The 227,620-nt window shown below is 52.5% G+C and overlaps 4 protein-coding genes and 1 non-coding gene across 12 annotated transcripts; 4 read left to right on the plus strand and 1 right to left on the minus strand.

Annotated features, from left to right (window-relative positions):
* Positions 1-23,216: 23,216 nt before the first annotated feature.
* On the plus strand, positions 23,217-23,348 carry LOC116746565. Its single transcript, XR_004347812.1, has one exon. It is a non-coding gene; the product is annotated as a small nucleolar RNA SNORA72 (small nucleolar RNA).
* A 6,130-nt stretch (positions 23,349-29,478) lies between these two features.
* Positions 29,479-123,757, plus strand: MYO18A (myosin XVIIIA). 8 transcript variants are annotated; one of them, XM_032615526.1, is made up of 43 exons: positions 29,479-29,605; positions 39,919-40,996; positions 77,485-77,520; positions 78,351-78,438; positions 78,640-78,746; positions 78,861-79,037; positions 79,400-79,613; positions 79,884-80,026; positions 80,626-80,726; positions 81,588-81,651; positions 81,865-82,009; positions 83,641-83,652; positions 84,262-84,438; positions 84,657-84,747; positions 85,006-85,198; positions 86,043-86,129; positions 88,181-88,322; positions 88,484-88,643; positions 88,851-89,037; positions 89,360-89,603; positions 91,953-92,062; positions 95,228-95,293; positions 98,352-98,480; positions 99,196-99,339; positions 99,729-99,818; positions 99,950-100,069; positions 100,268-100,379; positions 100,819-100,946; positions 101,278-101,432; positions 103,237-103,360; positions 103,449-103,649; positions 104,198-104,308; positions 104,781-104,885; positions 105,153-105,299; positions 105,663-105,776; positions 107,140-107,256; positions 107,446-107,529; positions 107,974-108,111; positions 110,199-110,384; positions 110,759-110,898; positions 111,677-111,721; positions 115,103-115,225; positions 122,359-123,755. In XM_032615526.1, exons 2-43 carry the CDS (start codon positions 39,998-40,000, stop codon positions 122,501-122,503), a joined length of 6,201 nt encoding a protein of 2,066 aa, XP_032471417.1. In that variant the 5' UTR covers positions 29,479-29,605; positions 39,919-39,997; the 3' UTR covers positions 122,504-123,755. The 8 variants fall into 8 exon arrangements, with proteins under 8 accessions (XP_032471417.1, XP_032471422.1, XP_032471420.1 ...); XM_032615531.1 differs by lacking the exon at positions 122,359-123,755 and adding an exon at positions 119,403-122,331; XM_032615529.1 differs by lacking the exon at positions 111,677-111,721.
* On the plus strand, positions 122,715-123,757 carry TIAF1 (TGFB1-induced anti-apoptotic factor 1). The gene is given in 3 exon segments (XM_032615534.1): positions 122,715-123,190; positions 123,193-123,318; positions 123,321-123,757. Coding segments are annotated over 3 exon segments (666 nt in total). The 5' UTR covers positions 122,715-122,743; the 3' UTR covers positions 123,414-123,757.
* A 3,485-nt stretch (positions 123,758-127,242) lies between these two features.
* Positions 127,243-225,436, plus strand: SEZ6 (seizure related 6 homolog). Its single transcript, XM_032615643.1, has 18 exons — positions 127,243-127,447; positions 129,553-129,691; positions 200,730-201,398; positions 201,833-201,966; positions 212,319-212,514; positions 216,477-216,662; positions 219,736-219,904; positions 220,037-220,203; positions 220,781-220,975; positions 221,209-221,347; positions 221,459-221,655; positions 222,253-222,447; positions 222,830-223,021; positions 223,108-223,305; positions 223,584-223,622; positions 223,866-223,983; positions 224,068-224,170; positions 224,347-225,436. Exons 3-18 carry the CDS (start codon positions 200,777-200,779, stop codon positions 224,377-224,379), a joined length of 2,883 nt encoding a protein of 960 aa, XP_032471534.1. The 5' UTR covers positions 127,243-127,447; positions 129,553-129,691; positions 200,730-200,776; the 3' UTR covers positions 224,380-225,436.
* On the minus strand, positions 135,087-147,502 carry PIPOX (pipecolic acid and sarcosine oxidase). Its single transcript, XM_032615644.1, has 8 exons — positions 147,319-147,502; positions 145,966-146,114; positions 139,308-139,521; positions 138,845-139,027; positions 138,163-138,309; positions 137,644-137,802; positions 136,980-137,055; positions 135,087-136,681 (listed from the first exon to the last, which is right to left on the minus strand). Exons 1-8 carry the CDS (start codon positions 147,430-147,432, stop codon positions 136,551-136,553), a joined length of 1,173 nt encoding a protein of 390 aa, XP_032471535.1. The 5' UTR covers positions 147,433-147,502; the 3' UTR covers positions 135,087-136,550.
* Positions 225,437-227,620: the final 2,184 nt, after the last annotated feature.

Here is a 227,620-nt window from a genome sequence, read left to right on the forward strand (position 1 = left end):
TTGGAGGGAATGGGAGAAGGAGAGCAGAACATTCCTTACCTCATGGTCCTGTGATAAGATGGCTTCACATTCTGTGCCCAGCAAATCTTCAAAACTGCCCGTCTTGTGGGCACTTACTGGTTCTTGGGAGACGCCGACCTCCCCGCACCCCCCTGCCGCCACCACCACCACCTGCAGTAACCTTGACCCAGGTCTGTGCATCTCCGCTCTGTCTATTGTTCCTTCTACAGCCCCTAGGCCCCAGGTGGTCTATGTCTAGCTTTACTCTGCTGAGGACCCATCAATCCTCCAAGAGTTCTGCTGGACTGAATCTGCTCCAGCTCCATCCCAGTTCCTTCTGAGGCATGACCCACGCCATGCCTCAGGAAACACTACATGTACTTTACCACAGCAAATTCTAGAATGTAGGCTGATTCTTACTTAGCATCCTCTGCTTTGCCTCATCCCTCAGCAACTGCCCAGCTCAACTTCTGACCTTTAGATTTCTAACTGCAGGGACACATAACAGGCTTTCTAAGTGGAGACCCTGGAGCCTTCACCTAAGGTGAAGCTCTTTCACTCCTTCCCTGAAGGATGATGGGGTTCACAGCACAGCTTCTCAAAAAACTCTCTCCATAGTCTGTCTCTCATCTCTCCAACTGTACAACCTCGGTGTCGGAAGGAAGTGTTAAGAGCCATCAAATCAGTTCTCAAACACCTCCTTTGAAATTTCTGCATAGTGTTCTGTCACATAACTCACTTTGGTTTCTTTTTTTTTTTTAAATATATATATTTTTAACATGGACCACTTTTAAAGTCTTTATTGAATTTTGTTACAATATTGCTTCGGTTTTATGTTTTGGTTTTTTGGCTGTGGGGCATATGGGATCTTATCTCCCCCCAACCAGGGATCGAACCAGCACCCCCTGCATTGGAAGGTGAAGTCCTAACCACTTTGGTTTCTAACATCTAATGTCTCAGCCAAAACGTCCATGTTCACATCCTGTAGCATGGGTGTGTTACTTCGCTGCTCTCTTCATGCTGCTCACCCACCTGTGCTCCCTTTACCCCCAGCAGGAGAACTTACATCCTATTTCATCAGGCATGGATTTCCCCAACTTCCTGACCCTGGAACCTACAGTACCTGCAGCATTATCTACTTCCACACCAGGTGGGACTCACCTCTTCACCTCCAGTCCCAGATGTTCGCCACTTCCTGTCCTGGATAACATACCATTCTGTCTTCTTAGGAATTTTATTTCATCGATTAGCCCTCTCTTTTCTAGTATTTTAAAAAATAATGTCTATATTTTACTACAAAAGTATATGTAACTGAAGAAGTCATATATTAACTGTACAATAAATATTTTTTACAAACCCAGGAACCCTGCTTTTCAAAGGTTACCATTTTCAACTCTTTTAGCTTTTCCTTTGGTATTCATTGATTTCTAGACATTATATACTGATTTCTTATCTTGGCAGACAGGATTTTAGCTCTCTTCCCCTCCCCACTGTCCTATAGATCCATTACAAATTTTGCTTAAATCCATATTCAGTGAATTAGTTTCTATGACTTTGTAAATATTATTTACTACTGGACCAAGTAATGCATGATAACATTTCCTTTCTTGAACAGTGTTTTGTTTTCCCTGGAGTTAAACATTCCCTAGTCTTGTCATAGCTTCAGTTTTCTTGCATCTTCATGAAATACCTCTTAATACAATGTCCTACATGCTCAACCTATCAGAACCTCCTGTTGGCTGCATCTTTTCCCCTTGGAGACTTCCATCCAGAAGCCTCTGTTCTCCTGCTCCAGACTGAAGAAGTTTCTGTCTATGCTACTGCATAGGTATTGCCCAGAGACCTCTCTTGGCTGACATCCTGGGAACTCCCTTGTCAGTGCTCCAGGGTTGAATCTGTGTCCTCTTTCATAGTTTACCCTCTTGTGTTAGTAAAACACATTCTCTAACAGTGTCCTGAGAAATGGCACCTGAACATAAATTTTTTAAGGTCAAAATATCTAAGAATGTATTTTTGTATGGTCACGTTTGATTGAAGGTTTGGCTGCGTATAGAGCACTAGTACCCTACAGATCGGGAAGGCGATTCCCCTTTGTCTTCTACATGCAATGTCGCTATTGAGACGTATAATGCCATTTTGACTCCTCATCCTGTATGAGACGTTTTTTCATTCTTTCTAGAAGTTTTTTGTTTTTTTTTTTAATTCCCAGTGATCTGGATTTCCTGAGGCTGTGCCTTGGTAAAATCTTTTTTTCCCTTTATTTCTGTGGGCATTTAGTAGACTCTTTCAACTTTTAGAAAAGACAGGTCCTTCAATTCTCTGAAATGTTCCTATATTACTTCTTTGATCATTTTCTCACCTCTGTTTAATGTATTTCTTTTTCTGCAGCTATTATTCGTTGGACATTGGACCACCTGAACTGATACTCTAGATTTTTTTATATTCCTATTCTATTTTTATGTCTCTTTGTCTTTTGGTTCTGACATCTAAGAGATTTCCTTGATCTTAGCTTTTAATTCTATATTAGTGTCCTACTGCTGCTATAGCAAATTACTAGCCCAAACAGTGACTTAAACAACACAAACGTATGATCCTACAGTTCTGGAGGCAGAACTGCACTCCTTCTGGAGGCTCTCAGGGAGAATCTCTTTCTTTGCCTTTTCTAGCTTCTAGAGGCTGGTTGCCTGCATTTCTTGGCTGATGGCCCCTTCCTTCAAGCCAACAGCATGGCATCTTCGAATCTCTCTCTGTGTGACGCTGGTCTTCCTGCCTGCCTCCCTCAAAAGGACCCTTGTGATTATATACCCAGATAATCCAGCATAATGTCCCCTATCTCAAGTTCCTTAATCATATCTGCAAAGTCCCTTTGCCATGTAAGATCATTTTCACAAGCTGTGGAGATTAGAATGGGGACATATCTTTGGAGGGCCATTATTCTGTCTACCACAAACTTTTTACCAAATTTGTTATTTTAACTATCACATTGTTAATGTCCAAGAGTCCAATTTTGTTTTCTGATTGTTTCATTTTAAAAGCATCCCCTTCTTGTTTCATAGATGCAGTATTTTCTTTTATCTCCCTGTGGGTATTTTTGCTTCTTTGAAGTTTCTTCATCTCTCTACATTATCTCTATTCTCTTCAGGTTCCTTTACTTCTGTTTGTTTATTACTACTATTATTTTATGTTGGAGACTTTTCCTACATGTGTCATGATCTGTGGATGTCCTTTCTTATTGAAGAAAAAGTGCACTGGGAAAAACCGATTGGAAAGTCTGGATGGCTGGGTGAACACTGTCAACTGTAGATTTCATTATATGACAAAAGGTGGTCAGCCAGCTTTTTTGGTTGGGAATTATTAAAAATCAGTAACTGTAGGTGTTTTGCTTGGGTTGGTTCAGTTTCCCCTCCTGGAAGTCATACTGCGCTCTTTGTGTCATTGAGCACAGCCCAAACACAGGGACTGGTGAGTTATACTGCATCTCCTTAAAGGCTCCTGTTCACTTTTTGTTTCAAAGATCTGATTGGAAGTTACATATGTCTGCTGGTTGCATCAGTGATGGAGTTTGTTTCTGTTTTTTGGTCTCCATGTCATGTTAATTTTTAACCTCTCTCCTACTGACTCTTTTTCCTCAGCCTATAAACATGCTTAAGCCTCCTCGTCTGAAAACAAAACCCCAACCTACCCCCTCCAACACTCTGCTTCCCCTTCTGGATGTCACTCTCTCTCTGCCTTCATAACCACAGGTCTTAAAAAAAAGTAACTATTTCAACTTCCTCACCTCCCTCTCTGTCTTCAAAAACAGCAATCTTATTTCTGTCCTTGCCTTTCTTCCAAAACTGCTTTGGCAAGGGAGACCAGTGATTTCCATATTGCCACATCCGACGGACCCTTTTTTTTCTCTCTCTACAATATATGACTCATTGAATGTGTCCTTCTTTAGAAACTCTCCCTTGACCTCAGTCTGAGTGACCGCTCTCTGCTGCTTCTCAATCTTCTCAGTCTCTTCCCTTTCCCCTTCCTGCTCCTTCTAGGTCAGTCTTCCTGACTCTGTTCTTGGCCTCCTTTTCTTCTCATTCTAGACTCTCCTTAGTTAATCTCATCTACTCCCAAGACTTCAACAACCACTTTATTCTGATAACCCTCAGAGCTATATTTCAAATTCAAACATCTCTCTGTGTATTCGTTTCCTAGGGCTACTGTACAAATAACCACAAACTTGGCTTAAAACAACAGAAATTTATTCTCTCAGAGTTCCAGAGGCCAGAAGTTTTTTTGTTTTTTGTTTTTTTTTTGCGGTACGCGGGCCTCTCACTGTTGTGGCCTCTCCCGTTGCGGAGCACAGGCTCCGGACGCACAGGCTCAGCGGCCATGGCTCATGGGCCCAGCCGCTCCGCGGCATGTGGGATCTCCCCGGACCGGGGCACGAACCTGTGTTCCCTACATTGGCAGGCGGACTCTCAACCACTGCGCCACCAGGGAAGCCCCAGAGGCCAGAAGTTTTAATCATGGTGTCAGCAGAGTTGGTTCCTTCTGGAGGCTCTGCGGCAGAAACTGTCCCATGCCTCTCTTGTAACTTCCAGTAGTTGCCAGCAATTCTCAGCCTTCCGTGGCTTGTAGATGCATCACTCCAGTCTCTGCCTTCATTCGTCTTCACATGCTGCTCTCCCCATGTGTCTCTCTGTCTTCACATGGATTTCTGATGACACCAATCATTGGATTTGGGGTCCACTCTAATCCAGTATGACCACATCTAAGTTCACCTAATTTCATCTGCAATGACTGTATTCCCAAATAAGGTCACATTCTGAGGTTCTAGGTGGACATGAATTTTGGGGAGACACTGCTCACTATTCAACTCCAGTGTTGAGTATTCAGCTTCCTCCTGGACATCTGCAGTTAGATGGCTTCCAACAGACTCCTCAAACCCAACAGAGCCGAGCGGTTCAGATGATCTCCACTGTCACTCCTACCCCTCAACCTGATCTTCCTCTGATTTTCGCTGTCTCAGAGATGGTGTCACCATCCACCTAGTTATTCAAGCCAGAACCTGGGATCAATCTTGACCCCTCTCTCCTTCTCACCATCATATCCAACATTTGGCTGAATCTTGCTAATTCTACCTCCTTAATAGTTCTATATGTCCCCAGTTCTGCAATCCCATTTATCAGTTATTATAAGTTTGGCTGCAAGTAACAGAAAACCTAATGCAAACTGGCTTAGCCACTAAGAAAATTATTTAGTTCATTTAACAGACAATAATGCAGTAAGGGGACTTCCCTTGTGGCTCAGTGGTTAAAATCCACCTGCCAGTGCAGGGGACACGGGTTCGAGCCCTGGTCTGGGAAGATCCCACATGCCACGGAGCAACTAAGCCCATGAGCCACAACTACTGAAGCCTGTACTCCTCAACAAGAGAAGCCACCGCAATGAGAAGCCCACACACCTCAACAAAGAGTAGCCCCAGCTCACTGCAACTAGAGAAAGCCCGCTCACAGCAGCGAAGACCCAACACAGCCAAAAATGAAAATATATATAAATAAATAATAATAATAATGCAGTAAGGTAAGCTTCAGGCTTGGTTGATCCAGTGATGTTTCAATGACCTGGGTTTTTTTGTTGTTTTTTAAAAATGTATTTATTTATTTACTTTTGGCTGCGTTGGGTCTTCGTTGCTGTGCGCAGGCTTTCTCTAGTTGTGGCGAGCGGGGGCTACTCTTTGTTACGGTGCTGGGGCTTTTCATTGAGGTGGCTTCTCTTGTTGCGGAGCACGGGCTCTAGGCACACGGGCTTCAGTAGCTGTGGCACGCAGGCTCAGTAATTGTGGCTCGCAGGCTCTAGAGCACAGGCTCAGTAGTTGTGGTGCCTGGGCTTAGTTGCTCTGCGGCACGTGGGATCTTCCCGGACCAGGGCTCAAACCCATGTCCCCTGCATTTGCAGGTGGATTCTTAACCACTGCACCACCAGGGAAGCCCATGACCTGGGGTTTTTTTCCATCTTTATTCTACTGGCTTCATCGTAAGCCTGGTTGCTTTCATGATTATTGGATGTTTTCCAATAGCAATTGGGGCCACGTGTTTCATTTTTCCCATCCATCAGGAGAGAGAGGGTGGCTTCCTGTGACGTCCTAAAGAGTAAGGAAGAACTTTCCCAGTAGACTTCAATATCCAAAACTTGTGCCTTACTGGCTAGAATTAACAGGAGTGAACATTTTGCCATATTTACTTCAGGTCTTTTTAAAAAAATAAACGTTACAGATAAAATTGAAGATTCCTTTGTACTTCCCTCAGTCTTATTCTCCTCAATCCCACCTCAGAAGCAACCACTATTCTGAACTTATGGATGTTTCCCATCTATGTTTGTATATTTCTTTTACATGCTTATAAAAATATATGTGTATTTTTTTGTTTTGTAAAAAAAAGTACATAATGTACATATAAAATGTATACACATAAATGTACATAACACATATAAATTCTGCAAATCCCTTTCTTCCTTCAACATTATATTTTTGAAATCTGTCCATATTGATACATGTAGATCATGTTCACTCATTTTATGGACTATATAATATTCCATACTATGAATATACTGCAATTTACAGTCTTACTTTGTGTCTTTTTTTATCACGATTTCTGTGCATTTCCCCCTTCACTCCTGCCTTCTGACTGAGTTTTTCAATTATCTATTTTTCCTCCACTGGTTTGAAAAGTGTACATTCTGTTTCTTTTATTTTAATAATTACACAATCTTTTTTTTTTTTTTTTTTGCGGTACGCGGGCCTCTCACTGTTGTGGCCTCTCCCGTTGCGGAGCACAGGCTCCGGACGCGCAGGCTCAGAGGCCATGGCTCACGGGGCCCAGCCGCTCCGCGGCATGTGGGATCTTTCCAGACCGGGGCATGGTATTCTATTCTATGAAAATACCAGTTTTTAAATCCTTTGTACTATTGTACTATTGATAGAGACTTGGGTAGTTCCCACTTTGGGACTATTATAAATAGTATTATAATATAGTATAAATAGTACTGCTGTGAACATACTTATATATGTTTTTGGTTAAGATCTAGAAGCATTGCTTTTGGGAAGATACCTAGGGGTGGAATTGCTGGGTCACACCTATGCTCAGTTTTAGCAGACATCGTCAAACAATTTTCCAACGTTGTTGTACTAATTTACACTCCCGCAAACAGTGTGGAGCCGTTTTCACATCTGTGGGCACATATTAGAGGATCTGGCACTAGAGTAGGCCTTTTCCCTCAATTACACGGGATTGAGAATTACTACTGCTCCTTTACAAGGAGAATAAATCAAGATTGATAACAGAAGCCCTGGTTTATCTCTTTTATACTTTATGATATATAACTACAAGGTATATCAAAAACACTACAGTTTGTCAAGCTTCTACCATGTGCCAGACACTGTTCCAAGAAGCCGTTTCCTCCTTGTCACGACCCTATGACGTAGGCATTATTACTGCTTCATGTTTCAGGTGAGGCAGCTGCAACTCAGGAAGATGAAAGAACTGTCCCAGGACCCGAGAGCCTGAAGCAGCAGAGCTGCAGCAGCCTAACTGCAAAGCCTGGCCTCTTCGCTCTGAACAGTGAATACGCTCCTGCATCCTGCCAGAGTGTGGGCTCAGCTTTTTTCAAAAACCTCTTTTGCACCTCCCTAAAGACCTAAAATACAGAGCCATGTACTGTCAGATATGACTATCTGGAGCAGATGAAATTTGCCCACCTGCAACCAGAAATCCACGCCTTTGTATCAGCGGGTAAAAACAAGTGAGTGGTCACCGTGAAGAATTCTGCTCCCAGAAATCTTGCTTCTGTCGAGTGTACCTTGAGTTACACTGGCTCAGTGCTGGCACATAGTGGCACCTCAGGAACATTGGCTGAACAGAACTGTAGAAAAATCCACATTTGTGATGTTGACCCGGGGCCCTCTTGGCTGCAGCTCCTGGCCTCTAATCTTTGACCACCAGGGGGCACACTTCTGTCCCTAGAGCACCCTCATTCTCCCAAAGCCAGTTCCCTGGGGAAGAGAGGGATCTGTCAGAAAACTTTGAATTTAGAAAAAAGATACAAGAGAATTGGGTTTTTCCGGGTGTGGTCCAAGGACCACCAAATCATAATCACCTAGAGTGCATGGCTAAAATGCAGGCTCCAGCTTATTCACCCCAGACCCATAGAATTAGACTTTCCACAGGTAGAACTTAGGAATTGTACCTTAAGCAAGGTCACCAGGTGATTTTTTGTTTCATGCACATAGCTCTGTGTTCAGACTACCCGTGTTCAAATATTGACTTTTTCACATGTTAACTGGGTGACTTTGAGCAAGTCAATTAACCTAAGACTCAATATTATCATAAAAGGGGATCATAAAACCAGACTTAACTCTTAGAGTTGCTGTGAGTAATAAATGAGACAATTCATGTAGAGAGCTTAGCATGGTGCCGGACAGTGTCTTAGCACTTATAAAGCTTAAAATATCATTACTGGGGCTTCCCTGGTGGCTCGGTAGTTAAGAATCTGCCTGCCAATGCAGGGGACACGGGTTCGAGCCCTGGTCTGGGAAGATCCCACATGCCACGGAGCAACGAAGCCCATGCACCACAACGACTGAGCCTGCGCTCTAGAGCCCAAATGCCACAACTACTGAGCCCACGTGCCACAACTGCTGAAGCCCGTGTGCCAGAGCCCGTGCTCCGCAACAAGAGAAGCCACCGCAATGAGAAGCCTGCGCACCACAACGAAGAGTAGCCCACGCTCGCCACAGCTAAAGAAAGCCCGTGCACAGCAACAAAGACCTACAAAGCCAAAAATTAATTAATTAATTAAAAAATATATCATTATTATTGAATGATCTTAGGAGGGAGTGCGGTGAGGGGGAAAGGGCACAGTGGATGAGACCTGGAAGAAGTCTGGGATATATGCTTCCAGCGTAGGCTTTGCTGCTCTCACCAGCTGTGTGTCCTTGGGCAAGTCACTTAACTTCCCTGGGCCTCAGTTTCTGCACAAATAAAATGAGAAAGTGGGACTAAGTGGTCTGTGAGATCCCTTCTAGTGCTGATGTTCTGTGAAAATTTCACAGGGTTTGAGGATCCTCGTAAACACACACACACACACACACACACACACACACACCACCTATACCACCCCTGTGTGGTTCCTACAAGCCCCTGTGTGATTGTATCACATCAGATTACATTGCTAATTCTCTTCCCTGCCTTTTGTGAGGAGGGCAGAGCCCATGTCTTCTTCATCCTGGAGCCTCAGAGCCTGGCACATTGCCTACCACATAGCTCCTATGCAATAAATATCACTTATACTGAGAAAGTAGAAATATAAAGTGTGACACAAATGTGAGGAATTAGGATAATTTTTAATCCTAGTTGGTCTTTAAGAAAACAGCTGTCGGGGTAGGATTAGGCCAAGAATGGCTGGAGGAGCCTGGAGGCCAAGGTGGGATTCAGGTGTGAGTACTGGGTGGCCAGAGAACTGGGTGCCGGGATACAATGCAATTCACCTGGCACCCTCCTCCTGAAGGTGAGCTTCTTTTCGTTGCTGCTGTCGATTTGTTTTTTGTGTGTGTGAGAAGCAGGACTGGGGTCGGTGTCTAGCGCGATAGCCCGCAAGTCGTAGACCTTCAAATATTTCACTAAGAATCGTGGCCCAGGAGAGCTAGAAGGAAAGAGACATCAGAAACAATCCTCCCATTTTCACAACACAGCAGAGAACTATGAGCCAGGAAGGCAGAGCCGTTTCCCAAGATGACACATCAGGTTGAGGTGGAGACGGACGTGTGAGTCTACCAAGTTCCATGCCGGGGCCTTGCTCCGGACCCTGCTTCCTCCAGCGCTTTTAAACGAACGATGAACGCACACAAGTGGAAATGTTTCTGAATGTGTGCTCATGTCTTTACCGGTCTTTGGGTTTGTCCAACTCTGTGTGTCCAGCTGCCTCCTGCACGACTCCGCCTGGACAGCCCCCAGGCATTTGAAATGCAGAGAGCCCAAACTGAGTTCATTACCTTCCCTGAGTCTTCTACCTCCCTTTCCTGTTTTTCTCTTTCAGCAAACAATGCCACTGTTTATTATTCTATTACTCAGATTAGAAACCTGGGTGCCACTCTTTTTTTTTTTTTTTTGGCTGCACCCCACAGCTTACAGGATCTCAGTTCCCCCACCAGGGATTGAACCCGGGGCCCTCAGCAGTGAAAGCCTGGAATTCTAACCACTAGGCCACCAGGGAACTCCTGTGGGTGCCACTCTTGACTCCTGCTTCTCCCTCACCCGTCATCACCAAGGCCTGGCAGTCCCACCTCCTGCTCTCTCTTCACTTCATCCCCCTGAAGCTGCTGACACTTCAGTCCGGGAACTCATCATTTCCAGGCACCATGCAGACTCCTAACCAGTGTCACTTCTCTCCACTTGATCTCCAGACCCCAGCAGTCTGAAGCATCACCTGCTGTCTGTTTGTAAAATATGAACCTGTGAAAATATTTACTGAGGTTCTGTGCTTGGTGATAAGTGAATGATGATGAACAAGACAGAGATGGTCCAAGAGATGAGCAGAGCAAGGATGATATGGACAAATAAATGGGTAATTACAATAGGTTATGGAAAGTGTTATGACGGGGGAAGTATGGAGTGAGATAAGAGCTTTGGGGAAAGACAGCTGCCGAGCTTGGTTTGTTGAATGACTAAATGTGAGTAAATGAATACTCCTAATCCTGTGAGATTTCAGTATCTGCCCACACCCCCACCCTCTGTGTCTTGTGCATATTGTGAATATGTCTGTGTATATATGTGTGTCTGTTGGGGTTGGATTCAGCTGTGCGTGAGAGAGAGTCAAAATAACATTGGTTTAAATGAGATAGAAGTTTCTTTTTTCTCTGACTTCAAGTCTAGACCTAGGGGTCCAGGGCTGGTGGTGTGTTTTTAAAACAAAGTTGCAAATTCTTTGACTCTCCTCCCATTGAGAAGTGCAGGTCTATGACCCTTCTCCTCAACTCTGGGTGGGCTTGTGACTTCTTTGACCAATAGCATAGGCAGAGGTGATGTCAAGTGACTTCCAAGGCTTGGTTGTGAAAGGCCACGGAGTGTCTGTCTTGATCATTGGAACGCTTTCTCGTGGAGCCCTGAGCTGCCACATAAGAAGTCCAACTCTTGCGAGGCCATCATGCTCGAGAGACCACACGTGGGTGCTCCAGTTGCCTGTCCCAGCTGAGCCTTTCACCAAAAGCTGCCGCTGCCAATGCCAAGATGCTAGACAAGATGCTTCATGTGAGTGAAGCTGACTTGGACATTCCAAGCCAACCCACGCACCGGCTGAATACCACCAGGTGACCTCAGTCAGTGGCACAAAGGGCAAGAAAATCACCCAGCTGAGCCCTGTCTGGAAGTTGCACTTATACTTCCATGTACATCCATTGACCAGAAAATAGTCATATGACCACCCTTCCTGAAAAGAAGGCTGGGAAATGAGGTCTTTATTCTGGGTAGATACTGCCTAGCTATTAATAAAAAGTTCTATCAAAAAAAAAAAAAAAAAAAAAAAAAAGTTCTATCACTATAGAAGAAAAGGAATCTCATATTAGGGGAAGATTAACAGTCTGTCACTCTGTGTGTGTGTGTGTGTGTGTGTGTGTATTCAGGGAGCAGCTGGACCTGGAACATGCAGCTCTGGTCCCAGGCTGACCCCTCACCTCCCGGGCCAGACTGCTGGTACCTGCTTCATCTGACACCACTTCTGGTACACACATTCTGGGTGGATGAGGGGACCCTGGATTAGGGCAGTGATTTCTCAGCATCCTCTAGACAAGAGGGAAGACAGGCTGGAGGTGGGGCCAGCCTGGAACCCCAGGCAATGCTTCTGAGTCTGGCCTGGGGAGCCCATTGCCAGGTGGGCCAAGGACTTACAGTCTGGTCTTTTGGTCCTTGGGAGTAACCTCCTTCCCAGCCAACTTCCTGCTTCTGCAGGTGAAACCCATTCACACCAAAGTTCCATTACATCCTCCCCTGAGGAGGTGCCTGACTTGCTTATATACAATATTTCTCGATGCTGGTGAGTGGGCAGTCGGAGTGATACTTGTCAGCCAGCTACAGTGTGGCCCAGTGGTTGCTGCACAGTCTCTGGAGTCGGAAAACTGGGTGAGAACTGGGCTCCACACGTACAGGTTGTAAGAACTTGGGGCAGAGCTCTCAGAGGGTCAGTTTCCTCATGTGTAAAATGGAGATAATAAGAACTGCCTCACAGAATTTTTATGAGAATTAAATGGAGTAATGTAGTTGTAGCAGTTATCATAGTGCCTGGCCCATAAAAAAGCCTCAACATAGATTAGCTATTATTATTATTATTACTGCTACTACTAGTACTAAGCCCTGAAATGCTATATCTCTGCCCCCAAGGAAAGGGGAATTGGGAGAAAGAATAGTAAGTTTGTACAAGATTATTGATGTAAAACTTTTTGAGATCTTACCCATTTTTTCTCCTTCCTGTTGGTATTTCTAACACCTCATCCCCACCACTTCCTGCTTTTCAAGGAGCTGGGTTGTCCTGTGCTCATTGCCTCAGAAGATGACACCTCAGAAATAAAGTTGCTTTCTGGCCTCCATCTCCAGAAATCTAGTCTTCAGGGGAATAGAGAGACCTCTGAATAGAGACTGAATATTTGAGGAAAATATCATACATGAAAGCCGGATGGGGTGTTTGAGAGGAGTGGGGCTCCTTTCAGAAACTGGAGACGCTTCCTCCAGGCTAAGGGGGAGAAGAGACAGAGAGGAAAGGATGACTCTGTAGGTGGCCATGAGTCTTAGCCAGAGGGATCCTGTGGTGTACTAGGGCTGGAGCCTGGGGCAGCAAAAAGGAAATGGCGGTCTGGGGAGGTGGGGCAGATGGGAACTTGGCTGCCAAGAACCCTGGACCCTCAAGCCTGGCATGGACATAACAGAGAAAGCCAAGAAATAAAGGACATCTCAGCAGTAACCCAGTGTGGGACAACCAATGGCCCGGTTCTACCAATCAGTTGACATAGAGGCAGATGACATAGAGGGCTGAGCGCTTGCACACTTGCCTTGGGACACCTTGACAAAATGCTGGTGCAGGGCTTCCCTGGTGGCGCAGTGGTTGAGAGTCCACCTGCCGATGCAGGGGACACGGGTTCGTGCCCCGGTCCGGGAAGATCCCACATGCTGCGGAGCGGCTGGGTCCGTAGGCCATGGCCGCTGAGCCTGCGCGTCCAGAGCCTGTGCTCTGCAACAGGAAAGGCCACAACAGTGAGAGGCCTGTGTGCAGAGGGAAGGGGAACCTAAAATGGCCTGGGATTAAACTAAACTCTATGGTTCAACACAGATATAAAGTTCACATCTATTTCTTATACCCTGCAGTAGAGATCAGAGTCATTCCTGCTATGCTGTGTCAAGTACTTTATAGTTTATGACAGGAATCTGTGGAGCTGGAGTCACCTAGACCTGGGTTTGAATTCTAGCTGAGTGATCCCAGCTAAATTACCTAACGTCTCTGGTCTTCTGTTTCCTCTGCTACAACGTAGGGATCCTAATCTTAACCTCACAGGGTCGGAGAGAAGATATGAATGAGGTAAGGAATGTGATGTTCCTGAGTCTGGCCCTGGCCATCCAATATTTGTTGGTTCTGTTACACAAATGAGGACCAGAGAGGTGGAGTGAGTTGCCCCAAGTCACACAAGAAGTGATAGAGCCTGGGGCCCCTGATTTCAGACTCAGATGCCGAGAGACATCAGGAAGGCCAGACAAACTGGGAAGTCTTTCTGGGGAAGAGGGCTTTCTCCTGGGGAGGCACTCCTAAACGTCATTCCCAAGCTTCCCCGGGACCCCTCCACCAAGCTGGGAGAAAAGAGCTTTACTGGTAGGAACTTCCGCCTTGGGAACGGAACAGCCCTAGCTCCTGATCCGTTCCTGTCAGTATCAGCCAAGCACTCCTGGGAGCCAGGTGGTTTCCAAGCCAGGCTTCACCTGCACCTCTGTAAGGGTGACTACGTCAGGGTGTCCATACCTGAGGAGGGAATTTCCTGAACCCGGCAGGCCATGGCCACAGCTTGGTCCTGAACACTGGAGGGTAGGGGGATACTCGTGACTTCAGCTGTGCCAAGTGTGTAGGGTTCTGAACACAAAGAACACACACGTTGGGTCTCAGCTTTGGTGGCACCCTTTTCTGAGTTTTCCTCCTGCAAGTCCCCCACAGCTTGGGGACAAAAGCCCATGTTCTGCGTGTTTCCTGGTCTGCAGCATCCCGGAGCAGGCAGCAGATTTCTTTCAGCCTCCACCTCTCAGCAACAACTATTCCCTTCCAGGTAAGAGAGTTGTGGGCCTGGCTCTAGGGGTCTCCAGAATCCAGAGCCATAATAAGGATTTAGAATTGACTGAAGGAATATCTTGCTGATAGAAGGAGGAGAAGGCTCCAGGGCAGCCCTCGTCTATGGTACAGGTTCAATGGCATTGTTTTTAATCTGGGATCAGAGAGATACATAGGTATTTCTCCTGTGCCCTGCTTGCTCTAAATCATGTTTCTCTCTCCTTTGGGAGGCTGCATGGTACAAAGAGCACAGGCTTTGGAGGCAGCAGACCTAGATTGAAATCCTGGCTCTGCCATTCAGTTTTCTCGTCTGTGAAATGGGGATAATCGCGTCCATCTCAATTAGCTGTTGGAGGACTTTGATACGAGCACATGTGAGAAGGCTGGCATGAAGCAGGTAGTTGCTGGAAGGAAGGTGGATTCTGAGAGATTTTCTGTTGGGGGACTCCTGGGTGCCCACCCTGGGACCATGTGGCACAAAGAATTGGGAAGAAACAGAAGAGAAAGTAACTGCCTTCTTAGCCCAGAAACTTTACAGTAAGAGTGGCAAACAGATGCCAACAGGGGTGTGCTGGTAAACGTTTAAAAACTGGCTCCCTGGAAAGATGTGTGCAAACACATAAGGTTATTAAAATGTTTTATTTGTACAAAGAATGTGTAGCACACAATTTAGAAATAATAACAAAATATACAATACTCTTTATGGTCAATTCCATTTAGCCAATTCATTCCCACAAAATGCTTTCATTGATTTTTGAGGGCCGCTTGTGTCAGTAATCAGCCTTAGGTTACAACTGATAAACAGGTGTACTTTTGACGTGAATGTTGGTTGATATTTTTGTTGAAGTTAAGGCATAAGATAAAGTGAAACAATAAAGATTTTTTCTTTTGTCTGAACTTCACTTGTTAGTCAATGACTGAGCCACTTCCTTGCTGAATTGCATGGTAGTTTTCAAATACCGAAAGACTAGTTCCTCAAATTTTTGTGCTAATCATAACGTAACAGCTACAGATGCGACACACTAAATTTATTGATGCTATTAATATTTTCTCCATCAATACCTTAAGTCTAGGGAATTTCCTGGCGGTCCAGTGGTTAGGACTCGGAGCTTTCACTGCCAGGGGCCTGGGTTCAATCCCTGGTCAGGGAACTAAGATCCCACAATACCTTGTGGCATGGCCAAAAAATAAACCAAAAAACTTAAGTCTAGACAATCATCAACACAATGAATCAAGCCCCGTTTTATGGTGTTTGCCGATTTCCATGGTGTAAATAGTCCTATTGTGGCCAGTTTCATGCTTCCAATGTGACAAAACTGAACACAGTGTTGGGAAGAGATGCAGTAACACACCAATATATAATATGTCCACCATATAGGCACAACAAATGTAAATAACCTCAAGAGCATAGATAATAGTAAAATGTATTAGTAAAATAGTAAACATAATAGTAAAAATAGTCATTAGGAAGTTGAGTTTTGTTTTCAATTTAACGTACTTAATTGTAAGTTTATATAATTTAATTTTTTTATAGTGGCTCAACAACTGACTCTAGAAATGTGACAATCAACTCTTGTGAATGGGTACCAGCCAGCTCCAGCATAGCACTGCACAGGAGATCAGATGGGTCTTGTAAGTAGGAGAAGCCGGGTGAGTGTGGCTGAGGGAAATTGGACAGCACCCCCTACCCTAAACAGAAAACCACTAAGCAGGTCCCGCCAGCTATTGACCATGGTATGTAGTATTGCTAGATCACCCAAGGTTTCAAAAGAAACCAGAAATGTGGATTTTTATGTGAATCTCTTGACTTAAAAAAAATTGGCTACAAATCAAGACATTTTTGAAAACACAGTGCTAGCCAATCAAAACACATTTATGTGCAGAATTCAGCCTGTGGGCTTCCATTTGTGACCTCTGCCTTCACATGTGCCTCATGGACTGTCCTGCTGGGGACCCAGTGAGCAGGGCTGGGGTGAGAATGAGGTGAGGGAGGCAGTAGCCTCAGGCACAAAATTTAAGGAATGCTAAAAACCTCACTAATCAAGATAAAGAATATTTTACCGGAATATTTTCAAAAATCTGAACTGATGCAAAAAAAAAAAAAAAAATCCATGTTGAACAAAATAATGTTTTCGACACAGAAAAGATCAGTAACGGTATTGTGCCAGGCCACATGGGGGGCTGAGGCAAAAGCAAGAATCTGTACTACTGATTTGGAACTAGAGGAGCTTAAGAACCCTGCCAGCAGTGCCCCTCTCTGGCCCTGTGTTCTAGGGCTTTGGGGCGGGCAGAGATACCTAAGATATGGACCTGGAAACCCTTCCAGGCCTTGGTTCTTCTTGCAGGCCTCTATGATCTGGAACACCCAGAGAAGTCTACCCAGCAGTGTCCCCCAACCCCTGAAGATCTGAGTTCAGAGGAGGAGCTGGACACACTGGAGGTGGAACTGATTTGCTGGGGATTCACTACTCTTGACTCTGCAGGGTCCTTGTTACATGACCTTGGCTGGCTGGCTGGGGCATCACAATTTCCTATGATACGGTATCTTTGCTCTACTCCCTGACTTCTAGCCTGTCACAGCATCTTGTTTACCCCTCTTGGAGTTTTTCCTTTTGGATCTTAGAATCTAAAGGTCAACTTTTTCATCTCCTGCCTCCAAGCAGGAAAACACTTTGCTTAGCCTAGATCAGGTTCTCAAGTTTGTTCCCCATGGGCCATTGGCAATGGAGACATTTTTGATTGTCATGACTCGGGGTGGAAGGGGGGTTGCTACTGGCATCTAGTGAATAGAGGCCAGAGATGCTGCTAAACCTCCCTCAATGCACACGACAGTCCTCTATAATGGAGAATTATCAGGTCCAAAATGTCAGTGTGCTGAGGTCGAAGCTGAGGTTGAGAAACCTGGGCCTGCACAGATAGATCTCTGCCCTATTTTCAAAGTTCTTCTGAGAGACTGTGCTCTCATCCATTGTATCAAAGCCCCGGCAACCAGAAACTTCAACCCTCATTCACTCATGTGGACAGCTTGTCTTTTTGAAAGTTAAGGGAAATAGAGAGAGGTTCCAGGGGCAGCTCCAGGATTCTGTTTAGGAGGGGACTAGGGAAGACGATCAAGTCAGCTGTGAAGGCTGGGGTCCTGTCTTGCCCCTGAGTTTGCACAGTAAGTGCGCTGCTGCTCTATCTAGATTGTACTCGCATTTGGGAGGCTGAAAGAGAGAGCTGATGGTCATAAGGGGTGTCAATACCCCCCTCTAAACTATGCCTTGGCAAGCTTTGCAGTAATTCCTAGGATTAGAAGCTACAGACATGTAAAGTTAGATAAGATTTTTGCAATGGGAGGCAAGAATGGGGGCTGTGAGACTTGCCTCTTCCACATCCTGGCATGGTGACAAAAAGTTATATGTGACCCCGGAACCTGGAGGAGAAACAATCTAAGTTATGAATAGTCTGCTGTGGCATGTTGAGGAAAACACGCCTGGTGCCATGTAAGTCTGAAAAAAAAATAAATGCCCAGGACAGTTGGAAGGTTCAAAAGCCCATTAGTCAGGAACATTTCTGCGGAAGCCTAATTGCAGTGTAAGTGTTCAGACTGTCTTGGTTAATTTGGGGTTGTGCTGGGGAGAAACTTGGAGAGTTGCTGCTTCCATCCTTTCTTCCTCAATGTCCTTTTCTCTGCCAGTTTGTTCTCCTTGTCCTTGTCAGGCAGCAAGTGGCATGCCTGGGTATCAGGCACAGATGGAACTGGAGTTCTCGCTGTGGGCCAGAAATAGTTATGCAAATATCTGGCTGCTGGGGCTTTATATTTATCCGCCCCCCCCCCACCCGCCTTCCCTCCCTATTCCTTCCCTCACCTCAATTCCTCCCTTAAACCTTGTGATTTCTGTGTCCACAGGTACCCAGACTGGGGTTCCTGGGGTCTTCTCACTTCCTAGAGGGACAGCTCCTGGCGGGAGAGAGGATTCTCCTCAAATGCCTTGAGGCTGCAGCCCAGGACCTCAGCCTGAGGTCACACAGAGTCTTGGCCATCAACCTTGCCCACGTGGCACTGCGGGCCTTTACGGGGTTGGCCTTCCTGCTGGGGCAATACTCCCTGTTTGGGTTTGATGTTCCATGCTTGTTTCATTACCACTCCTATCCCTGTCCCCCTAGTACTCACTCCTTTGTGTCCAGGGCCGCAGAGAAGGTGATTTTTCTGAATTTCATATTTGGGGTGGGAGTGGGATTCTTTCTCCCGAACCTGGTGAAGCTGTAGTACTGGGGCTGGGTCTTCCCCTGCCGGCCCCTCTCTGTGGCCTGTGCCAGCTGCTGCCACTTATGGGGTGGCCTGCACATGCTCCCCTGCTCCATTCTGATGAGACAGCCCTGGGCTCCAGGTGCCCTTCTGCCTGGAGGTGTAGGCCGAGTCAGTGCAGGCCCCAGCGCAGCACGCCTCAGGCTCCCTGCCTGATGGTGAGAGGCAACGGGCTCAAGGTAGCAGCAGAGACCTGAGGTCTGACTGGGCAATGCCACCCGGCAAAAAACCCTGCCATCGCCATCACTCTCCTGCTTTATCCTTGAGGTTGGGGAATCCTGCTTCCTCTTGAAAGCATTACCTCAACAGATGTAGGATAGCAAAGTGATTAAGAGCAAGGCTTCTGGAACCAGACTGTCTGGGTTCAAATCCCAGCTCTGGAATTCCCTGGTGGTTCAGCGGGTAAGACTCTGCACTCCCAATGCAGGGGACCCGGGTTCGATCCCTGGTCGGGGAACCAGATCCCACATGCCGCAACTAAGACCTGGCGCAGCTTAAATAAATAAATATTAAAACAAAAACAACGAAAAACAAATCCCAGTTCTGCCATTTACCAGCTGCATAGCCTTGCCCAAGTTGCTTAACCTCTCTGTGCCTCAGTTCCTTTACCTGAAAAAACTGGGAATAATAAACCCTACTTCCTAAGAGTGTTGTGAGGATAAGATGAGTTTATATATGTAAAGTACTCACCAACAGTAGCTGGTCACAATAAACATAAGCCATTGTACTTTTGTGTGTGTGTGTATTTCTTTTTCTTTTTTTCTTTTTTTAACATCTTTATTGGAGTATAATTGCTTTACAGTGGTGTGTTAGTTTCTGCTGTATAACAAAGTGAATCAGCTATATGTACACATATATCCCCATATCCCCTCCCTCTTGCGTCTCCCTCCCACCCTCCCTATCCCATAGCCATTGTATTAACTTTAGCTATCTGGAGGGTTGCTTTTGCCTTGCTGCCTGGCCCATGGAGAACTGTGGGATCAATTGCCAACTCCTCCCTCACTTGCTCCTATGGCTGTTGGTAGCAGAGGCCCCACACAGATCCTCCTTCCTAGTCTCTCCTACCCAGTCCCCACATCACCTCCCTGCCTCAGACTTGCCTGCACTGCTACTGCTGAACCTGCCAGCACCTTCCTGCCTGCACTGTCCCCTCCCTCCCTTCTAACCTGCACTTGCCTCCCGCTCAGCTCTCCACTTGAATTAACCCCTTGAAGCTCCTCAGCCTGGCATCCAGCATCTTCCACGAGCCAGTCCAGACCTCGCTATCCACTCTTTCCTATTCCAGCCACAGTAGGAGCTATGCCCGGACCTTCACCCGCTTCTTCCCACCCTTTGCTACAGTCCCTCCTGGGGAGCTCTGCCCTGGTTGGCTTCAGGGCCAAACTAACTGGGTTCAAATCCTGTTCTACCACTCACTGGCTGTGTGACCTTGGCCAAGCTGCTTGGGGTTTTGAGGCTCAGTTTCCTTCTGTATAAAAAGAGACTAATAATACCCACTTCACAGGGGTATAAAGCACCAGTGCACATTGTTCCTCAGCGGTGCTGTGACCGTCTAAATTCTACTATTATAGGCTCAAACCCTAGCCTCTTTCTGTGAAGCCTTCCTTGACCCCCTCCTCTGATCTGTTCCTCCTCTGAACCTCCAGGACGATTCCACTCGATAATTAGTCATGCATGTTGTGACTCCCCTTGACTGTGACCTTCAGCAGTTATTTACATCCATCTTGCTGTGTAACTTTGCACGTGTCTCTGACTGGTCTTTGCACCTCCGTTGCAGGCAGGGCAGAGATGCTGAGCTTTGCAGGAAGAGGACACACAGTCCTGCTCTTAACTTAGTGCTTTGCATGGAATAGTGGCTCGACTCATCTATGCTGATTTAATTTAAGGTTGATATCTTCAGACCAGAATTAGGAGTGGCCAGAAAGGGTTTTGCCTGAGGCATGTCAGCAAACCAGAGGAGATGGACATTCCCCTGTCTCCTACAACTTGGGGCAATTTTAACAGCTAAGAAAGTTCTTTCCAAGTCTAATTGGAGTCCTGCTTGCTGCAGTGGAAGCTGTTCTCCTTGGGCCTCAGGCTATTGGTGTCTTGGTCCTGAGTAGCGGGGGACCAATTGCCTTTGGATTATGCTAATAAGCTTGGATTCTAGTCCTTAGGCCAGGGTTCAGCAAACTGTAGTCCTTGGGCCAAATCTGGCCCACCATATATTTGTTTGTTTTTTTAAATAAATTTATTTATTTTATTTTTGGCTGTGTCGGGTCTTTGTTGCTGCTCGCTGGGCTTTCTCTAGTTGCAGCGAGTGGGGGTTACTCTTCGTTGCGGTGCGCGGGCTTCTCATTGTGTTGGCTTCTCTTGTTGCAGAACACGAGCTCTAGGTGCATGGGCTTCAGTAGTTGCGGTGCACGGGCTCAGTAGTTGTGGCTCACGGGCTCAAGAGTGCAGGCTCAGTAGTTGTAGTGCATGGGCTTAGTTGTTCCAAGGCATGTGGAATCTTCCCAGACCAGGGCTCGAACCCGTGTCTCCTGCATTGTCAGGTGGATTCTTAACCACTGCGCCACCAGGGAAGCCCCCACCATCTGTTTGTAAAAATAATTTTTATTGGAACACAGCCATGCTCCTTCATTTGTGCATTGTCTATGGCTGCTTTTGTGCTACAGTCATAGAAATGAGTAGTTGAGACACGTGCAAAGCCTAAAATATTTACTATCAGATGCTTTACAAGATCTCCCAAGGAGGGGGTGTAGGATCCTAAAAGCAGAAGGTGGAGGAAGAAATCCTAGGAAACACCAACACTGAAGGGCAAACAGAGGAAGTAGGTCCAGCAAAGAGATTTAGAAGAAGAGGTTCCAGGGGCCAAGCTGAGAAGAAAAGGCAGGTCAAATAGGCAGTAGTCAGCAAGTCTGAGAGGCAGTCCCTAGCATTAGCAATTGGTAGGTCATGGCTTGGGTGACCAATTTGTCCTATTTTGCTTGGAACTTTCTGTTTTAGCACTGAAAATCCCACATCCTGGGAATGCCCTCAGTGTTGGCACTGACAGCTGGTGACTCTACTGCTGTCCTCACCAAGAACGACGTCAAGAAAAGTTTAGCTTGCAAAGTAACTAACTTCAGGAGACATTATTTTCCCAATGAGCTGATAAACCTATGTCCTAGCTGGATCCTCTTTGAATCACTCCAAGCATAATGACAACATGAAGGCCTCTCTTTGTACAGCCCTCGACAATTATGCAACCGCATTCCATCCTTACACAACCCTGTGAGGTAGGAGTTCATAGCCCTAATTTTATAAGAATGGAAACCGAGAGGTTAAGTGATTTGACTAAGCTCTCATGACAAGTAAGTAGCAAAGAGAGGCTCAACTTCAAGCCTTATATCTTCAGAAGCACATGCTCCAGCTGCCTCCACAGCTCTGCTTGTGTATGTCTATAGTCTAGGATGCTGGGCTCGAGGCTGGTGGGATTGTGGCTCATTGTGGAGTCAGGTGGAGCCCGTGAGATTCTTGGGAGCATGGAAGGAGTCCCACAACTATGTGCAGATCAATACAGAAGGAGTAAGCCTGCAGGTTCAGACAAAGGCCGACATATAAACTGAAGAGGGGCCATATTCTATGCAATAGCTGGGCTCTTTTTATTTTTTTGGCTGCACTGTGTGACTTGCAGGATCTTAGTTTCCTGACCAGGGATTGAACCTGGGTCCCAGTAGTGAAAGCACCAAGCCCTAAGCACTGGACTGCCAGGCAATTTCCAATAGCGGGGCTCTTAAAGATATTTTTTTACTGTGGTAAAATATGCATAACATAACATTTACCATTTTTACCATTTTAACCATTAAGTGTACAATTCAGGGGCATTAAGTACATTCACAATGTTTTACAACCATCACTGCCATCCATTTCCATTACTTTTTCATTATCCCCAACAGAAACTCTGTACCCATTAAACAATAACTCCCCATTTCCTCCTCCCCCTAGACGCTGGTAATCTCTATTCTACTTTCTGCCTCTATGAGTTTGCATATTCTAGGTACCTCATGTAACTGGAATCATACAGCATTTGCCCTTCTGTAACTGGCTTCCTTCACTTAGCGTAATGTCCTCAAGGTTCAATCATATTGTAGCATGTGTCAGAGTTTCCTTCCTTTTTATGGCTGAATAATATTCCATTGTATAAATGCTACATTTTGTTTTTTCATTCATCTGTTGCTGGATGGGCTCTTTTCATATTCTTACACTTCTAATAAAGATAATCATAAAAAAAGATAATCATATATTTCTGATGTTTTTAAGTATCATTTTAGAGACAACAAGATACTATATGCCTCCTGAAGAAAGAAGACCATGCCACCTATGAAGTATCCTTCCCCCCAAAATAAAACTCAAATTTGCTCAAGCCTCTAGATCTATTTATCAATTTATAGGAAATACAGAGGCCAGAGTATCATATTAAACTACCCCATGGGGATGCAATCAACAAAGTCCAGATTGTGGAAAATCTGTAGGATAAATGACCTAGTTTCTCCCACAAATGAGTTGTGAGGGGAAAAAGGAAGAGATAGAAGAGAAACCTGTAGGTTAAAAGATACTTAAAAGTCACATCCTGCAAATATTCTTGCTATTCTGATTTTATAATAATCAGAGCAGGCTAAGAATTTGCTACACTAAGACCATGCATGTGTCCCCAGACCTAGTTCTTTCCCCAGGTCTGGTTTTATAAATGCTGGTGATAAATCAAGCCTGATTTATGTAATGCATCTTATGTGGGAAATGTCTGTGACTCTAGGTATCTGATCAACCTCGAGAAATTACAGCACAACTAGTGTAATAACTTTTGAAGATAACTATTGCTAATTTGATGATTACCAGTTGCCATTAAATGAATTGTAAAAAAAAAAAGTCGACTAACTGCAACATGTGAATCTTGATTCAAACAAACAAGCAATTAAAAAAAAAACTTTGTGAAGATAATTGGAAATTTGAACATTGATGATTTGATGATATTAGGGAATTATTATTTAAAACCTTTAGGTGTGACAATGGTACGTGGTGTTGTTTAAAAAATAATCCTTATCTTTTAGACATACACACCAAAGTGTTTTCAGATGAAGTGATATGAGATCTGGGACTTGTTTTAAAGTTACGGTTATAGGGGAGAGTATAGTTGAAACAAGATTTCCAGGAGTTGATTGAAGCTGTATGATGGGTACTCAGGGGTTTGTTATATTGTTTCTTTTATTTTGTCTGTGTTTGAACTTTCCCAAGTTAAACTTTTTTATGTCATTTCAGAGACATGCTCCTTTTTTTGGGCTGGTATTCGGCAGGTACTCTCTTCTAAGAATTTAGCTTCACGTTTCCTAGAGAGGGTTCTGCACCCACACTGCAAGTGTCTCTGCAAAGGAATAAAGGATCTTCGGCTAATGCATTTTGAGGAACAATATTCAACACGTGCTCTTGTCACCTGAACATCACTTGTATCACACAGATATGCAATTCCGCGAGCTTTAAAAAAAAAACTGGCTTGCTTATTTGCGATCCTTTCTGGAGTGTCTTATCGTGGTAGCTTACTGTGCGGCGAGTATCATCATGCTTTACCTGTGCCATTTCCTATAAGCCTCACAATAACTCTATGACTTACACATTATTACCAGCCTCCATTTTACAGATGAAGAGAGTCAGAGGGATTAATAAGGGCTAACATTTATTAACCACTTACTACCTGTCAAGTACTAGGCTAATTGCTTTAAATGAATTTGCTTGTTTTATCCTCACACTCTTATGAGGTAGGCGCTATTATTATGTCCATTTTATAGATGAGGCAATTGAGACTTAGAGAGGCCAAGGAACTTGCCAGCAGCTGCTAGGCCACGTGTCCTCTCAAGCCGCGTGGCCCCAAAGTCCATGCCCAGGACACAGCCCAGCAGAGTGACTCAGAGCAAGCATTCCGGGCTCTGCTATTTATTAGTCGTGTGGCCTTGGGCAAATTATTTCATTTTCCTCAGCCTGGTTTCTAATCTGCAAAATGGGGATAAGAACATCACCTCCCTAATAGGGTGAGGATGAGGACTAAATGGGACAATGCCAGCCAAGGGGTTAGCTTAATGCTGACCCATAGTGAAGGCTCAGTTGCTGTAAGGGATATTTATTATTACCAGCCTTCTCCCTTAGGGGCTTCTCGACTTGAGTCAGATTGCTTTAGGAGCTTACGAATTTTCTGGAAAACACTGGCCTTTCCGTGGTCATCTGGGCTATTTTATGTGGACGCTGCTGTGATGTTTTTCTTTGAGGGGTGGATGGGGCTTTACTTTTACTTTTACTTAGAGCCAGGGCAGGGATTATTCTGACCTTTGAGAAGTAAAAGATTAATAAACAAGTGACCATGAGCCAGAGTCACTGTGGGCGTGGCTCTGGTGTTTCATTCTTGCCGGGTTTCTGAAATTGGTTCCTGGTTCAGGCTAGAGGAGCTCTTAGGAACACCGTGTGCTACCCCCGAGTGCCCTGATGTGGACGCACATAAATAACACAGATGTTAATATGTCTGTTCATTCATTGCCATGGTACAGGGGAAAGAACATGGGCTTTGAGTCTTGGGGACCTCAGTTTGAATCCTCACTCTGCCACTTGCAGGCTGTGTTTCCATAGCTGTGAGTGGGGAAAGTTATGAAAACAAAGCTAACAGTTATAGAATGCTTACTGTATGCTGGGAGCTGTTCTTTTTACATATTAACTCATTGTATTGTGAAAAAGTTAATAAACTTTATTTTTTAAAGCAATATTAGGTTCATAGCAAAATTGAGCTAAAAGTAGAGAGTTTCCACATACCCCCTTCACCCTCCCCACCACCAGCCTTCCCCACTATGAACATCTCACACCACAGTGGTGTATTTGTTACACCTGATGAACCTACACTGACAAATCATCATCACCCAAAGTCTGCAGTTTACATTAGGGTTCACTCTTGGTGTTGTACATTCTGTGGGTTTGGATAAATGTATCACGACATGCATCCATCATTGTAATATCATATAGAGTAGTGTCACTGCCCTAAAAATCCTCTGTGCTCTGCCCATTCATCCCTCCCTTATCCCAATCCTGACAACAGCTGATCTTTTTATGGTCTCCATAGTTTTACCTTTTCCAGGATGTCACAGAGTTGGAATCATATAGCCTTGTCAGATTGATTTCTTTCACTTAGTAATAAGCATTTGTTTCCTCCATGTCTTTTCATGGCTTGATAGCTGGTTTCTGAATAATAATCCATTGTCTGGATGTACCACAGTTTAACCATTCAGCTACTGAAGGACATCTTGGTTGCTTATAAGTTTTAGCAATTATAAATAAAGCTGTTATATCCGTGTGCAGGTTTTTGTGTGGATATAAGTTTTCGACTCCATTGGGTAAAGAACAAGGAGGACAATTGCTAGGTCACATGGGAAGAGTGTGTTTAGTTGTATAAGAAACTGCAAACTGCTTTATCAGAATATCCACAAACAACAAATGCTGGAGAACGTGTGGAGAAAAGGGAACCCTCTGGCACTGTTGGTGGGAATGTGAATTGATACAGCCACTATGGAGAACAGTATGGAGGTTCCTTAAAAAACTAAAAATAGAACTACCATACGACCCAGCAATCCCACTACTAGGCATATGCCCAGAGAAAACCATAATTCAAAAAGACATTCACCCCGATGTTCATTGCAGCACTATTTACAATAGACAGGACACGGAAGCAACCTAAATGCCCATCGACAGATGAATGGATAAAGAAGATGTGGTACATATATACAATGGAATATTACTGAGCCATAAAAAGGAACGAAATTGGGTCATTTGTAGAGACGTGGATGGACCTAGAGACTGTCATACAGAGTGAAGTAAGTCAGAAAGAGAAAAACAAGTATCGCATATTAATGTATATATGTGGAACCTAGAAAAATGGTACAGATGAACCAGTTTGCAGGGCAGAAAGTGAGACACAGATGTAGGGAACAAACGTATGGACACCAAGAGGGGAAAGCGGGGCGGGGGGTGGGGGTGGTGGGATGAACTGGGAGATTGGGATTGACATGTACACACTAATATGTATAACACAGATAACTAATAAGAACCTGCTGTATAAAAAATTAATTAATTAAATTAAAAGAAAAACCCAAAACTGCCAAACTGTCTTCCACAGTGGCTGTGCCATTGTGCGTTCCCACCAGCAACGAATGAGCATTCCTGTTGCCCCACACTCCCACCAGCATTTGGTGTTGTCAGTGTTCTGGAGTTTGGCCTTTCTATTAGGTGTGTAATAGTACCTCGTTGTTTTAATTTGCAATTCTCTATGACACGTGATGTAGAGTATTTTTTCAAATGCTTATTTGCTATCTGTATATCTTCTTTGGTGAAGTGACTGTTCAGGTCTTTGGCCCATTTTTAAATCAGATTGTTTGTCTTCTTATTGATGTGTTTTAAGAGTTCTTTGTTTATTTTGGATAACATTTCTTTATTAGACGTGTCTTTTGCAAATATTTTCTCCCAGTCTGTGGCCTGTCGTCTCATTCTCTTGACATTGTCTTTTACGGAGCAGAAGTTTTTAATTTTAATGAGGTCCAGCTTACCAGTTCTTTCTTTCATAAATGTCCTTGGTGTTGTATGCAAAAAAATCATTGCCGTAGCCAAGGTCATCTAGGTTTCCTCCTATGGTATCATCTAGCAGTTTTGTGTATTTGTCTTTTACATTTAGGTCTATGAGTCATTTTAATTTTTGTGAAGGGTGTAAGGTCTGTGTTTAGACTCTCTCTTTTTGCCTGTGGATGTCCAGCTGTTCCAGCAACATTTGTTGAAAACACTAAACTCATTTGATTTTCAAAATAGACTTTGAGGCAGGCATTATTATACCCACTTTTTCAGATAAAGAAACTGAGGCACAGAGAGGTTTTGTAAGTCACCCAGAGTAACACAGCTAGCCTTGACCGAGCTGGAATTTGAACCCAGGCAACCTGGCTCCCGAGTCCATGCACTCAATCCCTATCTATAAAAATAATGTCTCCCTCAGGGACTTCACTGGGGGTCCAATAGTTAAGACTTCGCCTTCCAATGCAGGGGTGCGGGTTTGATCCATGGTCGGGGAGCTAAGATCCCACATGCCTCGTGGCCAAAAAACCAAAAAATATAAAACAGAAGCAATATTGTAACAAATTCAAAAAAGGCTTTAAAAATGGTCGACATTAGGGCTTGCCTGGTGGCGCAGTGGTTGAGAGTCCGCCTGCCTAATGCAGGGGATGCAGGTTCGTGCCCCGGTCTGGGAAGATCCCACATGCCGCGGAGCGGCTGGGTCTGTGAGCCATGGCCGCTGAGCCTGCGCTTCCAGAGCCTGTGCTCTGCAACACGAAAGGCCACAACAGTGAGAGGCCCGCGTACCGCTCAAAAAAAAAAAAAAAAATCGTTGCCATCAAAAAGATCTTTTAAAAAAATGTCTCCCTCATACATTTGTTGTGAGGAATAGAGATAGTGTCTAGCACATAGTAGCTGCTCAGAAAGCAATAGTGATAATCATTGTCCTACTTAGCTTCCAAGGTTCCGCTCAAATGGCATGTCCTCAGAGCAGCTTTCTTTCATTCCTCCAGCCAAATAAGCCATCCATTATAGCGTCATCTCATCATCCAAGGGATGACAGCGTGGTGAATCCCCCTGCAGTCAAAGTTCACTACCAGCCCCCGCCCTCACCATGGGAGCTCCCTGGAGAGACGCTCCAGGTCTGATGGCTCTATGTCCCTCAGAGTGTGCTGCGCTTGGCACTTAGCAGGATCTCAGTAAAAGTGTGCTGCATTGAGTTTGGGTTACATGCTATTCCTTTATCCAACATGCACATTCTGGGTGTGGTCTATTCCTCAGGATCTCTCAGTTCTTACTCAGCTCTTAGCTCCTGAGCCCCCTTGCTTGAACCTTCCCTGGTCTGTCAGGTTGGGCCACCCCTGCCAGAAGTTCCTTGTTGGGCTGTTTATGGAGGCAGCTGCCCTTGTCCGCTACACCCTTTTACCTGCACCACCCCACTCAGTTTCTTCCACGCTCTGGGGTACCTCCCTTCAGTATGGACACTGCCCGTAGAAATGCCCACCTCTCTCTCTCAGCTCAAGGCATAGCACCTATCTTGGAGGTCTGGTCTCTAAATGTCTCTGGCCTCTTCCAGAAAGTTTAAAATTCCTTCTCAATGGGTAGAGCAGCTCACCCGATTTTGATAGGACATGAGGACCCAGGGGCAGACCTCATTCCAAAGAGCTTCTGAAAGCTGTTAATCTTGGCATTGCTGGACTCCTTTGGGGAGTGAGTGCCATTTATGGCTATGACTCCTGGGCCTTGGCTCATCCTTTAGGCAGCTCCACCTGAGGCAGGGCTCTCTCAGGCCAAGCCACCAGGAGGCTGCGTCCACCTTGAGGAGTACATTCTTCCACTGCCACCTTGGGCATGGCTGGCAGTGCCTGCTTTGGACTAGGCCATCTGGCATCCTCCAGCAGCACCCTATGTCTGTCTCTGCAGAGCCACCCTGGGAAGATGTGGCCCGCGAGGCTCAGTGGTTCTCTCTGGACAGCACTGCCCTGGGCAGCACCCTCTTGGACACAGCCAGCAGAGTCCACCAGTGCCTGCCGCGGACAGAGCCTGTTCCATACATTCAGCATGACCCCGGGGCCTGCCCTGGGCACGCTCAGCAGCCCCCAGTGCCCAGTGCAGACAGGATCTCCAGGCAGGGCCTCTCGGACCCGGACCGAGGCCTCCAGGGCAGCTCCCGGTGCCCGCCTGGCCCGCTCTGGAGGCGCGCCCAGGCGCTGCCAGGAAGGCCGGCCGCTTATCCCCGGAGCCGCCAGCAGGGAGCTCCCTTTCGGCTCGGCTCGTGCGGCCGCGGGGGGCGGCGCTGCGCTGCGCCGTGCTGCGCTCCTGCCCGGACCGGGCCGGGGCCGCTGGATGCCGCGTCTCCGCTCCTGCTGCCTGCCGGGCGGGCTCCGGCGGCCGGTGAGTGCGGGGCGGCGGGGATGGCCGCTCGGTAGCGGGCCGGGCCCGGGGTGGGGGTGGGGGTGGGCGGCGGGGCGGGCTCGGGCCGGGAAGGCGGGCGGGCGGCGGGGCCCGCCGGCTCCTCCTCCTCCCCTGTCCCCTGGAAGCGGCGGCCCGGACTCCCGGCTCCGGTCCCTGGCCGTGCCGCGCAGCTCGGCGCCGGGACGCGGGGCCGACCGGGAGGGGGGCGGGAGGGCGAGCTGCGGCCCCTTTGGCCACCTCGAGGGGCGGGGGGAGGCCGGACAGGGTGGCCTTCAGTTTCGGGGGGGCGTTCGGGGCTCGGGGGAGCCCAGGTGGCCCCGAGCTGCGGGGTGGAGGCTGCAGCCCGGGGGGTAGGGGGCTTCTCGAGGCCAGGCCCAGGCCCCCCAGACAGACTGACGGACCGAGGCTCTGAGGAAGGCAGCAGGGAAGGCGAGCACCTCCACCGAGTCCTTTATCCCTCCCAGCGGCCTTCACCCTTTCATTGCCAGGCCGACACTGGACTCCTCTCAAAGGAGCAGCTGCCAGACAGCTGGCAAAACAATGGAGACCCTGCTTCCCTGGGCCCCCTCCCCTTGGGGCAGAAGACGGGGGGCGGGTGGGTGAACGGTAGGCTTTGGGGATTAGGGCGTGCCAGCTGTCCCCTGCGAATGGCTGCTCACCTCACCTCTCCCTGCCAAGGGGTGGGGTGCGTGTGGGAAGGTTGGACTATCTGCCCCAGGCCTCTGGGAGAGACTGCCCTGATGCCCCGCCCTGCGAACCTGTCATGCCAGTTGCTTCGCCAATGGGAAGGGGGAGATGGTAAGGTTCGCTGCCCCCCACCCCCTCGTTGGGGGTGCCGCTGGTACCAAGCCTGGTGAGGAGTGGGTCCTGTTCCTGGCTGAGATAAGGCCTGCAGGGACACACCGCACATTGGAGCTTTGTTTGGGGGTAGGGGTGCAGTGGGGGATGGCGGTGTCACCCTGTTGCAAGGCATGTGTGTCCTGCTGATTAGTTGGAAAGGCTGGCGGCCAGAATGAGCTGGCGGGGAGCGTGAGGATGGGGGAGGCTGCCAGTTCGTTTTTTAAGCGGTACTCCTTTTGCCTGGTCCCTTGGCCAATGGGGCATGTGTTTGGCAGTGTCCTCATGGTTTGTGTTTGTGTAGGGAGGCCTGGGATGGTGCTTCCTGGGAAGAGCTTTCCTGCCTAGGGCCTTCCTGCCCTCAGATGGTCCCCCCAAATTATGGAATTGGATTCCCTCCCCTCTTCACCTTGTCAATGATTTATGTAGGTTTATTTTGTCTTTTGGAGTACCTAGCATGTCTGTGGCTGAGGAGGCCTAGTAAATCCTCCATGAAGAGCGAATGGTGCCGAGTGTGTCTGCACTGCGGCCATGCTGGAAGGGATGGAAGGTTGTCCGGGTGATTAAGAGCAAGAACACCTTAGCAAGACATTGAACCTGGAGGTTCAAGCTGCCTTTCCATGTGCTTACCAGGTCTGGAGCCCTTTTCTTGGGCAGGTTGGTATCCTGTTGTCATGGCAATGGAGTTGGCCTTGCCTCATGTTCCCCACCCTATTAGCTCAGGGGCTACTTTCTAGTTGGAGATATTGAAAATTGCTCTCTTGAGGTCTCTGGTTTCCGGACAGACCTCACTGGCTCTTTGTCAGTGGCCTGCCCTCTGTCCTTTTGTGATGAGGACTTTCCAGGAAGCATCCTCCTGGTTGCTGGACATGACTGGTTATATATAGCTTTGGGTGGAGGTGTGCTTGTACATTTGGGGTTGGGAACATTGGAGTTGGGGCCTCAATTCCAGGAAGATGATGGGGGAAGCTATTGTGTTGGGGGGTTAGGGGAATGAGAAGCATCACAGGTGGGAGTGGAGGGTGGGTGAGGAATGGGTAGAATGCTGATGGTCACTTCCTGTGGGAGCTTTGAGCTTTGAACAGTCGATGACTTGGCACCTGGCAGCTCTGAATATCTAGTTTGTTTACTCCTGTCTCCTGGCCTGACTCAGGTGCCAGGATGTGTGTCCCAGGGCTTCCTCTCACGATCCAGGCTCTCCTCAGAAACCTTCAGGTGGATTGTGCCCTTCCTGACTCCTGCCTGGTCCCTCAACCTCACTGCCTGGCAGTCTGGGCAGTCAGCCTGTTGGCTGGAGACCACTTCACTGGCCTAGCTTGAGGCTGTTCATTGAGAGCTGCATGTGTCTTCAGAAGCTGGGCCTGAAAACTCCAGGGTCCCCCAGTGGCAGGTGCCTGAAGGTTGACTGGGAGGGGCAGAAGTGGGGCTTGTGTGAAAGGAAGAATCCACCCTCTTAGGTGGAGCAGGGAGTTGTTGGAACTCAGGAAGGCTTGATTCAGACTTGCTGTGTCACAGATCTCCAGGGCAGCAGGGCTGTTCTTACTCCTTCTCAACCAGAGGTCTGTCCCCAGCCAGACCTCCTTCTCCTGGAGTGGATACCACAGACTGGAGCCGGAGCATCCACGTGAGCAGGGTCCTGTTGGTGGCCCTGAGCCCCAGTCCTAGGCCTCTCCTGGGTGTGGTGGGTAAAGCTGAGGGGCTCTGGCCTGATATAGTTTAAAGGTTTGAGGGGTTGGGAGGGCCCAGCCCACCCTGTGCTATGATTAACAGGTTTCCCCAGGACTTGGGTTGGGGGCTTAATGGAGCTTTTAAGTTCTGCTTTGGGTCAGGCCCCGGGGTTCTTTAAGATCTGCTCACTGCACCTCACCCCCATCACCATTTTCTGAGGCAGCCTGAATTAGAGGGTGGGGTGGTGCAGTAGTGGGAACTGGATTGGGAAGGGTGGGGAGCAGACTTGGAAACCCCCGCACCCTCCGCCCCTCACTTTCCTGCCCTTTCTCTTGAGGTAGGAATTGTGTGGCTTGTAAATTATCCACATTCCCTTGACGTTTCAAATAGTTTACAGTCAGGCAGCAGTTTAAATTGTGGACTGAGGATTTTACAGGGCCCAGGGCCCTTTCTCGCAGCCAGGTACTTTATAGTCACTTACAAGGAATTATTTTTGTTATTCTCTAGTATTCAGAGATGTTGGATGATGGGCTGTAGGTCACACAGCAAATCAGAGGGAGAGCGGGATTAGAACCTCAAGTTTGTGGTTGAGCAGAATACCTCTTCAGCGAAGCCCAAGTCTGAAGTCTCAGGCCCATGGAGATTTTAGAGTTGAAAAAGCTGAGGTCTAGAGAGAGGACGGGACTTGCTCAAGGTCACACAGGAGGTGGGGTGTTGGGGTGTGAGCTGAGCTTAGCGCCCAGCGGGCTGCGGCAGGCCCCGCGGGGGGCCAAGGAGGTGCATCTGGAAGAGCCGCCGGGGACCTGGCCGGGCTTCTGGCACGTCTCCCGCTCTCGTTTCTCCCGGGGCCTGCGGGATTGTTGCGTTCCAGGGGAGACGGTATCGCAGCGGAGGCGCCGCGGGGCTGCGTCTGCGCCGGCCCGGCTGCCTGGAGGTGCCGAGGGCCGAGGGTTCCCGGCGCTGCGGCGGGCAGGGCAGGGAGCCGGCTGCCGGGCGGCCGGGCCGGCTGATGTCATGTGAGAAGCGTGCAGACGGAGTGAGTGAGCACACCTGGAGCCAGAGAAGCTCCATGTGACCTGGCAGTGAGTCATGGGCCGCGGCGGGGCTCAGCAGGACCGCCGGCAAGAAGCTCCACGGCGGCGGCGACAGGCGTCACCCAGCGCTGCCTGGGCCGGGCGAGCCCCCCTGGGCCACGCGTGCAATTCCTCGGTCCGGGCGGGCAGGCGGGCGAGCGCCCCATCAAGGCCTCGGGGCGGTAGGAAACGGCCGCTCAGGGAGGTCAGAGGCCAAGGGAGAGAGGCCGGCTCTCTTGGGAAAGTATTTCCTTTGTATTTATTTATGAGTGTGGTCGAGGGTGGGAGGACTGGCCGTTTTAAGTATACACCCACAGCAGCCAAGTCTGGGCGCCCTTTTCTTGGGATTCTAATGTTATAGTTTCCATTTCCTGGGGTTTCTACTTTGCCAGCTGCAGAGTGACCCATTTAAATCTGTCCCCACTTAAAGCCACAAGACACTAGTGAGATCTATTTTAACCAAGTCCCCCAAGTCACTGAAACATTTTCAAAGCATGAGATGGCCAGCTTTGAACTTGTCGTTGCAAACCGGTTTACAGCTTTAATGCCAAATGGATTGCTTATTACTTTGTCACACCTTCCTTTTTTCTTCTTTGATCTTTAAAATCACAAAAGTAACATGCTAAAAAAAGGTTTTTTCTGTAGCAAGTCTATGAGGTAGAAAGCTGAAGTGTTACCCCTCTTTGCCATTATTCCACAGAGAAAAATCACTGATATATTTGTGTAACAGATCTTTCCAGACTATTTTTTAAAAGCTTGTTATGAATATTTTATATATTATGTATTTATAGTTTAATACTTATATGTTATATAAATAGATTTTGTGTGTGTGTGTGTGTGTGTGTGTGGTACGCGGGCCTCTCACTGCTGTGGCCTCTCCCGTTGCGGAGCACAGGCTCCGGACGCGCAGTCTCAGCGGCCATGGCTCACGGGCCCAGCCGCTCCGCGGCATGTGGGATCTTCCCAGACCGGGGCACGAACCCGTGTCCCCTGCATCGGCAGGCGGACTCTCAACCACTGCACCACCAGGGAAGCCCCTACCTCATTCTTTTAAATAACTGCTAAGTTCTATAATTTAGCCACTCCCCTAGTAAGGGACATTTATAGAGACGGAATTTTGCTATTATGAAATAGCAAAGATTAGCCATGTTTATTGTGCTGCAAAGATTAGCTATGTTTATTGCGTGAATATATCTATAGATGTCCTATAAATGGAATGGCCCTGTCAAAGAATAGGTACCTTTAAATATTTTCGTAAATACCACACATTTGCCCTCCTTTTATCACCTTATATTCCCAGCAACACATTTGGGGCACCCTGCTTCTCATCCTCTAATTGATTGATGTTAGCTTGGTAGTTTTTACTAGACTGCTAAGTGAACGCAGTATACCTCTGTTTTATTTCACACAGCTGTGACTATTACTCAGGCTGAATACCTGTTCATGTTTGTTGGCCATTTGTATTTCTGCATCTATGAATTGCCTGTCCTTATCTTGGCAGTAGTTATATGGGGCCTCTGGACTCGAGCCAGTGTGATCCAGCTTGGCCGTGTGCTAACTGGATTGCCTTCACTTCTTTGGGCTTTATTTTCCATATACAAAGGTTCTGTAGAGCATTAAGATTGTATGTCTAGACTTATTTTAGTCATATGTGTGCTGATAGTCATTTGTGTACTTTATTATCCTCTCTACCATCCCATTAAATGGCATAAATGTGCCTTGCTACCACTGGGTACCATTCTTGAGGACTTAGTTTGGTCTAGGCATTATATGAAGGGCATATATACATATTTCATTTAATTCCCATGCCTTATGTGGTAGGTACTATTATTTCCATTAAAAAAATGGGAAGATAGAGGCACAGAGGCTTTAAGTGACTTGCCCAAGATTGCATCGCTATTAACCCGAATTTGTTTTCAGCTTTGTTACCTGACATCTGAAGCCTAAACTCTTTCATGGGTTTTATTTATCTTTATATCCCCTACATTTAGTAGGTGCTTGATAAATACATACTTTCCCCAACATTTTATCACAAGGATCTGCAAACATTTAGAAAAGTTAGAGTTTTACAGTGAACACCCCATCTCCTAGACTCTACAGTGAACACTTTACTACCCTTGTTTATCACATCTTTATCCCTTGATCCAACCCTCAAGGCACCTTATGTTTTTGATGCATCTCAGGGCAAATTGCAGACACCAGTATACGTTACCCCCAATACATTAGCGTACACATCATTAACTAGAGTTCCATATTCGTTTACTGTTCTTTTCTTCTTTTGAGTGAATATCTCATATAACGAAATGCACTAATCTTATGTGCACTATTTGATGACAATTGACAAACTGTATACATGTGTCAACCCAAACCCTTATCAAGATATGTAACATGAACATTACCCCGGAAAGCTCCCTCATGCCCTTTCTCAGGTAATCCCCACTCCCACTCCACCCCCACTTCCCAGAGGTAACCACTGTTCTGATTTTTTTTTCACCATGGGTTACTTTTGCCCATACTAGAAATTCATATAAAAAGTACCATACCAGTATGTCGAAGTCTTCTTTTACAGTAACTTAACCGATGTCTTTGAGATCCATCCCCATTGTGTGTATCAGTAGTAGTTTCCTTTTTATTGCTGAGTAGTATTCCATGATATGAATATGTAAATTGTTTCTCCTGTTGATGAATTGATAGGGGCATACTTGAATTGAAAGGTCCTTGCCCTCAAAATGCTTTCTGTCTTAAAGTAATAAAGCAGCCGAGTTGACTGATTCAGTGGTACTTTGCTTTGATTTGGGGGATAGTAGGGTCAAGATGATTTAGGTACGTACCCTAATTTACACACAGACCTTCCCTCCACTTAAAATTAGGAAAGGCCTCCTGGAGTAGGGTGAGGGGTGAAAGACAGAGAAGGAGGTCAGAAAAACTGTAAGGTTACCTTCGGTGGGGGGGTAAGAGACGAAGGGGAGGCAGGTAGAAACTGCAGCTTGGAATGGGAGTGGGGAGGTAGTGATCGCTGCTGGAGACTTTGGACCTAAGGACAGGAGATGCGGGAAAGTCCAAGGTCCACAGGAAGTTGACAGAGCCCAGGTCTCTGGTGAATTGGGCTCCGAGATGCATAGGAGCAGCTGCAGCTATACTGCAGGTCTGACCCTGGAGGGGGAGGTTGCAGGTAGCTCTAGACATGTGGCACAGGAGAGAACCCAGGCCACAGCCAGGCCTGGCAATTGTAGGGACAACAGTGGGGAACAGGTACCTTGTGAGCTGTGTAGATAACAGTGGCAGGACAGGGCTGATGAGGGAAGGGCTGAAATGGACCTAGTCTCCAAAGGCCCCAGGGTTGGGATGAGAGGGGTGACTTTGGTAGAAAGTTAATAAATAACTTATGTCCACAAGAGACTTAAATATTTGGAATTTTATAGCTAGAAGAGACCTAGATCATCTAGTCCAACCTTGAGCAAAGTGACAGGCTCAAGGTCCCCTAGCGATTTGTTGGCAGATCCAGGCCTAGATACCAGATCTTCTAACATTTCCTGCCAGCGCTAACCCCCTGTGCTGCTGCTGTGACTGTCTGTTGTTTCTGCCTGATGCAATGCTAGTGAGGGACAAGCTTTTGCCGAGACAGCCCAAAGATTCTAGAATTCTGGGGGCTGTGTACCGTTGATACTGCTCAGATATCTAGTCCCCAGCAAAGAGCCAGCACTGGGTAAGGATTGCAGAGTGAGAATTGGAGACCATAAAAGGTGTCTTGGTGGGATAGCATTGTAGGCGGTTTGGTTCTCTGTGGTTGGGCTGAGGCTGAGATATTGGTTTGTTCCCTCCAAGTCCCCAAGGTGGGTTTCTTTCTTCATTTCCCCCACATGTCCCCCTGGAGCCATCTTCTAAACTAGCCTTTTAAGAGAGTGCAGGTAGTGATGGGTGAGAGGTAAGGTGAGCAGCGACCAACCAAAGATCCTGCATGCTAGCATATGGTAGGTCTGTCCATACCCCCATCAGCGTTCAGGAGGAGAGAGAGAGACCCCCTATATTAAAGTAGAGCCCTGAAGAGAGGATGCCTGTTGCCGGGCTCCCCTTCACCCTGAATCAGTCCAGGCTCAGCTAGCCGAGGCTGTCCCTGGCTTTGCACTTCTTGGGCCCTAGATTTTCTGTCTTCCCACTCCCAGGTACTGTGCTTGGAACATTAAGAACTAAAAAGTTCAGAGGGAACTTTGTTTTACTGGGTAGGAACGGAGGTCAGAGGGGGAGAGGGGTGCCTGCTAGGTCCATAGGGAACCAATGACTGGGCCAGATTTCCCACCTCTTTGGATATGCTCTATAACTCAAGAGTTCTCTAGAACTGTACTGCCCAATCCAATAGCCGCAAGCACAGGGCTGTTGAATACTTGAAATGTGGTTTGTCTGAATTGAGATGTGCTCCACGTGTTAAATGTGCACTGGATTTCGAAGACTTAATACGGAAAAGAGACTGTAAAATATCTCAATATTTTTTACATAGGTTACATGTTGAGATGACAATATTTTGGATATCTACATTAATAAAGTATATTGTTAATTTTAACCGTTTCTTTTTACCTTTTTTAATATGGCTGCTAGAAAATTTACAATTCCATATATGACTTGAATTATATTTCTTGTGGACAGCGCTGCTCTAGAAAGGATACTCTGATCTCTCAGGGGCCACATGGGTCAGGGTGCTGGGCAGGGGGAAAGCAGTTAGCCAGTACCCTGGGGCCCTTGGGCACTTCTGGCCTTGATGCCTTCCTAGGCGTTGTACCTGGGTTGGGGGTCCTTCTCAGTAGAATTGGGGGACCTGAAATGCCCTGCTTGGTTGTGGCAGTGGGGTACACAGAGAGGAAAGGCCTCTCCAGGGCTTGGCAAGAGCTCGCTGCTGCAAGGGGTAAGCTTGTAGGTCTTGTGTCTAGAACTCAGAGCGGAGGCCTTCATGGAGAAAGAAAAAAGTACATTTAATTTCTAATTAGGTGGTACAGCCTCCTTCTTGTTCCCTGCTGGTTAGAACAAGGAAGGCTCTCTCAACTCCACCCCACCAGGTTTTTCTCCATCCTGTCCCCAGATGGGTGTGCCTAGGGGTGGGAGTAGGTTGGCGCCCTAGGCCCTGGAGCTGGGGTTTTCTCTCAGGCTGCCACGACTTTCTTCCTGAGGCTATATTTAGGTGTTGGTCTGGGGAAAAGGATGTGAACTTTTCAGGATCCTGTTTATCCAGCAGACCCCACGCCCACCCCCACCTTGCAGCTGTCTGTCCTCTATTCAGTCTGGAACTTCCCCTTACCTCCCTCCCTGCTTCACTTTGGGCGCCCAGGCCCTAGAAAGAAAACAACATTTGCCATTGAATCCTGCGGTCACCGCCTACTAGCTGTGTGACAACTAACATATACTTAATTTTCTGAGCCCTGTTTTCTCATTTGTAAAGTAGAGATAATGATACCTACCTTGCAGGGATGCTGTGAGGTTCAAATGAGATAGTGTGTGTAAAGTGCCTGGCATTATGCCTGGTGAGTGGCAGTCATTAAATAAGTGTTGGTTCTTTGAGATCTTCTGTCAGGCAGTGGCTAAGGCTGCTGCTCTAGGGATAGCAGGTTTAGGAAAGAGCCCAGTAGCATGTGATGCCTATTGCCTTAATGGACATTGGCTATGGGGAGGTGATGGTGCACAGTCATTTCCTTTTTCCTTTGTGTTTGAATCTTTTTTAAAAAATATTTATTTATCTATTTATTTTATTTTTGGCTGTGTTGGATCTTAGTTGTGGCACGCAGGCTTCTCTCTAGTTGTGTCGTGTGGGCTCAGTAGTTGCGGCGCACGGGCTTAGTTGCCCTGCAGCACGCGTGATCTTAGTTCACCGACCGAACCCGCGTCCCCTGCATTGGAAGGTGGATTCTTTTTTTTTAATTAAAAAAAAATTTTATTTATTTAATTTTAGCTGCGTTGGGTCTTCGTTGTTGTGTGCGGGCTTTTCTTCTCTAGTTGTGGTGAGCGGGGGCTACTCTTCGTTGTGGTGTGTGGGCTTCTCATTGCGGTGGCTTTTCTTTTTTTTTTTCTTAAATATTTTTATTTACTTATTTGGTCTTAGTTGTGGCAGGCAGGCTCCTTTGTTGCGGCTCGCGCGGTGGCTTCTCTCGTGGAGCACGGGCTCCAGGCACGCAGGCTCTAGAGCGCAGGCTCAGTCGTTGTGGTGCACGGGCTTAGTTGCATGTGGGATCTTCCCAGACCAGGGCTCAAAGCCGTGTCCCCTGCATTGGCAGGTGGATTCTTAACCACTGCACCACCAGGGAAGCCCTGGAAGGCGGATTCTTAACCACTGGACCACCAGGGAAGTCCCTTGCGTTTGAATCTTAAGTCAGATCCCAAGTTGGCTTGATGGCATCCTCTAACCAGGAGGTTAGATCTCCCAGATGCCACCACCATGCACACCTAAGCCTGGGTCTTTCAGGGATTACAGGAAATGACAGACTTTGGAGTCTGGGCTTTTATAAACTGATCTAAACCTCGTTTCCATATTTGTAAAATGGGGGTAATGACAGACCTACCCGTAGCAGTGTTGTGAAGATTACCTTAATTGAGACAGTACCGTGTAAAACAGAGCACCTGGCACATAACTGGCACTCAGTGAGGGAAAGCTGTGCTCATTAGTTGGCCGTGTCTGGATTGGAGACACAGAAAGAGGCTCTGCTCGAATAACCTTTCTGTTTCTGTTTGCAGCGGCAAGGTGGGGCACGAAGGCCCTGTGCTGAGCACCCGTAGTCCTCTGGGGTGCCACCCCTAAAAATAGCACCCCACCATGTTTAACCTAATGAAGAAAGACAAGGACAAGGATGGCACGCGGAAGGAGAAGAAGGAGAAAAAGGAGAAGAAGGAGCGGATGTCAGCGGCGGAGCTGCGGAGCCTGGAAGAGATGAGCCTGAGGCGTGGCTTCTTCAACCTGAACCGCTCCTCCAAGCGTGACTCGAAGACGCGCTTGGAAATCTCCAACCCCATCCCCATCAAGGTGGCCAGCAGCTCCGACCTGCACCTGACTGACATCGACTCCGACAGCAACAGGGGCAGTGTCATCCTGGACTCGGGCCACCTGAGCACAGCCAGCTCCAGCGATGACCTCAAGGGTGAGGAAGGCAGCTTACGGGGCTCGGTGCTGCAGCGGGCAGCCAAGTTCGGCTCCCTGGCCAAGCAGAACTCACAGATGATTGTCAAGCGCTTCTCCTTCTCCCAGCGCAGCCGGGATGAGAGCGCCTCAGAAACCTCCACCCCCTCAGAGCACTCTGCCGCCCCGTCTCCACAGGTGGAGGTGAGGACCCTAGAGGGACAGCTGATGCAGCACCCCGGCCCAGGCATCCCTCGACCAGGACCTCGGTCCCGAGCCCCTGAGCTGGTGACTAAAAGGTTCCCGGCTGACCTGCGCTTGCCCCCCGTGGTGCCCCCGCTACCCCCTGCCCTCCGGGAACTGGAACTGCAGCGACGGCCCACGGGGGACTTTGGCTTCTCCCTGCGACGCACAACCGTGCTGGATCGGGGCCCTGAGGGCCAGGTCTATCGGCGGGTGGTTCACTTTGCTGAGCCCGGCGCGGGCACCAAGGACCTGGCCCTGGGGCTGGTGCCGGGTGATCGTCTGGTGGAGATTAATGGGCACAACGTGGAGAGCAAGTCCAGGGATGAGATTGTGGAGATGATCCGGCAGTCTGGGGACGGCGTGCAGCTCAAGGTGCAGCCCATCCCGGAGCTCAGCGAGCTGAGTCGGAGCTGGCTGCGGAGCGGCGAGGGACCCCGCAGGGAGCCAGCCCATGTGAGTGTTGGCCTGGGCAGCCGGGGGCAAGCAGGGATTGGGGATGTTGGCATCTCCTGCGACTGTACCTGGGTGGATGATTGGGGTACCCAGGAGCTACCGTCAGAGCCTAGCGAGGGTGTGACCGGTGAAGCCGTGCCACTCCTTGGGCTCCGGGACGACTTACCTGGCCTGTGGGGAGGAGTGACCTCAGAAGGTGTGATACACAGCGATACAAGCTTTATGATACCCTGGTGGGCTAATATGTCCTGAGCCCTGAATTGGGGCATGGGGGCTAACATGTGCCACTTCCAGATGTGAGAGCCACTCTGGGCTACTACTGGTCCAGACTGGTATCTGGACTAAAATATAGGATTTCCATTATTTAGATATTGGAGGTGAAAAAAAGATAAATTATTTTAAATCAGGGCTCACATTGGTAGCTCCTGGGGAGATGACCTCAGGCCTCCTTTTACCCCTGAGTGACTGAGGAGCTGAATACCAGGTAAGGTTGCAGAGATAATCAGTGGCCAGATCATCGAAGACCTTGTAAATAATGGTAGGAGTTCAGATTTTATCCCAGTGAAACGGGACCATTGTAGGGTGTTCAGCAGGGGAGTGACTGGATCTGATTTATAAAGATCACTCGGGCTCCAAGAGTCTTTATTATCTCTTGGAAGAAGAAAAAGCACGGCCCTGGAAAGGCAAGAGGGATCAGGCCTACAGAGATAGTATGACCTGACTGTCCCTGAGATCCCAACTCTTATCCTGCCCACACAAAACAGCAGTGGAAGGGGGTGACATAGGAGCAGAAGAGACTGAGATTAGATGTATGAGCAGGTCTCTAAGGGGATGGAGATCTCTAACCCCAGGGGACTTTTGATAGGGTGGCTACATATCAGTTTGGAGTGTTCTGCCTAGAGACAGTCTAGGAGGGACAAGTTGGCCTCTAGCCATCCCTTTGTCCTGGCTGTGGGTTTTAGGATCGTTCTGATCTGGTCCCTGCAGCCTGACCACTGCATAGCCTGGCCAGGACCTTTCAGCACTAAGTGACCAGCCAGATGTGTCAAAGTCAGAAGTGGGAGGAAATGCTAAGGAAGCGAGCAGAGTCCTGGTCCTGGCTTTCTCCTGGGGAGGGGAAGTGGAAGCTCAGATGGCTGTTCAGCCTGGCAGCATCTCGGGCCAGGGGGGCCTGGGAGCGGCAGGGTTAGGCTCCGGCGGGAAGCACTGGAGCTGGGTTCCCGGCCTTCCTTTACCCTGGGGCTGGTGGGGTCAGGCAGCTTTGCTAGTCAGGAAAGGGTAGTGAGTGGAAGGGAGCCTGTTGTGGAATCCAGGGGAAGACCTGGACTCATTTATTCCAGAAACACACATCAGGCACCTACTATGTGTTAGCCATCAGGCTAGACTGAACTCAGGGAAGTGCAACTTAGAGGGAGTAGTCTTTATTTCAGAACCAAAAATCATACCATGTTGCCATGTCTGTCTGCTTTCTACCAGGCTAACATTGCTTTTAACAGATGGAACTCTCTTCTTCTTAAAGAATGAATCTCCCCTGGGGGATTGTTGCCAGCTCCCTGTTGAACCACAGCACAGGCCTCTGTGGGGCCCTGGGCCTGGCATCTCGGATGCTGTTTAGTTTTGTCTTTATAGCACAGGGATCATCCTGGTATCTCACATTTCCCAGCCACTCTCCCTTCCCAGCTAGCTGCTGCTACCTCATCCCTGGGGAAGTGGATGGCTTAGCTTTGGAGGCCCTGGTGGATTCCACATTACAGCAGGTATCCCTGAAATGCTGGCTTGTTCTCGTCCCTGTGGGGCAAACCCATCTGGTGGCCAGAGGACGTCTTTGTCCACCTGAGGGATCGGGCAGGGGACGTAGTAGAAAGCCCCATCCTCGTGAGTCTCCTAGAGCTCTCTGACAGGTTAAGAGAAGCCCTGTATCTTTTCCTACCTGGGTAGGTGGTGGGGACTCAGGCCACAGCAGAGGGGAGTGGAATGAGCCCAGCATTCCAGCTTCCTGGGACAGACCCCGGAGCGGGTGTGGGAGTGCTGCAGCCTCTTCTGTGGCTCTCATCCTCTATCTCCTCCTCTTCCTCCTGCTCCTTTTCTTGGCAGCAGTTCTAATCCCAGTTCCATGCCAAGAAAAGAGTCTTCCCGCCTCCTCCAGGCTGCTGGGTGGGGTACCCTGACAACTCCAGCCCCACGGGTACAGCTCCTGGCGGCCACCCTGCCCATCAGGCCATCCATCAACTGTGTCCACACGTTGCCTGTCCCCAGGGAGCTCTGAGGGAGCTGGTTAGCCATCTGTTCTCTTTCGGCACACAGATGGGGGCCAGGCCCCATGGCTTTTTCCGTGGCCTCTTCAGAAGGCCCCAGGGAGAGACAGCCCCTTGGGTTTCCTTCTCACATCGTGTGTGTCCAGAATGCTTGGCTTACACCTTCTTCGTGTATCCCTGTGGCTGCTAGACAGGCTTCCACTGGTAGCAGGGGTGAGCTACGGTAGTTAAGATAGACATGGGGCCTGATAGGAACCACTCAGCTGGCCTGAGAGAAGCAACTCTTCTGCGTCTTTTCTTCCACTCACCTATCTATCAAACAGACATTTGTTGAGCACTTTCTGTGCGCTAGGTCCTGGGGTCCAGCAGTGAGCAGCACATACCCCCAGCCCCAAGGAACTCGTAGTGTGGTGGGAGGGATGGTCAAGTGGCAGACAAGGGCAATGCCATTTGAGAAACTCAGTGACAGGGGCCAGGACACGGCCCTAGGGAGCACAGAAGAGGGACTTCTAGGACAGCCTTGGGAATGAGTCAGGGAGGACTGACATCTGGGTGGGAGATGAGTGTCAGGGAGGCGAGAGGAGGAAGAGGAAGGCTGTAAGACACATGTCAAGGTCTAGAGGTTGGAGAGAATGACACATCTGGGGAATAAGACTGGGGGACAGTGTGGGGACATTATTGAGAGAAGCAGCAGGAGAAGCAAGCAAGGGCAAGTCACGAAGGCCCTTGTGAGTCACGCTAGGGAATGTGAACTTTAACCCAAGGGCAATGAAGCAATTTAATTAGGGAGTGATGGGAACAGGTTTTTGAAAAATCTCTCTGCGTATGGAGAATGGTTTCAGGTGTAGCAAGGATAGCTGTGGGAGAATAGTGAGGGAGCTGTTGTAATCTCAGTAGGATAGATGGAGGCGTGAACTTGGGTAGAAGCAGTGGAGATGGAGAGATGTATCAGATGGGAGCAACTGAGGTAGGCTCTGTTGTCTTTTTTATTTTATTTCAGCTTTTTTAAAATTAAAATATAGTTGATTTACAATGTTGTGTTACTTTCTGGTGTACAGCAAAGTGATTCAGTTTTATATATGTATATAAAATATATATTTTTTCAGATTCTTTTCCATTATAGTTCATTACAAGGTATTGAATATAGTTCCTTGTGCTATATAGTAGGACCTTGTTGTTTATCTATTTTATATATAGTAGTTTGTATCTGCTAATCCCAAACTCCTAATTTATCCTTCTCCCTCCATTTCTCCTTTGGTAACCATAAGTTTGTTTTCTATGTCTGTGAGTCTATTTCTGTTCTTTTTTCAAAATTAATTAATTAATTAATTAATTAATTAATTATTTTTTGGCTGCGTCGGGTCTTCATTGCTGCGCACGGGCTTTCTCTAGTTGCGGCGAGCGGGGGCTACTCTTCGTTGCGGTGCGCCGGCTTCTCATTGAGGTGGCTTCTCTTGTGGAGCACGGGCTCTAGGCACACGGGGCTTCAGTAGTTGTGGCACATGGGCTCTGTAGTTGTGGCTCATGGGCTCTACAGCACAGGCTCAGTAGTTGTGGTGCACGGCTTAGTTGCTCCGTGGCATGTGGGATCTTCCCGGACCAGGGCTCGAACCCGTGTCCCCTGCATTGGCAGGCAGATTCTTAACCACTGTGATTCCTAACCACTGTGCCACCAGGGAAGTCCCAGTTTCTGTTCTGTAAATAAGTTCATTTGTATCATTTTTTTAGATTCCACATATAAGTGATAGCATAGGATATTTGTCTTTCTCTGACTTTCTTCACTTAGTATGATAATCTCTGGGTCCATCCATGTTGCTGCAAATGGCATTATTTCATTCTTTTTTATGGCTGAGTAATATTCCACTGTGTATATATACCACATCTTCTTTATCCATTCATCTGTCCAGGTCTTGGCTATTGCAAATAGTGCTGCTATGAACACTGGGGTGCATTGTAGTCTTGTTGATTGGTTGGTGTGGGAGAAGGAAGAGAAGAGGGGTCAAGCGTGACTGCCAGGTTTAGGAGAAGATGCTACGTTCTTTCCTTGGCTCCTCAGGAAAAATGTTCTAGGGACATCTGTTTTGGGATCAATTACCCTTAAGTTTTCTAAAGGCAAAGAGTTCCTTGAGTTGGCGAGATTGAGGGAGGTGTTGGTAACGATGAGGGTCTTAAAACCCCAGTTGGTTCAGAATTCCTTCCTCCAGGTCCATGAGTCTGAGTGGAAAAGTCAATAACCATTAAGAAGGGGTAGAAGCCTGGCCGGGACTAGGACCTGGGAGAGGGGAGAGCGGTCCCTTCTGTTTGTATCCTCAGTGGGCCCTTCACGGGGGACAAATGTGTTGTCTGGGAATGTAAGATGTTTCTAATGAGCTCAGAAAAGCCCAGCTGGCTAAACCCTGGCCGATGTGGTTGTCCCCCTGCCACCAAGAGCTAGAGGAGCTGGCCTGCATGGGAGCCGTACCTAGAAAGCACTGCTCCCCTGAGCTTCTGAGGATGTGGTGGGAGGGGAGAGATGGGGGTTTAAAGGAAGGCCTACCACTCCCTCCCAGTCAAGGCTAGTTTCCTGAGCTGTCAGGCATTTGCCCGAGATCTGTGGTACAGTTTCTTCTGTTGGACCTTGGGGTTCGTACTCAAAGGCTATAGGGGGCTTCCCTGGTGGCGCAGTGGTTAAGAATCCACCTGCCAACGCAGGGGACATAGTTTTGAGCCCTGGTCCGGGAAGATCCCACATGCCGCAGAGCGACTAAGCCTGTGCACCACAACTACTGAGCCTGCGCTCTAGAGCCCATGAGCCACAACTACTGAAGCCCACACACCTAGAGCCCGTGCTCCACAGCAAGAGAAGCCTCCACTCGACGCAACTAGAGAAAGGCTGCGCCTAGCAACAAAGACCCAACTCAGCCATAAATAAATAAACAAACAAACAAACAAACAAAGGCTATAGGGCTGTCAGGTTCCTTAAAAGGTTGTCGTGTCCATCTAAACCACATCCACACTCCAGAATCGGGAAGAGAGCATGTTATAGTGTAAAGAGCGTGGACTTTGGAGTCAGAAAGACCTGTGTTTGAGTTTTACTAAAGTTACCAAACTTTGTGAGCCTCAGTTTACCGACTCCCTTAAACATTGAATGAAGTGTGCTTAAGAACCGGCACTTTACCAGGCACAGGGGGATTAAATAAATAAAATATAATCTTTCCTTGAGGGAGCAGAGACCTAAGTGAAGAAATGCAACCAAGCACCGTAACTGCTATCACGGAGGTCTGCACAGCTGTGCAATGGGGTGAGAAGGAGGACGTGGCCAGTTGTGCTAGGGAGAAAAGGGGTGGCCATTAGGAGAGGCCTCCAAGGCAAAGTGACCCATGACCTCTATAAACCGGCTCTATTCTGTCCTCCCAGAACTTGAGAGGACTAAATCAGAGAAGGATGCACACCCAACCAACTACAGTTTTCTCTGAGAAAGAGAATAAGATTGGAGCTAAAGGGAGACTTGTTTTTTATTCTGTATACCATGCTTTGTGGGCCTTTATTTAAGATAACCATGTTTGTGTATCAGATGATGTCACTTAGATAGACTTCAGCCGGTAGTAAATGCTCAGGAAGATTAATACCCTTCCCTCTGCCCAGTCTCTAATGCCATCCAGGAAAGATAATTTTGCAGCCTCTTTAATTAATCCGTCCTAGTGCTCTCCCATTCTTGCCCCTGGTGAGGTTTTCTTTCCAACGGGACGCCTAACGCTTTTGTCCAAACTTTCTCTGTAGCTCTGTCAAAAACAGCCAGCTGGCGGGAAAGATGGGGCACTGGATGCTCTCTTTCTTTTTCCAGCTTTTTAGAGTCTGGCTTCTCAGGGCTGCAGGCATGGTCATCAGTGGCCTTGCAGGGGACTGGCTGGTCAGGGTTGCCTGCATCTGGGAGAAGGCAGGGGCCCCCTTGCTGTAGTGGAAGGCCCTAGTCCCCTGGGCGGAAACGGTATGAGCCTCACCAACCTTGTCCCCAGGGTCCCTGGGTGCTGTCAGGAGTGGGGCCTGCAAGATTCCAAGGGGAGACTTGAAATTGTGCTGCTTCCAGGCCTTGCCAGGCCAGCCAGCTTCTGGGCAGTGTGGTCTTCCCAGGGTCTTCTGGTGGTGGAGAAGTTGGGTACTGCCTGAGTTCAGGGTTCTAAAATGCTCTGTTCCTAATGTTACTCCAGGAATTTTTTTTTTTTTTTTGCGGTACGCGGGCCTCTCACCGCTGTGGCCTCTCCCGTTGCGGAGCACAGGCTCCGGACACGCAGGCTCAGCGGCCATGGCTCACGGGCCCAGCCGCTCCACAGCACGTGGGATATTCCCGGACCGGGGCACGAACCCGCGTCCCCTGCATCGGCAGGCGGGCTCTCAACCACTGTGCCACCAGGGAAGCCCCACTCCAGGAATTTTTTACTTCATTTTGCACCAAACCTTCTGGCATCTCTGGCGTCAGAGTCTCACCATGTGAGAGCCCTGGTTTGGGGGCTCAGGGTGGACCCCAAACTATGTCCTTTTGGTAATGAGAGGCGGGTGGGTAGGTGTCAAGGGTGTGAGAACTGGTGGGTGAAAGGTCTTTGGGAGCATTTTGGGGGGTTGTCTGTCCTGGATTAGTGGGGTACATGGGACCAGCATGTAGACTAGCTCACTTCTGTTCTGCTAGGTCTCCCTTTTGTCTTCAGAGGACCATTCTGCTTTTTTCCCAGTGAGATGCTAGATGAACTACAGTCCCAGAGTGCCCTGGCCACCCAGCCCGTGGGTGGTGGGCACAGTGCCCAGGCCACACTGGACTGGGTGTGGGGACATGTCATGGTCATCGGTTGTTTTTGCAGGCACAGCTTGGAGTCCTGGTGCCAGGCAGAGCCTTGATTGAGGTAGCCTGCTCCAGCCCCTTCCAGCCCTGGCCAGAACTCCTCTGGCCCATCCTGATACCCCTGGCCACCTCGTCCTCCTCTCCCTTCTAATCTCTCTTATTTACATTGAAGTGGTTCTGGAAAATACCAGATATGCAAACACCCAGACTGGGGGTGGGTGAGGAGTGGGGTGAAGGGGGGCGTGTGTGGCGGGTGGGAACACAAGTATTTTAAAAATGCCGCAAATCTCTACAGCATTTCCCAGAAACCACAAGCACGCGTTCCGCCTGCCAGCAAGGCTCCCGCCACCCCGCTACACTAAGCTGCTGGATTCTCCTCACTGGAGCCTGGGGTGGAGAGCAGCATCGTGGGGTGGGGACCGGTGACCAGTTGGGGTGAGGGCTCCCCTGCTGCCTGGGCAGGCTGCCTGGCGCCTCCTTTGTCCGTCCGGGCAGCGGGTACGGATATGCCCCAGGCATCTGTAGCACTGTGGGCGTGCACTGTGCCAGACAGGCACTGCCAAGGAACGGAGTCTTCGTGGCCCCCCACCTCTTGCTGTGCAGTTGGTGGGGGGTGCCCAGCCAACCCTAGAGTCCTGCGTGGTGCTTGGCAACAGCTTCCGTCCTGTGAAATACAGGGGACAGTGTCAGCAAAGCTTATTTTTTCAGTTGTTGGCTCTAGTTTGGTTGGGAGACTGTTTCCTCAGGCCTGGGTCACCACTCTGGCTCCCTTAATCTCCCACCATATGTTCCTCAGAATCAGGGCATGGCTGAGCCAGGCCGCTTTGCACAAACTCTGCGGCAGGGAAGGACGTGGGGTGTTTGCCCAGTGTTCTGTATGGCACCCAGTAGAATGCGTAGCACGTACATGCTCCCCGAGTGGTATTTAATTGATCTGGTAAAGATTCAGCCGAACAGAAATGCGTTGAAGGAAGGGCATGAAAAGTGGAAGCAAGAACAACGATCCTGGCTGGCGTTCACTCTGCTTTCATTAGACACTGTTCTAGATGTTTCACACATATTAACTCATTAAATTTTCCCAGCGACCCTTTGAAGTAGGTATTATAATCATCTCTGTTTTGCAGATGAGGAAACTGGTTTACAGAGAGGTTAAGGTTAAGTTACCTACGGTTTCACGGTTATTAAGTGACTGGTCAGGATTTGAACTCAAGGTATCCGCTTCCTGCCCTTCACTATGCATAGGAGAGATGGATATCTATATATCCATATAGATAGCTATATAGGGCAGGGGAAGGCAGTCTCTGGATATCCTTATACATCCACTGCCCAGCCCAGGCCTGGGCCTTCTGGTTCCCGCTGCCCTGTCACTAGAAGCCTCTTCTCCGGAAGGAAAGGGGAAGCAGCCAGGAGTGACTGACCGCTCGTGCTCTGTGGACGGCGTGCTACAGAAGGGTGTTGCTCTCAGTCTCTGTAGAGGATTAGCCAGAGGAAGTGAGCCCAAGTGGCAGCAGGCGGGATGTAATCTTGTGGGAGCTGGGAGAGGTACTGGAAAGGCGGCTGAGGGAAGCCGCAGGAAGACAAGTGGCATCTGTCTTGTCAGCCTTTGGGTGTGGTCCCCCGGGGTGGGGGAGGGTTGTGCTTTTGCCCCTCATACCTCTCCCCTTCTAGATCCTGGAGGCCAGGCACGTTGCCCCCTCACCTTTTTTGGCCCTTACTGACATGCTGGTACTGACCTCTGTAGCATTTGGGGTAGCAAGATCCCCGGAACATCATCTCTGACCAACAACATGCCCTCTTCTGTGGCGCAGGGGTGAATGTGTTCTCTCCTAGTGTGCACTGTGGGACAGAGGTGAGGAGCACGGCCTGGCAGAGCGCCTGGCAGGTGGTGGGTGTGCAACGCAGAGTTCTCACTGGCTTCTACCATCGAGTCTCTGCTGTTCCTTTTGTCTACCATGCTTTTCCCTGCCCACCCTCATGTACTCATACATACCGGCCCCGGTTTGAGTATCATTTCCTGAGGGAAGCCTTCCTTCCCTGGCCCTCTCAGACCATGTCAGGTCTGCACATCCTCTGTCTCCTTTATAACTTTCATCAAGACTGTAATTAATTCGTTATCTTCTTATTTCTGCCATGCTGGAGCACTTGAGAGCAGTGGATATTTGTGGAAGGAAAGAAGATGGTTCTCTAGTCAGGAACTGGTTTCCCATTCTCTCTTGTCTGGGTTCCCTTGTTTAGCTCAGTTTGGGTTCCTAGAACCCTCCCCACTGACTGTCCTTGGTGACTTGTCTGCAGTGTGTTAGGACTTTGTTTCTTGTGTGCCTGGACCCTCGGCATCCCTCACATGAGTGGAGGGGAGATGGGCTCTAGACAGCCAGGAGCAGGGGCCTGGGGAGGGGGCTCTGGGAGGAGGGTCCCTGGGACAGCCTGCCAAGGAAGGCACCAGGCATGGGTGAGAAGCAGATTCAGGGTCACATGAGGTCACACAGTGTCCGGCCCAGGGGACCTTGGAGGAATGTGCCTGTCTTACTGGCTGCAGGTCTCTGAGGGGGTGGAATGTGGCCTGACAGGGCTCAGGGCGCCTTCTTTCCTTCTGCTTTCCCTGGGCTGCCTGTGTGCTGGAATGTCGGCAGGCTGGGAATTTTCACAGCAAGGATTTTTCCCAGTCAGAGCGACAGATTCCAGCTGGAGCCTGGGGACAGCTCCCGAAGGGGCAGGGGCTGCCGGAGAGGGCGGGGGCAGACGCGGGGCAGCCCCAGCTGCTCTGCTCTTGGGGCCTGGACTCAGTTCCCATCCTTTCTGGGAAATGCAAACATCCGTCTCCCCATTGGGCCAGGCCAGGGGGAGCCTGGGCTTCTGGAGCTGCGGGGCTCAGGAGAGGCAGCGGGAGGCCTTGGGAACCAGAGACTCAACCTCAGTGAGGCGAGAACGTGGCTGGCCGTATCCCACAGGGCCTCACTTCCTCCAGACGGTAAGTGCGTCAGGAAGGGGTACTGCCTCGATTCCATCCTCAGGTGGGGCTGTGCCTGCCAGACCCAGGTTCTCGGACCTGTAGGGGCCACCCAGCCTCGGCAGGAGGTAGCATCACTGAGTTTGTCACCTGTATCAGTCCTCCACTCTGTGGGCCATACAGCACCTCCAGGGCCTGGTTCCCTCTCTTAGTGACCTTTCCAGCCCCTGTGCCCTCTGCCCTCTGAGCTCCATTCTGCTGGCTCCTCCCTCCAGTTCCCATTTCTGCAAGGAGCTGACTCACTTCCTCCCTCCCTGCCCAGCTTCTCTCACCGCCGGGCCCTAGGGCAAGCGGGTACCCACAGGGAGGGAGGTTTCTCACAGGGCACTTCCTGGGCTCCCTTCTCTGGCAGCAGGACTGTGAGGCTGCCCCGGCTGTGGGCAGAAGAGGGCTGCAGGTGGGGTGGGCTGGGGAGGGGCCTGGCTCTGGGCTGCAGGGACCAGGTGCCAGTGTCCCCCAAGCCTTGGCACACTCGAGGCAGGAGGTCAGGAAACCTTGAGGAGCACCTGCTTGCTGTCACCCTGTGGGCTTGGTTCTGTGGAGGAGAAAGGCTGAAGATGCCATCACTGTGATCTGGGAGCCTGTGCTTTCTCTAGAACAGAAGACATCTGCGAAAAGATAGATCTCAGCCCGGAGTGGCATGGGCTGGAGGCCAAGCAGTGACGGCACTGTCAGGCAGCATGAGACGGTCATGACTCTCTGTGACACCCAGTTTCATGCCCAGCCCCATCCCATCAAGGGGACAGTGCCTGGAGAGTCCGATGGAGCCTTCCGGGGACAAGGCGAGGGGAAGGGTCTGATACAATGTCCTTGTTCCCGCTGGCGGCCTGCATCCTGTCCCTGCCCGCCCCCAGGTCCCTCATCCGTGGACTGGTTTGGTTGTGGAGCCGCCTGCAGAAGCACCGGCTTCAGAGCAGTGAAAGGTTTCCTCCCTGGGTGGGCTGGCGTCTTCTATCTCACCTGGAGCGGTCCAGGCTGTGAGAGCCTGTGCGCCTGGCGCTTCAGGCACAGGGCACCCAGCCTGTGCTGGGCCTCCTCCTCTGCAGGTGGCCTAGGTTACCTAAAGGACACAGGCACAGGGTAAGGCTGAGGCCCCACTCACTTGGCCATGCATCAAGATCAACAGAGGCGAGAGGGAAACTGGGCGCACCGCCTGAGAAACCTGGGGGTACGGCTGTGGGTTGTCTTCCTGGAATCAAGTGGCCAGCAAACTCCTCATTCCCCGTAGCACTTGGCTTTGCCTGGAGGAGCCCTCATTTCTCTGGCAGACTGCAGTGATCCTGATTCAGGCTTTAGGATTTCCGGACAATGACAGGAGTTTTTTGTTTAGATGAGGTTGGGGGCGGCAGGTGGGAATGAGGCCTAGGGTTGGAGAAGGTGAGGGGTACCAGCCTGAACACCTTTGCTTGGTAAAAGGCCCTCACCCTCCGTCGTGGGAGATGAGCCACCCTGCCTAGTCACACAGATGCCTGTCTGCATTCCTCTCCCAGGGCTTCTTTATTGTTTCCTGCCTCCACACATTATTTCTTGTCCCTGACCTGGGGAGAAGAACCAGGCTCTGTGACGGGACACCCAGCTTGGAAATGGCTTGGCGCATGTACACACACACACACAGACACACACACACACACACACACACACACACACACACACACTCAGCAGAATTTAGTCTGGGTTGTCCTTTTCACCCAGACCCTTCCAAAGCATTTCTGCCATCAGCTTCCAGCCCTTCTAACCAGCCCTCGCCTTCTCTGTGCAGAGGAAGGCTGGCCACAAACCAGAGGACTTGGTTTCTGGGGCAGAAGAAGACACAGCTTTCCTGTTTTTTATCAGGGCCCTGGGTCCCCCACGCAGCCCCTGTGTCTTCCTTAGATCACTGTTTTCTTTGTGGGTGTTTTGGGGGGCCACGCCATGCAGCATGTGGAACTTCCCCGACCAGGGATCAAATCCGTGCCCCCTGCATTGGAAGCGTGGAGCCTTGACCACTGGACCACCAGGGAAGTCCAGACCACTGGTTCTGAGGTCTCTCTCTGTGCCTCTGAAAGAGGAGCCCCTGCTATAAAGGGTCTCCCATCTTCCCTCCCCACCCATTCCCTTCAAAATCCCCAAACTGCAGCTCTTATTGTTGCTGTAGAACCAGATGCTTGGCAAATATGAAGTTGGATGGGAAGGCTGGTTTTGGCTGTACGAGCTACTTTCAGCTCATTTGGGGGAGGAGAAGGAAGAGGAAGCCAGCATAGGCAGAAGGGCCCACAAATCGGGAGTTGTGTACGATTGTGTATGTGTTGTTGATCCATTGGTATGTACTGGGCATGGCACAGACTCTGGAGCCGGACTGCCTGGGTTTGAATCCTGGCTCTGCTGCTGACTAGCTGGGTGGCCGTGGGCAAGTTGATTTCTCTGTGCCTCATCTTCCTCATGTGTAAAATAAGAACACTAGTACTTTCCTTGTGAGGCTGTTTTGAGGATTAATGAATCAGCACATGTAAATCACTTAGAATAGTGTTATTGGCATCATCACTGATCTGTCTCTGAGGGCTGAGAAGCACTTGGTGCCTGGGAGCCTGACGGGTCATCCGCCCACAGGAATGCCACAGCCTGTTAACGACTCAGCTCAGCTCATGGAGGGTGGGGTGGGCTTTACTCTTCTCCTTCAGATGGTGCTTTTGCCCAAAGCGCCTTCCAGGTGGAGATAGGGAAATAAGGCCCAGACTGGTCCCCAAGCTTACTCAGGGCCACATGGTAGCCTCAGAGTGGGATTGCTTTGCCCTGGACATCCAGTCGAATCTGTTTGATGCCAGTTTTCAAAACTGTGCTACTTTGCCTGTGATTTCCTTCCGTCAAATTCTTGGCTGATAGCGATACCTTTCGACGACCAGACTTCTTTCCTATTTGTTTTCCAGTTGAACAAACAAACTCTACTTTCTTGTGGTCTCTTTACAACTTACTGTGTTTCCTCACACCTGTGTTGCCTCTGACAGCCCACGTGGATTAGGGCTAAGCAGGAATTGAGGCACAGAACAGAGAGGCAGCCCTGACCTGCCAGTTCCCGGGTCTGTTCTCTGCTCCCTCCCTCACACTTATGAGCTTCCCCAGACGCTCCCACCTTGGATTTTCTAGCTACTGTATCAAAACCTTTCAAATTAAGTGCCGGTGGTAGAATGTGATAGCAGTCGGATCCGTGCCCTGGTCCCTCCTTCCTCCCTGGGGAGCTTGATTGAGCCTCTCTAGCAAGGTGAGCATGCCCCGGAGTCCTTTCTCCACCACGTCCTCCTCCCCCTCTTCCTCATTTGCTTTATCCATCTGGCACCACAGGGAGGTGTCCGGTTATGGTCCCCACTACCCTATGGGAGAACTCCTAACATTCTGTTCAGTACAAGGCTTCATTGCCTTATTTGCTCTTCAAAGTTCAGGGTTCTGCTGCCACTTCTTTTTCTGGGAGCACTAACATCAGATGAGTCCAGCAGCGGGTGATGTGGGGAAGCCCTCAGGCCACTACATTCCAGATGTCTTACCCATGCATGGTCCAGAGACTCTGCAGAAACAAGGAATGATTGTGTGCACTGAGGGGCTTTCTCCCAGGCCTGGGATGCCTTGGGGTGGGGGCTGGCTTCCATTCAGCCTTGCCTTTTCAGCCCTTCTGCATCTGGCTTCTGCTCCCAGGCTGGGGGTTACATTGTGGCTACCGTCCCCTCCCCCACTTCTTTCTGAGGCCTGGGGGTCAAGGCATGGCACATGGGGATAGGAGTCTAAGCAGACTCTGGGGCAGGGGTGGGAGAGAACAGCAGGTGGTCAGGGACAACACCTGAAGGAGTATTTGGCAAGGATGACAAGGACAAGCTGAAAGGGGGATCCTCTGGACCAGACCTGTCCAGTAGAAAGTTCTGCAAAGTGATAAATGTTCGATAGTCTGTGCTTTCCAACTTGGTAGCCATTATTAGCCACACGTGGCTATTAAGTACTTGAAATGTGGCCAGTGTGACTGAGGAACTGAATTTTAAATTTTATGTCATTTTTAATTTAATCAGAAGCATTTCCTTGTTTCAGTTTAAATAGCCACACTTAGCTAGTGGCTACTGTATTAAACAGTGCAGCTCTAGACAGCTCATTCAGAAAGAAGTGGTGGGGCGCTCTTGAACCTCGTCTCGTCCTGCCGTCCCCCTGGTGAGGCTGGGAGGGTGGTGTTTTCTCTTCCTCTCAGGAAGGAAGGCTTGTTCTCTCGGGCAATTTCTACACTTCACCAACTCAGGAATCCTGATGCCCCAGGGCCAACGGGTCCCTGGCCGTGTGCCACCACAACTGGGGCAGTGCTTCCCCAGCTCGCCAAGCATGTTTTCTGCCCAGCCTGGTAATACACAGGTGCTTGCATGCCCCAGTGGATTTGGCCAGGGCTGTTAATGCAGAGGTGGGGGGTTAGTAGGAAAAGTAGAAGCTTTTGCTTCTTCCTTCCTGCTTCTATGGAGATTGGGTCTGTGCTTTATTTTGACTTCAAAGGGTGCTAGAAACAAGCCCAACAGGGGCCTCCAGAGGTGAACACACAGATCCTCAAACATTTATTGAATATCCAGTGTTTGGAGGACACTGAGGCTTATCTAAAGGAGTGTCTCTGAGAATAAATAGCACAGGCCTCCAACTCACACTCCGGGAGGCCATACTGATATTTTAAATTGGTGTGTCTGACCCTTAAACTGGGTTTCCTTTTTTTTATCCTCTGGAAATAGAGAAGAGTTGTCGTTTATGTGAAAAAGAGAAGAACGATTCTTCATTATGCTTATTCTCTCCTGTCTGCCAGAGGGGGTGGGGATGGGAATATCACGCGTGGTGCATTTAGTAGACTCAGACGTGCCCCAAGTCTTGGTGGGATTTGGGGCAGGAGGGTGGAGGATGTTGGAAAACCAGCCTCAAGGTTGGCCCTTGGCTTTGGGCCTTGTGGGAGCTTGGCAAGCAGAGGCAGTTTGGAAGTCCCCAGGGGCCATGAGGAAATCCCCAGCAGCTGAGAGTCCTCAGGGAGCAGCAGGCCTACTGGAGCCACCAGTCAGGTGGTCCGTCCCCGCAGGCAGCCGGGACCTGACTTCGAGGGGATGGTCTCCTGGTCTTCTCAGAGAGGACAAGCCCAGACTTCCCTGCTTGGGCTCTGTGCCCACGAGATGGTGTGGTGCCAACAGGCTCTGAGCAAATCTTTGGGTGTGCCAAGGCAGGGGCTGGGGGAGCCCAAAGCCTCAGTGACCACCTCTGGGGCAGTGATGTGGGGCTGGCCACTCTGAGCCCACTGACCCTCCTGGATTGCTTGTCCCAGAACTCTCCCCACGACACAGGCTCAAGGCATCCCTGGAGTCTTCTGTTTATTCATGAAGTCATCCATTCATCCATTTTATTCCATCAATAAGCATTTACTGAGTGCCTGCTATACATAGGGACTGTTTTGGGCTGTGGGGATGGAGCAGTGATGAAAGCAAAGTCTGCGCCGAGCTCATCTTTGCCTCTTCTGGACGTATCCCTCCAGGGTAAAGGGAGAGGCCATCTTGCCGCTTCTGCCCCCCTCAGCCTCCAGCTCCCAGGGGGCGCCTCTTGGGGGCGGGGCCGGCAGGGCGACCCCAAGGAGGTGCTATCCCGCGGCCTGGGCGCCGGCTGGCCCTTGAGAAGGGGGCGGCCGCCCTCTGCCGGGCTCCAGCGGCACTACAGGGCGGGTGCACACCGGGCTTCCAGGCGCATGTGCCGGCCGGGCCCCGCCCCCGACTCCGCCCCTGCGCTGTTGGCGGAGCCGTCGGGGCCAGGAAGCGTAGGCCTCAGGGGTTGGGGGCGGGGCCAGGGGCTGACTTGGCCGCAACCCAGCGAGGCAACTCCTGGGCAGGGTTGTCTGGGACCATCCCTACGCCTGCACCTTTGGTCTCGGCGGGTTTCTCCTCAGACCTCCTCCTCCTCCCTGCGGCCATCCCTAGGCTTCAAGAGGGTCTGTTCCCTTCCTTTGGGATCCACTGGTTATTGATGCCCAGTAAAATTTCAGAAATAACCTTGGTACCTCAAAGAGTACCAGTCACTGTCTACTGACACACTTACACTGTTACTTTATAGGAGAGAAGACACTTCTTACACACCAAAAAAAAAAAAAAAAGGTAATAAAGGCTAATCTTTGCCAACAGAGGGAAGGCACAGGTGCTGAGAAACCTTTGAACTGATCATCCCGAAGAATGCATCTGTCTGGTGGTGGGGAGTTTCCAGGAAGCATAAATAAATGCTCCAGGCCCTCCCCAGCCCTGAGAGCATAGCGCTGGAAACAAGACTCCCCCCAACTTCCTTAAATAAAGAGTTCTATTAGTGACACTTTATACATTGCAAATTAGTCATAACACAAGCACTACATAATTAGTATCCATTTATGGAGACAGTGTTTATAGCCCCCCCCTTTTCTTTTAAGAGTTTTGATTTAAAGGGGAACTAGAAAGACAAATGGGGTCAGAGGAGTATTCTTTCATTAAAATGCTAATTAGAACCTCAGTCTCAATGTTTTACAAACTACCTCCCTCTAAACCAGCCTCAAGAAGTTCACAGTCTAGTGGTAAGGGGATGAAACGAACAAAAAACAAAAAACCCCAAAACAGGCATTGTGCTTCCCCGCAGTGTTCACCATGAGGTATTACACATCATCATTAGTTGCAAGAATAAACGACTTGCTCCTCAGAGCCTCCTGTCTAGCCTGCTCCCAGCTCTGCCTAACCCAGTGCCGGAAACAGAGCCAAGGCCCTTTCACTCACCCAACACTACCAATGTGGGAGAGCAGAGTAGTTGAAGTTGTTACTCAATCTGGATATTCCTTTGTTCCCCATTCTTTTCTGCGTGGCTAATTACACATGTACCTTTCAGATCAGTTAGTTAAATCCAATGGATATTTATTGAACACCTACTATGTGCCTGGTTCTGGGGAGTAGGATGGTATCTAAAGGAAGTAGGAAATCGTCCCTGTTCTCCAGGTGGAGAAGGCTTAAACACATGACACAAATAGATTACCATCAAAACATCAGTTTAGTCATGGCATATACTCATTAAACTTCAATAAATTCAACTACAGTTCCCCCCCCCACCCCCCGCAATCCGAAAGTACAGCGTTCCTACTATGAAACCTTTTGGAAGCTGAAATGGTGCAAAGTAAAGAAGCAATGACCTTAAGGCACATTTTGCTAATGGATGCATTTTAAAAAATCGAGATAAAGCATACCTACAGATTCACTTCAAAGCTATGACAGTCTTTTTTGTTTGTTTGTTTTTTGTGGTACGCAGGCCTCTCCCGTTGTGGAGCACAGGCTCTGGACGCGCAGGCTCAGCGGCCACGGCTCACGGGCCTAGCCGCTCCGCGGCATGTGGGATCTTCCCGGACCGGGGCACGAGCCCGTGTCCCCTGCATCGGCAGGCAGACTCTCAACAACTATGCCACCAGGGAAGCCCTAAGCTATGACAGTTTGATGCTGAGATGCTGAGTGTAGTTCCTGGGGAAGGAGCTTGGCAGTGCTGCCTGGCGTGTGTCCTGCTGCTATAACGCTTGCTGCAAAACAAACACTGGACACTATTTTTGTTCTTAGCATTTTTTTGTAAAAGCGAAAATCCTCTTCAGATTTCTTTTGCTTATCGGAAACAGGTACTAATGTATGCCTTTCGTAAAAGCCAAGTGGCATAAAACAAACCTTCAAAAAATGGAGGATACCTGTATGTGGTTGTGTAGGAAACTATATATTACTGTAGTCTGAAATTATAACCATTGTATTTTGTATACTTTTATTCAATGCCGTACATGACTGTATACATTATGCTTTCAGATATATAGAATGGTATATACAAACCCATGTGTACTATACTTTGTGAGCAGGTTTAGGGATTTTTAAGAGTAATTTTGACTATATTCTATTTTTGCCTTACATGCTGACTTTAGAATCTAATTCCACATGGTATGTGACTCCCCTGTCTGTAATAGAGCACCGTGTCGAGTATACTCAAGAACCACCATGCATATGTGCTGATGTATAGGTATAGACAGTGAACACTGTGGGTTTTTTTGGTTTTTTCTTTTCACTACACCTTGGTTTTTAATAATAATTTAATCACTTCCGACAATTTGCCAGGCCTAATGCTAGGTGCTTTCCATGCACTTCTTTTTTTTTTAAATAAATTTATTTATTTTTTAATTTATTTTTGGTTGTGTTGGGTCTTCGTTGCTGCACTTGGGCTTTCTCTAGTTGCCATGAGTGGAGGCTACTGTTCGTTGCGGTGCGCGGGCTTCTCATTGCAGTGTCTTCTCTTGCCGTCGAGCACAGGCTCTAGGCACCTGGGCTCAGTAGTTGTGGCTCGCAGGCTCTAGAGTGCAGGCTCAGTAGTTGTGGCGCACGGGCTTAGTTGCTCCGCGGCATGTGGGATCTTCCTGGACCAGGGCTCGAACCCATGTCCCCTGCATTGACAGGTGGATTCTTAACCACTGTGCCACCAGGGAAGTCCCACTATTTTTTTTTTTTTTAATTCTCACGACAACCCCATAAGGTAAGTGTACTATTATAAGGCAAAAAGTGGAAAATCTAAAAAATCGAGTAACTTTCCCTTAGGTCAGACTGCAAGAAAGAGTCTGAGCTGGGATTTAGACTTTGCACTCTGTTACCACGCAGGTCTTGGGTTTTGAGAAAGGCTTCATGAAGGAGGTGGAACTCACGATGGACTTTGAGAAATGGGGAAGGTAGAGGGGCTGGTGGAGAAACTTTCATAAGTAAAGGCTCTGTGGGAGATGAGGGAAGGGAGCCGTGGGAAGATCTTCCTGAGAGAGTGAGAGCCTGGAGTGCTGGGGAGAGGGCGAGGGTGAGAGGAAGGTGAGGGTGAAGCGCTGAGGAGGACCCAGATTGTGGCTGTCCTTAGAGGGAGGCTGAGGTGCCTGGAGGTGGTCTGGCTGGCTGTGGGAGTGACCGCGTGGCCCCCAGAGCCATAGGACAGGCTTAAGGACCAGGTCCTGAGACAGCACTGAGCTTTGAGCAGCAGAGGGACTAATGGTGATTATGTGTGAAGCTGAGTGGGTTGCCAGGGACCCAGTTTCCCCCTCTGAATGAAGAGGTTTCCCTTTTCACTAAGGGAAGTGAAACTGCCCTGAGATGGTCTCCGTCAGTAACACCAAGCATCTCAGAGACAGAATGGACAGGATCTAGTCGTCTGAGTAGAAACTCGGAACGGATGGGCCCACGGTTACTACTAGTAAGTCAGACGAGACTGTGCAGACGAAGTGACACTCGGTCACCCAGAAGTCATCTTCCAGGGCACTGCCGAATGGCAGGTGAGCCTCGAAGGCCCTCAGGCAGCCAGCGTAGAGAACACGGAGTCTGCGTGTGAAAACCCAGGCCTTTCACTCACAGGAGAGGCTGTGTGTTCGCTGACATCCCACGTGTTCTGCTCTGGACTCTTCTGTCAGGCTTAGTTATTTGGCTTTACAGCCTTTGGCAGAAACAGCATGTTAGAAGGAGGTGAGACTGCGCAAGACAGGCGTGCTGACAGGCAGAGTGACAGCCGATGGTCTGGCAGGGGTAGGGGACAAAAGAACTAAACAGCAGATACACAGACACAAAGGGCGTCTGGCCTTCCTAACATGGGGGTAGCCCGAGGCTTCAGGTTGACTGCGGTGCCGAGTCGGGGCTGGTGCCCTTGGAGAGTGGTTTGGGGTGTTGGTGGGGCAGAAGCCAGGCTGTCAGTCAGGAGGTCATAGTTTAAGATGTTAGAGATGAGTTCAGAGTATTTTACCAAAGAAAGAGAGTCTATAAAATGTTTGTTATTTTTATGATTGGAAATCGTAATAGAATTTAGAAAACTACTTAAAATAGAAAGTATTTTGTCCCTTAAAGAGGGTAGGCTTCAGTTACCTGAAAATTTTGCTTGGGATGCCTCTCCCCCACCCCAATGATCACAGATAGATGATAACTGTTAAAACTTATCGAAAACATAGGGGCTGGACCCTGTTCTTAAGGCTTTGCAAGTACTAATTCATTTAATCCCTACAATAACCCTATGTAGTAGGCAGTATTACTTCCCCCATTTTATAGGTGAAGAAACGGAAGCAAGAGTGAAGTCGTGTAGTTTACTGCATGGAAGAGCCAAGATTGAACCCGGCAGTCTGGCTCTGGAGGCCTCACTAACTTAACCACAGTACAGTGTGAATAATTCCTTTAAAGCAGTGGTTCTCAGAATCACCTAGAGAGGGCTGGTAAAAACTCAGCATAAAAACATGCTGAGTTTCTGATTCAGTAGGTCTGGGGTGGGGCCCTAGAGTTTATATTTCTGACAAGTTCCTAGGTGATGCTGATCCTGTTGGTCTGGAGACCACATTTTGAAAACCAAAGCCCTTTCCCTGACTGAGAACCTCACCAATTTCATGCTAAGAGAGTCAGTGCAGCATAATCCTCATTTTGCGGATGAGGGAAGTCTAAGTCACCTGCCCGTGGTCACACAGCTAAGTCATTCATTCCTTCATTCACTGACTCTCTCATTGATATAACAAATGGGCACCTCTGCCCTAGGCCTCACGTTGACCTTGCAGTCAAGCAGCTCTCAGCTGTGGCTGTATGTAAGAATCACCGCGGGAGCTTTTAAAAATCCCAGTGCCCGGGCCGCACTCCCAGACCAATTAACTCAGAAACTAGGGGGAAGAGGTGGGATCGAGGCATCAGTATTTTTAAAGTCTCACTGGGGATTTCAGTGTGCCACTGAGGCAAGTGGCACCACTGTGTCAAGAAAGCACTGGAGGTATGAAGACCTGTGACATGGTACGTGCCCCCGAAAGGCCAGACCATCTCCCCGGGAAGACACACCACTCCCTAGAAAGCAGACTCACGAGCCCAGCGTCCTAATGGCTTGTACAGCGAGTGGCAGGTAGGAGCCGGAGCTGGGCTTCGGTCCTCTTGGGCAGTGCTTAGCAACCTCTTCACAGAGAAAGTAATACTGTTTACAGGACCCGCTGGGCTCACAGGACCGGCCAGGGTGACAGGCCTGGGGTCTCCAGACACCCTGTTGGGTATTGGTTAGGAGACAGCTCTGCTCTGGCTTCTCAGCAACCCCGCCTCCCCTCCCCATTCCCCTCCCCCCCGCCCCCCCCCCCCGCCCCTTTTCTTCCTGGAGAGGAAGAGGGAGGCAACCACTGTTTCCTTTTTTGCTGCAGAGCTGACAGCTTCTGAGACAGCTTCAAAAGACCTGTCTTTTGGCTCCTTCCCACCTGCGCCCATCTCCCATTTCAGCCTCAGCGGTGTCCCCAGCCCTGGTCTGGGTACCCTGTGGTGCTAACTGAAGAGCCAGGCCAGGTTTCTCTTCATGAGGAACGCTGGCCTCTCACTGGCAGCCCTCGCTCATCCGCCAGACACCCAAGATTTCCTCTGTCTGCAGGGCCAAGGCCTACCCACTACACCCCACCTACCCCACCTACCCCACCCTCCTCTGTGCCTGTGCCGTCACTGGCTGTGTGGGAGGGGTGTCTACACAGAGCGTGCGGTTGATCCTATGCACGTCCCCGGTGTATTTATTACAGGGGGGCGGCCACAGTGGGCCTCAGACGGATGGTGCGGGTCTCTGCTCCTGCAGGACTTTATAGGACGGCTGTGTTTGCGCACAGTGGGCAGTGGGCCCTGTGTGTTGTATTGGGTATGACGTTAGTGGTTGTCTTGGCCTCTGCCGCAGTAATTAGATGGCTGGGGTGAGCCTATGAGTTGTGTGTTCTCAGGAGCACTGTGCTGTGATCGAGTGTTCATGCATGCTGGGGTGTGTGTGTGTGTGTGTGTGTGTGTACACGTGAACGCGCATGTGCATGTCTTGACTCTGGCCTGTGGGGCTGGGGGGCTGCAGGTCTCAAATTCCTCTGCTATTTTTAGGGGCCGTATCAGCTCAGCTGTCGGGAGCCTGGGTGTGTGTCAGTCGGAAAGTCTCACCCTCCGCGTCCCTTGCCCCTAACCCTCCAACACTGCCTGCCCCCCACCCCACGTCCTCACTCCAAGAGCCTCCTCCGTCTCTTCCACGCGTGCCGTATCACCCTCTCCCCCCGGCATACCTGGTACCCGCAGTCCTCCAGGCCACTCACTCTCACTCTCTCCCACTGGCTCTGGCCTGGGTTGGGCAGCTCTGGGCGGGAGGGGCCTGGAGAGAGGGAGGGGAACAGGGGCGGGGCTGCTGCCAGTGCTATTTTGAGCTGCTAACGGAGCAGCATCGGAGAGGAGACTCCTTGCTCTGGCCTGCTCCAGGCCAGGCTATGCGGGTGAGTGTCCCTCTGACCCCCCACCCCGGAAATGTCCCAGGCTCCTCATGCTGTTTCCTCATTTAGGAAAGGAGGGGACTTTTTGTTATTTCCTTCGAGGTGGCTGAAGTAGGTGGGGAGGGAGGCGTGAGGCTACCTTGGTGGGGAGAGAATCATGCATCCCCGCAGCCTCCACCTCTCAGAGGTGAGGGGCAGGGCTTCCTGGGCCTGACTCAGGACTCGGGAGGTCTTGTCCCTGCTTTGCGTTGCCAGCATGGCCCTCCACCCCCGCTTCCCCCTGGTGGACAAGAGAGAGGGGCTTGAGAGGGGTGGCTTTTGGAGTTGTCAGGGATCCCCATTTCATTGTCCCCGAGAGTGGACTCAGCATGGGCTCCTCCATTTCTGTGGATCGGACACTCGGAAGGGCCACAGATGGCATCTTGGGGAGTAAGTTCCTTAAAAAAGCAAGTGAGGAGAGACACAGCGGCCTCCCAGTCCGTTCTGTTCCCCCACGCCGCCCCTCCCGGCCACCAAGGGTAAGCTTTTCAGTTGTGTCAGCAGTTGGCAGAGAGTATGGACTGGCCTGGTGCGGAGGTGTATCAGGAGCCTGAGATGTGCCTTGGAGCATTTGTATCTCCTTGTGCCCAAGGACTACCCCGCTCCAGCCACAAAACTGGCACCAGCGCCAACGTGTGTGGGCGGGCTGGGGGTGGGGCCCGAGAGGCTTCTTACCCTGAGAGTGGGTGCTTCCTGGTAGAGCTTATAACCCACCCCACCTTGGGCCTCCAGGTCCCGGCACCAGGTCACAGACTTGGGGCCATGCACGCCGGTGGCCAGGCAGTTGGCAAAGTGCCCTGCAGAGGGGCAGTGAGTATCCCCAGAGAAGGGGGGGCCTCCAGCAGGTCTGGCCGTTGGAGGAGGAAGCCCGGGCCTTCTGCAACTGCAGTGGCAGCAGGAAGCCATCCCAGCGCACCTGCTTCCTCTAGGCTGGCCTGGCCGACAGTGGCCGCACGCTTGGCTACTTTCTGTTCCGCCCTGAGCGGGGGGAGGGCTCTCGCTGGAGGCTGGACCAAAGGGGCCAGGGTGTCCATGCCAAGCTCTTCTCCCCTTTCTTCTCTGACAGCATGGCCTTTAGGCCACTCCCTGCAGAACCCTCCCAAGCGGCTCTGTATAAAGCTTATTCCAGTCATGGGTGGCTGGAGGGGTAGAGGCCATCTCTGGAAACCCCAGCCTTCTACCCAAACTCTTGCTCTGGCAGGTGATGTCATGGAAGGACAATGGCACAGGTGAACCAAGGGAGGTGGGGGCAGGGCTTCCTTCCATCCCCTAACATGAGCCTCTGAGATTCTTGCTGGAGGACAGACCTGGGCATAAGTCCCAATCAGCCACTCGCTGCTGTGAGACCTTGGGCAGGTCATTTCTGAGCCTCCTTTTGCTCATTTGTAAAGTAGGAATCATCCTAGTATCTACTGCAGAGGGATGTTGTGAGGATTAAATGAGATAATGCGTCTAAAGCGTTCAGCACAGTACCTGGCACTTAGTCATGCTCAAGAAAGACTAACTGTTCTTACTGTTATTTCTTCCCTGCACCTTCCTCCTCCTCCACATCCTTAGATTAGTTGGTGCTAGGCTAGGACTGGCAGGGATAGGGTCAAGTGGGAGCTCCCTTCTGTGTTCGAATGGGAAAGGAGAGAGAGGAGGATGCCATGAGAAGCCCGGAGCGTGTGTGCGAGTTGGTAGAGGGAAGAGCTGCCAAGAGTTCCCTTGGCCACAGGCAGCAGGATCTTCCTTCCCCTAGACAGTCTTTCTCAGGGTGTCCACTGCCCTCGGGGGCTTGCCGTGGGTGGACATCTGGCATGGATGTCCGCGATACATTTGTCCAGGCTGAGCACTCCATGCCCGAGGCGTGCCTGGTGGGTGGAACGATCCCCCTGGGGGCATTTGTGCACCTGTACCCTCCTGTGCTGGGCACAGAGGATGATAAGTGAAGGGTGGATGGTCCTTGCTCATGATGGAGAGGGTAAAACCCAGCCTGACCCAGACCCCTGAGCCTTGGAAGCCTTCGGGGCTGAGGGTAGATGGGTCCCTCAGCACATTTCTTGGATTTCTCCTCTTTGAGAGCAAATGCTTTTAGCTATTATCTCCTCTGCTTTTTCTTTTTTATTGACTGTTTAGCCATCTTTATAAGAGAAATAAATAGTAAGTAACAAATACATAACAAAATAAATACCAAATGTCTCTATTATGTCTAATTTGTACAAGGTTGTTAGGATCACTGTTTGCTTTCTATTTAGGTGCTAGTTTTTTTTTTTAATCACTGTTCTTTTAGGAGGAGTTTTCCATATGGTTACATTGGCCACATATTTGTTCGTTTAAATGGCAACACAACAGTGTATTGTACTGAAGTAACATAGTTTACCTAACCCCTCCCTAACTCTAGGGAGTTAACTATCTCCAATTTAGGGCTATTATAGACAGTGCATTTTTGTATTGGTCTGTGGAGGTTTTCTTTCTCTTCCTTTCTTTAAGTCAGCTCGTCGCTTATACGTTCCTGAAGGTGGGACAGCCAGGCCAGAGGCTGATGCGTCTCTTGGGTATTGTTGGCTCCAGGGAGAGCTACTAAGCAATTTCAGAGTGTCCTGCCCTCCCTTCAGCCCCATGGCAATCGGGTTTACTATCTACTTATTGTTGCTACATTTAGAGATTATACCTCCCTTGTTTTCCCCACCTCCCTGGGAATCAGGATCGACAAGTCTTATTCTCCGTAGTTTACAGCTGACAGAAGAGACCAGATGGGAATAAGAGGTTTGTACAGAGAACCCACTGCAGGGCCGTCAGGCAGCAAACACTTATTTAGTGCCCACAGTACGATGAGTAAAACAGAGTCCTGCCTGTGAGGAAATCACAGTCCGGGGAGTGTTATAGACACACAAACAGCCCCCCAAGATCCATCCTGGGTGTGAATCCCAGTGCTGCCACTTACCAGCTGCGGGCGCCCTCAGCAAGGTACTCGCCTTCTCGGTTTTCTTACCTAGAAAGTGGGTTTTTGTGAGGATTGGAGGAGGAGACGGCGTAAAGCGCCTACCACTGTGCCAGATACCACAGTGAGTGTTTGGTGAGCATTGGTTTCTCTTCCCTTCCCTGAAGAGAAGAGGCCAGAAGTGCCAGAGAGGGAGGAGGTGGTCAGAGCCTCAGAGAATGGCAGGGTCGTGGTCCCTTTGCAAGTCCAGAAACTCAGTTTGGGCACGTTGAACGCTAGTAAGCTCCACATTATCGATCCATGCTGTGGCTGGACCCAGACCTCATGAACCTCACCGCTGACGCAGATCTTAACCAGAGTTGGCTACTAAGGATGACTCAGCCCCTCTGACCCTGCCTAACCTAGCAGAAAAGGTGGGCCTCCAAGGGAGCAGCACAGGCTTGCAGTCAGAGCCACCTGGGTTCAAATCCCAGCCCCATCACTTACCAGCTTTGTGACTTGATCTCTTTCTGAGTCTTTCTCCTCATCAGTAAAGTGGGAATAATAATAATTCCCATGTCATGAGGCTGTCATAAGATTTACATACGAAAATATACTTTAAATATTTTTACGGGGCCCATCTCATTGTAGGTGTTCCATACTCAGTAGTTAATGTTGCTGGAAATGTCTGAACTCTCCAGAGATGGAACAGGTCAGGGAAGAGAGGCTTTGGCTCCCAGGCACCCTTGCTGAGAACCGCAAGTTCTCGGCTCTGGAGGTGACTGTGCCAGAGATATGGCCACCATCTTTGGGAATGTGTTGCCTACCTGTTCTGTATTGGATAAAGATAGGTTATTCTTTTTTTTCTTTTTTTGCGGTACGCGGGCCTCTCACTGTTGTGGCCTCTCCCGTTGCGGAGCACAGGCTCCGGACACGCAGGCTCAGCGGCCATGGCTCACGGGCCCAGCCGCTCCGTGGCATGTGGGATCTTCCCGGACCGGGGCACGAACCCGTGTCCCCTGCATCGGCAGGCGGACTCTCAACCACTGCGCCACCGGGGAAACCCAAAGATAGGTTATTCTTGATCCTAAGCAAATCTTAGTTAAAATCTAGTGATAAGGAAGAGAGGAGAAAGATCCAGGCAATTTTGCACAGAAGCCACAGAGAGAATTTCCTCCAGGGAAAAACCCACGTTTGCGTTCAGTGATGCTCATGAGGAACAGGCCCAGGTGTGAACGGCCTGGTGTCCTTATAGCCGGAGGCTGATGGGCTCCTCTCTGGACACACAGGAGAACTGGAGCAGGACATCAAAGAACGAATGAGTTAATTAAACAAACAAACAAACAAACTTGGGGCTTCCCTGGTGGCGCAGTGGTTGATAATCTGCCTGCTAATGCAGGGGACACGGGTTCGAGCCCTGGTCTGGGAGGATCCCACATGCTGCGGAGCAGCTAGGCCCATGAGCCACAACTGCTGAGCCTGCGCGTCCGGAGCCTATGCTCCGCAACAAGAAAGGCCGCGATAGTGAGAGGCCTGCGCACCGCATGAAGAGTGGCCCCCCGCTCGCCACAACTAGAGAAAGCCCTCACACAGAAATGAAGACCCGACACAGCAAAAATAAATTAATAAACTCCTACCCCCAACATATTCTTAAAAAAAAAACAAACACAAAAAAAACAAACAAAGCCTAGCATATGAACTGGATAATAGGATAGAAACATCAACAAAGCAAATTTAAAGTAATTCACTGAAAACAAAACATTCTCTGTTTTTTCGCTATTCATTCAGGATAAGTAAAAATAAGAATGAACCAGTTTTTTAACTCCACTGACTTGAACGGATTCTTGAGATGAAGCCTCTCCCTGGGCTGAGGCCAGTTCTGCCTGTTGAATTTCAAGAGGACCCGCTCTAGTTTCTAACCCCCAGACGGGGCAGCTGTGCAGTGCTCCAGGCCTCTTGCCCCTGGCAGGTGCTGGTGAGTTGCAGGTAAAAGGCAAAGCCACAGGAGCCCTAGAGCAGCTTCCTTAATCCCCTCCTGGCTCTCAGGCCCGCAGCTTTGGTTCACTGAATTAAGGGCTTGCGTGCCTCTCACCACCCACCCAGCCTCCTAGGGTGCCAGACCTGGAAAGGACTTTAACCATCACCTGGACTAGTCCATCCCCGAATTCCACAGAGGGGTCCAGAGAGGTGAAGTGGCTTATTCAAGGGCGCACAGCTTCCAAGGGCTGTGTCGATGTTCTGTACCTTACCTTGCCTTCTCTTTTCTCTGATATTTTATCCCTTACTCCTTCTCTGACCTTTTGAGCTTTGTAATCCTTCCCCCTCCACTGCATCCCTCCTTTCCCCTGTTGCCCACAATCTTTGTCCCGGCAGGTCCTGGCCTTTAGGAAGACTCCAAGTCCCTGAGAGACCCTGCCCCCCATTTCTTTTCTGGCCCAGAGTGCAGGCTACTTTCAGCACCATGGCCTTTTCATCAAGGTTCGCCTTCTGGGAGCAAAAGGAAAGTTGTATTTCAAAACTCTTTATGCTTTTCTTATGTGCTTGGCATGGTGTGTGCAGGCAGGAGACTGGCTTGTGGGAGCGGGAGCTTTGGAAGCTAGAGATGGGTTGGGGCATGTGTGTGTATTTGGGGGCCGAGGAGAATGACCAGGGGGTCCAGGAACTCACTCTTCTGTCTGGATGGGCTCCTGCGCTGAGTCATGCTCCTCCCCTGAGCTCCACCTCTGGTGAGCTGAGCTGCCTTTTGTCCCACTGGTGCCCCTCCAAGTTAACCCCTCACACCCTTCCCACTGCCGCTGCTCTGACTCACCCCTGGGAATGTGAGCTGCTATGAAGGGGCCGCTGGGAATGGCTTTGGCTCTGAGGCCTCAGAGCTGGGTCTCCCCGAGTCTGGGGGCTGTGATGGATCGGGGGAGAGGAGCCAAGAGAGGGGAACCAGGCCAGTGGGCCACCTGGGGCCAGAGGGTGATTCAGGCTGCAGACCTGGGCGTGCCTTTGTGCTGTGCGCAGTCCCCAGCTGGGCAATGACCTACAACTGACAGAACCCTTCGGGTGGGGGTGGGGCAGTGAGTCAGCCTCCGGCTAAATCCAGAGCTGAGCTCAGAGCTAGGTCTAGTGTCCCACACATTTCAGGGGGCAGCCGCTGTTTCCCTCAATGCCTCGCCACTGGGGGAAGACCCTTGAGGTCCCAAGCTTGAGCCAGTGGAAGGAGGACAGATTTGGAGCTGCTGAAGGACGCGGAGTGGTCTTGGAATCTGGGCCATCCCTGAGCCCGAGCTAACAGCACTGCGTGCAGTAATGAGTGTGTCTGGGTGTGAACACTTGCTGTCCCTCTAACCTGTGTGTCTGGGAGCTCATGCACGGTGTGATGGTGCGGGGGGGCGGGGGCAGTGATGGGCATTTGTAGGGGCAGCAGGTGCAGACCTAGACTCTCCCACTTCTCTTCCTTTCCTCTCCATCAGCCCCTCTCTTCCTTTTCTCCGCTCCAATCCTAATTTCTAAAGTCGTGGAGTCCACTCTGATGAATAATCGCCATTTTCCCTCTGGCCGTGGCAATGTGTACTAACGCTGAAGCTTGAGCCCATTGTAAAAAGCTCTGTGGGCTCTTAGCTTTAAAACTGCAGCGGCCATCATGCCGGTCAGTGCCCCAGGCACTGCTAATTAGAGCTCAAAATTAGCCATGGACCCTGGTTGCAAATGGAGAGTCCCCCCAGGTGGATGATTAAAATGATTTTGGATGAGTTTTAAAGGATCTTTTCCATTAGGAATCAAGGACACCTTCCCGTGCTCCTGCCCCCTGTGCTGGGAAAGAGTCATGCTGAGGATGGGGTAGGGCTGGTGGCAGACCTGTCTTTTTCCTACAGTCCTAAGTGACTGGGGAAAGAAGAGAAATGAAATCCACGAGGACCGCCTGAGCTTTAGGAGGAAGAGATGCTGGTGAGGGGGAGGGGAGAAGCCTCTCTCAGAATTGAGGCCTGGTCCTCTGGGTCTGTTCTGAGCCAGGCTCTGAGCTGAAAGAACCATCAGAGTGGCCATATTGTCTGTCCTTTTTCCGGATATATTATGGTCTCTGCCCTTTGGCCCTGACTCTACTCCTCCCCGCTGACTTGGGCCAACCAGCTCCTGGGCTGGGCACAAACCCCAGAGCCCAGGCATCTTTCCTTCCTCCACGCCCCATCCCGAACCTTGGGGTTGCCTCCCTCAGCTGCATGGTTGGCAGAGTTTTGTGGGTCTGGGGTTGGGAAGTTATCTGGCCTCCTGAATCCCCGCCTCTGCCCGACTTCCTGCCTCCAGCCAGAGCTCAGCGCTCTGGTTGGGAAGGCACGCAGGCTCTGTGCTGGGGGAAATCATACGGTCCTAGAAGCAAGCCTGAGCCAGCCTGATAGGGGCCACCTATTACCCCACACTGAGCTCTGCTGGCCCAGCCGGCCCCCCACGCTGGGGTCATTCCCTCCTCCTCAGTCCCTAGGTCAGGGAGGCTCTTGTTCAGACCACTTCCTGTCTGAGCTGGGAATGGCTCTTGTAGTTTAGCCCGAGTTGAATTAGCTGGATCTTTCTCTCCACCCTGTAACCAAGGCCATGATGTCGCTCTCATGGGTGGACCTCTTTAGGCAGCCTAGGTGGGTCACGTGGCTGGTCACTAAGAGCAAAGGGTACTTGGCTTTAACCACCCCCAGAGACTTCATTCTTGAAGTTGTCACTGGACAATTTTGACCCCAGGATAGGCTATCTGTTGCTCAAGTCCATAGGCCCAGGACTCCTAAGCACTCAGGAGCTCTTGCCTCTCAGAGAGAGCGATGACTGCTTGGATGTTTTCCTTCTGTGCTTTTAGTGCTGGGTCTCCCCACCCTTACCTCTGACCTGCAAAGTGACTTCTTTGTCTGCTCCCTCAGGTTAAAGAGGAGGACAAAACTCTGCCGAAGCCTGGTCCTCCTGCCAAGGAGGAAGGGGCTGTAAGTGCTTCTCCTAGACCCGTGTGTGTGTGTGTGTGTGTGTGTGTGTGTGTGTGTGTGTGTGTGTGTGTGAGAGAGAGAGAGAGAGAGAGAGAGTTGTGTGTCCAGGTGGGTTGTGTCCACAAGCCCAGGCCTAGTCTGGGAGGCAGTTCCATGGAGCAGGCAGGCACGCCAGGGTGCCCCTTCCCGTGTGGGGTGGCTAGAGGGAATTGCAATAAAGTGACAAAGTGCAGCGTGTGTGATGCCAACCTGGTGTGTGTGAAGGAGATGGCAATGCCAAGGCATGTTGGGGGCCTCTCCCTAAGCCCCCTCTTTAGTTCCTACCTATAGTTCTGGTTTCCTGAACTCTTTGGGGCTGGAGAGGCCTAGGCAGACAAATGAGAGCTCAGCTGTTGGGACTCTTCGTCCTGCTCTGGGTGGCACAAGCCAAGGGCAGGGAGGGGTTTCACTGCAGCTGCTGCTGTCTCTTCCCAAGACCCTGTCAGCTGCTCAGCGCGGGTGACCTAGAGGCAGGCTCCAGCCGTGCAGTGCCACTACCGCCCCCCACCAAGTCATTCTGCCTTGGGACAGAGACCCTGAATAAAGTTGGACACTTTTAAGGCAAGAGAGGGGACACGGTTCTAGAATAGCCAGGTCCAGAGACGTGTAGTCAGGAGAGGGCTGCTGTTGATCTAGCGGGCAGGAGTGCCCAGGGCTCGGGAACAGGGCTGGATCACAAAACAGATCTGTACTTCGTTACCCCACACGGTGCCTGCCCCCGCCCCCCCCCCACCCTTTCCTTGAGTGGAGATTTGATTAGCCAGGTGTTATGGCTTCCACCTGATCTGTAAGCAGTGCTGCAAGGTCAGGGTGATTTCAAGGGGATATGTTTGAGATTTGTGAGGGAGGGGCCTGGGAGGATGCCAGATTTGGGGGGGAAATTATGTGTAAAGTGCTTAGAAGACTGCCTGGCACGTAATAAGCTCCGTTTAAGTGTTAGCAGTTACTGTCATCATCATCATTGTCATTGCCAACATGAGCTTCAGTTAGAAGGCATGGGAGGAAAGCCAGAAGTGGGGGACAGGGAGTGAGGCCCAGCAGCTGGGGCCACGGCAGCTCTGCAGGGCCCTGACATGCCACTGAACACTCTTGGCCCAAGAGGTTGAGGAAGAGACCCCTTCAAGGCCTCCCTTTCCCACCCCTGCAGCAGGGCCACCCTGTACCCGAGGCCTGGGCTGAGGTCGTTTGGCTCAGCTCTGCTCAGGACGTGGGTCTCTGTCCACACGGCAGCCAGAGGTCTGTCCACTCTGTGAGCGCCCTCCTGCATTTCAACAGAGGTGGCCGCCAGGTACACCCTAGAACCAAGGTCACTGTTTGGGGAACGGGGACTCAAGCACAGCTCATTAGTGGCAGGGCACTGCCTGACCAGCAAGGAGCCCCTAGGTTGACCTGGCTCTCCCAGGCCATGTGGCTTGGCTTTGCAGGAAACTGCCCTGCCATTAGCCAGCCGGGCCTGCCCAGTGGCAGTTCCTCGAGACCGCAGACAGTCCCCACCAGGCAGAGTGTGCCAGCATCTTCAGTGGACTCCTGGGTGCCCAGAGGCTGGCTGAGCCTAGACAGAGTGGAGCTGTGGTCGCTTGAGTGCTTAACCCTTTGAGTGCTGCAGCTGCCACCTCTTCCTCCACGTGCACACTCTGGGAGCTAGGAGGCCTCCAGCCCTTGAGAGGTTCGCACGAGGAAAACTGCAGGGAGACTGGCAGAAAGCAGGCTGAGGTGGAAGCTTCCTGGGCCAGCACTGGGTTTCTGCAGCTCTGGAGAGTGTGGGTGAGGGGTAGACAGTGGCCTCAACCCAGAGGAGTGGGGAGGGAGGAGGCTTGGCATGTCTGCGGGCCAAGAATTACTTCCTAGCTACGGTTTTCATTGGGATGGGCAAGCTCTGGGTCTGACTACAGAGGAAGTTGGGTGATAGAAGGACCAGGGACCACAAAGGCAGGAAGCCCCAGAGTTAGGCCCAGGATTGATGGTAGGAATTGGTGTTTGACCTCGCCATGCTCCACCTCTGCTGTGTTTGGGCTGTGAGGGAGCAGGCTTCCTGGGATCCAGGCTTAGTTGCTGTTCTGACATAAGCCAGTAACTCTGGGGTACTTCATGGGCCTCTGGACACCCTGTGCTGGCCTCTCACAGCTCCTTGCTAAGCCTGGAGATGGACAGCAGGTGACCTGCTGTGCTTTATGGGAGAGAGAAGCCAAACTCTTTGATGCAGTTGTTCTATCTGGAAGATGGAAAGAGGGCTTCCTGGGGTGGCCTCTTGGAGCTTGTGTTGTTTGTTGGATGAATGGAAGGTCTGTTCCACGACTAGATGTGAGGTCACACCTCTTACTTCCTCTGTGTGGGGCGGGCAGGGACACGGGCTGATGCTAATGTCTTCCTGTATTTGTGTGACTGTAGCTAGAGGGCAGCTCAAAGGGCAGCAGTGGCCCATCTAAGAGTCCTCAGCCTTCCACTAGCCCTGTACCCTCAGAGGCTCCCCAGAGAGCCAAGAGCCCTGCATCCACACTCGCCATGAACGGCCCGAGGACTGCCTCAGCGGAAGGCCCCAGTGAGGAGGCCCAGGGCCTGTCCCGGAAGAGGGTGGCGAATGCAGTGAGGAAGGTGGTGAGCAAGGTGCTACCTGGCGAGGAGCCTGGGAGCGCCAAGGAACCTGCGGGCAGAGGGGTCAGATCTCCTGAGCACCCAGCTCGAGGCAGGAAGGGAGAAAAGACAGCCACTCCCACTCCCCCTGCTCGGCCTAAGTCGGAAGCAGAGAAGGAGGCCGCCAAGGATGAGCTCTCCCTGGGCCTGCGGAGCCTGATGTCTCGGGGCAGGGGCAAGGACCACAGGCCACGTAGCAGGCAGTCTCCCGGGAAGGGGGAGAAGCCCTCCAGCCAGGAGCCAGGCTCCTCGGGGAAACCAGTCTCCCCAGAGACAGTGGACGCCTCAGAGAAGCTAGGCTCCCCAGCCCAGTCGGAAGAGCTGGCGGCCCCAGGCTCCGCCGACCCGAACCTCAAGTCGAACCTCACTGGATTGCAACAGAACAAGTCACCAGCCCCTGACGTGCAGCAGGAGGTACCTGAGTGTGTCACTAACCTCTGACCCTCCCTTACCACCCTCACCTGAGGACTGGCAGCCAGCTTTCCCAAGGCTCTTCCACAGGCCCCGCATGACGGCGAAGCTGGGCCCGGGCCACGTGCCGATGGCAGGGCTGCATGGCTTTCCTTCACCGAATGCCAGAACCCAGGGGACCCGTTAACTGCATGCTGCTGCTTTTCCACACTTGCGAGGGAGTTGGGGCCTGGCCCCCAGCTACATGGCATCAGCTTGAGGCCCCAGATCCCAAGTTGAGGATCAGAGTCTTAGCAGATCAGTGAGAGGGTAGAAAGACAGAATTTCTGGGGTCAGGTGGCCTGTGCTCACATCCCATCCCCAACCACTCACTCCTGTGGGACCTCAGCATCTCTGAGCCCTCATCTGTCGAGTAGGGATCACATAGGTCTACCATCCCTCCTCTGAAGCCCCTGGGCCAGAAGTATTTTGGAAATTAGCAATTTTTTATATTTGAGACTGTCATGCAATGTACATAATGAGCAGCAACTCGTGACCAAACACATTAATACTCCCACAGGAAAATTACGACGGTTCATGCTGCAGGCTGGGGGGCGGGGGGGAATTAAACAGTCAGGTTTTGCCACCAAAACTGTTACGAAAAATCTTTTGTTTTGGAGGGCTTTTTGGATTTCAGAATTGCAAATAAGGGATAATACCTACTTTGAAGGGTTGCTGTGAACATTAGAAAGGATACAGGGAATGAATGCTCTGAGCCTAATCCCTGGTGTGGTGGGTGCTCCGTAAATGGTAGCATCCGTAGTGATGCTGGTAACAGTGCTTATTGGTACCATCATCGCCATCACTACTTCTTCAGGCCTGGCCAGCTGTCCCTCTGGCAGCAGGACTCTTGAGGAGCTCTGGGCCTGGGTGGCAAAGGAGCACAGTGGGTCCCCTTTGTATCGGCGGTCCTGTCTGTCCACAAAGTGCCCTCTGGGTGGGACAGGAGGCTGAGAGGCACAGGGGAGGGCCAAGGACAATCTGTCCAGCCCTTTCCCTTGGAAGGCGATGCCTGCTTGGCTGGTCCTTGGGTTGGGGGGCATTTCTCTTCAAGCTTTCCCATTTTGTGGACCCTTCTGGGGCCTCAGGAGTTGGGTGGGTGGGTGGCTGGAGCGACGCGTCAAGTCTCACTACTGCTTCTCTGTGCTCCTGTGTGCTCCTTCTGGCTGAAAGGGTACAGTCGGGGGAAGTGGGGCAGGGGACCACCTAAAGACCTGTCCTGTCTCCCAGGCCCTAGAGGCCCTCCTCTCTGACTGCTGCCTGATAGGATCCCTAAGGTCTCAGACGTGCCTTGCTCCCCATTCCATTCTTCCCGGGCTTTGCAGAACTTAGAAGAGAGCAGGTGGCAGCTTCCCTCACCCCTCCTGGCCCGCTCTGCATCAGGGAAGTGACCTCCTGGCACACAGGAGTTGGCAGGGGCGTCTTGGTGTGAGGCGAACCACTAGCCCCTAAGAAGAACCTCCAAGGAGCCGGAGAGCGTCGTGCGCCCGTTCCTGGGCCGGCTGCCTTCCCTCTGGCTCCCTGTCCCTCCACCTTTCACTCAGGTGGAGTTGGGGCTGAGATGGGCCCCAGCCTGGAGTTCAGCCACCTGTCGCCTGGGCCCAGGGCAGGGGCCAGAGGATGCGTGTGAGAACAGGCCGTCCTGGTGCTGGAGTGGTTAAAGTGGTGGGAAGAATTAACCCTAGAACTCCCAGGCACCTGTTTTTATTCTCATCTGAGAGCTTAAAAACTCAAATTGGTGCCCGGCTTGCCTCCCTGACCCTATTCCACTAACCCACGGGGGTCCCAGTGGCTTCCTGAGCTAGAAGCTTGGTGTGCTGTGCCCCCAGTTCCCCAGGCCGGGACTAATAGTGGTTTGACCTTTAGGCAGGAGCTGCCCCCGACGTCCAGCTGACCCCCGCAGAGGAGGCCCACCAGCGGCTTGAGAGGATCTTCGCAGCTCCTGTAATGCCGCCTCTCACGTGTGGTTCCCAGTCCCTGGTCTCCTCTTTGCTGGGGCTGCTGGCCAGACTGTGTGTGTCTGTGTGTGTAGGCCCACCTGACAGTGGAAGTGTGGCTCCCTGGAGGCCTGGCGGCCCTCACATGGGCTTCCCATTTGGAGAAATGAGAGAAGGGCACTGTGGAGGGTCTGTGCGCAGTGAGGCCTGTTCCTCCAGGGAACCTGTGGGAGGGACCCCTCTGGCTAGAGATCCAGCCCCTTCTCTGGCCCCAGTCTCTTGCCCCGGAGGGCGTACTTGGTGCCAGGGCCTGGTGGGTGTGAGGCAGGGAGAAGACACTCCCCTTTCCTGATGCCCTGGGCTCTCCAGTCCCAGGTGGGGCCTGTTAACTTCTTGCCCATTTCTAACAGGCAAGGTCCAAGGCCTGGCTGACTCCCCTTCCTCTCCAGAAAGGCCTTTAAATAACCAGACAAAGATGGGGAGGTCGAGGCTGGCCACTGGGTCTGTCCATAGTCCCCTGGTTCTTGGGCAGTTGGCAGGTGGACCTGGATGGGTGGTGCTACCTCTGCTTTGCCATGGGGTGGGAGTGGTGCAGGGGTGCAGTGGGAGTCTGAGGAAGGGGTCCTAGACTTGGGGCTGCTGGTGGTCCTGTTTGATGAGCTAGGCAGGGGTGACAGCTCTGAAGGGCCGCCCTTGGCCTGGGGAGTGGCACCCTTGTGTGTGTGTCTGGAGGCCAGGGGCAGCCTGTACTGGGGTCCGGCGGCTACAGGGGAGCTGGGTTGGGAAATGCCCTGGAGATAAGGCCAGAGGCTCCCAGGGGTCCCAGGCCCTGGGTGTGGTGAGGTGGTCTGGTCTGGCAACACAGAAGAGGAGGGTAATTCAGAATGGACTGGATGGCCAGCCCAGGAGGGACTGTAGCCTGAGGCAGAGCGGCTCGCTCCTGCCGCAGGGAATGACTTATCAGAGCATCTCCTCTGAGGAGTCTGACGGTACCAAGTGTTTCTTCACCAAGCAGGGCCTCTCCTTCCCGGCCTGGCCTCTCCTTGACTAGGTACAATACACCTGCTGGGCCAGCCCTCCTACCGTCCACCTCCTGGTGCTACGCCCCTCTCCCCTCTACTTAGCCCCGGGTGCTTGCTGAAGGGGACATGCCAACGGCCTGCTCGTCTTCACCCCTCTTTTTCTCTCTCTCTTCTTTGCTTGCTGCTGGTAGCTGGACCCTGAGGCCGCTTCTCCTGCCCACAGCCAGGTAGGGTACTCCTGCCCCCCTCAGGAGCCCTCCGCTTCCTCTGGTGACCACCTGCCACCCCCGGCCTGTACCTGGGCTGGCGTCTGTGCCCGGGCCTTGTGCTGGAGTGTAAGGCCGCTTTCCCCTTCTGGCTCCCACCTCACGTGGTATCTGGGGGGACCCCTGGGGGAGGCAGTGCCGGGAGCTGGACATGGGGCAGCTCTGTGTCAGGCCCTGGAGGAGTGTCTAGACTGAGGGTCGCCACTCAGTTTGGCCTCTGTGGCGCATGGTTCTCAGCCACAGAAGCCCAAGGGCCTGGCCAGAGCTTTGGTTTCTAGGTGTTTCAATTCTGCTCCCTCTGGGTATACGAAAGCTGGAAAGGCAGAACCCCTACCACCCCCACCCGCACCCGCTCCCCACTCTGAAGCCTGAAGACGCGCATCCTCTGTCTCCCCCTGCTGGCCAATATGGGAACCTGTCTTCAGATTAGCTCTAAAGGAACTAGCTGGAGGCCATGGTCCTTTGATGTCACCTTATTCATCAGTCTCCAAACCCTGGACCCATACAACATGCCCATTCTGTCTTTCCAGACCCTCAGGGCTGTCAGGGTCCCCAGCTCTGTGTCCTTGTCCTCAGGGCTCCTCAGGACCATCCGCCACCAGCTCCTGGCTTCCCCACCTTCTTCCCTTGATATCTCTGATGTCTCCCGTTCTGTGTATGCCACCCACCTGTCCCCCTCGCCCAGTGGCTCATCCGGAAGCCCTTCCCCTCACACGTCTCCTCTCTCCTACTGTCCTTGTCTGCTTTCCAGAACAGGGTCTGACTCTTTATTCTCCCCCTCCCTCTGATAGGTGAAGACAGAAGAGCAGATCGCAGCTGAGGAGGCCTGGTATGAGACAGAGAAGGTGTGGCTGGTCCATAAGGATGGCTTCTCACTGGGTGAGTCTGGGGAGACCCAGGGCCTGGGTCTCTCTGGTTTCAGGGCTGGGTGGTGGGTGGGCCTCTGGGTCTGGAGAGGCCTGAGTGGTGAGCAAGGAGAGGCTGGTGATACAGTGGGGAGAAGGTAGGACCATGAAGGGCCCAAAGAAGGCTGCCACGGCTTCCCGGGCCCATGTCTGTCTGTCTGTCCCTGCTCTGCAGCCACTCAGCTCAAATCCGAGGAGCTCAGCTTGCCCGAGGGGAAGGTGCGCGTGAAGCTAGACCATGATGGAGCCATCCTGGATGTGGACGAGGATGACGTGGAGAAGGTTTGCAGGAGGCTGGTGGAGGGCACAGGAGGTGGGCCGGGCTGGGCAGGCTGTCCGCTGGCAGAGCAGACTGGATCTGTTCCTCAGTGCCCGCCCGCCTGTCCTGTCACACAGGCTAATGCTCCCTCCTGCGACCGTCTGGAGGATCTGGCCTCGCTGGTGTACCTCAATGAGTCCAGCGTCCTGCACACGCTGCGCCAGCGCTATGGCGCCAGCCTGCTGCACACGTACGCCGGCCCCAGCCTGCTGGTCCTCAGCCCCCGGGGGGCCCCCGCTGTGTACTCGGAGAAGGTGCAGCCCCCCTCAGCTACCATGTGGCCCCACAGACTGCCCCCTCTATCCCCTCCCCCCTGCCCACGTTCCCCGACTCTACCCCTTCCCCTTGGCATCCCACGGGGCTCCTGTCCACTCTCACAGTGGCCTTGGGAAGAGGAGTCATTTCAAGGGGTGGGGACAGAAGGCCCTCCCCCGACCTCTCACAGAGGCCAGGACTGGGCTGGTATCTGCATTTCCATGCGTGACCTTAGCCTCAGAACCTTCTGGCTCCCCTGGAGTGAAAAGCCCAGAAAGATGTGGGCCTTGGGGGTGAGGGCTGTCCGTGTGGAGCCAGCTAAGAGCGCCTATCCCTTCCTTCCGTCCCTCTCGCGCCCAAGGTGATGCACATGTTCAAGGGGTGTCGGCGGGAGGACATGGCCCCCCACGTCTATGCCGTGGCTCAGACCGCATACAGGGCGATGGTGATGAGCCGTCAGGACCAGTCCATCGTCCTCCTGGGCAGTAGTGGCAGTGGCAAGACCACCAGCTGCCAGCATCTGGTGCAATATTTGGCCACCATCGCAGGCACCAGCGGGAATAAGGTGTTTTCTGGTGAGGCAGGGGCAGCTGGGGAAACAGAATGGGCTGGAGAGGGGTGTGGGGATGGAGGCCCCGCCGAGGTGCCAGCTCTTCTTCTCCCTGGCCTCTCCGTGTCCACAAAACCCCTCGACCCTCAGCAGTCTCGTCTAAGTAACTGGGCCTTCGGGTGCTGGAGGAGCAGCCATGGGATGGGCCTCCCATTCTCCCTGGGCCTCTGGAGCTTGTGGCTGGGGGCAAGCTGCCCGTGGCTTTCCTGATGGGCCCTGGGCCTGTCTTCTGCAGTGGACAAGTGGCAGGCTCTGTACACCCTCCTGGAAGCCTTTGGGAACAGCCCCACCATCATGAACGGCAACGCCACCCGCTTCTCCCAGATCCTCTCCCTGGACTTTGACCAAGCCGGCCAGGTGGCCTCAGCCTCCATTCAGGTGAGGGGACACTCAGGGTAGTAAGAGATTGGCTGCCTGATTTCACGCCCTAGAAATCAGACTCTCCCCTGCACCTCATTTTCCTGGGATTCTTCCCTAATGAAATGGACCCTGGGCCCGGCGGGGCTGGCCTACTTTGCCCTGAGCCTCCACATTCTGCCCCCTGTGCCTCCTGCCCTGGATGGGGCACGGCTCAGCTTCCTGCCCGTCCTGGGGTTGCCCACACCCTAGTTGGGGCCCTGGCCCCTGCTCAGGGGTTTCTCTCAGGCTGATTCACCCAGGCAGGGCTGGCCTGTCAGTGAAGTAAGGCCCAGCTGAGGCTGATTCCCTTCCATGCTAATAAAGTCTCTCACCACAAAGTGTCCAGCTCCCCAGGAAGACGGTGCCTGGAGGCTGGGCGGGGTGGCAGGGCCTGTGTTCTTCCCTGGCTCTGGCGTCTGCCCCAGGTTTGACCATGAGGTGATCTGGCCGCTGGTTGAGCACCTGGAGAATCAGATGCAGCCACTCGCTCCCATGGGCCTGGTTCTTTCTGGTGTGGGTGGGAGAAGATTGACCTGGCACTGCCTCCTTGCCTACATACCCTCTATGCTGTGCCACAGACGATGCTTCTGGAGAAGCTGCGTGTGGCACGACGCCCAGCCGGTGAGGCCACATTCAATATCTTCTACTACCTGCTGGCCTGTGGGGATGGCACTCTCAGGTGAGATGGGACAGAGGGAACAAGGAGGGTGCTCTGGGCTCCCACCCACTGACAGCTCCTGGGCTTTGCCACTTGATTGCATCCCATGCCGGTTGTTTATTTCATGCCTGCCATGTGTTAGGCTCTGAGCTAGGCCCTGGGGATGGCGAGATGAATGAGCCATAGGCCCTGCCCGGCGGGAGCTCCCTGGCCCCGGGCATGGGGGACCTGGCTATATGTGAGAGGCACCGTTGACCCTTCAGCGTTCCCAGGGCCTAGCTAGGATCTGTGCTCCTGGGAAGCCAGATCTGGAGAGGACAGCAGACCGAGATGCAGGTGGTCAGAGGCTTGCCCGCAGTTACACAGCTAGTATGGGGCTGAGCAGGTGTTTGAGTCCACACAGGGGCCAAAAGCCCAAGGCTTTTCCAGTGCCCTCTATGCTGGCCTCCCTGCATCCACGTTGGCTCCTCCGCCAGGCTCTTCCCTTAGACCTTCGGGCTTGCTGTCTGTGTCCACTGAGAAGAGGATAAATGATAAGGCTGAGCAAGCAGCCCAGGGCACTATTGTCTTGAGCTCTCCTTGTCACTGAGGGCACGGTCTCAGTCCTGGCTGGACTCACCCTTCAGGCAGGTTCCCTGCTCCCTTCCAGGGGTCTGTCTGGACACTCTCACCAGGGCCTGTCTGTGACCTGTCCTAGGGAGGCCGGTGCTCTGGCCTGGTGTCCAGGCCAATTAGGAAAGGCCATAGCAGCTGGCCTGACAGGAGGGCATGATGGGCAGACAGAACTGAGTCTGGAAGCGGAGTCTCTGTCTCCAGCCTGGCAGGGAGATGGACTTGGCGTGGGGACCAAGCGCTGTGCTGATGCCTCGTTTGTACCCCTAGGACAGAGCTCCACTTGAACCACTTGGCAGAGAACAATGTGTTTGGGATTGTACCACTGGCCAAGGTGAGGGGCCTCTGGGGATGGGTGGGCAGCCCTGGGCCTTGGGGTCGGAGAAGCTTGGAATGTCCTGGACTGCCTCATGGGAGTAGCAGGAGCCCAGCCCAGGCCGGGCGGCTCTACTCTAGCTTGGCCGCCCTGATGCTCCAGCAGCATGGGAGATACCAGAGGGGCAGCCCCTCTGAGATCTGCTGCCAGTGTGCCCATCTGTCGCTGCAGCCTGAAGAGAAACAGAAGGCAGCTCAGCAGTTCAGCAAGCTCCAGACGGCCATGAAGGTGCTGGGCATCTCCCCCGACGAACAGAAAGCCTGCTGGCTCATCCTGGCTGCCATCTACCACCTGGGGGCTGCAGGCGCCACCAGAGGTAACAGGGCAGTGGATCCCAGCAGCCTAGCGGGTCACCTGGAGAGCTGGCGGGGACCCAGTCCACTCGCAGTTGGTCCTGGCCCAGCACAGACTCACCTGTTATCAGACACCCCTCTCTGGCTTGTGCCTCTTCCCCGTCCCCTTCATCAGAGCAGAAGTCTCCAAACCCCCGGAGAAGCGTCTCTGCCAAGGACGGCCAGAGGCCTGGACTGAGGTGGCAGTGACCGGGAGCGCTGTGAAGAGCAGGGGGCTTGGGAGATTGGAGGCTGAGGGGAAAGAGAAGGGCGTGAATTCAGAGCAGTCCCCCTGGAATAACTCTCCTTCTTGTTCCCTTCCTGACAGAGGCCCCCGAGGAGCAAGCGGGTAACGGACCTTGACCCCGTCCTGGGGTGTAGGGGCCACCTTGCCCCCCTCTTGGTGCTTGCCCTGGTCTCTCTCTGGGGGCTGGGCTTGTTCTGTCATAGCAGAGGACACTGGCCTGGGAGAAGCCCCAGGGTTGAGGGTGGAGAGGGTGCTTACTGGCAGTGGGGCTTCTCAGAGTCCCAGGAATAGCTGCTTCTACCTGTTTTGCATTCAGATCCTGGAATCTCTCAGGATGCCCTCCATGGGGCTTGTGTAGGGAAGGGTGTGTTGCTTCCTGGGGCTTCCCAAGGCCAGTTTTCCCTCAATCTTCCCCTCTCTCCACTGGTTTGGTAGTAGGTGCCTCTTCCTCTTGCATGTCAGGGTAGAGGCCACTAGGGGGCAGCAGGCACCGTGGTGTTGAATGGGCTGCAGCTTCAGCATCCGTGCTTGGGGTCTTGTGAAGGGCTGGAGCTTGGTCTGGCTTGGAAGAGCTCCTTTGCCTTCCTCTGAGATTCCATTGATGGTCAGGTGCTCGGAGCTCCTCTTCACCCCTTTCTCCTCCGGTTTAGGGAAAGGGATGCTGCTTCTGAACAGCACCTTGGGCATTGGCTTCATCTTCCTCTGGGATGTGAAGGGCCCCAGGCTGTCAGCAGGAGTGAGGAAGCGCTGGTGGGTGGGAGGGTGGGTGGGTGCATGGAGGAACATGAGTCTGGGTGTTAGGTTCCTTATGATCCCAGCAGGTTACATCCCTGCCAAAGAGGAAGCAGACTCTGAGTTAAAGAAGTTGTCTCCACACTTGTAGGTGGGCAGGTGGGTGGCTGTGTGGCTGTGTCTTGAGGAAGTTCTTTCACTCCAAGGAGGTAACAGTGCAGGTTTCCTGTAACCCTACTCAGCGCTGACTGCAGGTGGAGAGCTCTGGGTGCGTCAGTACGTGGACCTTGTTGAGCAGTGTCTGTTACCTCCTCAGAGCTTCCAGTATTTTCTGGGGTGGGGGGGGAGCATGTGTGCACATGTGTGTGTGATAGAAAGTCTTTGCAGGTCTCTTCCCTTGTGTGTCAGTGTGATCACATCCATAAACATACTCCTTTGAGGCTGTGAGTGTGTGCGGGCGCGCGTGTGTGTTTTTGCATTTCTGAGTCTGAATGGGGTTGTGTTTTCTCTCCTGCTCATCTTCCCAAAGCCCCACCCCCACGGGCCCTTCCACTGGGCCTGGCAGGCTCAGCTGATGACTGTTTGCTAACATGCTGTTTTTCTTTGCATGCTGCATGCTGGTCCTTTGCCTTACAGAAGCTGCCGAAGGTAAAACCTTGTTTCTTGTTAGTTTTCCCTAATTGCCGCGATTAGACACGTGTCGGCTGAGGCGCGTCTGCCTGCGTGGGCTGTTCCCTCTCCCCTGCAGTTTTTCGTCGCCTCTCCACTGTTGGGCCACAGTGGATGTTTGCAGTCTCCCCTGGCGGACGCATTCGGGAGGGTCCTAATGCGTTCAAGGAAGGGGGAGACACCAGTGCTCTCCTGATACTCCCCCACCAGGCACGGGCAGTTCTGTGTTCATCCTAGGTGGGCTGGCTCATGCTCTGTCCTTCCCCACGTTGGCGCCTGGGGCCAAGCCCTCTAAAGGGGTTTTTGCAGCTGATTGGGAGCCCTCTGGTGGCCGCAGTGTGGAGTTACCTCCTCTTTTAGGACCTGCTCGTTCTCTCCAACCCCAAGGGACACAGGAAGCGCTGGCAGCTGCTGGCGCTCCCTGTTTTGCCTGAAGCCCTGCTGGTGTCATCAGGGCTCGTTTTTTTTCCCTCTGGAAGATGCCTGCTCCCTAGTGCTATGGGCGCAAGGGAGCTGAAGGGCACAGTGGTCAGCAAACAGTCTAAGGAGGAAGACCCACGACGTCAGGTCCTTTTTTCTACCCCATAGCTGGGCGCAGGCAGTTTGCCCGCCACGAGTGGGCCCAGAAGGCCGCGTACCTGCTGGGCTGCAGCCTGGAAGAGCTCTCCTCGGCCATCTTCAAGCACCAGCACCAGGGCGGCACCCTGCAGCGCTCCACCTCCTTCCGCCAGGGCCCCGAGGAGAGCAGCCTGGGGGACGGCACAGGTACCCGAGCCCCTTGGCTGCTGGAAGTGATTGGAGGCCTCTTCCTGGGCTCGTTGCCATCTCTCGGGTGGGCAAACTCCTGGGGTGAATAGATGCTCCCATTAGGGGGAGAGGCCCAGCCCCAGGGCCCCATGCTGCCTTGGCCTGGGTGGGTAGGGAGCACACCCAGGTGGGGAGTCCCAGGGACCTGGAGATAGAACTGACCCTCCTGCCCACAGGCCCCAAACTGAGTGCACTGGAGTGCTTGGAGGGCATGGCGTCCGGCCTCTACAGCGAGCTCTTCACGCTTCTCATCTCCCTGGTGAACAGGTGAGCGCCAGGCAGGGCCTAGGAGCTCTCATCTTGCTGCCTTGACAAAGGTGGGGTTGATGCCTTTGGGCTTGTGTGATTGCTGAGGCAGAGCCATCCTCCACCAGCAGAGGGCTCACTGTCCCTGCAGGCAGGAGAGGCAAGTCCTCCCCACGGGTCCTGGGCACCTGGGTGGGGAGGGGGATGGGGGCGGGGTGAGCGACCTGGGCACGGGGGGCACTGCCCTGGGCAGCTCTGACCCAGGCTCTCCCTGTGAAGGGCTCTCAAGTCCAGCCAGCACTCACTCTGCTCTATGATGATTGTGGACACTCCCGGCTTCCAGAACCCTGAGCAGGGTGGGTCGGCCCGCGGGGCCTCCTTTGAGGAGCTGTGCCACAACTACACCCAGGACCGGCTGCAGAGGCTCTTCCACGAGCGCACCTTTGTGCAGGAGTTGGAAAGATACAAGGAGGTAGCACTTGACCTTGCCCCTGCCGCCTAACACCCCCAGGCTCACCTTCTGGCCTTGGCACCCTCAGTGTGGGGGGGAGGCATCTGTGGATGCAGCAAGGTACCCCCTTCCCTGCTGGCTGCTCCCTTCCCAGCCCTTTATCCTCTGACATTTATGTCCCCCTGTGGTCTCTGGAGCAGGACGCTTTTCCTGCCCAGGCTACGTTCTTCCTTTATGGAGAGTTTGCTCTCCAAGAAGCTGAAGATGCATTCAGGGTCCCTGGGAGCCCCTCTTTGCCCACCTTCAAGGCACCTGCCTAGGCCCCGTGAACTGCCACCGTGCAGTTCCTCCCTCCACGTGTGTCGGGCCTGGCCTTCCCTGTCTCCTGAGCTGTTGGTATGGTGACTGATTATTTAGCCCCCCTGCCCCCATAAAAGGGTGTCCCGGATGGATCTGGAAATCCTACCTCAAGTGGAGGTGAGTTGAACGAGCTGGGGAGAATATTTATCTTGGGTGAGAGAAGATTCAGGAGGAAAATGACAGTTGTCTTCAAGTATTTCAAGGATGAGTGTGTGAAATCGAGAGTGGGCTAACTCCACGCAGCCTAACGAGCAGGTGGGAGTGACAAGAGTGTGTATGTGACTTTAGCTCGCTGTATAAGGAGGTTAGGAGAAGGTTAGCTGTCCCAAGACACAATGCGGTGCCTTGAGAGGTGGTGAGCATCTGTCAGTCGGGCTGTTGGAGGGGAGCTCCTGCTCGGATGGGACATTGGACTTGCTGACCCCAGCGTCCCCACCTGGCCTGCTCCTAGGGCTGCACCCCACACACGGCCCTGTGCTCACTACCTCCCCACCTTCCTTCCTAGGAGAACATCGAGCTGGTGTTTGACGACTTGGAGCCAGCCACAGGTGACTCTGTGGCCGCCGTGGACCAGGCCTCCCATCAGTCCCTGGTAGGAATTCCAGGGAGGGCCTGGGCTGGCCTTTTCTTGCCCTTCCCATTCCTCTCCCTTGGTAGAGCCCTCCCCATATGAGCTGCTGCTGCGTGGGGACACTATGGGCTGGGGGGCCCAGCAGTCTGGCCCAGACACCAAGCGCTTTCGAGCTGTGCGCCCTTTCCCTCAGCTGTCAGCCAGTCTGGCCGGGAAGGTGGCACTTCCTTCTGCCCTGGTGCAGTGGGGAGCACCACCCACGGGTGTCTGAGCTCAGGCCCTGTCCCAGCCGTGCCTCCAGTGTGTCTGCCAGGAGCCCTGTTACCACCTCCTCAGTGGTGAGGGCCTGGCTGGACCCAGAGGACACAGTCATCCCCTCCCATTGTCCCCAAGCGGAGGACCGGTGCAGCCTAGCAGAGCAGGGCGAGGAGGTGACATTCACCCAAACGCAGAAACAGTACCCAGATATAAAATGCCCACTGAGGGGCTGTGTGGGTGTGAGTCCTCGCCGCTCAGTCTGGGGACGGGCCTTGTCACCCTTTGGGCAAGCGTCTTGGGCACCTTGCTGCCTGGGGGACTGGCTGCCTGGTGAGCGCTTGGCATTGGCCATTGTCTTCAATTAGGGAAGCTGCATAAGGCGCTTTATTGGAGAATTGGCATTTTTGCCAGGCTGCTGACCTCCCTCCTCTGCTTTGAGTCCCACCTCTCTCCCGCCTCCCTGCGGGAAGGCCCTGGCCCAGGGGGTGGGGCCCCGGGAGAGCGAGCGTCCCCCAGGACAAGTGCTTCAAGTGCCCAAGTCCCACATCTCCCCAGGGAAGCTGGCTTTTCTTCCTGACACCTAGGCCCCTGCCAAGGCGTCCCTCAAGAGCCTTTGCCATTCCCAGGAGGTGTGGGCAAGTTGACCCGGCTGGCTTAGGAGCAGTGGTGGGTCAGATAGTGTGTTTGAATGGGGCTTGGCCATCCCTTCCCTCCTTTGCTCTCCCCTTTCTGATGGGCCTTGGCATCGGGCAGCTCCACCTCTGGGCACGGGAGCCCCTCAGTGCCCAGCCTGCCACTCACCATCCAGTGGCTTCTTGCTCATTCCTGCCATACAGCTCCAGCTGCTCGGGGGCCTTAGTTGCCCATCGGTCCTCGGCCACCTTCTGTGTCCTCCTGATCAGCACACAGACTCCCTTGGGCAGCTTGGGTCAAAGAGGGAAAAGGGCACTTCTCACTTCTCTTGTCCCCAGTCCCTAGAGGCCAGGCCAGAGTCCTCCTTGCCCAAGGAAGACCTGGGAATTCCATAAAAAAGGCACCTTCACACTTGGTTGTTTGGCTTGCATGGGGAATTAGAAATCAGAATTCAGTATTTCCGCCTTCTCTTGAAAAGCTGGAAGATTTGCCAACACTAGGCCACCGTTCTTCCAGGACAGCAGTTGGCTGCTCCTGAGTGGTGGCTGTTCCCTTTAGATGGGGACACCTGCTCTCCAGGCACCCCAGCTCTGCCCATTTTGGCTGCCACAGCCATTAAGTCAACTGTCTTAGGCTTTTGGCACTTGAGTTTATCACCCTGTAGTGACCCCACCTGCAGTGCTCCGAGCCCTCTCTGGGTTCTCCCCTCTCGGGCGGGGAACCAGGATTAATCACCGCTGTCTCTTGTTGACAGCTTCCTTTGGGCCATGCCCTGTGCTCAGGGCCTTAAAGACCTCATCTCCTTTAATCTGCGTGGGAGGTGATGCCCAGAGAGTGAGGGCAACGCGGGGCTCACCCAAGCCCCCCTGTTCTCCAAGGGGTTGAGGATGGAGGAGAGGCTCTGGATGTGAGCTTGCGTCAATAAGAAGCCTTCAGTCTTTGGGGACTCAGGACACAGGTCCTAGGAGTCATATTGTGCTATGGGCTTCTCTCTCTGATCTCTTTCTGGCCCTGCTTTCTCCTTGCTGGCCACCTGCTCCACAGAATGTCAGCCATGAGTGGCAGGAGCTGTAGCGTGTGTATCTGTGTAGCATGTTTATGGTGTGCGGTCGGGACCACAGGTCCTAGCCCCCTTCACGCAGCTCCATGTGACACTGCGGGCTTTCTTTCCTTCTGCATAGGTTCGCTCGCTGGCCCACACGGATGAGGCGAAGGGCCTGCTATGGTTGTTGGAAGAGGAGGTGCTGGTGCCAGGGGCCACTGAGGACGCCCTCCTGGAGCGCCTTTTCTCCTACTATGGCCCCCAGGAAGGTGACCGAAAAGGTAGGTGGCAACCCTGGAGGGCGGCTCCTCTGCTTCCTCTCCTGAGAACCCATTTATGTATATATGGGTCCAGTCGGCACTGCCTGGGGGGCTCACTGAATCCATGGGCTTTTGGGGGACCTGTGCCCTGATGACCTGAACCTTGCTTGCCCCGCCCTCAGGCCAAAGCCCCCTCCTGCGCAGCAGCAAACCACACCATTTTCTCCTGGGCCACAGCCATGGCACCAACTGGGTGGAGTACAACACGGCCGGCTGGCTGAGCTACACCAAGCAGAACCCGGCCACCCAGAACGCCCCCCGGCTCCTGCAGGACTCCCAGAAGTAAGAACACCACTCCGTCCACCCACCCCGGTTTTCTCTTCCTGCTGTTTGAGGGTTTCTCTGTAGTGTCTCTGTCGGGTGTGAGACGTGCAGCCCCAGCCCAGATAACCCAGGCCCCCGGCCACGGTGACCTAGGAGCTGGGAAGAGAAACGGCCTCTACTGCTGCCTGAATATGACTTCTTTCCCTCCTTTTCCTCCTCTGGCAGAAAAATCATCAGCAACCTGTTTCTGGGCCGGGCGGGCAGCGCCACGGTGCTCTCAGGCTCCATTGCGGGCCTGGAGGGCGGCTCGCAGTTGGCGCTGCGCCGGGCCACCAGCATGCGGAAGACCTTCACCACAGGGATGGCGGCCGTCAAGAAGAAGTCCCTGTGCATCCAGATTAGGCTGCAGGTGGTAAGTGTGCCAGTGCGGGCCCCGGGACACTTCCCGACCGCTGGCAGGGGGCCGGGGCCTTCTGGGCACACTCAGGTCCCCAGAGCTCACTCAGCAGCCCACTCACCTTGATTGCTGCTGGTGGGGTCCTCTTGCAGTGCTACCCGCTGTGCGTGGCCCCCCGGGCCTAGTACGGGCAGGGTTGTCCAGGCTTAGCACGTCCTGCCCAGCCAGGGGTGGGACACCTGCCATCCTGCACAGAGCGGAGACGCTGGCGCCGGTCCCTGGTCTCTTGGCTCGGGCTGTCAGAGCCCACTGAAGGCTGTCCCTTCCCCTTTGGCAGGACGCCCTCATTGACACCATCAAGAAGTCAAAGCTGCATTTCGTGCACTGCTTCCTGCCTGTGGCAGAGGGCTGGGCGGGGGAGCCCCGTTCTGCCCACTCCCGCAGAGTCAGCTGTAGCAGTGAGCTGGACCTGCCCCCGGGAGACCACTGCGAGGCCGGGCTCCTGCAGCTGGACGTGCCCCTGCTCCGCGCCCAGCTTCGAGGCTCCCGCCTGCTTGATGCCGTGCGCATGTACCGCCAAGGTGGGGCCCCTTCCCTCTCAACTCCTACCTCTCCCTCCTAGAGCTGCCCCTGCCCCTCCCCACCTCCCTAACAGGGCCTGTGGGGCTGGAGGGGTGCTGCTCCCCCCCACCTCCGACTGGCCCTAGATCCCTCATCTCTGCTGCTGCCTCCTCTGGGGGTCTCTCCTCGCATCTCTCCAGCCCAGTCTGTTTCTTTCTCTTTTTCTTGCCAGCCTGCTGACCATCCTCTCCCTTCCACATTCCAGCCCTCCTCATCCCCTCCCCTGCCCAGCCCACATGCCCTGTTCCCACAGCTCCCTCCTTCCGCCTTCCCTGGTTTGGACAGGTCAGCTCTGCCCACAGCAGCAGCCTCAGTGTCCTTGTGGAGCAACTGCCTCTGAGAGTGGGCCAGCCCTGCAATGAGAAATGAAGTGTTAAATCTTTCTGAAGAACTTAGAATTCCCAAGAAAGGTCAGACAGACCCTTTTTATGGACCCATCTGGACGAGGGGCCAGACAGGACGATAACAATAGTAGTTAGCATCCTTAGAGCATTTACGGTATACCAGACACTATTCTAAACTCGTCCCACATAGTAACTCATTTAATCCTCCCAACAACTTCATGAGACGTAGGTACCAGTATCATCCCCAGATGAGGTGACTGAGGCTCAGAGAGGTTAAGTAGCTTGCCCAAGGTCACACAGCGCGTGAGTGGCAGAGCAGGATTTGACCGAAACAGACCAGTTTCTGAGTAGGGTTTCGTTTGCCTGAAAAGTTATGAATTGCCAGGTTTCCGCCCTTTTCTCCCTTAGCTAGAAGAGCGTGCAGGCTCCCACCGACCCACAGCCAGGTCCCCTTGAGGCATTCCACGGGGGCACCGTCACTTCCTTAGCAGCCAAAGCCAGGAAACGGGCTCCCAGCCCTGCTCTAAATAAATCATCGATCTGTCCCCACGTCTTGGTAAGGAGTTGCTGTTTATTATTTCAAAACCAGATTGTTACCGCTCTGAACCAAAATCAATGTGCTTTACTCAGACAAGCAGATCGATGAGGCCAGCCGCAGCAGACCCCCTCTCCTCCCCCAGCCCCCAGCCACCATCGATGGCGCTGATGATTAATTAAGATGCCAGGCGTCCGGACCTGCTATCCCGGCCCATCAATTTAATTGCAATTCAGATACAATCAATAGCTCACTTTGTCTTGGCCCCTCAGTGGCCCCCGCCTCCTGTTTCAATCATCAGGCACATGCGTCAGCCCCATCTCGCAGTTGGAGGGCTTCCCAGAGCCAGCTAGGCCGCTGAGGTGGAGCGAGCCCCCGACGGGCTGTCAGGAGCCTGGGTTTGGAGTCCAGCTCTGCCTCCAGCCGCAGGCTTTGTGACCCTGAGCAAGCCAGTCACTCCCCCTCTCAGGCCTCAGTTTCCATGTCTGGAGGCTGAGTTATATCTGGTCTAAGACCTCTTTTTGGCTTGAAATTCTGTGATTCCATAGGAGTGGGTCTCTTGGTCCACTGCCGTGGGCTCTGGTGTCCTTGGGGTGCCTCAGGGTAACCTCTCGCTAGCCACAATCCTGACCTTGCCCCAGCCTCAAGCCCAGACAGTAGGGAATCTCTGTTAGAGGTAACACTCTTTAGGGAAAGGGAATCTACAAGCCTTTTTGGTCACCTTGGGCCTAGGGCCCAAGGTCAGGAAGGTGGCAGGAAGGGAGCCCTTTCTGAACACCCACCAAGTGAGCCAACCTGTGCTTTCTACACATTTTCCCATTTAAGCACCATGACTACCATGTAGGGTAAGTGCTAGGGCCCCCATTTACAGATGAGGAAACCGAGACTCAGAGAGGTTGAGTGACTGGTCCAAGGTCACATGATAGCAAGAACCAGGGCAGGATTCCAACCCTAAGCCCTTGCACTTCTCCTCTCTGCTATTCTCCGATGCCCTATTTTCTTTTTTTTTTTTTCTTATTAAGTCCTCAAGACATCCTTCTCTGGGTTATCACGGAGTCATAGACCTGGAGGCTAGAAAGCATCTTAGGGGTCATCCAGGCTCTTAGCTCCATAACATTCCTTCCAGGTGGTCAGCCGTCCCCCGTTTGCATGCTCACTGACAAGGAAGTTGCTTCCTTCTAAAAGAACCTGTTCCCTGTTTAATCCCCGCAGTCCCAGCGTGGGGCAGCCTGGTTGTCCTCCGGCCTCCTGTCCGTCGCCCCTGCCTCCTTCCTCTCCACTCTCCTTTCCCGGGGCGACCTCGACCGCGGGCTCTCCTCCCCCCGCAGTCTCTTCCCTTTCAGGTGACTCTGCCTGGGCACCAGTGGTTGTTGGGGGCTCTGGGAGCAGGCGAGGCTGACAGGCCTGGCTCCGGGCCGCTCTCTCCCTAGGTTACCCTGACCACATGGTGTTTTCTGAGTTCCGCCGCCGCTTCGACGTCCTGGCCCCGCACCTGACCAAGAAACACGGGCGCAACTACATTGTGGTGGATGAAAAGCGGGTAGGTCTGGGTCCCCACGGCCCCGCCAGACCCTCCTCCCTCTGCTCAGACCCCTCCAGGCAGCTGCCCTTCCTCCCCTAGAGAGAGCCAGGCTGGCCCTGGGTCAGGTGCCTGGTTTTGCCCAACCAGGGCCAGGCCAGGGACACATGGCAGCCAGGCTATGGCGGTGGGGGGACGGCAGCCCGGGGCACGGACGGACTGTAGGAATCACAGGAGAGCCACCCGCTTTAAAGGCCCGAGCTGAGGGTGTCTGCTCTCCGGTGAGCCAGACAATCACCCAAGAGCCTCCCAGGTGGCAGATTAGAACTAGTGTTTTGGGTGCCCCACTGGTAGCACCCGGGCCCCTCAGCCTTGACCTCCACACCAGGGCCTAGTTCCTTCAGCAGGAAGCTGTCCAGGAGAGGGGCAGGCATCCCTCCTTGGAGGAAGATTGATGTGGCAACACCTTCCTGGTGCCAGGGTGAGCCTAAGGCTCCCAGGGCAGGCCCCTTGTCAGCCAGGTTGGTGAATTTCTGGCTGTGTGAAGGGATGTCTCCCTGCCGTTCTCGGCTGTCACCTTGATCCCCAGAGGCAACTCCTCAGGGAGCCAAAGGGCTCCTTGAGCCGAGGAACCCTCCCGCACTGTGCTCTGGCCTCAGACACTCAGCCTGACTCAGAAGGCGTCTCAGGCCTTAGGACGGCTCTCCTCAAAGAGAGAATGCTGTGCAGGACAGGGCAGGAAGCCCCCTGCCTCCTGCTGCCCCCCGAGTCACAGACCCACACTGATGGAGGCCTCAAAGACCTTCTCCCTACCCTCTCCATCCAGGACCTGCCAGTGTGCAGGGTGACCTTGGTGTGGCTATAGATGACCCACCCACACCCCCTTCTCTCTCACCCTTGACCTCCATTCCCGCCTCCCCCTCATGGCTGCACCCAGCACCTCATCATCCCTGGAAATTCTCCGCTCCTGAAATCTCTCACCACAGCCTCCTACCTGTGCATCTGACCCCTTTCTTCCTCAGGACACCGGCTCTGTGACTCCATCATCACCGCTCATTTCTGGACCCCACTCCATTTTCTCTGCTCTGTCCATTCCCTTCTGACTTCACTTCCTTTTCCTCTCAGTCTCGACGCCATGGTCCAGCCCTCCGGTCACTCGGCCTTCCTCACGCTCAGCTCTCCTGAGCCTCCCATAGCACCTTCCCTGCTCAATCCCAGCCCTGAAGGGCCGCCTTTGGACGTCTGCTCTCCTTGGCTTGGGGCTCCCAAAGGGCTGTGGGAGAAATTTATACAACTGCAGGGACTTAAATTCCTATAGGTTCATGGTCTCCAGGCTCACTGGACCCTTGGGCCCCATTTTCCACGTGCTCCATCCTTACCTGGCCCCTGTTCCGAGCTCCTTCTCTGCTATTCCATTCTCCGTCTTTCTCCTCAAATCCTCCCCCACTGCACCTTCCCAGCAGTGGACCTTGCCTCCAAATGCTGATAAAATCGAGGCTCCAACTTCCTCCTGCCTTTGTACACTCCTCTCCAGGTGCCTCCTTCTTCCCCAGCCCTCCTGTCTGGGTGGGAGAGGTATCCTCCCTCCCCTTGTCCAGTCCCTTCTTCCCGTGCTTTGGAACCAATTCCCTTTGGCCTCTCTGGAGACCTGCTCCATCAGCGATATGTCTTCTCTCTCTCCTGTTCCTCCGGCCTCTCGTCTGCCGGCTCTTCTCTCAGTGGAGAAACGTTCCACAGACGTTACGTTCAGAAAGGAGCCTTCCATCAACCCTCCCTCGTGCCCTGCACCATCGACACTTAGTCTCCTCTTGCTGCCCTTGCTCCACTGCCATTCATTCCTCCACCGGTAGCTGCCTGGTTGCCACCCCCGACACCTGGGACTGGTCTTGTCCTCCCAAGCCCTCCATGTTGCCAGAGCTAATGGGCACTTTTCTGTGCTTCTTGCCAACGTGTGACTGTTGACAGCTCTGTTCTTTTTGAAACATTCTCTGCTCAGCTTCTTTGATGCCACTCCTGGTTTTCCCCTTGTCTCTCTGTTCTTTCTTTCTCGGTCCCTCTAAGCTTCCCTTCTTTCACACCCCCCTGAAGTAAAGGTCTCTCTCTTCTTTAAGACTCCCTCCTTGGCCGTTATCTGTTTCCTATTCTACACTCTCTTCCTGGGCAACCTCATTCATGCCCATCACTTCAATTACCACATATATATTGATGACTCCCAGATCAATGCCTCTAGCCCAGGCCTCTCTCCCACGCCAGACGTGCATTTCTATCTAGCTGCTTTCTGGGCTGCTCTACCTGTACGCCTTTATAGTACCTCAAACTCAGCACGCTCACACCAAACTGATTATATCTCCTCCCAAACCTACTCTTTCTCTTGTATTGCCTACCTTGGAGAATGGCACCACTAACTAATTACTACGCAAGTCAGAAACCTCCATGTGTCCCTAGCTTCCTCCCTCTCGTCTAACCCTCCCCCACATCGGGCAAGGCTTCATCTCCTTAAGGTCTCTCGCATCTCCCCCTCCTCTCCTCCCTTTGGGTCAGGCTCTAGGCTTCTCTCCTATGGATTCCTGCCTAAGGGGTCCATGCATCCTCCACTCACGTGCCGGTGGGATTTCTATCAAGAGCAAATCTGACCATGCCCCTCCCCGAGAGAACCCTCCAGGGGCTCTCGGAGCACACAGGTTCACGTCCTTTGGCCCCTGCCCACCTATCTACTTGCCCCTTAACTGCTGCCCGCCCCACCCTCCAGTTATACTGAACTACTTGGAGTTTCCTCGGTGCTCCCTGCTGTCTTATGCTTTCAGGCCTTTGCGCATGCTAGTACCTCTGCCTGAAATGCCCTCACCCCTACTTTGGCTAATTCTTACTTGTATCTAAAGACGGCACAAGCAACACCTCCTCCGAGTGCCTTCCACAGCTCCCTTGTCTGGCTTAGATGCCTCCTCCTCTGTGTACTTCACCAATTTTCTTGTCTCGCTCCCCAACAAGATAGCGTGTTCCTCTTGCAGTCATCTTTATATCCCCGGAATCCAGCAAGGGGCCTGACGCTGCAGAAGCCACCGAAAGTGCTCGCTGAATAAATAGCGGACCGAACGGAGGACGGGAAGGGCTGAGTGACTGGGAGAAGCCCTGCGTGGAGGTGGGGAGTCCCCGGGTGGGCTCCCTGACAGAGGCATCTCTCTGTAGGCGGTGGAGGAGCTGCTGGAGTCCTTGGACCTGGAGCAGAGCAGCTGCTGCATGGGCCTGAGCCGGGTGAGTTGTCCCTACAGGAAGGCAGCCGCTCTCACTCTCTGGTCACACTTGTCCACGTGGCTGCCCCTCCCCTCCTGCTCTCCCTGCTCAGTCCAACTTCAGGAGTCTCCTGGGGCCCCTGCTGGGTCTTGCCCCCGCCAGCCCCCTTCCCCCCCAGCCACTCTGGGGCTGCCCTTCCTCTCAAGCTGCCCCCTTCAGAACTGGGGGCCAGGAAGTAAAATACTCCAGCTGCAGCAAACTTGACTCTCCCTCCCTCTGAATAACTGGCTTGTTCAGTGCACGGAACACCTCTGTGATGTCAGGAGGGAGTGGGTCAGAAGGTGGCCCAGAATTGGCCTGAGTCCTGGTGTGGGGAATAGGGAAGACGGAAGGGAGAGCTGGGAGAGGCGGGAAGGCAGAGCCTCCTTGGGTGAGTCGTCTGGGGCTGCCAGGGTCCCAGAGAGCAAGCAGGGCTTGGTGAGGCTGTGCCGCCACCACCCGTCCAACAGGCCGAATTCCTCACCTGAATGGAACGTCGTGCATAAAAGGCAGGCACACCCGGCCCCAGGTGCCAGTCTGCCGCGTCGCTCCATACCAGAGGGCCCGCCGAGCGTCCCCCCTGCGGGGCAGGGAGCCTGGACACCCCTGTCTCCCGAGACTGGGAGGCTTGACAGGTGGCATCCACGTTTGTGCTTCAAGGGCCAAGGTGGGACGGAGAGCAGTTGGGAGCCACCGGGAGGGTTCTGGACTGTCTGTCTGTCTGTCAGCAGAGAGGGAAGGAACGCGTGGGAGGATGAGGTGGAAGGGGGTGCTCGCAAAAAAGCCTTGCCTATTGCTTGTCAGCTCTGTTCTCCCTGCTTTGCCTTGTGAGTCATGGTTTTGGTTCCTCTGCCCCCTCCCTCACTGGGGATCCGTTTCCTGTCCCCTGCCTCTGTCTTTGTCTGTGCTGTCCCTGGTTTATCCTCTTCCTTTGGGCCGTGGCTGTCCCTGTTGGTCTCTCTTCCTTGGTTTCAGATCTGTTATTTTCTGCTGCTTTCCTTGTCCTCTGTGCCTTCTGTGGTCCCAGCCTCTTTCCGCGTCATCTTTCTGGTTTTGGTCTCTGCCGTTGTCTGGCTCACCTTCTTGCTCTCCTCCTCCCCACCTGTCTCTAAGCTCAGGAGTGGCCAGCTGAGCTTCCTCCCTGGGAGGCCTGCAGTCAGATTTTTCACTGCAGCCTCTTGCTCTCTCCCTGGGTGGGCTTCTGTCAACTCTGGCAGGCTGAGCCGCTGCTGGCTGGCCTAGGGGCTGGCACCTCCTCCAAGGTATGTCTTGGGTAGAAGAAGGCCTGTACAGACTGGTCCTCTTCCCAGCTGCCCTCTCCGACTCTCTGCATCATCCCAGGTGCCTGGCTGAAACAGGAGAACCCCAGGGCCCACTCACGCTCAGAGCAGAACTAGGGGCAAAGTCAGATGTTTGCTGACATCTGGTTTGGGAGAGAAGTTTCAGGGCTTCTGGGCTGTGGTTGGTACTGGCTGGTGAGTGAGGATTCCCTGTGTGTTTGTCCCATTGCTTCAGAGGAAAGGGGGTCTCAACCTGAGCCCACAAGACCCTGAGGGTTCAGGCAGGGAAGTTTGGGTGTCTGAGAGCTTCCTGATGTTTGTAAAACGTGTATGGATAGGTGTGTTTCACGGGGAGAGATGGCCCTGAGATGTCACCTAATACTCGAAAAGACTCAACCCCACAAATGGACAGCGGTTAAGAGAGGTTTGAGGCTCACTGCTCTAGACTCCAAACCATCCTTTCGCTTCTCAGTGTATTTCTGGGCCTTTCTCCATCCCCCTCCCTGACACCTCACGTCTGCCTAGTCAGACTGACCACTAGCATGTTGGCCCACCCTCTCCGGGGACTTGGGTCTCTCACACCCCCTGTGGAATCTCAGGCTCACGCATCGTGGGAAACGGAGGCTCAGGTAGGGCTCGAGACCCACGGGAGATCCCAGGCGCTCAGCCCCGCGTGTTGCAGGGGACTGAGCTGGCTTTCTCCCAGGCCAGCCTCGGGGGACTAGGTTCCTGCCAGAGGCAGAGCTTTCTCAGCAGCAAGTGTGGGCTCTCTCCCCACTTCTTCCCTGGAGCGAGGCCTGGGGACACCGTGCCTATCGGTTCTGAATGTTTCCCGTGGAGTTCACATCTTCTCTTTGCCCCACAAAAGGGAATTTTCTGTCTTCTGGGCAAGGTGGAGGTGGTGTATACCTAGATGGCCTTTGCCCTCTGCAAGGATACTAGTCTTTTTTTCTCCTGACGATTCCCCCTCTTCTTCTTCTCTTAGCACAGAACATTTTACCCAATCCCAGCTCAGGGCACTGAAGAGTGAGAGGAAAGGCTGGGTGTGGGGACATCCAGCTGGTTCCCTCTCACGCCTGCCCTCTAGCCCCCAAACCCGTGTGACAGGTCCCTCGCCTGGGCCAACCCTCACCCACTCCACTGGCTCTTTCACGAGATGAAACCTGGGTGTGGGGGCAGGGTGTTGGCACATGAAAGAGGAGACAGTCCGACATGAAACAGAGCCGGGAGGATGCAGAGGAGGGGCCCCCTCCCTGGCCTCCCCCTTCTCTGCACTGCATCCTGGGCCTTTTCCTTCTTAAACACATACACCACCATCCGCCTGATCGCAGGCAGCTGGAGGCCAGAGGCGGCTGGAGCCTGTGGCGGGCCTGCAGTGGCCGTGGGTACAGGGGCGTGGGCAGTGCTGCTGGCAGCCCTGGGGGAAGAAGCCACCATAGGTGTTGCTGAGGGGCGTCTCCCCATATGACCGGCCGCCGCTTCACGTCCTTCTTGTCCCAGATACCTTCCCTCCGGCCTCCCTCTCCTTTCATCTCTTTCCCACCTTGCTCCTCCCCTTTCAAAGCCTCCCCAGCCCCCAGCCTGGCCCTCCTCCCTCAGCCTCTTGCTTCCTCCCTCCTCCTAGACCCCGGGGTTTTCAGGCTCTTCCCAGGCCAAGGGCCACGCTCTGGGCCTGCTGGCTTTCTGTACCAGCTGCTTGTTCCTCCGCCGGGTTGCCGCCAGCCCAGGCTCCCACCTTCACCTGGCCCGCTTCTCCACAGGTGTTCTTCCGGGCAGGCACACTGGCGCGGCTGGAGGAGCAGCGGGATGAACAAACCAGCAGGAACCTGACCCTGTTCCAGGCAGCCTGCAGGGGCTACCTGGCCCGTCAGCACTTCAAGAAGAAAAAGGTGCTGCTCCAGGGACATCCCCGTCCCACTCCTAAGCCTAGATGGGCAGAGCTGAGTTCCTGGGGTGGGGGAGGGACACTCGAGAGAACGTGCGGGCCAGGAGGCTGGTCGTGGGGCTATGAGTTATCGTTACCTGGGGGAGAAGAGGCTGGACATCCCAGGGGCAGCATGCCCTGGGCCAGGGCAGGGGATGGGCAGCTCCCCGGTGCCAGCGAGAGTGCTCGTGTACCCAGCGATGGGGCTGTGTGGCCTGGTCCGAGGGCTAGGGTGGTGGGGAGCAGGGCCCGGGCAAAGGTGGGCTCCGGATCATAGGCTGCTCCGTGAAGATTAAGGAGCTGCGTCAGCGACTCCTTTTCTTATTAGCAAGTCCATAAAACAGCCAGTACCGCCGACTCTTGTGTTTCAGCAAGATTAGGTTTTATAGCACATCTAGGCCAGGGTGCTGGAAATAATCAGGCAGCAAATAAGGCAGACGAAGTTATTCCTAATGATGGCGGAGCGGTTAGCGCCCAGTGCGGTGCTCCCAGGGCCGGGCTGTCTGCCTCCCACTCTCTAAGGAACGGAGGGAGGCTGGGGGCAAGGGGTGGCTTAGGGAGTGTTTGACTCGGGGTCAGTTGGCCAGAGGGGCAGCCCAACAGCTGAGCTGGTGGTGGGGAGGGTCCTGGTGGGCTCAGGACTGAGAGCCTGCTGTGTGCCACGCCCCACCCCAACTTAGATCCAGGACCTGGCCATTCGCTGTGTGCAGAAGAACATCAAGAAGAACAAAGGGGTGAAGGACTGGCCCTGGTGGAAGCTCTTCACCACGGTGCGACCCCTCATTGAGGTACAACTGTCAGAGGAGCAGATCCGGAACAAAGACGTACGTAACAGCCTGGGAAGGCCACGCTGCTGGGAGGGAAGGGCTGTAGTTGATCCACGTGGGCAAGAGTTTTGCCAGCTTCTCTTGGGCTCCTAAGTGCTCCTTTGTTTAGTCCAGAGAGCTGGTATCCTTGAACTATGCCCAGCAAACAGAAGGCATCCCTCTGGGGTGCTGGCTGAGCCCCTAGGTATCCTCTTAGGATAAGACCTCAAGCATCCTTAGCATATGGGGAAGGGTCTAGGGATGGAGCCCCAGGGAGGCAGTGGCTTCCAGTGCCCTTGTGTCCCGGCCCGAGCTTCACCAGCTTCATGCACCCCAAGGGTGCAGCTCCTGGGCCCCAACCTCTCCCAGTGCCTCTGGCTCACTTTGCCCGCCTTACTGCACCCTAGGAAGAGATCCAGCAGCTGAGGAGCAAGCTTGAGAAGGTGGAGAAGGAGCGGAACGAGCTGCGGCTCAGCAGTGACCGGCTGGAGACCCGGGTGAGTGCCTCCCAGCACCAGACAGACCGGCCCACCTCCGCAGGGCGCCCAGCCCAGGAGGCCCCCCACTGCTGTTCCAGCTGAGTGAGGCAGGCAGTTCAACTGGTGGCGACTCCCTCCCCCAACCACAGATCTCAGAGCTGACATCGGAGCTGACGGATGAACGTAACACGGGAGAGTCCGCCTCCCAGCTGCTGGACGCGGAGACCGCTGAGAGGCTCCGGGCTGAGAAGGAGATGAAGGAGCTGCAGGTAAGGGCAGGACCGTGCTAGCGGCTGTCGCACTCTAGTGCCCACTGCTCCCCCAATGACAGGTGGCACCTCTGCCACCAGCCCAGCACCCCAGTCTGCCCCGGGTAAGCTTATGACTGTGGTCTCGGTGGTTCAGGGGCGCGGGTGGTACTGCGCGAGGGGGTGGATTGGCATACCTCATAGCCTCCTCTTCTGCAGACCCAGTATGACGCACTGAAGAAGAAAACGGAGGTGATGGAAATGGAAGTGATGGAGGCCCGTCTCATCCGGGCAGCTGAGATCAACGGGGAAGTGGATGATGATGACACAGGTGGGTCAGAGGCTGGAGGACTTGGAAGTGGCCTGAGTGGCAAGCTCTGATGCCCACCCCTAGGAAACCACACCCCTAGGAAACCACACTTCTGTCTGTTGGGCTGTTTTAAGGCTACGTGAAATAAACTGATGAGAAAGTAGAGGTGCCAGTAAGTGCGGGCGATTATCGTGGAGGGCGGTAACAGCCATGATAATGATGATGTCTGAGGACCACGGTCTGCCAGTCCCTGGGGAGAAGACAGCACACGTGGCCACACCACCCTCTCTAGGCTTCTCCCAGCTAGTGGCTCCTCCTGCCTTGGGAGGAAGCCACCATTCCAGGGACCTTTCTGAGTCCCTCCAGCTGACTCCACCTGCTGCCCCATCCTTCGTCCCCTCGGCCCCTTCTCAGGGACTCTCAGCAGCTCGGTCCTCCCTTGTCTGCCCCCACCCCACAGGTGGCGAGTGGCGCCTGAAGTATGAGCGAGCAGTGCGGGAGGTGGACTTCACCAAGAAGCGGCTCCAGCAGGAGTTTGAGGACAAGCTGGAGGTGGAGCAGCAGAGCAAGAGGCAGCTGGAGAGGCGGGTGAGTCTGGTGGAAGAAGCGGAGGTCTGTGCCTAGGAGGAGCTGGGAGAAGCTGGGAGGGGCTTGGCACCACGTGTTGGCCCAGGGAATGGCCGGAGCCAGGCAGGCCCTGGGAGCAACGGGGAAGGGTTGGCATGTTCGCCTCTCGGTTCGGGGGACAACCAAAGGCAAGCTATTGTTAAGAGTGTCTTAGGTTCCCTGGACGACCCTGACTTCATCCCCCATCCCCACATCTCCCCCTCATTCACCCACTTCCCTCGCCTCACCTCTTTGACCGATACTTCTGGGCCTCTCAATGGCGGCTGACCCTGCACCCCATCTTGCCCCCTAGCTTGGAGACCTGCAGGCAGATAGTGATGAGAGCCAGCGGGCCCTGCAGCAGCTCAAGAAGAAGTGCCAGCGGCTGACGGCCGAGCTGCAGGACACCAAGCTGCACCTGGAGGGCCAGCAGGTCCGCAACCACGAGCTGGAGAAGAAACAGAGGAGGTGGGTGGGTCCCCTGCCCTGGACGCAGCGGACTTCCTAGAGCAGCCCGAGACAGGATTCCCTGCCTCCCTCCGGGGAGGAGAGAAGAGGGGGCCTGAATTTGGCCAGCGGCTTTGCCTGCATGGTCACTCATCCTGGAATGTGAGTCAGAGTCTCACTCCTAAGGAGCACGCAGACCACAGCCCCACCGACGGCCTGCTCAGGGCTTCGCTCTCGGACATGCTCCCCTCAGTATGTGCTGTCACCCTGCCTGGGGCCAGGAAGGATGGGTGTCAGCCAGAGCCCGTGCAGGAACCTCTCCACGGCGGCCCTGCCTCTTGCCCTCGCCCGGCTCCCCATCTCTCCCTTGCCTTAGCTACACAAACACACTCTCCTGACTAATGTCGTTAAACTATCATGCCACTTCCATCTCATTATGGTAAATGTAATGACACAAAGGGGGGCAGGTGTAGCCCTCACAGGAGAAAATCCAATTTAAATTAATTTCCCTGGCTGGGGATGGGAATGGGATGCCTCTGTTAGTAACAGGGAGGAACCCTCACACCCTGGGAACAGCAGCGTGCCCCAGGGGGTGGGAACGGCACCCGGTTCCCCGCTGCAGGGGTCGGGTTCTCAGCAGAGCCACCAGTTGCCTTTGTGAAGGGGCAGCCCTACACCCACGCCCCTGGGGGTGAGGATGGCAGGGCTGAGTCCTTTCAGTGACACAGGGTTACCCTCGGCCTCCTGGGCTCACTCGGGCCTGCCAGGCTGCTGCTTTGCAGAGAGTGGGGGGAGGTAGGAAGGCCTTATATTTCTCCCTCCCAGCTCTGTGACTCTCTGCTTCCCTAGTTCTCATCTTTACCCCCACCTTCCCTTTTACTTAGTGGCAGACACCCTTAGCGGGACACCCCGCCCCCGCTCAGAGCACCCCCCTGACGGTGCCAGCTCGGCCTAGTTACCGTCTCACTGCACTCCCCACTGGGCACCTTATTAGGTTTCAGCTGCCCGGAGTTTTCTTACTTTTTTTTTGATGTGGAGTTGGGATGGGGGTGAGCTGTTCAGTTTTTGCCCTGAAGCCGATTAGCTCTTCAGTGAAGGTGGTAAGAGGAATTTAAGCAATTTGCTCCTTCTGTAGCGTCACTGGGCAGGAAATGGAAGGCTGGGAAGTGGAGAAGTGAAGAAAGAGGCCCCCGACCGTGGACCGTGTGCCCGTTGAAGCATGCTGCCAGCCGGGCACAGTGGGACTGGGGCCTCCAGCCTAGTGTGGGGTGTCCTGGGGGTGACAGGGGTGCTGCTGGGGCAGGTGGGCCTGGCCAGGGCCTGGTGCTCAGAGGTGGGGCAGCAGCCAGCTGCTCCATCTAAAGTTGCCAGACTGAACTGTAGAAAGTGAGTTAGACACGGCAGGACTTCCATTTCTACCCATTCTGATGCCCGCTCTGCCCTCACCCTGGTTCCTCTTCCCATTCTTTGATCTGTTGAAAGGGAAAAGGTCGAGACTTAATGCCAGAGAGGAGTCTGTCCACCTCTTCCCTGGAAGCAGTCTGTGGTTCCCTCTGAGGCCCATCTGGTGAAAAGGCTCCTTGGACCTGTGTGATGAAATCCCTACCCACCCCATCCCAGACCAGGTTGCTCAGCAGGGCCTAGGTGGCCTGACCTGGGACCCCTGAATGTCACCTGACCACTGGCCCCAAGTTCAGGCTGCATGATTCCCCCTGACTTGGGTCCTATCCATATCTGTGGCACCACTTCCTGGCGGCCTCTGGGTGCTGGAGACCTGGACTCTTCCCTTATCTGATGGAGCCGCCATGGCCACGCTCCCTCGCAGGTTTGACAGTGAGCTCTCGCAGGCGCATGAGGAGGCCCAGCGGGAGAAGCTGCAGCGGGAGAAGCTGCAGCGGGAGAAGGACATGCTCCTTGCCGAGGCTTTCAGCCTGAAGCAGCAGATGGAGGTGCGTGGGGCTTCCCATCATCCATACCCCAACCCCGTCACAGGCTCGGGCCAGCCCAGGGCCAGCCTCATCTTCTCTTTTGCTCCAGGAGAAAGACATGGACATTGCGGGATTCACCCAGAAGGTTGTGTCATTGGAGGCTGAGCTCCAGGACATTTCTTCCCAAGAGTCCAAGGATGAGGCCTCTTTGGCCAAGGTCAAGAAACAGCTCCGAGACCTGGAGGCCAAGGTCAAGGATCAGGAGGAGGAGCTGGATGAGCAGGCGGGGACCATCCAGATGCTGGAGCAGGTGCTGAGGGCTTGGCTGAGGAAGGCACTGCCGTCCCCACAGCTACCCCGGGGTGTGGGCCAGAGGAGGACAAGATCCCAAATTCAGTCAATCATTCCTTCTCTTCTTCACAAAGTATTGAGGGAGCACCTGATCTGTGCCAACCACAGTGTGAAGATAATTAAGCTTTCATGGTACTTTCCACAAGAACAGATCTTAATTGACCTCCACTGGTGAGGGGCTCAGAGTGCATGGCAGCAGGAAGGCCATGAGCCCATCCAGCCTGCCACTGAGCTACCGTGTCAGTTCAGGGAGCTAAGGCCTGGAGGCCAAGTGGAAAAGCTGCAGGACTGCCCCCACCCCCAGCAGCCTTCTCTGGGCCTGTGCCAGACATCTAGGAAAGGAGTTCAGCTTCTCTGGAGAAGCCACTTGCCATAGAAACAAGGTGGGAGCAAAGAGAGACGTTCCCTGCTCCCAAGCCTGGGGAGAGCGGCCCATGAGGGTGCAGTGGGGAGGGGTCAGGGTGCTGCTGGGAAAGAAACCCAGTCCCTACTCCCACCCACCTCCAGGCCAAGCTGCGGCTCGAGATGGAGATGGAGCGGATGAGGCAGACCCATTCCAAGGAGATGGAGAGTCGGGATGAGGAGGTGGAGGAGGCCCGGCAGTCGTGTCAGAAAAAGGTAAAGCAATGGGCGCTTACCCGTCTAATATAAATGCCGGTTCCCCCATCACTGCTTTGAAGTAAGGGCTTTTCTGTTTCTTTACCTTAGCCACACGATTTTCCATTGCTATTCAGAACCAGGAATCTCCGCTCAGGATCCTGGCATTGGCTGGGATGTGTGTTCTCAGGGTCTGTAGAGAAGCTCAGGCCCTTGAGGAGTTAATGCCCCCTGCTTTCTGTGCCAAGAAGCAGGCACAAGGGCTCTGGAGCAAGGGCTCCCACACGGGCCTGGGTCCCTGTGCATGGCCTGCCGTCCCTCCTCTCCCTCCCAGGCCGCTTTGAAACCCTAGGAACTTTGAATTCAGGGTCTGCCCCTCTGGGGTCATCCATGCTCAGCGCCGCCCCACTCTTTTCGCGGGGTGGGAGGATCCAGCAGGGAAGGGGCTGGCTGGCGCCAGACACTGAAGGGACGAATGGGCCCCTGTTCCCAGTTAAAGCAAATGGAAGTACAGCTCGAGGAGGAGTATGAGGACAAGCAGAAGGTACTGCGGGAAAAGCGGGAGCTGGAGAACAAGGTGGCCACGCTCAGTGACCAGGTGAGTGGAGACTGCTGGCTGCCGCAGGGAGAGCTGGGAACAGGAGGGGTGCTGGTTCCGTAGGACCTGCTGTCATCACCTGTGGGATGGGTGATCACATCCACTGCACACTGGGGTTTCTCACCAGCTGGCATAATCCTGGCACTTCCTCTGTCATTGCTCATTAGGCATCTCTGAGAGTGAGGGTAGGGTGAGGAGTGGGCTTGGGGAAGACAGGAGGAGGCCCCGGGGCAGAGCCCAGAGCCCCAGCTTCTGGTGTCCACCCAGGTGAACCAGCGAGACTTTGAGTCAGAGAAGCGGCTCCGGAAAGACCTGAAGCGCACCAAGGCCCTGCTGGCAGATGCTCAGATCATGCTGGACCACCTGAAGAACAACGCACCCAGCAAGAGGGAGATCGCCCAGCTGAAGAACCAGGTACCTGCAGACAGGAAGTCATCAGCTTTCTCTCTCTCCCTCCTGCCCCTGTCAGTGGTTCTTGAGTCCTCGGGAAGGGAGGTGACAGGGAAGTGGGGAGAAGCCAGACTCCCCAGGGTCTGCGTATGCTATATGCATGACTGTCAAGCCCCGGATGGTATGGACGGGCCCAGCATCCACCTCCCCTGTCACGGGAGGAGATGCCGGTACACACACAACGCATCACAGCCCTGGGGTCTGAAGTAAACAGGGGAGAAGGAGAGCTCCTGGGTTCTCTCTCCCCTGCGAGCCTCCTGCACAGCCCTCCTGCCCCCAGGGAATGGCTGACGTCTCTCCCTGGGGCGGGGGTGGCTCTCTGTCCAGCTGGAGGAGTCAGAGTTCACCTGTGCAGCAGCCGTGAAAGCGCGCAAAGCAATGGAGGTGGAGATCGAAGACCTGCACCTGCAGATTGACGACATCGCCAAAGCCAAGACGGCGGTGAGGATGCGGGGTGTGCCGGGCCAGATTTGGGAGGAGCTGAGGGAGAATGGAGCTGTGACAGTGGCTGCTTTTACCCCAAACAGGGCTCATTCCCCAGCCCGGTCCCTTCACGCCAGGGCTTTCTGCGGCGAGAGCGGGCCTCCCCTCCTCTGCCTCTCCCCACTCAGAGCAGAGGCCTGGGAGGGGATGAGGTGGAAGAGGGAGCCAGCAAGGGCCCATCTCCCTGTTTAACCACCTGTCTGTGGGCGCTTGGCCACAGGCCCCGACACCATAAATAAAGGCAGCAAATGTGGCTGAGGGATGTAAACAGGTACCTAGAGATTAGCAGAAGCACCGATAAGAAGATGGGATGGCTCCGTTTCCCTCCCCTGCCCCTGGCCAGCCCACTGACAAGCCCAAGCGGCAGCTAATTAGAGCGCTTATTTAATGCCTTGCTTTTAATTCCCCACCTCTCCCACGGCCCATCCATTGGCCGAAAACTCATTACTGGGATACGGCCATCGGTACCTCCTCAGGCAGGGAATGGGGCAGGGGAGGAGGCTGGGCTTGGCTCTGGGCTCCCTGGCCCCCCAACTAGTCACCTGGCTGCTGAGAGATGCCAATCTCCTGGGCTTGATTTATCCCCGTGACATTTATGCTCCTCAGCAGTTTTCAGGTGAGTAATTCAAATTCCTTAATTGTGTTAAAAAGGGCTGTTATAAAATTACCATTTTATTTAAATGCGAGTTAATAAATTTCTTGGCGGAGTCTTCCGCAGCTCCCCACGTCCCGGTAACAAGATGGATGGGGCAGAGAAGGAGCCAATGCAGTCATTTTGGTTTGGAATTACAGGCTAATAGATTCATTCATTTCCTGAAGCTGCTGTTGGCTGTCTCTTCTCCTCCCCCTGCCAGGAGTGGACTTGGCTGTGGGCGCTGGATGGCCAGGGAGCAGGCAGTCCCAGGAGAAACATGCCAGGAGAGTTTCACAGATTTGAGGGGTCCTTCCTTGGGGCCTGAAGGGGGCAGAGTGCGCACAGGTTAGGGCCTGAACACTAGTGCTAGGACGATGGGTCCTTGGTTCTGGACAGACCTTTTCTGCCTTCTCATTAGCCTCCAAAGAGCTGTCAGAAAGCAGCTGTCATTTAGCCCAGGGTCTGCCTGAGCTGCAGAGACAGCCCTTTTCCCTCAGCTCCCTGGCCCACAGCAGGACAGGCAGTTCCCCGAGCATCATTGGTCCTGGAACCTCCTCCAGCGGGTGGACCTGGCCCTATCATCACCCCGTCCCACTGGAGGCGGCCTAGGGAGGTTCAGTCTTTCCACCAAGGGCCATCAGGCAGGCCAGGCCTGATGCTCTCTGATCTGTCTTCACCTCTGTCCAGCTGGAGGAGCAGCTGAGCCGCCTTCAGCGTGAGAAGAATGAGATGCAGAGCCGGCTGGAGGAGGATCAGGAGGACATGAACGAGCTGATGAAGAAGCACAAGGCAGCCGTGGCTCAGGTACCCTGCCCAGGAGTGCCCCGCCGCGCCCTGCAGAAGCACCATCCCCTGGTCCTCCTCTAGGTCCCTGGCACAGCCTCTTCTTCGGGGGGGTCATGGTGCCTGTGTGCCCTGGCCTCAGTGAGGGGTGGGGTGGGATGGATTTGGTGCTCATGGGGGATCCTGCTTCAGCACCCTCTCCTTTCCCAGGCCTCCCGGGATCTGGCTCAGATGAATGATCTCCAAGCTCAGCTAGAAGAAGCCAACAAAGAGAAGCAAGAGCTACAGGAGAAGGTGGGGACCAGGGTCTCCCTTGGCAGAGAGAGGGTGCCAGGGTCACTGTGTGTGGGGACCAACTCCCAAGCTCACAGGCAAGCACGTGCTTCTCTCTGCCATCAGTCAGCGTCAGCAAGTGCAGAGGCCGAGGCTTGGAGCCGTGTCGCCATAGCAGACGTTTCGGCTTCGGCTGCCTCATTTCACATTTCTATGCCCTCTCTGGTCCTTAGCTTTCTCTTTTCTCTCCAAAGGGCAAAATCTGTGCTCGCGCAGGGCCGGGTGGGGAATGCCCCTGGCTCGGGGCCCCATCCTTCCACCTCCCTGTGCATCCCTCCCTCCCTCCCTCAGCCTTCTAGTCACCATGGTGATCTTGCTGGGGGGTGGGGAGAGAGAGAACCTGCCCCTTCCCTTTCCAGGCTCAGTTCTTTCTTCCCTTCCTGCCCCTCCCCCCCAACCCCACAGCTACAAGCCCTCCAGAGCCAAGTGGAGTTCCTGGAGCAGTCCATGGTGGACAGGTCCCTGGTGAGCAGGCAGGAAGCTAAGATCCGGGAGCTGGAGACACGCCTGGAGTTCGAAAGGACCCAAGTGAAGCGGCTGGAGGTGGGTGCACACTTCCCCGGCCAGTCCTCAGCAAGCAGGGTTGAGCGGCCCCAGCGGCTGGAGCCACGCATGCTCAGCAGGGCCCGGCAGGCCCGCAGCCACTCTGCTCCACGGAGGCCTCTGCCAAGCTGCCAGGCCAGCTGACGGGGCGGGTGCCTTCTCCCCCGCTCACCAGGCCTGCTCTCTGGGCACCGCGGAGCCTGCCCGCTTTACATTCTGACCCTGTGCTTGCTTTCTGCCAAGGGACCAGAGCAGCTTAGCTTTTCGTCTTCATGTTTTCCTCCACCGTGGACTCCCCCCCACCCCCGCCGCCGGTCCCCTCACTCGCTCTCCGGCAGGGTCATAAATATGCAGCGGACGGCGCCACTTCTGCAAGGGCTGGAGTCTGTCCTCTCATCTCACTCGCTCGCTCTTTCTCTCCCTCCCACTTTTTATTCCCTTTTTTCCTCAGTTCTTCCCATGCTTGCATTCTCTGCCTTTTCTCCTTCCCTCTTCATTTTCCTCCATTTTGGCCCCATTTTTCCTTCTCCCTCTATTTTCTCCCCAATCTCATTCCCTTTCTTACCCTGACCTATTTCTTCCTTTCTCCCCATCCCATTTGTCGTCTCCCTCTACTTTTCACCCTCTTCCCTTCGACCCTTCTCCTTTTTCTGGTCACCTCCATCTTCCCTTTCCACCCCTCCTTCTCCCCAACTGTAATCTCCAACCTCCACATTTAGTCCTTTCGGTTCCACCCTCCTGAAGCCAGCGTGCTCCAGCCCCTCCCTCTCCAGCAGAGCAGGTAGGAAGAAAGAGGCCAGCAGAATGATATCTCTGGGTTTACACCCCTCTCACCCTATTTTAAGTTCTCCTTCTCCATCCCAAGCATGTAGACATCTGTCTGAGCACTGACAGGGCTTCATGAGAAGTATGTTCATGGTGTGGGTGCTGAGGAACATCCCTGCCACCTCCCCACTCACCCCTGAGTCGGTGGAGCAGGAAGGAGGGTGGGGATGGAAATAGGTGACTATGGAGCTGGGAGTGGGCCTCGGAGGGCATTAGCACCCTTGACCTTCAAAGAAAATATGGCTGGACCTCCCAGGACAGAGTCACAGTCCTCCGGCGAGCTAGAGAGAGTGAAGGAGACTTAGTAATAGTCCACGTTCTGCCTTGGTAATATTTTGATCCACGTTTTACACACAGGAAGGGTTAAGTAGGTTGCCTAAGGCCCCAAAGCTATCAAGGGGCAGAGGAGGCCACTGGTCTGGTGGATGTAAAATAGGACAGACCTGCTGCACTTGCCTCCTTTTCTCGTGGGCCCCAGTCCCTTTCCTCAACTCTCTCATTTTCCCTTCTGCTCAGAAAGGCAGTACCGTGGTTTAGATGCACAGAATGTTAAACACATACAGCCCTTAGACATGTAGCCTTATTTTAGAGACATAGAGGCTGGGGGCTGAGAGTGGCGACCCCACGGCCAGTCAGTGGTAGAACCAAGGATTAGGACCAGAAGCAGCGTTCTTCCCTCACGCTCTGCCCCAATCTCCAGGGCTTTTTTTGCTCAGCGTCCTATGGCATAGAAGGGGAAAATGTGTTCACGTTTCGGGGGAAAGAGAGATTCATCAGGCTTAGAGGAATGGCTTTGTGTTTGGCACGTGATGACTGCTCAGTCTCCTCCTCATCCAGAATTCTGCCGTTTACTTCCGAGCACAGGCCCTAGCCTTTGGAGCTTCTGGGTTTAGGGTCTCTGAGGGAAACCCTGCTGCCCGTGGAGGCACCACACCTGGCATCAGTGTGGACAGGCCCAGACTCTAGCTAGAGCTCTCCTCCGACCTAGGTGGTGATAATGATGATAATAGCACTTTTCGTCTTCCAGAGTCCCTTCACATGCATTACTTTATTCGGGCCTTAAAAGACCCCTGGGGAATAGGTGTTATTCTCCCTTTTTCACAGAAGGACAAAGGAAGTCACCTCCGAGGGCTTTCGTTGCTTGCCCACCTAGCCAGTGAGCGGGGCAGCCGGAGCTGGACCCGGGTCTCCTGAGTCTGGAGCTCTGCCACACCCCGCTCTCTGCCTGGCTGATGGGTCCCTCTTCCCACCTCCCTGTCCAGAGCCTGGCCAGCCGGCTCAAGGAGAACATGGAGAAGCTGACCGAGGAACGGGATCAGCGCACGGCGGCTGAGAACCGGGAGAAGGAGCAGAACAAGCGGCTACAGCGGCAGCTCCGGGACACCAAGGAGGAGATGGGCGAGCTTGCCAGAAAGGAGGCCGAGGCGAGCCGCAAGAAGCATGAACTGGTAATGCCCCCTACCCACGAGGCCTGAGGCTGGCGGCCCTCTGAGAAGCTGCTAAGCACACACCTCACCCGTGGGCTTGTGGAGGTGGGCTGCAAAGAAAGCATGGTTTAATTCTAAACCAGAATTAGAGGGAAGAGAACGTGTCAAGAACACAGTCCACAAAGCCTCAGGGCAGGCCAGGGGCCAAGGGTGGTACGGAGTCTCCGTCAGGCCTCAACAGCCCAGCAACAGCAGAGCAGAGAAAGCTCTGCAGGTTCTCAGCGGCACCCACGTAGCTGCTGCCTGGCCCAGGGAGACTGGAAGCCGGCCTTTTCTGGGGCAGCTGGGTGAGAGACTGCCCTCCTGTGGACTGGACTGCCCCCTCTCCCTCCTAGGAGATGGATCTGGAGAGTCTGGAAGCTGCTAACCAGAGCCTACAGGCTGATCTGAAACTGGCGTTCAAGCGCATCGGGGACCTGCAGGCCGCCATTGAGGACGAGATGGAGAGTGATGAGAACGAGGACCTCATCAACAGGTGAGGGGCCTCTATGGCAACCGTGGCCGGCTTGGAGGCCCTCTTGACTGCCTCCAGACCAGGTAGAACAGCTGCAATCTGGGTCTCCCCACCACTGAGCCTCTAGCCCACCATTGCCCTCACTGCCAGACCCCAGCATGGACCCTGTCCTGCAGCAGCTGAGGGCTGGACAGCTGCTGCCCGGGTGAGACACCCCCCTACTTCCTCCCTGTCCTTCTCCCCAGGCCTCCCAGGGACCTGGCTCTCCAGCTCTGCCCATTCAAGATGAGTTATTCCCCCGTTTAGCTGCATTTCTGATGGCACCTGCCCCACTCTGGGGAGAGCAGAGATTTAAGGGCCCTGGTGCCTTGTTACCGTGCCAGAGCTTTTCTCACATAAGACCCACCCAGGGAATGGTTTAGCAGAGAGATTTGTAGTCTTAGGCCGAGGAGGAAGTCTCGAGGCAGGCAGACTGGCAGTGGGGGTGGGGTCAGACCCTGGAGAAGCTCCCAAGGCTGCCCTGAGCAGACTCCCCCAGACTTGCCCCCATCCCACCTGAAGGCCGAGGCCCCATCCTGCTCCTGGGATGCCCGGGGAGCCTGCTCCTTTAGGGTAGGGGAATGATGCCCCAGGCAGCCTGGACTGCCCTCTGAGGACAGCACTGTCCCACCTCCTGGTCTCAGCCAGCCAGAGCCTTGTCTTGCTGAGGAAGGAGGGGTCCTCGGCTGAGAGGTCCACCTTGGTTGACTTTTCTGTGTTCTTCCGGCCCCCTTGCCCACCATTTTCTTTCTGTTTCCAGTTTGCAGGACATGGTGACAAAGTATCAGAAAAGAAAGAATAAACCGTGAGGACTGGAGCGCACGCGCTCTCTGCCTCTCCTCGCGTGGTGTCTAACCTCCCCCTAACCCTGGGCTCCCGCCCTGCTGCATGTCGCATGTGGACACACAGCCTCCTCTCCTCCTCTGAGCTAGTCCCTCATGCTAACACGGCTCACTCTGTCCCAAGGGAGGCAAGGGGGCAGGCCACGCCCTGTATCAGGCGAGGGGGCAGGCCGCGCCCTGTAGAGCGCAGGCAACAAGGGTGCGCTCCACCTGGAAGGCTCACTGGCCTCCACATCCTTGGTCGGCAGGATGGGGGCTCTGTCAGAAAGGAGAGCTCATGGGCTTCCCTGGTGGCGCAGTGGTTGGGAGTCCGCCTGCCGATGCAGGGGACACGGGTCTGTGCCCCGGTCCGGGAAGATCCCACATGCCGTGGAGCGGCTGGGCCCGTGAGCCATGGCCGCTGAGCCTGCGCGTCCGGAGCCTGTGCTCCGCAGCGGGAGAGGCCACAACAGTGAGAGTCCCGCGTACTGCAAAAAAAAAAAAAAAAGAAAAAAAAGAAAGGAGAGCTCAGCCTCATTGGGTGGTACCCACAGCCTGCCTTTGTGAGCCTCAGCCTCTGCCCCATCAGAAACCAAGTGTAGCCACTTCCCGGCCTCTTTCTCTGGGGAAAAGTCTGTTTGGGCTGGATTTATCCCCTTCCTTGGGCTCCTTTGGAGCCTGAGCTGCCTGAAAGAAGTGGGTATGTTTCATTTTGAAAGGTCCGCCACCTTCTTTTGGCAGACAAGGGTAGAAGGTGAGGGGCATCTAACCGTTACTTGTTGGGAGAAAGCATCCAGGCAGGGGAAGGGAACACAGCCAGATGTGTTTACTTTACTCTCCGCAGGCACCTTGGGCAGAAGGAGGCCCCAGGCGTTTGTGCTGCTGTCAGTCAGGTGGCCAGAAGCCCAGTAAATCCACCCCCTGTCCGTTTCCTTCTTTCTGGGTGGGAGCTGGGCAACTGGGGCAGATGTGCGGGCCCTCAGGCAGATCAGGGTGATCCTCCTTCAGGTCTGACAGGGCTGGTCTTTGGAGGTGGTTGTTCTAGCGCCGCTTTGGGTTTCCTCCCCCACTCTCTCTTGCCTGGCAGGCCTCCTCCCCTGGCCAGGATGGGCTGGCGGCAGCGCAAAGGACTCCGTGAGAGCTAATGATAAATGTAATAGTGTGTAACAGTGACAGAGGGCCACTGGAGCCCGGTTGTCACACGCAGTTAATATCCCCTGCCGTTCTTTCTCCGTTTGCTTGTTCCCCCGGGATTCAGCTCCCAGTTAACTAATAGCACATGAGCCTGGACATAAATTGTATTTGACACAAGGTTTAATTCCGACCATTTAAAATTTCAACTGCCCCCCGAGCCTGCCTGCCCCTGGAGTTTGTTTACGGGCCTGATTATTTAAGGAAAAGAATCCAAACATCCTCTATAGGCTTGAAACTAAAGGGAAGGCAAGGGCAGGCAGGCCAGCTTCTCAACCCATTCGCTGCTCTGAATGTCAGGAGGCAAATTCATATTCTGGGCCCATGACTGTCTGTCCCCTGTGTGTTCTAGCCCTGCCATCCTTGGGCTGGAGGAGCTTCGAGGACTGATAAAATGCGCATTTCAGATCATATTCTAAACCACTGCACACACACACACCAGTGTGCACTCATGCAGGCACACAGGGCCTGCAGTCCTAGCCAGGTTCCTGCTGACGGCAGAGGGGGTCTTTTCCTCAGCAGCTCTGGGCCCCTGCTCCAAGTTATTGAGTGAGTGTGCTAAGGCAGCCAGAAAAATAATGTTTCGATTTACTTAGAGATACAGTTGTTGTTGCCATAACCCTAATGAAAGCAGTAAACAGCACAGTATTAAGGGAGATTTATACAGAAACGCTTTTAACATGTAGACATAGATTTTGCAATGCATACAGCAGCTCCTTTCTAATGACAATCAGTATGGTTACGAACGGCGGTGATAAATTACAGGCTCTGAAGGAGGTTTTTTGCACGGGTGTGTAAGTCAGGTGGTATTGGCGTTCCACAGGGCCCGTGCACCATAGTAAATCTGCCAGGCTCGAACAGGCACAGGGCTTGCATTAGCCGTTTCAGGGCTGTCTGCTAAACTCCTGTTTAACCGGGGCATCAGCCAGCCTGGTCTTTGTTATAATTCTGTATTTGACGGAAGCCCATAAAATAGGCTTCTTTATTCCCCTCCCCACGAGTCATGCTGGCTCATCCCCAGAACAGAGTCTGGTGGCTTCTTCTGTGTGTGTGTGTATGTGCATACACACCCGCACGCACGTGCGCGCACGCGTGCACACCTGTATGGCTATTTATTCAAGAACATAAATCAGGAATGGGGCTGCTCCTGTTGACACAGATGAAAGGAAATTTATATCAAGGAGCAATCCTAGCATATCCATAGCAGGGAACGTGGTGAGCAGACATCTTGCAGAATTCTAGAAGCAGTCTCACTCAGAAGCTATATCTCCAAGCCCCTGCTGCTGTGTAAGGAGGTCACCGTGATTCCAGCATCAGAATTTGACTCCTTTGGGCTTTCTTGCAAGTCGAGAGGGCTCAGGCCAGCTTGGCCAGAAAAAAGCCCTGGGGGAGCAAGAGCTGGAGGCTTCCTGAGGGTGGAAGAGGAGACTGGGAGGGACAGAGCCCTTGTCTGGGATTTCTGGGCCCCACTGGATCTCGAGGTGCAGCTTGAATCTCTTACGAAGCCCTCGGGAAATGCTGCGGTCCCTGCCTTGTCCTTTCTGTTTCTTAAGGGCCAAGGGGAGTCGCAGGATGGGTCTGCGATATGGCCTATAGTGCCCAAGTTGGCAGTGCATCAGCTCAGGAGACTCCGGGTTCAAGCTCACTCGAAGTCATGATGAAGCCCTTCTATTCTCTGGTCCATCACCAGCAGCCCAGCTCTTACAGCAAAGGCATGGAAAGTGGCAGCAGCTGTAGCCACATTTTTGGGAACAGGCAGACAAGAACAGCAGAATAGGCCTCAGGGAGGAGCTGAAGGGCCCAGGATTCCTCTTTTTAACCAGAAGCCATTTAGCTGTAATTGATGAAGGGACGGTCTCCCTGTCGTTCTCACTGGATTGGTTGGCTGCACAGTAGCCTGTCACAGAAAGTGGGGTGGAGGTGCCTCCGTGCTCCTCAGGGTCTCCTCGGTGGCTGTCACACAGTGCGGCCTGCTGAGCGGGGCAGGGTCCTTGTGGATGGTGCGCTCCTCCATCTGACTTCTCTTGTTCTCTCTGACTCACTGACGCGCATGCTGCCCTGCATCCCACCCCCACCCAAGACAAACTTGCTTTGCCACTTCGGTGCTGCCTCCTGGGCCACCAGGTGATCACCTCTTCCCAGCCTTGCCTACCTTTCTGCTCCTCATCCCACAGCGAGGGGGACTCAGATGTGGACTCAGAGCTGGAGGACCGGGTCGACGGGGTCAAGTCATGGTTGTCCAAGAACAAGGGGCCTTCCAAGGCGGCTTCCGATGATGGCAGCTTGAAGAGTTCTAGGTGAGCGTGTGGCCTTAGGTGGGAGGAAAGGCCACCTCGTGCCCCTGGGATGGATGAGCAGCGCCTTGATCCCAAAGAGGGTGGGCCTCACGCCACCTGCGTCTCTCCCTTGCCTGGTATGTGCGTGAGGGGCCCAGGCCTGCCCCTGGCACATGGGATGAGCACAGGAGGCCTGGTTTCTTCTTAGTCAGGGTCTGCAGCACCCTTAATTTTCCGAGGTAATGTTTTCCTACCGGGCTTCAGGGCTTTGGTTTGGTGTAGGTTTAACTTCATCCCCACTTATTCATTCAACAGATGTTGAACGAACTACCTGATGGTTTGGGCCCTTGGAATCAAGACTGAAATGGGGCACAGGGGGACTCTGGATCCCACACCCTGGACAAGGCCAGTCCGGGCTGGCTGTGGACCTCTGAGGTCTTAGTAGGAATAGCAGCATAAAAGGCCCCAATTCCCCTGACTTCCCTGTCACAGCTACAGACACATTTCTGTCTTTCTCTGCCCACTCTCTTCTTCTTCTGGTCTCTTCACTCGCCCTCCACCATGCTTTCTGCTAATACCCATCCACTGGGGGAACTTGCTCCCCTATTTTCCAGCCCAGTCACAGTCTTCTGATCACACAGGCAGCTAGCTACCCCTGAAATCCAGGTCTCCAATTCCCATCCCTCACCTACAGGCCAGCCAGGGTCCTCTGCTCCCACCCCTCCCGTGGCCACTTCCCTGCTGACTCCGCCCTCCCAACTCAGAGCCATCCTGATCCCCCAGGGCTCACCTTTCCACCTCCTCCCAGAGAGCGCTGGGTGAGCTGGGTAGAAAAAGGAATCCCTCTCCTCCTCTAGCTCCCCCGAGGCCCCTTCCCAAGTCCAGCCCCTCACCGCAAGCACCCAGCGGCCCCCTCTAATTGGTTTAATTTACTCGGCCAAACAACATTTTGTTATTGGAGATAATGCCACCTTCCCCGCCCCACTGCCATTCACCACGGCGCAGCACCAGGCTCCAGGTAGTCGACAATGAAATAAATTGAACTAAACGTTTTCGAGGGGAAAAAGTGATGAAACAGAACAATAGTCTAATTTACATGACATTCTCCATGAAGCTATTTTCACTGACGCAAATTATTTTGCTTCATTTCCTCTGACGCTCTCACGGCCACTTTGCCAGGGCTGCTGCCAAGTTCTCCTCCCTTCTCCCTCCCCCGGTGTCTTTATTCTCTATGTTTAATGCTTGTTTCTCTCTCTCATTCTCTCTCTGCTGCTGCTAATCCACTCCCGGTTCTCCCCTCCCTGGCCTCACCCCCGCACAGCAGAGCGGCCCTCAACACCCTGGGGAAGGAGGGCAAGGGGGTGGAGGAGAGGCCGGCCTCCGTGCTGAGCTCCCTGAGCTATCGGAAGCGGCTCACCCTGAAGGACTCCATCGGGGGCACTGGGGATGAGGATTCGCTTTTCACCACCCTGAGCGAGCGGCCAGCCTCCCCCGAGAGGCCCCCCCGGAAGGCCCGCGGGGGCCCCAGGGAGGAGCCGGGCCTGGGCAGGAAGTCCGAGGAGCCTGAGGAATGTGGCTCCGTCTTCTCCGGGGTCAGGGGCTGCTCTAGCCGGGGGCTGGAGAAGCCGTGGGGCTCAGACTTTGACCGGGCCTCGGCCATTTCTGCGGCCGTCAGCCGGGCCTCCTCGGCCACACAGCGTGGCTCCGGCGAGGATGGGGCCTGCTCCTCCATGAGCTTCTCGCTGTCGGGCTCCCCAAGTTCCCGCCGCAGCACCTCGAGGCTCGACAGCCTGTCAAGGACCCTCAGCCCTTCCTTGGGCCGGGCCTCAGCCCTCAGCCGGGAGAGCCCCGATTCCCACCTGTCCCTGGGCCGGAGCTGCCTGGATGATTGGGACGATGGAGCCAGTGTGGCCTTGAGTGAGGCCCGCTCACAGTATAGCTACCCATCCCTGGCCCGCAGTCTGTCGGTGCCACCCCAGCCCCGCATCTCCGCCTCCACCACGGATGAGTCTCTCGACTCCAGTGTCCGCCCCATCAGCCGTCACTCCTACCTAGACCCAGACCTGGAGGCTGCCATCCACGAGGTCTTGAGCTACAAGCCCGTCCCGTTCCACCGGAGCAGCCTGGAGCCTGACTCTGAGGAGGATGACCGGAAGAGCATCCAAAGTACCCGGAGCGCCCAACTGGGCCCCCCGGCACGAGCCACCAGTATCCGCCGCTCAGCCTCTGCTGCGGACGTCTCTCGGTCCCGCAGCAGCCGGAAGAGCCGGAGCAAGAGAACGAGCAGCTCCAGCTCCAGCTCCGAAGATTCCTCGGAGCACAGGCGGCGGAAGAAGGGGAGCTCTCGAAAAAGCAAGAAGAAGTCCAAATCGAGAAGGAAGAGAACAGAGACGGAGTCTGAGTCCTCCTCATCGACATCCAGTGACTCCACTGTCTCAGGCCACAGCCGCTCGAGCGTGAAGAAGGGCCCGGCTGCGGAGGACAAGGAGGCTGGGCAGGCGCGCCGACAGTCTCGGAAGGAGGAGAAGAAGCGCAAGAAAGAGGTGGACAGCCTGATGATGCGGTACCTGTACCGCCCCGAGAGCGACTAGTGCAGTAGGTGGCACCTGGCGTGGAGTGCAGAGCATGGTGTGTGCCGCTTGGTGTGAACTAACGTGCTCCCGTCCCACCCGCCACCACCCAGGCCCCTTCCTGCATTCCTCGCGGGCAGGCCTGGCCTCGGAGAGCCTCCTGGCTACCTCAGAGAGCGCGGGCCAGCTGAGCTGAATAGTCATTCTGAGCCCTGAGCCCAGTCAGCTGAACTCGCTGGTGATGTCCGTCACAGCTCCCACTTATCAAGTCCTAACCCTGGGCCAGGGACCACCCCCCACCCCCACCCCCGCCAGATACGTGCCATATTTTATTCACTTAATCCTCACACTAACCCCACAACAAATGTCTGATTAGCCCCATTTTATAGAACAAGAAGCCGAGGTTCAGGGAGGTTAAGTTATTTGCCAAGGTTACATAGCTGGTAAGTGATGTTGCCACGATCTGAATGGAGTCTATTCAGCTTGCCCTCAACTACTCCATACGACCCAAGGCAGAGCACATGGGCAAAATGTTTCCTCTGTGTGTCTGGCAGCACCCGCATGGAACTTCCATCCATGACCCTGACACGCTGGGCCCAGGAAAGGGCTCTAGCTGACCCCCGGGCGTGGGTTGGTACATCACTGGCCATCAGCTATGAAGGGGCCTTTTGCTCAGCCCTCCCCCGCCTGCAGTGTCACCCTCCTCTCTGGCATGCGTCTCGAGCCTAAGAGTGCAAGGCTTACAGGGCTGCAGCGCCCACACCACCGCACCCTGCAGCAGACCTGGGGATGCCTGACTCTCTCCCCACCCCTCCTACCCGAAGCCCACACATGAGCGTCACCTCATCTTAGCTCATCTTGTAAAGTTTTAATGAATAGAAATTAGCAGCTGCTGAGTGACAGCCCCCTCCTGGCTCTCCTGCCTCCCCCAGCCTTCTCCCTGTGGGAGGGAGATCTAGCTGTTAGGCCCTTTATGCCCACACCCCCACTTGGAAGAAAGGCGAAGACTGACTCACAGGAATACTATTGTTGCCAGTTTCCCTGGTGGGCGGTGACATTTGGATCACCCTGGTTATGTGAAGTTGTTTTTGGCATGGTACCCTCCCAGCGCAAGCTTGCTGCTTCCCAGGAGGTATGACCCCAGAGCGCAGGCCCCTGGGGCACGGGCAATGTTTCCTAGATGCATGAACTAACACACACCCCTGTCGCGTGCTAGTGGGCTTCTTGTGCAGTGGAGCAGCTGCCCGAGCACACTGTCAGCTTGGGCGGGGTTCTACCGAAAGGGACCAGTTTTGTTTTAAGGAATGGAGCCCATGGAAGTGAATGTTACCTGCAGCTATTTGGAGATGGTGATGGGATGGGATTGGGGGGATGGCATGGGGGAGGCGGAACTTGAACCCAGACCAGGCTCATGGCCAACTCAGATTCTGTGGGCCCTGAGCTGCTCAGAAACCAAGCCCTTGGGCTTACCCCTGCTCTGTCACTCCCCCCACGTGGCACATGGTTGCAGGATGCTCTGGGAAGAGTAGGAAGCATCTCAATTGCACTAGGGAGCCGTTGTCAGTACACAGTGAGAAAAGGCAGGGGTCATAATATTGTGTCTACCATCTCAGCCCTTCCTTCCGCAGCCCTGCTGAGTGCCCTGCTCCCCTAGCACGGGAAGTCAGCTGATGGGCCATGGGAGGAGGTTTGGAAAGCAGAGAGGGCCAGGCCCTTCCGAGCCCGGTACCAGTACCTGAAGAGGGAGACGTGGGCCTAGGCAGGCCATCCCACACCGACCAGCAACTGGTGGATTTCAGACCCCAGGGACTCAGCCCGTCATCACCCTTGACCCAGCAAGAACAAGAACACAGAAAGCCTGTTTCTTCCCTCAGCCAGCAGCACAGTTCTTGTCCACCAGGAAAACAGGAGTAGTCCTGAAACCCTACACACCGCCACCTCCAACAAGGATTGGATTCACTGCGGCCAGAGTGGGCACCAAGCCAGAAGCTAGCCACCCAGTAGAGAGCTGGCAGAGAAGGTCCAGGGGAGGGAGGACCTAGTTGGACTCAGCGTGAACTGGCTTTGGGTGAATAAACTGCCAAGAGTGGGGGCAGTTTAGCTTCCCACCCGGTGACGGGGCTCTGCAAGAATGCCGGACACTGAAAGCATCCATAGCAAAGGCAAGGAGAGGGGCTGCTCGCCCAGCGGGAATTAGCTGATGCACCAAATGGTTTGTGACAGTGTTGAGCAGGAGACACTGGCTCGTGAGGAGGAAAGCTTTTGAAACAATGTGGTTAAAATGTTCAAATTGCAGCCCTGACTCTTGCCCCGGGGAAGGGGGCCAGCTGCCTGCTGTTGACTCTCTGACAGCTGTGCCTGTAGAAGCCGCAAAGGAAACTGGCTAAAAGAGCACCCAGGGTGGGAGCAGGCGTGTCTCGTGGCTGCACAGAGCAGGGGAGAAAGGCCTGGCATTTAGCGCTCCCGGCTGCCTCTGCCACTGCACCCAGCATCTGGACGGAACAGCGTTGAAACCCCGCTGTCGTTCATCCAGGTGTCCGCCTGGCCGGCACAGGGATATGGAAGTGGGGTCCGCAGCTCCGCTCTGAGGAGAGGGGTGAGGATGGAAAGGAGCACCCCATTTGCCCCAGCCCTGGCACCTACCTCACCACCCCCCCTCCCCACAAAATTACCCCACTGTCTTTCCACAGAGCCATTCCTTCCTTTGCCCAACAGCAGACCTTAGCATTGGGTGCCCAGAAGTTCTGTCTAAACAAATGAAAATAAAATCAGGCTCCCGCTAATTCACGATTCAAACAATCCAAAAGCTAAAATAACCTCAGTTTTTTCTGTGTTTCACAGTCATCGTTGAGCTTTATAATTCTGTCCCTGAGACGTCCCTGAGTCCTTAAGTGCCTTTGGCCCATCAGAGTAAAACTCATTTATGTTCAGACTAGTTTATAGTAAATGTGTTCTGTGCTATTCTGATTCCTTTAAAAATGGTAATTCGTTCGTGAGAAATACGATAACTATTAACCACACTGCCCCATTCCTAAACCGTTTTGCATAATTGAACAAGCTCTTCTATCAGACTCTTCCATCTCCCCAGGGAGAGAGAAAGAGAGACCTGTCTTTACACACCCCCTGGGCTCTCGCCCAGGCCAGTGGGGAGAATGCAGGTTTCATCTGGTTTTCTCCTCAGGTCAGCCCGTCTGGCAGCAAGGTGGAGTCATCAAAAGGCTTTGAGGTCTAAGGTCCCAGGTTCAGATTTACACACTGGCTGTGTGACCTTGGGCAAGGTGCTTCGTCTCTTTGAACCAGCTTCCTCATGCCATTTCATGTGGTGAAGAATAAGATGGCACATCCAGAGTGCCTAAGACAGTGTCTCACATTACAGGAAATACTCAGTGACGAAATCCTTTCTTCAACACAGTTGGAAAAGCTGAGCATGGTTCTTTCTTGCAGAACGCTGTGTCCTCCTCTTTTGGTTTGGAGATAGAAGAACTTTGAAAGCGCTAATCAACAAGGGCCTTCCTCAGACTCTTAAATCAGAATTGTAGACAGTGGGATCACAGGATTCCTGTTTATCCTAGCAGAAGCTCTCTAGGATCTGGAAGCAGGGCTGTGTTCCTGAGATCACTGGGCAGGGAGGGGCCTGTTGAGTGCAGGGCACTGGTAGGGGTGGAGCCACCCCGGGCTGCATTTTCTCCAACATTGCTGAAATTACAGTGTACTTGGACTGGCAGAGGCAGTGGAGGCGGGAGGGGCAGGGGAAGGCTGCTCTAAGACTTTGGAAAAGAAAGAAAAGAGAAGGTGACTAGAGGTGGAAATGAGATCCCATCCATGCTCAACGCCATGAGTCTGCTCCATCCAGGGAGTAATGCTTCTTCATATCTTGGTCAGGGGAGAGCGAGAGGCTCCCACTGGCCTGATGAAAGCCTTGGGGTTGGATTATGGTACCAAGAAAGGGATGACTATGCCACCCTGAAGCAGAGGTCTTAACCAGCTCCTACATCCTGAGTCTCTATTCCTTGTGAGTAGATGATATCATGGTCAAGGGCAGAAACTCTCACCGGCCTTTGGAAAACCTGATTAGGAGGAAGGGTTATGATCTGGGAGTATTCAATGGGGAAAGCCCGTCCTTCTTAGAAGGAATCTTTTTGGGATTAACTTTACTAAGACAGGTTGTAGTCGTGTAATCACCAGACCTGCAGTCTCCAAGTCAATGCAGTCCATGGACTGCCTGTATCAGAATCTTCTGGGGAGGGAGTTGAAAATGCAGAATTCCTGCATTCCACCCAAGAGCTAGCAAATCAAAACTTCTCAGGGGAAGAACCCGGGGATCTTGCAGCCAATTCTTACGCACATTCAAGTTCGAGACCCACTGCTCTTCAGCATTGCTTTTCTCGGAGTTGTAAAAGGTTTCAGAGTCAAAACGATGTGCTCCTTTCTCTTACTACTCTGAGTATCTTCTGGGGAAGCTAGGAAAGTCTTCTACTTCTCAATTTGTGACAGGGTTTGGGGGGCCTCCTCAGGACCAAAGGCTTTTGGTGTGGAAGGTAAAGAGCATCCTTCCTCTGTGACCTCATTCCTCTCTCCCTGCAGCCCCACCAGCTACTGGAAGTCCCTTGCCCCTGACCGGTCAGATGATGAGTACGACCCTCTCGACAGCACCTCCAGGCCCCGATACTCCCACAACTATCTGAGTGACAGCGACACAGAGGCCAAGCAGACAGAGACCAACGCATAGCCCAGGGGAGTGGTGTGCACCCCTCCCACCCACGGCCTACTGCTGCCACGGCGCCTCTCCCGGGAAATGGCGGGGCACGGGTCTCCCCCACCTGACTGCTGATCTGCATGGGAAACACCCGACCCTCTTCGGTCAGGGGGCTTCCCAGGCTGTGGGTATCTGACGTTTCCACGTGGAAGAGGTGGAGGGAAGAGCAGTTCTGAAAAGAGAACTTTCTGCTCCTGCCTTGGGCCACCGTGGATGGCAGGTGGCTTGGCACTGCATACAGCCGGCAAGTTGACCTCCATCTCAGCCCCCTCCCCCCCGCCCGCTCAGGGACGGTGGACAGATTGCCTACTAGGACATTCTCGGGTTGCTGGGTCCATGGGGAGGAGTTTCGGGTGGGAACAGCAATTCCTTCCCCATGACTTGGGGGAGGGCTTTCTCTTCTCAGTGCCTGCTGTCTTATTACTTTTTAATTTAAATACCCAACCTCTCCATCACAGCTGCATCCCTGAGAGGGGGAGGGGGCTGTGGTGGCAGCTGGCCCGCCTCCCCGCACCGGGAATGACTAGGGGAACCTCAGCTTCATCTTTACTCTTAAGAGAGCAGTCCTTTCTCTGTGCAGCTGGAGAGACCCGTGAGCAGAGCTGGGCCCAGGTTCTTAAGAGTCCGTGTCGGGAGGGGCTCTCAGGTGCTTCTGGGTTCGAGCTGAGCAGGCCTACGCAGACGGGGGTGCATCTGTACCAGCCAGAACTTCCAGCCCCTACCCTTCTTTGTCTCATCAGTGTGTTAAGTGCAATGACCCCTTGAAGAGTAAACCCATTCCACCTAATGCCAATTCAGGGCTTATCCAAGCACTGCCTCCCTCCCCCTCTGTCCAAGTTGCCTGGATCACAAGCTCAGCTTGAGAGGGAAGGCCTTGGGTTGAGGGCTTGTGATCAGAAAAACTGAAGATGGAAGCTTTGGTCGGTACTGATGTGTATTAGATGCGAGTCCTCACCCTGTGTCCTGAGCCTGAGTCATTTTTCTTCTTCCAGTCGCCCTGCCCACACACACTTATCCCAGACATGACAACATGCAGACTGACAGTCCCAGCTCCCACCCTAAAGATCATCCCACCAACACCACCAGACGGGGGCCCAAGGGCAGTGCCTGGTGCCGCTCCCATCTGCTGTCTCCCCTTCTCTCCTGCAATTGGTTTGTACTCATTGGGCTGTTCTCTCTTCCCCTGCTTACCTGATGTATGGAAATAAATGTCCTTTTTCTCCTGGCTCTGACAATTTTCCTGCCTGTTCCTTCAGGTTCAGGTAAAGTCCAGGGGTGGTCACAGGGGAGCAGAGTGAGGACCCTGATGGGGAGCTGGGGGAATCACCCTCATCCCTGACCTGCTCCCACATCAGACCAGTGCTGCTCAGAGAGCTTGGCAGGTCATCTGGAGCAGGCGGAGGCAGTGGATGAGAGGGCTGGTCAAGGAAGACACAAACCCCACCTTTTAAGAGCCTGTGGATTGTAATTCAGGTTGGCAGAGCCGTCCAGGCCTTGGCCTACCCTGGCCTCCACTTGGGAATGTTGAGGTCCCTGTGATTGTTAAATCTTGCCAATTACAGAGATCCTATCTTCTCTCTCTCTCTCTCTCTCTCTTTTTAAGTTTAGTCATCCCAAAGATGACTTTCTGATCAGAACTCTCTCTGGCCTCCAACCCCATTGGCCACGGGGCAACTTGAATAGGCTGGGCGTGCCGGCTTCTCCACGCTGCTCAGTCTCTGCCTTCATGCCCCAGTCCACACGTGGTTCCCTCACTGACAGCTGAGAGGCAGTGGGCAAGAAACAAATGACTCCCTCCTCCTCCTCCTTTACCTTCTGTAACGTGACCAGTTATAATCCCTGCGTGCATGAAGTATTTACAGCTGGCCGATCAGGCTCCTCTGGTTTGGACAGGTAGGCAAGAAAGGGTATCAGGCAGGCCTGATGCTGACGCTCTGGTGATGGCACCCACCCAGAAAGGGGCAAGAAAGGGAAAGAGGGGGAAATGTCATCCTCAAAATGAATGGGAGAGAAGTGTGAAGTGGCTGCATCTTGAACAAAAGAAACTGCCCCCAAGGTGGAATAGAGAAGGTAGTCAAAGTGAAGTCACTTTTTTTTTTAAACTGCTGGCTCCTCATGTTCAGTTCTGTCACTCACATCTTTAACTCCTGCTTTCAGATAGCTCGGTGCACTTTTTTCCTCGCAGGAACTAGTGTGACAAAAGTCCCTGCTACCTACAGACAAGATCCCAACTCTGCTCACCCACACTGACTCAGGCCTTTGGTTAATTATTGATAGAAAGTCCCAGCATCAACCTCTAATAGCCTTCCCTGGGGCGGAGGGCTTTGTTCAAGTCAGAAAATATGTATTATTCATCTGCTCATTCACTCAACAGTCAAATATTTCATAACTGCCGCTATGGTCTAGGCACTGTTCTAAGTGCTGGGGATGGGTGAGGTCCCTTCCTTCAAGAAGCGGATATTCTAGTGGAGGAGTTAAACACAAAAAATATGTGTGTCTAACCTCCTAATATGTGCAAGCTTTGGGTGAGTAGAAAGGAGTACATCATAGTGTTTGTCCTCCAGGGGCTCATGTGTTAGGGTTAGGGCAGATCCCTTTGGAAATAATTACATGAGACATAAAAGGACAAAGAAGTTGCTTTGGGCAAGTTATGAGGGGAGACACTCTCACTGAGAGAGGGTGGGGAGGGACTGGGAAGGCTTCTAAAAGGGGCTGGTATTTTGAGCTGGGGCTTGAAGAAAGGATAGCACTTCCACAGGTAGATATTGCTGGGATAGGTGTGCTGGGAAGAAAGGAGAACTTGAGCAAAGGCCCTGAGGCTGGGAAATAGAGGTGGTGGCAGGGAACTCCACAGGCTGTCTGGGGAAGCTGGACATCACCTCACATGACCAACACTTCTCCAAGCTTCAGCAAAGGCCTTCGGCCAGCATTCTGGGCTCCAGGCTGGGAGGAAGGCAATTCCCTCTGCACAAACTCCTCAGGGAAATCCAGGGACCTGCAAGGCCATCAGAGCCCATCTTCATCTGGGGTAAGCCTTCAGAGCTCTATAAGCTCCTGCCCTCCTCACCTGTGCACTCATGGTCGCTCTGGTCCCTAAAATGTAAGTGATTCCCACAAAACAGGCAGCAAATCTGTCCCTGTGCCAGGCTCAAAGCCTCCTCGCTAGATTTTCCTCTCTAATCTCAGACCCTCAGGATTGCTCTGAATCCTGGATAAGAGGCATTGGGAGGGGGGGACCCTGTGAGGCTCCCCATGGTGCCCAGTCTGTGCCCAGAGACGACAGCAGCACATGGTGACTCCCGAACTACCTCCTTTTGTCCTGTGTCCTCTTGGCAGATGATCCCAGTTGTCCTTCCCCCATGCCCCACCCCCGTGCCTGGTGGCACAGACACTTAGCAATTTGCTCCTTAATTGTCCCCCAGCTAGGCTGCGCAGATGCTGCTCTTTAATCTCTCCTGATAAATGAATCGCGCCTCTCCTTTAATCATATGTTCATATCCAAGCCAATCTGAATCCATTTGGCAGGGAGTGTGTTGCAAGATATGCCACGACTGCTGCTTCTCCCCACCCAGGGCCCTGGAACCAGCGCGTCTGCTGTCCTCACCCTCAGCAAAGAGCCCAGGAGGCCCATCCAGGCGAAGGATCTCCTACCTGAGTGATGGGGACTTTTCAAAGTCAATCATTCACTCCTGTCCTCAAAGCAGGCCCGTGTGGGACTGGAGGGGGATGGATTCCCAAAGGCCTCAGAAGTGGGAGGGACAGGGTGAGTCCACAGCCTTCCTTGGTCATTGAAGAAAGGGCCCCATTATCACCCCTGGGAGAAAGTGCTGCCTTAAATCTAACCCTAATCCTTTCTGTTCCCCTTTCATTTCCTCTGAGCTGGTTCTCAGGGAAGCTGCGACACTTTTTACATAGCAACGTATTCCAGACCAGTCTATGATCATTTGTACTTGCCTGCTACTGCTACTGGCTGCCACCCCCAACGCCTTTCATCTTTCCCCAGGAAGTCGTCTTTTCTAAATCCTCCAGCCTGGTGGGCAGTCCAGGACATGCTTGGTAATGTACCAAGTTCTGCCACGTTTGGGGCTGCTGCTTCTTTCACCTACCGAGTGGTGTCCCCCGACCCTCGTGGAAGCAAAACAAAACCAGACGAATAAAACCTGCTAAACTGAGCGCTTCTGCCGCTAGCACTGAGACCTTGGAGAAGAGCCTTGACCTCTTGGGCCTCAGTTTCCCCATCTGTAAAACAAGGTGAAATTGCTGGCAAGAATCTTTTGGATCCTAGGTTCGGACAGAGCCCCTCAATGCTGCCAACAGAACCTCTCACCCCCACCTTTTTTATCACCCTTGGTGAGGAGCCGGAGGGGACCGATGGGTGGCGCAAGTGGGGCCGGGAGAAGACAGACGTCTTCTCCCAGCGCGAGGGCTGTCTGGGCTTGGTTCCGTCCAGCAGCCCCATGCGCCTCCGCGTCTTCTTCCTTTCCTTTTTCCGGGCTGGTTCTGCCTGGCCAGGCAAGCGCCCTCCGGTTCACTGGGAACCCGGGCGTATTAGCATATTCATATCTCATTTGCATGACCTCGGCCTCCGGAGCACGGAACCTCTGGCTCCGCCTCCGTCTGGAGGTTCCCCGCCCCGTCCCCCACCCGCCCCCGCGCTCTTCCCCGAAGCCATGCCCCTTAAAAGGTCCTTGAGCCTGTGACAGGACCGAGCCCGTCGGCGTTGCCCTTGAAGGGTTCCAGAAGCATAAGGACAGGTCTCCTCGCGCAGCAACCCGACGATACTGTTCCCCGCCCTTTTAAGGGCTGCTGGAAGTCCTCAGCAGGAGCTGAAGCTGTGTAGCAACTGGGGCTGAGGGGCCTGCCCGGCCTGCCAGTAGTGACCCAGAGGATGAGGAGGACAAAATCAATATAACCATGGTGAGCACCTACTTATGTCCCCAGTGCTTATACACTTTGCCTACATCTCATTTAACCTTTATCACAACTCAGTGAAGTATCATTGTCCCCGTGAGGAAACAGGCCCAGAGAGGTGACATCCGGCCTAGCAGGGTCCTCAGCTTGGTTCCAGCAACTGGCCAGGCGTCTTTGAGCTACTCTGTCCTTGTCAGAGGGTGAAGGGGGAGGCGAGAAGGCCAAGAATTGCTGTCATGATCCTCATCTCAAATCACTGTGTGCCTGGTATTCACCAAGGCCTGCCCTTAGGAAGGAAGCACTTCTTGACAATTCGGGGGGGGGAATGTCAACCTCACGTTTGTGTTGCTCCTTAACAATTCTCAGAGCATCCCCCATACATGATCACATTTGTGTTTCAACAACGGTGCCAACAATGTGGATAACAGTTCCACATGGCCTGGAATGCGTATTTTAGGCTCTATTCACCTCAATCTAATTTCATTACAGTACAATGGAACAATCCAGACCATTCTCTGGGATTTGATCTGGGAGGAGTGATTTCCAGAGCAGGAGCCATTTTGAAGTTAACAAGGATACTAGATTTATTTAGAAGGAATTTTACAGAGAACTTGAATCTTCTGTAGTGTCAGCCCCAGTGATGGGTCATATACATGAGGGAGATTCCGAAAAGGATGTGTGCTTTGCAATTGAAGTCAGTGACATAAATCTCCCAGCGGAATACTTAAATGCGTGGATAGAATTTGCTTTAGATATCAAAAGTCAGCTATGACAGTACGGAAAAAAAAAAAAAAAAACCGCAAAAAGGATATTAAGTTTTGACACCATCCAGGCAAATTATATTTGAGGTGGTTTAAGAGTCAAAGAGTTTCCACATTTTAATAAATTTTTATATGTTTTGTGCCACATCTACGATCTGACTAGATTAGAAAAAGAAGCAAAAGGATTTGCGGAAGAAAGGACACTAGGGAATTTGAAAGTGGAGAATTAAAAAAAAAAAAAAATCCTGGTACGGGAATACAGCCAATAGCTTCAGAAATTTTACCTCTTTGAAAGACAGGTCAACAACTGATGACGAGGCAAATATGAAACTGTACATGATGAAATAGGCCTCGTGGCTTATATTTAATCCTGGGGACTGGCGTCAGTTACAGGTTGGCACCCTTGCTTAAGGGCTGCTTCTGGCCCCCACAGGAATAGTGTCCTCTGGAGAGCAAGGGAGATTGACCCTAGTGAGTGGCACTGCCCTGGAAGGTTCTGCACTAGAAGCACAGGTCCATGGCCTGCCTTTGAGGGTCCAGGAGCTCATCTGTGGGGGCTTGTCTTTCCAGTGAACCACATACTGAGCCACTGGACAGGATTTAAGAGTAGAAAAGGAGCTTCCGCTCCCAGGCACTGGCAAAATAAGCCTAGAGAACCAACTCGAAAGTGAGGCAGTCAGTCTTAAGCTCTTTGAATGGGTTCTTAAGGGAACATGTACACATGACAAAAGTACATGTGAAAACAGATAAATAGATAAACGTTAGATGAGACTTCTGAAAAATAGAAATAGCTTTGTTTGGGGATGTGGGATTCTAGATGAAGTATCTGTGCTTGTAATAAAGTTTTCATACAATTTTTCTTTTAAGTCAGTACAGATGTGTATCTGTGTCAAACACCAAAGAAGGCCCCAAATTGTCATATTAGTGTGACTATAAGAGTAGCGTCTTTCCCGGCATTGCATATATAGAAATAGTAGCCCTGGGCGGGGAGGGGTAAACCATGTGGCAAAGCTGCTTAGAAACTGCTTAGATCCCTTGCTCAGGGAAAGCCATTCTTAAAGCAGCAGGCGTCTCTTGGCATGGCTGAGAATGGAAGCTGGAAGAGGAACAGATTGGAGGGTGGAACTTGAACAGGGTATTTAGGGGAGAGGAGCAGTGGGGGAGGGGGAGATAAGAGCATCCAGACATGGCCTCCCATGCAGCCTGGAGCCCTGCAGGTGACAGGTTTAGGCAAGGAGACTCGTGTTGATGAAGGGACCGGTGATGGAGTGGGGTGGGGAGAAGCTGAGAGTCAAGAAGGTCATTTAGGATATTTGTGTTATGGTTATATACTTTTTTTTTTTTTTTAAGATCTGTAAGGGTGGACATGACTCAATGGCCAGACTGTGCCTAGCTAATGGATTCCTGCTTCTCATACCTGACTCCGTCTAAGAAGGTTTAGCCCCTTAAGGAAAAAGTATTTTCGCTGTTTCAGAGAGTCAACTGACCGGTGAGTTCTCTGAGAAAATGAGAAGGTATTGATTTTAGAAGGGGAGGACTAGGGGTTCAGACCTCGCATAAGGTCTGGGAGGAGTAAGTCTCCTGGGGCCTGGAGGTGATCTTCATCTCCCTCCCCGCCCCCACTCCTTGCTCCCCAGTAGAAATCAGCTACAAATCTCAGCTTGTTGGGAACAGATGGCCTTGGCTGACGAATAAGCCACCACAGGCTGCTCCACCTGTTCTCGGGTTGGAATAATCAGCTCGAGACAAACATCGGCGCTGAAATAACTCATGGCAGCGGGTGATACGCAGGCACAGATTCCAAAAATCTCTTCAATAGACCCCCTCCAACTCTCTCCCCTGCCCAGCCCCTAGAGGCCATCAGGGGAAGGTAATGGAGCGGAGAAGAGAGAGAGAGCCCCAAGCTGAGCGCGATGGTGGAGCTGGTGGTTGCTCCGGTGGAGGTGGGGGGGGGCGGGGCTGAGTTCTGGGGGCGGGGCTGAGTTCGGAGGGGCGGGGCGGGGTGGGGGAGGGAATACCTTGCACCTCGGCAGGGCGGGAAGTTATTTCTCAAGAGCATGTGGAGAACGTGGGAATGGTTGATCCGTGTCAGGGACAAGTGTGAGGAGATCCAATCTGTCGGTGAGAGTAGAAAACTGAGAATTTGGGATTCTTGTGAATGTGTTCGTTAAAGAAGTGATATGCAAATGAGCTCAAGCTACCCGCGAATCTCTCAGCAGCTCAGACAGCTCTGCCTGCGGCCGCCGGGGGTGGCTGCCTGGGGGTGGCTGCCTGGGTGCCCGTACTTCTGTGGACTGGTGTTCAGCCTCCCCTCACGTCCTTGATGAAGTCTGCTGGGCTAATGTTCCCTGACAGAGGCAGATGAGCCCGTCGGGCGGGTGACAGCGCCGGGAAGCAGTGGTGACGGCTTGCGGGGGGGAAGGGGGTGTTGCCGGCTGAGATGGGGGCCTGGCTCCTGTGGAGTCAGTCGAGAGAGGGCAGGGATTGAGAGAGAAGAGACAGGCTGATTGTTTGCTCTGGGTGCCGCAGGCAGGCAGCTCCCCTTGGTCCAGCCTCCTGGCCTGGTGCATAGAGCCTGAGTCCCCAGAGGCTGTGCTGGGGTGGGGGAGGAAGCCTGAAGGGCTCTTTGGACACCCCCAGTGCATCTCTGACTGCCAGCTCTGGTTCCTCACAAGTGGTCCCTGTGACTCTGCCTGAAGCCTAGGGCGTTGGAGGACAGGGCTCTCACCTATCGTTTAGGGTCCCACAAACCTGGTCTCCTTAAAGTCGGTTGTGCCCACAGAGGTGCCATGGTGGCCCATTTCCAGCTGAATGCCTGGCTCTGGGGTTCTCACCTTGCTGTATATTAGAAACACTCAAGGAACTGTTTTTGTTTTGTATACAAAGAGTAAAAAACATAGTATAATAATGAACCTTATCCACCAAACAGCTTCAACAATTTTCAACACAGTGAATCTTGCTTCATTTGAACCTGGCCCACTCCCCCATTCCCTTGGATTATTTTGAAGGAGACCCCAGATATGATATCACTTTGTTACAATGAAGATATTTGTTTAGTATCTATCCTTCAAAGAAAAGAAAATGACTCCTTAAAATGTAATCACAATACTCTTATCACACCTAAAAAAAATTATCAGTAACTCCTTAGTACCAAATATTGTGTTTAAATTTTCTTGATTTTAAATATTAATAATGTAATAAATTTTACATATATATATATATATATATATATTTTTTTTTTTAAGTTAGTTTGTTCAAATCAGCATCCAAACAACATTGAGGAGGGGTTTTTTTGGCCACTCAGCGCGGCACGCGGGACCTTAGTTCCCCAACCAGGGATCGAACCCATGTCCCCTGCTGTAGAAGGACTGGACCGCCAAAGAAGTCCTATCATTGAGGAGCTTTTTAAGAAATACTACTGTGCCCAAGGCCTTCTCCCTCAGGGATTCTGATTTAATTGGCCTTGGGTGGGGCCCAAGCATCATATTTTTTAAAGCTCTCTTGATGGTTTTAATGTGCAGCCAGGGTTGAGAAGTGCTCTACCTTTCCCCCTACCAGTTTCCTGCCAACTCCTCATCCAGGCTCTTAAATACTTCTTCTGCCTCCTGCCAGTAGACCAGAGCAGTTGGCCCTAATATGCCTACCTGGAGGAGTCGAGGGCTGCCCATCTTTTCCAGGCTTCTCTTTCCAGATGGGCTGAAACTCTCTATGGACACAAGCATTCCCTTCTCTACAAATTCACATACCACGTAGGCCTGTTCCTATCACTTTCTCCCCTAATATATGCCTGGTGCCTGTTCTGGCCTTGCAAAGCATAGTAGATTTTTTTTTTTTTTTTTCATGAAAATAGCAAAATTCCTGCTTCAGGAAAAAGTGAGAACTTCCCTGGGGGCAGTTTTCATCTGGCTGCTCAAGTGGCTCAGCACTGCACTGGAGCTGAGAGAGAAGCCTGCTGGGGGCTTGGCAACAGATGTAAGGGAAACAGGGGATTGAGTGGGACTTGAACCCAGCACATTTTGGGGAATCTAAGAAACCTTCCTCTCCTGAAGATGCTGGCCTCAGGAGCATTTCAGAGAATTATGCCCACGTTCCTAGCTCGCAGCCGTCTGCCTGCCTTCCTGTGGCTGCTGCTTCTGTTCGTTCCCCTACCCCTCCACTCCACCTGCCTTTTGGATTTATTCCTCCCTCCTGTGTCCCCCACTCCATGCCTCACTGAATGTTGGTGAAACAAATCTAGTCTAAAATAATGAGCAATCAACTACCCGATGCTTGGGGCAGGCTGGGCAGGGGCTGGGGGGAAAGGGTAGGGAGCTGAATCACTTATAAAGCCTAATAAAGATGCAGATGAGCATGTTGACTAGGAGCCCCAGAGCTGGGCTTATTCATTATTCAAAGTTATGTAAATGCCACTGGGCCCTGCTTGTTAGACTCCTGCCCCTTGTCCCTGCTGCTTCTTCCTGCCTGACGGATCCAGCCTGCCTTATGCCTCACCTCTCCCCCGAGGTGCTTACATTCATTCTCCCTGCCCAGAATCTCTTCTCAGACCCTACCTCCTCTCTAGCCAGAAGTCTTCCAGAGATTTGTTGGGAGGTCCTGGCCTTCAGGCAAGACTATACAGACCCAAATAGGTGGGCTTCTCGTTTTTAAAGATTTCCAAGGAAAGAATACCCTAAGCAGTGCTATATACATGTTTTAATATCTCACAAATCTACTTAGTGGGATGGATTCCCCGAGTTCTAACCTGAATCCCTCTTGCTGCATGGGAAGCCCACCACTGAAATAGAATATCCAATGACCAAATTCTCTTTAATCACTCTTTTGAGAAGTTAAATGCAAGCATCAAGTCACTCCAGCCTAGTACCCCCAGATTAACTCATCCTTGTTGCTGCCACTTACCTTGCTAGACAGGTGAACCTCATTCCAAGTTACAATCACACTCCTTAAGCTCTTAAACCTGTCCTGGGATACCAAACTGGTTAGTGTTTAACTCGTACCGACTACACCATATACCTCCTCTTTTTCACATTGGGATTACTGACTTGTACCCCACAATTGCCTAGGCCTTAGGCCTCAAATGACTTTCCCCTGACTCTCCTCAGTCTTTCCCTTTTTCCCCATCACCCCCTAATTTTTCAGATGATGAGGCTGAGAAATGAAGAATTGGGTCAGAGTCGCAATGGCATCGATTGCCTCTGCTTTCCCTTCTTTTCTGGGCTGCCTCTCCTCCCTCCCCCAACCCCAATCTATTTTGAGCCTGCCTCTGTTTTCCTTAGTCTGGTTGGCAACCATGCCCGCCTCTTTCTCTTCGCTGCCCTTATCTCTTTCCTGCAGCCTGTGAGGACCCCAGTTGCCCTTTCGGAGGTCTCTTATTGCCTGCCCGATTTATTTTGATTTTCTTCCATCTTGAAGATAGGTAGGGTCGGCTTGAAAGTGGATGCCTGGCCACACTCAAGCAGAAGGTAGGCAGGGAGATAACGCTGGTGGGTCTGCTTGGCAAATCCTTCAATGTTACCAAAACCCTCAGGTTGTCCTCCGAGCCCATCTACAATGTCTAGTCCTCTTCTCCATATCCACAGACTCTATTTCCTACATCCCTTCTTCCCCTCTATGACCCCATCCCACGCTCAGTAAGAAATGCTCAGTTCCTCCCACTTGGGTTGTGTGCAGCATCCCTGCAGGTCCTCACCTGCCTTCTTGGCCTGCACATTGCCAGTCTCTTCTTATCCAATTCCTGTTTCTCTCCACTCTTCCCTGACCTCATCCCTCCCACACACACCCGTCCCACCCCACACGCCCCTGCCCCTGCCCTTGCTTGCACTCTGTTTCTAGGACACACTGGCTCATTTCTAAAGAGACTTTGCCAGCCCAGGCAGGGCTTGTCAGCATCCCCCACTTGTCCTTTCTCAGCCTCCTCTAGACACTTGTCCCCTCCTTTAGCTGTCACCGGCAAGCTGAATAAGACTGGATATTTTGGAAGGGGAGCTGCAGCTGGCTGGGGGAGGAGGGTGGCACTGAGAGAAGCAGGAGCAGAGGGAGCTGCGGGCAGCCATGGAATGAGAGGGAGAGAGAGGTTCCCAACATCCTTCCTCCCCAACTTTGCCAGCTTGGGAGCTGGCAGGATCTTACACTGATCCCTCTCTGTACCGCATTTTTCTCTCTCTCAGTAATAACACAATACCTTGCTTTACAATTTACCACATTCTCTTACAGACCTCCAGGTATCTGCATGGTACACTCCCTCTCCTCCAAGTCTGCTCAAATGCCTCCTCCTCAATGAGTCCTACCCTGACCACCATTGAAAAGGGCAGCCCCTCCCCCAGCATCCTCTACCTTCCCCATTCTGCTCTGTTTTATCCCCAATGCACTTGTCACCCTCTAATGTACAATACAATTTATTTATACGTATTATTAACATGTCCTCTCCTCACTGAACTGTAAACACCACAAGAGTAGAGATTTCTGTTTTGTTCACAGATACATCCACCATGCCTAGCACAGTGCCTGGCACACAGCAGAACTCAACAAATATTTGTGTGTTGAATGAATGAGTGATCTTATTGGATCCTCACACACTCCTGTAGCGTTGGTCAGTATTATTATTCCCTTTTTGTTTATTACGGTAAAGTATACATAACTTACAATGTACCATCTTAACCGCTTTAGGTGTACAGTTGAGTGGCATTAAGTACATTCACAGTGTTGTACAGCCATCACCACCGTCCGTCTCCAGAACTTTTTTATCTTCCCAAACTGAAACTCTGTGCCCATTAAACAGTAACTCCTTATTCCCCCCTCCCTCCAGCCCCTGGCAAGCACCATTCTACTTTCTGTCTCTATGAATTTGACTACTCTAGGTAGCTCACACAAGTGGAATCATACAATACTTGTCCTTTTATGTCTGGATTATTTTATTTAGCATTATGTCTTCAAGGTTGATCCATGGAATGTATCAATAGTATTATTCCCATTTTACAGATAGGATTATTCCCACTTTACAGAGGCTGTGGTTCGGGGAACTAAGTGAGAGCACCCAGAAAGCAGACTTGGCGTGGGGTTGACAGGATTGGCTGGCTTTTATAATTCCCAGGAGAAATCAGTACTAACCCATGTGCCTAGGCCTATAAGGCAATTGAAGAGTAACTTCCTCTGTGTTGTTATTTCCTTTGAGAATATTTTTACTCTTATTTCCATTTCCCACTCTTCCCCTCTCAGCGATTCCTTCGAACATTTCCACCCCACCCAGTTCCAGTTTTTTTCTCCCCAGAGCACTTTAACTCCTGTTATTTTGGGTCAAACTGGCCCTGTCTAGAAATGCTCCTGCTTGGGTTTCATCTGAGTGCACTCAGCCTTGCTTGAGTCTCTATTTACACCTCTCACCCCTCCACCCACCCTGGGGCAGTTATGAGCCTGTTTCCTTCCAAAGCAATTAGTGCAAGGAGGCCAGCCGACTGGGTGTTAATGCCGTTTCATTAAGTGGGAGCAATCCTAATGATAATAAAATGGCACATTTAACATTCAAACATTGAACAGGGTTTCTAAGCGAGTGTGTCTCTCTCTTCCTTTCTGGTAGAACAGCTCCATCTTCATAAAGACCTGACAATACACCTTAATGAGAGACTGGGGAGCTGAGCATCTTTATAGAACCAGAGAGAGGATGAGAACCAAACAAAGAATCCAGAGAAAGAGGGTGTGGTGCACTTAGGGGATAAAGACCCCAAGGAGTCCTGGGGTAATGGATTCTGTGGTGCTAATTTAGACAGTTAAAGTCTATAAGAAATAAGGTCACTTGGAAAATAAAGCCCACCACAGGCTTTCATGCAATGCAGTCATTTACTTATCTGTTTGTTCAACACATTTTTTGCAACAAACATTTACTGTGCACCCAAGATGAGCCAAATTTTACAGGAGTTTGTGATAGAGGGTGGCTCTAGTTTTATGAACAGGAATGCCAAGGGCCTTAGTGGTCTACAGATCATCTTATTTACTCTCCCCCAGGCAGCCTTAGTCAAATCTATCCCAAATGCCCCCGTGAAGAGAATTTTAACAACTGCTTTGGTCTCCTGAGCCAGTCCTTATGCCCCCTCCTTATTGAGACATCCAGCTTTAAGGTCCTTGCTATACTCTGTGATCATAGAATATCTGATTGAACTTCTGAAGCAAAAAAAGTGTGGGATTGGGGAGCTGGCTAGGGAAAGAAGGTAAATTCGATCAGCTGGCGTTTATGGGGAACTGAAGAGGGGCAAGAAAAAAGGATAACATCTCACAGACACTTCCTTCCTCTGAGAAGTCTTTCCCAGAAGAGGGCTTTGTTCCGAGCTCCTTTGCACAGAAGGGAAGCAGCTGGCCAGTCAGATGTGGGCTTTGCCCAGGCGGGGAAAGCGGCTGATTCGAAAAGGTGTCAAGTCATAGGATGGCATTAATTTCATGCTTAATTCATACAGGATCTTCCCCACAACAGGGGACAGCTTAAACCCATGCCCTAGGGAAAGGAGAACAGGTGGTCAGGCATCCTCAGAGACAGGTACTGGACTCCCTGGACATCCCCTACACAGTCCCCAGATAGAGCTAACCTCCCCATTGGTCGCATCCCAAAGCTGGAAGTTGCCTCCCACCATGAGAACCCTTTCTTCTCTGATAGCCCCTCTTAACCCCCTTATACACTCAAGGTCTATGCTTTGGCCCCTCTCTGTCCAACTAAAAGCATGAAAAACACCATTTTGCCTGGCACTGAGGTGGGTCATCTTTAAGGCACCCCGTCTTCCCTTGCTCAGGCTCACCAGAGAATCCAGCACCAATGACAATGTTGTCGTACTTTGGGTGTCGATCAAGAATGAAGTGCTCATCGGGGGTGTTCTAGAAAGAAACAATCACACCTGTGTCCTTTGAGGATAGAGGGAGGAAGAAGAATTGCAGGCTCAGAAGGGAGGAGACTCAGCTGGATTTCTTTCCAGAAAGAATAGGAATGGGGCACAGGAATGCTTTCTGCATGCCAGTGCCCTAGGGTACGCCAGTCTTTCTCATTTGTCCATCTGTCTCTTCTCGTGTAGAGCTGTGAACACAGTAGGTGCTCAGTTAATGCGTGTAAAGTAACTTTAGCGAAGACGCCTCAGGCCCTGGTGACATCTGTCTCTTCTCTTTGTCCCTAAGGCCTGCTCAACTAGAACATCTTGCCAAAAACTCTTTTAGAGCTCTTCTGGGAAACATAGTGAAGGACTGCCAGACGTATGCCTAGTTTCCTAATGAAAAAGAATACTAATAACCTCTAGTGGGCCCTCTCTGGTGGAGGTGAACTGACCCGCAGGAATGAGCTCATTTGTTTCAAGTCACATACTGTGTCAGGGGTCAGGTAGAGTCCAGCCTGAGCAGCACAAGGCCAGTCTGTCTCATTCCCCTGTTCTCCAGGGCTGCAAGAGAGCCTGGCCCAGTTGCCCACACCCTTACCGTGTACATGCAGTGCTCCATAACAGCAGGCTCAGGCTCTAAGTTAGGTAAGTGATCTCTGACAAAGCAGCTCAGGATGTGGACGTCTTGGATGTCTGAGAAAGCTGCAGGGCAGTCCCGCTCCTCAGGATCTGCATTGTTGCCGTGGTGATAGCAGACCTGGCTCCCAATCAGAGCAGTGTGAGCTGGGATGGCTGGCCTCCTGCACACCACCCCCAACCCAGGGGGCAGGTTGTACACAGAATGCACCCCATCCATCATCCCAGCCTTCCCCAGTCCTGACAGATGCTGTTTGTTGCCACATGAGTTTGCCTAGCTCTCCATTCCCCCGCCAACCCTATGATTGCAAAGGAAGGGCTCCAGGACAGCCAGGGGTCTTGTGTTGCGCATAGTGAATAGTGAGGTCCGTTCCTGCTCCTGCCCACTGGGATCCGAGGGAGTCTGGTGAGAGGAAAGTTAGAATAGCTGCCCCAAATCTGCCTGGGCCCCTATTAGCCTTCTCTCGGCCTCTCCACTCACCTTCATCAGCCCTGGGTACTCTCCGGAGGGCAATCCATAGATGTGGTAAGGAGCCAGGCCGAAGCCCAGGAAGCATGGAAAGGCCTGGGACACACCATAGCTTCCAGGAACCTTCTCTCGCCAGTAACACACGTTGATCCGCAGGGTCTTGGAGCAGGAAGAAGAAGTGGGAAATGAAGGGAGAAAGCATTTCTGGGGTCCCGTAGCCCTTTAATATAAGCCCAGATGCCCTGATTAACTCACCCATCTTTGTTTCACTCAATTCTCATGTCATTTACATGTTACATTATGTTATGATGCATAAAAATTGCTGAATCTGGCTCTTCCCCTATTCTTAATCTTCTCCCAAAACTGCATCCAGCCTACTTCTCTCTCTATCCAGGAGTTAATAATGCCTCATGTTTATTGAGTGCTTACTATAGGCCAGGCCATCTCCTTAGGTTTATATATATATATATATATATATATATATATATATATATATATATATATATATGATTTAATTTAATTCTCCAACAGCCCTAGTCCCCATTTTACAGGTTATAAAATTGAGGCTAAGTGAGGTGAAGGTGAATGAAATTTGCCCAAAGTCATCCACTAGCAAGTGGCAGATGGAAGACTCAAGTCCATCTGGGTCCAAGGCTTCTTAAGCACCACCTTTCAGGCTTCCAGCTCCCCTTACCTGGAGAGGCAGCTCAATGCCCAGGGGACGGAGGAGCTGGTTGGTCCAAGGACCTGCTGTGATGATCAAACTCTTGGCTTGGTAGCTCCTGCAGCTGGTTTTCACCACGACCAGTAGCCCTGGTTTTATCTCCATCACCTTCTCTCCATCATGCACTATGCCTCCTAGCTGTTGAATTGCATCCTGAAAGGGCAGGAGCAGGAAAGGGCAAATCAGTTATGTATGTGGTTCACCCTGGACAAAGAATCCTTCATCGAGTGCAGAAAAGAGAGGGCAGAATCTAGACCTCCTCTCCCATATTGTCGAGGCCTAGCAGGGTATATAAAACTGCCCAGTCCAAAAAGTCAAGACTAAAGCTGGCAGGGCAAAGGCTGTCATCCAACTGGGGGTCAGGGGATGGCTGATGGGGACCCAGGATGCCCAGAGCAGGAGCTGCAGTGCCCCTAATGCTGCACGATATCACCTGAAGGGCTCTGAGCGCCTTGTCAGCATAGAGAACTCCTCCAGACTTTTCCAAGAGCCCCACTTCTCCCCTGGCCAACCGAATATTGGGGAAACGTAGCTTCAGTTCCTCAGATGGAAGACACTGGTGTTCCACTCCCTGCCTAGACAGAGTAGCCTGGATTATCTTTAATTCTGCATTCTCCTTCATTCCCAGCAGCAGTAGTCCAGTCTGCCTATAAAAAAAAAAAGACACTTGAGTGAGAGTCTGCGTCTGGGCCCTGGGCCTTCTCTGTCATTTTTCAGCAAGGGGCCCAGACCAGGCATCAAGGGGAGTCCTGGCCTCACATTCAAAAAACAGGCAAAGACACCTACATTCTGTTGTAACAGTCCAGTATTGTTGCGCTGGTTTCTAGCCCATCCCCAAGTCTGCCCTTGGCTCTCACTATTGGTTTGCTTATCCCTCCATCTTCCCTCATCAGGATCCATCCTGCCCTTGAGGTCAGAGATCCTAAGTCCTCTTTTATCTCCACACCTAGAAGGTGGTAAATGTTCAATGAACTTGATAAGATTTCTTCCCTTTCCTCCAGTCCCCTGACCCCACTCACTGTTTTGATCTCAATTCTTTATCCCTTTTCCCCTCCCCAACTCCCTGCTGTTTCTTTTCCCTCTTCCTTTTTCTTGTCATATAATGTTTTGTCTCTTCTTGTACTCTATCTCTCAGTTCCTTCTCAGAGGCTGCCTGTTTTGTGGAAAGGGTCCTAAGTTGGGAGCTCTGGCCCTGGGTCCAGTCCCGGCATCCCCTCTGTGACCTTGGTCTGATTGCTCGCTGATCCCAGATTCCTCCTCTGTAACACATGACTGTTGGACTATTGGTGGTTCCACACCAGGGGAGTTGTGGAAATGGTATGGATCATTTTTTTGCTTGTCACAATGCCTGGGGGTTGCCACTCACATTTGGTGGGCAGGGGCCAGGGATGCTAAACCTGCAATGCTCAGGAAGATCCCACCCAAATGCCAATAGTGCCCTCATGCAGAAACCCCAGCAGGTGAGATGGCCTCTTAGGACTCCAGCAATTAATTCAGCAATTCAATGTTTTTGTTTCTCCCTATACATCCCTCTGTGTTTCTTCCACCATAAGAGAATGAGAGCTGTTTCTCTTTTAACGCTTTCCATCTCTATGTCACAAGAGATCAGAGCTCCCTTTTGGGGGTAACTGATCAAAACAATAGAAGGGTCACTTTGGCCCTTGGGACCATTCCTGTAGTCCCTCTCGGTTTCAGCAGCCACAGTGACAAGCATCAGCCTGACACATCCCCCAGGTACTGTATATAAAGCTCGTAATAGCCTGTAATGGAGTCTCATGGATATTACATGCTTCCAAATCCCACATTATCTGGTTGGGGGGATTAAAGAGAAGATTGGGAGGGGGTAGGGACACAGCGTGCCCTGGGGCCAGTGTCAGTACACAGAGCCACGCAGCATGCCCAATCCATTTGCCATGGCCCCCACCTACCCAGCATTCACCACTGGTGAGAAAGCAGTGAACGCCTCTGCCTCTTCAAAGCTCAACAGAGGAAAGATGCTGTAGAAATCCCCACCAGCCAGCAGACTGTCTTTTTCCTGTGGCCCCAAAAGAACTTCAGATTGGTTCTCAGTTAATGAAGATTTGCCTAGCAAACTCCTTGGTCAACAGGATAATTAAGTCACCCAAGCGTACGTTCTTGAGCCCTTTGTACCTGATGAGGTTGTAGCTGTGTAGAATTCTGGGAAAGACCTCACCTTAGCAGTCACAATGTCAGATCCCTGGCCCGGAAATTCCAGAGCAGCATATTCTAACCTCTGCCTGCAATATACTAGCCTTGGTCTCTCACATACTCTGAGATTTAGTTACTTTCCCTTCCTTCCCTTCCTTTCTCCCTTCTTCCCTTCCTTCCTTCCTTCTTTCCTTGAAATAAGAACTCTTTCAGGAATGTACTATATGGAGGAAATGAACTCACGCCAAAGCAACGGGCAAATCTGTCGAATTATGAAATGCTGAGTGATGTTCTAATTCCCAAGCCGTCCTGCGGTGGATGAAGCGGGAGCTCCCTATCCCTAGGAGTAATCAGCAAGTTGATTCTGCTGGTGAATGTAATTGTGCCAATTGTAATCATTTTGCTCCAGCTCTCTGCCCCTGTGGCATTTATTTCTCAGCCCAGATATTGATCTAACAGCGGGAAATTTTCCATCTGAATTTGTGATGCTGGACCCTCCCCTAGTCCGGAGGTGCGTTTGGGAAATTCTCATTTTCCGTGGATCACAGCTGAACCATTTGGCCTGAGGGAAACCATGCACTGCCAGAGAAATGCCTTGGATCGGAGAGAGATTTTTGACCATTATGAGCAAATCGGAAATAAATGTAAAACACTGCCTGGAAATGCAAAGGCCTGTCATTATGGGAAATAGGTGAGAGGCTCCTGTGAGAGATGCTTAGAGAACTGGAAAGCAGTCAATCAAAACCGGGATCGGAGAACGGGCCTTTTTCCCCCAGTATGAAGATAGATGACTTCCATGCGCAGATTGAAAATCATTTAAGTACTTATTTTCTTAATGGCTTTTCCTAGATCCCAATAAACAGTCTGCTCATTCTGCATCAATTTCTCACCCCTATGCTCTGGGCCTCCCTTTCCTCTTTTTCTGCTCAGATCCAGGCTACGAAGTTTGGGGAGGAGGAGGGTGAGAAGGGACAAGGGCATTGCAGGAAGAAAAAAAAAAAAGACCAGGAAATGAGCGGTCAGGGCTGGTCTAGAAAGATGGCACCTTGTAGTGAGGCTGGGGTGCTGGGGATCCCTGGAAAGAGTGCAGCTCCCAAGTCCCAGAACACCTTCAGAGCATTTGGTACTAACTGTGCCTTCCTCCCAACCCTAGCTGGATCCAGCCCTAGGAAGAGATAATCGAAGATTCCTCCCAAGGGCCTTGTTGACTTCTCTATGGCCCAACTAAAGCCTCAGACATGATGTAGGGAGTTGGTGATGAGGGATTTCCACCAATTACTATAGCAGGACAGGAGGCAGGATGGAGTGGGGAGGATTTGGGAGGGGCAGACAGCTCTCCCTGCATCTGCCATCTCCCATCCCAAGCTCCAGCTTTCCCCGCTCTGGGTTAAAAGTGCCAGGAAAGCCAGCTCTCAGAGTCACCTTGGGGAAGGGACTCCAACAGGGACTTGGTAATGGCTGCTGTCTGTGTTGGTTTGGGAGGAGCTCTTGGCATTTCATCTTCTGTTCAGTGGGCCGAGGTGGAATTGGTTAACAAAGACTGCTCCAGGGAGGGGATGTGGCTGACAAGCCAGACACTTCGCAGACACAGGAAGCCGCAGCTGCGCAGGGGGCCACCAGGTTCTGGCAGCAGCTGTACTGCCTACGGCTGTGATCTTGTCTGATATTGTCAGCTAAGCAGGGGCAGCCCGGGTCAGGAGCTAGATAGTAGGACTCAAAGGGAGAAGGTGGGGCAGGAAAGAGATGGGCCACAGAGCTGGGATTTGCTCTTGGTATCAGCATCCTGGCTGTACACATCACAAAAGATTCAGACCTTGTGATCTGACACATGTGTCATCGTCTGTTCCCAGAATATATGCAAATATCCTGAGCCACCCATATTTAGTATGCCACTGTCACAGGAAGCAGCAGAACAGAATGAAGAGAATTGGACAACCACCCTATCAACTCCTGAAGGTTTTTTTTTTTAAATCATCATCAAATATCATTAAGTTAATATGTACATATCTGTCAGTGCAATTATGATATTGTGCTGGTTCTTCCAGAAGAACCTAGGAGAATAAGAATCACACAGCTAATGAATCATTAAGAAAATCAGAATCAGGAACAAAAGCTAAAGGAATTAGAATAGGAAGTATCTGTTCTGTGTCTCTACTAAGTAAAAGAACCAAATAAATCAGTGTGCCTGAGTAAATTCGGTTGGCCATAAGAAAGGGCTTGCTAATAATAACAACAATAATAATGCCTAGCACTGTATAGAACTTCAAAGATTTTTCAAAGAACATTCACTTTACTCTTCATTTTCCATAATTGGGGCTGTGAAGCATAGGGATAGTCTTTTAAGAGGAGCTATGATATGTCCCAGTCTTTAAATGTATGTTAGCAGCCTTCTGACCTGGGATGATTTAGGCATGAACTTGTTTGGAAACAGGGGATGGACAAGGTAACCAGTTTGTGGTATTTCCTAAATCAGGAGCCAGCAAGCGATGACCCAGGGGCCAAATCACCTGTTTTTGTCTGTCCCACAAGCCAAGATGGTTTTTACAATTTAAAATGGTTGATAAAAAGCAAAAGAAGAATATTTCTTTTTTTAATATCTATTTGTTTGTTTGTTTATTTTTGGCTGCATCAGGTCTTAGTTGTGGCACGTGGGATCTTTCATTGTGGCACACGGGCTTCTCTCTAGTTGTAGCATGCAGGCTCCAGAGCATGTGGGCTCTGTAGTTGCGGCAAACGGGCTCTCTAGTTGTGGCACGCGGGCTTAGTTGCCCTGCAGCATGTGGGATCTTAGTTCCCTTACCAGGGATCGAACCCACGTCCCCTGCATTGGAAGGCGGGTTCTTAACCACTGGACCACCAGGGAAGTCCCGAAGAATATTTCATGACATGAAAATTATCTGAAATTTGTGTCCATAAATAAAGTTTTATTGGAACCCAGCCATGCCCATTTGTTTACATATTATCTGTGGCTGCTTTCACAATGGCACAGTTGAGTTGCTGGCAGAGTTGAATTGTTGCAATAGAGACCATATGGCCTGCAAAGCCTGTAAGACTATGTGGCCATTCACAGAAAAAGTTTGACAAACCCTGTTCTAGACTGAAAGTTGAGTAATTCTGTGACTTGCACTACAGGTTAAGACCCTGACTACTCAGTAGCAACCCTCTCATGAGTTTGTGGGGAGAATTAAATGAGTTAACATGGATCAAGTACTTTTAGAACAGCCTTAGTTTCTCATTCTAAGCACTAAAACACGCAGTGATAATGATAATGATGATGATGATTTGTCAGGTACTATTGCAAGCCCTTTACAAACTTTATCCTCACAACAGACACAGGAAATAGATATTATTACCCCTACTTTACAGATGAGATAACTGAGTCTCACAGAGGTTAGACAGCTTGCTCCAAACCACACAGCTAAATATGTCAGAGCAAGATGATATCTAGAGCCAGCCCTGCCTGGTTCCAAAGCCCTTCCAAATTCCTGTCCTCCTGCCAAAGAGAGGGATTGTGAGATTATGAGATTCTCCTATCCAAGGGTCCCTTTCCCTCTCTCCAGCAGCCCTTCCCCTAGATGTCCATGGTTGCTGCATCCCATCTGTCTCCTTCTGCCTTTCTTCCCCCCTGCTCAATGGAGATAGGATACAGCTGACCCAGAATAAGTGGCAGGAACTGCCATTTATTCAAAAGTGCTAGGCATAGTGCCAAGAGTCTCGTTTAATCCTCACAAAGCCCTGTGAGAAAAATGAGGCGCAGAGAGGTACAGAAACTTTTCCAAGGTCACACAGCTGGTAAGAGGTAGAGCACAAAGTCAAATTCAAGCCTGTCTGACTCCAGAATTGTCTCCCCTCTGAAAGATTCCAGACACTTTCCAAACATCTTCTAGTTGCCTCCTTGTCTGTTGGGATGAAGTGTGCCCTCTAAGGCCTCAGCAGTTCTTTTAGCACAAGATACTCAGCAGTATTCACAGATGGCTGACAGAGAGAGGTCCCTTTGCCAGGCCACGCCTCAGCAAGACATGCTCCTTTATTTGGGTGCTGGGTGTATTAGCTGCCTCTGGAATAAATCTGTAATTAGCTGCCCTAGCTGTATTTGCATAATGGATTTCACTTTGTTCTTAAGTTAATGGTGTTTTTGCAACAGAACAGTAACCTCTTGGTTCCTGGCCATTAAAATAACTGCCACCCTGTAGGGTAGAGCAGTGGTTTTGTAGGAAGTTCAGTTAAGAGCCACAGAGAAGGCGGGAGGGATGGTAGCATGGTTGGTAAAAGTTCTCTTTGCCTCCTGGGTTGTCTGCCTTCTTCCCCATGAATATTTGAAAGGTCAGTGGGGGGGGGGGGGCGGTCTTAAGGGTCAGAGAAGGCCATGCAGGCAACAGAGAAATAGCTGCAGGCTCACTCCCTGGTCAGCAATGCAGCCTGAGGAGCCATCCCCATTTGCTCCTATGGGAGGAGGTATTCAGAGAACGAAATGGATTTATAAGGGTTGTTCTGGGGGAGAGGACCCAGCATGAAAGTTTGTGATACTAGTAGGAATATAAAGAATCAAGCAGAGGCCTTCTCCTCTATTTCAATCCCTGCCCTGAGAGGTTCTCTGACGGTTCCACGGAGATGTAGATACAAACTCCAGCTCTGAGCATCTGCCCAGTGTCTTTCCAGCAGTTTTCCCCAAACGACCTCTGCAAGCCTTGGACACATGGTCTAACCCCAGCCCTGGAACTCAGAGACTGTCAAGAGCCAGCTGGACCTGTCAGGTGACCATGATGACAGCAAGCAGAATGCTTCCACGTGTCTGGCACTTCTGGAGGCCTCGTGTCCCTCCGTTGCATGTCAAGTATTCCTGGCACCGCCCTCTTGCATAGTAAAAGCACCCCCAGGTGCTGAGCCCCATGATCCAAGGAATTCTCCCCCACCAACCCAACCTGTATAATCGGGTTCCCGCCTCATGCTCCAGCTGGGCCCATATCTGGTAGCACTCAGCCATCATCTGGGTGTAGAAGTCTTCAGGGTACGCCCTTCGGATTATCCGGCTTTGCCCATGGGAACTTCCTCGGGAGTGCGGGAGGAAGAACTGGAGAAGGAGGACAAGAGACAACTGCAGCTGTCACCCCTCCCCTTTCGGAGCCCACTCATCATGTGCTGTCAACGAGGAACACTTACTCTTCAAATATTTCCATACAGTCTCCCTTTGTGGCCAAGTTACTGACTTGGCTTCAGGATAGAATTTCTTCAGTAGCTCTAACTCAGGCATCCTTTTTGCTAACATCATTCACTTCCCGAAGTCCCTCTGTGAGTTAGTCTTCAGTCATCCTGCTGCAACCTTGCCCCACTTAGACTCATGGAGAAGCAGAAAGAACCTTTGAGATCATTCTAGTCTAGGCTTCTCATTTTTATGCACAAGAAAACTGATGCTGACTCTTTCTCTGTAGTTTCAGATTGCTCAGGACAAGAGAACCATGTTGAGATTTAGCAAAAGATGGAGTGTTTCCTGAAAGGTTGGACCAGGAATCCCTCAGGCTTTGAGAAAACTGATAGAGAAATGAAAAAGGTTTCTAACCAATCCAGCTCATTACCAAGAAGAATAAACCAAAACCAGCCTGGATAGATTTAGGCAGAATGGGAGGGTAGAAACCTTTGGAAGGTGGGCTGGGTGCACCTGCCTCGGGAAGGCTGCAGATATACAGGGCCCAGGCATATGTACAGTGGCCAGTAGACTGCACTTCATGGGGTCACTTTTCTATAAAGAAAAAAAAATACCTAAGTCTTATTTCCTGTGTATCAAACAAGGAGGCTGCTATTATCCAGAGGTGGCAGAAAAAACAGAAGCCTCTGCTGGGTTCCAGGGTGAGAGGCCAGAAATATGCAGGGAAGAATCCTACCTCCTAGACTGACAAATCAGCCTTTCCCTCTAGGCAAATTATCTCTATTTAAGGTTACCCAAAGCAGAACTGATTACTTTTCTGGGCCAGGGCAACCATTTTGGCACAGAAGAGACTGGGTGGGAAGAAAGAAGAGAATGGGGTCTGGGGTGCTTCTTGGTCAAGAGCAGGATTTGGGAGGCAGCAAGAGGAGGAAATGTGCCTAGAAATCCAAACTGGGTCTTAGGGAGGGTGGAACTTTCTTTGCATTGTCATGAAACACACCAGGCAGCTAAGCTACAAATTGCATAGAATTTGTGAAGATCAGGCCCTTTGGCCTTCACCCCACAGAAAACCCTCTTGGGGGAGGAGAAAGGGACAGTCCCTGAGGTCAGGAGTGCAGAGGGGACACGGTACCTGCTCCAGCAGGAGGACCCTCTTCCTGTGTTTGGCCAGGTGGTACGCAGTGAAGCAGCCCTGGATGCCTGCCCCGATCACAATGGCGTCATAGAGATCTTTCTGAGCAGCCATCCCGCCCACTGAGTTAGCCCTACAGCCTCAGAGACCACATACAAAGGAGAAGGCAAGCGGAGGCGGGCTCCAGCCTGAAGGAGGAGGAGTAAAGCAAAGTCCAACCTGGCCAGCATTCCCACAATTCCCTGGGCCCTGTCCTTCTACCCACTCCTCCCAACCCCCAAAACCTGGCACAGGGCTGAGCCCCCGCCTCCCCTGCAGAGCAGAGCTGGGTAGTATGATTTGTGAGGTTTAGCCCGGCTCAGCTGCCAGCCTCACCCTTGCATCCCTCTAGCTTTCTATTCTTGGCTCAATTATTGTCATGCAAATGGATCCTTCCTATGCCACCTTCCTGTCTCATTATGATCTTTGTCTCAGGCCTTCGGCCCTGGAATTTCAATGCCTCCTAGACCAAGCTGGGCACCCGGAATGCTGCCTCCCCCTGCTGGCCTCCCTCTCTCCAGCCTGATTTCCTTTGGAGATTCTAGAGGGTACAGACCAGGCATCTGCCTAGGGTGTGTGGGCCCCTGGAGTGAGGGCTCCCTCTGTGCAGGGCAGTGTGCTAAATGAGTACTCTTGCATGCATGTGGGACAGAGCTGGGATTTGTAAGGCCTAATTCTTTTTTTTTTTTTTTTTTTTTTTTGGCTGCGTCGGGTCTTTGTTGCTGTGCACAGGCTTTCTCTAGTTGCGGCAAGCAGGGGCTACTCTTCATTGCGGTGCACTGGCTTCTCATTGCCGTGGCTTCTCTTGTTGCAGAGCATGGGCTCTAGGCGTGTGGGCTTCAGTAGTTGTGGCACGCGGGCTCAGTAGTTGTGGCACGCGGGCTCAGTAGGTGTGGCTCGCGGGCTCTAGAGCGCAGGATCAGTAGTTGTGGTGCAGGTGCTTAGTTGCTCCGCGACATGTGGGATCTTCCCGGACCAGGGCTCAAACCCGTGTCTTCTGCATTGGCAGGCGGATTCTTAACCTCTGTGCCAGGCCTAATTCCCATACAATTTGTGGGGGGGGCCTCTGTAAGGAAAGGAAAAGAGGGACTTCCCTGGTGGTGCAGTGGATAAGACTTCGTGCTCCCAATGCAGGGGGCCCAGGTTCAATCCCCAGTCAGGGAACTAGATCTCACAAGCTGCAACTAAGGAGTCCATGTGTCGCAACTAAGGAGCTGGTGAACTGCAACTAAAGAGCCCTGGAGCTGCAAGTGACGAGCCTCCGGCTACAACTAAGACCTGGTGGAAAGAAAGAAAGAAAAGAAAGAAAGAAAGAAAGAGAGAGAGAGAGAGACAGAGAGAGAGAGAAAAGAAGAAGGAGAAGGAGAAGAAGAAGAAGAAAGGAAGGAAGGAGAAAAAAAGAAAAAAGAAAAGGAAAAGAAAAATTGTGAATACAAAATTAAGTGCTAGGATTTGGAAGAGATTGTGCAATTAAGGAGCCCTGTGGTTGAAGTTTCATTAGCTTCCCGATAAATCAAACTCTTCATGCATTGTTTACTTTAATCCTCACAGTCCTAGGTGTAAATATTTTTATCCCTACTTTTGTCACATTAAAGATAGCTCCCAATTCTTGGTCACTGTTCCCATCACAGAGGAGGCTCTGTGACTCCTTGACCTATAGAATATGGTGGAAGTGACACTGGGACACTTTCTGGCCCAAGCCTTAAAAGTAGCTTCCTCTTCTTGTCTTGGAACACCCACTCTTGGACCCCTGAGCCTCCATGTTAGTCCAACCACCTGTTGGAGAGACCACATGGGGAGGCCCTGAGACTACATGGAGAGCCAGAGTGAAGCAATCTTGGACCCTCCAGCCCAGCCCAGCCACCAGCTAAATACCACTGAGTGACCCAATTAATGCCACGTGGAGCAGAAGACTCATCCAGCCAAGACCCATCTGAACTCCTGACCTACAAAATCATGAGATAGAATAAAACAGTTGGTGTTTTTAGCCGCTAAGATTTGAAGTAGTTTTTTATGCAGCCATAACTGAAACACCACTTCACAGCCAAAGACATGAAGGCTTACGGAGGTTATAACTTGCCCAAAGCCATGCACCTGGTAAACATAGGCACTGAGGTGTGAACCTCGGTTTGCCTGTTCCAAAACCTGTTCCCTTAACCACCGTGCTATACCAAGGAGTAGTCAGACTTGTAATGATGATTCTGATTTGAATATTTTGCTGTTTCTCTCATGGCCATACTGTGAGTGGGAGAAAATAATAGATCAGGACATCCATGTGACCCTAGGAAGATGCTTAGCCCTAGCAAAGAATCCTCCAGAGTGGCCTTGGCAACTAGCTGTTCTTTCAGCCCAGGCTTCCTTTCCTAGGAAGATAGGGGCCCAGGGAGGGGGTGCCATATGACTGGCATTTCTTTTTCTTCTGAAAAAAATTTCTCTAGGATCCAGAAGTCACCTCAACTCTACCCAATCACTCTCCCCAATCCCTGACCCACATGGGACAAGATAGCATCCGCCTCCCGATGGGACAGCTTCCTTACGGTAAAAAGTGGCAGACATAACTGAGAAAAGTGGACTATTTAAGTATGTAAAGGCTTGCTGTAAATATATAAGGTCAGCCTTCAGATTTCTCTTGATAAGATGTCAGAGGAGATGAACAGTTTACACAAAAGAGAAGCAGACAATAAATCCTCACGTGGAAATGCACCCAGTCTCACTAGCAACAAAAGAAATGGGGATTAAATAACTTCAAGGTACAATTACATGCCTATGAAATGAGCGAAAGTAAATAAAAACGATAAAATCTGTCAGTACAGTGGGGACGAAGAGAGAGTAGAGTGGCACCTCAGATTGTCTGGGCTTTCTGGAGAGCTCCGGGGTGGTAAAATGGTTCAAACCTTCTGACCTAGAAATTCGACTTGGGGAACTGTACCCCAAGGAAATAACCAAGGGAAGAAAAAGACATTTGTATGAAGACATTCCTAGTCACACTTTTATAATATAAAAAAATGGGAAACAACCCAGCCACAGGGGACAGCTGAACAAACTCTGGCCCGTCGACACAATGGAATACTAGGTAGGATTCAAAATGACAAGTGTGAGGACAGAGGGCTCCGCAGACCTGTGTATATGAAATCATACTGAGGAAGAGAAGCAGAACACAAATAGACACACATGGATCACAACCATGAGTTACGTGTGTGTGTATCAAAAATCTAAAGAGAATTTGGCAAGGTGATTGAACTTAATACTCATTAATTCCCGTATTCTATAAAAATTGCACTTCCATTCATAATTTGTAAAAGGATAAGGAGAAATCCCCTGAGGAAGCAGATGCTTCATATCTTCCCGGTCACCGGTTCTGGGGCCTGGGGAAGTTCTTTTTTTGTTCTAATCTCAGTTTTCCCCAGCTGCCCCCCCCCACCCCATCCCCCGACATTTCTTATTGTTTGTCCTCCAGGGAAGCTACAAAGCAGCTCTGTATCCCACATCTTCTTTGTTTAATATAATATAACTTCAGAAATAACAATTCCATTTCCCCATCCCTGCTTCACAAGCCTGCCCTCGATTCCTGGACTCAAGCATTCTGCTTCTCGTTAAGAATTTCAAACGACTCCTCTGAAAGCAGACACTGGCCATGGTCCAACCTTCAAATGAAAAGCAAACCAGCTTCTGAAGGCTGCCCCTCTCTCTCAGGGCTGCCCATCCTTGTGGCCATCCTGATAGGGGCAGGTAGAGAGAAACGATCCCCTCAGATTCCCCATTGACACCCATTCTGGATCGGAAGACCATTAAAGGGAGAGCCAGCAGCCCTACACCGCTGCCATTGTGTCAGCAATTGCCGCTGTGTCCTGGGGCAGAGCCGTGGAGGATGTAAGGCTGAACTGCTCATCTGATGGTTTGATTGACACTTTGCAGACATGGGTGGGAGAGCCGAGCCAGGGAAGCAGCAAGCTGTACAGCTCAGAAATAATGAGAGCACCCGAATCGTGAGAGAGAGAGGGAGCACGGAATAAATAAGAGAGACCTACCTGGGAGTTGAATGACTAGGGAGAGGCTTCTGTTCTCTTTCCTCTGCACCTCTTTGCCAACGAGCTGGAGCCCGGGGCAAGGAGACAGGCAGGCCGACCAGGAAGTGGCCCCTCCAGACCCATCCTGCTGGGTGCTGAGGGTGTTTGGGGAAGAATGTGCAGAGGATGCCAGCATGAGAAAACCAAGAGCAGCAAAGCTGGATCTGTACGTGGTCTCCATACACATTTCGGACCTATTGCATGTCTCAGCTTTCAACCCTCTCCTCCATCCCCACTCCCTTTGCCCCAGGTCATCCACCTGCCTTCCTTCACCTAGATTCTTGCATTAACCTCATAAGCAGTCTCTCCACCCCATCCTTGCCCCTCTAAATCTATCCTTCCGTGTTCCTGCCAGAATCCTCTCTCTAAACAGCAAATCTGAACATGTCACTCCCCTGCTGAACATTCTTTAATAGTTGCCTATTTCCCATTAGGATAAAATCGCAACTTCTTAGCTTGGCACACAAGGCAGTAGGCGTTGTGGCCTCTGCCTGCTCCTGCAGTTCTACTTCGGGTCCCTTCTCACTGTGCACTTTAGGCCCTGGCAAGGCTGAGCTGAGAGAGGTTCCAGCATTCCCTATGATGATCCCAAATCCTTCACACACCCGCAGGTTGACTTGGATGACTTCTCTCCTATAGTGCCTTCCTACCCTGTCTTCATCTCCATGATAACAACGAGCAGAGAATACTGTATTGATAAGTGTCTGGATGTCTGCCTTCACCCTAAGCTCCTTAAGGAGAAGGGTCTTCTTTTGATTGTCATTTTTTTAGGTAATACAGACATAAGGAGCAGCAATGAAAAGGTTCAAAAGAAAACACTACAAAAAGGAATTCTCCTTCCCACCCTGTCCTCAGCCATTTCCTACTCCTCACCACATGCAATACTGTCACTATTTTCTTTTGTATGCTTCCAGAGATGTTCTATGGGTGTACAAACATATGGTATATTCCTTTTTTTTTTAATCTCAGAAGTAACGTACTATACAGCACCTTGCTATTTCCATTCCCTATATCTCGGCTTCCACCTGAGTCATCCGGGGCTGGCACATTCTTCCTGATGGCTGCATAGTATTCCCTGGTGTGGAGGAGGCATATGGGACAGAAAATCACCCACACGTGTTTGCTGAATAGACAGTGGGTTTCTCTGGCTGTCACAGACACCTTAGACATGTGGCTCTCTAGCCTGCTGGTATTAGGTGTTCAGGGAGGTGAGAGGTCTGTTCTGGACTCGCCCAGCAAGTTTATCAAAGGCTGACAGTGTCTTCTGTGAGTTGCTGAGGACAGTACCCTCCTTCAAGCCAGGAGGTAGGGGGTGGAATCCCCAGAGACCCTGACTTCTGCTTCCTGCCGTGCCTTTGTTTTGGGTTTGTTAAGTGGCAAATATTAGGGTCAACTCTGCTCCCTCAAGACAAGAGTTCGACTACTAAGCAGTCTCCAGGGGAGGGAGGAAATAAGGAAAGTCCTGGAAATTGGGCTGAAACCTCTGAGAAAATGTTAAATCATCATTTAGCCTGAGCACTGGGGATCTGCCTATGAAAGGATGCTCTCAGACCTCCCTGGGATGAGAGGAAATTCAATAAAAAGGAGGGAGAAGAGGTTTTCATTGTCTTAAGGGAAAACATCCGTGAAGACACACAATGGAATCTTCTTGATCTTGTCTTGAGGGCGTTCTACCCCAGCTCTATACAAATATGTGTGCATATTTGCACACTCATCTGACTGTGGTACTCTAAGATACACCCAAGTGTTCGTTAAGTAGCTGTACTTACATGTATGTGTATCTGAGTGGGTATATTTCCACCACTAGGCTTTTGTTTTTTATAAAATATTTATTTATTTGGCTGCATCAGGTCTTTGTTGCGCCATGCAGGACCTAGTTCCCTGACCAGGGATCGAACCCGGGCCCCCTGTGTTAGGATCATGGAGTCTTAGCCACTGAACCACCAGGGAAGTCCCCTCCACCACTAGGCTTTTGGAGAAGGTCCCATTAAAGCTCAGCAGGCATTGAGGAAAATGGCAAATCAAGGAGTGTTGAGAATTGGTGCCCCAGTTCTGCTCCTAGGAGGTGAGGGTGTGTCTGGAATGGAGACTGCATATGAATCCTCTGTCAGGAATCTCCCCTTCCTCTCTCTTCCACATCTTTCTTATGCTTCATAGCCTGGTTATCAGGAAACTCTGGGCTGGGGAGTTGCAGGGAGGAGTGAGAATTGGGGGCAGGAAAAGAAAAGTAGCTTTTGCATGAATTGGGCTGGCTTGACAGGTGACAAATAACAACTAAAATTCGGTAGTGTGCAGAAAGATTAACTCCAGGGGTTCAACTCTCTGGTATTGTCCAGTTTTCAGGGAGATATTGTCTTCCCCTCTCCCACCTCTGCAGATGTTGCTGTTTGTTAGGGAAGGCAGATGGGTATGGGAGTTCGGGTCCTCCCCACAATATACTGGCAGACGCAGGGAATCAGAGGGAAGCCTGAGGGAAAGGAGGGAAGGGAAGAGAAGCGGAATTCTAGACAGCAACTTCTAAGTCATCTTCAATTCCCATTTTCTGCTTGTGACCTCCAGGCTGCCCCCCAAACCAGTCTAGCCCATCTCCTGAGCATTAATGCCTACAACATTCATCTCATACTCTGCTTTCTCACTGGTTCTTTTTCTTCTGTTCTTTTTTGTTTCTGCCTTGGGCCCCCTTTCTTCCCTTGAGATCAAGAGAGAAGGAGAGGTTTGAGGGAAGCCCTTTGTGGATGGATGGTATGATACCAGGGCCTGGTTGGAGGAGAGGCCTCAAGGCAGTGGAAGAGGGAGAAAGGCCAAAAGGAGCCAGGGAATCTTAGGTACCAAAGCCACAGGGCTCTGCTTCTTGGTGGGAGGCTTTATGGAGGTTTAGCCTGCTGGGGCTGGGCAGGAAACTCAGCTGTACCACTCCCTCCTTTCTCATCTGGCTGCTGATTTAAACAGGACTTTCATGCTTGGGATTTACTGGCCTCTTAAATCTGTGGACTAGTGTCTTTTATCAGTTCTGGAAACTGCTCAGCCATTATCTCTTTTAAAATATTTGCCTCTGGAAAAAAAAAAAAAAATATTTGCCTCTGCCCTATTTGTTCTTTCCTCTCTTTCTGGGATGTTAATTAAACACGTATCAGGCCTCTATCCATTGTGTCTCTTATCTTCCCTATTCCCTCCTCCCTTTTTTTCTCTCTGTGCTGCATTCTGGGCAATTTCTCACTATTACCTTTTACTTTGCTAATTCTCTGTTCCACTGCATTTAAGATGCTTTTAAATTAATGAGTTGTGGGACTTCCCTGGTGGTCCAGTTGTTAAGACTCCACACTCCCAATGCAGGGGGCCCAGGTTCTATCCCTGGGCAGCGAACTTGGTCCCACATGCTGCAACTAAATATCCCGCAGCTAAGACCCAGCACAGCCAAATAAATAAATAAATATTTTCTTTTAAAAAGTAAAAAATAAATTAATGGGTTTCGTTTCAATTGCAGTTCCTATGGGTTTTTTCTTTTTTAGAATTTCTATTTTTTTTAAATTCGTGTTGTCACCTTACACAATTTCTTATTCCCTGTAAATATTTTCAGGCTTGTCTTTTATTTCTTTGACCACAGGAAGCATTATTTATAGTCTACATTTGTTGTTGTTGTTGTTGTTTTTCGGCCATGCTGCGTGTCTTGCAGGATCTTAGTTCCCTGACCAGGGACCGAACCCGTGCCCCCTGCAGTGAAACCTCGGCTCCTAACCACTAGGCTGCCAGGGAATTCGCTATAGTCTACATCTGATCATTCTAATTGTGAAGTCTCTGCTGTTTTTTTGGTTTCTTTAAACATTTATTTATTTGACTCCACTGGGTCTTAGTTGTGGCACGTGGGATCTTCATTGTGGCATGCAAATTCTTAGTTGCAGCATGTGGGATCCAGTTCCCTGACCAGGGTTGGAACCTGGGCCCCCTGCAGAGCCTTAGCCACTGGATCACCAGGGAAGTCCCCCTCAGCTGTTTCTCATTTGTCTCTTGTTTCTATGATTCTCACTCATGGAGCCTTATTTTCTTGTAGGCTCCACTCTCTTCCACCAAGTTCTGGTGACTGCACTTGAACAAATTATTATTTATTATATATTGTTCCAAATACATAGGAATAATTTGAGTATGAAGGAGCCTTTCTCTAGAGAAGAGTGTGCTTACTTCTGCCAGGCATCAGGGGCACCACCAGTCCTGAGCTATCTAAACAAGTTCTGGATCTTAGGTTCCCTGGATCACCCTAGGCAATGTGAACCTGGGCTGGAGTACTTCAGTCCACCCTTACCCTAATAATGTAGCCATTTGGGGTCTCAGTGTATTGAAAAAAGGATCTTCCATTAGACTGTCCACCATGTGAAGGCACTGAGCTTGGAATTCTAACCCCCTCCCTCTTACAGGTGATTAAAATGAATGTTCAGATTTGCTAGGATAGCTGGGCTCTTTCAGGGAAAGGTGGTTTCTATGCTCTGGTTTTCTCTTCCATGTTGGCCCATTAATTCCTTACTATTTTATCAACTCTTTGGGGCTTTTAAGGTGTTTTTGATATTTTATCTAGCACTTTCAGTTGCCTTTACTGGTATAGTTGGTCCAAATAACTCAGCCTGCCATAACCAGGCTTCCAACCTCAGCTGCAGTCAGATTACTAGTACCCAAAATACATCACCCCTTCAGTATGTCTTCCATTTACACTCCCCTGTCCCCTTCCTCCTCAGGTAAGAAGTGAAAAAAAAAAAAAAAAGGCAATTGTCAACAAAAATGACCACCTTCCTCAGAGGACAACAAGAGTGGGAATCTCATAATAGCCACCATGAGAGTCAGATTTAGGGGTGGACCAGCCAGCCTTGGCTGAAGGGCCAGTATACATGGGACACTAAAGCATCATCATGGCTGGAATAAGAAGGGAATTTTGCTGACCAGATGCCTTTTAGAGAATCACTCTATTTGTATAAAAGGAAAACTATTTTGATAAGATGCAAGTGTAGACCCCACCCCATCACCCAGGTTAACTGCCTTCACCTGAGAGTGGGTCCTACTTACTTCACAGTTTTTGTTTTAAATAATGGGGCATGCAACTGCCCACCAGAGCTGAATTGCTCAGAACAATGAAGAAACATGGTCCTCTGTTCAACCTTCCTCTTTGCAGCACCTAATCCCTTTACATAAAGTGTTGAACAAATATTTAAAGAAAATCAGTTTTCTTTCTATAAGGATAACAAGAAACTTGCAACACTAGTTGCCTCTGGGGAATGAAGCTGAGTGGAATCTTGTTATATAGGAAAAGGCTTAGAAGAAAACACTGCACAGATAATTGCTGTCCTGAGGGGGCTCAGGGACAGACTCTGGACATAGCATCCTGCCTGCACCTAAGTTCCCAACCACAGGCAGGGTTTGGCCTTGGTAGGATCAAAATCCACAGAAGGGCCAGAAAGCAGGTGAAAGATGGTATGCAACACCTGGAAATGTAGGGAATATAAAGGGAGTGGGATTTCGGGACCCACTCTGGGTCTCATCTCACTGAGCAGGGTCTCGTACAGAACCTTGAAATGATCCATGATGAGTTCCCAGTGACATGGAGAGTATTAGGCAACTGCTCCTGCTTCCTGCCTTCCTGCCTCATCCTTGGAACCCTCGTTCTCTCAGTCTCTCTCTCTCTCTCTCTCTCTCTCTCTCTCTCTCTCTCTCTCTCTCTCTCTCTCTGTCTCCCTCCCTCCACCTATCATATTTTTCCACCTTTATTTTCTTGATATTTGGAGGGGCAGAAGAAGGAAAGGCTTAGAAAATACATTGGGAATAGTCCAGCTGTGTTTGGAACAGACTATCTGTGCTCCTTGCCCAGAATTCTTAAAGGAAAAGAGAAAGCCGAGGTTCATGGAATAGGCTGAGAGAGGTCTGCCTGGAAACCATCCAGAAAGCTCTCTGGACACCCTGGGGGGTCTGGACAACCCTGGTTCTTATCATTGCTCCTTAATAACCTTTCGCTACATTGCATAAGGGCCCTCACTTTATAGACATCTCACTGAATCTTCACAACAGCCCTGGGAGGTGGGCAGGGCAGGCATTTTTACCCCTGTTTTGCAGATGAGGAAACTGATAGCTGGTAAGTGACAGAGCCAACATTCCAACCCCCAGCCAGGATTTCAAGTCCCAAGCCTTTCTCTACATCCAGAGACAGGCCCAACGGTCTTGCTCCAGAGCATCCTGGGTGCTGGGCTCAGCACCTATATGGAGAATGGGCAAGAATGTGGTTCATTCCATGTTGCAAACCATAGCATTCCGCACCCCATCCTCTGCAAAGAAAGAGAAGGAGCATGACCCCAATGGGAAGAAATTCTAAAGCAGCCCCCTGGGGACCTTTGGAGAAGCTGTTTGATTTATTCTAGTCCCTACTGGTTTTCTGTGCCACATTTATAAACGTCAACACTGGAAATGAAGTTCCCACTGCCTCGGGAGCTGCTGGTTGTTGCTGTTGCTCACCAAGGGTTCAGATGAAGTGCTTCCCCCTCCTCTTGATTGATAGAGAGCTGAGAATAAAAGAAAAATGAAAGCCCCCGGAGCACTGATGGGAGGAGGCAGCTTCTCAGAAAGAGAAAGAGTGGCCTCGAAAAGGCTGATACTGGTGGAGCAGAGAGGGTGTGTGTGTGTGTAAGGAGAAGACCCAGTGTTTAAGACCACGTGGAAAACAAATACGTTCTGTTTACGTAGAGAGAAGGAAAATAGCGGTTCATTTCAGGAGCTCTGACACAAGATGAGGGAAGGAAGAGATATCCGTGAGGCTGTCTTTGTAACCTCTGGGCTTCTACTCTCCCTAAGCAGAATCTGCTATCTTCTGGGGTCGGGAAAGGGACAGAGAGGCTAGCAGAGACTTAGAGCAAGGGGGTCCTGGAGGAAAGTGGAAAGAAATGAAAGGTAAAGTTTCCCAAAGGACCACACAGATACAAGGCATTGACATTATTAACACAACCAGTGGCTGAGATTGGAGACGCCCTGCTGGAACTGACATGGACACTATACAATAATACCTTCCCTTGCTGGTCTCCTAAATCTGTGATGCCCTCTGGTCTTTGAGATATGCTGGTTGGGACCAACGCCAACAGCCCTGACCAAGTGCCTGAGAAATGAAGCTGTTAACCAGGGATGGCCTCAGTGGTTCCCAAATCAACAAGCCATTTCAAAGTTGCTTTTAATTTGATTTTTTTGTACATGTATTTTTTAAAGTACTAAACCAAATATTTCCAAATGACCATTGTTCTCTTCAAAGTCTCCCCCTTGAGAGCTTGCGTTGTTAATCCAGTGGCACTCTGTGTGCGGCCCAAATCATCTTAGAGGGCGATGTGTGAAATACTTTCAGGGCCAGTTTATAACCTGGGGCAATAAAATGTCATGTTACTTTATAGGGGGTTCCTTCTTTTCCCTTAACTTGATTTATCAGACCTGTTTCCTGGTAACTTTTGCCCCTTTCCAAGTACCAAATCCTCTGCCGAGCTGCTTTCTCAGAGTGGTCTGGAATGGTCCTTGGAGGACAAGATTGTTCAGTTATTAGCAAAAGAGAGAAACACACAAAAGGAAGAATTGTTATGTTAATGCGATGGGACCCTGGGTGGGTTTTCACTTTTCACTTTCCTCGCGTGGATAGAAATGTTTGTATGTTTGTTTTTAGTGTGGAATAAACAAACTGTGGTATATTCATACAATGGAATATTATTCAGCCTTAAAAAGGAATGAAATTCTAACACATGCTGCAATATGGATGAACCTTAAAGACATTAAGCTAAGTGAAATAAGCCAGTCACAAAAGGACAAATATTGTATGATACCACTTATATGAGGCACCCAGAGCACGCAAGTTCATAGAGACAGAAAGTAGAATGGTGGGTGCCAGCAGTCGAGGGAGGAGGGAATGGGAATTACTGTTTAATGTGTACAGAGTTCCCCTTGGGATTATGAAAATGTTCTGGATGGTGGTGATGGTTGCACAACTATGTAAATGTACTTAATGCCATTGAACTGTATACTTGAAATGGTTTGATCCCTGGTCCGGGAACTAAGGTCCCACAAGCTGCGTGACATGGCCAAAAAATAAAATAAATAGAATGGTAAATTTTATGTTATGTGAATTTTACCACACAAAAAAGTATGGATAACAAAATAAAATCTACTCTCAAAAGATGAAGACTTGACATCACTAATATTCAAAAGAATTTGCTACAGGGTGAGCCAAGGTCCAAAGAGAAAGGCCCCAAATATTCTTTGCTCTGGAGCAAAACTGGAGTGCTGGGGTCAGGCTGGTGCTGGGCTCAGGCTTCTGCTCTGGGACAGCTCCGGGAAGGGGCCAACTCCTCCAGGTGTTCTCTCATGTCCCATAACATCGTCCACCTGCCACGGCTGCTATAACACCTCCCCCAGTCCTGGAACATTCCACAGCCTGGGCCTCCCTGACCTGGCCCACTGGGGTTGGTCTTGCTCCCCTGGCAGTGCGAACACGGCTACAGCAAGTCCTGGCTCTGCTGGCCAGGAGGCTGCTGAAGTGGCTTTTTAATCCTCCAGCCGTGCCATCCTCGTGGTTGCTTTTATTAGGAAATGTAATGAAAAAGGCTATGTGAAGGCCCTGCCAGAGGGGAAAAAAAAAGCTGGTAAGATTCTGCGCCAAGTGTGGCGAGAAAAGAAAAGGGGGCAAAAGCACATTAGGAGTCAGATAATGAGATAAATGAAAGACCGCAGGGAAGACCATTTCTGCAGACTTGCAGGATGGTTGTAAAATTTTTAATTTGCTGAATTCTCCTTTTTCGTTGCCTCTGACTCTCCCCATCTCTGCCTTTCACTCTTTCTAAGCTCTGAATCTTGTCTCTGTCTTTCTCTCTTTGCCTCTCCCTTTCTCTCTTGGTTTTCCTCCCTCTGTTTCAGCTCTTGCTTTTCAGGGGTGTGTGTGTGTGTGTGTGTGTGTGTGTGTGTATGCGGGTATGTGTGTGTGTCCTTTCACTGGGGCCAAACCCTGCCTCTCAGAACTTGGGTCGGAGGACGGTACCTTGGGCAGCGAGGCCCCGCCCAGTCAGAAGTAGCAAGAGGACAAAAAATCCCCCCCCAACCCTGCTCCCCACCACACACACCTGCCTTCCAGGGAGCTGCTGTGATCCTGCTGAAGGGAAAGAAAGAGGGAGGCATCAAGGGAAGAAGGAGGGAGGAAATGGGACTGTGAGGAAGGACAGGAGATCAAAGACCAGGGAAGTAGGGAGGAAGAAAAAGCCCCCGCTGCTCCCGCAAATCAATTCTCAGCAATGCCCGCCCTTCCGTCTGTGCTCTGAGCTGCTGAGCAGAATGCCACCTCCGTGGGATGCCAGGCCTGAACAGAAGGGTTCTGGGACACTGGCAGGCACACAGGCCAGGCTGCTAGGGACCACTGGGCCTGCGTGGCCCTGATGGGAGAGGTTCTGCTTCACCAGAATCACCCTCTCACCACCTGTAAGGCTGTAAGGATGTCCTCTCCAAAATCTAGTTTCGGTACTTGCTTTGGCAGACTTCCTCCTCCTGTTCCACACTTCTACAATGGGAGGGATTGAGGGTGGACACAATGAATAGCTTCCCCACAGGGAGCGGGGTGCCTGTGAAAGTACAGGAATGAATGGTTCAGAATGGAAGACACATTGTTAGTTATTAGGAAAATCCCTCTCCATCCTCCGTCCCTTGTTCCTTCCCCGGTAGAGACTACCTGCTCTGCTTCCCTCCCAGGGAAGCCATCTCTCTCTGTGCTCCACCTCCTGCCAAAGTGTGCTGCTGGTTACCTAGGGGATGGGCATTTCCCGTACCAGCTACAGCAGAAGGTGAAAGAGCCATGAACATCAGCAAGGTCCATGGGTATGAGAGGACCTGTTAGAAATCTGGCAAAAGACCTGCTGAAATCTAATTCGTGTCTACAGAACTCTGGAGTCACAGGGAGCCCTCCAAGAACCTGGGGAGTGTGACAGTGGGGCCCCAAGCCAGGCTGGGCACAGGAAGGGGGCTGGGAAATAAGGTAAATTGGGACAGAGACAGGCAGTCTCAAGAGGGAAGATGAAATAAGTTCAAGATCAGTTGGGAGAGTTGCAATTTGACTGTGGAGTAAAATAAGCTGGGAATAAGGGCAAATATACCTAGTCAGTGCTTCCTACACTCCAGGCTCTGAGAACCTGAGAATATTTACTTCTTTAATCCTCACCACAATCCTATGAGGGTGGTACTGTTGTTAACATCTCCATTTTACACATGAAGAAACTGAGGCACAGTGATTTACACATGAAGAAACTGAGGCACAGTGAGAGGTGAAGAGGAGGAAAAAGGATTCCAATCTCCAGAGTCTATGCTCTTTCTTTTTTTTTTTTTTTTTTCAGAGTCTGTGCTTTTAACCACTTCTCTCTGCTCCTCCAGAACAGGAGACAGGTTTGGCAAAGTATCAGAGACTAGTTGAGAGGGAGAATAGCACTGTGGTAATGAACGTGAACTTCTGGGCCAGATAGCCTGACACTGACTAGCAGTATGACCTTGGATAAAATCCTTAGAATTTAAGGTCACCCCTCAGAGTGAACTGAGAAGCGCCTGAAGGCTTATAGGTTTAAACACTGGCACAGCACCTGGCCCCGGAGCTCAGTCAGTGGCAGTTTTTAACATCATTACTCTGCTCCTCCCATGAGAGGATGAGAGCATCTTCCGTGCTTGGCAGTTGGCAAGCCTCAACTTCTCACCTCTGGGAAACATTTCCAGAAATGAGAACGGGCCCTTCCAAGGATCAACTTCATAGGGACACACAGTGCTGCAAACAGGCCCAACACCCAGAGCACAGCCCCTGTCCTCAGATGCCCCCTGCCCCTGCCCTGACCAAGTGACCCCAGCGGTTCCCAGGCCACGGGAGCACCCCCCAGTCTTGTGGCTCATTGAATTGTTTCAGGGAGTGGCTGTCACCGCCACCGCCACCATCCTCTTTCCCCGTCTCCTTCCCTCCCCCAGCCCCTGCTTTTCGCTTGATGGAGAAAGCACCAATTAGGCAGAAAGGAAAATGTTGACAGTTCCCAGCCCTCCCTTGCTGGGGATAAAGAGAAATACGTTAACGGTTGAAGCTTTAGGCGGATCAAACACAGTTTGTGAGATGCTTCACATGTATTATTCATCTCACCAATGAGTTGCAATCTTGGGCTTTCTCTTTTCCCCCCCATCAAGAGGAAACCTCGGCTACTGTGGAGAAACTGGGCTCCAGAGAGGAGGGGCGCTTTCAGAATGCCATCTTTTCAGTATTAATTCAACAATTCCATCTCGTGTCCCTCTTGTTCTTCCCAAAGACTTCCAAATGGGATGGGTCAACTTGCCAGAGAATCTAAGGGAACAAAGGCTATAGGTGAGACCGTCAAGAATTGGGCAGCAACCGGCCCCTAGAATCAGAGAAGACTGACTGTGACATTTAGAGGAGGCAGGAGTTGGAAGATCCTCCATATGCCACATAAACTTGAGGGTTGTAACTCTCAAGGGCTCAAGAGCTCTAAGAGGAGTCATCTCAGCTGTGCCTTTAGCTCTGAGACCTTCCCAGATAGTGGGGCTACACTCAGCCTATGGTTGGACGCCTGGAGGAAGGATCTGGATCCAGACTTAGGTGCTTGATGCACACCCCTTAGGCCTTGTGATTAGGACTAGCTGAGGCCCCTGCCCTCCTGGCCTGAGGGTTTGGCACTCATTCCTTGCTCCTTCCCCTTTTCACTTTGGCCACTGAGGTCCCCTCGGGGCTCCTGCCAGCAGCATCCCAGGGGTCTGAGGCACCAGCGCGGGCTTCTCAAACCACACACTGCCCCCTTCTTGAACATCACCCAGAGAAGAACCTGTGCCTGCCTCCCCTGGCTTTGCCCCACTATCTCACAAACCTTACACTTGTGCTGTGCTGAACAAATCGGAAGTGTGGGTGGGGAGTGGGCACTGCTGATGGAATGGGAGATTGAAACAGCCCGTAAGGAAATTTGACATGTTGGATCAAAAAGCCCTTAAAGTGTACATTCCCTTTAGCAATTCCATTTCTAAGAAACTGCCCCAAGGAAACATTGGGTGAGTGTGCAAAGATGTACAAAATGTCCACCCCAGCTTTGTTGATAATGGCAAAACCAGCAAACATCTTCAAACCACAATAAGAAAGGATTGGTTATGGGACTTCCCTGGTGGTGCAGTGGTTAGGAATCCGCCTGCCAATGCAGGGGACACGGGTTTGATCCCTGGTCTGGGAGGATCCCACATGCCGCGGAGCAACTAGGCCTGTGTGCCATGGCTACTGAGCCTGCGCTCTGGAGCCCGCGAGCCACAACTACTGAGCCCGTGTGCCACAACTACTGAAGCTCACGAGCCTAGAGCCCATGCTCCACAACAAGAGAAGCCCGTGCACTGCAACAAAGGGTAGCCCCCGCTTGCTGCAACTAGAGAAAGCCCATGTGCAGCAACAAAGACCCAACACAGCCAAAAATAAATAAATAAACAAAAAAAAAGAATGAAAGGATTGGTTGAATAGTTGCCTTCGGATGCAATCATTTAAAATCAGATTCTGGAATATTGGAGGGAGGTAATGTACAAATATATTTGCATTCTAAATTGCATATAATAAATACAAAGCAAAGTTCCCCCTTACCCTAACCCAGTCCAGTTCCTCTCCTCAAGATACCAATTATCAATTTAGCACATACCCTCTCAGACCTTTATTTTTGAAGAATCAATATTTAATGTAAACAAGTAATAATCTCAGGTTATGCAAGTTTGTAACTAGAGATGTGTGTCAGTGCAAAGAGAAAAGACTCACTGATTATACACCAAAACGTTAACAGTATCCAGCTCTGAATAGTGGGATTGCATATGATTTTTATTTCCTTCTACAGGAATAATTGTATTTTCTACATGAACAGAAAAGGGAAACAATGGCATTTTTAAATATAGTAAAACACAAAGAATGGATAACATTGGCTGCCTCTGAGGAATGAGAGAGACAGTTCACCGTATACCGTTTTATGCCTTTTGAATTTTGCACCTTGGGCATGAATTACCTATTTGAAAAATGAATAAAATTTTTTAAAATTTAATATGGTAATAAAATAAAATGAGGGGCAGGTGGAGAAGACCTCTGAAGGATGGCAAGCCCTGGTATTCTGGGAATCTGCAAAATTCCTCAAGCTGTAGTTATACAATAGTTTCTCCAGTAGTGCTCGACTCTTTCTGTCTCACCAGGCAAGGAATTAGGGCCTATAACCTAAGAAATGAGGTAGGGTCTAAAATAAACCAGGCTGCCAGCCAGAAATAACTCTGCAATAATTTACAGCACAGCAACAATAACGGCTTCCTTGAGCCCGTTTTCATACTTTTTCAAAGTACTTTTCATCTCCCTTTGGTTCTCCAAATTTTCCTTGAGGGGACTTGCTGCTGGCAGGTTCCTGGGCAGAAAAGGGTGGAGCTGAAGGCCTTGTCTAAAGGGCCATTGTTTGCAGTCTGCCCCAAAGATCCACATTTCCCAGGACTGGGTGTTGGGTCTCAGACAACAGTGCTCTCTCCTTTCCAGATCATCTCATTCATCAGCACCCAGCCTGTCACCTGTATATGAGCCTCAGGTTCCTAACTTGTAATATGAGTGTAATCAGCCTCGCCCCTTAGACTGAGATGTGGGTGATGGTTGATAGACTGTAGGGCAGAGTGCTGCCCAGTCAGAACAGAGGGTTCCCAAAGCTGAAGCGGCTTCCAGGAAGCCCCCTGGGTGGGGGGCAGGGAGAATCTAGACAGCCCCTCACGTCCTGCCCCTCAACGTGCCCGCCCTGCCCAGAGACCTAGGCCCAAGGGTGAACCCCCCGCCTTCACGCTGCTCAGCACAGGGGTGCCCACCGGTGATCCTGTCTCACCTAATAAATTCCTGTCAGAGAAGCAGTCAGGGCCTGGGAAATAAATAATTATATTTAACATTTTGTAATAACAACAATTAACCAGTAAATAATGTCCTTTAAACTGCAAACGCTGGAGTAAATTAATTCTTCTAATGAGCTGTCAGGCACGGAAGAAAAAAAGTCCCCGTTTCTTTTGGTGCCACGAGGCTGCCGTGTGAGCAGCTAGGGAAGCTCACCTCGGGCCCCGGGAGCTCATTACCGGCGCGGATTTCCCGGGGAATCAGACGGCCTCGCCTGCTCCCAAGTGGGCGCTCCGCACCGCGCCCGTCCCCCCGTCCCCGCCCCCCCCCCCCCCCCCCCCCGCCCCTTGCGCACCCAGCGCACCAGGCGGGCCGCATCCGCACCGCGCACCGCCAGGTACCGGCTGCAAAGGAGCAGCGCGGAGAGCATTTCAATTAAAGACGCCCCCCTCCCTCTCTTTCCCCTGTCTGGGCAGCCTCAGCCTCGAGGTGGCCCGGGCCAGGAGCCGAGGACTGAGCTGGGGAGAGAAATCAGGGCGCATCCTTAGTCCTTGCTGCGTGACCTTGGACAGCTTTCCTGCCCTCTCTGGGCGGGGAAGTCATAAATGGAAATGTGAAGCTAATCAAACCAGATGTGATTACTTCTGAGCTCCCGAGAAGCCTGTGACCATAAAAAGACACCTAAGAGTAAGGCAGCTCTTTATGTACTGAATCAGAGTAATCTCCAAGATATATTGTCAGGTGACAAAAGCAAGGCACAGAACAGTGTGTGGGGCTATGCTACATCTTGTGTATTAAAAATGCGCCTGAAGAAAGAGAATATGTGTCCCTATTTGCTTGTATATGTGTGGATAGGAAATGCAGAACACTGCCTGCCCCTGGGAAGGGGAACAGGGAGATTGGGGTGGGATGGAGGATTTTCAATGAACCAGCTTATTTTTTGTACCTTTATTTTTTGAACCACGTGCAAGTATTGCCTGTTCAAAATATAGAGTCACACACATCAGAGGTCACCTTGTCTCTCAGTAGCTTTCAGGAGGTGGGAGCCACAGGGGGCAGCTGAATTGAGACCCCAGCTGAAACCCCTCCAGAGACAGTGCTGCGTCTCTGATAACCTCTCCTGGAGACAAGCTCATGAGTCCGGAAGTGCTTCCAGGATCTGTTCCCATTCCTTCCTGCTTTCTTTGGAGTTTCTCTCTTCATGCGCTGTGTTTGGTGGGTGAAAGGGCTGATAGATGCAAAATGGGGACGGGGGGTGGGGGCGGGTGAGGAGCAGCCACAGTACAGAGAAGGGGGAATGCAGGCAAGCCCAGCCCTCTGGACAATATAGGCCTGGGTTTGAATCCGCATCTGTCACTCCCTAGCTGTGTGGTATTGTATGTCACTCTCCATTGCTAGGCTTCAGAGTCCAGACATCCCTGCCTCCCTCGGGGAAGACTAAGATGCTGGGCCTGATGAACAGGCGTCCATCCCCACAAGATTCAGCTCATGCCCTTTGCTCTCCAGGACAGACAGAAGACCCCCTTCACAGTCCAGGGCCATCTGGCCCCCAGACCCAAGCCTCCCCAGCTGCAATGCCCAGTCCCAACCCCCAAAGGAGGTAGATATATGGCCTCCCTATGGCTGGTGTAGCTTTGCCCACTTAGTACCTAAATTGTTCTAAATCCAAACAGGCTCAGGGTAGCTGGTGGCTGAGAGATAGTGTTGGAGGCAGAAAATCAGCCAGGCTCAGGGCTCAGTCACAGCCCCTGGGGGGCTACTATGGGGCTGGGGGTGAGGGAAGGGGTGGAGTAGCAGTGCTCCCAGCCCCCATCGCTATCTGACCAACTCCCTTTTTATCTGTTTGTATCCTTACCTTCCTCATTACCTGTCTCCTGATTTGATTTTATTTTATTTTAAAATTTAGTTATTTTTTATTTTATTTATCTTTGGCCGCATTGGGTCTTTGTTACTGTGCACAGGGGTTTTTTCTCTAGTTGCGGCGAGCAGGGGCTACTCTTCGTTGCGGTGCGCAGGCTTCTCATTGTGGTGGCTTCTCTTGTTGCGGAGCAAGGGCTCTAGGCGTTCAGGCTTCAGTAGTCGTGGCTCGCAGGCTCTAGAGCACAGGCTCAGTAGTTGTGGCGCACGGGCTTAGTTGCTCTGCAGCATGTGGGATCTTCCTGGAGCAGGGCTTGAACCAGTGTCCCCTGCATTGGCAGGCCGATTCTTAACCACTGCGCCACCAGGGAAGCCCCTATCTCCTGATTTTAAAGAGTTTCTTAGCTAAAATATATTTTAAAAGCCCTGACCTTGGCCGTTCAGAACTGGGCGCCCAAGGCATGGGGTTCCAGAAAGAGGAGGCACAAGAGAAGGGGAAAGGGACCCAATACACGTTGAGCACCTGCTGCATGCCGGGCACTCCTAGGTATTCCACCTGCAGTGTTTCATGTTAATCCTCACAACCTGTAACTTGGGTAATAGTATCTCCACTGTAGAGACTGGATAAGAGAAGTTCCAAGAGGTTAAGAGTCTTGCCCAGGGTATTGGACTATAGTGATTGGGCTAGAATTTGAACCCAGATCAGCTGACTCCAAAGTCACATCTCCCAACACCCTGCTGCCTGTCCCAGGCCCCATGCCTCACCACCTAGATAGACTAACACGGTTGGGTAGAGGAGGGGAGTAAAAGCTGAGGTGCAGGAAGCTGGCCAGCTGGCCTCCTGACTCATCACCTTAATACCCTCAGCTCAGTACCTGCAGCATCAGGTGAAAGTTCAGGGAATAATTGCTGATCGTGAGAATTCTGGGGAGGCTCCCTTCCCTGGCAGGCTGGGGGAAGAGGAATGGCTTCATTTAACCAGACAGGATTCAGGCAGGGGGAGAATGAGGGGATCTCTGATGGTATGTTTAGGACAGAGTGCTGGCTAAGGCTTAGGGAAGGGAGTCTAATAGACCTGGGTTCAAATCCAGGCTCCATGGCTTACAAGCTGTCTGACCCAGAACAAGTTACTTAACCTCTTTGAGTTTTGGTTTTTTCTTCTACAAAATGTGGAAATTGTTTCCTCTCTTTGGGCTGTTGTGCGGGTTAAGAAGATGAGGGGTGTAAAGTTCTAAGCTTACTCCCTGGGCATAAAGTAAGCACCCAATAAATGGCTGTGTCTGTACGGGTGAGCTTTTTTGCTGCCCTGCTAGACAAACTCCATCTCCAAGACCAAGAAGGGCAGTTATCCTAGTGCCTGAAATAGGCAGACTACCTCTGTGATTCCCAATTTGGGAGGCAGCCCAGAAAGGCCTCCAGGCTTGGTTTTTGCAAGGGGCAGCGGAAAATCGGAGCTGAAGCCAGCAAAACGAGGTTCCCTGCCGCAGGTCTGAGTCAGCTCCTTCTGGGTCTCGGGGTTCAAGAACCTTCCACAAGGTCACACAGCCTCCCAGTCACCCTGTCCTCCATACGACTGTCCCCTTGGCCCGAGCTCTCCAAAGACCGTGGACACCTGTGTGCATGAAACACCAGCTGGGAAAGAGAAGTGCTTTGGTGAGCAGAGGAAGCTGGTCTCGGCCACGGGGAAATTAAAACCGGCTTGCCCAGCGCTATGTTACCATGTCGCCTGAAATCAGATCGATTTCTTGGGCTTGTTGTGACGATAGTGTTGCAATTGATTCGTCTAGATGGCGAGGAGTTTATCTATTTGGAGCTGTCTGTTATTGATCTGAATAAGCTTCTAAAATAGCCCAAATACCTGGTGAGGGCGAGGTCGCCACCAACTCTGGTTCAATATTAATTATAATAATGAACAGGCATGAGGAGGGTTGGTTCGTTGCTTGCCCTGCAGGGCTGGCCTCTGTGAAGTTTGGTGTTTAATATTCATTGTGGGTCAACCTGTACAAAGAGCTGGTGGACACTCCTAAACTGAGGGAAGTTTGCATGGGTGGTGATGCTGTTCTCTGCTTCCATGGGACAGAGAAGGCACTGGTGCTGCTGAAACAGGCAAGATTTAGGTTAGACCTCAAGAAGGACTTACTGATGCCCGAAAGTGGATGGATAGAGCATTTCATTCACTTATTAGCCTGGACAAGTTATTTCTGAGTCTCTTTCCTCCTCTGTAAATTGGAGATTATAATACTTAACTTCTCAGAGCTGCTGCTACTGCTATTCTTGGCCAAAAAAAAAGACAAAACAAAACTCAAGGCCTCTTCTGGGCTGTCTGCTGGTTCAGGGAGAAGGAAACGGTCCTATTTTGGGTAACAAAGCACCTGCCCTTCTCAGCCTTGACAGAGTGAGCATTTGGTCAGTAGAGTTATTACTATAATAATTATTAATTCTATGATATTTACTGAGCACCTGCTACATGCCTGGCCCTGAGGAAGAACTAGGAAAGAAGCCATGATTGCTTTGAGGAGACCTGGGTTACTATGGGAAGCAGGACATCCCACTTGCTGGAGGCTCTCAGGGGTTAAGGAGAGCCCGCTCTCTGGGAGACAGCTTGGAAAGCAGGCAGATGGACATAAGGACCTCATGGAGTGGGCTCAGGTCCCAGGCAGGGTTACCCAGCAGAAGACAGCTCTGCTAAAAATCAGTCCACAAGAGCCCCTCCAGAATAGCATTCTTCCAGGAAGAAGAGGATCCTGCCCTCAAAGGATCTAGCAGAAATGTGATTAGACTTCATGGTTCTGGTCTGCAAGAAGCAAAGAATAACCAGCTGACTCCCACTGCCCCTGAAGACACCAGCTGAAACTGCAGCAAGAAACATGGAGGTCAAATCAACATAAGTACTTCCTGGCTGAGGTTTGGAAAGCGGTGAAGGAGACCCTGGATGGAGAGACTCCCGTGTCTGTCTGGGAGCCTGGCCTACTGCCTTCCTTGTGACATTCCTGCCTCTGTTCCTACAAAGCTCTCCTCTTTCCTCCAGCTCGGTAGCTGGTGGAGACCCCCATGGCCAGCCTTAAGAGAAACATCAGAAGAAAGTTAATAGCAAAACACTCTGGCGGATCTAATTGATTTTTTTCCTATTGGTTCCCTAATATAGGCAACACCGTTCCTGCCGCTTTTTTGGGCTGGAGATTATGTCATAAATAAAGAGATTTGCTCCCTGTATCCATGTGCTTATCTTTAATAAGTTAAGAACTCGACATGCTTTAGGAGGACTTGAAATAAGCAAAGGATCTGGTGGTGACGGCTTCAGCTGTGGCAGTGGCAGCCGCAGCTTTATTTCAGCAGAGGGGGAGGGAGATGGCTGAGGCGGGTGGTGGGAGAATTTGCATTATTCGGGCTGCACTGGGCCCAGGCTCAGCCGGAAGAAGAGAGGGATGGGAGGGAGAGCTGGGGGGGGAAATTCGTGGTGGCAGATGTGGCAAAATGGCTGGACAGGGCCCATGAGGCTGGGGGTAACATGGGAGTTAAGAGTTCAGGTTCTAGAGCCGGGTAGCCTGGGTTTAAATCCCAGCCCCATCGTTGCTTACTAGCTGTGTGACCTTGAGCGTTTACTTAGCCTTTCTGCTTCCTCATTTTACAAATGGTTAATAGCATCTACCTTAAAAGTTGCTGTGAGGATCAATGACATGCAGAATGTTTAGAACAGAGCCTGGCAAGGGGTATGCGCAGACTGTATGTTAGCCGGAACATGATAGACATCATCTAACTCAGTTCACCTGAACTGCTACTGAGCCTCTGCCATGCGCCAGGCCTTGGTGTGGGCTTCACAGATGAGTGAGACACAGCCCAGCCCTCATTTCATGGAGCCCAGCTGGGGACCCAGCCCCTGTGACTGGCATGAACTGGGCAGCAGTCCTGAGTGTCCACACCAAGGGAATCCAAACAGGAAGTGGTGACCTCTTCCTGGGGAGGCTGCCATCCTATGTCCCTGTCTTGAGGCTCACTCACTCTCTAGTTCCACACATCCCACAGATTTACTAGCATTCCCTTCAAGCTGACAGTGAACAGAAACTGTGCAGCATGTTCAGAAACAGCTCTACTCAAGACTGAGCACAATCACCACCAGCCACTGTGCACTTGAGTGCCAGGCTTTCTCTCTCCTTGTCTCATTTAGTCCTAAGCACCCCTATGAGGACAATACTATCACTAGTTCCCATTTTATACTTAAGGAAACTGAGGCACAAAAAGGTAAGGTGATTTGCTTGAAAGCATACTGCTGGTAAGGACCGGAATTTGAACCCAGATCCACTGACTTCCCTTGCTCTAAACACTGCCCTCTATTCCTCACGCTGCACTTATAGCCACAAGCATTAATGAAGCACATATAACATGCAAAACCCTAGGCTAAGGGCTGAGGGGATAGAAAAATATGAGCATTTATTGAGCACCTACTATGTGCCAAGCACTCCTACAGGTTATCTCACTGAATATTTCTCTGAAAGGCAAGTAGCATCATCCTTCGTTTTTTAAAAAAAGATTTATTTATTTGGCTGTGCCGGGTCTTAGTTGCGGCATGCGGGATCTTCATTGCAGCACGTGGGATCTTTAGTTGCGGCATGCGGGGTCTTCAGTTGCAGCATGTGAACTCTTAGTTGCAGCATGTGGGATCTAGTTCCCCGACCAGGGATCAAACCCGGGCTCCCTGCATTGGGAGCATGGAGTCTAAGCCACTGGACCACCAGGGAAGTCCCTTATCTTCCTCATGTAAAGAAGTAGAAGCCCAGAGAGGCTCAGAGACTTGCCCAAGGCAAGCAAAAGGCTGGGATGATTTGAACCCAGACCTGACTTTGAAGCCCGGGCACCGTTCAGGATGCCCCCCAGCCTCTTGATGAGCAGTCTTCCTTTCCAGAAGGCCTTGTTCTTGCAAACCACTAACATGATCTCGGAGCAGCCAGCAGGCCTGCCCAGCCCTACCCAAGAAGTACCAGCAACTTCCTTTCCCCCACTCACTCAGAAGATGGAGGGCAGGCCCAACAGCGTTAAGCGAATCAGTTGCTTATCCTATAAGTGAGGAAACAGAGCTCCTTAGCACCTTCACATCCTCACTCCTTCCCTGATAAGGAAATCAAGGCTCCAACATGGGCCAGGTCTTGGCCAGCCCCTCTGGGCCAGTGGGGCTGAGACCAGAATCACGCCTACCTCCACTTCCCAGTGGTACACGGGGCCACCTCAGTGATCCCAGGATGCTGCTCACCGTGTCCCATCAATTTCTACAGCTCATCTGAGTAGGATTAGATGAAGTTCTCCCTTCACAGGCAATTTCAGAGGGGCTGATTGTCAGTGTAGAAGTTTTCAGTGAGGGGCAAAGTCAAGAAGCTGTTTTTACCCCGCTACAGATGTGCTAGAAGTGGAATCCTCCTCCCTCCCATAGGTCTCAGGTGGCCTTGTGCTTTCCCAGTGGGAACTGGTTTCCCTCTCAAGCCCGCATTTTGCCCGCTCCCTCTCTCTTCCAGGCCATCGTCTGGCCTGCAGATTCTGTTGCTTTAAAGATTGGTGACCTCACAATTGGTTGCCATAGAGACCATTGTGATGTCACAAGCAGAGGACAAGTAGTTCAAGGAGGAGTGAAGGGTTGGAGTGCATGGCTAGAATTAAGGGACATTTGGGATTTCTGTCCTATTTTCATGCCCAGAAAAGGTAGTGTCTGGAACTGCATTCTGATATCTGAGGGAGACCTGACCAATTTTCCCTGTGTTCTCCTGGGACTGAGATGCCTAAGAACCCAAAAGAAGGGCCAATGAAAAGGGACATCAGAAACACTCCCCACCTTGGGGCTCTCAAAGGAATGAGATAGATGCCAGGAGGAACTGTGTGACTGGAAGATCTCCCTGGAGTGGATGATGTTGCTTTGCCTTAGGAAGCTTGAACCATGGGAGACACTTAGCCTCTAGGGCTTTCATTGCCCTGTTGAAGCACCTAGTACAAATGGACATGCTGTGTTTCAGTGTATTGAGACCCTATCTCCCCTCCCTGGACTGGGAGCTCTGCCTTTCCAACAGGCCACTAAGGTTCTGCCACAATAGACGTTCCCTCATTCAGTAAACAAACGAGTGAGAGGGTGATGAATGAACTGGGTAGGAGGTTGGAGGAAGGTAGAATGAATGCATGGACAGATGAATGCCTAGACAGATGGGCACATGGGGAGCCTAGAGGTGATGTGCAGCCCCCTGAGCTTTGGAGCTCTACACCTGCCTGCCTCTCTAGCTGAATCCCACCCCACACTTCTTTTTCTCTATGATCCAGCCACACTAACCGTCTCTTAGTCCTGCCTACCACAGGACTTTGCACATGCTGTTCCCTCTGCATGGAACATACTTCCCATGCCTATTCAATCGAATAACTCATACTTGTCCTTTAAATTTGTATTCAATCACTGCCTCCTCACGGAAGCCTCCCCTGACTAGATCAGGTCCCCAGCGTGGGCCTCCACAGCCTGTGAACCTCTCCTGAGCATCTGCTACATTGTAGCTTTGCATTTAATCAGGTGGTTCTGTGCAAGGTATCCCATTCTAGACAGTGAGCTCTGAGCAGGCTGGGGCAGTGTCTGTTTTCACTCACCTTTTTATCCCCGTCACTTAGCACAGTGGATACTTAATATTTGTCTAAAGAATAAGTTGATAAGTAACCAGCCCTGCCCTGCCTGTTCCAAGTGGCCCACCATCCACGGACTGCACCAGAGGAGAACATCTGTACATAGACCTCCTGGAGGTGAGACCAGGGCAGCGGTTAGAGATCAAGTGAACCTGAGATCCCTCCCACACCTGCTCCTGCAAAGGCCCACTGGCATCTATAGCTTTCTGCTCTGCCTTGGTATTCTGTATATCTTGCTTGGTTAGACCTACTAACTAGCTACAAATCACTTAGCCTCCCAGAGCCTCAGTTTCCTCATCTGTACAGTGGGGACAATAACAATACCTACTTCACAGGGTTGCTGTGAGGATATAAATTCCCCAGCTCAATGCCCAGTAATAGTAAATAATAAATGATACTGTTATTCTTATTTTTAGAGGTGAAGTACAGCCCACTGGATTCAGGGCTAACTTCTAAAAAAATGGGGAATATACCAAATTTTCATAAATCTGCTTTAAGTACATGTGGCAATCTTTTTGAAGAGGAAATACTTAAAGCCCTTCTGTAAAATATGAACCAGCTATGAGCCCGTCCTTTATGTAATTCCAAAGCTTCATGCCTGGGTTTGCTTAAAGGGGAAAACTCAATTATCCTCTCACATTATTCAAAGCAACCCCCTAATCTTACCTCAGGCATTAAAAAAAAAGGGTGGGAGGCATTCTTCTACCCCCAGCCATGGCATGACCCAGGGTAAGTACTGTCAGGGGCAAGGGCATGAGGTCCAGAAAGTGGTTCATGCCTCCCCCATCCTGTCCTAGTCCCCGGAGGTAGGTGGAGCTGGCCTTGGGATTCTGTTGGGTAGGAGGGCTCTCCCTGACAAAAGGAGACCAGCTTTTGGTCAGTTGGTACCTCCTCCTTGCTTGTCCTATGCATAAATACTCTCTGTCTACTACTGACCGGGATTCCAGGTCAGGCCAACCCAGGTAAGAAGCAGGTGGGGCACTCTAGCTGGCTCCACATAGGAAAGAACTAAGATGCCTTTGAGGGGCATCCCAGGCAGCCTGGAAAGTTTGTTCCTTCCTCCCCCACCCCCAGCTCACAGTAGCCCCCTGAGGCCCACCGGACAGGAGCAGCCCACACAATGCATCTGGGGCCTCCTCCCCCTTTCTCAGGAGCTCACCGCCCCCCCACCCGTGACCCACACCCTCATCACATGGCCATCATCCTGGTACCAGGTCTCCAGCCTGAGCCACACCACTGTAAACCCAATGCCTCCGGACAGATGTATTTAATGTAAGTTCAAGCACTAGAAATATGGAGTTCAGAGCATTTTATTTCTAGAGCCCTCTATATTTCTCTGGGATTATCACCTGTCTTTGTTCCCTCCCTTTCTGGGTTATTATCTTTGGACCCTTTCCAAGCCAAGCCGCCTTGATTGCTTGGGGAGAAGAAGGCCACCAGCATACTCCCAAGGTTTCTCTGAGTCTGGTGAGGGCAACCTTGGGGGACCCTTTCTTCTTCCTTCTGCATAACTCTGCAGGTGGCCGCACTGCCCAGGCAGCCTTGGCTTTTAGGAGTTGGCTTCACCAAGAGACTCTCCAAGTGCCAGGGAACATTGAGGGGTGGTGGAAGTAGAGGCCTCATCCCCCAAGTTAGGGAGGGCTCTGCTCAGGGTGAGCCTCAGGGTACAGAGGGGAGGGAGAAAGCCAGCTGTTCTCTTTTCTACACGGTGCCAACCTAGCCTGACACCAAATTAATAGCATTCAAATGAGATGCAAAGCATTATGCAAATCTAGAAGAGAAGGCCACTCTCACTGAGGGCCTTTCAGCTGTTGGAAGACCAGCACCTTGAGCCCTTTCCCAGAGGACCCCACAGGCTCCCTTCAATTTCAGCCCTCAACATTTCAGCGCCAGCTGGTGTGAAGAATCCGACGAGACTAGAGTGACCATGTCAAGGTCCTCTGATGCAAGGGCCCACTCTGGTCTCACCTCCCAGGCACTCGGGTCCTCTTCCATTCTGAAATGAGGTTATTCTGAAATAACCTCCCTCTGGATGCCAGAATTCCAGTTCCCCACTCATTAACAGTGTATGCAAAGTAGATAGGGGGAGGGTTTGCATCTATTTAACTGTCCATTAAAATGGCCTCACGCCCATCACCTCTGCATGGGCCCAGGCTTCCACATTGTCAACCCCTGCTGCCTGCAAGCACCATGTGGTCCCTGTGCCTGGTAATTGCTGTGGTGTTTGTTGAGCTGTATTTGCATTTGATTGTCATTTAACTGTCCATCTTTCTCCTTCAATCAAACCGGGAATTGGGCTTCTGCAATTGATTATTCATTTTATTTTCAACCCCTTGGTGGGCTTTTAAGAATTTCCTTTATTAGTGCCACAAACTTGAATCCTGGGACTTCAATCATATGGAGGAGGAAGGCCTCCTCCCACCATCCCAGGGCTCCTACGTGAAAATAATGTAGCCAACATCATGGATCTTAAGTCCTTTCCCCAGTCTCTCTGTTTCAGCACCTGCTTCATTTCTGCCCAGCCAGTGGCATTAAACATTTATGGAGCTGTGGAGGATCAAAGGCTTTGGCTGGGGGTGGTGGGCTGGCTGGAGGCCTCGATCTGGAGATGGAAAGCAGCTCACATCAAACCCCCTTCTGCTGCTGTCTCTACCCATCCTGGGCTCTTGCAGAAGCTGATCTGGTCCTGGTCCTGCAGTGGGAGCAAATACTCAGGAGTTAGGACTCCCATTTATGAGAGCAGAGCCCTCCTTCTGCCCCTAAATTCAAAAGGTTGACTTTGGGTATTCCAGGAAGCCTGGCTGGAGCTGTGGCATCCCAGACTGCTCCAGATGCTGCAGGGTCTCGGAGCCCCCTCTGAGGAGTGGTTTGAGGTGAACAGGCAGCAGTGTGCCCCTGGGAGTCTCTGGAGTTAGGTGGTAGCCCCTGCTCCTGCTTCCCTGAAACCCCCAAAACCCCTTGGCTCCATGGAAGATGTAGCTCTGGTTTGAAAGCTGTCTTAGAGGAGACTAATTTTCTTCTCCTTTCACTCAGAAAGCAAGTGTCATCCAGGCAGAGACTTCAAAATAAGTCACCAATGTGCCTGTGATCCCGCAAATTGATGGGCTGTTTGGAAGTGGGGACGTGAGGCTGGCTTCTCCAGGGGTGTGTGCTGGATGTCTGGCACTCTCTGGGCAGAAGCTATGAGGGTCCCTGAGGTTGGAAAGCCCCTTCCTCCCTCTCTCTGGCTCTCAGTCCTAATGCAGCCATTGTAACTCAGATCCCTTCCCCTACCTTCTGAGTCAGCAGTGAACCCCTCAGTTCCTATCACTAGCCATGGTGCTTGAAAACCCACCTTGATAATTCCGGACTCCCTTGTTTGGGTGCAAATATCTTTGTGATGGGGTAACCCCTTCCATGTAGTCACTAAGGATGTCCTATGGCTCAGACGAACACAAAGCCTGGCCCCAGCCTGCTCCAATGCTTCCTCCTACATCCCTGCAGAGACTCCCTTCTCCACCAGAACCAGTCTTCTCCCTGACCCCACACCATCTTGCAATTTCCACCACTTTGCATTTGCACAAGTCCCTCCCTCCACTTTGGATGCCCTCCTTCTTCCTCTCCCCTGACTGAAACCTAAAGCATAATTAAGACTGATTTCAGGGAATTCCCTGGTTGTCCAGTGGTTAGGACTTAGCGCTTCCACTGCAGGAGGCACGGTTTCAATCCCTGGTCGGGGGAACTAAGATCCCACAAGCTGCATGGTGTGGCCAAAAACAAACAAAAAAAGACTGATTTCAGTCAACCCATCTGCTGTGTGAAACTTTCAATGACCTCCCCTCCTCCTCAAAAGCAGTTGTCCCCTCTCCATTATCTTACAGCACTAATTTGGCACCAGTGACCTGCCTTGGACATGCCATTATTTATTCACAAATATTTATTAAGCATCTACTATGTGTAGGGCACTGGGCTAGGTTGAGATTTGAAGAGACAGCCATGTTCTGAACCTTCACAGAGTTGACAGCTAGTAGAGAAGACAAGCAAGCAATTACATAGACAAGGAAGCCCAAGATCCTCTGGGGGTAAAGAGCCAGGTGGAGGACACAGAATGAAGAGGAGAAATGAGACCAGTAAAGGGAGCCTTGCAAGTCTCCCCAGGCTGCCACTTTCAAATGTGTATATGACTTGAGTGCACTATAAAACTGTAGCATAGAGCTGAATGTTCCCTAAGGCATCTTATTGTCCTTAATTTGTGGGTGATGCTGAGATCTGGGGAGAACGGGCCCCTTGAAGGGCATGAGACAAGGTGTTGACAGAAACTCTACTACTTCCCAATTTGGTCCAGGCTCTGCCTCAACCTAACTGGGAACCCATAGCACAGAGGCCACGTTGACTGTCTCCAGGAGGGAGGGACAGCCCAGGTACATATTCTTCCCATGATGCAGTACAAACCCATCCTCTGAGCTCAGGGCAGAGTGATGCATTCTGGGGTTTGTAGTCTTTTTTGGACCCCCTCCTGAATGCCTAGGTTACTTCAGGCGGTAGAAACCATGATGTGACATGTTCCTGAGCTTCTCCTTCTTGTGAGTAGTGCCCACCTCATCAAGAAGCCCAGCTGCCACTAGCCTCCAAATCCCCATGAATCATCCTGGCACACAAGGTTCATCCCTGGGTCATGATTCACCCTCCTCTGCCCAAGCTGCTTAGTTCAGAGGAGCCCAGGAATCAAGGAGGAGCTCAGGAATACCTTCAAGGAGGAAAGGAAGACTCTCATGCCATTTGCCAGAATTTCCTCAAACTCCCCTCATCCACAAAACCTTCTACCTCCCTCCTCTGTGGGCAACCCTCTCCCTCCGTCCCTTCTGCATCTTCTTTCCTGGCTTCCTCTCCCTACCTCTGATTCTTTTGTCAAGTCCCTTCCCTTCTGCCATCCTTCTGCTACTGCCATATTTTTTCTCAGCTTCTTGAAACAACGGTCCAGAAATCTTCTCCCAGTGACTCCCTCAGGTAATTCTACATGCCACCTGCCTGCTGCCTGGGATTCTTTACAGGGATCAAGGTAGCTCCCCAGAGCCCATGGTAAGAGGATCTAGAGAGAATCTGATAAGCAGAGCTGGAAGATTGTGGAGGTGGTAAGGACAAAAAGACTCTGAGGAATGAGCAGAAGTCTTGCCACTTGCTTCTAGAATGAGATCAGGAAGAGCACTGGACAATGACTGGGGTCTGGAAGCTTTGGAGAGGAGCCAAGTTCATGTGAAAAGAACTAAACAGAAAGCTATCCTTCTCCCTGGGGGCCACAGGAAGTTCAGCCCTCCTTTTCCTCTACAGGGAGTAATAACATCAGTCACAGGGTCATGTCCCATTTATCCATTGAGGCTCTTCAAGTGAACTCATCCTAGTAGCCAGAAAAACCTCTGGATCTAAACATCTGCCTCAGGGATGTGACTGCCCTCTTTGCTGCCCCATGACTCACTGGGGCTGCTCAGCCCAAGCAGAGTCCTAGAAGCTTGTTCTTCTATGCCCTTGAATGGTACAGCCTCCCTGGCTACTCCCCTGGGCCTCCTTCAAGTCTCTATCTAAAATAGCCCTAGGGAAATGCCATCTCACACACACCCCATGCCTTTCCCATTTTCTCTGCCAGTTCCAGGGTCTGCTCTCACTGGCTAGCATTGTGGCTTCTCTGGTCCTGTAGGGGGGCCAAGGCAGGGTACTGGAGATCCAGGGCTGCATGGGGACCCAGGATATTACCTTCAGCTTCCCACAGTTTGACCAGGTTGGCTCCTGCCAAGTGTAGAATGTCTTCCCAGGACACGAGTACCACTGGCTTTTAACTGTAATATCAGAATAATTAAGCTTTTCTGTGAGCACAGTTTGCTGCTGCTGCAGCTGCCTGGAGCCCTGGCATTTATTGAACACAAAGTAATAAATTATTGTCCTTTGTACGCTCAAAAGCCATCTTCATTATAGGCCCAGGACGAAGCTGCCACAAGGGCACGCGGGCCTCGCCAGCTGCCTCACTCGCGGACGTCTTCCCAAGTCACCCTTGGCGCCTTCAGGTACCAGGATGGGGTGGGGGGAGATGGTGAGAGGGTGGCTCTCTCACAGAGAATCGGGTTAGAACCCCACCTCCTCAGCAGGCTGCTAATGGGGGAGAGGGCAGCAGGCTTGGCTGGGCGTGGGCAGCGCGGAAGGGCGGGGGCCGTGTGCCCACATTAGCAGGGAAGTCCTTCCCGTGAGCTGGCGGCGGCGCGGGAGCCTATGCTCCCGCCGCCGGGTCTTCTGCGCCTTTGCTTGAGACTTTACGGTAAGCCGCTCCTCCCGCGCCCCCGCCCCCAGCCCCGCGCGGCGATCCCCGGCGCAGACGCCAGGCGCTGGCCGTGGTGCTGATTCTGTCAGGCGCCGGCGGCGGCTGCGGCCACGCTCCCTCTCCCCGGCAGGACCCGCACCCAAGCCCCGCCGAGCTCCCAGCCCTCCCATCGCGGCCCCGACCTGGGGCGCGGCCGCTACCGGCACCATGCGCCCGGCAGACCTGCTGCTCCTGCCCTCGCTGCTGGCGCTCCTGGCTCACGGTAAGGGACCCCGGCGTCCGGCGGCAGGACTGGGCAGGAGCAGGGTCCTGCGGGTGGGAAGAGAGGACCATCTCCGCGCTAAGCTCCGCGCATCTGGCTGCCCAGCCCAGGCACCGCGCTCCGCCGGCTGCGCTGCCCCCCGCGCCGGCCGAGCCGGGCGGGGCACGGGCTCCGCGGGCGGGAAGCTGCCGCTGCTCCCGCCATTCGCACCCGGCCGAGACCTCGCCTTTAATCATCTCTCCGGATCTAATGGGATTTTTCAGCTGCAATTCATCACGCCACCCACTCCCCACATACACTCACGCGTTCACCCGTTCGCTACCTCTGCACACTCCAGGCGTCTGGGAGCGCTGGGGCGCGTGCCGGGGGGCAGAGCACAGGGCGGTGAGTCGGGACGGTCCCGTTGGCGGCCCAGGGTCCCCCCTCCGTTGTCGCCCGCCAAACTTCTTTCGACTTTGCCACCCGTTCCGGGGCCTCTCACTGCGGAGGGACGGGGCCGGATGGCGGCCGGACCCGGATTTGGGACTTCTCTCACCTCTCTCCGCCTTGGCGCTGCCACGCGGGAGTCGGGATTTAGAGTACAATTCCAGGGAGAAACTCGGGGGGTCCGGGGACCCCTATCAGGCTCCTCACTCTGCCCTGGGCTGCAACAGCTGAGGTCCTGAGATAGAGACTCTGTCCTCCCCGGAGTCCTTTCCTTGCACCCTCCATTCTTGCACACGCCCGGAGCTCTTCCTACCTCCCTGCCTGCCGTCCTGCTCGGCCCCTCCCCACCCCATGGCCGCAGACTCTTCGCGGGAGGACTGGTACCTCACCCTGCGGTCCTCGGTCCCCCGCTTGCGGTCAGATTTCCAACTTCATCGGTCCCGGGTCGAGAGAAGCTTGGCCATGGAGTGTGCAGCGAGGGAATGTTAGGGAGAGGATGGGGGTTCTGTGTCTCGGGGAAGGAAGGTTTCCAACTCTCGGCGGGACCTGCCCTGGCTCAAACAAACGCTCTCAAAACTATGGACACCCACGTCTTTCTTCCACTGCAGCCAGTGACTGGTGTGATCGCCGAAACCTTGCTTGGTGTTGGGACCCGCCATCCCTAGGAGTATGGTTCGTAGGGCATGATGTGGAGGGGGGAGAAGGTGGGAGTTTCTAACCTCTTCACTCCATCTTTCCAGGCCTCGTAGGAGCTCAGGGCGGTGGGGCCGGGGCCAGGTTGGGCCCCTGGGCCACGGTTTTCTTCGCTCTGCGTCCCCAGAGACGTGGAAGCCCCTCTCTGAGCCTCTGGCTCCAATCACACGCAGCCAGGTGTGCTCACTCTGCTCCCTGGCTGCCCAGACCGGGTTCTTTTGTGGCTCCAGGAACTCAGTGCCATGTGTTCCCGCTGCGGAAGAGGAAAAGAGTCCTGAACGCCCTACAGGGCCAGGGCAGGGAGAGGGGGGAGGAGAAGCTCGCATCCTGGCCCAGCTGTCCGAAAATGTCCCTGGGAGCCCGGGGCATTTCTTGTGATTGGGCCACGTCCTTGTGCTGGACAGCTCCCTTGGGATGCAGGGCCTGTGTGTGCCTCCTGGCCTGTGGTCCAAAATCTCCTGGGTGGGTGTGTGGGTCTGTGTGTGAATGTAATCAGGGACCAGAGTGTCCGGAGTAGTGGGTCCGAGTGTGTCTGGGCTTCAGAAGGTCTGAATGTTGCATGAGGGCTCAGCAGTGAGTGGTGTGAGGAGTGTGTAAGGCCGCCAGTGTGCGGTGCAGCCTCTGCCAGAAAGCTCCCTGCAGGGCTGGAGTGAGACTGCGGGTCTCCAGGAGGATGGCTGGTGTGGCCGGGAGTCCGGGGAGCCTCGCTAGGCTTGTGGGTGTGAGCGCTGAGAAGAATCTGTTCACTCTGTGGCAGAGAGTCTGTGTGTGTCCAGCCAGTGTCCCTCCCTGATCATCCAGACCTCCCCAATGCCCACGAGACCTCTCCCCCAAGGGGTGTGTGGGATAGGGGTCTGCCTGCTTGGAAAGATCTTTATTTTCACTCCCCAAGGGAGAAGAGGAAGGAGCCTGGCAATGCCAGGCCTGAGGAGAGAAGGCCTGGACCTGGGCCAGCCCTGGCACACCCCTTCCTCCCAGCGGGGCTCCAAGGTCCCAGTCGTTTGGGTACTGAGTGGTCTCACTGGCAGGCAATGCATTTGGCCATCTCAGGGCTCCTGGGGGCTTCAGCAATGAGAAGGCAGGTCCGGAGCAGTAAAGACCTCGGCCTATGAGCCTTTGTGGCTGGGTGGTGCATCCCTCTGCCTCGTGGCCTCGAGAGGGGAGCCTCAGCTTTCCTCACATTTTGGCAGAGAGACACAGGCTTGGATGCAGCCGGAAGCAGCCCAGAAGTGGCAGGAGGCGGCATAGGTGGAGACCTCAGGGGCAGGGCAAGATCGTGCTGGGCCAGGCTCAACCCCATGGGTTCAGTCCCCTATTCCCTCTGCAGCTGCGGGGGCACGATCGGCTTGAGGCTTGAGGGGCGCTATGAGCCACCGGTGGTCCTCTCAACCCACAGTTGGTACCCAGCGATCCTGCCACAAGGGGAGAGGAAAGCGGTTTGGGAGGGGCGGCGTGTGCTTGAGCCTGCTGTGTCAGTTTAATGATTTTTAATGAGCAATTACCTTTAGTCATTCTCCTAATTTCTGAATATCAATAAAGTTAATTAAACTCTGCATGTGTGAATGTGGCCTGGGGAGATTGTGAAGGTTGAAGCAGCAGAAACTGGGGTGGGGTTTGGGTCTCCAGAGGTAGAGGCTGTCTCCACTGGCTGTGTGACCTTGGACCTGATGCTCCCCCTCTCTGAACTCTGATGGAGTATGTGGTGGGAAGAGTGAGGGAGGGGACAGCAAGTAGGGGTTGCTCTCTGTGCCAAGAACTGGGGGACGGTGTCTGGGAGGCAAGAAGAGGAGGAAGGCTTGGCCTCCAGGAGCCCTAGTGCTGAAAGAGTTAACAAACCAGGGCTGCCTTAACATAAAATGGTAATTGCTGTTTCCTGCAGACTCTGTGGTAGGTGCTGGAGTCTGACCGAATATTCCTGAGTCTGGGGGCTACAGCCGAAACTAGCACCAAGCCCTTCTCCCTGTTGCCCAACCTGGCACTTTGGGGTAAGGAAGGGAGTGCTGGGCACAAGCCTCAGTGGGAGACAGTCTAGATTGCACTCAGAGCCCCAGAGGTTGACATGGCAGGCAGGAGGCTCCCCTAGCTTTCTGAGGAGACTGGAGGACCCAGAAACTGCCACGGACTGGAGGGGAAGTCTGGGTTGGCTTTTTGCCCCTCACGAGCCTAAGCTCATCAGGCTAGGCAGGCCCTGGCAGCGGTCCCAGCCTTCTCAGCAGGGTGGCAGCTTAAAATGCCTTGGAGACACCATGGGGCGCTAATGGGGATTGAGGAGACACAGGGGCTGGGTTTAATTAGAAACTGGGCTTAATTAGAGCTTCTGTGCCCCTTCCACCATGGCTGCCTGAATGGTGGGGAGCATGTCAACAAACCTCCTTCCTTAGCCCCTCCCTCCACCCAGCCCTAGGTGCCCAAGCGTGCCAGCCTCCTCCACCCTCTTTGTCCCCAACTCTCCAAGCCTTTTCAGGCCCCATTTGCCAGGCTGGGCTCAGTTCAGGGATGCTGCGCCCCAACCTGGGCAGAACTGTCAGAGCTGGGTACCCCAACCCCCAAATAAGAAAGAGGCTGTGGAAAAGGGCGTATAGGTAAGGATTACTTTAGTGAAGCAACCTCTCACTTCAGATGGTTAAGAGCCTCAGGCTACCTGTCTGTCCTCAGGCATGTCTCTGTCCTCTGTGGGTCTCCACCTCCTGGAGCGTTCAAGTTTAAGGGTGCACCAAACTGGTGTTTGCCAAGCCTGGAAGCACATTAGGGCCTCCAAAGGCTGTCAAGTCATGCAGATTTCTGGGTCCCCAGCTTACTGGCCTCCTCTCAGGGAGGAAGAGCCAGGCTGTGTATGTTAGAGGCTTGGGGGCGGGGGGTTGGTGTTGAGGAGACAATGCTACCAGCCCTAGTCAGCAGCTGGGAGGTGGGGAGCAGGTACTAGGAGGTCTCCAAGGCCCCTTTCACACTAATTCCGGCAGGAAGCCAATTTGCCCAGCCAGGCCAATCAGTTCCCCAAACTATCCATGTTTTCAACAGCTTCTGGTCTCTTGCTGTTCCTCCTGCCTGAAATTCTTTTCCCCTCCTGGGCCAACCTGGCTCACTCCATCTCATGCTTCAGGTCCCAGCTTAGTTGGCCCTTCATGCAATTCTTCTGCACATATTTATAGGGCATCTACTATATGGTTTCTCAGGGGAAGCCTCACCTGACCTCCAGCCTGGGTCAGGGGACTCTTCCGTGCTCCCACCATCCCCTGGCTTTCCCCCATCAGTTTACGCATCTTGTTGGATCGCGAGCACCTGATTGCCTGATGCTCCTTTCCAAGAGCAAGACGGAACTCAAAAACAAGGGTACCAAATCTGTTTTGCTCCGCCCCTCCATTTCAGGGCCGTTCTAGAATTCCTCTCTGGAAGAAGTTTAGGGTCAGCTGCCTGTTTAGAAAGGAGAGCTGGGTGCATGGCAGCTGGGACTGTGTCTTGAAGCTGAGTTTGCGTAGCAAGCACACTATTTTTACATAGATTGTATGTTAGGATTTTTTCCCTCTCCTAACGGTTGGCCAATTATCCCAACTGTAAATTATAGCCTTTACTTAGTTTTTCCCTTCCACAAATTAAGCTGTCACGCTCTCAGCCTGAGGTGGCTTGGGGGTGGGGTGCTGATGGCCATTCTGAGAGGGCTAAAGCCTCTCTCCTGCTGCCCTAGTGCCACCACTGCTTGGGTCCCCAGTGGCACAGAGCCTAGCACATGGCATGCATTAAATACACGTTGAATAAATTCATGAGCTGTGCAGGTAGGCAGCGGCAGAGTTAAGCCCAGAGCCTAGGCTTCTTGACTCGCTCCCACAGCATGTACCCACCACTTCTGCTGGCTGGGAGGGGGTGCCCTGCATGAACTTGAGGACTGAGACAAGGGAGGGGTAGCCCCATGTCTTCTGTCTTTATCACCTCCTCATCCATCTCAGCTTCAAACACCCTCACAGAGCTTGGAAGGACCAATATGAAACCTTGGGAGCAGCTCTGAGCCTGTCATGCCCTTGAATGAAAAGGTGGGGGTGGAGGAGTCATCCAGGACCACCACAGTTCATGTCCAGGAACCTTCCACAGCTCCGAAAAAGTGGCCCCTGCGGTGTATCCATCCCCTGGGGTACATTCATTCCTCATTTCACAAACATGTTATTGAGGTATGAGGCCTGGCTCAGAACCCTCAGGGGCCAAGTCTTTCATTTTTAAGCCTTTTCTATTTTAATACAAGGGGCTAGTTATCCCCACTTTACAGATAGGAAAACTGAGCTTCAGAGAGATTAAGTCACTTACCCTGGGCTTAAAGCCAATAAGTAATAAGACTACTCCAAAGTGCCTGCCCATTTTGCAAAACCTGGCTGCAGCCAGCACTGTGTCTACTCCCCCACCCTAAGGCAGAGCTTCAGTACAAGCAGATGGGAACCCAGAAGAGTATCAATATCCTAATAATAATAGCAGCAACAATAATAGCAAACATTTATCAGATACCAGCTATGTGCCAGGCACTGTTCTGCTTTATATACATTTAGTCCTCATATCATCTCTATGAGATAGAAGCTATTATCTGCATTTTATAGAATGCCAAGTTCAAGCCCATGTTGTCAGACAGACCCAAGACATAAATGGCTCCTAACTTTCTTCTAGCATGTTTCTAATGATGACAGTGGTTTATCTTCCTGATGTCTACCCTCAGTCCTTACTGATGTTGATTAGGGACGTTTTATCTTGCTCAGTCCTTAGGGGCAGAGGAATAAAACATCTTTTCTGACACTTGGAGGCCAGTATAGAGCACGGGACTGGGAGTCAAGTGAACCCTGAAGTGTTGGCCCAGAGGCCAGTGACCTTGGGTAAGTCTTATTCTCCCATCTTTTAGGAGCCTTGGTGAATGAGAATACGAGTCACTCCTCTCCTGTATCTGGGCTGCCCCACCTACCCCCACCCCTACCCCCACCCCCGCTGAGACCCAGCCCCCAGGGGTGAAGGCCCAAGCTTGCCAGAAGCTCAGATCTTGGACAGGACTGGGAACCAAGCCTACCACAGCTTCCCTCCACCTGCCTACCTGCCACGCGGCTGCCCGCCCTGGGAGGGGAGGATCGATACCGCAGCACCGGCAGTGCTGTTGGCCATTGATTGTTGAGATTTCTCAGGCGGGCTCTGGAGTAAACAAACCTGCTGCTTCTCCAACAACAATCCGGGGTCTCAGGCTGCAGAGTGCAGCCTTGCCGGCAGACAGGCTGGTGGAAAGGGGCGGGGGTGAGGGGTGCTGGCTGGGCTCAGCAGGGACAAGGGGCTCTGCCAGGAGATGAGAAGGAACTGAGTGTGTGGGGAGGTGGGCAACGGAGAGACTGGGTGAGGGTGCTAGGGTGAACCCTAGACCCTGTGCATGCCTTGTTCAGTCCAACCTCTACATTTTTGCTCAGCCATTTTTCCATACCTAGAATGCTATCCCTGGGTCCTTCTGTTTATTTCAGTTCGACTAACCCCTCTTTTCCTGATCATCCAGCCCAGAGGGCTCTCTCTCTTCTCTCAACACTACCACCCATCAGGAACTTAGCCCATCCATCCATCCTTCATCCACCCATCCCTTTTCCATTCAACAACCCTCTATTCAGCACCTATCAGGTGCTTTAATAGGCAGAAACGCAACATAATCCCTGCCCTTAAGGAACTCATTTTGGAGGGGGAGCTGCCTTCTTAATAAACTCAGCTGTGACTGCCTCCCCAGCTAGACTACAGACCCTCTGATTTTAATTAAATGTGATACAAACAAGATGCTCAACAGCATCCAACCACTCACCTTCAAAAGGACAAGATATTCCTGGCCAGGGACTGCTCTGAGCCTCAGTTTCTCTTCTGTAGCAAGAGAGTTCATCTTTGGGGTCTTTGAGGGCCCAGTGAGCCTCTAGGATCCCTAGGCCAGGCCTTGCTTGGTGCCCCCCATCACAACTCCTTCCATCTTTGCTGGGTCTGAGTGTCTCTCTAACCTCCCAAGAAGGCAGAGCAGGTGCAGGGCCCCTCCTGCCACCAAACCACATGTGCTGGAGAATCCAAGCTGTGGGTCTCTCCCCTCCCCCAGTGCAGTCCCCAGGGGCCCAGCCGGAATCCTGCACCCATCAACCTCAGCATCTCTCTCAGTCCCCCACTCCTCCCCTCCCCGTGGGCTCCTCTCTCTACCCTCAGGACTCTCCTTCCAGCTGGTCATGTGCTGCAAGGGCAGAACTGCAGGGCCCCTGTGAAAAGTGCCTGAACCACAGAGCAACCCCCAACAGATGCTCATTTGCATGCTGTTTTACCCCCTTTGCATTCTCGCTCCTTATAAAAGGCACAGAAGCAGACCCTGCCCCTCCCACTCTCAGCCCTGATCCCTCCCCCATTCCCACCCCCATAGCTTCTCCCTCTCTCCCTCCCAGCCCAGCAGCTGAGCACCAGCTCCTTTGTGCCCCAGGCAGCCACCTGCTGAGTGTCTGGCCTGGGTCCCACCAGCCAGCAGGTGCCTAGGGAGCCCCAAAGCCTGTGAGGGGGGGATATCATGCAGTCTGGAGAGCCAAGTTGTGCCTCCGGGAGGAGGGGGCAACCCCAAAGGAAGAACATGATTAGAAGAATGCTGGTCAGGGCACCAGGACTCCCAGAGTTTAAACCTGATACTGGCTCTTACTGGCTGGGTGACCTTGGGCAAATCATGTCACCTTCCTGTGCCTCAGTTTCCTTGGGAATTCATGGCATCTGTCCCACCTCTTTCAAAAAACAGCATCCAAAATCAAAGAAAATCAGAAGGGGTGGTGACAGGGAAGAAACTGGAAGCCCCGCTCAAGAGGAGGGTCCTCGTGTAGCCAGAGCTGTCCAGCACCAGGAGGGGCTGGTTTTCAGGTCATCACTGGAGGGGCTGGGTCAGAAGCCGGAGGAGCCCAGGGCTGGACTCCCAAGGCAGGGGCGGGCAGTGAGTGCCAGCTGGCCCAGGTCTGACTAGGAAGCTGAGACTAGCAGTGTAGAGGGATGAAGGTTGGGATTAGAGTGCTTCTAAGGGCTTTCACCCTGGCTTGCTGCTCTGATGGACATTCTTAGATATCATTTATATCCAGCAAGGGGATGTGCTAGTGATTGGAAACATCTGGTCTGGCAGCTGGCAGCCTCCCTCTTGTTGTGAGGTCCTATTTTCTGGCTGGTTAGAGGAAATGGGGGAGAGGGAGTCACCTTCTTTTGAGGACGGAAGAGCCCCTGGCGTCTCCAGGCAAAGGTGTAAAGGTGGGACCAAACAAGGCATGCCTGAGAGAGGTCATTGGTGCATTTGCTTATCCAGCCTGCCCTGGTCCACCTTCCTTCACCGCCCACTCCATTCTTTCCACCTCCTGACAGAGCCCTAGCCTTGCTCTTCTGGGTCCAGCCGTCTCCCTCTCATCCCCCCACCCTGCCTGCCAGCCCAGGCTAGGAAGAAGCCTGCCGCTCAGGCTGGGGTGGTGCCCTCAGCCTAGTCTCTGTTGCACCTGTATCCCTGATGCTACCTCTGGCGCTCCCTGGTCCTTCCCTGCCCTGGGCCTCAAGCAGAGGAGACTGACAGGGACACAGAGGGAGGACTTAGCCTTCTCTACTCAAGGTGTACACATACCCCGTCTGGCAGGGTCCTTGGAAGTCAGAGCAAGGTTGAGTCAAGAGAGAAGACTGAGGGATTGGGGGCTGCACAGCTGGGTCCATCTGGTGTTCCCAGGGGGTCTGGGGGAGAAGAAGCCCCAGATATGCAGGTAGCCATGTCTGTATATATCTCTGCCTGGCTTGTCCATCTACCCCTGGGTGTCTGTGTCCATATGTCCCTGCATATCTGTACCCTTCTGTCCCTATACCCTGGGACTGTGGCCCTGAGTGTAGGCACAGCAGGTCCCAGTTCAGTCTGGTCTCTCCCCTCCCCAGAGCCTGTTCCACTCTCTTCCTCCCCAATCTTGGGCTCCACTGACCCCTCAAGGAGACTTGAGCTGCTGCTGCTATTTTTAGCTGCTCTGCACCCCTCCCCTCCCCCACTCAGGCTTGCTGGGGAAGTGGGGAGGACAAGCTGAGCCTCGGAAGCCTCACAGGCTGGGGTGTTGGGCTGGTAAGGCCCTTTCCCCTCAGTCCCACAGGCCATAGAAACAAGGGGAGTCTGGGATTGTCCACAGGTGCAGGGCCCATGCCCTGGGGCAGCTTAGGCCCCATGCCACCTGCCTGGGGCTAGGAGAAGGTCCCAGGCTACCCTCCCCCTGCCCCCTCCAAACCTCTAAAGGCAGATCCCAGGCCTCCAGTGATTCTTCCGCAGGCCATTTGGAGGTAAGGCAGGACCTCCTGCATCTCCCCCATAGAAGCTGGAGAGACAGAATGGAGTTCAAAGTGTGAGGGAGACGCGAGGGAGTATACCTGGATGAGGCTACCCACACACACACAGGGACTTCAGGTACTGGAGATGAGGTGTATGGGGTCCAGTGACATTCAGAAGGAAAGTGGCAAGTCAACAGAGCACAGTCCCCTGCCCTGCCAGGCCCCCTCCACTTTTACCACTGCCCACTGTGAGGCTCCATCAACCCCTGCAGTTGGGCACTGATAGTAGAGGGGCTGTGACTCTCCACCCCACCCACCCAAAGAACCTAAAAAGCCAGGAACCAAGTACTATATGAAAAGCCAGACAGGCCCAGAGAGGGCAAGAGAAGCCCAAGGTCACATAGCCTGTCCATGGCAAAGCTACCTCCATGCTGGAGACAGGGCTCTGACAAGGCCTCACCAGTCTTCTCAGCTTTCACAGCTAAGGACAGACACTCTAGTGACCCCCAGGGGAGAGAGAGCCCACCTCAGCATTAAGGATCAGGGCAACTGGGGGTCTAGGTGCAGCCAAATCCCTCAATCCATCTCTTCCCAGATGTAGCTGACAAAAGTAGCCACAGGGCAAAGGTCACAAGGTCACTTTGGCCCTGGTATGTAGAGTGAGCCTCTTCCTCTGACCAAAGGCCACAGAATCTTGGGGCTACCGGGCCGGCCATTCAGCTCAGAGGTGAACACAGGCACTGGGAGTAACCTCAGTAATGCCAGCTTTTGAACTGCAGGGAAGATTGGTGGGGGGAGAGAGAAACAGCCCAAAGATGCTGGTACCTTGGTACCCTGGTACCTTGCTGGGCTCAGTGGCTAGGAGGGACTCTCCTCCGCAGGTACCTGGAATTGGGCAGGGGGCAGAGGATGGAGGGGATGGCCATTCCTCCTCCTCCCTAGACCAGCCTCTGTTCCCCAGCTTCACCACTGGGCTGGGCTGAGCCAGCCCTGGCACTAGCTCCAGGGAGAAGGCCTTCACAGCCTTCCTCAGCCCAGCTGACATTTCCAAGGTTTTCCATTCAGAGAAATATGATCCCTGCTGCTGCTGAGGTGGCGGCGCTGGGAGAGGGCTGACCTGAGCACCCAGCCCAGGGCCACATCCTTCTTCTGCCCTGGCCACACTCCTGCCAGCTGGCATTATCAAGAGGAGTTAGCAGAATGGTTAGGTACCAGCTGGTGAGGGAGGTAAGGCCAAAGAGGGTCCAGGTTGTTCCTCTCCTTCCAGCCTGCCCCAGGGGTGGGCGTCAGTCCTGCTGCCTCCACGTCCAAGGCCAGCCCCTTTCTCTCTCCCAATGCCCCACTCCAGGCCCCCAGCTCCTGTGCCACCTGTCCAGCACCAGGAACTGCTGGCAGGCAGGGCTAGGGGTCCCAGGGCCAGCAGGCAGGCAGGAGCGGGGAACTCAGGGCCACAGGGGAAGGTGTAGAGCACAGCAGGCGACGCTGTAGCAGAGGCCTCATTAATCACCTCTCCAGCCCCCAGCTCTGCAGTGGCGAGACCATATTAGATTTTAAATTGGAAAGCGGAGAACGTGGCAGTTAGCTGGGCACTCCCTCTACCCTGGGCCCCTGGCCACAGCCTCACAGGAGAGAAGGGGCAGTGGGAAGGAGAGGGCAGTGGCCCAGAGCCCTGTCCCCTCTCTCCCCACACACCCAGAGCCTGAGGGGCTGTCCAGGCCACATGGCCCTGGGAAGGGTCAAGTCAGGGTCCAAGAAGGGTGCAGGATGAAAAGGAGGCAGCACAGCAGCCGCCTTGGGGAGAAGTGCATCCCTTCTGGGAGGTTGGGCCTTTCCAGGCTTGAGGACCCTGAATCCAGGTTCCAGGGTGTGGCGTCCATGGTCGAGAACAAAGGGTAATGACTTCTGGCCCTTGTGTGTTTGGAACTACACACACACACATACACACACACACACACACACACATGCAGGCACATGCACACGCTCACGTATACACACGGGCCCACGTATTCACAGGCCCACACATGCTCACATGAAGCAGCAACTCTGCAGTAGAAACTTGAGCCCAGGCTGTGGAACAGGCAAACCCAGTTCAGACCCCTTATCTGCCACTTTCCTCCTTTATGAACTAGGATGATTCACTTTGCCTCTCAGCCTAGGAAGTCCTGCCTGACCCATGGAGGGTGCTCAGTAAATGTGATGCCCTCCCCTGGTCCCAAGACCAGGCAGCTACTCTGGGGCTGCCCAGGAGCCCTGGGGTGCTGGCCAGGCCAGGCTCCCTGCCCCTGTGTGCCTGACTGGGCAGGGAGGTAGGGGCAGGTGAGCCGAGCACAGCAGGCATTGTCATGGAGCGCTCACACACCCTGGCCCCATCCTGGGCCAAATCGCCAGAGGCCAGGGATTCCTGGCTGCCCTCCATCCATAAAGTCCTCCTATACCGGCTCTACCTGAGGTCCCCAAATTGCCCATTGAACACCCCACCCCTCCGAACATCAGTGCTCAGCCCAGGTCGGGAAGAAAACATTGTGGGTGGGTGGCACCAATCCTCCCTGAGGAGTGAGTGGCTGACAGGCCCAGCTCTCCTGAGGCCTTTATGAAAAACCTAAAGAAGGGCTTCCCTGGTGGCGCAGGGGTTGAGAGCCTGCCTGCCGATGCAGGGGACACGGGTTCGTGCCCCGGTCTGGGAAGATCCCACATGCCACAGAGCGGCTGGGCCCGTGAGCCATGGCCGCTGAGCCTGCGCGTCCGGAGCCTGTGCTCCGCAACGGGAGAGGCCACAACAGTGAGAGGCCCGCGTATAGCAAAAAAAAAAAAAAAAAAAAAAAAAAAAACCTAAAGAAGTCCCAGGGCTCCTTGTCACCTCTCCCTGCCCAACCCCAGGCCCCAGTTTTCCCAGGCCCAAAGGAAGGGAGTAGACACTGTCAGCCCATCTTTTTTTTTTTTTTTTTAAATAAATTTATTTACTTATTTTTGGCTGTGTTGGGTCTTCGCTGCTGCACTCAGGCTTTGTCTAGTGAGAAGAGAGCTATGCTTTCTCAAAGCGAGCAGGAGCTATGCTTTGTTGCAGTGCGCAGGCTTCTCATTGCAGTCGTTTCTCTGTTGCGGAGCACAGGCCCTAGAGCACTCGGGCTTCAGTAGTTGTGGCACATGGGCTCAGTAGTTGTGGCTCGCAGGCTCTAGAGCAGAGGCTCAGTAGTTGTGGCACATGGGCTTAGTTGTTCCGCGGCATGTGGGATTTTCCCGGACCAGGGCTCGAACCCGCGTCCCCTGCATTGGCAGGCGGAGTCTTAACCACTGCGCCACCAGGGAAGTACCCTGTCAGCCCATCTTAATCTTCTCCAGGACCCCCTCCCACTCTAGGCTCTTCCCTTCTGAGCGGTGAATACTTCTGGGTCTAGAGGTCGGGTTTTGGAGCTGCGCTTTCCATCATGGTAGCCACCAACTACATGTGGCGATTTAAATGTAAATTCATGAACATGAAATCAAATTTAAAATTCGGTGTCTTGGTCTCACCAGCCACATTTCAAGGGCTTATTAGCCATGTATGGCTACTGACTACCATGACAGACGTGCAGACATAAAACATTTCCATCATCATGAAACGTTCTATGAGACAGCACTGCACTAGGGCTGCATGGCCTCTGCGTTTGAATCTGACACATCCAAACTGGTAACTTGGGAACTGCCCTTCCCTGGGTCCCAGTTTCTTCACCCATAAAAGTTCATATCTCAGAGTTATTGTGGGGGGATAAATGAGTTAATTCTGGTAAAGCACCTTAGAATGGTGCTAGGTGTATGGTAAATTCTCAGTAAACAGTGGCATTCAGTATTTTTTTCACAGAGCCCTTTGTGGCTCACCAGATCCTGGAATGTGATACTTTTTCCATTTTACTGATGGGGAAATGAAGGTTCGGGATGGGGAAGTGATTTGTGCAGAGGGACCAATTAGCCTGTTAGGGGCGGGACCAGAACAGGTGGGCTGACTCCTGGGTGTTGCCTGCTCTACCCCCATTACTCCCTCCATCGGCAAGAAGACCCCAACGCTGGAGATGCCGAAGCCCAGGGTTACCCACCCACCCCCAACCTAGTACAATGGGGGAGGTAGCTGTTCCTGGCAGCTCAGGAAGCAGCATGCTCTCCGTCGCTGGAGGCATGCACACAGATGGCAGACAGCCCCAAAAGTATTGGAGGGTTTACTCTTCAGAACAGTTGGGCCAGATGCTCCTTGAGCCCCAAAATCTTGAGTTCTAGCCCTGCCCCAAGTTTACTGTGTGACCTGGGAAACCTCTCTGGATTCTGTTTCTTCCTGTGTAAATGAGGGAGGGATGAGATGCACACAGAGGCTACAAGGGCTCAGATTCTGGGGACCAGCCACTTCCTTGCCTAGGTCCCAGCCAAGAGGAGGTGCCCCCATTCGCATTTGTACTCCAGATTTAACCGAACTGCCAGGAGTTGGCCAAGAGAGGGTAGTAAGAGGGTGAGATGGGGGATGGTCAGTGGCAGGGGAAGAGAGGGTAGTCTGGGGTTGCAGGGCCCACCAGCTTGTGCCGATAGACACTCTTCACCAGTTGCCAGTTGGGGCTGTGCTGGGGCACTGCCAAGGGTTGGCTGCCCATCTTCTCCCTGCAGGACACACCTCTGCCCACCCCTGCCCTCCCCTGCCCACGCCTCCTGGCCAAGGGCCAAGAACTTTGGGGAGCAGGGTGCCTTCCAAGTGTGCAGACAGGCAGAATCCTGGCTTGGAGAGTGTATCCCCTGAGCCCACCTTCAATGTACCTGGCACCAGGGGTCAGCATTTGTGGGCAGAGATGCAGGAAGAGAGATGCCTTGTGCTAGATCCTTGGCCATGGACAAAGCTGTACGTGTGCTGAGGGCCTACCAAAAAGTGCCCCCAGGAGATCAGAGGAGAGAGCTATTGTCACCCACTGGGCCAGGCAGGGATGGCTCCCTCAATCCCAAGTGGGGATTGGAGCTGGATCTGGTAGGATGGGGAAAGTTTAAAGAGACAAAGTAGTGAGCAATAGGGAAGAAGGGGGAAGGCACCTGTTCTGGCAGAGGAGTTTCCTTTGAGTGTATCTGCCGCACTCAAACCACTGCCCACCCTAACCACTGGCCCTCCAAGATACCACCAGGACTCCTTCCCCATCACCCCAAGGTGCAGTGCTCCCAGCAAGAGTGCCCTAGGATAGTGACGGCCAGGCTGGTGGGGAGATGGTCAAGAGGTACAGCTGCGGGCCAGTGGGAGCAGTAGACTGAGCTGAGCTATGGAGCGGCTGAGCTCTGGGTTCTAGTCCCAGGCTTGCCACGCATTGGCTGTGCAACCTCGCACAACTTACTTAACCATTCTGGGCCTCAGTGTCTGTCTCTTGGGAGGATAACTGATTACGTGTGAAACTGCTGAGTGCATGCTTAGCACATGAGCACTGAGTAATGGTAGCTGCCTGGCTGCAAACCACAGGAGGCAGAACGTGTCCATTCTGCCTCTGCCATACCTTTTGGGTGATCTTGAAGAAGCCACACCCCTACTCTAGGCTTCAGTTTCCCCATCTGTTGTATAGGGCTTATATTGCCTTTTCTGTTAATACAAGTAGTCGACAGCAGCAAACCTACCTCAGACACAGGGATACTGTGGGGTAATTATTTCAGTAGTAGAACATGGAATCAGGCCTCAGGGGCCCTGTGTGGCCCTGCCAGCCTCCAGCTGGGGACCCTCAATTCAGGAGGTAGGCCTGGGCCCAGTGGAACCGTGGCTGTGGAGACCAGGCTTTGGCTCTGGGGGGCCCAGGTGCTCTTACTCCAGGAGCCTCTCTTCCCTCCCTCGGGCTCTGGGATAAAGGGGGTCCACAGGGGCCAGGCCCTCCCTAATTCCCTATTAAAACTTGAAAGGGGCCAGAGAACCTCCAGAATAAACTCATTAGCTTTTATGGGATAATAAATGGATCCCATTAAATACTCATTCTCCCTATGCTGGGCCAGCCTAACCTCCAGAATCCTGAGGGGTAGCTCCCTGCCCACTGTATCCCCCAGGTTCCCCCTGTACCCACCTGCAGTCATGCTCCCCTCAGCTGAAAGCTGGTGCTGCCACAAGTTGGGGATCAAGCCTGACCTTTCTGAGAACTGTGGGGTCCCCTTCCTGTGCCAGCCACTAAGGCCGGCAGGTCCCCCCGCCCTTGCAGAGGACAGGGTGGGGCTGGCCGTTGGGAGGATGGGCCTGTCTCTAGATGGCCCTCACCAAACCCAGGAGGTCCCCACTCCACAGATGGAGAAGCAAAGGCTCGAGTGGGCAGCCCCCTGCCCAGTCACACCACCAGTGAGACATAGATTGGGGATTGGAACCTGAGGTTTTTCTTCTGTCTGGAGCAGAAAGATCTGCAGACACAACAGCACTAAGCAGACAGCCCGCCTGGGCCTGAGGTGGCATCTGGAGTGTGTTGCCTGGTGCAGCATTTGCCCCAGGCAGGGACCACCACCCTCCGCCGCTGTCTCCACACAGACCAATTCCAACTCCTCAGTCCACAGGGGCAGTGACCCTTAGCAACGTCCTGGGCCTCACTGAGCCTCAGTTTCCCCAACTCTCAGACAGGGACAGAACACCTACCCAGCTGGATGCTATGAAGAAGAGTCCCCAGTCGTTGTGGCTTTCCCTAAACAGAAGCTAGCACCGCGCCCCATCTAGATCCCAGTCTGTGCAGGTGGAGCACGCAGCCCCCTGTCTCCACCCTCACCCAGCTGGGCCCAGGGGAGGAGTGGGCAGGGCAGGCGGCTTTCCCTCGGAGGCCCCAGCGCGGGGCTAAGAGGAGGGGGCTTCCAATCCCAAGAGGGGCCACAGGGGGGCGGCGCGGGCCGGGAGGCGGAGCGGGAGAGAATCCACTGGGGAGGCATCCTGAATGGCTCATTAGTGCCGATGAAAGCCTTTTTTCATTTCGTCTAAATACTTTAAACAGGGCTCCCTCCGATGTCTATTTGCATAGCTTGAGAGCTAATGCGGGGGGAGGGCCCAGGAGGCGGCGGCGGGGCCCACCAGGGCTGGGGGCTGCCGGGAAGCTCCGCGGCAGGAACGGCGACAGGGTGGTGTGGGAGCCGAGGGGTGTTTCCCAGTCCCAGCCCACCTGGAGGACGCAGCCCCCGGCCCCCGCGGGAGCAGCAGCCCAGGGTGTGCATTCCTGCGTTTCGGCACTGGCACCGGGCAGGTGGGGATCATGGGGGGCTGTTTTGCTGTGGGCCACTGTCCCCCACATACATGCCAGCCTCGGAGGCGGCTGCCCTTTGCGCAGCGCGATGCAGTATTATCCTCGTTGTACAGCTGAGGACGCTGACATGCTCGAGGTCACACACACTGCCACACAACAGGGGACATGGTCGCCTAGAAAGGAGAGGCCTCACCCGGGCCAGCTTCTCCCAACCCTAAAGGCCTGCTCAGTGCTGCCCTGGCAGGGGGCTGCCCCCCTCGGAGTGTGGCCTCTCCCTCTGTAGTCCCCGCCACCAAAAAATAAAAAAACAACAACAACAAATAAACAAAAAAACCCTGCTATTTAGAACAAAAAGATTCTCACAGAACCTCTCCAAACTGCCCGTTTTACAGCTGAGGACACAGAGGTGACTTGCCCAGGCTCACTTGACTTTTAAGTGGCAGAGCTGACATTTACACCCCAGTGTATGTGTGACTTGGCATGCCCGCCCTGCGGAGCGGTGTCCTCGGCTTCTGGTTTGAGTCCCAGACTCAGGTGTGCTTTGGACACAGAATGGGGGCTCCCTGGGTCCCAGCCAGAAGGCTTCCTGAGGGCCCAGCTCAGCTCAGCCTCAGCTCAGGTCCCAGATGCCAGAAACTCTGGCCTCAGCTCCACTTCTAACCTGCATAAGACCGTGGACAAGTCCATTCCTCTCTCTGGGCCTTAGTTTCCTCAACTGGCTAGAGGACTCTCTGCTGGGTAGCCCCAGTCCCCTCCTCTTGTGAGGCAAGCTAGTGTCCTGGAAAGACTAGGGCTTTGTGAACCAGATCAACATAGGTTCAAATCCCAGCTCCACCTTTGTGTGACTGGACAAGTCCTCACCTTACCTTTCTAAGCTTCAGGTTCTTTTTCTGTAATGTGGGAATAAGATTCCCACCTCACAGACTCGTAGTGTCAATTAAATAATCCAAGGTACGGGAACGGCCCAACTCAGTGTCTGGCACACATTAAGGTGCCTGATGAGACTGGGCATTTGGGTCTCTGACACCTCCTGCTGCTTGCCCTGCATCACACTCCCCGTTTGTCAGTCTCTCCACCTTTGGACTCAGTCAGCCCAGGCAGAGAGAACCCCAGGAACCTGGGGAGGGGGCTCACAGGGCCTCAGGATTCCATCAGAATCATCCAGGGTGTCTGGAGATGCCCTTTCCCTGGAAATGGCTTGTCTCCCAGAGATTACCTTACCCTCTCTGATAGTGGGTAGCACCCTCCAGGACCACGTGGCAGCTGATTGTAGAATCAATTTGCTCGTTTGATATGCTATCTCGATCCCACTTAACCAAGTGCTCAGTCCCCCCAGATAACACAATCAGTGCAATCGACAGTGACGGGAGGTGCCCATTAACTCTGCTCCATTGCCCAGCACCCACCTGGCAGCCAGCGGGAGGAGCTGTGCCCGCTACGGTCCCTTCCTGAGACAGAGGCACTCCCTCTCCCAGTGAAGACTTCCGCAGGTGCCTACCCTGGGAGCCTCTGCTACATCTCTTCTTGGGCAACCCTGGAAGGGGACACTGGAACCCTAAGGCTCCAGTCTATGTGATGAGAAAGGCTCTTCTTCCTTGTCATATGCTATGATCACTCTCAGGGAACCTGGCAAAGACCGTGTGACATCTGGGGGCTGGGCAAAGAGAATAGCCCCGTGCTGGCATGTCAGAGGCACTCCCTGGACCCTCCACCACTGACTCAGATGAAACACACGGGACACTGCCAGACCGTCTGCTCCAGGGGGTATGGGTCTGGCTGGGCATCTAGTTTGGACACTGTGTTGTCAGTGTCTGGTACAGAATGCCAAGGCACAGATGGACTCCTTTAGTGAGCATCTCAGGAGATAGGGGTTGGGCCTCGTTCCTCAGGGCTTTGGGGCCCCAAGGCCCCTCTGACCCAGAGCAGTGGAGAGCCCTCTGACCTGCACCCCCCTCCCTCACACCAATTTCCTCCCTCCTCCCAATTGTCTGACACATCAGAACTACCATGGTCTCCTGGACAGAATGTAGGCCATCTGCCGCTTCCTCACGCCTGCCAATCCATGGGGTGGGTGTGAGCCTGTGGAATGACAGCCCCACCATCGGATGTGCAGAGGAACCAACCTTCTCCTTGCAAACTCTGTTATCTCACCCTGGCTGTGTTTCCCTTCAAATCTTCATGCAGCCATTTTGAGAGCTGTTAAAATCAGAATATCTTCCCAGCCTTCTCCAAACTGGCAAAATTCTATGTGAAGTGAATCTGGAGCCAGCATCCATTGACCTTTTTCTGGCAGTCAAGGATCTGGGGATCCTAGTGGGCCACAGGCAGAATATGCACCATCTCTTCAGCTGTGTGTTTAAATAAGTCAATACAATCAACGGCATAGCAACCTCAGACCAGTAACAGCAAATAAGTTTCTTCTTCCATAGCCTATCTAATCAATTGGTAGTGGCTGCCTGGATAACTGTGTTAAGAAGGATTCTGAAGCCCCATGTGGCCTCAGCAAGAAATAACCAAAATTGGTTAATAATGTCTACCATGGACTGGGGGGGGAAAGGGCTTGTAGCATGCAGATGACCCTACTTTAGATCCTGCCCTAGATGGCCCCTGGCTTGTGTCAAAGGAAAGATAAAGAAAATTCAGAGAGGCACAGCAAATGGGAAAGGGAAGTAATACTATCTCAGTTAATCCTATAAAAGAAACCCTATTTTACAGATGAGAAAAATAAGGTTCGGGGAGTTTGTTATTTGCCCAAGGTCACACAGTCCCATGGTGATGGATTTGAAGCTACATCTGCCTTACTCCAGAGTTTACATCTGCCTTACTCCAGAGTTTAGCTTTTGTAAAAGGACAAAAAAGAGAGAGAGAGAGACAAAAGAAATTATTTTCTGAAAAGTGAGAGAAATAGGGCATAATGGGACCCCAAAAAAAATGTCGTCATGTGTCCGTGAAGGAATCCAAATATATGAAGCATTTCCTGAGACTAATGACCAGGTTCATTGAGAACAGAAAGTGAACTTGAATGCAATGCCCTGTAATCTCAGGCAGAAAAGTCACACTGGTGGGGGATGGCACTCTTGCTAAGGGTGTCATCTCCTGTCTTCAATTACCTGGTCATTGACTTTGAGCAAGTCATTTCCTTTCTTTGACCTTGTTTCGTCATTGGTAAAATAAGGCCTTTGAGCTACGTTAGGGATGAGAAATATTTGTTCGTCATGTTGGTCTGAGGTATCAGGCATGGCTGCCTAGAGTGCTGTGTTGAGAAAGGATTCTGAGGCCGAATCTGAGAACAGCCAGGAAATAGTGCAGTGATAGATTAGTAATGTCCACCTCTGGTGTTGGAGGAGAAGGGATATCTCATGTGCCATCCTTAAAGTATGTGATATCATCTCACTTCCAGCTCTAAAATTCTATAGCTCCATGATTTTCAACCATGAGGACACTCCCCAAGGCTCTATGTCAAAAGAGAGGTGGGGGCTTCCCTGGTGGCGCAGTGGTTGAGAGTCTGCCTGCCAATGCAGGGGACACAGGTTCGTGCCCCGGTCCGGGAAGATCCCACATGCCACGGAGCGGCTGGGCCCGTGAGCCATGGCCGCTGAGCCTGCGTGCCCGGAGCCTGTGCTCTGCAGCGGGAGAGGCCACAGCAGTGAGAGGCCCGCGTACCGCAAAAAAAAAAAAAAAAAAAAAAAAAGAGAGGTGGGTCTCCTACTGCCTGGACTAGGTGTGATGCTGCTCACTGTGGGGCAGGAGGAGAACCTCTGATCATCTGTTACTATTTCAGGACTTTCCTCGGAGGCCCCTACAGTGGGGGAAGAGCAGGCCCCAGGCATGGAGGAGACGGATGGGGAGCTGACAGTGAACCCCACACCTGAGCAGCCAGAACGAGGCATCCACTTTGTCACAACGGCCCCTACCCTGAAGCTGCTTAACCACCACCCCCTGCTCGAGGAATTCCTACAAGAGGGGTTGGAGGAGGGGGAGGCAGAGCTGAGGCCAGCACAGCCCTTCCGACCTGACCCACCTACACCATACACCCCGAGTCCCCTTCCCCTTCTGGCCAAGCAGGACAGCCGCCCCGTCTTCACCAGCCCCACTCCAGCCATCGTGGCAGCACCTACTCAGCCCCAGTCCAGGGAAGGACCCTGGAGCCTGGAGTCAGAGCCCTCTGCACTTCATATCACAGCTCCCCTACCTCCAGGGCCCAGTATGGCAATGCCCACCCCAGGCCCAGCAGAGAGGCCCAATACTACACCCCCTAGCAGGGCCTGGACTCCGACCCGAGAAGGTCCTGGAGACGTAGGCAGGCCCTGGGCTCCAGAGGTCATGTCGCAGACCACAGGGCTTGGGATTGAGGGGACCGTCACCACCTCTACGGCTTCAGGAGATGACGAGGAGACCACCACCACCAGCACCATCATCACCACCACCATCACCACAGTCCAGCCACCAGGTCAGCTACTTGAGGGCTTGCAGATCTAGAGATGGGAATGGGGGAGCTGAGGGGCCCCTGAATTCCTCCCTCTCTGTCAGTGTGCTGGCCTGCCTTGCCCTTGGGAACCAGACAGACCCAGGTTCAAATCCTGATTGGAAGCAACTACAGCAGACCTTAGAAATTTTATCTCACCTCCCTGAGCCTCATCTGTAAAACGGCAATAAGACCTACCTCACTGAGCCACTGCCAAGAACTGAAATAAGATTGCACACAGTAGGTGCTCAAGAGAAAGGGGTCCCCTGCTTTTAACAGGGTAGTAGACCTCCCAAGGGGTGAGCTTCACCACACACACCCACACACACGCACACACACACAAACACACACAGGTCAGCCATAGTTGGATCCACTTTGCCAGAGCTGGGTTTAGCCTTATGTCTCCTCCTGCCTCCCAGGCCCTTGTAGCTGGAATTTCTCAGGCCCAGAGGGCTCTCTGGACTCCCCCACAGCCCCCAGCTCACCCCTTGATGTCGGCCTGGACTGTTTCTACTACATCTCCGTCTATCCTGGCTACGGTGTGGAAATCAAGGTGAGTGACCTGGATTCGGCAGGGGCAGAACTGGGGCTAGTGTGTTATCTTTCCGGAAAGGTGCTGGCCATGGGGGCGGGGGGTTGGGTAGAGATGTGCAGGGTCAGCAGTTGGACAGGGACCTAGGGCCAGGACTGGGCAATGGGCCTAAAACATGGTTGGATTCTGCCCTGCGCCTCAGGGAGTGAAGAGGTTCCTGCTCCCACGCAGCGATGCCTAGGCTGAGAGGGGCTGCTGGAGAAGCACGTGTGCCTATCCTCTTCCCCCAAGGGTTTAATCAGGAGCTCAGGAGAGCCTGAGGAGGGGCTCTAGCCTCGATGGGCACGGGATTGGGTGAGCATCTGAATCCATGCGTCTGAGTTGAAAGAACCCAGGGTGGCCTTGTTGGACCTGTGAGAGCCGTGGAGCCTCACTCACTCATATATTCACTCGCTCATGTATTCACTTACTCTGTCCCTTCAGCAAATACTCCCTGAGTAGCTCCTCTGGGCCAGGCCCTGTGCTGGCTCCTGGGATGCAGAGGTGGGAAGAAAGACATGGCCACAGCATCGAAGGTGACCAGCTGCTGGGAGAGCCAGACCTAGTGCCCAGCCCCCTGCCCCCTACCTTCCTGGGCCATCTCATCCCTCCCTTGGCATTAAGGCTCCCTCTTAATCCCCAAACCTGAGCCTGCAGGTCCTCATGGCTGTTCCATAGGCTCCACCACCTCCACAGGCCCCAAACCCAACTCTTCCTTTTTGTTCCCCCAAACATGCTTGCCACCCTACTCCTGTCCTCAGAGACTGACCCCAACCAGTCAGAAACCTAGAGCAGGGCCACCACGGTGCATTGTAGATGGCATCCCTGGAGCTGTGTGACCAGAGGCACCTTGGCCCTTCCCTCTCCCTGTTCCACCAGCTCCCTGATGCCCAAGTTCTATCACCATGACACTCCCCCAGACTCAGATCTACCTGCTGCTCCCCCTCTATCCCAACCCCCACGTGGTCCAGCCTCTGTCATCCGTCCCCTGATGCTGTAGTGAATGCCTCACCGGTCACTCCACTCACGCTTGCCCCCATTACCATCCTCCACCCACACTGCAGTCATTTTTCTCAAATGAAATTGATCCTACCTCCCACGTCTCCCCCAAGGGCCTCTAAATCAAGGCCAGTGCCTCTGGGCCCATCTCTAGCCACTTCTTCCCTTGTTCTCTACTCCTGCTTTGCACTAAACAGCTTGCAGCTAAGGGAATGGGTCAAGCGCACTTTCCCCACAAGCCCCGGTTTCACCTACTGGTCCCTTTGCATGGAAGAGTCATCCTCCTATCTCCTCCCCTAGGACTCAATCCTGACATCACTTTTTCTGGGAATTCTCTCCTGATCCCCAAAGCCTGGGGCATCCCCCATCCTCGCTCATCACGCTGTCTCCTATGGGTCTGTTTATAGCTGTCATCTCCCCAACTAGACTGTAAGCTCCTTGAGGGGTGCCTTGGTGTATACGGCCCAGACTGGGTTCTCCATGGGCTGACTGAATGAGTGGACAAATGAATGGAGGTGGGGAGGAATGAGGTGACATTTAATGTGACTCTGGAGACTGAATGGAGGTGGAGAGGAGAGGCATTCATCCCAGTTGAGGGAATCAGGGCGGTGACTGAGGAGCACAGGGAAGGGGCAGAGGAGGAGTCCAGGGAAGAGGACAGCTCTGCCTATCCCCCGTTCCCGGCCTGCTCCCCACGCATCCCGAAGCCCCTGGATCTGGGCCTAAAGCTAGCTCATCTGTCCCGGGGCAGCACCCTCAGCCCTGCCCTCTGGGGATGTCAGGTCCAGGTCTCTGAGCCAGGCCCTGCGGAGGGGGACATTCTCCCAGCACTGGTGGGCCCCTCCCCTTCTTTCTCTGTTTGCTCCTGTTCTGTCAAGCCCTGTGCCCCTCGCTCTGGTCTGACTGGGAGGGTAATTAGGAACAGCCACCCCACCTCAAGCCATTAGCACTCAGTGCCGCTTAATTACGGTAATTAATGTAAAATCATCACCTAATGAGTGGTGGCACTGGCTGTGGCTCACCAGGTGGAAGGCACCAGCTGCAGGTGTGGGGAAGGGGGTGGGAGGGGGCAGATGCCAGGCTGGCTGCCCCTCTGCAGGCCTGGGCTAGTTCTACCCCCAAGCCTACCATCCCCACTGACGCCCACTAGGCCAGGCCAGGCCCAGTCCCGAAGAATGGGCCGGGCCCATTCTCTCCACAATAAGGCAAGATGCTGCCTCTGCCTGCCCTGGCCCTGGCCCAGGCACAAGCCCCACCCTGGGTACCCACCCTCTCGTGAAAGCCCCCGGAAGCCCCGTGTCTGTTGTCTGGTTCTGCCACATTTTTTTTATCAAATGTAAAAGCCGTTACCAGGCAACCTTGAGAGGAAGACCTGCCACAGCCCTGGATTGCTGTCAGGAAACATAGCAGGCAGATGAGGGCCCCGCCCTCTACCGTACCACCACTGGGCAGAGTCCTTGGGGACCCTGTCGGCCCTGATGGCCGGAGAGCACCTGAGGCCATGGCAGGGAGGGCTGGGTGGGGAGGGACAGAATCATCAGGGCTGAAGCAGGGTTTAAGGTTCTTCCATGGCCAGTTCCAGCAACCTCTGCTCCTATCTAAGCCTCCTGGCCACACCACACAGGCCACTTGGGGACCTAAAGAATTAATGACACTGCAGACCAATACCCAATGGGTAGTTGAAAAACTGAGGCCATGAAGGAAAGGGAATTGCCCAAGGTCACTCCGTTAATCATTAACTAATGTTTTGTTTTTTTAATTAATTTATTAATTTATTTATGTTTGGCTGCATTGGGTCTTCGTAGCTGCGCGCGGGCATTCTCTAGTTGCGGCAAGCAGGGACTACTCTTTGTTGCAGTGCACAGGCTTCTCATTGTGGTGGCTTCTCTTATTGTGAAGTATAGGCTCTAGGTGCGCAGGCTTCAGTAATTGTGGCTCACGGGCTCCAGAGCGCAGGCTCAGTAGTTGTGGCGCACGGGCTTAGTTGCTCCGCGGCATGTGGGATCCTCCCAGACCAGGGCTCGAACCCGTGTCCCCTGCATTGGCAGGAGGATTCTTAACCACTGCGCCACCAGGGAAGCCCTAACTAATGTTTTTTGATGAGTGAATTTGTTCCACAAGTACAGATTGAGCAATGACTATGTGCCAGGCTCTGTACTGGGCACTGGAGACATGGATCTTCACAGTTAGTGAGGGAGACAGAAATCATAAATGATGACCCCAAAAAAGAAAAAAAATGATGACCACAGAATGCACAGTGCTGTTGGGGTTAGGAGTGGGAAGCACAGAGGACGGTAGGAATTCCAGGGTAGGGCACACTCCACCATGGGGGGGCCAGGGGGGGTCAGAGAAGGCTCCGCAGAGGTGATGATACCTGTTCTGAAGCCTGAAGGATGAGAGGCCAGAAGCCAAGCCTCAGCTGGAAAGCAGCAGGTAAGGCAGACTGGCCCTTGAAGCCTGCCCAGGCAGTTTTGAACGGGTGACCTTATTGCCTAGGAGCAGGAGGTGGGCTTAATGGCTTCTGGATTGCACTCCTGCCAGAGGTTAGACCTGAGTGCAGTGCCCTCCTGCCCAGGGCTGGCGGTTGGGCCAGGCCACACTGTGCACTGGGGGCAAGACCGATGAGACAGCTGGAATGCCCAGGAGGCTGCCCATTGCTCCTTCAGGCTTGGGGAGGGCTTGTGGCTTCTTCCCATCATGGGTAAGCCCCTGCCTGCCCTTCCGTGAATTCACAGGGATGGCTCAGGGTAGGTGGAAGGGATGGAATCCAGGCAAGGGGGACTGGAGGAACCATGGGAGGAGAGGAACTTTTTTTGTTTTTCGTTTTGGCCATACCACGCGGCGTGTGGGATCCTAGTTCCCCAACCAGGGATCGAACCTGAGTCCCCCGCATTGGAAGTGCGGAGTCTTAACCAGTGGACCACCAGGGAAGTCCGGAACATCTTAAAGACCCAAAAATCTCACTCCTGCGCAGGTCAGCCTGACACCACGCTGCACCCCTGCCATGTGGCCACGGCTCTGGCTGAAGGCTGGGCCCCTGGGCAAGACCCTCTCAATCCCCTCCTTGTGAGGAACAGCCTCAGGGGCTCCAGAATCCCTAACAGCCCATCTCTCCATGGCTTAGGCCACAGCCCCTCATAACCTGCTTCATCCCTGGCCCCCACCTCCCCTCAGGATGCTGCAGCTATCTGTGCCTTCTGAGGCCGAGGGTCTGGGCTGCCCGTAGGAAGAAGGCCAGGGCCAGCCCTCTGTGATGGGAAGAGGCTTGCCTGTTTCAGCTGGGGATTGGACACTGGGCTAGGCTCTTTCTAGAGAGATCCAGAGAAGACCCTTCAGGGTGGGTGGGCATGGGCCCCATGGCCCATGAGGGTCCCATTTCCTCTCTAGGCAGCCAGCTCCCCTGAGAGCTCCAGGCCTTTCTGGGCCTGGTTCATGTCTCTCACTGTGCTTGGCATTCCAAGAACCTTCCCGCTGCCAGCCCCATCTTGGCTTGGCTGCTCTCTGTACCATCTGGAGCCTGGACACAGCTGCCCACAGTCCCTGCCCTAGTGCCCCAGATGGCCCCATTGGAACACTGCTCTCCCATGCCAGGCCAGCTGCCAGTTTGATAACCAGAACACCCTACCCTTCTAGGCCAGGTCAGGGCCAGGCCTAATATGGACGCAGGAGTAGGGTGGTGGGTCAGGGGGGTGAGATTTCTCAGCCAGCTCCTCTTTCTTGGCTCCTAGAAGACTTATCTGAGGGGGGGTCACAAGGGAGCAAACAGGTCTAGCCCCAAGGATTCAGGCCCCTCTTCCCCTCCCTAAAGCAGACCCTACCCCGTAAGTGTTTGTAGACAAGCGTCAGTTAAAACAAGAGCATAGAAGCTGTCACACAGAGCACAGAAACTGAAAGTGGGGTTCCAGTCCTGGTTCTGCAGCCCATCTCTCAGTCACTAGGCTAAGCCCCTGGCCTTCTCTGGGCCTGTTTCCCTTTCTGTTAAAGGAGGTTGAACCAGATGATGCAAAAGGCTCCTCCCAGCCAGTCCCTCTGAGTACGGCTCCTTTTCTGGGTGGGAAGCTCCCTCATAGCTCAGAATGGCAGTGGTATCTCAGACTCTTGACCCTGTTTCCTGCTTCCTAGCAGCTCAGAATCTGGGCTAGGGAGAGGGTGGCTCCCAGGTACAGTGCCTCCCAGGCAGAGCCCTGGCAGACCTGAGGTGAGGTGGGTCCACAGCCTGGGTGGGGCCCAGGTCTCTCCAAAAACGGGAAAGAGAACTGCTCACGCTGTGCCCACTCTGTGCTGAGCCCCGTGCAGGTGGGATCTAACTTAACCCTTATAACCCCATGAGGTGGGTGTGATTATCCCATTTCACAGATGGAACTGGGGTTCAGAGGTGTCATGTGACTTGCCCAAGGACCTATCAACTAGTCGATGATGGAGCTGGGAGTTGATCCAGGACTCAAGAGCCCCTATTCTTCCCTTGGCCCAGAAGATTGTCCTGTTGCAGAAAGAGAGTTCAGTTGGGAACAGTTGGAGAACTCCATCCCCAAATCCCCAACCCCTTTTCTTAGCCCAGCCCTGCCTGCTCCTCTAGGAACCCCATCTGGAATTCTCCCAGTTTCGGGGGAGAGGCCTGGGATGCTTGCATGAAGACAAAGCACTGGACCAGGAATCAGGAGTCCTGGCCTGGAGTCTTGGCTTTGCCTTGGATTTACAGTGTGACCCAAAGAGGAGCTCTCAACTTCTCTGATTACGAGGTTCCCTTCTCTATAGACTGGAGGTAAACACAGCCTGCCCTGCCTCCCTTATTGAGGTTTTGTGAGATCTGTGAGGATAATGGGTGTGAAAGAGCTTTGAAAACTGTAAAGGATCTCATGGGAAGAATTGTGATTCTACTACTGTTGGAGTAAGGGAGCACATGTATGTGTGGGCATGTGTGCCAGGTCATGTGTTTGAGGGAGTTGTGTGCATGCGGTGGGTTTATGTCAGAGTACACACACAGGTGTCGGTGATCAGGAGAGTGCAGTGGAACAGGGGCCGTGGTCAGCTTCTGGGAGTGGGACTCAGGTACTGGGGGAGGGGCTTACACACAAGTCATCCCTGAGCTCATGGCCTGTGCAGGGTTGTACTAAGATGATTGTGTGCAAGGACTTGTGGCACCATCCTGTCTATGAGTCGCACCATTAGAGCATGTCCTAGAGACCGACTGGCAGCTTCCATGGGGACAGACAGGCCAGTCAAGGCTGATGGTCTGGGGTTGGCAGAGGGCAACCTGAATCCTCCCCACCTCCCATCCAGGAAGGGATCAACCCCCTCAAAGCAGCCATATTTCCTTCCTTGAACTGACCCCTGGTCTGTTGGAAGCTGGGCAGTGTTAGACAGCCCAGAGTCCTGTGGGAATTGTACTCAGCTCCCTCTGCTTCTGTCTTCCCCAGCCTGATCCCCAGCTCCCCTCTTGTCACTCACTGGCTAGGGGTGTGGGAAGACAGCCCTCGTGAGCAGAGCTGACATTTCAATCTGTCTCCTGAGCCCTTCAGATGCCTGCAAATTACATCAAGACTTCATCACCCCCCTTGCCTAACACCAAGCCCTGTCTGGCCCCTGTCAGGCCTGGCCCTCAAACAAGTGACAAATTACATCTGGCCACTGTGGCAGGCCTGCAAGTGGGTGCTTGAAACCCAAGGGACTAGCGCTGCATAGACAGCCATTGTGAGGATAGAGTACCTTCTGGATAAGAGCCCCAAGTAATCAGGCCCACTCCATTCCATGCTCTCATGGCAACCCCTGCCACCAGGCCAGCTTTGAGGGCCCATGCCTTCCCCAGATTGGAGGGGGACAGAGGTCTCAGCTCCCAGTTTTCTCAGCTTTACGGGCTTCTGGGGGAAAGCCCAGTGTGGCAAAAAACCACCTCCCTGCTAAACCTGGCGGACCTGGGACCCAGGAATAAAGATGTCTAGAAATCTGTCTGCAGGTGACACCCCCATGAGGTTAGGAGGAAGGGAGCTGCCTTTGCCTCCAGCAAGGCCAGGCTCTGCTACTTAACACCTGTGTGACCTTAGCCTCTCCCAGCCTCTGTTTACTTAAGGGGATTTTACCACCCACCTTACAGAATTCTGGTGAGGATGAAATATCTGTAAATAGTACAAGGCTTGACACATTGTAGGCGCTCTGTGAATGGTAATTGTTGTTATTGCTGTTGCCACTGTTGCTGGCTAAAAAGCAGGGTCAGGAGCTCGAAGATAGGGGTCAAAAGGGTGTTTGTGGGAACTAGGAAAAATGCTAACTTCACGTCTACTTCTCCGCCTTCACTTCATTAGTAATTTCCCTGCGGTGATGTCCTCCCTTTCTCCTCCTCCCAGGCCGGCCCTGCCCCCGTGAGGCGCTCTCAGCCCCACCTGCTCCACGTGCTCTCCCTGAGCCTGCAACCCCTCCACTCCCCGCTAGAGGATTCCTGCTGCAAGCATTCAGTCCCACTTAAGGCAGGATTATATGCTGCCTGGCATCTCTCGATAATTACAGATTCCACGTGTGTGTGTCTTGTTTGCCCAACTCTAGAATCACAGAATCTCCAAGTTTGAGGGGACCTCATCCAGCCTCCGCCTGCTGCAGGAATTCCCTGAGGAATGTCCCTGGCAGATGGTCCAGCAGCCTCCACCCAAATGTGCCCTGGAGGGGAGCTCCTCATGGAGAGGCTGCACATCTGCCCCAGCACCCTGCCTTGAGTTTTCTCTTCAGCCCCAAAGATTCCCTAGGCCTTTTCTCCCAGGCAGGGGAGTCTGCAGGGCACGTATGCTCTCACCGCCCACAGTCTGAGGGGCCCAGAGCCTAGCGCGGCTGTGTCCTTGGACCTGGCTGGGCTCAGCAGGCTCTGTGCTTCTCAGTTTACAGAAATCTGCAAGGAATGTACCTCTAGCGACCCGCACATTCACCCTTTCCACACATCTTTATTGCAACTGGCCAGCGAAGAGGGCATTGTGACCCGAAATGCTACCTTTAGGCTTTATAAGAGAGACAGACGGTAGAGAGGTCTGAAGTAAAGGAACTGACTGGCCTGGCTTGGGAGGCAGAGGACGGTGGCCCTGAGACCTGAAAGAATGAGTAGCTTCAGCAGGAGAGGAAAAAACGGAAGGCATTCCTTGGGCTGGATCCTGCATATGCAAATGCCCAGAGGAGGGGAGTGAGGCATGGCCTGTGGCTGCAGTGAAGATAAGAGGCTGGCATAGCTGCTGAGGCCAACTGTGAGCTGGGAAGTTTGGACCTCTTCCTGTGGACAATCTGAAGTCACCAACAGGGTTTGGGTAGGAGAGAGACATGGTCCAATCTTGAGACAGCCGGGGCCAGGGAGATGAGTTGGGGATGGGAGGGGTGAAGGCCAGGTGAGGAACAATGGGTGGGGGGGAGGGTGGTAGGTAATCAGAGCCAAGATAGAGACAAAGGGATGGAGAGGAGGAATCAACTGAAATATTTGGGAGATAAGATTAGGAAGGATTTGGTAACTCACTGGATGCCACTTAACTAGCCCAGGAGGATAATCTGTGAAGGTCCTACCTCAGAGCAACATAGTAAGGACCTTGGAAACCATGTAGATCAATGCTTCGGAATCACCTTGTTAAAATGCAAAGGATGAGGACTTCCCTGGTGGCGCAGTGGTTTAGAACCTGCCTGCCAATGCAGGGGACACGGGTTCGAGCCCTGGCCGGGAAGATCCCACATCCCTTGAAGCAACTAAGCCCGTGCGCCACAGCTACTGAGCCTGCACTCTAGAGCCCGTGTGTCACAACTACTGAAGCCCGCGCGCCTAGAGCCCGTGCTCCGCAACAAGAGAAGCCCCCGCTCGCCGCAACTAGAGAAAGCCCGCGAGCAGCACCGAAGACCCAACACGGCCAAAAATTAATTAATTAATTAATTTTAAAAAGAGAGAAAGAAAGAAAATCAGAGATATAAAAAAAAAAATGCAAAGGCTGATTTAGTAGATCTTAGGTGGGGTCTGAGCTTCTGCATTTCTAACAAGCTCCCCAGTGGTGCTGATGCTGCTGGCCCAGGGACCACATTCTGAGTAGCGATGATTCACACTAGGCATTTTATATGATGGAGAAAATGAAGCTCAAATAGTCGGCATACTTGTCCAAGATCACATGGTCAGGACTAGGTCCCAGACCTCTGGGCTCCCAATCCAGTGCTCCTTTACCAGGCCACACTAACGCTTCCCCTCTGGGCAGAGTCTGTTGCTGTCCAATCCTTGTTGAATGAAGGCATGGAGCCCAGAGGATGCTCCAGGGATTGAAGGTCTAAGGGTGTTGGGGTGGTGGCAGAGGGGCCTGTGACAGCCAGAGGAAAGGACTGGAAAAAGAGGCCCAGAGAAGAGAGAACAGAAGGGTGGCTGGCACGTGGAGGGGCGTGGCATAAGGCTAGGCTGAGCAGTCAGCAGAGGCCAAGTTGGGCAGGGCCTCGAGGGCCACAGCAAGGAGTCTGGACTAGATACTATGGTCTTTGTGGGCTCACTGGAGAGCCACGGATTATTTAAATAAGGAAGCACCATGAGCAGCAACATATCAGGGCTATTCACTGGCTGCAGTTCAGAGAATATGAGGCGGCGGGAGAAGTGGGTTAAGCCCTGCAGGCAGGGAGGCTGGCAGGAGGCTGCTGCGAGGGTCTAGGTGAGCAATAACAGCGAGGACGGGGGAGGTAGCAGCGGGGATGAAGGGCAGTGAACAGAGTTGGGGGCCAGTTGACAGGAAGGAATGACGGATTTGATGTGGGGTATAAGGGAGGAGGAGAGATGCCAGTTTCTAACTTGGGCCTGCAGATGGATGGTAAGGTCATTCCCTGAGCTGGGGAGCCAGGGGAGCTGCCAGCTGGGGGAAGGGGGTGCTCAGTTTGAGGCAGGCTGGGTGTGAGAGGACAACAGAGGATGTTCAGGGGAAGCTGATGTTTAAGAGCCCACCTTGCTGGCCAGGCCCTCGGCCATCTAGTTCAACACACCAACTGCATCCCCACCTTACCAATGAGAAAACTGAGCCTAGAGCTTGAAGGGACAGGAAGCATTTGGTGTAGCTGAAAAGCTTTGGAAACAGACGTGTTTACAAATCCCACTTGTGCTAATCTCTACGTGACCTTGGATAATTTACTTGATATCTCTGAACTTCAGGTCCCATTTCACAGGGTTACGGGGAAGGTAAAATGAGCTCTTCCTGCACTGAAGTGCCTAGCTCAGGGCGGCGGGGGGGCTCCAATGCCCAAGGGGCACTGAGGATTGGCCATGCCCCTGGCCTGCAGGAGCCTGAGGGCCACAGGGCTCAATCAGCAAAAAGAAGCCTGACTCTTCTGCTTTGCTCTGTTTATTCTATGGACAGGTCCAGAACATCAGCCTCCGAGAAGGGGAGACAATAACTGTGGAGGGCCTCGGGGGGCCTGACCCCTTGCCCCTGGCCAACCAGTCTTTCCTGCTGAGGGGCCACGTCATCCGCAGCCCCACCCACCAAGCGGCCCTGAGGTTCCAGAGCCTCCCACCACCCGCTGGGCCTGGCACCTTCCATTTCTACTACCAAGGTAGGCCTGGGTAGCTGAGGAAAATACCAGCCCAGACTGGCTGCCCTCCTGGGGATTTCTGGTGCTGTTACAGCCTGGGGGAAACATGGAGAGACTAGTAACATACAACTCAGTTGCCCAGGGAAGCTCTGTACAACTGGAGGTGAGTATTGCCCAACTGATACCTCCAGGACCTTCCCTGCTCCACCTACCACCCTGCAGAGAACTGGTCTCAAAGGGGGACTGACACAGGATCAGGCAGCCCCAGCTGTGTCCCTTGCCACTCATTCATTCATTCAGTCAGTAAACTTATCCTAGGCATCTGCTCCTTGCGAGGCCTGTGCTAGAGACTGGCAGTATTAAGATCCAGCCAAGTCCTTGCCCTCAAGGAGTTCAGAATCTCCTCAGGAGGCAGACACCTAAAAGGCAGTAACAATAGAAGGCCTCTCCCCAAATGCAAGGGGGTCAAGGTCAAAGGGGCTTGATAGTGACCATCTAAAGGTCCTTAGCTACCAACCTGGCCTTCCTGAACTGCCTCACCTGGCCATGTCCCAGTCAGCTCAGAACACCGCTGGAAATAGGAGAGTGGCATGATGTAATAGGAAAATCACAGACTCAGGATATGTGCATATCTGTGTCTGAATCTCCTTCCCACTGGCTATTGACCTTGGACAAGTCATTTGACCTCTCTAACCCTCCTTTTCCTCTGTTGTAAAATGAGTCCAAAACACCTACTCCACAAAGTCATGGTAGGGATGAAACAAAATGGTGCATGTCAAGGGCTTAGCACACATCCAGAAAGAAACCGGAACTATGTTAAAGAGCTAGTAGGATGGGAAAGGGAGGAAAAGGGGTTTGGGACTCTATCGCTCTCCCATCAGTATCCCTGTTGGCCCCTTCTTCCCCAAAGTCTTCTTGATCCCTTGCACTGCTGTGACAAGGTAACCATTTCAGACTGGGGAGTGCTAATGGGGAAATGATTGACATGAACAATTGGCTTGCATTGTCAGGGACCACTTCCGCAGCCCTGCCAGGAGCCACAATCACTCCTCTGGAGATGGGGATGCTTGGACCCCTCCCCTAAGGAGTACTCACCCCTTCCTGGCCTCTCCACCTAAACTGGGGGAGCAATCTGGTGTGGCAACAGGGAGCCTGGTGGCCATCAGGGGCTGTCCAGGGGCTTGTCAGAGGCAAGGGGCCAGCTGAGGCAAGGGTGAGCGTCTAGGCAGCCCGACCAGCCTCCCTAACGGCTCATCAATCCTCCCTAGCAGTGGGCATAATCATACCACGGTAACCTTCTCTCTTGCTGCAAATTCCTTTGCACAAACCCCCAGACCTTCTCTCTGTTGGGCCAGACAAAGGTGGCTGAAAGGCAGCGAGTTGGAGGCCTGGCGAGGGGTGCAGACCCCAAGGAGGGGCTGGGAAAGCTAGCCCAGTCCTGCCTCTTTCTCAGTTCCCAGAAGCCCTCCCTCCTCGCCCAGTTTTTGTCAATGATCAGCTCTTTCCTTAATGAGTGTAATTCCCCTAATTATAGGCTGTAATTAGCCCTGATCCCAGAGATGGGAACAGGAGCGTGTGCTCATACGCGCATCTCCCTGGGCTGGAGAAAGAGAGTGCCAGAAGAGGGGGTGAGGGGCCCTGTACCCACACCCCTGTCAGAGCTATCCAAGATAATGTTGGAGATCATAAGGTTGGGCCCTCATCTGCAGAACCAAATTCCAACTCCCCTCCCACAACCTCAGGCAGGGTGAGGAAGTAGAATGTCCTGCCAGGCATCCCCCTCCTCCCTCCTGAATATTCCTGGCACTGGACTTGGCCCCAGAAACAGATGCCAGGGAGAAAATAGCTCAACAGATTTCAGTGATGCAGGCTCCCCGGGAACAGTCGTCATGGCAACAGGAGGAAGCTCGTCTTGGGAAGTGGCACTTTACCCACCATGGAGTCTGGGGGCTTCATTGTCCGCCCCCAGCCTCCTGCTCTCACCTCATCCCAGGCCAATTTCCTAATCTGTGAAATGGGGGACCTCCCTTCCCAGAACTGTGATAAGAACTCATGGGGAAGATGGAAGTACAAGTGCTGAGCACGACCTCTGGCTCATGACCTAGACTGCCCTCAGTGTCACTCCCCCCTCCATTCTGGGTAGAGTGTCCCATCCCATCCCAGCCTGGGGTTTCTCCCCAGATCATTGTGAGTGGCCGCCCTGAACAACCACCCAAGACAGCCTTCATTATTACTCTCAGGTTTCTCTGACTCCTGAGCCCAGGTTTCTACTTCATGTGGGAAAGCAGGTGGGAAAGAGGAGATATAAAGCAGTGGGCTCTAGGGCCAGGAGTTTCGAGCACCCACTCTACCACTGACTGACTATGTGGTCAGGGCAAGTCCCTCAGTCTCTCTGAACCTTGGTTTTCCTCACCTGAAGGTGAGTTAATAACCTCTAACTTCCTCCTAAGCATGTTGTAGACATCAAGTAAGGAGAGTGTGAAGGCACTTTAGAGGCTGGAAGGTGCATGCAGATGAGAGGTGCTTTTATTAATCAAACTTACAAACAATAACAGCGAGCTGGTGTGTGCAGTATTTGTTCTGTGCCAGACACTGCACATATATCCCCTCACTTAACCTCTCATGTAACAACATTGGATGCAAACTCCAAATGGGTGGGTAAACGAGGAAACTGAGGCACAGAGAAGTTATGTAACTTGCCCAGAGTGGCACAGCAAGTAGGGGAGCCTGTATTCAAACCCAGGCAGTCTGACGTCAGAGCCCACCTCCTAAGCACTGCCCCATACTGGCTACCAATCACAAGCAATCACTCATTGGCCATTCTTTTAAGAACTCTGTGAGAGACGGATGAGGAGGAATCATCTCCCCCTTTCACAGACCTAGTAACTAAGACCAGGACAGGTGAAAATCTCAAAACTTGTGTCTGGACCCTCGTCTGCCCAGAGGCAGCCTTTTCTTATATTCATACAAAGGCACACAGAGGCTTGTAGAGTCCCTGCCTGGACCTTTCTTCCTATCCACCTAGTACCATCAGTAAGGGTGGGCCTCCTCCACCCCAAGACCCACGAGTGGTTCCTCAGTCTAGACGGTCCTCATCTCTCCCACCACCTCCCAGGGTTTGCAGACTATAGCTCAGACTCTTCACTCAGCCCCTCTCCTTGACCACCTCTCAGACCCAAGCCCTGACCCCTGTTTTTAGCTAAGGCCCCAGTTTGGCACTCGATTGGGATTGGCCTTTTTTTTTTTTTTAAAAGGATTTGCTGCCACCATTCGGTCATACTTGGTATGACAGTTCTAAAAGTTACCAAGTTTTCCAGGGCAACTTGTCCCTCCCACAACTTCCTTGAAGGCGTGTCCTGCCTTGCCACCCTCGACCCATCCCGTTTTTAAAGTCCACAGCCCTTGCCATCAAGCTTTTTAGCATTTCTCAGTGAATACTAGGAACGCTTTTACTGTCTCTGACTTAAGTGTTTCCTGCTGTAATTCATATTTGTCCCCTATAGGAAACATAATATCAGTACTTTACATCAGTATAGGCTTTTCTCTATTTCAAGTTCTTTCACATCTACAAGTCATTCAATAAACATTTCTTGGTTACAGGGATACCAAGCTGAATAAAATACTATCTCATTTATTCTCACAATATCCCTGTAAGTGGGCTGGCATTTTGAACCTCATTTAACAAATGAGGAAACTAGGACACAGAAAGGCAAAGTAACTTACCTAAAGTGTCAGAAAGCTTGGACCAGAACCCAAGGCTCCAACTTCCACCTCTGTACTTGCTCCAGTAACTAGCCCAGGCTGCCAGAAATATCACTGGCACCTTCTGGGGAGGGGATCAGAGTCTCTTCTGGAATTCCTGATGCTTCCTCTGACACCTCAAGGCAGGCTGGGGCAGGCCCCTTTTGCCCTGGCTATGACTCAGCACACTCAACACACACACACACACACACACACACACATCACCCATTCTCTCTCTGCAGCCTATCTCCTGAGCTGCCACTTTCCCCGACGTCCAGCTTATGGAGCCGTGACTGTCACCAGCCTCCACCCAGGAGGTAGTGCCCACTTCCACTGTGCCACTGGCTACCAGCTGAAGGGTGCCAGGCTCCTTACCTGTCTCAACGCCACCCAGCCCTTATGGGATTCTCAGGAGCCTGTCTGCATTGGTGAGTAGCCCCAGGGGACTCAGAGCTGAACAGGGGAGTGAGGTGTGGGGCTCATTCCTGCTCTCTGTTGCTGTCTGGCACCTTCATTTGTTCTCCATAAGGAAGCCAGAAAATGGCCACACACATCAGTGGCATTCACCCAACCTGCACTTATTGAGCACTTACTGTATGGAGGCACCACAGGTATACAGAGCAGAATTAAACAGAGACTGTGCCTTCAGGGAGCGCACAGTTCCAGGAAATGGGAGTGAAAGAAAGTACATGGGTCACCAGCTTCCAGAGCAGGAAGTTAAAAGTACCAATGAAGAGGGAATTCCCTGGCGGTCCAGTGGTTAGGACTCAGTGCTTTCACTGCTGTGGGCCCACGTTTGATCCCTGGTCGGGGAACTAAGATCCAGCAAGCTGCACAGTCAAAAAACAAAAAACAAAAGTACCAGTGAAGAGACAGAGTGACCTGGGATAGGGGGAAGCAATCATTCTTAGCTGGGTACTTAGGAGGCTTCCTAGGGGAAGTAAGCATTGAAGGTTTGACATTTCTTTTTTTTTTTTTAATGAGTGTTGTGTTGTATTAACTATTCATACAGCTGTTATTTAGATGATCATATGATTTTTCCTTTGATCTGTTGATGTGGTAAATTATAGTAACTGATTTTTAAATTTTATTTATTTTTTATTTTTTTATTTTTGGCTGTGCTGGGTTTTCGTGGATGCACGTGGGCTTTCTCTAGTTGCGGCGAGTGGGGGCTACTCTTTGTTGTGGTGCGCGGGCTTCTCACTGCTGTGGCTTCTTGTTGCAGAGCACGGGCTATAGGCATGCAGGCTTCAGTAGTTGTGGCACATGGGTTCCGTAGTTGTGGCACACGGGCTCCGTAGTTGTGGCACACAGGCTTAGTTGCTCCGTGGCATGTGGGATCTTCCCAGACCAGGGCTCGAACCCGTGACTCCTGCATTGGCAGGCAGATTCTTAACCACTGCGCCACCAGGGAAGTCCCTGGACATTTCAGTGGAGGGAACAATGTGGGCAGTGACACAGAGGTGAGAAGGTGAGGGAGCATTTAGGGACACAGAAAACAGCCAGGTTTGGCTGAGGCCTGAGACATGTGGAGGGGGCAGTGGGAGGGCCTTGAATGTCAGGCCAAGACACTGGGTGGGGAGCTGTTGAAATTTTGTGAGATGGGGAGGGAGGGGCTCAGAACTATTCCTCAGGAGAGACAGCCGGGTGGTGTCTGGAGGCTGGGCAGCCAGCCAGGCAAGACGGTTTGAACTTAGACAATGACTTCGGGAATGAAGAGGAGGGAAGTGTTTCCAGAGTCACTGATGAGGGAATGGGGGGAAGGAGGGGACTCCCAGGTTCTGGCCCTGGGTGATCAGGGAGTCTGAGATTGCTGCCAGTGGAGTGGGGCTTGTTGGCAGAAGGGAGATGGAATGTTTAGTTTGCAGCGTGAAAGGCAGCTTGGGTTTTTGATACTTATTTCATTCTATAAACTCTTTCTAGGTGCCAGGTATAAGCAGAGGTGAATAAGCCAGACACGGGCTCAGCCCTCAAGGAGCTCTCTGTCTGGTGGGAAAACTGGAAGGCAGCTCAGGAAGTTCAGTGCAGACGGAGCTGTGATGGGGGGAACTCAGGGCACAGTGGGGATCCAAGGGAGGGAGAGCGTCTCCAAAATGAGGAAGGAGACAAGGAAAGCTTCCCAAGGAGAAGGCAGGGAAGGATGACAGGCATGTTAGGGCTCAGGGAAGTGGAGTGGATTCCTGGAACAGCACCTGCAAAGATGCGGAGGCATGAAGCAGCACTGTCGTGAGGACACGGTGAGGTGCACCTGAAGAACAGGGTGCACGGGGAAGGGCTGACGCCGAGTCAAGAGAGAGTGGTTTATAAAGGGCTTGAACACCCTCTTGAGCCTGGGCTTTATCCTGAGGGTAATAGGGAGCCACTGAGGAATTTAAGTGGAGGATGGGGCATGATCAGATTTGAAGGGCAGTTCCGTTCTGAGACCAGGCAGAAAGGTGAGTCTGCCCCCTCTGCAAAGAAGCGGAGAAGAAACTCACCACAACTCCTTCCCCGGGAGCTTTATTAGGTTAAAATATTCTTCAGTCTTGAACACTTGGAGACAAAGGCACTGGGTCTTGGCCATGGCAGCCTGGTCTCTGAGAGCTGGTCCAGAGCTGCGTGTCCAGGAGAGGAAAGCACTGCCTGAAACCAGCCACACTCCTGTTGCCTGAGACTCCTTCTCTGGCCCCATCTAACTGCCAGGAGCCCGTGGCCAAGTAACTCAGCAGCCCTCAATGATGGGGATGGGAGAGCTGCTAAGCCTCTGCTTAGGAAGAGAGGACGGTCCCAGGCCAGAGGGACCAGTGCTGGAAAGGCCCTAAGGGGTCAGCCCAGAAATGACAGTGGTAGTGATGCTGTTTCAGACAGCGTTCAAGACCATCGCCTGGCTAGCAATGCCTGCTAAGGGCACAAGATTTGGAGGTGGATGGCATGCATACCAGGTGTTTGTCATCCCTGATCTAGTCCCACTCTCTTTTTTAATATCCATTCACTCATTTTATTCAACAAACATTGAATACCAACTCTGTGCCTGGCCTGAAAAGACTTGGTTCCTGCTCAAGGGGGCCTCGGTAAGGGACATATCCAATAATAACTGGTTTAAGAAAGTGACCTGAGGTAGAGACAGCAGATATACCCAAGAAGGTTGGATATACCCTGCAGCAGATATACCCTGGTAAGGGGTATTAATAAAGTTCACCTGGGCAGGGGAAATCAGGGACGGCCTCCCAGAGGAGTCAGCAGAGAGGGTAAGTGACTTACCCAGGGCCACACGGCTAGGCAGTGGAAGATCTACCTTAGCCAAGGGAGTTGCACATGAAGAATAACAGAGGTGTGAAAGGTTAGGAGGTCGGCTGCCTGGAGCAGGGTCACAGGGGCAAAGGATTGACCTTCAGGGCCATGAAAGCAAGCTCCCTGCTGGCCCGTGCAGAAGGTACAGAGCTGGGATGGGCAGAGAGGCTTGTTAGGCTGTCTAGGATCCCACTGGCCAGCCCAGCCCACCGTCCCACCCCTGTCTCACAGCTTCCTGCGGTGGAGTGATCCGCAATGCCACCACGGGCCGTATCGTCTCTCCCGGCTTCCCGGGCAACTACAGCATCAACCTCACCTGCCACTGGCTGCTTGAGGCTCCAGAGGGCCAGCGTCTGCACCTGCACTTTGAGAAGGTTTCCCTGGCAGAGGATGATGACAGGTGAGGGGGTATCCTGGTGGGATAGCAGTGCCTGGCCTGGTAATACGCTGCTGGAGGGATGGTACCCAAGCCTGGGGCCTCACCCCACTCAACTCAGCGACCAGCCACGCAGCTGCCGCTCTCCTGGCCCAGGCTCATCATCCGCAATGGGGACAATGTGGAGGCCCCGCCGGTGTATGATTCCTACGAGGTGGAGTACCTGCCCATCGAGGGCCTGCTCAGCTCCGGCCGACACTTCTTTGTGGAGCTCAGCACTGACAGCAGTGGTGCGGCTGCAGGCATGGCCCTGCGCTATGAGGGTGAGTCTGCTGGGACCTAACTGGGGGTGGGGGTCTTGAGCCTGGGGTCTCTTCTCACACCCTCCCCCTCTGCCTCCATTCCATTATCACGCCTTCCAACTCAGCCCTTGCTCACCAGCCACCCAGGTCCCCTCCCCCTACCCCTCTCCTGAAGTCCAGGATTCTACTCCATCTTTTCAGGAGACCCCTGCCTGGACCCAGGACCTCTGGTCCAAGAGAATGAATTCTCTAGAGTTTGAAGAACAAAAATGGCCCCAACCCTCAGGGAAGGAGAATTGCTACAAGAGACATCCTAGCACCACTCGTGCATGCATGTGTTCATTATTCAAAAAACATTTATTGAGCACCCTCTGTGTACCACGCACAAACTAGGCACTGGGAATACAATGGTCATCAAGATGGCCTCCTGAACACAGTCGGGATGGATGCTCTGGGCTGTCCCTGCCCTCTGCTCCAAACCTCAGACATACATCTGCAGTCAGGAAGAGAAAGGCCTTGGGGAGGGAAGTAGGCGGACAACTGCCCCCTGTATGTGCTCCAGCCGAGGCTGAGCTGGGCTGGGCCCTGTGGTTTGCAGCCTTCCAGCAAGGCCATTGCTACGAGCCCTTTGTCAAATACGGCAACTTCAGCAGCAGCGCACCCTCCTACCCCGTGGGTACCACCGTGGAGTTCAGCTGCGACCCTGGCTACACCCTGGAGCAGGGCTCCATCATCATTGAGTGCGTTGACCCTCACGACCCCCAGTGGAATGAGACAGAGCCTGCTTGCCGAGGTCAGTAGACACCAGTAGATGGGCCTGCCGGGGCAGGGAGCAGGGTGGGCACCAGGGAGCCAGCCACAGGGCCTGGGACCACAGGGGCCCTCTGACATGTGTGATTCAAGCTTCCCCCTGAGGAGGAGGTGGGGGGCTCCAAGCGGTGGGTAGGCACTCCTGTGGGCCGGTGGCAGCTCCAGGACATGGCACTGGGGGGAACGCGGAGGGGATGCGTCTCCTCTGCCTTCCAGCTGTGTGCAGTGGGGAGATCACAGACTCGGCCGGCGCGGTGCTCTCCCCCAACTGGCCAGAGCCCTACGGCCGTGGGCAGGACTGCATCTGGGGCGTGCATGTGGAGGAAGACAAGCGCATCATGCTGGACGTCCGAGTGTGAGTGCCCGCTGGGCTCGGCCAAGCTACCTCCTGAGCTCTGGGGACATCTCTCACCCAGCCCGTCCTGGGGTCCCCGGGCCCACCCTCCTTGACAGTCCTCCTCCACAGGCTGCGCATAGGCCCTGGTGACGTGCTTACCTTCTACGATGGGGATGACCTGACAGCCCGGGTCCTGGGCCAGTACTCTGGGCCCCGTGGCCACTTCAAGCTCTTTACCTCCATGGCTGACGTCACCATACAGTTCCAGTCGGACCCCGGGGCCTCAGTGCTGGGCTACCAGCAGGGCTTTGTAATCCACTTCTTTGGTGAGCTTGCCCCTGCCCCACCCTGCTGCCTGGGGGAAAAGGGATGCCAGGATGCAGACCCCGAACCGTGGCAAGTCAGAGAGTCCAGGGCAATGAGGAGCCTGAGTGCTCTTATCTGACGAGGGAAAGCTGGGAAACTCCAGGTATCACCTTCAGGAAGCTAGTCTTGTTCTCCCTCTTCCCTGAGGGCCCAGTGAGAGGAAGCAGGCCTCCGCTGCAGCAGGAGGGATTTGGGTAGACAGCAGGAAGAACCTCATAACAGAAATAGGGAACTGGGGAAAGGTGTTCGTTTCTACCTTTCTAACAATCTTTGACAGAAATGACAATTTTCCCCACCCTAGCCAATCCCTGAGGAATTGGCCAACATGCTTCTGGAAGTAAGGCCAAAGCTTAGGTGACAACCCTGGAATCTAGGAGACAGAATGATGCCAGGGACAGGCAAGGAGGGGCCCTTGAGCAGGAAGGCATGAATCGCTGAGCCTGCCTAGGCCAGGCTAGGCCCAGGACAAACTGGCAGGAGCCGGAGTGCCCTCAGGGTCAGGGAGGCTAGCACAGTCCCTTTGGTGCTGCTGACGGCCTGCGTCTTGCTGCCCCCAGAGGTGCCCCGTAATGACACGTGTCCAGAGCTGCCTGAGATCCCCAATGGCTGGAAGAGCCCGTCGCAGCCTGAGCTGGTGCACGGCACTGTCGTCACTTACCAGTGCTATCCTGGCTACCAGGTGGTGGGATCCAGTGTCCTCATGTGCCAGTGGGACCTAACCTGGAGTGAGGACCTGCCCTCCTGCCAGAGGGGTGAGTGTACCTGTTCCCCATATTCTCCCCAGTGCAACCTACAAGCCTCTCTCCTGGATTCTGACCCAGACTCCAGCCATTATTAACTGGTATTCATAGCCTCAATTTCCTCATCTGTGAAATGGGATAATACTTTCTCATAGGGTCATCCGCCAAGTACTCCGAGTATTTCGTTCCTGGTATATGGCCAATCAGTATTTGTTGACTCTGATGGATGGGAAGGGGCAAATGAGGAGATACACCAGCAAAATGGTAGGGGCAAATAAATAGGCGTGGAGCCATATGCCATAAAGATGTTGGCTGACTTGGAACAAAGCCAGCGTGGACTGGCTTTTGCTGAGTTCTACTTGGGCTACTTCCCCCCATCGCCCCCCACCCATAGTGACTTCCTGCCATGACCCTGGGGATGTGGAGCACAGCCGACGCCTCATATCTAGCCCCAAGTTTCCCGTGGGGGCCACTGTGCAGTACATCTGTGACCAGGGTTTTGTGCTGACGGGGAGTGCCATCCTCACCTGCCATGACCGCCAAGCCAGCAGCCCCAAGTGGAGCGACCGGCCCCCCAAATGTCTCCGTAAGTCTCAAATGAGGAGGAGGGGAAGATGCTGCCTCTGGAGGCTAGGGGCCTGGCACCCTCACTGGGCTCTGCCTGCTTTGCAGTGGAACATCTCAAGCCGTGCCATGGCCTCAGCGCCCCCGAGAATGGTGCCCGCAGTCCTGAGAAGCAGCTGCACCCAGCGGGGGCTACTATCCACTTCTCATGTGCCCCTGGCTACGTGCTGAAGGGCCAGGCCAGCATTAAGTGTGTGCCCGGACACCCCTCACATTGGAGTGACCCCCCACCCATCTGTAGGGCTGGTGAGTGCCCTGCCACCCCCGGAACCTCTGCCTGGCCCATAGGGCTGCTCTGGCAAAGATGTCAAGTGCTGAGAACCAGAACCCTCTGCCCATGCCCCCTTCCTGTTATTCTTGGTCTCCCCAGTCTCTGCCAGATCCTTCTGACCTGGTGACACCAAGACAGATTCTGGGATGGGCTCTCCTTGGACAAATCCTTCCCATGATCAGCCCACTCCCTACCTTAGTGGTTTGGTTCTTTGGGCTCATCCACTGCCCTTGGCCCTCCCCTCTTGTTCCAGCCTCTCTGGATGGCTTCTACAGCGGCCGCAGCCTGGATGGTGAGCCCCCAACCTTGAGGGCCAGGGAAATAATCTCCCTGCCCCTAGTTCTCACAGCTCCCAGGCCATGGGTTCTCTGAGGAGGGAGGGCAGAGAAAGAGAGAGGTCTGGGACTAGCGGGGCAAAAAGCTCCTTCCCTGCCCCCAGCCAGCTAGAGGGAGCTGGTGGCTGGATGCCCCTGGGCAGAGGTGAGGGGACGTGGGACCCAGGCCTCTGCCCCAATCCCATCCTCTGTGCTTTCAGTTGCCAAGGCGCCTGCTGCCTCCAGCACCCTGGATGCTGCTCACATCGCAGCTGCCATCTTCTTGCCGCTGGTGGCAATGGCGCTCTTGGTGGGAGGTGTGTACCTCTACTTCTCCAGGTGAGTCTGGCTTCCCTTCCTGCCCTGCACCCCTGACTCACTCCTGCCCAGCACTCCTGACTCACAGGCTTCTCTGCCACACAGGCTCCAGGGGAAAAGCCCCCTGCAGCTGCCCCGAACACGACCCCGCCCTTATGACCGCATCACCGTGGAGTCAGCATTTGACAATCCGACTTACGAGACTGGAGTAAGTACCCATACCAGGCTTGACACCCTAATCAGGACCCAATCCTATGCTCCCTTGGGCAGACACCCCTAAGGGTCCTGCCAAGCCCTCTCTCTCTTTCCCATTCCCTTTCCCTTTCCCTTGGGAAGGTGGATTACGGACTGACGAACCTTTTACAAGTTTCCAACTCCCAGCAGTCTCTTTCCTTTGCAGGAGACGAGAGAATATGAAGTCTCCATCTAGGTGGGGCAGCCTGGGGAAGCCGGCTCAGCCCTGCCTCACAGCCCAGCAGCAGAGCTCCCAGCTTCCTGCTGTCCCTCCACCTCCTGTACATACCACCTGGGAAGAGATGCCACCAATCCCTCAAAACGTTGTGCTCTCCCCGCCTGCAATGCCCGCCAGGGCCTATTTTCTTGGTACCACTGCCCACTTAGGGCCCTTCCTTGGGTCCAAGTCAGGGGCATCTGCCTCTAGGCAGAACACAGCTGGGGCACAGGCATCAAGAACCAGCATTCTCCTGACTCTCTTTCGTGCCCTGGACCTCCAGCCTGGAATTCACAGGCAGAGCGGGAGCGCCTCTCTCCACGTGACCGCCATCCAGCCCTGGCATGTAGCGCCCTGCAGCAGGGTTAACTTGACGGTGGCGGAAACTGTGCCAGGGCGCTCCTCACAGGGCCATCACCAGTGGCCAAAACTGCTCTCAACAGTGACCTCTGGGTAGTCCTGACATGCTGACATCAGCCCCCTGGGGGGGGGGGGTCTCTAGTCTTTCTCTAAGGCCCTGGGAATGGTCAGTTCTGCCTTCTATCCCTTTCTAGGGGAGGCAATAATTCTAAGGGATCCTAAAGGGTTTAGGGACTCTACCCCAGGCTCAGGTTGGGCTTCCCTAGGCCACACCACTCATGCTCCACACCAAAGCAGGACATCCCACTGCTCCCCTGGCAGCCCTGCACCCTGAAGAGAGGGAGACCTTCCCCTGATGTCAGTCTGGCTGTTAAAAACATCCTCTTTCCCACTAGCCCCTCCCCCAACCCCAGCCCCCTGTCAGGCTTCCCTCCTGGCCACTGCGTTTTGGGATAAGGGGAGTGGGCAGGCATATTCTGGAGAGGAGCAGAGGTCAAAGGGTCCAGGAATTTGGCATGGAACAGGGGGTCAGAGCGTCCCAGGGAGAGGCCCAGAAGCTGGCTGCAGGCCACTTTGTACATGTAATGTATTATACGGCGTCTGGGCTCCAGCCAGAGAACAATCTTCTATTTCTGTTGTTTCCTTATTAAAATGGTGTTTTTGAAAAAAAAAAACAAGCAATGGCCTGGTGGATGGTATTTTCTTGGAGGGAAGGAAGGTGGGAGATAAATGGGATGTGGACTTTAGGACCAGAAGGCATGCTGGACCTACCAACTGATCATCTCCAGATTTTATCAAAAACCAGTCATGGGAATTCCCTGGTGGTCCAGCGGTTGGGACACAGCACTTTCAATGTGGTGGCCTGCGTTCAATCCCTGGTCAGAGAACTAAGATCCCGCAAGCTGTGTGGCGCAGCCAAAAAATATACAACAACAACAACAGAAAAAACACAGTCACGTGCCGGTGCTTCAGGGACTACTGTCCCTACAAGGTCAGTGCAACAGATGGCATGTGAAATGAGAGGTCCCAATTGCTGGTGCCACAGGGGTATGGGAGCCCAGGAACTCAAATGCTTATCAATCCCGATGCTTCATTTCCTCCTCTTTGCTAGGTCCAGAACTGCAGGCTGGCACATTCCCAAGCCTCTCCTCTGAGCCACTGTATTGCTGAAAAAGCCCAGGAAGCCTGACGCCTCTCTTCTTTCGCTTCCTTCCAGCTAGCAAGGCTTAGGAAATTGGAATAGGAATCAGAGACTGAACCCCTGAACATGAGGCTCTAGTCTGTTTTGTCCTCAGAGAACATCCAGACTGTCAGGCGCAGAGGCAATGCAGCGCAGGGGCCTGGCTCCTATTTTAACAAAAGCTGTATCCATGGACTCCAGAAAGAGGTGACTGAAGCGGATGTGCTTAGGTTTGCCATGTTTGGTTCCTCCCAGCCTCTATGCCCCTTCCCTATGGCCCCCAGAACCTCCTGAGATGTGTTTAGCCAGCCTTGGTCCCCATCATACATCCATGCTTAGAGGTATGCTCTAGCATGGCTGCTCTCCAGAGTAAGAGCAAGAGGGAGGCAACAGGGAGTTAAGGGCACTCAGAAGCCAGATGACACAAAATCTCTGACGGAAATAGTAGCAGCAACCAGAAATTCTACAGTCATCCAGCGGGGAGGTCTTGACCACTCATGGCTGCCCACCTCCTGGTTCTACCACAAGCCACCTTGAAGGATGGAGCGGCTCCAGTCTATGCAGGATGCAGTGCCTAAATTAGCCACAAGAGGTCACTTCCGAAGGCATCTGTAACCCACCTGCTCTCTCTCCTCAATCCCCCCTGGAACAGCCAGGGCTGGAGCTCTCCAAGGTGGCACCAACTACTGGCCCCACTGGGCTGACCTCATCCTCCAAGTTCTGAGAGGAAGGTTTGTGGAGTGATTAGTTCCCCTGGCACTTGTCAACAGAGCCAAGTATTATTTCCCTCTTTAGCCCATTAATGCCTATGTCTGTTCTCAACAGCAATGATGGTGTTGATCAAAGCCAAGCCTGGCTCTTTGGACATGTGCCAATGGCTTACTTTTCTGCCCCATAATACCTTCAGGCTGACACATCAACAGAGCTGGGCCCTGAGCCGTAGGAAGGACGCCAGTGGGAGAGGGCACATGATGTATCCATTTCTGAGGGTCTGTGGCATGAAATACAGCCTAAGAAGAGATGAGGTCCGCCCACTTCCATACTTCTAGCTCAGCCCTCCTCTCTCTGAGGGCCACATCTCTGGCCCATAGCCACTAAGATTTCTTGTTTGCTGAGGCTGGTAGAGGGCAGAGAGGGCCGATCTACATGATATACTCCCCTGCGTGATCAATAAGGCCCAGGACTTTATCGTTCTTCCCAGACAACAACAGGATCATTAGGAAAGTCAGAAAAACGGAAACCTAAGTCCACACACCGACATCCCCACCCTATCCAATCATCCTCCTTACTCTCCCCAAAAAAGCAGCAACTCCTTGCAGGCAGTTAGACAGTATCCTAGCCTGGGAATCAAGAAGGCTGTTTCATTCCTAGGTCTGCCATAAATTAACTATGTGAACGAGGCAAATCACTGCTCTTCTTTGTGCATCTGGAAGTGAGGAGATTAAGAGATAGTTTTTAAGCCCTTTCCAGTTTTAGGCTTCTGAGAATGCTAAGTACACCTTAACATCAAAAGTGAGCCAGGACACAGCTACCTGGTAACAACGCCAACTAAACGCCTAGTGTCAGGCACAATGATGCCACTCCCTTCTCCACCGCTTCATCTACAGTCGGTTAGAGATAACTGGCAGTCTCTGAAGATGGTACCAAGGGCAGGGGCGGGCGCCGTG

The sequence above is a fragment of the Phocoena sinus genome, chromosome 20 (assembly GCF_008692025.1).
Source record: "Phocoena sinus isolate mPhoSin1 chromosome 20, mPhoSin1.pri, whole genome shotgun sequence".
Taxonomy (NCBI): domain Eukaryota; kingdom Metazoa; phylum Chordata; class Mammalia; order Artiodactyla; family Phocoenidae; genus Phocoena; species Phocoena sinus.

Bases quoted from the DNA above. Each gene is read 5' to 3' on its own strand.
- MYO18A (XM_032615526.1), top strand. From the start codon at position 39,998: ATGTTTAACCTAATGAAGAAAGACAAGGACAAGGATGGCACGCGGAAG. The intron at 40,997-77,484 runs GTGAGTGTTGGC...TGCTGCTGGTAG, and splicing joins CCCGCAGGGAGCCAGCCCAT to CTGGACCCTGAGGCCGCTTC. The intron at 86,130-88,180 runs GTAGGAATTCCA...CCTTCTGCATAG, and splicing joins AGGCCTCCCATCAGTCCCTG to GTTCGCTCGCTGGCCCACAC.
- PIPOX (XM_032615644.1), bottom strand. From the start codon at position 147,432: ATGGCTGCTCAGAAAGATCTCTATGACGCCATTGTGATCGGGGCAGGC. The intron at 139,028-139,307 runs GTGATATCGTGC...CTGCCCTTTCAG, and splicing joins AGGCGCTCAGAGCCCTTCAG to GATGCAATTCAACAGCTAGG. The intron at 136,682-136,979 runs GTGAGCCTGAGC...TCCTTTCCCTAG, and splicing joins CATTGGTGCTGGATTCTCTG to GGCATGGGTTTAAGCTGTCC.
- SEZ6 (XM_032615643.1), top strand. From the start codon at position 200,777: ATGGAGGAGACGGATGGGGAGCTGACAGTGAACCCCACACCTGAGCAG. The intron at 221,348-221,458 runs GTGAGTGCCCGC...CCTCCTCCACAG, and splicing joins ATCATGCTGGACGTCCGAGT to GCTGCGCATAGGCCCTGGTG. The intron at 221,656-222,252 runs GTGAGCTTGCCC...TGCTGCCCCCAG, and splicing joins CTTTGTAATCCACTTCTTTG to AGGTGCCCCGTAATGACACG.